General features: G+C 39.7%; 23 protein-coding genes and 2 long non-coding RNA genes across 35 annotated transcripts; 14 read left to right on the top strand and 11 right to left on the bottom strand.

The window, feature by feature from the left end:
- Positions 1–3,261: 3,261 nt before the first annotated feature.
- Positions 3,262–32,989, bottom strand: nectin3a (nectin cell adhesion molecule 3a). 2 transcript variants are annotated; one of them, XM_063907733.1, is made up of 6 exons: positions 32,789–32,989; positions 16,803–17,147; positions 12,640–12,939; positions 10,832–10,949; positions 9,456–9,607; positions 3,262–7,309 (listed from the first exon to the last, which is right to left on the bottom strand). In XM_063907733.1, exons 1-6 carry the CDS (start codon positions 32,859–32,861, stop codon positions 6,654–6,656), a joined length of 1,644 nt encoding a protein of 547 aa, XP_063763803.1. In that variant the 5' UTR covers positions 32,862–32,989; the 3' UTR covers positions 3,262–6,653. The 2 variants fall into 2 exon arrangements, with proteins under 2 accessions (XP_063763803.1, XP_063763804.1); XM_063907734.1 differs by having other exon boundaries at positions 16,803–17,144.
- Positions 32,990–37,843: 4,854 nt separating this feature from the next.
- Positions 37,844–41,339, bottom strand: LOC134880453 (diablo IAP-binding mitochondrial protein-like). Its single transcript, XM_063907395.1, has 6 exons — positions 41,121–41,339; positions 40,546–40,666; positions 40,315–40,437; positions 39,041–39,151; positions 38,764–38,860; positions 37,844–38,379 (listed from the first exon to the last, which is right to left on the bottom strand). Exons 1-6 carry the CDS (start codon positions 41,162–41,164, stop codon positions 38,171–38,173), a joined length of 705 nt encoding a protein of 234 aa, XP_063763465.1. The 5' UTR covers positions 41,165–41,339; the 3' UTR covers positions 37,844–38,170.
- A 3,162-nt stretch (positions 41,340–44,501) lies between these two features.
- Positions 44,502–54,968, top strand: LOC134880486 (odorant receptor 131-2-like). The gene is made up of 5 exons (XM_063907435.1): positions 44,502–44,579; positions 44,853–44,927; positions 51,347–51,843; positions 54,616–54,757; positions 54,957–54,968. Exons 1-5 carry the CDS (start codon positions 44,502–44,504, stop codon positions 54,966–54,968), a joined length of 804 nt encoding a protein of 267 aa, XP_063763505.1.
- A 577-nt stretch (positions 54,969–55,545) lies between these two features.
- On the bottom strand, positions 55,546–57,909 carry LOC134880452 (diablo IAP-binding mitochondrial protein-like). 2 transcript variants are annotated; one of them, XM_063907394.1, is made up of 6 exons: positions 57,579–57,909; positions 57,324–57,447; positions 57,074–57,199; positions 56,670–56,780; positions 56,435–56,531; positions 55,546–56,184 (listed from the first exon to the last, which is right to left on the bottom strand). In XM_063907394.1, exons 1-6 carry the CDS (start codon positions 57,713–57,715, stop codon positions 55,982–55,984), a joined length of 798 nt encoding a protein of 265 aa, XP_063763464.1. In that variant the 5' UTR covers positions 57,716–57,909; the 3' UTR covers positions 55,546–55,981. The 2 variants fall into 2 exon arrangements, with proteins under 2 accessions (XP_063763464.1, XP_063763463.1); XM_063907393.1 differs by having other exon boundaries at positions 57,324–57,450; positions 57,579–57,908.
- Positions 57,910–62,674: 4,765 nt separating this feature from the next.
- On the top strand, positions 62,675–63,640 carry LOC134880756 (odorant receptor 131-2-like). The gene has a single exon (XM_063907826.1). It carries the CDS (start codon positions 62,675–62,677, stop codon positions 63,638–63,640), a length of 966 nt encoding a protein of 321 aa, XP_063763896.1.
- A 1,811-nt stretch (positions 63,641–65,451) lies between these two features.
- Positions 65,452–66,416, top strand: LOC134880757 (odorant receptor 131-2-like). The gene is given in 2 exon segments (XM_063907827.1): positions 65,452–65,527; positions 65,530–66,416. Coding segments are annotated over 2 exon segments (963 nt in total).
- Positions 66,417–67,575: 1,159 nt separating this feature from the next.
- On the top strand, positions 67,576–77,890 carry p4ha3 (prolyl 4-hydroxylase, alpha polypeptide III). The gene is made up of 13 exons (XM_063907344.1): positions 67,576–67,822; positions 68,748–68,902; positions 69,017–69,240; positions 71,425–71,574; positions 71,658–71,709; positions 71,839–72,002; positions 72,696–72,875; positions 74,459–74,523; positions 74,641–74,800; positions 74,894–74,956; positions 75,423–75,491; positions 76,141–76,237; positions 76,916–77,890. The coding sequence occupies exons 1-13, from the start codon at positions 67,635–67,637 to the stop codon at positions 76,984–76,986; spliced, it is 1,638 nt and encodes a 545-aa protein (XP_063763414.1). The 5' UTR covers positions 67,576–67,634; the 3' UTR covers positions 76,987–77,890.
- Positions 77,891–79,796: 1,906 nt separating this feature from the next.
- Positions 79,797–97,705, top strand: c2cd3 (C2 domain containing 3 centriole elongation regulator). Of its 2 annotated transcripts, none has more exons than XM_063906586.1 (33): positions 79,797–80,006; positions 81,060–81,329; positions 81,403–81,560; positions 82,108–82,265; positions 82,358–82,521; positions 82,619–82,751; positions 82,842–82,994; positions 83,095–83,242; positions 83,360–83,460; positions 83,618–83,821; positions 83,917–84,032; positions 84,139–84,257; positions 84,640–84,771; positions 84,846–85,295; positions 85,409–85,560; positions 86,143–86,386; positions 86,542–86,725; positions 86,813–86,996; positions 87,168–87,340; positions 87,413–87,548; positions 90,101–90,369; positions 90,711–90,791; positions 90,878–91,477; positions 91,578–91,910; positions 92,199–92,337; positions 92,434–92,498; positions 92,598–92,803; positions 92,881–93,011; positions 93,132–93,281; positions 93,361–93,542; positions 94,565–95,375; positions 95,696–95,804; positions 97,473–97,705. In XM_063906586.1, the coding sequence occupies exons 1-33, from the start codon at positions 79,955–79,957 to the stop codon at positions 97,605–97,607; spliced, it is 6,642 nt and encodes a 2,213-aa protein (XP_063762656.1). In that variant the 5' UTR covers positions 79,797–79,954; the 3' UTR covers positions 97,608–97,705. The 2 variants fall into 2 exon arrangements, with proteins under 2 accessions (XP_063762656.1, XP_063762655.1); XM_063906585.1 differs by having other exon boundaries at positions 92,878–93,011.
- LOC134879972 (uncharacterized) lies at positions 92,415–93,424 on the bottom strand. 2 transcript variants are annotated; one of them, XR_010167889.1, is made up of 3 exons: positions 93,184–93,424; positions 92,838–93,004; positions 92,415–92,752 (listed from the first exon to the last, which is right to left on the bottom strand). It is a non-coding gene; the product is annotated as an uncharacterized LOC134879972 (long non-coding RNA). The 2 variants fall into 2 exon arrangements; XR_010167890.1 differs by having other exon boundaries at positions 92,916–93,004.
- Positions 97,706–98,177: 472 nt separating the features above from the next.
- Positions 98,178–103,892, top strand: LOC134879971 (mitochondrial uncoupling protein 2-like). The gene is made up of 6 exons (XM_063906590.1): positions 98,178–98,587; positions 99,527–99,734; positions 100,441–100,644; positions 101,087–101,188; positions 101,291–101,471; positions 101,577–103,892. Exons 1-6 carry the CDS (start codon positions 98,462–98,464, stop codon positions 101,689–101,691), a joined length of 936 nt encoding a protein of 311 aa, XP_063762660.1. The 5' UTR covers positions 98,178–98,461; the 3' UTR covers positions 101,692–103,892.
- On the bottom strand, positions 103,876–105,663 carry LOC134880485 (vacuolar protein sorting-associated protein 37D-like). Its single transcript, XM_063907433.1, has 4 exons — positions 105,571–105,663; positions 105,254–105,425; positions 105,099–105,172; positions 103,876–104,896 (listed from the first exon to the last, which is right to left on the bottom strand). The coding sequence occupies exons 1-4, from the start codon at positions 105,661–105,663 to the stop codon at positions 104,474–104,476; spliced, it is 762 nt and encodes a 253-aa protein (XP_063763503.1). The 3' UTR covers positions 103,876–104,473.
- Positions 104,037–116,596, top strand: camkk1b (calcium/calmodulin-dependent protein kinase kinase 1, alpha b). 3 transcript variants are annotated; one of them, XM_063906587.1, is made up of 18 exons: positions 104,037–105,791; positions 109,105–109,257; positions 110,767–111,083; positions 111,181–111,228; positions 111,322–111,375; positions 111,455–111,506; positions 111,591–111,700; positions 111,940–111,976; positions 112,074–112,095; positions 112,209–112,297; positions 112,624–112,823; positions 113,016–113,069; positions 113,159–113,232; positions 114,017–114,104; positions 114,195–114,323; positions 114,809–114,912; positions 115,956–116,006; positions 116,277–116,596. In XM_063906587.1, the coding sequence occupies exons 3-18, from the start codon at positions 110,844–110,846 to the stop codon at positions 116,344–116,346; spliced, it is 1,422 nt and encodes a 473-aa protein (XP_063762657.1). In that variant the 5' UTR covers positions 104,037–105,791; positions 109,105–109,257; positions 110,767–110,843; the 3' UTR covers positions 116,347–116,596. The 3 variants fall into 3 exon arrangements, with proteins under 3 accessions (XP_063762657.1, XP_063762658.1, XP_063762659.1); XM_063906588.1 differs by lacking the exon at positions 115,956–116,006; XM_063906589.1 differs by lacking the exons at positions 112,074–112,095; positions 112,209–112,297.
- A 7,109-nt stretch (positions 116,597–123,705) lies between these two features.
- ywhag2 (3-monooxygenase/tryptophan 5-monooxygenase activation protein, gamma polypeptide 2) lies at positions 123,706–129,472 on the bottom strand. Its single transcript, XM_063907041.1, is given in 3 exon segments — positions 123,706–126,360; positions 126,362–126,892; positions 129,207–129,472. Coding segments are annotated over 3 exon segments (744 nt in total). The 5' UTR covers positions 129,294–129,472; the 3' UTR covers positions 123,706–126,234.
- Positions 129,473–132,843: 3,371 nt separating this feature from the next.
- si:ch211-105f12.2 (RIMS-binding protein 2-like) lies at positions 132,844–135,166 on the top strand. The gene is made up of 5 exons (XM_063907042.1): positions 132,844–133,107; positions 133,456–133,612; positions 133,943–134,064; positions 134,196–134,267; positions 134,367–135,166. Exons 1-5 carry the CDS (start codon positions 132,886–132,888, stop codon positions 134,430–134,432), a joined length of 639 nt encoding a protein of 212 aa, XP_063763112.1. The 5' UTR covers positions 132,844–132,885; the 3' UTR covers positions 134,433–135,166.
- A 7,771-nt stretch (positions 135,167–142,937) lies between these two features.
- On the bottom strand, positions 142,938–145,600 carry ca4b (carbonic anhydrase IV b). 2 transcript variants are annotated; one of them, XM_063907340.1, is made up of 8 exons: positions 145,441–145,600; positions 145,253–145,297; positions 144,998–145,162; positions 144,482–144,627; positions 144,290–144,382; positions 143,915–143,981; positions 143,485–143,648; positions 142,938–143,374 (listed from the first exon to the last, which is right to left on the bottom strand). In XM_063907340.1, exons 1-8 carry the CDS (start codon positions 145,499–145,501, stop codon positions 143,195–143,197), a joined length of 921 nt encoding a protein of 306 aa, XP_063763410.1. In that variant the 5' UTR covers positions 145,502–145,600; the 3' UTR covers positions 142,938–143,194. The 2 variants fall into 2 exon arrangements, with proteins under 2 accessions (XP_063763410.1, XP_063763411.1); XM_063907341.1 differs by having other exon boundaries at positions 144,482–144,605.
- A 1,364-nt stretch (positions 145,601–146,964) lies between these two features.
- On the top strand, positions 146,965–151,913 carry LOC134880654 (dehydrogenase/reductase SDR family member 11-like). Its single transcript, XM_063907665.1, has 7 exons — positions 146,965–147,248; positions 148,185–148,394; positions 150,122–150,216; positions 150,830–150,959; positions 151,375–151,467; positions 151,549–151,614; positions 151,748–151,913. Exons 1-7 carry the CDS (start codon positions 147,117–147,119, stop codon positions 151,787–151,789), a joined length of 768 nt encoding a protein of 255 aa, XP_063763735.1. The 5' UTR covers positions 146,965–147,116; the 3' UTR covers positions 151,790–151,913.
- Positions 151,914–156,592: 4,679 nt separating this feature from the next.
- On the bottom strand, positions 156,593–161,267 carry proca1 (protein interacting with cyclin A1). The gene is made up of 4 exons (XM_063907664.1): positions 160,681–161,267; positions 160,461–160,593; positions 159,417–159,551; positions 156,593–159,301 (listed from the first exon to the last, which is right to left on the bottom strand). The coding sequence occupies exons 1-4, from the start codon at positions 161,198–161,200 to the stop codon at positions 158,494–158,496; spliced, it is 1,596 nt and encodes a 531-aa protein (XP_063763734.1). The 5' UTR covers positions 161,201–161,267; the 3' UTR covers positions 156,593–158,493.
- A 3,606-nt stretch (positions 161,268–164,873) lies between these two features.
- zgc:174895 (uncharacterized protein LOC100126024 homolog) lies at positions 164,874–167,518 on the top strand. The gene is made up of 5 exons (XM_063906939.1): positions 164,874–165,318; positions 165,455–165,548; positions 165,832–165,978; positions 167,109–167,204; positions 167,287–167,518. The coding sequence occupies exons 1-5, from the start codon at positions 165,196–165,198 to the stop codon at positions 167,424–167,426; spliced, it is 600 nt and encodes a 199-aa protein (XP_063763009.1). The 5' UTR covers positions 164,874–165,195; the 3' UTR covers positions 167,427–167,518.
- Positions 167,519–167,524: 6 nt separating this feature from the next.
- On the bottom strand, positions 167,525–173,869 carry rab34a (RAB34, member RAS oncogene family a). Of its 4 annotated transcripts, none has more exons than XM_063906933.1 (13): positions 172,216–173,869; positions 171,784–172,018; positions 171,545–171,583; positions 170,765–170,881; positions 170,589–170,680; positions 170,435–170,503; positions 169,818–169,919; positions 169,662–169,726; positions 169,472–169,523; positions 169,306–169,387; positions 168,664–168,754; positions 168,294–168,401; positions 167,525–168,206 (listed from the first exon to the last, which is right to left on the bottom strand). In XM_063906933.1, the coding sequence occupies exons 4-13, from the start codon at positions 170,837–170,839 to the stop codon at positions 168,139–168,141; spliced, it is 804 nt and encodes a 267-aa protein (XP_063763003.1). In that variant the 5' UTR covers positions 170,840–170,881; positions 171,545–171,583; positions 171,784–172,018; positions 172,216–173,869; the 3' UTR covers positions 167,525–168,138. The 4 variants fall into 4 exon arrangements, with proteins under 4 accessions (XP_063763003.1, XP_063763005.1, XP_063763004.1 ...); XM_063906935.1 differs by having other exon boundaries at positions 171,784–172,015; positions 172,216–172,233; XM_063906936.1 differs by having other exon boundaries at positions 167,526–168,206; positions 170,435–170,500; positions 172,216–172,365.
- Positions 173,870–174,116: 247 nt separating this feature from the next.
- On the bottom strand, positions 174,117–179,444 carry tlcd1 (TLC domain containing 1). The gene is made up of 4 exons (XM_063906938.1): positions 178,898–179,444; positions 177,779–177,861; positions 175,662–175,744; positions 174,117–174,891 (listed from the first exon to the last, which is right to left on the bottom strand). Exons 1-4 carry the CDS (start codon positions 179,098–179,100, stop codon positions 174,487–174,489), a joined length of 774 nt encoding a protein of 257 aa, XP_063763008.1. The 5' UTR covers positions 179,101–179,444; the 3' UTR covers positions 174,117–174,486.
- Positions 179,445–184,014: 4,570 nt separating this feature from the next.
- On the top strand, positions 184,015–195,016 carry nek8 (NIMA-related kinase 8). The gene is made up of 15 exons (XM_063906269.1): positions 184,015–184,091; positions 185,169–185,374; positions 185,723–185,955; positions 186,070–186,201; positions 186,415–186,623; positions 186,711–186,790; positions 186,884–187,068; positions 187,463–187,610; positions 188,102–188,178; positions 189,061–189,178; positions 189,321–189,471; positions 189,926–190,089; positions 190,241–190,393; positions 191,671–191,829; positions 193,187–195,016. Exons 1-15 carry the CDS (start codon positions 184,045–184,047, stop codon positions 193,213–193,215), a joined length of 2,091 nt encoding a protein of 696 aa, XP_063762339.1. The 5' UTR covers positions 184,015–184,044; the 3' UTR covers positions 193,216–195,016.
- Positions 187,906–190,387, bottom strand: LOC134879771 (uncharacterized). The gene is made up of 4 exons (XR_010167870.1): positions 190,260–190,387; positions 189,900–190,074; positions 189,378–189,456; positions 187,906–189,158 (listed from the first exon to the last, which is right to left on the bottom strand). It is a non-coding gene; the product is annotated as an uncharacterized LOC134879771 (long non-coding RNA).
- Positions 195,017–195,457: 441 nt separating the features above from the next.
- traf4a (tnf receptor-associated factor 4a) lies at positions 195,458–226,313 on the top strand. The gene is made up of 7 exons (XM_063907560.1): positions 195,458–195,976; positions 216,363–216,414; positions 219,837–219,941; positions 220,065–220,226; positions 221,207–221,368; positions 222,066–222,221; positions 223,381–226,313. The coding sequence occupies exons 1-7, from the start codon at positions 195,834–195,836 to the stop codon at positions 224,011–224,013; spliced, it is 1,413 nt and encodes a 470-aa protein (XP_063763630.1). The 5' UTR covers positions 195,458–195,833; the 3' UTR covers positions 224,014–226,313.
- A 32,586-nt stretch (positions 226,314–258,899) lies between these two features.
- tada2a (transcriptional adaptor 2A) lies at positions 258,900–270,439 on the top strand. The gene is made up of 15 exons (XM_063906247.1): positions 258,900–259,075; positions 259,548–259,651; positions 259,731–259,790; positions 259,875–259,966; positions 261,952–262,109; positions 262,694–262,782; positions 263,007–263,079; positions 263,185–263,248; positions 264,735–264,778; positions 266,559–266,669; positions 267,027–267,098; positions 267,775–267,907; positions 268,416–268,459; positions 268,848–268,927; positions 269,708–270,439. The coding sequence occupies exons 1-15, from the start codon at positions 259,051–259,053 to the stop codon at positions 269,891–269,893; spliced, it is 1,335 nt and encodes a 444-aa protein (XP_063762317.1). The 5' UTR covers positions 258,900–259,050; the 3' UTR covers positions 269,894–270,439.
- Positions 270,440–277,486: 7,047 nt separating this feature from the next.
- On the top strand, positions 277,487–283,222 carry dusp14 (dual specificity phosphatase 14). Its single transcript, XM_063907844.1, has 2 exons — positions 277,487–277,751; positions 281,480–283,222. The coding sequence occupies exon 2, from the start codon at positions 281,578–281,580 to the stop codon at positions 282,202–282,204; it is 627 nt and encodes a 208-aa protein (XP_063763914.1). The 5' UTR covers positions 277,487–277,751; positions 281,480–281,577; the 3' UTR covers positions 282,205–283,222.
- Positions 283,223–284,987: the final 1,765 nt, after the last annotated feature.

The following is a 284,987-nucleotide window of genomic DNA, read 5'->3' as shown; positions in this document are numbered from 1 at the left end:
GGAATCCACCTCCAACCACTAGTCGAAACTGTCCCTTTTGTTCTTCAAAATATAGCTAAAAAGGAGTAAACCCCAAAAGCTGCAAAACCACCAGAGAATGACATTAGGTATAGTAATTTGATAAATTGTTAAAATAAAAAAAATGTATTTGTAAAACTAGTGGCAATGCTCCATCTGCTGGGAAAGATTTTGTCAGAACGTTCAAAAACATTTACTTAATGAACCCTGCAGTGAGATTGTTTTGTTAACAGACATTATAACACACTTTTAATCCTTAAATGAACAATCACATATAAATGTTATGGAAAATTACTTGATTTCTATTTTAAACATAACAATTACATGATAATGTTATTACACCATACTACAAATTAAGACACCCCCTATTAGGGACCTATTACACAGTAATTACACCTGTTATACTCCCGTATTATACCCATGTTACAGGGTAAATACACATACACTGTTATTAGACCCTTTTAACAAACATATCAAACCCTAATTACACTGTTATTACACTAGTTTTACACATGGACACAGCGTGTCAAATGACTGTATCCCCAAGGATACATACACTATTTGAGGGTTGATCTAAATAGACAAAAATATATAAAATGTCAACTTATCAGCATTTTCAAGTAAAACCACCTACAGCTTCTGCTTCTGAACAAACAGAGATGGTTTTCTCTCTCCTGGTGATACTCACCAGCACTGTCTCAGCCACAGGTGGCTGCTGCCATGAAGCCTCACACACTTCACACAGAGAAGAGGGCCAGCGAGACCGCAGGCCATGTGACAACATTTTTGTTGTAACTGCTCCGCACTCTCCCACCCTCTGCAGCATTTCATTATTTCCAAACCCATGAGCTCAGACAATTTGTATGTTCAGCTCAGTCAGCTGTGGCCTTTGAAGTGAGCTCCCCGGTGCTGCGTTCGTGTTCATTAGCTAACAATCAGTGTTTTTGGAGAGGAGGAGGAGGAGGAGGAGGAGGAGGAGGAGGGTAGGAGCACAAAATAGTAAAGGCCACCTCTCTCTCCTTCAGTGTGAATGAATAAATCACGTAAGGTAACCTCAGGAAAAAAACACTGGCAAAAAGAAAACATGCATCTTTACAATAATTGTTTCAAAAGGTTAAAGTTAGATAGATGCAGACACCCACCTTGGCTTTTGGGTGGGGTCCTAAAGAATGTTGAAAGCACCCGCTGCTGTTTTACGAGGTAACAAAACTAAACACATTTGCTGACAGATTCATTAAGTGTTAAAAAAAATGCCCCTTGCAGCCATCTGCCAAAAACTTAAGAAAGGAGAAAGAGACGTAACCCAAGCCCACCAACACGGCGTTATTTACCCACACTGCCTGCACAAACATGCAGACGGTAGCAGTGATGGATTAGGCCGGGGTTATCCCAGTCAGGCAACACCATGATAATAGAGTGAGTGCTTTTGCGCTGGGGCGACGTGGACGATGAAGCGATGAAAGTGAAGTCCAAGAAGGGAGATTTCTGTCCAACATGCCACAGAGGATTAAGTATCTGGTTTCTCCTCCTGCTCTTAATCTGGACCAGAGGGGGTGAATGTCACTTTGCTGAACAACACATATTGATAGTGGCCATGTCACCTCCAAAGCCAGGTTAACACTGGGGGTTTACCAAAGGCACTTAGAGTGGGAGGGCTTGGATTAGGGATGCCATTGTAAATTCGTTTCTAAATGTTTTTAGGGCATCATTTCACTGTGATAACTTTAGAATATTCAAGGAGACACATCTTACTCTCTGAGGACTGATGAAGGACAGGAGGGAGTTGTGGGTGGTCAGCCGCCGCCCGCTCGATGCAGGTGTGATGAAAAAAAAAGAAAGCCTCACTCGCTTCACTCTGTGAACCAGTGATGAAGAGGGTGCTGAGTTAGACAGGATGGAGAGCTATGTGAAATGGGTCAGTTATTTACTATCACAGGTGTGGACAGTGGAAGAGGCTGAAGTGACAGAGACTGATGACCACAGGCCTCAAACACTGAAACATCTCTACCATAAGGTACTAACACAAAGGCACACGACAAAAGAAGAATAAGAAGCCTCAAACAAAACTCCAATTCAATCATTTCAACAAATCAAATCAATGTTTTAGGAAACTGACTTCTTCAGGAAAATACAGCAGTCTGATATTTATGGGACAGGTGCTACAAATCAGAGCAATCCATTTAAGGGAGGCCGTCTCGGACCAAACACAAGTCTACATAATCAAGAAATATACCAGCACAAACAGGGAGACATGTCTTCTTATAAGAAAAATAAATAAAATACAATACAATTACAAATAATAGCTGATGTGTTTTAAGGTTGTCTCGAACTAAAAAAAAAAGCAAATAGCTGCACTCTCTGGAAGGAATCTAGCTAAATTTGAGTCAAGATCTCTTTGTGTTTTTTTCCCCTTAATGTATAGAACAGCCATAAAGAGAAAAGAAAACAGAAGGGATGACATGCAGCAAAGATGGCAGCAAAATGAAATTATTTTTTGACTTCCAGCCAAACGAATGAAAGACGGAAAGTTCATTCTCAACCTTTGACATGGCAGATGAAAAACCAACTCACCTCAAGTCCATTTAGTGACTGTCATGACGTTTCTGATTGATTTAGAAACCTTCAGATCCATTGAAATTTAGAAAACCCCATCTGCTGAAATACGTTGTGGCATTGGATTACAGCTACAGTACCGATTGGACCTTGAGGTCAGACTGGCCTAAAGCCTCAAAACGAGTTAGCATTTTAGCACTTCAGGTTACCTCATATCAAAGTCTATGGATTTATTACGTTTTTGGTTAGGTGCTGGAATTAAGGTCTGTGATTGATGATGCTTAAGATGTTTTATTGTTTTGCTCAAGAACATGAAATAAATCAGTTAATATCACTAATATCAGTTTATTTCCTAGAATATTTCAAAATCCGATAGATTATTTTCTATATTACATTACATGTTATTTGTCAGACGCTTTTATCCAAAGGGACTGTCAATAACTGTAATAAAAAATACAAATACAAACTTTCAATACGCCAAACTGTTACTGCGTTGGCTTTAAACAAGTCAAACCTTTCCATATGCTACGTAAACAATGATTCTTGCGTAAAATTCTTCTTTGAAATGTTTACACTGTATCCATCTGTAAAGCTCTTAATCGTAAATTAACAAGGTATTTGACTAAAATAATAAACCTGAAGGAAATGAAAACTTCTGAAATCAGAATGCAAGGACACATTTGAGCGCAATAATGATGATGTATTTTTTATTGCAAACAAAAGAACAAAATACAATCTGCCGCACTTTAACCTCTGATCCAATCATTCAAACAACAACATAGAAAATAATTGGTTCAGAAACCTTTGGGGACAAATATAAAATGCGGTGAAAACAGGCTCGCACTAATCATGAGCTCCTCAAACACACGTAAGATAAACGAAAACTCTGTGAAAAGTACAGACCTCATACAAAAAATAAGATTTTTCGATAATAATAATAAAAAAAACAGCCAGCATATTTACAGGACGATAATATTTTCTTTGAATCTGGCTTGCTTTAATTCCCAGTGAAGGTTTTTATTACAATTGTCTCAGTAACGAACTTGTTACATGTGTCCTCTCAAAGTGTATAAGGCTTAACAACCTTTTGTCTATTCTGATGTTTTAATATCAGCAAATGTCAAATATAACGATGGAAGACATATTAAAGAACCAGTCAGTCATCCTCTTTAATGATATTTAAATCCTTTATATTAATGCTTGCCATTTTTCAAAGTTTCTGTGCATTGCGCAGCCCGTCTAAGGCACCAACTATTCAGTAGGGGAGACCAGAACCAAACTGTACATGAGCGTATAAATCAAACAGCTAACCCTACGCTAACCTATTAGCATTATGTACATGTAAATAAACCACATGGGTGATGACAAATAATAACAGAGTAGGTATCGAATAACTTAATTTACATGCAACCAGTTGGAGAGTGATCCTTTACAAACATTCATCACTTCAGCTCTTTTTGCTTTTGTCAAACAGTCTTAAGAGATGACACACACCAAATGAATGAAAGCATTTCTTAAAGCAGAGACAGCAGAGCGTCTTTACCAAATGAGTTTAAAGCTATGAATGAAAAATGCGCACATGCAAACACGGATGTGCTATATGTCACCGACTTTGGGCACAGAAGTTGCCAAGTCGCGATGAAGAGAAAAAAAAGTTAATTAAAAAGCTGAAGGTTGGAGGCGAGGTCTTCTCCTGGATTGCGGGCTGCAGTGGCAGATGTGTGGCGGAGGGGTGTGTGCAGCAATGAGAGTGAGAGCGAGATTAAAGTAGTTTATTCTCAGACATCTAAACCTTCCACCAAAGCCCTGGCATGGGAACACAAGGGTGAAGAACGGTTAAGGAAAGAAAAATAAGAAAATGTGCACCATCAATCTATAAACCCCAATAAGAACACCTCAACATATACCCCCCCCGTCCTGACCAGACTGTGTCACATATATAGTTCCTCCTTCCTGCAACAAACCATCTGACTGACTACACGGGCATCTTTCCAAAAAGGGTTGTGTTTTCCCTTTCACGTGAGGCCACTTTGATACATATATCACTCCTGAGGAAACAAAAAGCTAAGTGGAAAAGGGTCAGATCAAGCAGTGAGAGATGAGATCAAGTATGATGTCAACTCTGTTGTTTTAACGGAGCGACACTGGGTTTGTTGTTTGAGGAAAAAATCCCTTTGGGAGCTATTACACCGCCAGCTCTAACCTACATGGTTACGAAACAGATTTTTTCACTGGTGGATTGAATTTCTAGTTTCCATGATGGCTGTATATCTTCAGACGAGCGGCGGAGGAGCCAAACCCCAACATCCTAGCCTGTTCTGTGATCAGTAGTGATGTCAGCCGCTCAGCGTTTCCAATTGTGCTGGGAGGTATTTCCACAATCATACTTCAAACACATATAAAGTAAAGCTTTCAGGATCAGTTTATTAGTGCTCCTCTCTCTGCAAGTAGTTTGCTTATTTAGCGTCATGACTCCTCACCGTGGGGTGTCGAGCCGGAGCAGGGGAAATGTCGGTGGTTTATGGAGCCACATAGCGTCAGATCATGACAGCTATGAAAGTCACATGTGGTATTTATAACTCATCGCTTTGATCCCACGTTTAAAATAAAATCTATAATGACCAATTGGTGTTTGTGTGCACACAGAAATCAGAGGATGCAGAGGAGGGGAAATGGGAAACACAGCGACGCAGCCTGTTATCATGGCTAAGTGGAGAGGGCCAAAGCTAGGTCTCCTTTGATGTTTACTGACAGCTGTAATAACCAAGTTGTGCTTTTTGACTTCAAGAAAGTGACTGGATTAACACATTTCAAAAGTGATAACAGTGTTTTGGTTGAAGATGGGAATCCTTAGGATCTTTATGAAATCTACCCTTCTGACAACAGCATGGCTGGCATTTCTTTTGCAGTACCTTCCAATAGTTTATATATAGTATTGGTAGTGGCAGAGTCCACCACTACTAATCTGGACTGCCTTCCTAAACAAGAGAGATTCAGAGGAAAGGACGCATGCATGTAATCCAGCTTTTATTGTGATGCACCCGCAGGAAACGGAAAGATTCTGTCACTGAGGTTAGTACTCAGCAATTTTGGTTATCAAAAAGGCGCCTACAAAACAAGACAACTGTAATTTCCTGCTCTTTTTCTTTGTCAGCAGACCATTTTTAATTACACAAGTTGTCCAAGTAGCTACTCAAGGAGTGTTTGCTGTTACTATGGTAACCAGTTACATCAACCAGGACTGAAATCCTACCTAATACAACTTTAAGAACAAAGACATCTGTAAAATAAAACGCTGAACTGAAGCTGAAAGCAAAAGTTCTTCCATAGAGAATATCCTTTCTCTGTCAGGTGACGGCTCATTATTTCAATAATAACTTACTGAAGACATTTGGAGAAAAAAGCCACTAAATAACATAACCACAGGTTTGCAATGGTTTACTCTCATCAGTCAGATCGCTTTTCCCTCAGAACAATACCTGTTGAATCTCCCTTTTAATCACGTGAATGACAAACCTTCCCTTTAACTCAATTATACTTTTAGCTTTTTGTAAAAACTCATGCAATATAATCTGCTTTAAATACTGCTAGCAGCCATGATCAACATTTCAACAGTATGAAAACGCTGTGAGCAGTCAAGTGACCATTTGGAAAATGCCACAGAAGATGTGAGGTTTTATGGGAGCAGAGCTCGGTCAGTCAGGGATATAAATACTTCACTAACAAGGGTCCGAACACCTGACCTATGACCTGTGGTAAAGACAGGTGCAAACAAGCAGAATACAAACCCCCATTCACATCGGTCCAAACAGCACGGTATGCCAAAGCCTCTTGAGCCTGCACGGATAATATCACAGAGGCGTTTCAGCTTATTTGCAGCTCCTTGAAAATCTCCAAAAGTGTAATACAATCCAAATACGCGTCCTTAAGGTTAAGTGGTTACAATCAAGGCAGAGCAGTAATGTTCAAAGAGCTCGTTGTGAAACTGACTGAGAGATAGTTTTCATCCTTTAGCTGAAATAATGATAATCTGTCTCTTTCTCAGTCAGTCATTTGATTTGTCTTTTTTTTCCTTCCTCTCCTCAAACATACCACTCCCTGCGTGAGATCACAGATCCGTCCATGTGGGACACATAGTCGCTGTCCGTGCCGTTGTCGTAGCAGTCCTCCGGGACGTAGGGGGAGCCGTTGGTCACTACGGGGCTGTGCACAGGAGGCCCGCAGGGGTGCATGTTTTGGGGGTTGTAGTGATCTGGGTAGTAGTTTCCCTCCTTGAGGCCCCTGGGGGCGTCCCCTCTGTCGGCCCAGTCATCCCTATCCTTGTGGTCAGGGGTGTAGTCGGGGTAAATGATGTCCCCGCCCAGTTTGGGTTTCAGATCCTGGCTGCCTTTGCTCATCTTATCCCCGTAGACCTCCTGCAGCTCGTGCGGCTGCAGCACATCCAGCTGGGACTCCTTCTGCATATCGGAGGGTCCCAGGTACTGTTTGGTGTAGTAGTCCCCTCTGAAGGTCCTGCGCTGTCGCATGAAGCAGACCCCTCCGAGAATCAGCAAGAGGATCAGGAACAACACTCCGCCCACAGCCCCGCCCACAATAGTACCCAGGCTGCTGTCCGGTAAGGAGGCCAGGGTCGGGGAGGTGAACAGGGCTCTCCGCCGGTCGGCGGCGGTACCCGTTCCCGAGGTGTCGCTCCGGAGGGATGCAGTGGTGCTGGGGGCGGCCGTGGTAGGGGGGGGTTCTGCAAAGTAAACATGTGAGGAAAAGGTTTAACCAGAGAAAGATAGCCAAAGGAGTGAGAAGTCATACAAATAAAAGAGGGAAAGAAACTTTATGTCTGAAGCGACCGGCAGAGCGGGTGTGAGAGGTTTTCAGATTTGTTTATACCACTGTGCAGAGAGAGAGACAGGCTTTTTCTCAGACTCAAGAGTCTGTTGAAAGCTGCACTGTAGCGCAAATGAGCAGGGAAGCGAGTGGTTAAGTGCTAAATGTCATTGTGTGTGTGTGTATGGAAAAGACAGAGAGGGATAAGAGGACAGAGGACATGCCCTCATGAGCATCTGAGTGAGCGTGATAGGCTCTCCCCCCTTTTCTTTTCAACACTGCTGTGGGGAAGTCATGTGAGAAGATGAAACGCTGTGTGATCGATGCGAGGTCCCTGCATCTGATATGTCCTCCGGTGCCCGGCATTTGTGATAGCAGCCAGATTCTGAGAGGACAGGACTGTGCGGCGCTCAAGGTCAGGATAAGTGTCTCCATTTTGACCTCCAGCCTCCGGGGCTAAGAGCAGCCTGATACCACCAGTCGATCTCTGCAGCGGCACATCAAAGGCCTGACTACAAAGCAATATGACTCTCACTAATCCACGTCTGCGTCTCCGGGAGGTTTTTTGGCACTAGTTATCAAAACCTGATTCCCCATGGAGACGTAATGATTTCCACAATTTGTGTAACTGAGTAAGAGTGTAATTACCTGCCATTATGCACTGTGTGAGCCTGAAGGAGAGGCTAGAGTTAAAGTATGACAGAGGATAATGGAGACGCACAAGGTCAGTGTGCTGATATGCTGCCAATCGCCTCCTCCATCCGCCACTATCCATCCCACCCTGCAGCGCCACATTTTAGACTCATGTGGGGTTATGTGCATCTGCAACTATGTAGCTGATCTGAGCAAAACGCAGCCAAAACCCACAAGGCTGCGCAGACAACTGGGAATGTGAAACAGCTACAGAGGGAGAGGGGGGAGGGAATAAAGCTGAGCTCAACCTGGCTATCTCCACAGGGGGTGGAAGTGAGAGGCCGCATGCCTGGGTCTTAATATTTGACAAGAGAAGCAACGTAATTGCTAAAAGCAAGTCATTCCCAGACAGGATGTCAGCTGTGCTTTCGTTTGGAGCAGCACTCTAAACCAGGCCTGTACACAGACAGAGCATGACAGCACTTTACGGGGGCTTTTCCAGCTCTCTCCTTCCCGACAGTGAGAAAGGAGAAGGATTGGGTGTGTAAGCGAAGTATGTGTCCAAAATCAGCAGTTGCTTTGTTTGGAAAAGGAGATGCAGGGTTGTCAGGATCCACGCCCCGACCTTATAATAATGAACTCTAGTAGTAAACTACAGGGAGAAGGCGGGAGTTCTTCAGTACCCTGTGAGGATTTATGTCATAAATCAACAGCATTCCAATAATACAAATACAGGGAAAGCCCTTTTAATGATTAAGAGTCCCTTATCTGGCTTTTAGTTTTATAAGTGTTGAATCAAACATCCAATTACAGCTACAATATACTTTTGAATAAGGAATGTAATGTAAGCGGCACAAAAACATTCTTCTTTGTACTGCGAATCTGTGAACACAAGTCCTTATGTCCCGCCGTGAAACCTGACCTTAGAAAACAAAGAGAAAGGCTACATGATAGCATACTCTGCTGAACCGGCAGGGGTAAACACCCTCTTTCGTATCTGAGAAATCTGATGTTGCCAAAACCACAACACTGTAAACGTTTTGGTACTGATACTCTTTATCTGCACTCTGTGCTCCTCTGTTGCCAGGAATGTGTGAAAGTGGATCTGGGCAGGGACATGAATATGGAGGCTTAGCTCTGCTAGAAGTGTTGAACTGTGGCGGATCGTACCGAGAGGGTAACCTGACATCAGAGGGGCGGGGTGAATGTCAAAAGGCACAGATTGCTGACTCAGGTTTTAAGGTTATTTGGGTGTATGGAAGGATCAAATTGCACTTTTTCACCAAAATGAGTAAGTGCAGGGAGTATTTAAACACAAGAAAAAACGAACTGATCACAGACAGACTCCTGTCCCCTTGCCAGAGTTGGTGATTGCTAGAAAAGCAGATGAGTTAGTTTGTTAGAAACTGAGTGAGAAAGTTCAAATGTACCTTGGACCCAGAGGGTGACATCTTGAGTGCGGAGGCCGATGTCGTTCATCACTTCGCAGCGGTACACTCCAGAGTCATTGCGCTCCAAAGGACGAGTGAAAGCAAAGCTATTGTTTGATATATCAACACCCTCTGGCATCACTCCATCCAACCTGGGCAGAAATACAGTCACATAACCCTCAGTGTGCAGTACATCTTACACAAACAGAAACACATTATGTTAGAACTGCAAACACTTTCTGTGACATGTCCCTGATCCGCCTCTTGTGTTGACTCTACTTTGTAGGCCTGATGCAACTTTGTATATGATCAAAGGACGGAGATAATCTGAGCTGACCGTACTTCCACCATTCAAAGGAGAATAAACTCATACACAAGCTTTCCTTATCAGGGCAAAAAAACAAATAAGATCTTGGCTTTCTGAATGTTAGTAGTCGTGTCGATTCAAATAAAAACACATATCTTGTTTTCAAAGCAAGACGATGAGGAAGAGGTGCCAATAGGCCAGCGTTGCTCTGATGCATGAACTGTTTGGAATCTTTTATTTATAACAGGGACGCTATTCCGATGTGTGCAGCAGCGCATTGGACAGCTCCAGTGTCCAAGCGCCAAAAGTCATGTTGGAGGTAATTTATAGACAGAAGCTTCACCTTTTAACCACTAGCCCCTCCACAACACTACTGAGGGCTGCAAAGGATATAGCTGTGTGTCTTGTCCCCTGAATATGGGATAGAGAATGCTTCAACCTTTGTAGGAAACGTTTACAGATTGTGTGTCAGCCTGTTTGACATATACTGTCTTATATACACTCATCTTAGAACCCAACTCTTAGAACAACTAGCTACTGAGTGTAATGTGGCTGTGTATCTCTAATGAGAAGTTAAGGCTCTCTCGCTCACTTCAACACGATGAGGTTTTCAAGAATCAGCATTAGGCCCACATTAGAGAAAGCACATCTTAAAGCACTTCTGTATCTGTTTCAGCATTTCAGCATTAATGTAGGAATTAAAGAACCCTTAATTGCCCCACCGAGGGGGATGTACATTCTGCATCTGACCGATCCTAGTGTTAGGAGCATTGGGCTACCATGTGTACGGCGCCTGGGGAGTCGTGTAGGGAACTAGACTTGCTCAGGGACAACCCTGTCTTTCAGTGGTGCCCAAGTCCATACAGACTTGGCCACCGCCGACCATCGTATGTTTTTGTATTTGTCTAACATGTTTGTGGTGTTATGGCAGATAATGTAAACAATGTTCACTAAATACTGCAGTGTATGGATAGTGATAATATCTTGCTACACCTATCCTCACCTATAAAATAAAATCAATCAAATGATAGTCGCTTCACAAAGTTTTTCCACTGGAAGACAAACGTACCTGGTCCATGTGAAGTGACGGGCAGGCGGGTTGGCCTTGGCTCCACAGGTGAACTTCACATTCTCTTGTCCCACATACCAATTTTTATCAATTCCCGTTATAGACACCACTGGTGAGACTGTAAAACAAACAGTTTTGATGTCAAATAATCATCTGTAATAATAACTAAAACAGGTTTTTATAAAACTATGCTTCAAAGGCGGTGTGATTCGTCTAGTAAGTTTGGTTTCATTTCTGAGGGTACAAGACTAGGAGTCAATAATCAGTCAATGTTGTCCCAGCAGCTTGAAGACGAATGAGCTTTTGCAGAAGGAACAAAGCATGCATTATAAGCACAGTAGCGAGCGATGACAGAAACAAAGGCTGTGCAGGACTGTAGCAGGGTACAGGATCTGCTGGTGAAGGCGAGCCAACAGAACAAACAAATGACCCTGGGTTGGTGGAAAGTTAGAAAATGACAGACTCACTCAGGCAGTAATGTACTGCAGCTAATAATAAACTCTACTGCCTCACCATGACACAGGAAAGCAGGAGCATGCCCAGCACATGCCACTGTAATAAAACATGGCAAACACTGACCTATGAATCCAATATTTCATTTTGATTTCTCTGGAGGGCAAATGAGGAACTCATTACAGCACACAGGAAGATGCCTCTGCTCATCGTGTCCACTGACCCTTTTCACACAGCCCAACGTTCAAATTGTGCTTCTTTCGCACTTAAAATCCCTTGCCTTTGCATTTGACATGATTTATTGAGCTGGGAAGCCACTTTTTCCTGTATTAACCTTGGTTTTCCTGCATCTCTCCAGCCACTGCCCCCAGCAGTCTCCCACTACTAGTGTGGCTACTGAGGCCTGATCAATATTTCATAAAATACCTTCATTAGCCTGCACTCACCGTCCAAACAGACTAACCCTTAGTACTGCTCGCCAAGGAAGTATGCATCAATGATTATAACATTAAGGAGACTCTTAAATGTCCCCTTTATGGGAAAAGAGGGGAGGTAGGGATCAGGCTGTTCATAAATCAAGCTCTCAGCAGGGGTTAATATCAATAAAAATACCATACCTGTAAGTGCTGCACAATTAGAAATATAATAATCTGTTCTTTTCTGGACATAATGACCTTTCATTTTGGGAGATTGCAGCATTATTTTATAGTATTGAGGATACTAACTAAAATTTCAATAAGCAGCATAATCTTACATAATTAATGAACCCAATCCTATCAACACAATCAGAGGAAATCATTTAGTGCAGATGGTAAAAGATGGGTAAAGGATAAAGACCATTCAGGCATAAAATGTGTGTGGCTTTGAACATTTTAAGGTAAACTTCAAGGTGGACTGCAGATATTCTGTACTTTTATTCATGGTCAACCAGTGATGTTTTTGGACAACCATATGTTTTAGGGAAAATTCTGTTAGCAAAACACCTGTTTCCACTCCAAGTTCGGAAACTACAATTTCACTCATCAAAGGAGCATTGTCCGGGGCGTTTTTCATTATTTAAAGTTTATAACATCTGAAAGATAAATATGTTTCTCTGTACCTAATGAAAAAACTATTTGGAAATGACCTTTCTTGAGTATTACAGTAAAAAAATTGACATTGACGGTCTATGGCACAGAGGAGTAAGCTACTTCAGGCTATAGCTACACAGGCAACACGTAGTGGATGTAGTACGACCAATTCATTGATTGTTTTGGTATCTCCATCAGATTTAAATAAAAACATATAGAATCTCTAGAGTCTTAATCAGCAAAATAAAACAAGGATTTCCAGAGGTCTTATAATTCAGCACTTACACTGCACATTTAGTATGTAGGGTATGCGGAACTCTGTTTGCAGGGCCGGGTGGCGCACCACACAGGTGAGCAGCTTCCCCTGGGCGTAGCTCTGTGGGTTCCACATGTAGCGCACATGTACGGTGGTGGTGCCGTTGGCCTCATCCTGACTCTGCTTCTCACTTCGTCCATACAGCTCCGTCTCCCAGAAGACCTCCGCAGCGGGGCGGCCGCGCTCTGCGATGCAGGTCGCCACCAGCGACTCGTTGCCACCATCCAGCAGAGCCGCGGGGCCGGCAGACACATACACCTTTGGCTCCACTGTGTTAGAGAGAGCAAAGGAAAGGGAGTGGGGGAGGGGAAAGGAAATGACAGAGTAGAGAAAAGATTACAAATGAATATTGATCTTTTTGTGTATGTATATGAATAAATAATGTCCATCATATAGTATACGGACAGACCGAAGGGACATTAGTACACTCAGCTGCCAAAGAGAGCAGATTGACTTCTTCCATTTCACGTATATGGATTAAATATTGATGAACCATGCTATTCAATCAAATGGAGCCATTTCGGTGGAGACTAAGCTGTCTTTATTGTTGTGTGTCCAACATATGATGGGTTTGAGGAAGGTAATCTATTATTCCTACTGTGGGGAATCTGCAGAGCCTGAAGTATGAATGACTTTGGGGGAAAACCCTTAAACAGAATCAGAGGCTACTGACAGCCCGGGGGTGTGTTTGTATTTGACAGTGTTGTGGCAGAGGATGAGGAGCCGGGTTACTGTACACTTCTCAGCCCTTTAGAGCTGCGGTAATGTTATACTGGGTTTATAGAGTACAAGGATTTTCTCAGCAGAGAGGTAAAACAGATCCATGCAAGGGGGGCGTGACCAGAATAACGCAACCCTCTACCTGTTGTGCAAAGCAGTAAAACTGTATATTTTTTGCTGCATTGGCCTAAAATAAACACATGGGGCTCTGTTTAATAATCACTAACTGTTTGAAATGACACATGGTAAATTTCAGCAAGACAAAAGAGGGAAACGGACAGTGAAACACAAAAGATGGTTACACAGGTTACACGAGGTTACACTTGAGTTTAATTCTTCTTCTTGGTCTTGCAGTGATCCACCTCGTCCCTCTGTCCTTATTGAAAGAGCAGCTGTTTCGTTTTAATGCAGTAGTGACAGTTTTAAGACGCACGTGGGGGGCACACACCACAAGACAGGGCTGTCACCTTAAACTTCTGCCCCCCCACTCCTCTCCAGCTGAGAGACCCGACAACACATTTAAATAACTCCAGGCACCCCTTTTTCTAAAAATAACCTGCTGTCTCCTGTACCCACTGCAGGGGTGGGGACAGTCTCCCATTACCCCTCGTCGCCCCTGGTTACAGGACTCTATAAACAGGAGCTGCTCTATGTTAAGAGGCGAGTTGGCCAAAGCTTTAGAATAACTAAATCAGAGAGACGTGTTAATTTGGAGTTGCTGTCAGGAAGGGAGGGGAACACTTTGGATGAGTGGAAATGCTTTAGGGGAAAGGATAACGATTTCCCTTCAGCGTACCTTCAGCTGCATCGGCCCTTTCCCGCCCACATACACACCGATTCACATATGCACACGGTACACTGACGTCAGAGTGGGAACCCCTAGAATTACGGGATTTAACTGGATCTTCGCGAGTCATGCATCACGCCTGGACATTTTTACAGGAGGATTTAGCATTAAAAACCTATAAATTGGCAGTAACTTTCCAAATAATGATGTATAGCAGTTTGTAAAAGAACAGGCATCTTTTTGGCTTTAGATTTTGAATGCTGTGAAGGAAAGAAAGCCAGTGAACTGTAACAACTATAATGAACAGTGCAAAAGCTAAAGCTGGGCCCATGAGCTGATAGGTAACAGAATAAGAAAATATAAGATTTAGGACAAATATTTTGAAATGCAAGCAAACAAAGCTTCATGACACATGCTTCATAGAAACTGTGGGGAAGTTCAGTCTTATTTGAATAGACTAAAAGGAGAAATGATCCATTTCTCACCACAGATAAACTATGATCCTCATCAGATTCTGGCTTTGGTGCTTAAGCAACTCCAGCCATCTCTCTGTGGGGCTGATTCCTCAATTTAATGACCTGACAAAGATAGAAACTACATTATTTGCCACATTAATGAACAGACTTCTTTCTTAATAAAAGTGTTTTGAAGATTAAGCTTGAATTAATTAAATCTGCCTTGCCATATTTGTGTGTCTACATGTTTTGTTTTAGGTAAAGCAATTGCTGTTCAGCACTTCAAAACAAAGGGTCATTCTAATTCATTCACTTTATGTGTCATATTTCCCTCCTGTGGTTCCTTCCTGTTGCTTATATTGGAGCGTGCTTCCTGCTGAAGTGTTCTTTAAAGGCTTGGGTTCATAGAAGCTGAAGAGGAAAGCGAGAAAGCGTTGAGCCAGAGAAAATATCGCGTGATACGTGTTTCATGATTAAATACAGGACAAGGTTTGTTTCAAGAGTGTACATTTGGAAAATAAGTCAATGTGTACGGCACCTGTTAATCATTATGATGTGTCGTGACTAAGGTCTATTATTGGAGGGTTTTCATCGCTTTACTTTAGTTCATTAGAAAGGAATGAACAGTGCTATCTCCCAAACCTCAAAGTATAAATATCAATTAAAACTTGGAGTTCAGTATACAAATACAACACGCAACATTCTGTATATTAGAACAATATGCTCGTCTATATTGCACATATGCTTACACGTTGTCCAGAATGTTTTTAGGGGTGCAGTCATGTTTTCATTTCTCAAATTAATTATGAATAAAAAAGTACAGATGAGGAATCAGATCTTCATCGCTGCCTTGGGATCTGCTTAGTTTAGGTCTGTTAATTGTGATGTTCAATCTTTAAGAAAATAACTCTATACCCATATATCTAATTGCCAAGACATGTATTTCTAACATAATCACACCCTAATTACGTCTGAATTGTAAAGTATGTATTTGTGTATGGGTGTACATCTGCGTTTGTGTGAGCCATTAAAAAACGATTGGCTGAGAAGCAGCTGAGAGAGGAGGGCAAGGTGTAGCTGAACTCTGTGAGGTCCCAGACACAGCGGCTGTCACAGCAGCACTAAATGTACCTCCTCCAGTCTCTGGTGGGAGACAAGAAACTCCTGCCTACAGAGCAATCTCTGACTCTCAACGCTGCCTGAGTGCAATCTAACCACCAAATTAGACTTTGAAACATACGCGCTGACCACAGAGAAAGTTCCAGCTCTGAGAGAGGGTAACTCAATAAGCTGCAGAATGCAACACCAGTGATAGAGCATGTTTATAATTGTATACAGCATTTATTTATGCATGTTTTTTGTTGGGTTTACAGTATCAAGGAAAGGCAAAAAGCCTCAACATTAAACTAAAGAAGGCATTGTTACAAAGTCAGATTATGAAGAAGTTAAAAGAATATCATTTATTTCACTCAAGATTGCCAAGTTTGTCATCTGCTTCGTTCAATGCCCGTGAGAGCTTCACAAATGCCAATTACTTAGCATGGGGTATGATTTCAAAATGAGTGACAAAGGGTAAAGAGAGCAGAGCTGACAACAATGCTCCCTGCCTCGGGGGGTTAGCTGCACATTGAAATTTTAACTGACTGTTACCATGTAGGATTTTTTTCAACCCTGTTTGGATGCAAGTGAATGTCATGAGAGTTACTCCCTATCACACCCTGCAATTAACTTGTTGTTGGGCCTCTGAACTTTCTGCACTTTGTTTACATGAGGAGACTCTGTATATTCCATATGACTATTCATGTGTGATTTGCATGCAAGTGGCCTCATGGAGGACCTTAAGGAGAAATTCATTTAAACCTTACAGAGCAGTATTTCACAGTGAGTGACACTGGGGGGAGTGAGGTGAGCTGGACCACACCAAAACAGCTTCTACACAGCTGCAGATTCCTATGGGGATTTAAATGTAGAAGGGGCTGTGTCCAGGTAGTTATTTAAAAAGCTAGGTGGCTTCAGGGAGTTGTTTGTTCCTCCAGGGCAAACACTTAGTAACCACCTGAGCTTTGCCTAATCACAACCAACCGTGCCCTCCTTTGAAAAGTGAGATGAAATAACTGCCTGAAGAAGCACTTAACACAATAAGAAAGGAAGTGACAGAGCTATACTTTACCTAAAACATTTACGTAGGTTGATGCTTGTGTGTTGCCCAGAGGAAATGTAACCACTTTGCAGGTGTAAGACCCGACGTCTGCAAAGCCAGCTCCTTCAATAGTGATGGTAGCATCTCGCACAGAGGGGGACACAAACGAGATGCGCTTGGTGTAGTCTGGGGAGATGGAAGTTCCAAACTCAGGGTTGAACACTGCCAAGGTAATGGTGCCTGAAGGGAGACGGCGTTCCCAGGAGCTCTGCGTGAGGTTGGAGCCCACCTCTATTCTGCAGCCCAGAGTGATGTTCTTCCCCAGCACGGCGTTCACTTTCTCAGGAACATACACCTGGTTCCCACTGGCATCTGCTGAGGAAACACAACAGAAATCAGATTCAGATAAACAACGGGATCATCGCTGAAGCTTTAATTAAACTACACAAAATCTCCTATGTACACTTTGTGTTCTCGGTGGAATACAATTATCTGTGAATCCAAATCAAGATTGAATTTGAACTGTTAATTTTACCACGGCCATTGTGACAGATAAAAGAGAGATTAATAATCAAAAGTAGCTGCAACGCGCCAGGAGAGAGGCTCTTGATACATTTACATTCATGATGTTTGCATTTATTCCTGTCACTCATCATCGACCAAGTATTCCAAGAGTCACAATAACCGCCAGATTAGTTTTAGACATGTTCCTCCTGGGGTAAACGACCAGACTTCATCGCGGTTATTCTGAGTGCTCTGCTTTCCCTCTTAATAAGCAACACACTTTCACCGCAGGACACTCAGACTGTCCCCCTCGCTAATTGTCAGAGCACCTTTCAAGCAGGAACAGGGGGAAAAATCACTGGAAGGAGATGAAACAAAACAAGCAATTTGGTTTTATACCCGCTTTTCATTAGGCCCTTAATCTGACTTGAAGAACACCGCAGTTTTTTTTTTTTAACCTTTTATTTCATATACGTTATTTTTACGTAAAGTAATGCAACATGTAAAGTTGGTTTGGACGATAATAGCTAATTGAAGGCTGTAATTCATGAGAGAAAGTCAAGACTGTATGAGCATGAGAAAAAAAGCACACAGGTCCGTAACCATGAGATGTAGCTAAAAAGCTGAATGATTCAGTGTTTCTGATGTGAACACTGCATCGACACTCGTCTGCCTGTCACAGTTGATAAACGTGCTTCTAGCAGAAGAAAACAAAAACAACCAGCTCAGAGGGAATGAATGCAGTATCTTGCAAACCTAACCTGAAATAAATCCTAAATTACAGGTTATGCCTCGAGCCATGAATGGGAACAAAAATATCCAAGTCTATCCAAGTTTATTCTGTGAGCATTATCACACAAATGAGCCATTGTTAGACGTATGCTTGAATACTTATCAAGACACCTCAAAAGTGAATGATGGAGCAGATCCACAATAAATGTGAAAATGTTTGCTTTGTAAATGTAAAACAAATGGTTGAATTCATTCACAATATTCAAACAGTACGCCTCAGTTTTCCTGACACGGTTTACACTCGGAGTAAGCTATATTTGGGGGCTATAAATTTCCATTTCATACGTAGTCTCGGATGTGTATGGAGTAAAGCTTATAAAAAAGTGGTCCTCTGGCTGGTATTTTGAGTCGCTGGCATGAATGTGAGCGGTAAGCCACAGCAATGCTATCTTGGTTTGTGAGGAATATAGCCAAAGGAGGCTGAGGCTCCCCGTGCTCCATTACGTCCCCTGTAATTTCACAAAGACACACACACACACACACACACACACACACACACACACACACACACAGACACACACACACACACAAAATTTCTCTTTCCAAAATGTGTGTCTCCCATGTGAGTCAGAGCATTTTGTTTGAATGTCTGCTCCTAAATGCATGTTGCATTGTGTTGTGAAGTTCCATGCTGTGCTATAACACTCTGGCTTTGCTGTTTGTTTGTTTCTCTACTGACCCACATATTCTAAATATTTTACTTGTGTTTCTTGCCTTACACTGTAAACTAATCCAGCACAGTTCTGACCGGTATTTAGTCTCTCAACCTATTAAACTAAAGCATTGAACTCTGCCGGCCATATTTGCCATTCAATCGGAAAGACACTTGGGAGAGTCGCTTAAGATTCCATTTCTCAGAGATAATGTAGGGTTTCAATTACATCTTTTCCCCACCTTCGAATCATGACCTGGTCTAAAAAAAGCCCACACTGCTATGATGTGAATGTGTTACCCGGTGTTTGCGTTGCGTCTGGAGTCCTGTGCACTGCTGTGGGGGAGAATCAGGGTCAGAGCCGTGTGGGTTTTGCATTCTGTATTCTCTGGTCATCTGAGCTGCCCTGACAGCTGATTGTTGTCACCTTACTAGTGCAACTGTTTTAATAAAAATATATTGCAATGTTAAAAGCTTGACAGAAAGATAAAAGTTAGCAAATATATATATTTAACTGGTAGTCATGCTGATAAAATCCTCCTGCAACACTTGTTGTCTGAGTGGTAAACTAACATGCCTGGCATGCGTGACATTGTGTTGATGCATGAAGACACGTGTCTCAGTCCAGGCTCCTTCTCCCCAACATGCTCCACATACTGCAGCTACCTGACACGACACTCCGACTGCTACCGAACGCAGTCTGTCTCTCTCAGTGTGTCAGCTTTCAGGCCTGTCAAAGCATACAGAGAAACTAAACTCCATCCATGCTATGTTCTGTTTGTTTTACAGTGAGCATTTGGGAGTATGTAGGAAAGGAGGGACAGAAAGGAGGGGGGGGGGGGTTAGTGCTTTAAGAGGACTCCACCCTTACCATTATGGGAGGAGAGACAGATGGCCTCTGCATGGGATACCTAAAGCCAGGAGGAGAGTGGGGAAACTTGGCACTGTGAGGCTGGGACTGTGAAGAACACAGCCACAGCTCTGTGAAATATTATCTAAAATACAGCCGGCAAATAAAGTGTAAGCAGTCGCTAAACAAAACGCTGTCATGGTGTTTCATCGAGACATACAGGCACAGCTAAGGACTGTCACTAGTTTCATTGCTGGTTTTCTGTTACATCCAGGAAAACAATATGTTTCAAAATGTTTAGAAGATGACAAATCTAATTGCTGTGTCATGTTTTGATACTTTGCAACACATTTATTCAACCCACCCAGAGAACAGGAAGAACCCTGGCCTGTAAAAATCTAATTTGACTTGAGAAAATAGGCTGCACTTTTGCCCCCTTTTTTCCTTGAGAAACCCAAGGAAAGAATGAACTCATGGGAAGGAAATGCTTGGCCTTTGAAGAAATGCTTCATATTTGTTTCTCTCCCTCCTGACATCACTAATTGCGACAAGCTGCTGCGCGGACACAATGGTAAATCAAAACCTTCCTCTTTGCCTAGCAACCGACTCAAACATTCCACGTCGGCCACTCGATGAGCCAAGATCTCCACCTACCCAGACCTGACCCAGCTTCGGGCCTGACTTCCCCAAAGGAGGACGCTGTGTCTCCTGGCTAGAGATGCGTGTCAGAGCCGTGTGAGACAGGAGGGATCTGAGGCCGGAGACTTCCAAATGCAGCAACACAATAGACAATATGTCATGATCATGGAGACAAACTCCATGCATAGATTACCATGTCAAACAGCACTCATGGGGGACTGATCTGCAGACCTCACAAGAGAAGAATGCAGACATGAGATCTGTGCAGGAGGGAGTGTGGTTTAAAGCGAGAGGAAACTGAGTGCTCAGCATTCAGAAAGGAATATAGTGAGGCAAGGACACAGAGCAAGGAGTAAGGCAGAGGAAGTAGGAGTGAGCTGGTTAGAAGACCTGGGCAACAGTGTTCACACCATGAAAACAAAAACTACTGATACAAATGCAACATGTTGGGTGTGCACTACACAGACACGATGGTTGAATAGAGTGGTGCAGGAACGAGTCCTAAAACCCGGAAGTGAGTTAGCATTTTACCACTTCCGGTTGCCTCGTCTCAGAGTCAATGGGATTTCTCCGTAGGATTTTGGAAAATAGCTTGAAATAAAGTCTGAGGTTGGTTGACACAAGTTTAGGAGATTGATCACGTTTTGTTTTACGACATTAAATACATCAGCAGTGACCCCCCCCCCACTGGTGATTTTAGAAGAGTTTACGTGTCTGACAGTTGTTAACAAGTGGGACTATAGAAGTTGTAGAAGATGTTGTGTGTCATTACGCCGAACACGTAAACACTCCCACTAAGTTTGTTTGCCCCTGTTCTGCTTGAAAGCAAGTACCTGTGCTCTTGCAAACTCTTAAAACAAACGCTTCAACTTGGACAATTTTGAATCTGTATTTTGGAAATTTACGTTTTCAACACTTTAGTTTTACGTGACGTTGAAGTTGTGCGACCCTGCTATACTTGTCTGTAGTTCGTTTATAGCATAACGTTAGCATTTTGCTTCTGGCGATTAGATTTATGGTTCAAAAATGATAAAAGTAGGGTAGACCTGTGGAGATTATCCGGCTGAACAAAACGTGCATTTATCAAACAGGTTCGTTTTCCACAGATCTTATTTTTTACAATATTCCAAACTCCTATGGAGAAATCGCATTGCTTTTTTGTCGTGGGAACCCATGCGCAGCTTACTTCCGGGTCGGCCTACAAAAATCACCACTCTATTGGGCACACTTTATAATGTCATGTTATCCGACTCTGAGCAGAAGTATTTAGGTCCTGGGCTGATTGATGGCAGGTTTTCTGACATCTTTGGCCATCATATCTATTGTTTATGATAACCTACATAGTTTAGATCTCACTAAAGTAACTATTTACGTTGAGTTAAGAAGCACATTCATCTTGTAAAGTAAATAAATACACTTTGAACTGTTCATTTTTAATAATAAATGTTTGGTATGACGATCAAACAGCTGTATCTATAACTGGTGGAAGGTATGTTTGGCTAGCTGTCATTCTACTAGCCTAGTCCTCACCCTCTTCCCTGCTTCTGTACTTTTCAAGTGTGTATAGGAGGTGAACACAGGCTGAAGGGCAGTGTTTCATTACTGTTTAATGAGTGCAGTGATTCATTCCTTGCTATAAAGACCCTTACTTTAGTACAGGCAAATCACAACATTAGCTGACCATTACATTTCCATCTGATTCCAAGGTCACATTAAAAAAAAAAAAGGATTTGAAAAACTGCTTTGGCAAACCATGCCAACTCCTCACAAAAACAGTCAAGCAATATGGATTGATATATGACTATTGTAAGTCATAAAACAATTAGCTTTTCAGTAATATCTCAATGGACTTATGCCCACTACAGCATCCGTTCCCAGCCCAGAGGCAAGCTCTCTAGGTCTCAATGCTTTTTCTTAGAGATGTATGAGCCTTTAAACACTAGAAACTCAAAGAAGTCAATAGGAGGTGTGGGGCTATTTGTCTGGTATTGTTATTCTCTAAAGAGGTGACCGGGAAAAGAAAACAGACAATGCCTGTGTGCCTTACACAGGACCGCAGACCGTTGCTTTATTTTTTGTGACGCCTATAACTCAGTCTCAATCAGTAGGAGACAGGAAAGGCCAATTTGTGTATCGCCTGTTTTATAGCACGTCTTTATCGTAAGAAATATTTGTGCAGTGTGAAAGAAACATTAGTCCCAACACCAGCGCTAATCTACACCCTTCCTTCCTATCATTGTATCCTGTGAGGGTGTGAGGCTTTTTCAGTGGGCTGATTCATGGTGGAGACAAACACAGGCTGACAGGCCTTTAAAAAGGGGGCGTGCAGGCCTCTTTCACACATCACCATCCTCTTCAAAAGCCCGTTTTCATTGCTCTCCCATAGCAATGTGGACTTCTCCCCTTCCAGGTCACATTTGATTAAAGATCCATGCGTAAAAGAAGAAGATCAATAGTGTTGACATACAAAGCGTCAGGGTCGGTTACAACCTCTCATCAGAGTCCACTCGACTCTGCTGTGGAACTGTGAAGGTCTGCCACCGAGTATCAAGGCAATGCAAACACTCCTACAGCATCCTGCCTTATTGTGTGGGATTTGTTATTGTTTGTTGTGGGGGTTTGAGGTATTTCACTCTCTGAACACAGCGCTGTGGACACGGAGGTGGGCAGCAATGTTATTTTTCAAAAGAAAATGCATGACAGGAAGTACTTTTTTGTGGAATTGTCTTTTGGAATGGTCCCAGATGGTCACAGGAAGCAAGGGAAGGAATTTGTTCAAGCTGCAGTGTGAATAGGTAACTTCATTTTGGGAGTTTTAATTTTAGGTGGAGGAGCTACAATAGGGGTCTTTGTCAATTAGAGCCTAAGTGTATGACATCCCTGACACGTTAATGCTAATAGAGACCGCAGGGCACTCAGGATCACACCACAGTGGTGTTAAAAAATGCACTTGGGTAGAATTGTTGTTTATGTCAGGGTCTGCAAGCTCATCAAGAACATCCTCTCCTGTCCTCTTTTAGATAGGCCTAGCTGACTGCTCTCAAAAGAAACCTTTATCTTGTCTCAGAAGCTGACAGCCATGAATGAATGTTTAGACATATACTACATAAAACAATTAGCCAGACATCACTCAAAGACAACTGGAGCCTTTATACTTTCAGCTCTTTTATGGTTGGCCTAGTATCTGTTTAATTGATTTTGGTAAATTATTCACAGCATCCGCTCAAATCTAACATCATGCCAAACAAAGATGGCACTGACAGGCAACTATGGGAGGAGACTTCAAGGTCCAACACTCCACGTACTGTAAGTCTCGCATCCCCACTGCAAAGACCCCATCAAAGAGTCCCACACAACCGTGCTGCTAATAAGTACGGAAAAAGATGAGAGAAATCATTTGTGTAAACCCAGAATGAACCCTACATTAACACATTGGGCAGCTTAGAGGGATTCATAATAGACCATCAGAAAATGTTTAAATACACATGTTGTTTTTACCACAATTTACAGGTCACACTGTCCTTTGAAATTAAATCTTATAAATCCAGTCTCAACTTTCATTCATGAGGACAGAAATAGACCAGGCCCTTGTTGGGTGGCGGTGGTGGGGGGGTGGAGCTTTGCTGAGAAGAGAGAATGGAGTCTGTGCTAATCACAGACTCCACTGCCCTTCGCTGGGTCTAAAAGGGCTACTGTACTTTCATTAGGCTGATCCAACATAATGGAAACATAGTTTCCCACATGCCAAAGAGACCCCAGTGGGAATTCCACTGTTTTCTTTTAAAGTAATTCCCATCATTCTCCAATTTTAGATTTCTTGTATGCAAACAACCCCTTTTAAAAGGGGTCTACGTGTTGTTGTCCCATGTAATCTGCACACTGGAGTAGTTTAATAGGTCTTTGTATTGTTGAGAGAGAAATAGAGCTGAGAGCACTGGTAGAAGGTGAATAATATACTGCTACGAAGTAAGATGTATGACCAAATGCAAGGAACTTATGTTAAAATAGTGCTATTTGTATATGTTTTATTGAATGAAACATGAATAGGCTTTGTTTTAAGTGTTACACCTGACAAGCACGCACCTAATCTTAACTATGTCCTCAGAATGCGGCCTGGAAGCTTAACGATTGTGTTATGTGGTCCAAAGAACAGTGAGCTTTAATTGTAATTTAAATTGTAACTAAATATCTGAACTCTGCCGTTCTACTAGCATTGCTTAACAACTTAACTAAAACGTTTAAATTACAACTTAAGCTCACTAACTCTGGATGCAGCTCCCTCCGAGGAAATGATCAGATGTAAGGTATAGAAAAACATTGAAAGAGGAAAGTGCTTCACAATTACAGAGGAAGTAACACAGTCCAACAAAAACAACCTCTGTACTGTGTACGATGGGCAACAGAAACAGTAATTGGTCAGTGTGGCATTTCAGCAGCATTATCCTGGTCAGAGATTGTTCGTTTTCCCGGCACATTCACTTTTCCCGACACACACCCTCACTCTGTTTCTGCAACAGATTAAAACACGACTCTTGATTTTCACTTACCACCCACTTGCAACAGTGGGAACAAGGAGATTTAGGAGCCTAGGTCATTTGGGATTAAGAAGAAAATCACAGCTGATTGGACTCCTCACAAAAACATGCAAAATGCTTGACCAATGGCATTGTATACTGTATGATGAAATGATATTGCCCTGCATCTGGTACGACTACGTCTAGTAGGGGTGGGCGATATACCGGTATGATAGTAAAAACCGGTATTGTGCTGCGCCATGATATCAATTTTGAGATATCGTTGATACCGTGGTATTCATAAATTGGCGTTCATATTGGGTCGCATTGTCGAACATTCTTTGTCTTCTGAAGTATATTCAAACGGGCTTCGGAAGATTAACCTAACAACAGATCTCCGCTGGATTAATGAATGCCTGGACGTGTTCCTAAAACAGCTGTGCACAGAGTTCTCGTGCACCTAATTTCCATACAAAAAACGCTCCACGAGCTCCTTATAAGGGCATGCAAGACGTCTGAACAATCCAGACTCCACAGGCAACGCGAAAGCAACTTTAAACGATCAAAATCATGACATTATTTTAGGACATCACGATGTCTAGTAGAATCATGAATGTAGATGTGAAACGGATTTTTTTAGTCTGCGATAAGCATAATAGCGTGTTTAGAACAAAGTTTTGGAAATCTTTTCCCCCGTAACTTCTAGCAAGCAGGGGCTGGCTTGAGCGGAATGGTTTTTCAGTGAGGAGATGCACAACGCTAAATGCATATGCAGTGAATGATATTAGCCTACTGTAATTATGCCCATTATTTGATTTAAGCAATACAACAGAAGGTAAGCAAGAAATAAAGGCCTGGTCCATATACAAGCCTGCCCCAAATAAAGGCCAGAGCGATGTGCAGCCTAAGTAAATAAAAGCACTCGGCCACAATTTGAGGATTTACGGTGTAGACCTATTTTTATGAGCGGACGTTGCAAGCATTTTTTGCTGCGCGGAAGTAGTGCTAGCAATAGTGGATCCAAAACAAGAAGAAGAAGAAGAAGACGAAGACGACGACGAAGAAGAAGACATTGAAGAAAGAAAAGACATTGAAAATTAAAGATGAGTCAACAGGCAGAAAAGAATACCCAGGTGCAGGATGACAAATTGGTGAAAAAGAAAGGGGGCACCTCTGCCGTGTGGAACTGGTTCGGTTTTAAGATCTCCGACCTCGAACAAAAAAATATCTTATGTAAATTGTGTCGCCGTGCTGTTTTAGCGAAAGGTGGAAACACCACCAATTTATTAAATCACCTTAAAACGATGCATGTACGAGAATATGCAGATTGCATCAAAATGCGAGAAGCAATCAGCCCAGGAGCTCGACCAAAGACAAGCCAGACTTCCACTCAATCGCTTCAGCAATCACTACAAACATCATTCGCTGCCGGTACTCGCTATGAGCGGACAAGCAAGAAATGGAGAGACATCACGGAGGCTATAACCCATCACATTGCGAAGGACATGGTACCCATCCAAACTGTGGAGAAAGTGGGTTTCAAAACGTTACTTCAAACTCTGGACCCAAGGTACGAGATCCCGAGCCGCAAGTACTTCAGCCAGAAATGCCTGCCTCAACTTTACTTGGAATGTCGGGAGAGAGTTTACGGCGAAGTAAGCCAAGTCGATTTATGATGTTAAAATACATATTTTGCCTCAACTAATGTCATTTCACTAAGAAGGGCTATTCAAATGTGATTCAGATTTTTTCCCCTCATATGTCGTGATATAATATCGATATCGTCTGGACACTGAAACATATCGTGATATGAGTTTTACCTCATATCGCCCACCCCTAACGTCTAGAGTTCAATCGAAGGGAAATATTGTCAACACACCCATCTTTGCAATGCACTACACACCCCCTCCCACAGTTTTAAGTCTGTGGAGCATCACATAAAGCCAGTAAGACAACACACCAGTGTATTGTTTCTGGTGCTCAGGTTACATGTCTGGTTCGAAATAGTGTTCCCATAACATGAAGCCCATTTGGACATTAAAGACAAATATTTTGAGTATATATACAGTCAGTAGTACCTCATTTAATCCAGGTCATGGTTGTTTTAAGTCAATCTTTAAGCTCTGACCCCTCCTCTTTAAAATGTAACTCAATCCGTTTTGCAATATCTATTGTTCTAAGATTGTTTTCAAGCCTTGAATAGAACTGGCCACTTGTTTTGTTAACATTCTTTTCACAGCCCATTTACAGGCAAAAAATAGCTCCCACGTTAAACATCATGTTTGTCAGCAGTCATTTATGACTCTACACTTATGTTCCTCTATCCCTACATCCACACTCAACAGTAGCATCATCTGCAGTCTATTTGTTGTTATTTGCTAAAGGTATTCAGCTTTTATGAAAATGAAGACGGCATCAGCCACCAAAGCAGAGGAGTGTAAACTGCAGGGGGTAATGTGGACGCAGGGGGTGTAGCAGGGATGGCAGGGGAATACAGAAACATTTGGCTCAATACCAGAAAGGGACACAGTGGTGCAAAAATCCTGTTCACGCCATTACCGCAATATATCTGCATCAAGGACCATGCTGCTCAGCAAGCCAGATCAGGGAACTCAGAGCCAGGGGACATTTCTCTCTCTTCCTCAGTTTCGGTGTCTGATGTTATCTCACACTCAATGAAAGCAGAGGGTGTGTTAAAGAACCTAAAAACTTGTACTTCTGATAAAAAAAGTTAGATATATGATCACTTTTCGACTACCAGAAACAGTTTTGGACTGTCAATAATCAGTTATTCTGTTACTGTAAATAAAGCATGCAGAGAGCATTTCCTGCTCACTTGTGGTTTTGAACCGGTGACTCTGGGAGTCCAATACTTTCTGTGTTTAAACTACAAAATCAAGTTATACAGCTCCGGAACAAATAAAGAGACCACTCCAAATGTTTCTTAAATCTTTATCTCTACATGTATGGCAGCCATTCCAGTGTCTGATGAATTTGAATTCCAACACAGAGGGAAATTGTCAGTAGTTTATAGAATACAATAAAACGTCTTATCTAAAAAAAAAAAGTTAACCCAAAGACTTACCTATAAATAATAAAACAGGAGAAGATGATAATGCTGAAGTGGTCTCTTAATTTTTTTCGGGGTTGTATGTTAACTATTTTTTAAACAAATGTAACAGAAAAGGTGAACTAAAACATTGGTTGACTGACTTTTCAGATGTGGTCTACATATGTTGAGCTAAACTAGTATTATCATTCGTAAAACATAGTATGGACACTCGATAAACAAGGTGCACAGAGAGCTACGAACTAGGATATAGGTGATCGTAACACTGGGGAATTCAGATATGCCAAAAACAGCTTAAACCCTAAATTCCTTCTATTAGCTACAGTATAATGTATGTCATCACTCCTTGTGTACCAGCAAATAAGACAACACAACTGAAAGCTAACTTGCTGCAGTCAGCTCCACCCTGTATTTGACTGGTAAGTGTTAATAATCTTCCACTTGGGTGGTAGGGGGTGGGTCAGCGTATACAACAGACTGTGTGCTCTTCCCAAACATCATAACCACCTGACAGCTGAATGAGTGAAACAAATAAGAGTGAGCTGTAGAAAGCAGCCACACCTGTTTCCCATAACCCCTGACGCTCCCCTCCTGGGGGATACAAGTGCTGACTGTGCACATCCTGCATGTATACCTCTTTAATATGGACTATGAAGCCACAGTGTATCAGAGTGACCCCAACCTGAGGGAAAAACCCTGATTCCTGAAAACAGCAGGGAAAACCTGTTTCCAAAGGTTCGCCTGTGTTCATTCACAGTAGTTAATTATCCATGGAAATATCTGGAAGCCATTTTTACCGCATAGTTTCCTATGACTCAGTAATTGAAACAGTAAATTGCCTATTAAAGATTTATTCAGTCGACAAGACCTAGGCTACTGGCTAACAGTGAAAATAGCATCCCTAATAATAGCACCTAGCTTCCTATATATTTTTTGCATGTTCCCTTTTTCCCCACAATTTTGAATGGCTAATTACCAATGCACCCTGGTCCTAATGGCAGGTTCCTCCCAATTTTGGTCTGGGGAGGAAATAGACACACACAAAAAATCCACCAAAATACTGTGATTTGCTAGATAAATCAGAAGGTTCGCTTAAAGGTGGATTTCTGTGTCAGCACAATGAAATCCCACATAAAAGACCAAACCCCACAATGTTTAAGTCTGCCCCTCAATGATTTGCAACGTCCATAACCTGTCTGTGGCACCCAGTTCCAAGAGCCATTATTTCCTGTGGAAGATGCAAATCTGGGTACAAAATATTAAGTTTCATAGAAGTTATTTTTTCCTATAGCCCTAAAGTTTTTAGCCAACGTAACTGAAACAAGACTAAATTTGCAGAACATTAGTTAGTGACTATAACCTCACATTTTGTGAGCTAGCTAGTATTTATGCAGCTTTGGGAATGTGGGATTGACTCAAAATAACCTACAGAGGCCATGTTCATGGTAATGTAGATTGATGTGTTTTTAATTTATTTTGGACAACAATGGAGGAATAAGTCATGTTGTAGCCTGGTATTCAATTCATTGCTGTTTTTGTCTTTTCATGGGATTTCCTGGCAATAAGAAAAATATACTATATTATAACAATGCCAGTCTCATCCATCAAGGCAAGATTTAAAATGACTTAACAGTGAAATCTTTAGTCATCTGTAACCACCTAGAAGTTGTCGGTATTGTGAATTCTTAAACCAATAAAGGCTTAGTCTAATATGTTTATCTTCCCTAATGGACATTTGAGGCCACCCAACGGGAAACAAACAAGGAAGAGTTGTTTGTAAATCTGTTGAGTAACTTTAATTTGAGCGAGTAGTATTTGCTACCATCTTCAAAGCCTAAAATAAAATACACAGTATATGTTCTAGTGCAACTTAATCAGGTAAGTGCAGGCAGTCCTGTGTGAAATTTTGAAGGAAAGTGGGCTAAAGTAATGAAAGAATTTACTGCAGTATAACATCGGTGTCTTTTTATTCATTCTACCGACAAGTCCAGGAATAAGCAAAAAGTGGGGGTTACAGCTCTTAATTTACTGAAAGACCACCAGGGAACAGCTTGCCATACAAAGCCTCTGACAGTCACATCTGTCGGGAAGAGGAAGCAAAGGGTGGAGTCAACAGAAGCTGGTGACCACAGCCTGCGCCCTGAACCCCACACACACTGCCTCCATGTCCCACAATAAAGCAGCACACTCATCTGCTGATGGCCTTCTTTCAAAAAGAAAACACTGCCTGCATTTAATGTGATTAGGAGTGTTCAGGCTGCTGCATCGCAGCTGAGATTTAACATCAAATGAGAGGATCAGATGAATGCTACAGCTGCTACCCACAGATGTGGGTACAAATTCTCAAATTGACTTTAATGCCCTTTCTTGTAAATCATTTCAATAAAAAACAACTAGTGTGGATAATTAACACCAGACAGGGAACATTTTTGTGAAATGTAGGCATCTTTTGTCAGTGGACCAATCGATATGCTTTAAGTCATGCTTAACTTTGAGATAGCTAATCGTTGACAAATGATAATAGTATCAAGTGAATCAAGCAAAATTCAGTGTGACAGAAGCTTTTGTTGCTAGATTAAAGATTATAGTTGGGCCAAACAGTTTATCTGGTGGAGCTGAAAACACACGTACTGGGGCTCAGTCGTCGCTACGACAGACAGGGATTTAATTCCGACATGGGTACTGTTTACACGTGTCATCCTCTCTCTCTCTAACTTTCAAATCTGTCTCTGTAATGAAAGCCCTGCAGAAAATCTTGGGGAAAAAATGGTTATCCGAATACCTCCCTCAAATAAAACTCTCAAAGCCTTGACCTGATATGCCTTTGCTTTGTAATGAACAAGCTGTAGTGGATTTATATGTTGAATGACAAACCTACTTTCTTGGCTACATCATGCTGTCAATTAATAAACCACTGAAGCACATTAACATAAGGGGAACAAATCTGCTCAGTCAGTACTTTTCCTTTTTCAAATCTATTTCGGTTTTGAGTCTGTAATTTAGGTGGCTCCATTACAACATTATTTATTTATATTATGAATCATGCGGCCCCAAGAGAAAAGACCACAAAACTAAGGTCTTCAATTACAGACCTCACAGCCCGTAGCCACGCCTTGAATGGATCCCCTCCTCACAGCCCTGTCTACATACAGCAAATCTGAAAATGCCACTATCGAGGAATGTTTTTGAATCAAAGTACCCCTGCACAATAGAAGGCTTGAGCCACATGGTCTTCAACCATATGGTATGGATTCTTTTCCAAACACAACACCAAAAGTAACCTTTGCTGTCTTGATTGCCCTCTGTGTTAATAATGAGCTTGTTTGGCTGTGGAGGTGACTAGTTAAACTAAAACCTGCCCACACATGGCTCCAAACAGCAGCACATGTTTCAATCAGCTTAGTTTGCAAGTGTGTTGTTTATCAGTTCACTGTGTTGATTTATGAACCAGTGTTTAGTGGCTACAGACAGAAAAATAATGTATGAAGAAGATTCTGAAAAAGCATGTGTTGCAACTGTGTGTGTGTGTGTGTGTGTGTGTGTGTGTGTGTGTGTGTGTGTGTGTGTGTGTGTGTGTGTGTGTGTGTGTGTGTGTGTGTGTGTCTGTGTGTGTGTGTGTGTGTGTGTGAGAGACAGATTTGGCACCAATGGCAGCTGTAGAGACACACATACTGAAACTTTTTGGAGGGGGGGCTTTTAGTGATGCTTTTCAAAAGAATGAATATCTGCACCTTTTTTATTAGCAAATGGAAATGCCAGTATATGGCTATACTAACAGAATAGCTGAGTAAATAGTAATTCATATGAAAATTGGTGCAAGATTAATTTTCTGGCTCCAGCTTTTACATTCTCATTTATTTGCGGGTTTCCTAAATCTTTTTGAAATTTTTATCATGTTTCATTCACCAGGAGATTATCTAGTAAATGAAAAAAATGTCTGATTCATTAATCTGTTTCGTCAGTTTAATGACATAGGTTAGCTGGTGCCAGCTTCCGAACTTATGTTGTGATTTTTGTGCAAGAAAGGTCTTATGGTCCATTGAAGATACTGCTACCATGGCATATTGGAGACTTGTATTGCCCTTGGATTCATTAGGAAAAAAACAATTGGGGCATTCCCGGGAGGCATTTGCTTGTAGTGTCCAACATTGTTTGACTTAGCAGGCCTGTTATGTATTGTTATCCCAGCTCAGGACTGGGATAGTGCAAAGCACAGGTCGGGACAGTACGGAGACTGGAAGGTGCTCGGACTGACATGCAGCCCAACTGCAGGTCAATACTTCCAGAGACTGAGCGACTGCAGTGCCTCCCCTGTAATATGTCTTAATTTCCCCTGCCACTCTCACGCCCAAAGCGGAGGTGGTCTGCGCTGCCTCTCCTCAACTCTATCAAATAGCGTGTATCCCCCCCATCCCTATCCAAAAGCCACCGGGCAAAGTTTTCACAAAGGAGCTGCTCTTCGCTCACCATGAGTGACACTCACAACACACATTCTCAATAATATGTGTATACAGCACTTATCAATGCTGCTCCTCGATGAATATATTGTAAGCTAAGTCATGATGTGACTTAGAGGAACTACCCTTGGCTAAAAATGTGCGTATGCCTACAAGCTACGGTTAAACCTATCTGTTGTCCCGCGTAGGGAGAAATGGGATGAAACTATAATTGAGGTTAGCTTGTGTGTCATAAGAAGTTGCTGAGTATGGTAAACTGTTGTTATTAACGTTAACGAAGTTAAAATGTGCAAGAGAGGTTAAGCTTACTGTGAACCGACGCCAGCTGCTAAATTACTTTCCTACCGACACAGTTAGGACAACCACAGAGCAGAACCGTTAGCCTGAATACAGCTAGCAGGCTTTGAACGGAACACAGCCCGCACAACGAGGACCAACGTTAGCCGGGTTTGAATCAGTGACTAACGGTAGAGACTCCGAGCAGAATGGCAACTTCTCACAATGGCCTCTCAAAATGACAAATAAACAGTTAACTCACAGGTAAGTCCGTAAAAGGTGAGAAGTGTTGTTAAAAGTTGCAGTCCGTTAGATGGCGGGGATCTTTTCTCCATGGTTCCTGTGAGTGTGTGTGTGTGTGTGTGTGCACTCCGGCACAATCTGTCCGTCCTCCTCGCTCCTGCTCGTCCTGCTCTCTCTGGCTGCCTCGCTGCTCTCCATAGTGACCGATCCGCGTGGGCTGTACCACTGCTGCAAGGGCAACAAACAGAAACACGCGCAACCTACGCACGCAAATACGCGCGCGCGCGCACGCACACACACACTCACGCACACACACACACACACACACACACACACACACACACACACACACACACACACACACACACACACACACACACACACACACACACACACACACACACAGTCCCGAACATCCCCATTTGATTTGAATTGTTCTGTTTCAACACTGGAAACCTCTGAGATGTAATGAGTAAAAGTGACACCAGCATTTGTTTTGGTGACTTGGTGCTACTGGATTTAGTATTAGCAGAGGCAATATTTCTCAATACAGAAGTAGCTATAAAACGTGTTTTTGTTATTTTGGTCTGTGTAAAATTAAAGACATTCAATCTGATCTAATTCAATATTGTTAGAAAAAAGTAGGATACAGCCTGCTTTTAATTCTTCAATACTTGCACAATGGCAACCTCATGTATGGATGTTCTTTATTACCCTAAGCATGAGTACAGTAATCTATCCATCTATCTATCTATCTACCTATCTATCTATCTATCTATCTATCCAACTATTTTCACTACATTTATCTGTTTTACTTAATTAGCAGATGCATATTAGCTACTTAACATTAATTTAAAATAGGATCAATAGCTTTTGGTACGTTTAGGTGCTTTTTGATGACAACATTATTGTTCTATTACTACTACCTAGGCTGGTTCAGCTGCACAAGGGAGCAGCTGGCCTGGGGGCCCAAAACCTCAGGGGGCCCAAAGCTCCAGGTTCACCACATGGCCATTAGTTGTAGGTAATTTGATTAAGGAAACATTTGTTTAGTAATACTGTTTTGAACACTAAAGCACAACGTAAACTGTCATAATAAGGGCCCTAAATTGAGAACAGCTTTAATGTAGAGACAAAAATCTAGTTTTAAGGCATTTATAATTTTACATTTTTCATATTCCTTAAATAAATCTGCTTAATCAAGTCACTAAACAAATAAATAGTAGGGGTAACATGATTGGTACTCAGTGATGGGTTAGCCTGACCCTCGAGAGAACCAAAGAGGATAACTGGATACTTAAACCATACTGTACATTCTATATTTATTTCTTAAATCATAATGTACATTCAATATTTATTTCTTAAACCATACTGTACATTCTATATTTATTTCTTAAATCATAATGTACATTCGATATTTATTTCTTAAACCATAATGTACATTCTATATTTATTTCTTAAACCATACTGTACATTCTATATTTATTCTATTTAATATTCCACACCTTTTTCACTTTTTATACATACAATATCCTGCTTTATATTCTGTTTTTCTTAATATTTTCTGTACATTTTGTCCCAAATGTATATTTCTTACTTTCTTTTTAAATGCTATTTTATTTTATTGTAATTACACTGCCTTGTTTTTATGCTGCTGCAACAGAAACAATTCCCAAATTGGGATCAATAAAGTAATTCTATCTATCTATCTATCTATTTATCTATCTATAACTTCTTGATATTCACATAGGCATTATCAAATAGTGATCTCTTAGCATAATTTCTCTCTTAAAAACAATTAAGTAAAAGTGTATTGAGTTTGGATCTGTGGGCAATCCCCTTGTTCCAAGAGCCCACTTGTTAAAACATGCAAACGAAATTAGGAAGAAATCATTGTCTAAATGACTGTTTTACTTTTTGAGTAAGATTATCTCTTACAGCAGTGAATGAACAGGTTTCATTGTTTTCCTCACAGGACACTGAACCTGTATTGTTGCTAATCACGAAGCTGAGACTATTTTTCGATAAAGTTTCCATATGCAGGTTTTGAATTGTTTAAGCAGATAATCTGCTTTTGCAGACCTCTTACAAATGTTTTCACGTTGCACATTTGTAAGAGCTCTGCAAAAGCAGATTCATTTAATCAGTCAATTATGATAACACAGCTTCCTCTGATACCACAACTACAGTATTATTCAGTTGAAATACAGACAATTCAGAGTATATTAGGCTTGTCATCTTTATCACAGTGTATTCAGCGCATTTATTGTTTGTATAATTTGCGCATTGAATAAAATAAGCAGTCACAAAAGAATAATACTAACAATTTTGTGCCATTCACCATGCCTAATTCTACAGAAATATTTCAGCTTACTGTAAAATGAATACACCCACAACAACATAAGGATAATCACGTGTTTGGTCGACAATGTGTAACCAATTTTATAAAGTGTTCAGAGACTGAAGGGAAAACAAGGAAGTGAATGTAAAAGTTAATATAAACCCCAGGGGACGAGCTACTGAAGGACAAAGCAGTCACTGATTCCTGTTTCTGAAAAAGTGTGCACACTGTACTCTGTCCTAAAACTAAATGGTAATGAAGCACTCTCCTGCATTGTTCTTTCCTTTGAGATAATTACAGCTTTTACACATTCAGGAATCCAGCGTCGTGTGGAGCACGGTGTTATTATCATGCTCTGCAGCCTAAACTGATAAATATGCTACCTCAGCAGTTTCAGGCGCACATTGTATTTATTCACTGAAGATAAGCACAAATGCTCGTCCGATGTGATCCCTTCATGTTGAGCTGTGACGTCTTCACAGCCTGTATTAGAGTCCTCATCAGTGGCTGTCAACTCTCGAGGGAACCACCATCTCCGGCAAAATGTAACCCCTCTCCCTCACTCAGACCTACAGCTCAGCATCACTGTGATTAAAGCATGACCCGTGATATGTCGTGACACTATACCCCCTGCCTTTATACCCTCCGGTGGTTTATTTATATCCTCAAAGAACTATAAATCCCCAGGTGAAAGTGCTGCCCTTTTCACCAATCAATCTCCCCTCCTGGGCAACTTTGCACTGGAACAGTAAAATCAGAGCAAGAGGAGGATTGTGTATTTATGAGAGGATAAATCAGATCTTATTTTATTCCACTAAACTTTGAATGTGATAATGATATCACCAATTTGGGTGAAATAGTTTAAGTGAGGGTTATTTCACACCACTGGCATAAGTTTTTATCCAGGAATGCTGTAGAAATGCTCAATCCCCCTCGGTAGCACTAAATAGTTTATGAGCATTTATGGCCCATGACCTTTGTAATTGTGGTTACCTCATTGAGGTTTCATGCTGCAAAAATACTTTACTACTCAGTGAGCTATATTACATTTTCTACCAGGCAGGCCAGGCAGCACTGGCACCACCTCCCCTGTGACCAGTGGGTGCACATCCACACAGACTGTCTGGGACATTTGATTTAACAGTCTGTGAAAACAGCCTTTGTTAAACACAACATTCCTCACTAGTCACATTGGTGAGCCAGTCCTTGCACACTTTAACCCCCCCACACCTTTTCTGTAGCCACTCTCATGGTCCCACCCCCTGCCAAGGCTTGACCATCTAAAGCAGAGAGGTCACCTCACTGTGTTTGCAGTTCCACATAAGTCTCTCGCATAACGAGCTCCCTCTGAAATGACCCTCTGCAGTACACACTGATCTTTGGAAGACTTATGTGAAAATAATTAAAAACAATGTACCTGTTACAGAGCATATTCTATTTACATAACTAAAGGATAAGGCTTGTACAATGAGTAGATTTGGTAATGAACTTGCAGGTTAATGGTTAACTTAAGTTAAGTGGCACTATTCACATAAAGGGTTCTCTAACACTATGGGGTTCAATCAGATTCACAAACATGAAATACAATTTGGTCATATCTATTTAAACAAAAAAGGAAATACTATGTGTACTATGCTGGTTTATAGAAAAAGTCCCACATGCAAATGTACGTATTTGCACCAGGGAAAGCTAAACGTTAAATAGTTACACCAGTAAGTTTATTCGCATTCATTCAGAATGAAATTGCAAATGCTGGCATACTGTATATCAATGTGTTACAACAGATGTAGAACGCCATCTGCTGGAGTTATAGGAGGGGCTGACAATACATTTTTTGTGCATCAGTTTTGAGGGCTTTAATACTGTGAAGTCCTATATACTGTATATGCAAGAGTTCAGTTTGCAGTTTACTACTTTCTTGTTTGAGCACCTGCCCACACCTTAGATAAAATATGTATTATTTTGTAACATGTTTGCTTGATTTGTCCAATTGTGAAATTATTCTTCTGTTTTCAAATTCAAAAAGCATCACAATTCAACATTTTTACCTGAGGAACAGCCGTTTGTTTTCTGTTCTGACAGTGTGGAAAGAGGTAATGCTGTAGATGAAGTGATGACAGATGGGGGGAGTTGAGAAACAACCTAAGAGCTCTACAGGTGAGTCTGGACATGGGTAATTTGCAGACAAGGAACAGTTGTTGAGTGAAAAAGAGAGATACAAACAACAGGTAAAGCAACACTACCTTAAAGATGTTCTCAGAGGAACATGAGTGGGAAGCATACATATATTATTTTAAAGTAAGATAAGTAGTATCAGAGAACAAGTCAGTCTGCTGTGGGGTCACTTTTGGTTTTATACTGTTTACAAGGTTTTGCCAGATTACTTAAGCAAACAATATTTCCCAAGACAACAGGGAAAATTCTGTTCGTAGAGATGGGATGGACACCTCTCACGTCTAACCCATATCACACCAACAATTTCATCAGAACAAATGCTGGTTTCAAACCGCTCTCATCCCCTGGTAGCACTAAGAAGCAAGTTTTACCCTAATTTGTGTTTCTGTTTAACATCTTTTAGGTAATTTTGATAAACAAGAAACAACCCCTTGCAACACAATACTGAATCTAATCCACTAGTCACTGCAATTCAGAAAATATTGAACTAGTTAACATAACATTAAATGCTATGTAATGTTTTCTGATGCTGTTGCATTAAGTGAAGACTACAACACGTTTTTATTTTGTCTCTTGTATTTATTACAATTAATTAGTCAAATGAAAAACACAAAAATTGGATGTTGGTGGAGTCACAATAAAATAATAGATGGAAAACATATTCCTAAAAGGTACTACTAGTTTTAAATGACTTAAATAACACTTATTTGCTGAAATACTGAGGCATTCCCCTCCCTTTGTGTGATTCAATATTGTAGATTATGCACAGATGTAAGCATCCACATGACTACGTACAGCCAAACATGATAGATTCAAAAAGAAACAAACGTTATCATTACTTTTTTATTGCTTTCCTCTGTTTTCTGATCTTTCTGGGTATTTGTTTCAATCTTCTCTTAGATAAGCCTCAGGCACCTCTTCCTCATCACTATCATTCTGTAAGGAAGCAACATGTTGCGCCATCTTTTCAACCTCCATTACTTTAATTTCGATCAACTTTTTATCGGCATCCTTTGACAGTTTCTGTGCCTCCTCCACCTGCGACAGGGCCACTTGAATGTTTGTTGCCACTGTGATGGACGCATGTTCAGCTCCTGGACACACAGATGCAAACACACACTGTCAAGTTGTTGAAAAAAAAGTCAAAGGTTGATACAACACCAGCTTAAGTTCAGATATTATGGGTAGTCATTAAAAAGACACTCCTGTCCATCACTTCCTTTTTGTTTTACACAAAGCGCTACTGAGGGACAGCAAATGATCCATAAACTGTCCAAAGTGCAACACTGACAGCAGCTGAAAAGGAACAGGCACAGACAGCAGCGTACAAAGCTTTGAAAAGATGATTCACAGCTTAACACGTAGTTCATAGTTACATAGAACCCTGAGAAAAACCTGCCTCAACACTTCAACCATGACATCACAACCATTCTCTCTCATGGCATTATAACCCGAACTCAGACATGTCTTTTACACACCTGAGGTGCGTGCTGCCTCAGCTGCCGTTTCACACAGTTTGACTGCGATGAACCAGGTGGACTCATAACGCTTGCATTCATCTTGTCTGTCATCAACCTGTCAGAACAGAAAGTTACAACGTTGTCGTCAACAGATCTACAAATGTTTATTTTAGTACGGTTTGTAAGTGTGCTGTCATATTTATGGGCCAGCAATCAATAAATCCACAGGAAACTGAATGCTCTGCTCAGTGTTGTTTTCAAGTACCTTTCACCCAAAGAGACCACAAAGACTAACCTCAGAACGCTGGGCAATGATCACCTGCCAGATTTTATCCTCTTCTGTTTGAGTTAGTTTTCCCAGTGCTTCCAAATATCGTCTTTGGAGGGCAATGAGTGTGTGAACAGCCTGTTGGCAAACAGAGGGAGGACATATACATTTAAAATCAATTTAAGGAGGCGGACTAGCACTGAGGTGCTAAAGTAGTTTTAAAATAACTTAATTAAATCCATAAAACAAGTATCCCTGTTGAGTGAGGGGTCTGTAAATTATCCCAATAGCCAGGATAGTGTTTCTTGGCCTAATATATTTTGATGCTTTGACTGCCACAAATGAAGGAAATGTACCTCCTTTGTGTTGGAAGTGACAGCGCAGTCACAGATATCTTGAACTAAAAAATAAACAGTGTCTGCATGTCTTTATTAAACTATGTGGGGGAAAGCATACTTAACAAACCACAAGTTTGTATACAGATCTCTCGACATTGCTACGGATTTGTCTCTACATTCCAACAAACACTGCAAGTGGTCATGGAAAAACTGTACATATCCATGCTGTACAGATTGTATTCACCTTTTTACACTTGAAAAAGGGCTAGTTCCATGCTGCATCATTTTGTGGTCATATTTCCTTTTAAGAGCTTTGTTTGGCATCATTAGCTTAGGCATCCTTTATATTCCAAATAAATCGTTTTTAGTTTGAGTTTTTTTAAACTGCTATTAAGTTTTAATGGTTTTTTCAGGTGAAAAAGCAACCATTTAGATCCCAATATGTAACTATTTTACCCAATAAACAGATGTGTAGGTGGAAATGTAGCTGCTGGCTCTGAGATTGGCTGGCTAGCATATTAAGTTCACATGTCAACAATGTTTTTGTAAATACTCTCACTGCCAGAAGGGTAGACAAAGGTCAGCACTATGCCTTTAACCATAGAGTATTCAACAATAATTATAATTTAAATTATGAGAGCATCTTATTTGGCAATAGCTTGTTAGATATCTAGCGAATGTTAGCTAATGCTCCAGAGTGAAATGTCTTCATTAGTGATTTAAGGCCTTCTTTATATGTTTACAGACATATAAAAATGCCTTAATTTTATATGGCCTGATGACTAGTTTAATGTCATAATGAAAAGGTAACCGATAAACCGGAAGATCAAACTAAATTGTGTTAGAACTGGAGGAGGAAATGGAGTGCAGTGTAAAGTGGCTTGACGCAAATTTGTGATTTTGGGTGATATAGAATAAATATACATGTATACAGACTTTGTTTCCCAAAAGATTCAAACTTACTTTAGAGTACTCTGTGATGGCATCTATAAGGGCTAAGGTGGCCTGGGAGAGAAAGGTGCTTGAACTGTCTGTAACCAGAGAGGCTGCTCGTCTGACAAGGGAGTCATGAGAGAGGCTGTCAGCCTGAAACAGAGACACACACACAAGGTAAATGTATGCTGGTATTTATGTACTGCGGATGGCTGCTGTATTGTTTGTATTCCTATATCTCTGGTAAGGTCACAGACTCACCTGTTTGAAAGGTATAGCACACAGCCCAGCCCCCACAGTTAAAGACGATATACCTGTGTACAGAATGTTTGTCCACTTGCCCGCAGGTTTTCTGCTACTGATGAGGACACGATTTGAACTCCTAGACAAATAATACAATTGTTTCATCTCAAAACAGCCATGTAAAGTTAAATATACGATTTTAAAGTTAATAGCCTACGTGTTTAGCAATGTCACGATACGATCTGATATTGTCTGTAGCCTACATGCAATACAAGGACTGTACAGACTGTAGGACCCCTAAAGATGAAAAGACACGATTGGGGGATCAAATCTGAACCTATTTTAACAAAGCAGTCATTCAGTCTTCTTTACGGAGTATAATATAAAGCTGTTTTAGGCAAAGAAAAACAAGTTTAACGTGTATTATATCAACTTCCGGTTGCCACTTTCAGAGGCCAAACATTTTCATTTGCCCACTTTATAGTTGACAACAGTATTTGATGTTTAAGAAGCGGTTAGTTTAGGACATTGTTCAGCCATTGACTTACAAAATTTACCAGCACAAAATCATATCACTGCAAAACAAATTGTACCTTAGAATACGGAAGCAGGTTGTTATCCTTCGCAGCGCGGCCATGTCGGTCCGCTGAATAAAATGTTCGTGTCACCGAGCAAAGGTTCCCCGGCCGTGAAAACGTCACAGCCTGCACACTGCGGCCCCCACGCGGTGAAAGGGCAACATTCTTCTTCTTTGGGTTTAATGGTGGATCTCAACCAACTTTAAGGTGCAAGCCGCCACCTACTGTACAAGAGTGTGTAACATTATGTCATTTACCCTTTCTTAAATTCTACTCACCAGCCTTGTGTTATTTAAAAAAGTAAAGAGAGCCTTCCTGGTGACTCTTACCCCCTCTCCATCTGTTCCCAGTATCCCCATTAAATCCCACTCCCTCCCCGCCTCTTGGACTTTACCATGTAACCTTTCTCTTTCTACTGCATACATGGCACAGTGAAATATGATATGTTCAACGTTTTCTTTCACTGCACAGTTCCCACATTTGTCACTATTCCTTTTCCCTAGTACAAACATGGTGCCAAACGGCAACATTAACTTGTGCTCTGCCGTATATACCAAGTCACCAAATTTCCTCTTGATATAACTAAATATCACCAACAGGCAGTGTTGGAAGAAGAACTCAGATCCTTCACTTACGTTAAAGAACAACTACTATGGTCTAAAAATACTCCACTACATATAAACGTCCTGATTAAAAACATGTCAAGTGTTGTTAATGTTAAGTAAAATTCTAAAAAGTATTAGCATCAAAATGCACTTAAAGTACCAAAAGTCAAACAGAGGTGGGAAGTTGTGAATTTACTCAAATACTGTAGGCCTACTTGCTGAGGTACTTGTTCTTTACTTGAGTAGTTTAATATTTTTGCTACATGGTACTTCTACCCCACTACAATTCAAAGGTAAATTGTGTACTTTTAATCCACTACATTTATTTAATACCTTTAGTTAATTATAATCAACACTTAAATAAGACTTTAGTAACACCTGGAGTAAATTCACAAGTTACCCTGCAGTATACAAAGTAATAAAACTAGCTGCAACTTTACCAGCTTTGGTAACACTTTAATGCATCAATAATTATAATCAAAACATATAATTCAGCCGCGGAAAAAAACAAGAGACCACTTCAGCATTATCATTTTCTCTTGTTCTAATATTTATAGGTTTGTCTTTGAGTTAAATGATTTTTTTGTTTTTGTTATTGTATTCTACAAACTACTGACAATTTTTCTCTGTGTTGGAATTCAACAGACACTGGAATGGCTGCCATACATAGAGATAAAGATTTAAGAAACATTTGGAGTGGTCTCTTATTTTTTTTCCACAGCTGTATATCTTATTCTGAAATCAACTTCCAACAGGTTATACTTTTTATGATGAATTGAAGAGTTTAGTTAAGGTTCTCATTGTTTACAATCTGCATGTATGTTTTTTTTAAGAATGACAACACATAATTAATTCTAGTTAATTTAAAGAAAGATTAAATGCAACTAAATCATAATTCAACTCATTCATTATTTGAGTGACTTTAAATAACTTAATCTGGTGTGTCATAATTATTGCACCTATGTATTACTGTACAACAACAGTACTTGATTCCAACTCTGTTGTTGCACGATGTGAGAAATGACTGAGAACAGTAAACAGTAAATAGCAAGAGTAATCAGGCCTAAAATGATTACTTCTTATTCAGAGCAACACCTTCATGAATGTACTCATTCTGAATAGTAATTGTTATGTTTGCATGAAATATAGGGTTAAACTATATTTTTCCACCCTCCATGGGTCTATAGTCTGTAGAGTCAATGGTAATTTATTTATTTTATTATACCTGTGTACCAATGTATAACATATTCAATATTATCAGGTAGTATTTGCTAATAGTGCCAAAAATGTGTGTAAACAATACTTTTGGTTAATATATTTTAAAAATACAATACAATAGCCTTTTCGAGAACCAGTACCTTATCGTGGTGGACAGGTTTGTGTGCCCCGATGAAACTGGGGACTGTGTTGTCTGGAACCTTTCCGGAGTTGCCCATGGTGTGAGGCGCCGAGCGGGTATGGGGATACTCACAAGCCCCCGGTTGAGTGCCGCTTTGTTGGAGATTACCCCAGTGGACGAGAGGCTCTGACTGTTGTGTGTGCTTATGCACCAAACAGCAGTTCAGAGTATTCTGCCTTCTTGGAGACCTTGAAAAGAGTCCTGTATGGGGCTCCCGAAGGGGACTCCTTAGTCTTGTTGGGAGACTTCAACGCACACGTGGGCAATGATGGAGACACTTGGAGGGGTGTGATTGGGAGGAACGGCCCCCCCGATCTGAACCGGAGTGGTGGTTTGTTACTGGACTTCTGTGCTAGTCAAGGATTGGCCATAACAAACACCATGTTTTCAAACATAAGGATCTCACAAGTGTAAGTGGTACCAGAGCACCCTAGGCAGAAGATCCATGATCGATTTTGTTATCGTATCATCGGACCTGAGGCTGCATGTTTTGGACACTCGGGGGAAGAGAGGGGTGGAGTTGTCAACGGATCACCATCTGGTGGTGAGTTGGGTCGAGTGGCAGGGGAAGCCTCTGGACAGACCTGGTAAGCCCAAACGTGTAGTGCGGTTTGAACTGGGAACGTCTGGAGGAATCCCAAGTCCAGGAGGCCTTCAACTCACACCTCCGGCGGAGCTTTTCAGGCATCCCTGTGGAGGCTGGGGACATTGAACCAGAGTGGGCGGTGTTCAAAGCCTCTATTGCCGAAGCTGCGGCGGGGAGCTGTGGTCTCAAGGTCTTAGGTGCCTCAAGGAGCGGTAACCCTCGAACCTCCTGGTGGTCAGGGAAGCAGGGAACTATCCAAGCTGTGTACAGTAAGGATGGGACGCTGTTGACCTCAACTGATAGTGTGTTAGGGCGGTGGAAGGAACACTTTGAGGAACTCCTGAACCCGACAACTCCGCCCTCTATGTTAGAGGTGGAGCTGGAGTATCACGGGGGGAAGTCACTGAGGTAAACAAACAAATCCACAGTTGCAAAGCCCCGGGGGTGGGTGAGACCCGCCCAGAAATGCTGAAGGCTCTGGGTGTTAAGGACTGTCATGGTTGACACGTCTCATCAACATTGCGTGGAAGTCAGAAACAGTACCGAAGGAGTGGCAGACCGGGGTAGTGGTTCCTCTTTTTGAAAAGGGTGATCAGAGGGTGTGTGCCAATTACAGAGGCATCACATTACTCAGCCTCCCCGGGAAAGTTTACTCTAAGGTACTGGAAAGGAGGGTCTGGCCGATTGTCGAACCTCAGATTGAGGAGGAACAATGCGGATTTCGTCCTGGACGTGGAACGACGGACCAGCTTTTTACTCTCGCAAGGATCCTGGAGGGGGCCTGGGAGTATGTTCATCCGGTCTACATGTGCTTTGTGGATTTGGAGAAGCGTATGACCAGGTTCCCAAGGGAGATACTGTGGGAGATGCTGCGGGAGTATGGGGTGAGGGGTTCTTTACCCAGGGCCATCCAATCTCTGTACTCCCAAAGCGAGAGCCATGTCCGGGTCCTCGGTAGCACGTTGAACCGATTTCCGATGAGGGTTGGCCTTCGCCAGGGCTGCACTTTGTCACCAATCCTGTTTGTGATATTCATGGACAGGATTTCGAGGCGTAGTCGTGGGGGAGGGGGTCTGCAGTTCGATAGGCTAAGGATTGCACCACTGCTTTTTGCAGATGATGTGTTCCTAATGGCTTCATCAGTCTGTGACCTTCAGCATTCACTGGATCTGTTCGCGGCCGAGTGTGAAGCGGCTGGGATGAAGATCAGCACCTCCAAATCTGAGGCCATGGTTCTCAGCAGGAAACCGATGGACTGTCCACTCCAGGTAGGGAATGAGGCCTTACCCCAAGTGAAGGAGTTCAAGTATCTCGGGGTCTTGTTCTCGAGTGAGGGAACAATGGAGCGTAAGATGGGCCGGGGAATCGGAGCAGCGGTAGCTGTACTGCAGTCGCTTTACCGCACCGTTGTGACAAAAAGGGAGCTGAGCCAGAGGGCAAAGCTCTCTGTCTACCTCGCCTTTTTCATTCCTACCCTCACCTATGGTCATGAAGGATGGGTCATGACCAAAAGAACGAGATCGCAGATACAAGCGGCCGAAATGGGATTTCTCCGCAGGGTGGCTGGCATCTCCCTTAGGGATAAGGTGAGAAGTTCAGTCATCTGGGAGGGACTCGGAGTAGAACCGCTGCTCCTTCGCGTTGAAAGGAGCCAGTTGAGGTGGCACCTAGTGAGGGTGCCACCTGGGCGCCTCTCTAGGGAGGTGTTCCAGGCACGTCCAGCTGGGAAGAGACCGAGGGATAGACCTAGGACCAGGTGGAAGGATTATATCTCTTCGTTGGCCTGGGAGCGTCTTGGAATCCCCCAGTCAGAGCTGGCTGATGTGGCCAGGGAAAGAGAAGTTTGGGGCTCTCTGCTGGAGCTGTTACCTCCGCGACCCTGACGGATAAGCGCGAGAAGATGGATGGATGGATGGATGAATGGATGGATGGATGGATGGACAATACAATAGAAATATCTTCCGACAACATTGAATCCAAAAGTCCTAATTAACAAAGCAGTCTTTAAATAATTAATGATGCCCTTAGTCATCACTTTTAATTACTTCACTAGAGTTTATCATTACACAGAGGAATACAGATAACAGGCTAATTATGATCATCATTATGTTTAACAAAACATTTTGTGATTATGAAAAACAAGCCAAGGCTATCAGTGTAATATCTCATAATGATGACTATCAGAATGTAGTGTCTGTACGAGCCATACACTTTCAGCACTCTAGGCCAGTAAACATATAACAACATATTTAAAAAAGCCCCCCATATTGAGGTCAGCACATTTTTTAGGACCCCTTTAATCAAAATCCATTATGCTTTAATATCGGCTCTAACTTCCTCTTCTAACTGCTGATTCTCACCTGGCAGTTGATGTAGTTGTTGGCAGTTGGTGAACACATGCTTGTGTTTAATCACCTCTGAGGTAACATCTGGATCTGTTGGTCAGTCGGTCCACAACTTTTGTGCAGGCTGAAAAACCCCAAAGGATATTCGGTGGATTTGCATTACTTTTTTTTTTGGAGCATGGCCCTTATACGATGTATTCTAGACAGCATAGTGACTCCTGATCTTTTTATCAAGCAGGTTGACAGGTTTAATTCAAAGTTAAATGTCTGTGTTACAATTCCACTTCAGGGTAAATCCAACTGACGATTGGTGACACTTGTGTATGTATTGCTCTACCAAGCTAATGTAAACACAGACCATATTACTTCCAAAACATGTTGTGCATTATTTCTGGTACAGCACAAACAGTGGGGCAAAAAAGTATTTAGTCAGCCACCAATTGTGCAAGTTCTCCCATTTAAAAAGATGAGAGAGGCCTGTAATTTTTATCATAGGTATACCTCAACTATGAGAGACAAAATGAGAACAAAAATCCAGAAAATCACATTGTAGGATTTTTAAAGAATTTATTTCAAATTATTGTGGAAAATAAGTATTTGGTCAATAACAAAAGTTCATCTCAATACTTTGTTATATACCCTTTGTTGGCAATGACAGAGGTCAAACGTTTTCTGTAAGTCTTCACAAGGTTTTCACACACTGTTGCTGGTATTTTGGCCCATTCCTCCATGCAGATCTCCTCTAAAGCAGTGATGTTTTGGGGCTGTCGCTGGGCAACACGGACTTTCAACACCCTCCAAAGATTTTCTATGGGGTTGAGATCTGGAGACTGGCTAGGCCACTCCAGGACCTTGAAATGCTTCTTACGAAGCCACTCCTTCGTTGCCCTGGCGGTGTGTTTGGGATCATTGTCATGCTGAAAGACTCAGCCACGCTTCATCTTCAGTGCCCTTGCTGATGGAGGAGGTTTTCACTCAAAATCTCACGATAAATGGCCCCATTCATTCTTTCCTTTACACGGATCAGTCGTCCTGGTCCCTTTGCAGAAAAACAGCCCCAAAGCCTGATGTTTCCACCCCCATGCTTCACAGTAGGTATGGTGTTCTTTGGATGCAACTCTGCATTCTTTCTCCTCCAAACACGACGAGTTGAGTTTTTACCAAAAAGTTCTATTTTGGTTTCATCTGACCATATGACATTCTCCCAATCCTCTTCTGGATCATCCAAATGCCCTCTAGCAAACTTCAGACGGGCCTGGACATGTACTGGCTTAAGCAGGGGGACGCGTCTGGAACTGCAGGATTTAAGTCCCTGGCGGCGTAGTGTGTTACTGATGGTAGCCTCTGTTACTTTGGTCCCAGCTCTCTGCAGGTCATTCACTAGGTCCCCCCGTGTGGTTCTGGGATTTTTGCTCACTGTTCTTGTGATCATTTTGACCCCACGGGGTGAGATCTTGCGCGGAGCCCCAGATGGAGGGAGATTAGCAGTGGTCTTGTACGTCTTCCATTTTCTAATAATTGCTCCCACAGTTGATTTCTTCACACCAAGCTGCTTACCTATTGCAGATTCAGTTTTCCCAGCCTGGTGCAGGTCTACAATTTTGTCTCTGGTCTCCTTTGACAGCTCTTTGGTCTTGGCCATAGAGGAGTTTGGAGTATGACTGTTTGAGGTTGTGGACAGGTGTCTTTTATACTGATAACGAGTTCAAAAAGGTGCCCTTAATACAGGTAACGAGTGGAGGACAGAGGAGCCTCTTAAAGAAGAAGTTACAGGTCTGTGAGAGCCAGAAATCTTGCTTGTTTGTAGGTGACCAAATACTTATTTTACAGAGGAATTGACCAATTAATTCATTAAAAATCCTACAATGTGATTTCCTGGATTGTTTCCCCCATTCTGTCTCTCATAGTTGAAGTGTACCTATGATAAAAATTACAGGCCTCTCTCATCTTTTTAAATGGGAGAACTTGCACAATTGGTGGCTGACTAAAAAATGTTTTGCCCCACTGTAGCTTCCTCAGTGTTTACCGCTAGAATAAAGCCATTATATGTATTTTATATAAAAGTCCCAGTCACAGACACACAGCTGCAGGAGGGGATTCAGCTAGACGACTGTATATGGGGCGGGGACAATAGGTTGGGAAGTGGGCGGGACATTGCCAGGAGTTCAATGAAAACCAGCCCACATTTCCGATATGACGTCAAGTCTGCAGCAAACCTGGATCAGCTCCATTGTATCCCCGTTTTTACAGATGTGGGTAAGGAGGAAAAGACAGAGAGTTGTATTTTCTGATACTTTGTGAGTCTCCTTACACACCGGTGAGGGGACACATATTTATGTATAAAAGACATCAAAAAGTGCAGTTGCATAATACGTGACCTTTAACATCATCATTGGGAGCATCTTGTCATGACGACGTGTGCTGTAGATTCTGTAGCTTTTACAATTAAAAGTAGTTAGTTTTTTTGATGATAACAGAAACAGCATGACAACTCAAAACTTAAAAACTGTTTTCCCATGCTGTGCCATCTTCATTCAGAGCTCCAAATAAACAAGGGATGGTATCAATAATTAAAGGACCAATTAACTTTCATCTTTAATGAGTTTCACAGCAGTTTATTTGCCATAAGAGAATATTGATGCTCAACTCATTAGCATCACTGTTTTCTTTGGAGTGTAAATCCACATGGACAAAAACAAACCTTGTCTGCGGAGTGCCCATCACCCTCATATTCCCTCATGATATCTCTGTGTTAGCTACTGCGAGTTACTAAGTGCACAGACAAGACAATGACATCAGTCTAAAATGTTATTACAAAACAAGCAAGTACCTATTCTAACTTTTGACAAACCGGTGCTTCAGTTTCCCTGACCGTTACATTAATGACTAGATGGTTGGTTTAATATGTCCAAATTTTGAGTTTTATACCACCCCTTGTGTTTATTGTGTGGTTTATGACACTGTTAAAGCTCAGTTTGTTTCCTCAACCCAAACATTAGCAAACACAGATTTAGAAAACAATCTGTACTCTATAAAAGAAGTCAGCAATAATATATTTAGTCTAACAGCCCAAAAACTCAATTAAATTGTCCACCATATTCTTTGCGCTGCATTACAAATAAAGTAAGCATCCAATGCAGCATTAAAACTATATGATATGAAGGGTGCTTGGCAAAAAATGTGAATTCTGATACCGGTTTGGCTCTGGATAGGGATGGCCATTGCTAAAACAAGAGAAAGGACAGCGTAATGTATGTATCAGGGATCATGTTAGCTGGGATTTAACATGCTAGCCAACTAACATACCCACTGATAGGATTTTGCAAGCAATCCCTAAGGTTAGCCATGGATCTGGCGTTGGTGTCTCCTAACATTAGCTGTTTCATTTATTTGCAAACAGCAATCAGAATCTGATCCGAATCAGAATCGGTTTTATTACCAAATACAGTAGGTATATTTAAATTCCAAGCTAGCAAATGTACCAGCTAGATCTGACCGGGAATCCAGACAGTATTATGACAGTATATAGTAATTCATTGTTGGCATTAACCAACACTATCCAGCAAAAAACACATTAATATACTTTATTTATACATAAAACAAGGCTTTGATGATGACCCGTACTCAATGGGTTTAACATTTGTTTTTAATAAATTCCATGTTCTGTAAGTTAGTGACTCAAAATCAATAGGACAGTGTTTTATTACACTCAACAAATAAGACACACCTGTATAATTGGATTTTCTATTTTCTATAACATGTATATGTATACATATTATATATATATATATATGTATATATATATATACATAAAATTCTGCAGTTTTCCAATGAAAAGTTTCAACCCTTTTCAATACCATCCATCATGTGACCCAATGACTCCATAATCATAATCATTGTTTTTTCTGTTGTTGTTTTTTTTCTTCACTTTCTATTTTGACAATGTTTCATTTATTTTTAATAGATTTCTTTTCATGGGACCTAATGTCCCCCAAATCAAAAACAACTTTTGAAGGATTTTATTCCAGTTTAACATGATTTTAGTTATCATTCTACACTATGTGAATACTACTATAGTAAATCATCAGTTTCTTGATTGAAAAACATGCTTTTCTCCTGCTTCATACATGTAAATGGAAAAACATTGTTGATTTCTGTCTTTTAATTAAAGGTAACCTATTATGCTATATGTGAACAATATATTATAGGGCCATAGCTATACAAAGCATGTCTCTGAAGTGTTTTGCTCAAAAAAATGAACAGATCACCCGTTGTAGCATGCCTCATACCCGTGTATTTAATTGGCGGAAGCTTCTTTTCTTCTTCTTTTTGGCATCCATAAATGATACATTACAACTTTTTACTGAAGAGCACCGGGTTTGCCTTGCACTTGTGTGATATAAAATGGCACAGTTTAACAAAAAAATGAAAAGGATCTACACAAATCTGTTGAGATTCTCAAAACATATACAGATTTGCAAGTCACTCTAAATGTATTTGTGCCTTGTGTTTTTGGAATAACATGACTTGACAATTGTTTGGAAATACTTGTGGGACATGTACATCATACTCTCCCCCAGAGTGACATTTTTGACAGGCCGATAGCTAAGCTTGTCTAACAATCCCTCCCTCAAAAGATTGCGCAGAGTTCCGCAGAAGACATTTGTCTTCCAAAGCTGCTGCAAGCCTTTGACCGGGTCCAGCAGGTCAACTCACATCACACATTTAAACTAACATTTGTCTCACCTCATGTTGATCTGTGTTTGTGATGATGCACATTTTAACAGTTTATTTTTGTTTATGTTTTATTGTTGGATTGTGATTGTGCCACAATGTCACATTACTGAAGGGGAGGTTTGATAAATGACTGCACCTACTGTACATCTTACGACTCAGAAGAAGCTTGAAGAAACTTAAACTTGGTTCTTAGTGTTATATCTTTTACAATCTTTTTTGATATAGGAAGGTATATAATTTCATTTTGGTAGTGCATAACAACTTTTATATACAAAATGTCAGATAATAATTCAATGGCTGGTGGTAAGTTTGTGCAGGGTCAGATTGATTACCGGGTCATTATCGTGCAGATTCTGGTGGTGATTTTCCTTTGTATCAACTTGTTGCTCATTTTGACCTTTTTTTCAAAGGACCTCTTCTACACAACCATGCGCTACATCTTATTTGTTATAACTCTATTCTCTGATAGCTTTATATTAATCATGTCAGATATCCTGCTCAACTTGAGCTACTTTAGGTTCACAATGAATATTGGCTTGTGTATCATTCTCTATATTCTTTTGTCTCAGTGCAATTTTGTCACACCGATTACTTTGACAGTAATGACTCTGGAGCGCTATGTTGCCATCTGCATGCCCCTGCGACATGGGGAGCTGTGCTCCATGCGCAACACTGTGCACTGCATCCTCATCATTCTCGTCTTCAGCGCTGTACCCTGTATTGTGGTACTCTCCATCTTCCTTGCATCAGCCCCCCCTTATTTTTTTACTCAAGACAAGATTTGCAGCATGGAATTATTTGTCGTTTTCCAATGGCAGGGTCACATTAAATTAGCAGTATTTCAGTTCTACTTCTTAATTATGTCTGTAACCATCTTTTCATCCTACATTGGTATTGTGAAGGTGGTCAAAGCTGCATCAGGAGAGAATAAGAAGTCAAAATGGAAAGGGCTCAGAACGGTCATTCTTCATGCTTTCCAGTTGCTTCTCTGTCTCATCTATCTGTGGTGCCCGTTCATAGAAGCTGCAATCCTCCCAATTAATTTAGTGTTATACATTAATGTAAGGTACTTTAATTACCTAACATTTACTCTTGCTTCAAGATGTTTAAGTCCTCTCATTTACGGCCTTAGGGATGAAAAATTTGTCATTGCATTGAAATACAATGCTGTCGCAAGGCTCAGTTAACAACTCTTACCCCTACTATACATTACCCAAACTCTACCAGGCTGTCATTCTGGGATTTTAAAGTATGGCACAGCCACTTTAAAGTTAGATGGACTTGATGGCCTGACTTCTTTTTTTTTCTTCTCTCAGCTAAAGCAGCTATCCAGCCCAAAGAAAAGCAAGTATTTTAGAGACTTAATCACTCAAAAATGTATACTGCACATGTAGAAAAGCCTTTGTTTTAGAAACCCATTGCTATATTTTAAAGAGGCCTACATTTAATTTAATCTCTAAGATACAAAGCAAGCCTTAGAGAGACCTAGACTCCCTTTTGATTGATTACCTATGTGGTTCCATGCTATGGAAATATCTATCTGTGATTGACCCACATCTACTCTTTTTTAAGTGACAATGGCAGATACATTGACTTTTGGAACATAAGTTGCTACTGATTTAGTATTGTTGAAGAATTGTGTTTTTTGGTGTTCTTGCTTAGAAAGTAACTTTGTTACATTTCACATGTTGACTTTATGTGTTTAGTTGAAGAAGGAATAAAGTGTGGCCGGCTTCCTTGAACACAATGTGGACAGTTAATAATTCAGCATCTGTCCGTCATTTCTCCCTTCTACAGGGGGACAGTAATATTTAGCTGTACAACGACAGTTTTCTTACAATCATTTCCCTACCATGGACTCTGTGGGCCTGGCATTTTCCACTGTTTGCCTGCATGAAGCTTTTTAGAACTAGATACATATTGTTTAATATTAATTGTGATTTTTGTTGTTGCGGCAACCAGTGACTTTTGATTAAGAGACAGATAAGAATGGGGGAGACAGAGGGGTTGATATGCGGCACATGGTCCCGACCGGCTTTCATACCAGGTTCCCCTGCATGTGGACCTAGCCTCTGTAGATGGGCTGCCATCTCCACCAACTGAGCTATAGTGCAGCTGTACTACTTCGATGTTTAGGGAGATGTATGTTAATTAAAAAAATGCTATATGTAAAAACATTTTGTTACTTTTTGTTTTGATGTAAAACACAAGTAAACAGTAAAGACAACCGATTGGCTGATATGTATTTGTAAATTGTGCATTTTATTAACATTTGCAGTCCTGTTGTAAAAGATTGGAGTTGTACAATCACATTTAACATTAAGATAAATGAATTGGCCTAAAGAGGGAAATCTATTCAAAGCTATGTTTTACAGAGATGAAACCATGGGGGAGAAAGGAGGTCAAAATCTTTCTGAAGGACCGCAACGCTGCCTTCCGATCTAATGACAGAGGACAGAAAAGTGAACTCCACAAAATGTAACACCAGAAGACATAAGCTGGCATAGATTTACATAATTAAATGAGGAATGATTTGCCACAAACAAAATTGTTTTGAAGTGCAAAAGTACTTTGAAATGCTTCTTCCCTATGATTTTGTTAATATGCCACATCTTTTTATTGTTATACAGTATGTCACTTCCAAGTATTGATAGATTGCCCCTTTTTACTAATACTTGTTAATCTTTCTTTTTTAATTACTATGACATGTGCCTATGTCTGTGTGTGAGAGTGCATGTTTGGATTGTTAAATGTACCATTCAAGAGCTGTACAGAAAACGTGGTTGTACAACGTGTCCAATGAAAATAACAAAATTCAGTTTTTCATTATCAGCTCCATACTCCCGCTGACATTTACTGTGAGGTTAAGTCCCTAGCGGCCTGTAAAATTCCACTATCTGCTCTTTACTTTCCATCCTCTATTTCTTTCTCTTTCTTATCCATTTTTACCATGGCTATAATAAAGAATGAAAGAAAAACCTACAATAACCTTTAAGAAGATTGGACTATATAATTAAATTGATTGAGTGACATGAGTATGAGGAGACTGAGCAACTGTCTATAAATGCATAAAAGTATGGTTTCAGAAATGTTTCTTTAAACATGAAAAACAAAGTGACTATTAATGATCTACAGTAGAGTCAACGAAATATGTATCTTATATCTGCTTTTGCTAATTTGTTTGATAGTCAAAAGTTTGCCCTACTACATTTCCTCTTTGTATTGGATAATTTTGAAAAAACAGGATCAACTAAATATGATTTCCATCTGGAGTATATTTCAGTTCAATGTATAGAACTCTATCTTTCCAAATATGGATAGCAATTAAATGAAGGAGATTAGCAGGTGGGGATGATCACCAGAGAGCTGTTATTGGTCATGTTTCGTTTTTTATACAAAGTGTTTAAGGCTCCGTCATTAGAAATAGACACAGATGTCTCTGTAAACCTTCCATGCTGATCTGAGAGTCATCTGAGAGAAGTCTGTGCCAGAAGACTTTAAAGACAAGAACGCCCCAGAATAAAACCAATTTCTGCTTGGCAATGCCGTCATGGAGGTTTACCGGACCCTTATTGTGTCGATCCTGCTGGTGATTTTTGTTTACATTAACTTGTTGCTAATTTTTACCTTTTCTTAAAAAGGAGTGCTGCTACACCAACACTCGCTACTTCTTATTTGCTGTTGCACTAGTATCTGTTAGCTTGTTGTTGGTCATCTCTGCTATCACTTTCATGTTTGCCTATTTCAGTTTTGCTATACAAGTTGGCATTTGTATCATTCTCTATATTATTTTTGTTGCTGTACTTCAGATTGATCGAAAGTTACCTATTAATGTCAGGTACAATAACTACATAATTTGTATACTATCACCAAGATGTCTGAGTCCTCTCATTTCTGGCCTAAGGGACACAATTGTTTCTCATGCAGTGAAAGGCTTTGCTTTCTTTGGCTTGTATAAAAAAAGTTCTCATTGTAATTCGGTTTGTTGTTATAACTGGAATTTGACTACATTGCTATAAAAAGAAACAACTGTTAACCCCACAATAGATATTATTATTGCAAGTACACTGAATGTTTATCACTTCAGAAATGACATGTGCATATTTTTGCTTTATTTATTCATGTTTGTTGCGGTATACCCAGTCTTGTCATTCAGATGGCTTTGTTTTTGTTGCGCAGAACATTGACTAATTAAATTGACTTGGCATTTTAGCAATTTGATTTTAGAAGAGTTCAACCTAAATCAGCTGATGCTGACATTTTATAATTCCCAAAATATCACAAACTGCATACAGTTCACCTAGCCAAAAGAAAGTATTGGGACCTGGATCAATTTGAACTAACAGAAGTTCAACACGTTTTTTTTTTTTCTTTTTCTGTGCTATTTATTGATTTTTACCGGACTTGACACTTTAATTTGTTCAACCTTGCGAGTCTGCTTGTGTCTTATCATGGCAAATGTGCTTCTGGAGACATCAACTATGGCAGGACAGCTACAGAGGAGGTTTCGAGTCATTTTTCTGTCTGTTTTGGTCCAAGTGGCCATTTCCCACTGCAATGCCTTTTGTTTGCGCAAATGGTAATATATAGTTGCTAATTTAAAATGTATCTGAAAATTGTAAAACTGTTTAAAATCGCTGTCATCTGATTTTGTCACTTTTACAGTAGCCACTGTGTCCTGTTCCTGCATCCTAAAACGTAACCACATAGACATATCCACTAATTTAGGATCATGTAATGCGATGACAAACAAGGACCCATAATCGCATTAAGTCAAATACTCAAAGATTTATTTCAATTGTTCTATTACATGAACAGGGAGAAATACAATAGTGGAAAAGACAGCTTTAAAATAGAATAAATATACAATAAACAACAATGTAATCCAAAGTCGGATAAGCCCGCACTCCATACCCGCACTCCAGCCAATACATACTGAAGAATTGAATCATTATTTAATCACTGATCACAAAAGAGCTGCTAAAATTAACTTAACCAATAAATAGTCTTACAAAATGATTAATGCAATATTAAAGAATTACAAATAGAAGACACTTATTTCATTCAGTTTGTTAAATGTTGATCTTCTTTTGGTAAATGCAAACAGATAGAGATCTTACAGGCTCAAAAATAAATAGAGACATGATCAATCAAAGAGAGCTCTTTTAAGGTGAGAAGATTTCCAGAATCTCTGTCTTTTTATCTTAGTCCTCTCGTAGATAAGCCTCATGCACCTCATGCTCCTCTCCGTCTAGAAAGGCAACATATTCTGCCATCCTTTGGATCTCTTCTGCTTTAGTCTCGGCCAACTTCTTATCTGCAGTCGCTGCCAGTTTCCGAGCTTCCCCCACCTGCGACTGGGCCACCTGAATGCTTGCCCTCACTGTGATGGAGGCCTGATCGGCTCCTGGAAATACACATGAAAACACACATTTAGTAAGTGCTAAGAAAGTTCAAGGGTTGACATAACATTAAGTTAAAATATTAGCTGTGGAGCTTAAGAAGGTTCAATCAACTTAACTTTACCTAAGATCTACTGATTTGTACACATGGTATCGTAAGAGTGACTTTAATCCCTTCCTTGTTCCTTCATTATAAATACAGCAACATTTCACTGAGCCTTAAGAGATGCAGCTGTCCTTAGACATTTTACCAACCTGAAGAGTATGCTGCCTCGGCTGACATTTCGCACAAATTGACAGAATTGATCCAGTTTGTCTCAAAGCGTTTGCACTCCTGTAGCCTGTCACTTGCCTGTAAGGGCAGAGAGATAAGAACAGAGATGAGAACCAGTCAATATTATAAATGTATCTATTCTATCCTTTTTGAAAGCTCTTTTTAAATGCCCAAAATGCTAGAGTACATTTAAGTTTATTTTCAAAATCAACTTACCTCTGCACGCTGGCTATTGATCGCTGCCAGAAACGATTCCTCCTCTGATGTGGTCAGTTTTCCCAGTGAAGCTAAATACCGTCTTTGGACAGCAATGCGTGTGTGTACAGCCTGTTAGCAAGCAGAGGAAGGACTGACAGTCAGGGACGGTACATGGCCATTCAAGTAACTGAAGTTAGTGTCATTTCTTAACAGTATTATTCTTAGTGTAAACTCATGAAAAGATGCAGGGATTTAAATCATAACTATTGGTGACACATCTGCCATTTACCCCTAACAATATGGACAATGATGTTCGTTGTGTTGTTTATGGTAGCCTGATTTTTCTTTTGATTTTTCTTCTTAGACTGAGGTTGGCAATCATAAGCTGTTAATATAATGCTGCACATTGGATGAAAACCTACCTTTGAATAATCTGTAAGGGCATTTACGAGAGCCAATGAGGTCTGGGACAGCAAAGTACCGGAACTGTCTGTAACCACAGAGGCTGCCCTTCTGATCAGGGAGTCGTGAGAGAGGTTTTCAATTTGCTAAAGGTGGTAAAGAAAAAATAATTCAAACTCAATTCTTTGCACAGAAAATAAGAACAAGAACAGACTTTTTTCAAACCAACACGAGAGGTGTTCAGTTGCTTTGCATTGGTTTCTGACATACCTGTGTGAAAGGAACAGCAAGCCCATGTCCAAGACTTGAAGGCCCTCTGTGTGCAGTATCTGTCCGTATCTGTCCCAATATGTGGACTCCAGGTTCCCTTTTACTGAATAGCACACTCTCAGAACTGCTGTAGAAAAATAAGGACAAAATGTAAGTGGGTTGAAAAGTCATGAGCTTTAAAAGGCAGCACAAATTATAGACTGTGCTTCAGCTACATACTGCACTATATGGCATTTCTTATTATTCATAACCTACCTTAGGAGACGGATGCAGGCTGCTCCTTTCCTGAGAGCACTCTTGTTGGTCTGCAGCAATACAAAGTCGGCTTTATTTCGCAGAAGTCCTCCAGCAGCCCGGCTGGTGCACACTGAACACTGAGCAACAGCTTGCATTTTGCTGATGAGTTGTATCCACTGCACTTGAAGAATTTATTTCTCTATGTTAAATGAGTCGCTGACTGTAGATTTTCTGTTCTGCACGTTAATCTAATCTGCTGTACACTCACTTCTCTTTGCAAAATCAGAGAGGGAGTCTTGTTGTTGCTTGCAATCCTTCAGTCTGAATGTGACTAACTGTGGTGTCCTGTGAGTATTTGTAAGGCCCCGGCCCAACTCTATTGCGTAAAAGGCATTGATCTGTTGACTCTGTCTTCATATGTACGTATTTGGCTTTATCTGAAAAAGCTAACAGAGACAGGAATTACGTGCTGGTTTCTCTCTCTATCTTGCTCCTTTGTGTGAATGTGTATGCATAAGGGAAAGTAAGAGTTAATGAGCCAGTGTGTATTAAGCAGGATCCTCTGGCATAAATAAATTATAATATTCATAACTATGTTTTCATGCTATAGAATCATCTTAAGCTATGAATCATCGTGTTTTTGTTTTTTTAACCTTAAAATGAGACTTATATACCTATAGCAAATCCTCTTCAACTGATTAAATTCCAATTTAGACCTATTTTTTATCAGATTTTAATCAGCAAATGGATTTTTTTTTGGGACTAAGCTACTTTTCATCAGTTGTCCAAATTTGCACAATCATGCATTTAATAAAAGTGTCTCTAGCAAAAAAAATAATCATATACGTATTTAATCCGCCTTTTTGGCCTCACACTTGAAATGTTGTTCAGGTGAGATACCAGTTGACAGGCTCGTAGTCCATAAGAAGGATAAATGATTCACACCATTTGTGATTTCTATTTTCTGCATCAAAGTCTGTTTACAGCCTTTGGGAGTATCCTACATTTGGGAAAACAGCTCTTTTTTGGCTCTATAGGGAGCTGCGTCAAGGCTTTTACATTGCTGAAACTGATAAGTGATTTATTGTGAGGCAGCATCAGTCGGGCTAAAGATTCCAATGAAAAAGAAAATAATTGAGCTTAGCAGACCTTTAAAGCCTGTTTCTCATTTTTGCTACACAACGGGCCTGTAAGGGTTCATTAGCCGCTTCTAGCATAACCCAATAAAAATGTTTTTACAAGGAAGAAAGGAATAGGTGGAATAAAAAAGACCTTATCTCTGGTTCTGTGGCAATAATGTCTCCCCATGAGTACGAGATACATAAGTATAGTACCTTACTAAAGTGGTGAAGTATCTACAACACAAAATGCAGGTGTTCTTTTAATTGTAATGTAATCTCTAATACCAAAGGATGCTCTTTAATTTTAGACTACCAACTATTAGCATATAGACACTAAAAGGGAAGGGTTCTAGTTGCAAATTTCTTCCAAAAAAGGGCACATTTATGTAAGGCCTATAAGTAAGAGCGTTTTTATGCACATTATATTTCATTTGCACCCTTATTATAGGTCCCTGCTCACAGCTTCACTGAAAATAGCTTAGTTGTTTTTGACACAAGTATTTTTATAGTTCAATCAAAGTCTTGCTGGCAAAAGTTTGGCAATAGCATCATTTTGTCTGACAGACTGCAAAAAGGTTATCTGCTGAGTTAGCATCCGCTGGGGTTCAGTGGCAGAAAGTTTGTTGTGGACACAGATTTTGGTCCAATCCCCTGCAGTCCTGATTACTGACGCAGAACTTGCGTAAAGACCTGACAAGCCTCCAGTGAGCGGCCCTCAACAGAGTCAACTTGTTTGTCAAACAGATGAAAACTTCAGGTTGCACAATTAGACTCAGGAGCTTTATGTTAATAATCAACCTGATAATCACTGAGGATACGAGACCTACTGTCTAACCGGGCTCTGGAGATACAGTCACTCTCCAGTGCTGCACATGTATGTTGTTTATACTATCTCTTCATGGGTTTCACCATCTTCTTAAAAACATTACTGATTTTTCATGCATAAACGTTATCTTTCTACTGTGATTACTGACTTTCGTAATGTTTGCTCAGAGTGTGGCACTGGAAAACTGTCAAAAAAGACAATACAGCAGGGGCTCAGGGGGCGCCTTGTGTACTAAGACTGCGTCCTTACTGCACTCAATGTTTAAATCTGATCTCCATGTGGCCCTTTGCTGCATCTCCTCCCCTTTCACTACCCTTTACTGTCTACCATGTACTATAAAAAAGAATAAATAAAAAAAGACAATGCAATTTATCACCATGTTTTATGTCGGATCAGTGTTTTTCTCGTGTACCTTTGGGACTGCAGTTTATTAACATCTGAGCAGCCATACACAAACAGTACAAACCTGTAACAAGATCCATGACTTGTGATTACAAACAGGTAGGCCTATTATTGTGTATTTAAAGTGAAAAAGTCCAATTGACCCCATTCTGTTATATAATGTCACAATAACAAGCAACTTGTAAAGTAACTTTTAGTCCTGAAATGTACAGAACTGTAGAACCCCCCCCTCTGTGGTAACATATGCCACCCCTACAGACTTTGACAGCAATCATAAAAACAACATATTTTTACACTGACATGAACCATGAACCTGTTATGTACATGACAGGAATGGATAATGTTTATAAGTCTGAACTTTATTGAAGCCTAAACAACTGAAGTCTGTACGATAATACGTACATATAAGATATGTTTATAGAAATAGTTGTTCCAAAAAGATATTTAGTTCCTAACTTTGTATTTCAATTTGAATCACAGGTTGGTTAAATTAAGATGTTGTACTAAATTCTTTCAACTATGTAAAAATACGAAACTATTACAAAGTACCCAAAGTTAAAGTACTGATTTTGCAGAATGGTACAATTCATAATATTATGTATTAAAAAACTGGATTATAATAATACATGCATTAACGTTTTTTCTTGAACATGGTAGTGTAAATTATCTTTGTGATATACTCTTTGAACACCAGTGCACAAACTGCATTGAACGAGACACAGCTAGAACAACTGACCCAGCCCACTTGAAAGTGTCCACTCGGCAGGATCCCCACAGTGCCAACAATCAATATGAGTGCTCCCTTCTGCAGCTATGAAAGGTTCAGTGAATCTGCTCTGCTTCAGCAAAACAAACACTTAAAGGGACATTTTCAGCTTCTAGTGTGGCTTTCCAGTCATTCCTGTGGTTTGTTGTCCCACAACTTTAACCACTTCAGTGCATTTACTTTCACAGATGTTCACCATATCAGAGTCCTCTGCTGCACATAAGAACAATTTTACCAGTATTGCATTAGAGGTTTTTGACATTGAGGCAGCTTAATATTTTCCCACCAAACAGGACTTCTTTAGGGTTGGAAATAAGTTCGGGCAGAAAATCAAATTTTCAGTTTGTTTATGGTCATGGGGGTAGCATTTTTCAGCATCAACAAACTGAATTATATTTCTAGAAACAAATCATTTGGGCCTATATAATAGTAAGTTTGAGGTATTACAGCAGATTTCATAACTACATTGCTAAATGTTTATGCTTGTAGCCTATGTTAGCGGCCATGGCAACTAAAATGCTGTTCACTGGCTGACCATGGCCGGATTTGTGCAACTCACACAAAGCTGCTGGGGACATGGTTGCATTGTTTAGGGTTTTAGCAGAATTTAATGGTGCATGCAGCTACGATTTAAGATACATTTTGCAGATACACTTTTTACCTATTTGTATTGTGATAAGTGAGTGACACATTTTCTCTTTCATCAATCACATTGCAAACAGCAGCAGGCTATAAACAAGCAAAAACAACACTTCTAACCTGTGCTAGTGTTGAGGGACCAGCATCAAACCGCACAACGGTTATTGACAAAATTAGGAAATAAGCTAGCTGGTAAAAGCCAGACATTAAACTCAAACCGAAGGGAAAAAAAAGGTTGAACATCAGGCTTACCTTTTTCAGGGGAACCGAACTGTGTCTTCAGCGACAATCTATTGCTCCTTCTTTGCTGAAATTGGGATTTTTAACAGTTTTCTTTCTACTTGCTCTACATGAGCATAACAGGAGTTTATGATGTGATTAAGGCCCTTTAGTGGCCAAACATGATTGATGCATTGTATTGTTTTTCAGCAGCAGCATATAGGCATTTATGATATTGACAATTAGGACATATCAGTAGGAAAAGCATAGGTATAAGAAGGGCAACTACTGACGCCTGAAGCTTTTCAGGATCCAGGTATTGTGCATACTAATTCACTGCTACTCTCATTTATACACTTACAAGGAACAGTAAAAATATTAGTTTAGTAATCAAAATAATTTCAGAAATGCCCAAAAGTGTGTTATATTGATCAGGTGATAATAGTAGTTTGGAGTTTTTCTTCATTAACCAGAAACTAATGAATGCCTTAAAACAGTCCTTTTTAATGTGGTCAAACAGCAACCTATTAGGCTATCTACGCTCAATTGTGGAGTGTTTAATAATATCACATTCTATTATTAACTGTGTAATTTAGTAAAAGTATGGTGTTATTAGACCCAAGCCAAAACATGAGAACTAAATAAAGTAGTTTTTCTGGGTTTATTACTTTGCTTTTTTGAGTAGCCACTTATTACTGCTTCCACAAATACTGCAACAGGATAGATTCTGCATGTCCCCACTGAAATATGTTAATGAGAAGCATCATGGTGTATGATGATAGCATGTAAAAATGCATCTCTGGAGGAATCTGGCATGAATCAAGAAGATGTGAAATGGGCTGAACACTTCAGATAAGGGAAGAACAGCTAAGAGATGTTCTTCATCCAGTTTGATGATAAGAACAGAAATCTGATGAACAAGTTCTTAGATGAGTTGGGGTCTCTTTTATTCTAAAGGTTAGATGTATATATAATAACAGTACAAATACTCTGTTTAAATGGGTGAATAAAAGGGGAAATAGATTATATATTTTTTGTTACAAATTTTAGGTTTTATTTTAAACTATCCAGTATTTACTCATTTACAGTTTTTGTCTTACAGGTTTGCAAAAGGGTTTGCTTTATTGTCTACATTTGCAGAATGCAGAATCTGACTGAATTAACAAGCAATGCAACTTCCCACAGAAGCTTCTCTGTGATCATCAAGGTGTGTGTGGTCATCCCTTTCTTTTGCGTCTTCCTCTGTTGCGTTGTTGTCATGCTGCGCATCTTTGCAACTAACAGGCACTTCCTGGACACCTCCCGTTATATCCTGTTTGCCTACATGCTGAATAACGACACCCTCCAGCTCTTCTCCTCTGTGATTCTTTTCCTCTTAGTCATTGGCCGGGTAAAATTTGCTATTGTCTACTGTGTTCCTTTGCTGTTACTTTCCACTTCCACATTCATGAACACACCTTTAATCCTGGCCACTATGTCACTGGAGCGTTATGTGGCGATCCTCTACCCACTGCAACGTCCGGCCCCCTGGCGGTCTGACCGTATCTGGATCATTATTCTGTTCATTTGGTTTCTCAGCTTTAGTTTCCCTATGATAGAATACACTATGGGGGAAAGAAATCCTGCTGTGGATATCCTCTCCACACCTGTGCTCTGCAAACCCACTTATATCAACTCATCTCCAATCCAGATATTGTTCCAAGCTGCTGTTAATATTCTCTTCTTTGCAGTAGTGTCTGTTGTCATCCTCTTTACATACATTAAAATCATGCTGCAAACCAGAAAGATGAGACAGAATAAAGTGTCTGCGAGCAAAGCCATGCACACTGTGCTGCTGCACGGCTTTCAGCTGCTCCTGTGCATGTTGGCCTTTACTCTTCCCATCACTGAACGTATCCTGGTGCCGCATGTCAGCTGGCAACCAGAGGATATCTCCTTTTTTAATTATTTCAGTTTCATCCTTATACCCCGCTTTCTCAGCCCACTTATCTATGGCTTTAGAGATCAGACTCTCAGAGACTGCTTCGGGAGAACTTTTCTCTGCTGCTCAAACAAAGTCAGACCCAGTGTAAGGTGCAAGCTGCAGAACAACTTGCCTGTTTCTTGAGCAGGCCCATTTAGTTTTGAGTTCTCAAATATAATACACAAATGTAAAAGGATGTATTTGTGATGTTTAAACAGGGTTTTGCAGGTTTTTCTGTACCATTATAATTTAGTAAAGTTCCTTAAAAAGGGCTTTAAATGGTATTTACAAGTCTTGTATTTAATTGACCAATATGTTTTAGAAGCTACTGTGATAAGCTCATTGTCTCATTATATGCAAGTGCTGATTTATTCCGAAACTTCTATTCATTTAAATGAATTACTCTTTTTTTCGGTCAGATAAATCCATTCATCCATTTTAAACTAATGTTCTGTGTCCGAGTCACATTCATTTATTAATTATGCTATAAGACACTTTTTTTTACATTATCCTCTGGTAACCGCTGTAAACCAAACATTTGCGGAAACCTTAGCACTTTCTGTGAGAAGATCAACAGCTGGTTATAGATTGACTGCTGTTAAACATAAACCAGGCACTGACTGTTTTGTGCCAGCTGCATCAAAAAAGAGAACTAAATTATATGACTGAATTTTAGGTGTCTTACATAAGGTACGGCAGCTGCTGCTGGTATTACAATACAGTACAATACAAAGGGGCTTTATTGGCATGACCACATATTACACTGTGTATTGGGAACTGGGTATTAAAATTCTCATTCTCTAAATAAGCATGCCGCACTGAGCATGAAGGACTGTGTGTGTGATTGGTTGCACGTAAGCTAATAGTTCAGGCCTTTTGTAGTGAGCAAAATTTTTCACAGATATTTAAAGTCATACAATCACAAAAACACAACATGGCTTTCATCTTTCAAACCTATCATGTAGAATAGTACACTGCATGAAGAAATCAGAGTCCTGTTCCCAGGTGAAAAACGTTAGTTTTTTAATACATATACCAATAAAGAATCCAGGTATTGTGCATACTAATTCACTGCTACTCTCATTTATACACATGAACGGAACAGACAAATTATTACTTTAGTTATCGAAATAATTTCAGAAATGCCCAAAAGTGTGTTATATTGATCAGGTGATAATAGTAGTTTGGAGTTTTTCTTCATTAACCAGAAACTAATGAATGCCTTAAAACAGTCCTTTTTAATGTGGTCAAACAGCAACCTATTAGGCTATCTACGCTCAATTGTGGAGTGTTTTATAATATCACATTCTATTATTAACTGTGTAATTTAGTAAAAGTATGGTGATATTAGACCCAAGCCAAAACATGAGAACTAAATAAAGTAGTTTTTCTGGGTTTATTACTTTGTTTTTTTTAGTAGCCACTTATTACTGCTTCCACAAATACTGCAACAGGATAGATTCTGCATGTCCCCACTGAAATATGTTAATGAGAAGCATCATGGTGTATGATGATAGCATGTAAAAATGCATCTCTGGAGGAATCTGGCATGAATCAAGAAGATGTGAAATGGGCTGAACACTTCAGATAAGGGAAGAACAGCTAAGAGATGTTCTTCATCCAGTTTGATGATAAGAACAGAAATCTGATGAACAAGTTCTTAGGTGAGTTGGGGTCTCTTTTATTCTAAAGGTTAGATGTGTATATAATAACAGTACAAATACTCTGTTTAAATGGGTGAATAAAAGGGGAAATAGATTATATATTTTTTGTTACAAATGTGAGGTTTTACTTTAAATGATCCAGTATTTACTTATTAACAGTACGCTGCTCTTTTAATTCAGCAAAGTTTTATTGTGCTTTTTTGAGGATGTCATTGTTGAGTGTTTACAAACCTAATGCTTTTTGTCTTACAGGTTTGCAAAAGGGTTTGCTTTATTGTCTACATTTGCAGAATGCAGAATCTGACTGAATTAACACGCAATGCAACTTCCCACAGAAGCCTCTCTGTGATCATCAAGGTGTGTGTGGTCATCCTTTCTTCTGCATCTTCCTCTGTTGCGTTGTTGTCATGCTGCGCATCTTTGCAACTAACAGGCACTTCCTGGACACCTCCCGTTATATCCTGTTTGCCTACATGCTGAATAACGACACCCTCCAGCTCTTCTCCTCTGTGATTCTTTTCCTCTTAGTCATTGGCCGGGTAAAATTTGCTACTGTCTACTGTGTTCCTTTGCTGTTACTTTCCACTTCCACATTCATGAACACACCTTTAATCCTGGCCACTATGTCACTGGAGCGTTATGTGGCGATCCTCTACCCACTGCAACGTCCGGCCACCTGGCGATCTGACCGTATCTGGATCATTATTCTGTTCATTTGGTTTCTCAGCTTTAGTTTCCCTATGATAGAATACGCTATTGGGGAAAGAAATCCTGCTGTGGATATCCTCTCCACACCTGTGCTCTGCAAAGCCACTTATATCAACTCATCTCCAATCCAGACATTGTTCCAAGCTGCTGTTAATATTCTCTTCTTTGCAGTAGTGTCTGTTGTCATCTTCTTTACATACATTAAAATCATGCTGCAAACCAGAAAGATGAGACAGAATAAAGTGTCTGCGAGCAAAGCCATGCACACTGTGCTGCTGCACGGCTTTCAGCTGCTCCTGTGCATGTTGGCCTTTACTCTTCCCATCACTGAAGGTCTCCTTCTGCCGCATGTCAGCTGGCAACCAGAGGATATCACCTTTTTTAATTATTTCAGTTTCATCCTTATACCCCGCTTTCTCAGCCCACTTATCTATGGCTTTAGAGATCAGACTCTCAGAGACTGCTTCGGGAGAACTTTTCTCTGCTGCTCAAACAAAGTCAGACCCAGTGTAAGGTGCAAGCTGCAGAACAACTTGCCTGTTTCTTGAGCAGGCCCATTTAGTTTTGAGTTCTCAAATATAATACACAAATGTAAAAGGATGTATTTGTGATGTTTAAACAGGGTTTTGCATCTTTTTTTGTACCATTATAATTGAGTAAAGTTCCTTAAAAAGGGCTTTAAATGTTTTTTTAAAAGTATAGTATTTTATTTACCAATATTTTTTAGAAGGTGAAAAAACTTTGAATACACAAAGAATGCAAAAAAAAACATAATTGTGTGACAGCCCTCATGTTTACACTTTAAGATTTCCATTGCATGTTGGTGACATTATCAATATTAAAATATAGGAAACACAAAGTGCAACACTGCAAACTGCTGTAAGTTCATATTTGCACATTCCATAACAAAAGGATAGATAATTTACTAAGATATTTACATTTTTGTGCATTCATATTACTAAGTCTATGATAATATGTTATGAGAAGCTTAATGTGTGTTTTTGTGCAAAAATATAAAAGTTGTCAGTTGTAAATCCTTTATATTGGCCTATGTATTTGCGAGTACACATCATATACATTTAATGTAATGCTATTTATATATATATATATATATATATATATATATCAATATCAATATCAATAATATATATACTTTAAAAAAAAGATTCACCATAATAAATGCATGTCTTTAACTGGGCAGCTTATGAATGGTAGTTTGGTTGTTGTGCATGTCATTCACCTGCAGGTGTCTCACTCACTCCAAACTCAAAATCTAATGCATTAAACGCTTTTGTCATTGATACCCTCATCATTGATACCCCCATCACTGATACCCTCATCACCAACAGTAAAATAAAAACATGTTATATTAGGTGGTGCATAAGTTATACCCAGAATGAATCCTTCTCATGTTCATGATTTATTTGCAGGAATATAAACTCAAACTGAGTGTGTAGCTCGTTAAATCAGAAACAGTCTTCACACACTGGCACAGAACCCAAACTCCATAAAGTTTAATAGGTTCTTGTCATTAATAGTGCATATAAACCTGTCGTGCTGTAATGATAAAACTATTGTCCTGACTGAATTCAGGCTGCAGAAGGGGAAAGCTGATCTCAGAGCAGGATGAGGGAGATCCCTATGTGGACTGTAGAGGCATGTTGTAACTCCTGAAGATCCTCAGTACAGTTTAGGGCAGGGAGAGAGGAGCTCACCAACTGACGCTGCTGTTGAACAACCGGAATAACGCTATTATCTGCGCTGAGATGAAGTATCCTACACGTATTTGCTTCTGCTGGAGTATCCTGACTGTCGCGCTGATCCCCGTGTCTTTAGGGGAAATGTATACGTCGCTGCTTAACGTGAAGCAGGCGATCACCGTTGAGCGGAAGCTGATCGATTACTTGAAAACGTACATTGACCACGAGTTAGAGAGACTGGAGGACGTCAAACGGTAAGTGACACTCAAGATGCATCTACACTTTTGTGGTTCCCCTGGAGAGTTCTGAGGATGCAATACATACCCTGAGGAACAGCAGTGCACACGTCTTTTGGGTATTTTAAAGGACTAATTCACAGCTCACACAGAAAAGTATCTTTAATAGTGCAAGACTGTGATCATGTGTGTAACTCACCCACAGACACATTCATGAGATGTCTTCCCATTTTTATACCAACAAATTGAAATCTGCTTTTCAATTAGCAATGAAAAACTAAAACATTACCACCTAATGACATTATCAGTCCTTAACTGTTTTCCTTTAAATCTTAAAGAGGTTTATTTATTTAAAATAACACAATCTAAGCTATCAGCTGTCTCTTTACAATAGTGTCTTATCAGCATACTTCCACTCAAAAACCTTTATTGTCTTGTTGAAACAGTATGACTGATACACCATTTTATGCTCATGATTCAACAGTTTCTTCCAGCCCTTTTGACCATGAAATCTTTGTGGTGTGAGGTTGGAAAATGAGTAATGTCATGCATCAGCTTTATTCATCCGTTTCAATAATATAAAATGATGTGTATAGTCATTATTTACTTATTAATTTTATTAGGCTATCATCATTCATTGCAGTGATTTAACTGCTGCTTTCTCCTTTTTTCCCGTCATTTATTTTGATGCAATACTGTTTATTTCAAGGCATTGGCTATATCAAGTGCCATGTTTTAACACTCTGTTTATATATACCAAAGCATAATATACTGAAAAGGTATTGTTCTATGTTCCTATAAATGTTTTTATTTTCTTTGACCAATTCTAATGATCTTCAAGATCACCTTAAGGTTTCCAGGACTCACCTGCAAAAGGTGAAACTGTCTGAGCACATGGTTTCTTTTTCCTTTTTGTAACCACAGTCTACAATCTTCCCTGCAGCTTTTATGCCAAAGTGTCAGACCTGCACACTGAACTGTACAAAGGCCCGGCGACTGCGATGGCCAACCCACTGGTGGCTTTCACCCTGATCAAGCGGCTGCATTCAGAGTGGCTGAATGTAGTCTACAGCAACGAAGCCCAGGAGAACACACAAGGTTGGCTCTCTGCCTTCTTTACAGACACATCTGGTGGTGATAACGCCCCCTACTCCTCTTCTCAGCTGTCACCACCCAACCCCCCCACTAACCTTTTGGCCTTCTGCTGTCCAGCCCTCAGGTCCAGTTACGGGGAGGAAGAGGCGGATCTGCCCAAACTGGAAGACCTCCAGGGGGCCGCCAAGGGGCTGATGAGACTGCAGGATGTGTATGTTCTCCAGGTGGCCAGCCTCGTAAGGGGTCATTTCCAGAGAGTCACTGAAGGCCAGCCTATTGATATCTACCGGCCCAAGGTGTCTGTCCCGCTGTCGGGTGATGACTGCTTTATGGTCGGAAAGGTACACAATTCACTATTTTCATTTATTGCTTCATCCCAGTGATTTTGGTTTATTTGCCTTGGTGGAAAAATAATCTGCAGAAAAGTCGCCCCCGACATAAGTATCTTAAGGCTATTGATGACGTTATTAGATTTGACTACTGCATCAATGGGGAGCTACTTTAGCCTGGTTTATATAAGCTCCATCTAGGTAGTTTAGTACAGAGGCTCTCAATCTAGAGTCCCAAGATAATTCTGAGAGGACATGAGACTTTTAATGAAAGACGAAAGTGGGGAAAAAAAGTTATGCTTTTTAAAAACTTTTGTTAACTTTTTTGTGAAATATTGGAGATTGTTTCTCTTAAAAACGCTTAAATTGAAACAATCTGCGAAGTTTGAAAATTACTGTCTGAAATGTGACAATATGTCATAAATAGACACAGCTTTTTTGTAAAAAGCTGGAAAACAACCAGTAACAGCTTGCAAATAAATGTTGTTGAGTAAAAAAAGAGTACCCTCTTAAATGTAATGGAGTAGATGTATTGTGTAATGTAAAAAAGTAGGCTTATGCACAGGAAAGCCTTCGTAAAAGTGTCTTCTTAAGCGCAGTTCTTCAGTAACTCAGTGCTCTATTGCCCATTTGTGAGCTCTATAAATCCTGAAATGCAGAAGAAAACATCCCATTTCGAAGGTCTGCAAAATACTTTTTTTCCTCACCTATCAGTCATTGTGTGGTGGGAATCCAGACAGTCAAGCATGGAAAAAGATAACATTTTTCCCATTGCATGCCTGGGAATCTGTTCCATGTGTAGATGAATATACTATTACAAAGAGAAGCAGAATGAAGGAAAAAAAGTTTTTCGCAGCTATACATTTCATTTTTTATGTACAGTGGTGATGTGTTAGGGCAGGGCACTGTGTGGGAGAGACTTCCTCCTGTATGGAAAATACATTATCTCACACAGCAAAAGCTTTTGGAGCAGAGAACCTGAGCTTGTTTTCACTTGTACTAAGGCTGAGATTATCTGAGATGATCTTTAAACGGTAAAAAAGTGAAAAAGTTGCCTTTACAAGATTTTATATGGCCGTTAAACTGTTCCTCAAAACCAGCAGGGCTAGAGTAGATGTTTTTCACATGTCGGTTTATTTGAGGAGATTTTAAAGATTATATTAACTGATTCTTCCCTCAGGCTGTTCTGAGATTGCAGAAATTAGCTCTTTTTTTAAAAAAATCAATTGGTTCTTTAGCGTTCACAGCTCCAAAATAATGGGTTGCAATGTTGTGAACTGTCAGTGTGTCAAGTCTTTGAGTGTTTTTGGGGGGTTAAATGCGACACTGGAATTTTGTTTGTGTGCTGTCTGGAGGGGGTTGTGGATATAATCTGTGATGGGGGAGACACATGGCACCCTGTTTTATGTGGGTGCTGTCAGGCCTGTAGTCAGCACCTATTTCATCAAGTCAAGTCAGATACAAAACACGTTCGAGGCAGAGTATAGTATGCCTGTGTGCATGACGTTCTTGGTGTAAAAACAATCAAGCTTTTTAATCAACAGACACGCAGCTCTATCCACAATGTAGTTGCTTGAGATCAGATAGGTGTAATCTCATAGATTGACATGCTTACAGTGGACCAGTTTGGGGAAGTATTATACATTGTTAAGTTAAAAACAAACCCAGAGCTGCTTCAATTAGTTGATCCCAAAATAATTCACAGTAAATTAACATTCTTTGGCTTTGGACTGTCGAACCGACAATTCTGAACTTCATTTAAACCGCTAATCTCATTGTGATCAATATTTTTTTGTAAGAGTGAACAGCAGAATAAATAACTTCAGAGATAGAAAAACAAAAACCCAGCACACACAAATAGCGTCACTGAAAATTAAGTCTAAGTAGGTACAAAATAAAAGGATTATATTTAGACATATAATGCCATCAGTGGAAGATGCCATGTCTTTATTCATTTCAAAAGGAGTTGAATCAGCCAAAATGATTTAGCCCTGCTTAGGCTTAGGCTAACTGAATGGTGGTCATTAGTTGTGACCGAACAGGAGTCTAGATTCAAACCTGGCAGCCATGAGTGCATACTGACCAGAGCCTAATGACATGAACTTATTCTGTTAAGAGCCTGAATACAACCAATATGACAAATACTTTAGCCACCGTTTGAATGAATGGCTGTTACCCTGATGTTGTTTTACCCAGGTGGCCTACGAGCAGCAAGACTACTACCACTCAGTGCAGTGGTTGGAGGAGTCGGTGCGTCTATTCAGGGGCACAGGAGGCGAGTGGTTACCAGAGAATGCAGGCACTTTAGAGGATGCTCTGGATCACCTGGCCTTCTCTCATTTTAAAGTAAGAAGATGGACACTTTGGGAATGCACACTTGGAAGTTGACTGATAGATTGCAATGCCCTAAATTCCTCTCATTGTTTCAGACAGGAAACATCTCCTACGCTCTCAGTTTATCCCAGGAGTTACTGCATCATGGTAATACTTTTTTATTTAACCTGCCCTTTTCCTTTAATCCTGTCCTGCTTGTTTGAACTTGCCTAAATTGACTAACTGTCCTAAGAAGTATGCCCTGTATAATGTTCAGTATTTACACCTTTTTTTCAGATCCAATGAATGGAAGGGTTTTGCAGAATGTTGAGAAATACGAGAAGCTGCTGGTGAGGAGTCCAACCTTATCAACTACAGACCATGGTCTAAAGAGACCCACCTCAGATTCTTTAAGGACCAGGGACACTTACGAGACTCTCTGCCAGACCCAAGGCTCTCAGGTATTCATCACAATTTATCATTCTGAAACATACTGTGTGTTAGCCAAATAATTGGAAGGTATCACGGATAAGTTAATACAGCAAAGTGTTAAACCGAATGTGCAATGAAAGGAAATCTGCTATTCCGATAGCAGAGGTCCCTGATGGAATATACCAATGAATCTTAATTCTCATGTGTTGTTTGTTTGTGTTTGTACAGTCTGTTAGAGAAAGTGTTAGGTATAGTCAGCATTGAGTTATGTGCTTGATATTTAATGTTTAAGAGTGCCACTAATCTTATATGACATTTGAGCTGAATGCTAATGTCAGCATGCTCCTCATGACACGCTTATGATAAAAAGTGAAATTTAATCTGATGTGATGTAATGTGTAGTTGGTCATAAACCAAAGTATTGGACGAATTGAAACTTTAACATGATGATGGCATACCAAATGTCATAGCAATCCAAACAATAGTTGTTAACATGTTGTAGTCAAATTCGACAATATTTTGGAGTTTCAGCTCCGATTTTATTAAGATGTAAGTCTCTAACGGATATTTCCTAGCCCATAAAAAGACTATCCTTATTATAATTCCTTTTAAGCTCATGCAAAATAAAATAACTAAGCTATAAGCAATTGTTTGCAGATGAAGAAGAAAAATAATTCCTATTTTGTTCTTGTTAATGGACTTCAGATGTCTGATTCTCTTAGCAGCAAATGCATTTTAAAAACCCCAGACTATTCTGCGACTTCTTCACCAACGGAAATCCTGGACTGCTACTGCTGCCTGTGAGACGTGAAGTGCTGAGCCTGCAGCCGTATGTGGTCCTGTACCACAACTTCATCACTGACACAGAGGCTGAGGACATCAAGACGACCGCTCAGCCAGGAGTAAGTGCTTTTTCCTCATCATTTGTGGGTAAAACCAAAAAACATGTTTCTCCAATACGTCATCCTTTTAGGAATTATGAAAACAAGCCATGTTTTTACAGTTAACACTGCATTTTTTTACTTAATCCAATATGAATCTGGAAAGTGTTTAAATCCCCTGTTTTGCAGAGTTTTTCTCTCATGGGACTCACAAAAAGGAGGATGAAAAATATATTATATATTTTGTCAGTCAAAATCAACAAATAGACAAACCGTGTTAGAAAATTGCTTAAATGTAACACTTTGCTATTGCCATGTAAACACCTGTTTAGTCTCACATTGAAAAGTCTGGGCTATTTTTACTGTTATTTTCCAACAATGACGATCCAATGCCCTTACAATTACCTGGGATATTGTTTTTTAATTGTCCTTATTCATAGTGTCTGTTTAGGATATACTGTATAATGTCTATGTGGCTTCTAGCAGAAAACGTTCCACTGTTGTTGTCGGCTTTGCTAGAATCACATGGACATCTGCCCTTATGTTAGCTTTTCCTTACTCTTGTAAGCTTTTCAAATTGTCAGAATTTGAGCACTGAGATAGTGCTTTTAAGAGGCAGTGATGCATTTAAACTTGTGAGAAAGCTTTTGTCTTTGTCAGTGGTGAACAGTGATTACCTACAGTACATTTACTTTAGTTCTGTAGTTGAAGACACTCACTAAATGGGGCAGTTTTTGATAGTGAATATACTCTCTTTTAAAACTTACATTTAGCTGATTAATCAGTTTATTGTTAAAGAGTGCATTAAATAAGGAGAATAAGCTTGAAGCCAAGGAACAACATTGTGCTTCATGGCCTTGAATAAAGATTTAAATGAGTAAAAAGGTGCCTATAACAACAAATATGTTGTAAACATCCATACTACCTGAGAATCTACTCTGCAATGGGTCTCGGCCAGCCTTCTCTTATTGGAAAGATCCTATGGAGGAAGAGTTGGTCTGCTTCCAAACATTTAGCTAAAGGAATGAGGGATATACATTACTACAAAAACTTGGCTGAGCGCCTCAAACTGTCCAAATAACCCCACTGGTAAATATTCAGTCCTCTATGATGGAACCTCAGTATCTAAGTGAAAGCAACTCACTTTTCTGCTCATTTAATGAAAACTGCAGTGCATGGTCCTCAGAGCTGACTCAGTTACTTTAGGGAATATTTGGTGGGCTAACTCAAAACCCTATAGTTTCTGTGAGGTTTTGGCATTGTTCAATGAATTTTCCATGCTGTGCTCAGATGGAAACCCCTATGCTTATTTCATCATTATGTCAGCCTGTGGGTTTGTTGAAAACAGGCCCAGGGACTGGTATTCGTTTGGAGCATTCAGTAACCATGAGCAGGTTTCACATTCAGCCTCTAACACAGGTCTGTTGTTTAGAGTTCACAGACCTGTCATATACTTCCTTTCTTTTCTTATGATTTGACATGTCATTGGAGCTGGTTTACAGGCTCTTACTCACATTTGCCAGTGCCTGCAGCTCGACATTAATGCTTGGCTGCTGTAACAAATACAGACTCATAAAATGCTGTTTTCTATCTTTGCTGACAAGTTGAGGCGATCTGTGGTGGCAGCTGGAGAGAAACAGGCAACAGCAGAGTATCGCATTAGCAAGAGGTACAATTAACTTACCTTTGCTGTAGTATTACATTAAACACTTAACAGTGTGCAAATGATGTCAAATGTTACTTTTTCATGGTTTGAGTAGTTATTAATCATACTTCTGTATTCTAGTGCATGGCTGAAGAGCTCAGCACACTCCACTGTTGGGAAGCTGGACCAGAAGATCTCCCTGCTCACAGGTCTGAATGTGAAGCATCCATATGGCGAGTACCTCCAGGTTGTGAATTATGGGATTGGAGGCCACTATGAGCCGCACTTTGACCATGCTACAGTGAGTTGTTATACTTGTTAGACAAACGTTAACACTTTATTATATTGGTATAGATTAAATTATCAAGATATATCAACTGTTTACATTTTCCAGTCGCCTTCAAGTCCAGTGTTCAAGCTAAAAACGGGGAATCGATTGGCAACCTTCATGATATATGTAAGTGATTTCTTACTTTTACCATATTATGACCCTGTGTGACCTACAGTAGATAGCGGCCAGAGATTTCTGGGCAGGTTCCTATTACTGCTGCTCCGAAGTGGTCAGGCCTCTGCCTTGAGTGCTGCAAGACTTTGCATGAGAACCCAGTTTATACGTGACCTCAGTGCGTAACATTTCTTTTTATGGATGTTCTGTCATGCAACAAACTAAAACCAGACTCTATTTTTTGTCTTTTGCCTCCATTATAAAAGCCTATTTTTTACTTAGCATATTTTGTCTTATTTCATACATTCAAGCCATTGTTGTTATATTTTCTATTCAGTGTTTTGGCAACATATAGCATTATTGAGAATTTCATGTTAACATTTAAGCTTTTTAAAACAGTTCAGCAGACCGAGGAGCTTTTCATAACACAAGCGCATAAACACAAGACACAACTCTGAAGGAATGTCCTTTTCCACAGCTCAGCTCTGTAGAAGCAGGTGGGTCCACAGCCTTCATCTACGCCAACTTCAGTGTTCCAGTCGTGGAGGTAAACACTCTGCCAATGTCTAAGCAGCATATTTTGTATTTGTGTAATTTTTGCCTCAAGCTAGCTTATTTTCAACTCTCACTGTTCCTCTATCACATTCTCTGGAGCAGCTGTCAAAATGCTTAAAGTTCAGACCATAGCAACAACAGCCATGAAATTCTTTATCCTACACAGTACTGCTATTGTAAAGCTGAGACTCAGTGGATGTTGAGGCTGCTTTTGGGTTATTACATGAGCCAGCGTATAAGGTTTACCAGGCCATCCCTAGGGTTTCACCTCTCGCCGTACATTTTATATATATTTCACTTACTGGTTGTTCATACAGAAAAAGAAATTCTCCTTATAAACTCATGAACCACCAATAAAATACTAATAATAGATTGTAACTGCTGGAGCTCCTATGCTTGACATTCAGCTTTACCCAAGATAAGCTCTAACCAGATACAGCTAAATCTATTTTGTCAAACAAGAGATAGGTTTGCTACATTTTCAAGTTTAACATTTTATTATTGAAATATAGCATAGTTTTGGTGTCTCTTGATCTATTAACTGAGAAAAAAGTTGTCAGATTATTCAATAACAAAAGTAAATGTTATTTGCAACTTCCTAACTAATTAAAAGTGATATTTTCTTGTTTTTTATTTTACAGAAAGCTGCCATTTTCTGGTGGAATCTGCATAGAAATGGTCAAGGGAACGAAGACACGCTGCATGCTGGTTGCCCGGTGCTTATTGGGGACAAGTGGGGTAAGAGTCAGTAAACCCAGTTTGATGTGATGAAAACGCAATTTATCAGGCCCAGGTTTTCATATGGACAGATTTCGCCTTTTTGCGCCATTATTGCGGTCCATTTCCAGTGTTCAGCCCTCCTGTCAGACAGGAGCAAATGTAGAGCTACAACATCTAGGCAACATCTGTGCTGCATTATGCATTTACAGATATTAAAGAGTGCAGTTCAGACAGTGAGCGCTCATACTGAAAGCTGAACATCTGCTGCTGGTTGGCCCAGACCATCAAACTCCCGAAATGTGTGTTAGGGGCCCACTCAAGCTAACAATGATATCGACCCACACCAAGCAGCTGCTGGAGAATTTGGTGGTTGTGTTGTTGTTTCTTGCAGCCAAAGTCCTAACCTTTTTTTAGGCTTTAAAACGGAATAAAATAAATGTTTAGAGGTCTAGTGTGTAGGCTTTAGAGGGATCAATGGAAGAAATTTAAAATTGTATTTGTTAATATTTTCTCATTTATGAATCCACACCTGAAACAAACAATATTTTTGTTAACCTAGAATGAGCCCTAAGTGTGTACATAGGGAGCAGTTTTTATGTTACCTCAAGTCCACTGTAGGTTTTCAAACTTCAAACTTTCATTTATCAGTTTTTGGGCCCAAGATATCAAGCCATTGTATCTTTCCGTATGTTTCAGTGGCAAACAAATGGATCCATGAGCATGGCCAAGAGTTCCATCACCGCTGCAGCCTGAATCCTGAGGAGTAAGAGGGGTGGAGCGACTGCTGGGCCCCTTGGAGTAAAAGAGCCAGCCTCCACAAGTGCATGCTTGCAGGCAGAGAGAAGGAGGGAGCCAGAAAGTAAGCCCACAGGCAGGGGAGGGTACAGCCGTATAGGGGCAGCTAGTGATTGGAGCACCGGGCCCCAGGGAGCCTGAAGCGTACAGTGCTGCAGTGGACATGGATAGCACGAGGCTGAGAGGCGGGAAAGAAGAGGTTGTTGGCAACAATCCCCAGAGGCCAAAACCTCTCTTGCTCCTACTCGCCAGGTTCTGCGGATGGAGTGAGGCCTCTGCCTTCGAACACTGTGCTGGATTCAGTTTACTGTGCAGGGCTGTTTGCTTCTCCCACTTCAAAACTGACATTTTATTCAGCCCTTTTCCTACACTGGGCCAACTTAAGGGTCTGCCATCAAATATCAACACAGCTTTATGCAGACTCTCAAAACGTTACTTCTTATGTGTAGAAGTTTACAAAGATTCTTAATGTGCCTGAATCACAGATAAAAGCTTTATAAAACGATGCACAAGGCAAGTAGAAATTTCTATTTGATGTGATGTTTCAGCTAAAAATAAAATGCAATTCAAGTCAATGTATTTATGAAAATGCTTTTAAGGGCTGGACCAAGCAGATATAGAGTAAGTGACCTTGTTGTACAGAATTTTATTTAAAAGTAATATCTTTGTTCACTGAAGCTTAGCAACAGAGATTGGTTCAAGTTCTTGTGCAATGGGTCATTCCTGACCCCCAGACTGCAGCTCTGACTGGTGCTGTGAGTCAACGGACCCAGTCATTGTGTGTGTGTGTGTGTGTGTGTGTGTGTGTGTGTGTGTGTGTGTGTGTGTGTGTGTGTGTGTGTGTGTGTGTGTGTGTGTGTGTGTGTGTGTATTACCAGCTGACAACATGATGCAGTCACTGCTTCCTGTGAGATCATTTTTTTTTTTAAATAAATGGAATGGAATAAGGGAACAGTAAAGCCAGATGTGTCATCCAGTTTTTGAGCTTTAGAGGCTGGGCGGCAGAAAACACACTCTGTGTGCCAAGCAATTGGGAACACGTCGGCTGCAGACTTTGTGGCTAAACTAACACAAACAATGCAGTCTGCATACCTTCGAAAGGTCATATACCCATCTTAAAACAGGGGGAAGACACATTATTTAAATCAACTGTAAGTTTGGGCACTATATATTGGACCTTTTGATAAAGGTCCAATATATGATAAAGGAGGGACAGAGGGATAATACCCCTGCTTGCTCATCCTGATGAATGTTTTTCTTCAAGCTCCCCACAGTGTACATAAACAGACGCACTCTTCAAGCACCAGCTGACACAGACAACATACTGGATGCAACACGTCATATACTGGATGCATATTGCACATATCTGTGTGCACACTCAACTGCAGGACTTGATTAATTTTCCTTGGAGTTGATGGATAGCAACACGCTGCTTTTGGAAAGCTCTAATTGGTTTCATTGCAGAGATAGATACCATTAAAAAACAAACAGATAAAGTCACTTTTAGTTGCAAAACTCATAAATGAACATCATATTGCTAACAAAAGGTTGCAATTACTTTGGCCATATTTACTGAAACACTGTATTTTCTAGTACAGATAAGGACTTTATTTATATGCCAATCCATATGTTTTCCAAGATGTACTTTTTCTATATCAGTAACATAAAAAAAGGGAATTCCAGGAAAGCAGAAGGGTTAAAGTAATGTTTTCACAGGTCCCTCTTACAACCTGAAGCCTGACTTTTTCTGGATTCAAAGGGCTTTATTCTGCACTCTTCCTATACACCCTAAGCGGCCCTCCCCGTTTCCATGAACACTACAACAAACACGGCTTTAGACTTGTTGCTATGCGAGAGCAGTGCAAACTACCTAAAGCATACATGACCAGAGCATATATGTACCTCAACACATTGTCAAGAACATACAGTAATTCTTTTAACACATTGGCAACGGTCCCAACTTGTGGAACATGATGAAGAAAGTTGAATGAAGCGTCAGTGTTGTGCACAGGTGATAGAAAAAACTACTTGAGTGAACACACTGACTGACAAAGTAGCTGCCAAGCAACAGTCAAGTAAAGGGAAGAAGTTCAGAACACATTGGAGAAATAAAGAAAATCACTGCAGACTCAACTGTGATTGATCAGTGTCACCCTCTGGTGGTGATGTAAAAGAATGCTGCATGTTCACAAGTTAGTGAAATTTGAAATGTGCTTTAACTTAGTTGGACTGTGTCTTTCCTCTAACAGTCCAAAGAGATACGGCAAATGGTTCATTGGCGACTCTAATTTATACCTACTGATACAGAAGGTATACATGTAATGTTAAAGGAATACCTTAAAATGCTTTTTGTGCATCAATTACTCACCTCGTGTTACCTTGAATGTCATATAGTACTTTGCTTTTCTCGCCTGCATCCACAATGAATGAATAAAAAGGTCTTAATGAATGAAGTTGCTTGAATGGGGGGCTGTGTTTCAAAACAAAACGTTATCAAAATATCAATTAACACACTCAGCTTGTTCATTGTAAGTCTCATTTATTCAATCCTGTACTTTCCCCAAAACATGCATTTTCAGGTGCAATACTTTATTGACACATTTCATAATTGAAGTCTGAGCTAAAGCTGCGAAAACGCAAGACTGTCATCACCACATACATCAATATCGACTCCATTTCCCACAATGCCTCTGTAAAGAAAACAGCGGCAGCCGAGGCGCGGCACGTTCGTACTTTGTTGCTCGGAAACGGTTTAGCGCGCTGCGGTTTGTATGTCTGTGTGGGTGTGTGTATGTGTGTGCAGCCCAAGCAGAAGCTCTGTTTAACGGATTAAAGTGAGTGGAGTTAGTGCAGAAGCGTGATAAGAACCATGGCTGCTAAATGTTTAGACATTGCTTCGGCCAGGCTCTCATGTAATACCCATATTTACTGAGCCGCGGAATGAAGAGCAGAAAACAGAGGACCGTCAAAACCGGAGGCAGCAAAAAGAAAGGTAAACTGTTGTTAGCTTAGCTACCTGCTAGCATGCTGCTAAGTTACGTGAAGTAGCTATTAGCGTCAGCTGTCACATTACCCGAATATATTAGCTTGCCAGCTAATGTTTAGGCTCTCACTTTCTATCGGATTGTGTTTTTGCATGTTGTGTCAATCTTTATTTGCTGTAGTAAGCATGTGTTTATTATGTTTTGCTAAAGTAAGTTAAGAGTAACGCATTACATCATTTTTTCGCCAAACATATATTTTATATACATCAACAACGTTTCACCTCGGTTGTGTAGTGAAATGCGTTTCTTATAATGCTGTGTTCCTGTATTTTGTCATCTGCTGTGTAGTCTACAACTTGACAGTATGTTTTGTTTGCTTCCACGCATATTGGCTACACAAAAGACTGCATTTACCGTTAAAGATTGAACTACAAATACCACATTTCGAAATGCATTGCAGTAAACTACACTTCAGGATTAACGCTAACTACTTAATGCCATTGTGATTCTGAGGCAATTCAAATGTGATATTGAGTCCCAGACTTGGCATGGCTGCTCCACTGATTGAAGTGTCAAAAATGGTGTATTGCTGGGATAATGCATTGTTGTGGGAAGTATCATGCCTGTTTAACTCATTATTTGAAGTCCAATATTCCTACAGGGATAAATTCAGTATCTCAGAGGGATCAATGTAGCTTTATTTGCATCTGTAAACAGTAGCTCTCATAGAAATAATTGTCACAGTATTAATACGAATATTTCAGGTAGCAATATTTATGTAACAATAAAGTAAGTTACGCTAGTAACATATTTATTGTGTTTAAAACTTCTTTTATACATCTTGTCATATCATTAAAATATGATTCTGCAGAAAGCCAGGAAGTAGTGATGTTGAACAATTACACAACCTTAACTTAAAGTACAGCATATGACTAATATAACAGTGAATATTGAGGTAAATCCATCAGCAAATACCCCTCTAACCTGTCCCTTTACATGATAACCTTTGACATTAACCATTCAAAGTGTTTAAAGCTTTGATTAATGATGACACTTTGCAGTCCCCAGCGATGTGCCCCCCGCCACTAGCCTCCCTCCTCTGGTCGAAGGCCAGCTAAGATGCTTCCTTCGGCTGACAATAAGCCGGGTATTATGGACAGTTCACAAGCCTCCATCTGCAACATTTGTGAGGCTGCGCTGGTGGGGAGAGTCCTCCAACGGCACACACTTCTTCCCAAGAGATGGCTCACAGCCGTCACAGAAAACCATCAAGACCACAGCTCGCTTCCCCATCCGCTGTGGGCCAAAGCAGTTCACTTCATATCTTACAGGTATCTAAGAAATCATCAATATGTTTGAGATTGAAATGTTGTTATTAGTCACTAACATGGTAATGATGGACAGATATGGGCTGCCTGGTGCTGGAAGTTCTGACAAAACCTGATCACCTGCCGATCGCAAGGGCTCAGGTTTCGGGCATCTCTCGCCTCTCTCTGTCCCATCCAATCAGCGGATTTTACACCCTTATATCTCCTACATCTGACAAGCTTGGAGAGTTACAGGTGAGTCGAAACTTGAATTCACATTCATCTGCCACTTGCATTTGTGGAATAATGTTTGCTATACTGAAGGATTGTGAGTATTTAGACTCCTCAAATGACATTTCCTTTCCTTTCGCAAGATGCATTCCCAAGAGAATGCATCTTTAACTACTGCAGGGGTGCTGTTCACACGTCAGCTCATATCATCACTATAACTTAATAGATTGCAATATTTGCAATTTATCTCTGCACAGCGCTACCAGTTTAAAAATGGCACAGCTCATCCACTTAAGATATACTCAACATGTTTGTATTTGTTATATTCTTTTTGTATCTCTCTTGAATGCTTTTCTTGTACACATTCTCTGATTTTATAATAAACCTTCTCTTTTTCCATTATCTGCGCCTATGTTACATTTCAATATCTCTTAACTATATTTTATAATTGAAATTATTCAAAAAATCAAGATTCTGAGTCTGATTTGAATAATTAGCATTTGAAATTCTCAAGCTGTTATATTTTTCCACCTGCAGCAGTAAATCTTAACTTCTTCCGCTACCTCCTTAGGTTTCCCTTAATCTGGAGCCTCTGACAGAAGCCTATGACAGCAGCAGCTCATGTCCCATCACAGATATTAGCGTTGAAGGACCACAAGTAACCAAACTGACTGTGCCCTCGCAAACCAGACCGCTCTCCGCCGGCAGCTGCAGTGGAAACACTCCAAGGTTTGAAGCTGTTGTCTGCCTTGTCATAAGCTCATTGATAGTAAGTAAATCTGAGCATCATAATCTTACTGTTTATGTTGTTATATTTTCAGAGGGAAAGACCACTTGTATTTCCAAAATGCACAGAAGGACAAAGGCAAAGAAGAATCCCTGGAGAATCAGATGCCGACAACAGACAAATCTCCAAACAGTCAAACGGCCATGAATTCTTCAAGTAGACAGCTTTGTGGTCAAACCACCAATGATATCCTTTCAGGTTGGTTGCAGCATGACTATGCAACATATGGCCATAACCACAAACACACACAATTGAGTCTCTCTAAACAAAAAGCCAATATTTTCTTATATTTCAGTTATTCTCGAGCGTGGAAACAAGCTCAGAAACGCCATGGTTGTATCAACTTTGAAATGTGACATGGATTCTGCTCCGGCTCTGAAAGACACCCCTCTACCTCTGCCAAAGGAAAACATCGTGCTATCTACAAGGTTAGTGTCTTTAAGTGTGAGACAGCAGTGTTTTCTATGAGCTTATAATGCACATCCTGTCTCTATAATACTTTCTCCCTGTGTCTGCAGGCCCTTCCCATCGTCCTCTGGGATGTTTCTTCAAAATATTCTTCATGCTGATTCAACTTTCAAGCACTCGGAGGATGTTGCTGTAGTCTCAGACTGCAGCTTAGACTGTCCTGTGGACATGGATAACAGAGCTGTGAACCTGCTCCTCAGCAGGTACTTATGTGCACATTTATTTCCATAGGCGACAGAATATGAAAGCATTTATTTCCAGACATTTCTAAACTTTGAAACCCCCTGTTTTTGTTATGTTTAGCTTAAACACATCTCCTCTGCCTCTCTGGGACGGAGATGGCTCCTTCCCTGAATCTCTGTCTGACCATGGCAGTGTGTGTGGGGACAGTGAGCTCAATGATCCACAATACGACCAGAGCTTATTGGAGAATTTGTTCTACAAAACTCCTGTAAGTAGTACATTTTCTAGTGATAAAAAGCATGCTTTATCTGTAATATCACTCTCACTTTACTTGATTTTGAAGTATGGGTTATTTGAAATCGTTCTTTTCTTGTTCTTTTTTCAGATGTCTGATATCAAACCAGACGACACTGAGCCGGAGGGTCAAGGAACAATGTCACTGAGTAAAACACAGCTGACTCAGTCTGCACCCAAGATGAGTGAACGGTATGGCCTTTACATGCTCTCTAAACCATGTACCATTTTATACACACAAGGTACCAAGATAGCATTCAGCACGGAAAAACCTACTGTAGATTAGATCTAATACCATCAACTTTTGTTCATTTAAGACAATTATTAACCATATTCCTGCGGTGTCTAGTCCTCACTCAGAGCCTCAGCGGTGTGCAGATGCTGCTGGCATCCCTCCTGGCGTGAGTGCAGAGCAGTTCGCTTTGCTGAGTTTGATCCGGCTGGCAAGAGTGACCATCGACTCTCTTATTGTACCAACAGGAGGTACAACCGGCACACCTAAAAAATCCTCTAGTAAAGGAAAACCTCCTCGGCCGTTAACCAGCAAAAAGTGGTAGGCAAAACATTTAAGATTTTTTTGATTTCACTCAAACATATAATTAAATGATTATCAATTCAAGCCTAATTCCTTCCTCTGTTTATCCATAGCACATATTTTGTAGAGTATGTGTTCCCGATGGCCTCCACCTCCAGTCGACACGATCGTAGTAAGGGAGGAGATGGCGAGGTGACCAGAGTTGTTGCCAGTAAAGTCACAGGTGGAGGTATGTCCTGTTACGATCTACTTTTAAGTAACCAACTTAGGACACTATGCTTACGGGAGGTGCTTTGTGACAGAATCTGACATACTGTACACTTTTTTGTTTTTAGCGGTGAAGTTCCATCAGCGATCTGTGTTTCCTGTCAACTTCAGTACAGCAGCAGTAAAGAAATGGTGGGGAACTGATCTGATTTTCAAGATTTATTCACGAAGGAGCGACCAAAAGAAAGTAAGTAGCTTTCGAATATCATTAGGTATTTGATGGGTAAAATGCATTAGATTGGTTTGTTTAAGAGTTTAAGTGGTTTGATTGACTGAGTTACCACAAGTTTTACATTTGGAACTGCTTGAATGTTGTTGTTGTTGTTGTAATGTTAGTTCCCTATAAATGTTACAATACATAAATAACACTTTATGTGTCTGCAATACACAGTTTGGATGGTTTTAAATATTTTTTATGTTTTGTATTTTATGTGTTCATTATGTGTGTATGCACACTGTATATTATTTAGCACTGCCAAGAAAATCATTCATATTGAACACAGTTTAATATTTACCAGTGAAGTGCTGTAATGAAGTGCTGATGATGACCTTGGCTTCCCTTGCTGCAGCCTGTTCCCATCGGCATTGCGATCCACCCGCTGCGTTGTCTGCTGCAGAGCAAGCAGCTGAGTCAGTCTATCATCTTAGCTGTGCAGAGGCTGGAAGCGAACAGTGAAACACAGGAGATTGGACCCCTCAGGGTATGTTTTTTATTACCCTGGAATTTACAAGCCTGTTTTTAGTGCTTCTCATAATGGTAATTCTTTGGTCACAGGTATCACTAGAACTTGCTACAGACAATAAAGATTTCTCCACGGAAAAAAGTAAAAGCAAGCTGGCACGGAGGGATGCATCCCCTTCTCAAACTGCACCCAGTCCACCGAGAGAGACCAGCTCCAGATCTCACCCTGCTGACGTTGTCAGGGAGGAGCTACCAGCTGGATCTTTTGAAGAACCCACGCTGAATGCTTGGAGTCCTCAGAAACCCACGAAAGAACCTTCTCCTCATCTCGGCCTCCAAACATCCTACGCATCACAGCAACAGGTGGAGGAGGATCCTGAGGTCCTGCTGCATACGTTACTCATGGTGCCCGATGGAAGGAACTTCATCTGTGGGCCCGTGCATGCTCCAAATGTGTACCTGAACTGCAAACTTTGGTGTGATGACACTGCGAGATCTGTCGTCAGCTGGGGGCAGGCAAATCCTTCCTTTAACTTTGTTCAGGTTTGCCCAGGAGTTCAACTCTTCTAACCATATCTTTTTTGTCTAGAATGGAATCAACATGCTATCACAATAACCACAAAGTACCATGCCTTTGTCTCCATCCTTTGTCTCAGGTGACTCCTGTGGCCTTAACCACTAAGCTGCTGGAGCGGATGAAGAATAACATGATAGTCATCGAGGTTTGGCAGAAGAGGGGAAGTTCGGGGCAGGATCGACTCCTGGGCCTCGTTAAATTACCTCTCCACCAGTTCTACATGTCATTTAGGCAAGTTGGAGAAAACTAAACAAAAAATAAATCCGTTAAATAAAGCATTTTCTACATTCTAGGAGATTAGATTTGGAGTTGATTGGCGCTAAATTATCTCTCAATAGTTCAAGTGCTAGTGGTCGCTTATGGTTATGAAACAAGTTGTCATTAGTCATTTGATAATCATTTATTTGCAACTTTTTTTCAAATTATTAATAATTCAAGACTTTTTTTATGCAAAAGTACTAACAATTCCCCGGCCTCTCAAAAGAAAATACCTGTAGACTTCTTTAGTCTTTAATGGTCTATAGTAAATCTGATTTTTTATTGTTTGACGGACAAAACAAACATCTTCAGCTGCTGGGAAACGGGTTATTTGAGAAAGTAATCAGCAGATCTTTATTAATCTATCCTCTGGGAGGCGCTATGGTACTCCACCTCAAATAGATGTTACAGGATGTTTTATCCTACATGCCAGACATTTGTTGTAGTCTTAAAATGAATCTCCAGGAATTTCCACCACAAATTACATTTCACACTACCTCTCAAAGTGAGGCTGTACAACAGACCAGTAACCCTCTCGGCTTTTCTCTCCTGCAGGGATGCAAAGATTGCCCACCTTCTTCTCCAGGCGCAGTACCCTGTTTTAGGGGTGGACTGCTACATGCCGGTCATTGATGTGTTCTCAGGAAGTTGTAAAGGACAGCTCAGGGTAGTTTTGGCTATGGGCCGATCAGAGCAGATTGCTGCCCTCCAGCGCACGAGGGATGAAGAATACGACTGCTCACCTCATCTTGTGAGACCAGTTCACCTGCTGGATCATCAGTCTCATTCACCAAAAAAGGTTAGATAATACATTTTGTTGCATTAGGCCTGAAGCATCATTTGTGTCCACCACGGAAATAAGGATCTCTTATCTCATACTAATATCTGTAAAAAGTACACACCATCTTTGATGACAAGTTGTGAAGTATCTTTCACCTTCTGCTTCCCCCTCAGGTTATTGTTCCTCAAGAGGAGGCTATGAGAGAGCATGTGTTTGTAATCAGAGTGGAGAAGGTGAATGGGCTGACCCCTCTGCAGTCCACAGTGTGGGGTGAGGCTGACTGCTTCATCCAGTACAGCTTCCCCTGTCAGGAGGCGGACCCTGCGGCAAAACTGGATCATAACCTCATAGAGAGCAGTAAGACCAATTGTATTTTACTTTCTAATTCCCCAGGATGTTAATCTTCCCTCTGCGTCCGTCTGACCTGTATGCCATCTCCAACAGGCGTAAACCTGAAGCCATTCCGTACCACCACCACTCTCTGCGTCCCGGACCCTGTGTTTGGCCACACTGAGACTCATGTGCTCCTGGCTCCTGAAGGGATTCCTGTTCAGAGACTGCTGCTCAGCTCTCTTTCGAGTAAAGGCCTAAGCAGCGGAGGGGGTATCCAATTTGAAGTCTGGTGCAGGTTTGTGGTTGTTCAATAGAGGGGAAAATGGAACTTGGGATGCATTAATTACAACTAGAATGTTGTCATTACTCCTTATTAAATCCTGATCCAATTTCAATTAAGCAACTTCATTAGCTCTTGACTTAATACTTACTGGTTTTATTCAGAAGGATTTTTCTGTTTTTACAGATATTATTATCCAAACGTTCGAGACCAGCTTGTGGCCAGAGGAATGCTCCCCTTGTCCAAGCTGTGTGCCATGGTCACCATGCAGAGACAGCATCCTAATGAGGCTCAAATGTTCTCCCTGCCCCTGATTCCCAGGACGGACAGTCCTACTGCACACCCGCCTCAGCCCTCAGGTACGCAGACTCACTGCTACTGTATTGGTAAAGTATCTTCAATGTTGTGACTGATCTGTTGTGTTGTCTCAGGATTATTAGATGTGTGCATTCGGTACAAGCACCGACCAGTGAGGCCTGAAGGTCAGACTGGGAAAGGAGCAGCCTCTTGTGTTGTGACCCTGGTGGTTCAGGTGCACAGAGCATCAGGTCTGCAGGCTGCAGCAAGGTACATCACTGCCACTGTCCTCCTGGGAGCTTTACTTGTTTTGATAGAATGGAAAGTGAGGTTTTTTCAGGGCTCAATGTGTTAAAATCTGTTCCTTATTGTGGTATGAAATGGGCCGTTTCTGGGTTTGAATGCTTTTTTTAATTTGTCAATTGTTCAGACTAAAATAACACAGTTACTAACTCTTTGTGATTGCAATATAAGGTCTTGTCAGCTAGTCATCAGTTAAAGTAGCTGTAGTTAGCGGTTATTAGCGAAATTCCACTCCAGTGATCTGTCTAATGGCTAGTGTTTCAGTGTCAGAGATCTGAAAACTTGTCCTTATACATATACAGTGGGGCAAAAAAGTATTTAGTCAGCCACCAATTGTGCAAGTTCTCCCATTTAAAAAGATGAGAGAGGCCTGTCATTTTTATCATAGGTATACCTCAACTACGAGAGACAGAATGAGAAAAAAAAATCTAGGAAATCACATTGTAGGATTTTTAAAGAATTAATTTCAAATTATTGTGGAAAATAAGTATTTGGTCAATAACAAAAGTTCATCTCAATACTTTGTTATATACCCTTTGTTGGCAATGACAGAGGTCAAACGTTTTCTGTAAGTCTTCACAAGGTTTTCACACACTGTTGCTGGTATTTTGGCCCATTCCTCCATGCAGATCTCCTCTAAAGCAGTGATGTTTTGGGGCTGTCGCTGGGCAACACGGACTTTCAACTCCCTCCAAAGATTTTCTATGGGGTTGAGATCTGGACACTGGCTAGGCCACTCCAGGACCTTGAAATGCTTCTTACGAAGCCACTCCTTCGTTGCCCTGGCGGTGTGTTTGGGATCATTGTCATGCTGAAAGACCCAGCCACGCTTCATCTTCAGTGCCCTTGCTGATGGAAGGAGGTTTTCACTCAAAATCTCACGATACATGGCCCCATTCATTCTTTCCTTTACACGGATCAGTCGTCCTGGTCCCTTTGCAGAAGAACAGCCCCAAAGCATGATGTTTCCACCCCCATGCTTCACAGTAGGCATGGTGTTCTTTGGATGCAACTCTGCATTCTTTCTCATCCAAACACGACGAGTTGAGTTTTTACCAAAACGTTCTATTTTGGTTTCATCTGACCATATGACATTCTCCCAATGCTCTTCTGGATCATCCAAATGCCCTCTAGCAAACTTCAGACGGGCCTGGACATGTACTGGCTTAAGCAGGGGGACACGTCTGGAACTGCAGGATTTAAGTCCCTGGCGGCGTAGTGTGTTACTGATGGTAGCCTCTGTTACTTTGGTCCCAGCTCTCTGCAGGTCATTCACTAGGTCCCCCTGTGTGGTTCTGGGATTTTTGCTCACCGTTCTTGTGATCATTTTGACCCCACGGGGTGAGATCTTGCGTGGAGCCCCAGATCGAGGGAGATTAGCAGTGGTCTTGTATGTCTTCCATTTTCTAATAATTGCTCCCACAGTTGATTTCTTCACACCAAGCTGCTTACCTATTGCAGATTCAGTTTTCCCAGTCTGGTGCAGGTCTACAATTTTGTCTCTGGTCTCCTTTGACAGCTCTTTGGTCTTGGCCATAGTGTAGTTTGGAGTATGACTGTTTGAGGTTGTGGACAGGTGTCTTTTATACTGATAACGAGTTCAAAAAGGTGCCATTAATACAGGTAACGAGTGGAGGACAGAGGAGCCTCTTAAAGAAGAAGTTACAGGTCTGTGAGAGCCAGAAATCTTGCTTGTTTGTAGGTGACCAAATACTTATTTTACCGAGGAATTGACCAATTAATTCATTAAAAATCCTACAATGTGATTTCCTGGATTTTTTTTTTCTCATTTTGTCTCTCATAGTTGAAGCAGTGTTTCCCACACAGACTAATTGGTGGCGGTGCGCCACAGATTCATCACCGGCCGCCACACATTGCGTTTCGTTATTATTAATTTTTTAACGCTATTTAAAAAATACGCATCGTATTCGTTAAGCTGCATTTCCTTTCCCTGCTCTCCCTCCGTCTCTCTGTCAGTCACGCGTCTCTCTCACATAGCCTGCACACACACAGCCCCTCCCCTCCGTGCACACCACATGTCTCCATCAACGATATCATCCCTGGAAGCGTGAAAGCTGTGCCTTAGTGCAGAGAAGACGGCTGGCGAAATTCAACAAAAGGTTGGTATCACGTGCACCTTTATAAAATCACACATTAAAAAGTCCTATATAAATATTTTATATTTTGAATACAATGTTGTCCCGACCCGACCCATAGCAAACAAGCGATTACGCCTTCTTTATAAAGTTAGGCTAACTATAGTCGCAAGTTTGCGGTAAATTTTTATTTTATTTTTACCGCCCCCTCCCCGCCCGGTGGCCTACCGCCACACATTGCCTTCAGATCTGTGGGAAACACTGTGAAGTATACCTATGATAAAAATTACAGGCCTCTCTCATCTTTTTAAATGGGAAAACTTGCACAATTGGTGGCTGACTAAATACTTTTTTGCCCCACTGTATATACATACTTCCTTAATGTCCTCACTTTTCTATGTTGCTTCTGTCTCTCTGTTTCAGGGTTTTATCAGAACAAGATGACAGATTCAGCTACTTTGCTGGTGTGGGAGTAAACTCGTACATCACAGTGGAGCTCTCATTCTTGCCCGAGAGTGAGAGGAGGAGCACTCGTGTCGCTGCCAGGACGTTCTGCCCGGAGTTTGACCACCACATGGAGATGTCCTGCGATCTGCTGCTTCAGAGGAGCAGTGGAGAAACATGCAGCTTAGCTGAGCAGCTGGAGGAAGCCTCTGCTGTCTTCACTGTCTGGAACAGAGACAGTCGCAAAGGTTTACAAAAGCTCATTTAGCTTTTTCACAATTGCCATATTATAAAAAAATGTTATAATTATTGAAATTGAAATATAGGTTTCTTCTCTTATCACACTAACTATTTAACATGCATGTGATATTTGTATTATTGAACAGACAAGGGTCTTACTTTTATTCAGCTTATCCTTCAATACAAAATGTACAGGATGCATTCAAACAAGCATTATAATCCTCTAGTTTTTTAAATCATGTTACACAATATGTTGGTTTTGTGCAGTTATTCGACATTATCTTAAATGTTAAACAATAATGTGTCTAACTCTGTAAGTTAATAATTCATTTTGACCTTTTTCTTGTAGCGGTCCACACTCATAAGCCCAAGGATGCGATGTTAGGCTCAGTGAAAATACCTCTTGCTGATCTCATCCATAAAAGAACAGGTAAGCTCCTCTCATAGTGACTGCTGTTTGAAATAGGTTTTTCTAAAAAAAACACTCACATTCATTTTACTTTTCCAATCTTAAAGGTATTTGCGGCTGGTTTGGAGTGTATGTACCTCAGGAAACAAGTTCTTCTCAGCAGCAGCACATTTTGGTCGGAGGCCTTGAAATCTCCATCCACTTCGCCCACCACTCAGACAGAGAAAGAGTGATTAAAGCTGCTCAGGGTCTGAGCTGGGAAATGGCCCATAATGACATCCAAGAGGGTGAAGAAGCTTGGGGAGACGGCATGAGAAAAATGTCTTTGACCTTTTCGATTCCTAGAGTGTGGATGCCTGTCCACTGCTTGCTTCTGCCGGGTCTCAGCGAGCTGGAGCGCTCCACATACTGCTACTTCAGGTACAAGTTCTACGACCAGGAAGCCTTCTGCTCTCAGATGAAACACCCCTCTGTTGAGGAGTCTGGGCAGGCCACGGTGACCTTCCAGGGAAGTAGAGCGGTGGAGCTAAGGAGCACTCAGCCCTTGATGTGGTATCTACGAGAGGAGAGGCTGGAGGTCCAGCTGTGGGTCGCCTTTTCAAAAGATAAATCCCAGAGGCCCAGAGACACCGACCGACTGGTGGGGTCAGCGTTTGTTGATCTGTCCTGTCTTGCAAAGACACCCAAGCAGAAGTATACCATCAGTGGTAAGACATTCTTATTGTATTATAGTTTAACTGAATATTATTGCTCTAGAAAGATTATTGCTTTACTTCTGAGTGTCATCAAAGTTCTGTGGTTCCCCAGGAGTGTATCCGCTGTTTAGGCGCTCGGCAGCAGATCTACAAGGGGCTGCTATCAGGGTGCACATCGCCATGACAGCAGGTGATGTCCCAGTGGAGCTGCCTGCTGGAGTGGACACTCGGGTGGACTCTGACAGCCAGGGGGAGCTCCTATCAGAGCAGGAAGTAGATTGTATCCCTTCACCAGCTACACCCAAACAACCACAAAGCAGACACAAGAATATGTCCTCCAGAAGAACTCCAGACATCACACGGGGGCAGCATACAGAATCAAGCACTGAGGAATCTTTCCCTGTGACTGTAACAGTGGACCGAGCTATGCACCTGAATCTGAAGGGTGAGCTTGAATAATGATGCAAGTGTTAAGCTTTATTTATTTATACTGCACCTTTTCTGCAAAGGTGCAATTTGGTTGTTAACAATACGTTGAAAATACAACAATAAGCATAACAGTAAAAGAGGGTGGAATAATATATATCAACTGGTTCAAGATTAAGTGAATGCTAAAGTAAGAAAATGTGTTTTAAAGGTATTCACAGATTGCAAAGCTGTTAGCTTAGAAAGGCCATTGTAGAGGCGGGAACATAGACACTAAAGGTTGCCTTCACTTGTGTTTTTCCGACAGGCTGTCCTCTGGCAGAGCGCAGTGAAGGGTCGCCATGCTGCTGTGTTTCCTACATCACTGCCGACTCTGTGGAACCAGTGTCCACTGCTGTCATAGCCAGCACCGATTGCCCTGTGTGGGACCATCAACATGAGTGCAGGTCAATGACCGACATTAACACACATCTTTGAGGATATCTATGGAACACTGGAACAATCATGAAATGTGCTGAATTTTCTTCCTTTTTTATTCACAGGCTTTCAAATGAGCTGCTGGTGGATCCACAACAATCACTTGTGTTCAAAGTCTGGCACAAAGGAGGTACAGGAAGCAGTTACACATCACAATATACATTTCAATGATTCATAACATGATTCATTTGATAAATGTATTCTCTCTTGGGGGGGATTTCTTCCATAGAAATGGAGAGGGTGATTGGATTTGCGTCTGTAGACCTGTGCCCGTTAGTCTGTGGGTTCCAGTCGGTGTGTGGTTGGTACAACATCACAGACTTCAGCGGTCAGTGTCACGGCCAGCTCAAAGTGTCAATCACTCCGCTGAAGGGGGTCCAAGACCTCCGGGGAAAGAGAAAAGCTGTGAATGAAGAAACTGCCAAAAGCTCACCGGTGAGAAAACGTATTCATACATAATAAAACATACATTTTTAATTGGCCACAATTTCATGAATGTGTTTTCTTAGAAGGCTTTATTCCAGGCACTGCCTGTCCTCTATCATACCACGGCCACGTACAGCAGCTTCCCCTCTCACATCAGCCAGCACACCGAGCAAAAGATCTCGTCACCCGACATCACGGAGAGGCTGTTTCCTGAAAGGTTGGTAGAAAAATGACACATTTACTTTACTCTTTATAAGAACATACTGTATATCCACATGCTGTAAATTTTTTTTTAAAAAGCCTCCACATTGTATTCATTCATCTCTAATCTGCTCAGGTCCAGTGAGAGCGACCGCCACTTTGAGCACATGGACAAAGTGCGTCTTTACCATCAGAGTCTGCAGGAGCAAACAGCGGCTCATTCTGCCTGCAGCAGCAGCACTGGCGACATCAATCCCTCCAGCTCCTTCCTGTTTTCAGCACTCAGGTATCATTCCTCACATAGACATTCTCTTCTTTGTTGTTGTTTTTTTTTTTTAAATCCAAGCCAATCCTTATTTTTACAGGAAGAAACTAAGTGAGCTCGACAACATCCAGAGATACTTCAGCCGTAAGCTTTCAACTCCCACATTCCCGCCCACCAGTGAGCCGGACCGTCAGACCAACTACGAGGACTCAGAAACAGACACACGCCAGCTTCTTCTCAAGTCCAACCACTTAGTTGGACAAGTCAACAACATCATTAGCGGTGAGCACTGTTATGTAAGCGGTTCCATTTTATTTGCAGCAACATTTTCCCACCTATATTCTTAAGTGAATAAACTGTTTTAGCATTTAACAACGGAACATGGCTGGCACATTTCTTTTAAAGGGTTTCCATTAATATTAATTTTACCATTTGAAGATTATTCTCGGCATGTAAACTTTGTTTTAGTTTACCCAGCGTTGGCAGCAGACCCAGAAAGAGTCATTGCAGATTGTTTACGGTGTAGCTTGCACACTTACCCATAAATGGAGACATCTCTCCACCTTACTCAGTCCTCTGAATAATAGCAGAGGTGCTGAAATGTAACAAGTGGAACAATGTAAACACTGCATGGCTCTCACTTTTTATGTCCCAATCTATTTATACTATGTCATTAGATGGTCCATTATGAATGCAACTATAAATTGATTTCTTTATTGATTATTTTCTTATTCTTCTGTAACTAATCAATATTTAGTTTTTTTTAAATAATTGTCGAGGTCAGGTCAAAAAATTTGAGAATTTGGAAACAATATTTTTGGATGGGTCAATTGACTTAATCAAACCTGTACCGTACTTGATAGATCATTGCTCTTAATTTTTTACACAACATGGGTTTATGGTAACATCACATTTAAAGCTGGGAACAAGTCACATACACCACATTCAAGTTGTGGTTCAGGACAGTTTCTACATAGAAGAGGATCAAATAGTTCTTTAAAGTTTCTCCATTTGACATTCAGAGCATTACTATAGCAACAGATTATTGTTTGCTATATTGTGAGTAATTGCATACTGATCAGAGAATGAAGTTAAGCTCCCTCTGTGTGTTGTAATCCAAGCTACTCTTTACGTTTACGTCGGTCTGGTCCATTAACCCTTTGAGCTCTGTTGGCACCAATAGCTGCTATCTTCCATGTGGAGGCAATCCCTCTGATCTGAAGTTCAAACCTTACCAAGTATGACATAAAATACTGGAAGGAAAAAACATCTGTCTTCATAAATTCACTGTCCTCTTCACACAGGTCTACGAGGACACCACCTGGAAACAATTCCTTCAGACCACCTGAGCAGCTCAGCAACTTCTCCTGTTGGAGACAAAAACCCTCACACTATCCCAGAGACTGTCTCCATTCCACACAGAGCGTCATATTTATCCCAAGAAGAAGAAGAAGAAGAAGAAGAAGAAGAAGAGGTGTCACTCCTGCACTCGCCACTGCCAAAGACGTCTGAAGCCCAGTCAGACTCCGAAGCTGAGGAAGAAAAGCATGAGCGGAGCTACACGGTTACCGTGTCAGAAGATGAAAACGATGAAGGAGCACACCAAGATGGTACAGGTTGCACACGGGATGAAGAAGCTGATGATGATGAAGAGGTAGATGAAGATTACGATGAGGTTGTGGTGAACCCGAGGCCTCTAAACGAGGTGACCTCTTTAACGGACAAAACCAGCCCTTGGACCAGCATCATGTCAGAGCCTGACCTGGTGTCTGTGGAGAGCCCGGAGGCACCAGAGGGGCCCGATCTGAGAGAGGATGAGGATGAGGAAATGCAGGCGGTAGAACTGCTAACTCATGACTGCAGTGGAGACGAGAGCCAAGAAGAAGGAAGTGAGCATCAACAAAGTGACAGCTTTAATGGATCAGCAGGAGGCTCTTCAGACACAGAGACGGATGGTGAAAGGACAGTACAAGTTTTAGCAGGGCGACCACCGAACACACCCAGCAGCCCCAAAGATGGGTCAGCTGACAGAGATCCTTCACCCACCACACTGCACGCCACAGATACCCATGATGCTTCATGCTCCCTGGACAATCAAGACGTGTCAACCCAACTGTATCCTTGATCTGCATTTGTCTTTTAGGATTTAAGATTAGATTTTTCTTTTATTTGTTTGAAAAACTCATCCAAGATCTAAAAGAACAGGAAAATACTTTAGATCTTTGAGTAACATTTCAGTTTTTTTGGAACACTTTGATCCACAGGCATTTTATGTCTTAACATGCAGGTGTGATCACATGGGCTGATGGAGACAGCCCCCTTATCTCACTCGTTCTTTGTGTGATGTAGTTTTAAACTGTTGATTGTAATTGTATGTATATACAATGTATCACTGAAGCAGGCTCTTTTTAGACGCTTTAACATTCTACATGAAGCTCGGCCCCTGTGGAGGTTCCTAATTTCTTCCTCCCCTCACACCAACTGGAGGCCTCCATGAGAGTCATGCGGTTAGCGCCTTCTTTCTCCCAGAAGACCACTGACCGGGTGAGTATTTGTCCACAAGTCAACTCCCTCCCTTCCCCTTTAATTTCACTCATCATATCTAAATACCTTTGTTTTCATTATAGCTTCATTCTTTTGGCAATTGTCTTTATAGCCATTGGAGGATTTACATGTACAGTCACTGACAGTAAAGCGGAACAGCCATGCAAAGCAGGGAGTTATTATTAGATGACTTTACACACACAGTCATGAACAGTGACACTGTTTACCAACTACAGTTCAGTGTACTCTAACTTGCATCATTGACAGCCTGGGGCCCACCCACTTTCTGACTTGTACAAATATTCTAAATAGGTGCTGTACATACTGTTATATGATCATGTGTACATATAGTGTTTACACTGCAAATGAAAATGTGTCATTAATCTGCCCTCACAGTTTCTATAGCAGTGCTAATGGTTTTCCCCTCCCAGCCTTCAGCTCTGGGAAAGGAGTGGACAGAGTAGCTCACAGTGGCTGTTTTAATTAAAACACAAACGTCTTCCCTCTGGTCCGAGTAGGAACCCCATCCAACCTGTCTGCTAAACAAACTAGACGGGTTACTAGTGGGTTTGTTTTCTAAATGTCACATCTTGAGCAAAACCTGCCATGGTGGTTAGTTTGCTTAATTCCTCCTAATAGGTCCATACAACTAGATCTAACGCATAGCTCAGTTTTAAGATGCCTTTATTTCATGTCAGTTGCCTCAGACAGAGACTTAATGGTATCATAACAGAAGTCATATTCATTGTTGACATTTACTAAACTGAAGAGAGCACACTAGTTTTCATGGGTTTTCCCAAAGGACTCCACAGTTTCAAGTATACGTAAAATGTAACATCTATTTATGAAGCTATTTTAAATGCACAAACCTTCAATCACAGTAGTATCATCTGAAAAAAACAAAGCACTGCAGGATCAGCAAGCCTGGTGTGAACATTGATATGTGAAAAAAGATCTCCAGTCATTTACAATAAATCACACACATTAAAGTGCACACTGAAGTTGGCCTCTCAACTCTAAAGTTAGCTATTAAAACTGCAGCATTTATTCTTTGACAATCTATTGTCAACTCCCAGGTTTCCCAAAAGGAGCTAGGCTGCTCTTATAACAATATCATATGTAAACATACTGATTGCACTTCTACCAGGCCAAATCTGTGATACAACTGCAAGCTGCAAAGCATGCGTGTGGCGCAAGATTTTAAAATAGTGTTCCAATGCAGGATGTTGATTGTGATGTGGAGAGTTGTTCAGGCCTAGTGTGAAACAGGTTGACCCGTCCAGCCAGCTGTAGAGGTAAAGGAATGTTCTGTCACTCCATTGTAAATAGGGCCGTAAAAAGGGTGTGGTGATAAGTTTGAGGAGGCAGGGGAAGATCCTGTTTTTGCCGGAATTACCTTTTCTTTCTTTTTTTAAACGGTTTGAGCTCCTCACTTGTTGCATACCTCCTATTTGAACTCAATGCATTCCCAACTTTCACATGACATACCTGTTAAAACAGTCACCATAAACCAAAGGAAGGCTTGCTGTGTTTGAACAGTCACTCATTTGTTACCTCACTCCTCAAACATGCAATAAATAATCCTGTGATGAATCAGTTTGCCTGTTTGTTTGGAGTACAAGATTAAGTGTTAGTCATGATCACTTTTGCCTGTTTTCATCTTCACAGGGGCCAAGCTTTCCGCCTCACATTCCAAGTCACAGAGGTCCTCGACAGCGTCCCAACATGTCCCCGTCATCCATGAAGAAAGAGAGTGAAAGAATTGCAAAAATATTTTCAGCCCATTTTGATGGCAATCACTAGTACTTGCTGCTAGAAATGTACAGCTCAGTGATTTTAGATCATGTAAGGTGATGTTTTGTATTTTTATAAATAAATATGAACTGTCTATTGTTGCAACACTGGATACCTTTTTGTATTTTGTTAGCATACATTTTTGTGATCTTGACACAGGCCTCAGGTCACATGAATAGTATGTCCTGTTGGAACCTGAATCACTGGCCAGACGCCAAATACTTGATACTTTTAATCCCAGGGGAGTTAAAAGTCTTCCTTTAACACATAACATTAACACCTGACATAGCATCTCATTCCATCTATGCCCTCAGTGACTTCTTATAAGGCACGCTGTTATTTATGGTCATGACCAAAAGGGACACCTTACTTTGAAGTGGGAGAAAAGCTACAACGAATTCCAATATTTTGAAGGGAATACATTTTATGTGAACGTGGAGAGCTCTTGCAAATAACTTATATAAGGACATTTTGAAATAAATAAATAAACTTCTCTGTATTTACCAAGGTAAGTAAAACGACGTTCTTCACATAGGCGTGGAGCAGCGTGTGTTGTGCGCTGGGCGGTGCGTCAGCAGAGAGACAACCTCCGGCTGCCGGCAGTTGTTGTGTTTAAAGTGGAGAGTTTGGATGGAGTTTTCTTTATGGATAATGTCACGGCAAGTTTCAAAATACAAACTTTTTCTATTCCTGAAACTTGACAGCGGCTGCAGCAGCTAACACATCTGGATCCGTCATGGAGCGGCAGAGAGTTAGCGTGATTGAATATTTTAATTGTAGAAAATAACTATTGAATACGCTGTCGGGTCGGGTTTTTAATTTTTTTATTATTACAACACATTGTTGATCCTCTGAGCTGAGTAATGGTTGGTGGAGGATCTGCTGATCTGGGTCCATCAGTCGCTGTCAAGATATTTTCAGCCGGAGCAGCTGGCTGTGTGGCCGACCTGGTCACCTTCCCTTTGGACACGGCCAAAGTCCGACTGCAGGTGAGCAGCATCACCTCAAGTGTTAAAGTAATAATTATCCCCCCAATACATCCCCTCATTTATATGTGACTAGGGCCACCTAAAACATCTGTATATTTGTTTTCAAGTACTAACTGTTTAGTACCACTTTACAATAAGACTACCCTTGTAAAGCGTTTACGAATAGTTTGTAATTCATTTATTATTTAGGTTATGAACACTTTATAAATCATTAATAAGCTTTTATAAGACAAGAGATAAACAGGGCAAATGTGACCGGTGGGGAGAATCAACTCAGTGAACAACAGATACCAATGATGTTGGCTGATGAAAAAGAGGAAGTAGTGAGCCTGTGTTGATGTATGACAACTATGACAACTGGTTTATAAATGGTTCTTAATGATTAATAAAGTGTTTACAACCTACCCTTTATGAATCCTTTATAAGGGTAATTTTACTGTAAAGTAGTACCAACTGTTTTATCAAGCTGGATACAAGCTGTCAAAACACTTTTCCAATGCTGGTATATAACTAATTGCATTTTTGCAATTGCTGTATTTAAGTAAGGTTTGAGATACACAAGTTTTTCCATTTTATGTTATATTCCTCTTTTACTTCAATACATTTAAATCTGATAACATCCCCGTTCTCATGTCTCTACAATCCCCAAATTCCTTGAACAAGACATGTCATCAGTGGTATCTGCAGCCCTGCTGCTTGCTTTGTTTTTAAACCAGGCACTGTACAGGAGTAACAACATAACACCAGTGCTTGTTTCTGCATGTCAAGCCAATGACGTTACACTTCTAACAAACGTAGAGGAAACATCTGTGTCCATAAACACCAGAAGAGACCGACAGACATTATAGCAACCCTGAAGGCACATTTTTATTTTTCCCGGCTACAGTTTCCAGACATCTCGAGTGACCTTTTAAAACTTGTTTATTTATGTCACTTCAGATTCAGGGTGAATCCAAGCCCTCATTGAAAGGCCAGGGGATGAAATTCAGAGGTGTGTTCGGCACCATCTGCACCATGGTAAAGACTGAGGGCCCCAGGAGTCTGTACAGCGGGCTGGTGGCAGGGCTGCACAGACAGATGAGCTTTGCCTCCGTCCGCATCGGCCTGTACGACACCATGAAGCAGTTCTACACCAGAGGCTCAGAAAGTATGTGTCCAAAATTTGTACAGATAATCAACTAATCAGTGCAGCTCTTTCCATCACTTATTCTGACCCACAGTTGCAAACAAAATGATTGCAGGGATTTCATGTGTCAGCTTCAAGATGTTATAGTGCATGTGTGGCGCGTTAGGCTGCATCATCCTATTACTGATGCTGTAAGATAAACACAACACTTCTTTCCTCATAAAGTCAGGCGTTGTGGCTCGCCATGCAAAGTTCTGATTTCTCTGAACTTGTTTTGCAGAAAGACCGCTCCAGGATGCAGGGTCATGTTCAAATTCCTTTTACAGGGATCATATTTGTGTTTTTGCCTAACGCCTGTTCTGTTCCACTTCTGGCACATAACAAGCTTAAACATCTTCTTTACTCCAAGTTCCATCTTCTTATCAGCGTATGTCTGCAGGGAACCAGTCAAACCAGTCCTTCAGCAGCTATGGGTGCCTTGGGGATTAAATGATAAAAAGGCTTAATTGAAGCTATAGATTTAAAGAAAATTCAGGATGTAGTTATTTCCTGTTGATGTTTTGTTTCTTAATATTTAATTCAAACACATATACAACGCAGACGGTTATTATACTTAATTCAATAACATATTTAATATCAAAACCGCAACCCTGCTCAGTCTCTAAGAATTGTGCGAACATCCTTGTCTTGCATCAGAGAATAACAAGCGCCTCTGCTTGTATCATAGATGCAGGAATCGGGGCTAGGCTGATGGCGGGCTGCACCACTGGGGGGATGGCAGTGACTTTTGCGCAGCCCACTGATGTGGTGAAGATCAGGTTCCAGGCTCAGAGCCGCCTGCCTGAGAACGGCTCTGTGAAGAGATACAGCAGCACCTTCGATGCCTACAAGACCATCGCCAGGGACGAGGGCGTTAGAGGGCTCTGGAAAGGTAACTTGAAGTTGGGAACATAATTATACTTTTGCAAAGTCAATCCAAATCTTTTAATGTTAAGCAGCACTGCAGGGATTTCTACTCAGCCAACAGTTTAGAAATCAAGTTAACATCCTTGACCTATACTTTTACATCTTTTGTCAATTATGTTAAACCTGAAAAAAGTCCATCCTTAAAGGGGGGCCATAGTCATTTTACATGTCAAAATTGTTTACAGATCTTGAAAAGAGATACAGCAATTGTGAAAAGTTCTATAGACCTGTTGCTAAGACTTGAAAAATTGCCTTAAGTGATGCAATTTGAGGCATATAAACCTAGTGGTATGCAGGTGGAGTTGCATTGTGGGTAATACTGGAGCCAGGAAATGACAAGTAAGAAGAATGTGTAATTTAAAATCAAAACATATCTGAGTCTAAAATCTAAAACTGTTTTTTTTCAGGTGCTCTGCCAAATATAACTCGTAATGCCATTGTCAACTGCTCCGAGCTGGTGACGTATGACATCATCAAAGAGCTCATCCTGAAGTACAACCTGATGACAGGTCAGTGCTGACACTTCACAGGACTCCTCAGTATTTCCGACACTTTATATCTCTTCTTTATTGTTCCTCTGATCACTAAAGGGAAGACTTTGTTTCCAACAGACAACATGCCGTGTCACTTTGTAGCCGGCTTCTCAGCAGGTTTCTGCACCACCATTGTAGCGTCTCCAGTGGATGTGGTGAAAACACGATTCATGAATTCAACGCCTGGGAAGTACAGCGGGGCTATGAACTGTGCTTTAACCATGCTGATGAAAGAGGGGCCCACGGCTTTCTATAAGGGGTATGTAACAGAGTCTGCAGGTCAGAATCACTAACAAACATGTTCGACAGAGCAAAAAGTCAATGTAAACTGCAATTTTTCTTGATTCATCTGATTTTGTTTTAGATTTGTGCCCTCGTTTCTTCGTCTGGGTTCCTGGAACATTGTGATGTTTGTGAGCTTCGAGCAGATTAAGAGAGGTGTCATGAGATTTCAACGGCCCATGGCGCCGTCACTCTGACCCGTCTGACAGCTTGTTGTTTGTGTGGCAAAGTGACTGTGACATTGTCTGTATCAAGCAGCTCCTGCTTAGCAGAGAAAGTGTAATTATTACTGCTGGTAGGACCTGCTTTCTCTCAGGGATTAAACAGCACAAGCGTCTTATTGAAAAAGAAGAATTGCATGGATGATCATTTTGGATTGGCTTGTTATTTTAAATAGATATTTTCTAGCAATGTTACTAAAAATGTTGAAAGTCAAAATGTCTGCTGAGAAAAAAGCCTATTTACAGGGTAAATGCCGGTGTGGTGTGGATGCAGGGCCTGTCAGAGTTACAGTGCATTACTTTGATTATAGAACTTTATAAAAGTGTCTTAATTGGTGTTTTGAATATGATATTTGAGTTTTCATGTGAAGAAATGTTTTAATTTTTTTTAGGAATTAGGGTTTGAAGGAGGGCATTTTTTGCAAACATACGTTGAAATAAGAACACCTTTGTTCTCTTGCAGGGACATTTGTTTGGGATCCTCTTAGGTATTGTCTAAATACATTGCTTTAAATGTCCAAATATATAAATGTCACAATCTCATTATATGTCTTTTTTTATCAGACTTATACCCCAAAACACAAAAATATATAGTCTGACTCTCATGTAAGACAATAAAAGGAACAAAACATCAGATTAAGAAGTGGAGCTGGGGAATATTTGATCATTTATTTTCTGTCAACTGACTGGTTGATTATTCAAGTTATTGTTTCAGCACTAGAAATGATTCAGTTGTTTGGAGTATTCCGCCAATGTCAGTTCTAGGTTTTGGAAGGAAAGGAACACTAAAAACCACAATTACCTAAAATATACATCTATATATAGTTTATATACAAGATAGCATGATATTGGACAGTTATAATATTGTATCAGTGAATGAATCCACAAGTTAAATACAGTATGAATGGGAAAGCATTTGTTTGATTGTACATTTACCTACAGATTCAAAATGTACCCACATTTATTACACGACAACCCCCCTAATTGTCACTCCATACCTGCTCTACTACCGGATGCTGTTATGGATACTCTTCTGTATAATCCCCTTTACAAGTGACCATTCAGGGGGACAATGCAGAGCTAACGCACCTCTTAACCTAGAGATATGATCAAAGCTGACACTTTACAGACAAGAATCAGGCTCTTTTTATCAGCTGTGTTTAAATTCAGAATATGCTTTAAATGTGTTGTGCCCTATTTCTTCAGAATGTAGCCCTATGTTACCTGTTGTGCACAGTAATACAATGTAATATCTCTTTTTTATATATACTTCAACAAGGCAGCTTTGTTGTGGCGTTTTAATTGTTATCATTTAAAATCTGAACTCTATTTGTTGTTTCGGTGCAGAAATAACCAGATTCTCCATCAAACGATGCAGAGGCACACAGGTGAAAGAGCCCAATAGCACAAAACAATCAGCTGACAGACAAGAAAATTGCCCAATTGTAGTCTTGTGGGACAAAAGAGGCTGCTGACATAGATGTAACTAAAGTCTGTGGAGTAACAAAAGCCTCTGAACATGCTCCACCTTGCTAATCATCTCCTGTAGTGCCAGCAAGGTTTCTCCACGGTTGAATTAGCATGGCAAGCTAAGCTGGCCCATATGGCACTCTGGCTAACCCTCACAGCAATAACGCAAGTTGATAGGGATCCTACAAAGATATGCAACTAGTGATGCGTTCTACAATAGGACCTTTTGCCTTATGAAGAGACTGCAGGTTAATGTCAGGATGAATGAAGTTTTGCTAATGCTCCTTTGCTGACCTTGGCAGGAGTCTCTGCACACAGACCATCAGAGATATCGAGTGTCGGTGAGCAGTTCAAGTTCACTGAACAAACAGTGGGCAACATTTTTCTAACTCAAGGAAACACAAGAATGTTCTACCCTTTGTTAAACACATGTTCCTTTTTGTGCAATCAACTGTTTAAAACGACTGTTGTTGTCATCCTGCTGAACCGGTTTGGTTGATTTTAGATAATGCTTTTCCCTTTACTACCTCCTACAGATAAAAGTGCCACACTGTTACAGTAATAGAACAGATTTAAATTGTGCTTTTATTTAATTCAAATTGTGTTAGCTTCAATGTCTCTGTCTCTGTGTTGGAAGACTTCATGATTGTCAAAGCAACCTACAAATGATAAATACGTGACGAAATTAAATCAGACTTCTCCGTCCACCCGTGTTTATTAATGTTGTCTTAACATGAAAAACGTTCAATAACCTAAATATATATACAGCCATAGATTAATTGATCTTAAGTCAAATTAGTTTAGTTTAGTAGGTAACAGTGTATATTACTGTCTTACAAATAAACATTTCAAATAAACAAAAGTACAAAACTATAGCTGGTAAATGATAAGCTCTTTTTATATTACCAGGTAGCTTGTCAATGATATTGAGAGATAATTTCCTTTAAGGGTACATTACAATATTATAAATAAAACCATATTTTGTAACATTCATCTGACTATTAAACTTAAAAGTAACTGAAGTTACAAAATAGAAGTATTTGGTAAAAGAGTATAGAAAAACTCAAGTAAAGAACCTTCAAATCCTACTTAAGTAAAGCACTTTACTTAATTCACGTAGTGACTGTTCACTGTCCACTGTTTAGTAAAGATACGACCTATTCAGGGAAATATGTAATATCTTTTTCTTCAGTAGACTAAATCTAAGGCTTGAAACAAAGTTAACTTGACCCTCTTTTTGTTGTATCTTGAATGAACTGAACACCTGTATCTTAGGCAGGATTAGACTTCATTGTGGTGCCTGTTGATGCCTCCTCTTCTGCACCTTCAGAGGCGGAAGACGGGCGGGTCTCGTGGGCCATCTGGGGCCTCGTCCATGCACTCGAGGACGTAGGGACTCATTGTAATCATGACAAAACGGTAAATGTTGTAAACGGTGAGCAGTGTTCACATGAATGCCTAAGGGGAGCAGGAATGGAGGGTGGCAGCAAGCTGGTAAGACGACAGCTGTGGTGAGACCGCAGGCTGGGAGGCAGGTGTTGGGAGTGTCAGGGTGCATCTCACTGAGCCATTGTGTCGATTCAAATTCAATTACTTCCTGCAGCTTCTTCACCAGAACCATCCTGATGTGTTGGATTTTCCGTGAGCCCAGAAAGGAATTCAGGAAATCTGCCAGCAACGTATTCCCCTCTTCAAAACTCTGACACAGCATCTGTGAAGAGAAACATCTCATTATTTCAAACAAACTATCATGTTACACCAGCTTAGACCTCTCTTTTGCTTCTACAAAAGCTGGAAATATTGCCCTCTAAACTCAGTCTAAACTAGGCAAACACACACAAAGACAGCAGCACACAGCTCCTGCACACTTGAACAGGAAAGAAAATACACCACAGAGTGAGATCAATACTTACCTCACACTCCTCCTCTGCATGGTTTACCTTTTTTAGGAGACTCCACTGATCACATTGCAAACTGGATTTTTCTACTGCAAATGCAGGAAATTAAAACAATTAGGAGCAGAATTTCAAAAAACAAAACTACAAACAACCCGAATTCTGAATCTCACCAAGTTGTTCTTGTTTAGCCTGGATGATGCGTCTTGTGTTTTCCAGTTCTTTGTACTTCATTGCAAGTAGCAATTTAGCATCTCTAAATTTAGGTTTTTGAGAAAGAGCAACTTTGGCTAATTTTGTATTTGAAAGCAGCATCTTTTCTGCAGCGCTTTGTAGCCCCTGAACCTGGAATGACCAAAAATAGTTAAAAAAAAAACACTAAGTTGAACGTTTTTTTAATGAACAACGAGTAATAATATAATCTATTATTGTTTTTGTCTACAATCCAAACTATTAGTATCTCTGTGTCAGCGTTTCTTGAATGTCCCACCTTATCACTGCCCCTGATGATGTGTCTTATTGTGTCTTCATCGTCCAGCAGCTCGCGCAGCTCTCGGGTCCTCAGAGCAGCAAAGTGAGACATGATGACCCCTGCACACGGGATGCCCTCTGCTTCTTCAGAGGTTGGTCCCGGTCTGTTCCACGTGCATCCTCCAGGGGCGCTATGGGAGCTGCCAATGCTGCGTTCATGGGCGGTCCGAAAACTATACGGTCAGAACCGTAGACTTTATAAATAAAGATAAAACGCTACCGTATGAAGCCAAAGTCGACATGTGTTAGGTTTCACAATGAAATACGTCCTAAGGGAACACTACGATATCTGATGTTTTGTTGAGTCATTGTCCGTAGTGATTCTGTAACAACCAATTCATCTCGTTTCGTATAATTTCTCCTTTAAAGAATTTAGTTTGGACTTCTCTACTGGGCTTCATATCTTTGTATCACATGGTAATACATCCAAATTAATTGAAATGTTCACATTGATAGTATAAATAATATTGGTAATATTAATACTATAATGTTTGTAATACTGTTATATATTATATGCTATTTATATCAGGTTCAAAGTTCAAAGGTTTTATTTGTCATATGCACAGCAGATGCAGCGTATATGTTGGCAATGAAAATCTTATATCCCAGGCTCCTCCAACAACTCAACATACACAGTGCAAATAAGATAAATAAAATAATGAAAAAATTAGACAAGAATAAACTAGTGCAATAGGCCTAAGCTAGTGCGAACAGCTAGTGCAATAACGTAAGGTGCAATAACAACGATACAGATGTAAAATATATACATATGTAGAATGATTAGAGATTATTTAAATACACTGTAGGCCTACAGTAGTTTAAATACTTTACACTGTTGTATGAGGAGGTATAGACAGATGCATATATTACTTATAAACAGATATTTATGGCAGATATGTATAATATATAGATATGTGTACTATAAACAGATGTGAGTAGACATTTACAGAGCTCAGGAGTTCAGCAGTCTTATAGCCTGTGGTATAAAACTGTCCCTGAGTCTGGTGGTCTTGGTCTGGATGCTGCGGTACCGTCTGCCAGACGGCAGCAGACGGAACAGATTGTTGCTGGGGTGATGGGGGTCCTTTAATATCCTACCGGCCTTCTTCCTACACCGCTGGGTGTAGAGGTCCTCCATGGATGGCAGCAGTGCCGCCGCTCCCATAACGCGCATTACGCGCTGTGCGTAGGGCACCAAGTGTCGAGGGGGCACCACCAAAAATAGCCTAATGAAAAATCGTCATAATAATTATAAGGCCGAAATTATTTCAGTAGACTATAGAAATATGAGGCACTTTTTAGGCATACTACTCAAAGGTACCGATGGTGCCCCCCTCTCCCCTCCCCCCTCCCCTCCCCTCCCCACTCACACAAACACAAACGAAAACACAATCTGCACAATCTGCGTCCCAAGCGCCCTGTGGGTGCCCTTGCTGTCAGTGGTCTTTTGGATTACTCGACATTTTTGGAAATGAAAAGGCAACAGGAGTCAGGAGCAGAAAAAAGAAAAAAGAGGAAACAGCGAGATGATGCCCGTGCATCACTTGCAGGTAGCTAAGTGTCCACGTTTAATCTTTCTTAAATACGGGAAATATGTGCAGCTAGTGTAAAGCTTAGCCTATGCATACACCTTGAACTAGCTGACGTTATTGCTAATGTTAGCAAACTCAAATATGTGTTATAACTTAGGCGCAAGCTAAATTGAGATTTTGCTGTTAAAAATTATAACTGCATTTTGCAAGTAACTGATGCCAGTTAGCCGTTACTTTACTTTAGATATTGAATAGTAGACAGTTTATGGTTTATTTTGACGTGACGGTGGCCAATACTTTCTCAGTAACAGTTAGCAGTCATTGCACTAGGTAGGCTAACAATTCTGGCTTCAGACCATTTATCACTGTGTGGCGTGAAATTAATAGTGTTTAGCCAGGCATTTAGAAAAGTTTACATAGCATTTGAGAAAGTATATTTTATTTTGGAGTTTGCAATGCCAATGCATAATAAACCCACGGCCATCTTTAGGATTGTCATTCGGTAGAATTCAGCAAAATAGGCTACAGTCTCACATAAATAAGGTTAGGTGTTCTATGTGCAATGGGACAGAAAAGGGTTCGTGATAATGTGAAGCCTGTAGCTACTGCTACAGCTAGCTTAGCTATATCTGAGAGTGACAGAAGATACATGACTAAATTAACTGGCGTTTTGATTGCATTTATATCGGCATGGACGACATCTGTCGGTGAAATAGAAAAACGTTTTGTAGTAAACAAAATGCCCTCCTAACCATATTGTATTCAATTAAATGTAGAGTTTAATAGTCTTGTGTAAGGTGTATCATTTTGCTTTTATTCCTTTTATTCCTGTTGTTAAGATATAAATATAAAATATCCATTATGAATGATATAAAGCAAACATTATTATTAAATTGTGTACAATATTGCAACTCATTCTATAATGTTTTTATATTAGATTAGATAAGATTGATCAAATAGTTGATATATAAGTAATAAAGGGGGAGAGCTCCTTGGTTGAGATTCTTTATTTGAATATTTTGTCTCTTTCTATACTGATCTTTTTTCTTCGTATTTCTAAATTAATGCAGGGTCAATGCTGAAATACGTTCAAGCGGGAGCACGAGGCCAAGAAGAGGTGCATTGAGCACTTTCAAATGTCAAAAGTTTGTTGTTTTGCTGTGTGTTTGCTGCTGCTATTGTTTTATATGTTTGGTAATAAAAAAGTTAAACTTTTCCGCGAATGTTTTTTTATTGGGGGGGGGGGGGGGGAGGGCATCATGAAGGAATTATGCTTAGGGCACCAAAATGGCTAGCAGCGGCACTGGATGGCAGCTCCGTCCTGGTGATGTGCTGAGCAGTTTTCACCACCCTCTGTAGAGTCTTACGGTTGAGGGCGGTGCAACTGCCATACCAGGCGGTGATGCAGCCAGTCAGGATACTCTCGATGGTGCACCTATAGAAGTTGCAGAGTATCCTGGAGTCCATGTTGAACTTATATAGAAATGATATATGTATTTTATACTTAACTAAAACTATTTAATGCAAACAATAATAATTTATTAACGAATAATTAAATATAGTTGAAGTAAAATGTGGTTGTAGATAGCCTATATTTTTTAGTTAAGATACAAGTCGCACTGTATCATCAAGACATCTATTTTGTACAGAACATGTATGTAATGCATGGTAAAATATGTATTAATATTAGAGTAATATATATCAATTATTAATATTGTGAAATATGTCATTTAAGAAAAAGAACATATGATGCTTATGTATTTTATTATAAATAAGAATGTTTCAGTGTAGGAGTGTACAGTATGTTATTCCTTTGGTCATGTGTACAGCTCTGTCATGTGTGTGTGTGTGTGTGTGTGTGTGTGTGTGTGTGTGTGTGTGTGTGTGTGTGTGTGTGTGTGTGTGTGTGTGTGTGTGTGTGTGTGTGTGTGTGTGTGTGTATTTGTGTCTGTCTGCTTTAGGATAAATGTGCCTCAGCTATATGTAGCCTCAGTTAATCCTTAAAGACGGCGCTGCTGCTCCTCAGTGAAAGTCCTGCTCGGAGTCAGAGGAGACTTCTGAGAGAAACATGCAGATTAACCTGATCAGACATAAACAACGGACACCTCGACTGTGTGAGTAAAGCCAATAATTCACCATATTTATGTTATGCAGTACCTTTTGAGTGTCATTATTAGTGTTATTAGATTAGAGTGTTATTAGATTAGATTCAGGTGAGTTTTATGCTGTTGTTGACAATCAGTGGCTCTTGTATTTTAATCTTTAATTAAATGTATAGCTTGACATGTTGCAAAGGCATATTTTCTTCAAAGATTATGTGTTTGGATGTTACAACAGTAGGCCTATTGTTTATTGCGCAATTATCAAGAATTGTACATCCCCGGTAAAGCTTCCTACCTTGTTACATAAGAAGCTTTACAGTACTTCATGAGCTGTGCTTTGTGAGTTGACTCTTATCTCCTACTACACTGTTGTCAGGTGTGATATTTATTATTTTCTCAGTTTTTATTGTGAATGTTACTTTTAATTCTTATCCGAGGTTTTCATCTTTTACATTATAAAGCAAATGTTGTTACTTGGCATAGCAAGAAAAGTATAGGTTTTGTTGCATTAATGACGACTGTACTCAATGAAGGTTTTGCACTTCTAGGATAGGTAATACAATATATCCTTTATATACGTTTATTCCATGTGTTGTTGGTTTATCATATACAATGAATCGTCTTTATTTCTGAAGGTAGTTAACATTTTTGGTGAAAGATTTAAGCCCCTACACACAGGTGTCTCCACTTATGTTCCCTGATTACACCTGTTGTCAGTAATGTATGTGTGCATTCTATAGACTCCTAATTACAGTCATTAAAAGCAACTGTTTCGTTGTGAAGGAAACAATGTCATTCTTGTTAAAGACAAATGTTAATGGACTTTAGAACAACTGATTGATCCATTTGAATGTTGTGGCCCATTAACTTAAAAAAGTAATATTTTTGTTTACTTTCTTAAAGGAGTTCATCCGTTTAGCGTTATACTGTTCTAACTTTAGATATATCCTATTTATCACCAGAGTTAAGTATTCTGGTTGGTTTTCCTGTTTCCAGTAAAAAACAATTTAAAAAATGTTCTAGCAACCTCACAAAACATATCATATTATAGTGGTCAGCTCTCCCAAAGCCACTTTCATTTAAAATCTTAGGCAGCATAAGGAATATTTTAGTCCAATATTTAGCAGTACTTTGGCAGTTCCAAAATATGTTACATTGCACTCTGGTCGCATTATTAGATTGGCAATGGGGTGTTTTAAATGTGAAAGATTTGAATAATTTTCAGCTTCATACTTGTATTTTGGGTTTCTTTTAAGTCTAGTTTACACGCTTTAATGTTCAAAATGTCTAATCAGCTGTGATTGGCTTGCTTGGGAAAGGTGGTGCACCTTGGCAAAGGTTGCTTTAAAGCTGTTAGTAGATAGATCAGATGGAAAGCGATATATGCTAGTGAGCCTTGATATGACATATTTTGATGAAGGTAGGTAGCCAAGATGTACTGTGTTGTGTTATTTCAGAGCTTGTGTGATGATAGGTACCCAATGAATGTTCTTAACCACATGCCTCCATTTTTGTTTCCAGCCTTTTCAGTGCAGAGATGCTTTCTCTGGTGATTTTACCACTCTGGCTCTGGGTGGAGGGAAAGGGCTGTAGCCACCATGAGTGCTGAAATTGACAACAGGGCAGAGTTGGACTCGGAGCTCTATGGTGAGCTGGCTGACATGGTGGCAGACATGAACGTGGCGGGCAACCGCATAACCCCGCAGAATGATTGCAGGTCCGGGCCCCCAAGTACCACAAGGGTCTCAGACAGGAAGATGTCCCTGCAGGAGAGAGGGAGTCGCATGCCCAGACAGCGCACCATCGAGACCAAACGTGTGTCCATCACAGATGCTGATGTGAGGAAACTTGAACTAAAGAAATGAACTGCAATGTTGGATTTTTTTTTAATGAATTTAAAATGTTAGATCATTTATCTTTTTTTATATCATGTAGGATTGTGTCCAGCTGAACCAGTATAAGTTGAAGAAAGAGATTGGGAAGGTGATTAATCAGTGCTATTCATCCACTTAGTAAACAAAAGTAATGAAAATGATTTCTAAAGTTGTTTACCTTGTTTATTTCTACATACTATAGGGCTCATATGGAGTGGTCAAATTGGCTTATAATGAAGATTCTGAGAAGTACTATGTAAGTTGAAGCTTATTGAGCACTCATGGTACCTTTTTTAATTTTTCATAACATCTTTTGATTTGTCTTCTTTATTCAGGCAATGAAAGTTGTTTCAAAGAAGAGGCTGATGAAGCAGTGTGGATTTTTTCGTGAGTGTCTAAAATAACAATTAAATGTTTTTTATCTATTCCTGAGGAGTGAGTAGTGATGTTAGTGTGTGTGTGTAATTTCAGGTCGCATCCCGTCTAAAGGACCAAAGCCTGATTTTCCTCTGGAGAAAGTATACAAGGAGATTGCCATCCTGAAAAAACTGGACCATCATAATGTTGTTAAGCTAGTGGAGGTGACACTATAGTGCGAATGCCATGATATCGCCAGACTATGTTTACTAATGAAAATGAAACTTGGTCATATAAAGATATCTAATCAGCCAAAATGTGTTACCTGTATGTGTGTATCAAGATGTAGGGCCTTTAAAACATATAAAGTATTTGAATTAAATAGGACTAAAGTAGAAATGACTGTTTCATATATTTGTGTAAACCAGTGCAGAGAGACTTCAAATTTGACTGTGTCTTGCAGGTGCTTGATGATCCTGATGAAGATGGACTTCACATGGGTAGGGCACATTCATCTGTTTTATTGTAACTGGGCTTAGTACAGGTGTCAACATAAAGTGGGGGATACATTCCATTCTGATTTTTTTTGTATTCAAGCCTTCGATTTGATGACAAAAGGGTACGTTTCTTTTTCTGTCACAGTCACAAACTCAGATAGTTTGGTAATTTAAGTTCACCTATTATGTATAATATAGATTGATTTCTACCTTCTCCACCTCTCATGTCTGTCAGTCAGGTGATGGAGGTGCCCACAGACCACCCTTTCACAGAGGAGCAGGCTCACTTTTATTTCAGAGACATCGTCCTGGGAATAGAGTATTGTAAGTTTACAGGATTTAATTATTTGGTAAACAGAGAGTTCAAAGATACAGGGTAAATTGTGTTGTATTTAAAAACTAGGACACTTTGTAGGCCTGTCTGTACTCTCTATGTCTTATGATTCAAGACTAATTGCACGTTTTGTACTGTCCAAAGAAGGATTATTTCATTATGGCTGGCATAATGACATATGACTACACCTATATTAAGGAAGATGCCCCACGGTTTCCTGTAACTGTCCTAAAATGACGGCAGAGTTGATATTTCTCCTCAGCAGATAAATCCAAATGTTCACTTTTTTGACTTCTCTACATATTGTCTTTCACAGTGCACCACAACAAGATCATCCACCGGGACATCAAACCCTCCAACCTGCTGCTGGGTGACGATGGTCACGTAAAGATCGCAGACTTTGGTGTGAGCAACGAGTTCGAGGGGACAGACGCCCACCTGTCATGCACAGCAGGGACGCCAGCCTTCATGGCCCCTGAGATGGTGACCGAACACGAGCTGAGTTTCAGTGGGAAGGTGAGACAAAACTAGTGCTTTTGGCCAACTGGAAAGAGACAATGGTATTCACTGAATCACATCATGTGTTTGGATGTTGCTCATTATATCAGACTGTGTTCCATTGTGAGGAATTACAAATAAATTACGTCCAAACGACTAGAGCTTTCCAGTAATGACACAGTCCTGATAAATACTGTGTCTGTTTACCAGGCATTAGACGTGTGGGCGATGGGAGTCACACTCTACTGTTTTGTCTTTGGGAAGGTAAGAAAAATCACAGCATGTAGAATAAAGGGCACGTTGATGATTTTACTACACATTTTAAGAATTTAATTTTGTGTGTCCCGTTCCAGTGCCCTTTTTATGATGAAAACATCATCTCTCTGTACAGCAAGATCAAGCACAAACCTGTCGCGTTTCCAGAGACGTAAGAACACTTTCAACACATTAGGATAGCACAATGGCTGTATGGCTTGTTTTGTAATATTATTCATTTGCCAAAACATTATATCAGTATGGGTTCAAAACTGCTAGTGTAATTATTTTTCTCAGGTCTGGCAAGTCAGAATTGAGATTGCACTGACAAGCAGCAGTTTATATTTTCTTTCCTCCGTTCAATGATTTGTGTCTCTGCTTGATGTGTTATGATAATAGAAACTGTAATATATTACATGTTTTAATGCCACACCTATTGAAGTTAGCATCAGAGCAGTCATTTCTTTATTGTTCCCAAGACCTTTTCCACTGCTGACATTATAACTTGTCAAGCACAGGTGAAACTAATAACATTAAGAATGGCTCTATTCCTGAAATGATTCAAATCCAATGCTGTACATAATAATATTAACAGTTACATCTGTGTTTGACAAGAAAACAAAACAGAATATATTGTCAGGAGGTAAATGTACCCAGTTTGGTAATGTTATGACTTTTGTGCTTTTCCTGGCCTCCCTTCTTGATCAGGAAGCTCCTAATTAACTCTTCCTAGCTAATCAACGTCACCTGATCCATTGATAGAAGGCCCTCCTCCACACTCTCAAACATCATAGTCTCTCTATGCCAAATCTTTATTTTACTTTAATTTAAAATAAAAATGTGGTTTATCCAACTTATTTCCTTCCTTCATATTGCTTCCCCTTCAGCTGGGGTTGTAACAGGAACTTTCTAAAAATAGTTTTTCTTTGCATTTGATATATATATTTTTTTCAAAGGCCATCAGTAAGTGATGTATTAAAAGGGCTCATTGAAAGGATGCTGGATAAAAACCCTGAAACAAGAATCACCATCCCTGAGATTAAGGTGACTGGAAAAAGAACATCTGAATAATATTATTAATACAATGTAGGACCAAGAATTCCCTAACAATTTCACTTAATGATGGTGTTACAGCTCAATGAGTGGGTGACGGAGAATGGCTCTTATCCTCTTCCTCTGGAGGAAGAGCACTGCACAGCGGTGGAGGTTACAGAGGAGGAGGTGCAGAAAGGCGTCACACTGATCCCGAAACTCTCCACGGTGGTAAGTCACACAGGCATACTTCTCTGTTCAATTTTAAACACTTTAATAAACACACATGGCTGCTGCTTTGAGTATTTTAGTTAGAAACTTTCAGCTGCAATATTAAGGCCTTTTCTGAAAATATCTTCTGTGGTCTTAAATACATAAAGGAATATGAATTGAATTATACAAAACATTTTCACTCAGTTCTTCACACAAAAAGGCATTAAGTCGATCATATTGCCCTAAAAGTTGTGAACTTGTAATATTTATATTACAGAACCGTTGCAGGGGAGATAATTAAAACATTCAGGATTTTATTTAAGTGGAACACTATGAAGAGTAACCCTTAAATGGTTCCAAGTTAACCAGAAAGGGAAATTAGGATTCATGTTAAAAAGCATACAGATTTGACATTAAAATATCTGTATGCATTTTGGTTTCGAGACTTAATATTAAAATGTATTTTCTTTCCATTGATTCTCTCTCTCTGATGTCCACTGCAGATTCTGATTAAGTCTATGCTGAGGAAGCGCTCTTTCAGTAATCCCTTTGAGTGTCTGGGCAACCGGACACAGAGGTCCATGTCTCTCCCTGGAGGTCTTCTTACGTAAGTGGCCTACTCTGCAAATCCTTCCTGCTCCGCTCTGCCAAACTGCCTGCTCTGCGATTAGGCCTCTAACAAAACAAAGCAGCCGGCAGATGCTTTGATAAAATCAGAACCATCAGTAACTTACCCAGTGTGTGTGGCTTTTGTCTCACATAATATATTAATATTTTATAAATATTATATTCTCCATTATATATAGGGTATTCGTCCTTGAACACTGACTAACACGTTCATAGCTGTATTTGTTCTGGTCCTGAAATGAGCAGCACATTGAGGGGGATAAAAGCATTCATTTCCCATTAACTAGGCAGCCTTTGGGGGGGGGCTGGCACAGTTAATTACACCTCCATGTGAAGAGATGTGCAGCTGCATCTTCCTCCACACTCACCCAGGCCCCATCAGCACTACTGCACTGCAGTCTCCCACACGTGAAATATGCAGGAATCATATACATATTTCTTACATTTCTTAGACAACAGCCAGTGATGGGGGAAACTTGAAACTATATTTGAAAGCTGAACAAAGTCTTAGTTTGGCTTAGTTTTAGATTCATGTGTTTAAATTAGATCTTTTGAGATGTATTGTAATTACACTTTTCAGCATTTCTGCTTTTCTGTATTTATTTATTTTGTATTTACTCAATATTGAACACTTTGGGTCTCCATCTGTTTAAACAATTGATTTAAACTACTGATGGATGCATCACTATCTAAGACACTTTCACACTGAGCGTGTAATGAACAGAATGATACCAGTCTAAACAATTAGCTTTAAAGTAGGTGGACGTGGAGCAAAGCTAGCAATCTTGATGCTAAGCCAACAGCCTGTAGCTTCACATTTCATACTTACTGTAGAGACACAACGATATCAACCTTCTTATCAAACTCTTGGCTAAAAAGAGATTATATTATTTTTTCAGAAGTTCTGACTATGATTTCAAACTACATAGACCTGCTGCAATAAAATATGTGTTCATCATTAACGGTGTTGCATACTAACAAAGAATAATTGTCGGCCTCTTGCATTACATCTCCTTCTTGCAGTGGCCCTTGGAGCTTACCAAAGGCCTCGTCTCAGACTCATCCTACCATGAGGTAAAACTTCAAAAAGGTTTAGCCTCATACACACCTCAGCCCATCAGTTGTTTGTTCAACCTTTAAGAGGATTTAAGGGAAACGAAACTCTCAAAAATAACCTGTATTCACAGTGGACTTTGTGTTGGCTTTGCTCTCTCTCTTGTGTTATCTTGATGTGGATAAGCATGATGAGCTGAGCCGTGTTACCCGCCCCCCACTATACATCATTTGCATTCTCACCTAGCGCCTTCCAAAACATGACAGTGTTTGGTTTTTTTTGCCCCACAGGAAAGTCGGCAAGGAGGGGAGCAGAGAAGGCGAGCTAGAGGACTTGAATGAAGATGAAGATGATGCATAATTTACAGAGTGAAGATTAAAAAGAAAAGTTAATACAGATAACATACTACATCTATATCTATATTATGGATGGTTAATACACACAAGCGGTTCACAAATCTTATTGGATTGTATTCTGTCCATGCTGCTTGTGTAAAAGGGAATTGTTGATGTTGTTTACTAGAGTGATGAATTTAGATTGTTTAAATATGCTCATCAGAGAAGATATTTTTTCCTTTTTTCTACAGCTGTTGAGAATATGATCAGTCTTAATCAAGATAAATAAAGTTTTCACTATAAACAATGACTAAATATTGTTGTTTAACTGCAACTTTCATCCCACATTGCACCATGACAGCATTTAATGAGAGACACTATAGCGACCTCGTGACAACACTTGCATTGTCATGTCCTTGTTGTCTGAATGCTGCCTCTGAATTAGTTCTCTGTGTCAAGGAGGACCTTAAATAATAGCCATTTACATTTTTTAAATAAATCTTGATTGTTGCATGAATACAGAGACGAATACTCGACATGTATTCTAGTCAATGATCTCAAATTGCTAAACACTTTTATACAAGAAAACCGTAGACAGGTTTGATCTTTAAAGCTGTTTTAACTTTCAACTGCACGTCAGACTCTAGACCAGTAGAGGGCGGCATTGTGTAAAAGATATTGACTACAAACTGGGAGGGCCTGAATTTTATTCTCCCATAAAACAAAAAACCACCCTGCTGAAGTATCTTGAAAAAGACACTGGGGCACTTTTCAGCTTCAGGTTCATTGCCCTGACAAATGTTTATCCTATAACACAAAAAAAAGCAAAAGAAATATAGTTTTTGGTATATTTTAAGTTTTAGAATAATTTGCCAACCTCAAACTACAGACATATATATATTTATGCATTTATTGATATGGTGACCCATATAAATGGAACCTAAAATACATAAATATAAATATTTTCAACTGTGGATAAGTTAGAGGTATGATGATGCAAAATGGTGCCACGGACAGTCCACATCACAATGTCCATGATGTGGCCTGATGATGAAGTTTCGAGGAGGCAGGTTTTAATGAACTGGAGAAAAGAGTGGGTTTTTCTGGAGGTGTGCAGCTGTAGGTGGAACATCTCTGACAGGACAATGTGGAAAAGAGACAATGGCAAAAAGCACTGAGCAGAGATAAGAAGAGTTTATACTGTGTGACTACAGACAAACACACAGAAGAAAACTTAAGGAGGACTTTGAGGAAAGTATATTCCTTATCTCTATGTTTGTTTTACTCTCAGCATAAAGCAAATTATCAAAACAAAGTGCTATTAGTAATTTGATGGAATTGGGTGAGCATTGTGTAGGAACCTATTATATAGATGAGGTTTGTGAAAAGTTAGACATTCATACTCATGAGGTGTACATCAATCAGGATTGAGAGTAAATTGTTATTATGATCATTTGAATACATGTTGTATAGGAGCTGCAGTAACACAAACATCCCACATCCTCATGGCCTATAGTCTTCAATGCCATGCAGTCAAAGTAAAATGAAATTATATTATAAAAGTACACAATTCATGTTTCATTTTCTGCTCTGGAAATCTGTAGGAACATACAACTCTTTAAGATGTACAAGTCAAATTGCTTCACCAGATCATTTGCATTGCTGCATTCAGCCCCTTTTTCTCTCGTTGCAGTTATGTGAAGACCAACGAGGAGTGTTTCTGAGCAAAGATTTCTGTGGAAACTGTTGCCATGCAACAGCACAATACTGCACTCATACAAAGTAGTAACTTCCCTGTATGACTGCTCTTTTCCTCAGCTCACCGCCTCGGAATTAAAGCAACATCATATTCTATTCTTTAAAACATATGTCATGTCCTTTAAAATACAAAATAAGGTTTTTATATTCTGGTATATTCTCATACTAGTTCAGCACCCAGAGTGTAGTTCAGCCTCCGATAGTTAACACTGTCACATGGCTCTCACTGTTAACCCTGTATTCCTGTCACCACACCACCCATCGTGCCTTCAGCATCACCCAACCCCACCCTGCTGTCTCCTTCGCTCACTGCCTGTTACTTACCTCGGCCAACCCTACTGGCCCGCTGTCAACTGAGCTGTACATCCCCTCCAGGCTGCAGACTGGAAGGCTTTCCTTTTTTCGTCATTCTCCTTGCACTGTTGGGAATCCCTTGAGCTCGCATTCGTAATGAGTCACTAACTCACACATCAGGCAGACCTGCAAACACTAGAAGGTATAATTTGTCAACCCGTTGGCACCTGAAGAGCTGATTGTGAAGCAAAGCATGACTGTCTAGATCCTGTTAAGGTAAAAGAACACACAGAGAGGAAAGTCATTCAAAACTGCTGCATATAATAACACTCATTATTATATAATACATACTAATGATGTGTTGTAACAGAGTGCATGTCTTTTATCAAACCTGCACCATCAGCAGATTGTGATTATTTAGTCATTAACAGTTTAATGTATCCCATTGTGGCCCTGTCTGTAGTGAAGAGGATTTAGACTTCACACCACAGCCTGCTAGACAACTGTTGTCATTTTTTTCATACTTTCATGAATATGAACAAAAGAAAAACATGTCAACCAGAAAAAGAAAAATCACTGTCTACAGATGCAGCTAAAATTAGCCTGACGTCAGGCGTTAACTGTTTCACTATGTGTGGCCTCCTCGCTACAGACGCCCCCTGGTCAGTGTCTGTCAAAGGAGGTCACACAGATAGGTCACCTCCTCTGACAGTGAGCTGACTGCAGAGGATCCTCCTGCTGTACGACTGTGAGTGAGCTTTGAGTACTTAAGATGCGCGCCAAGAAGTCAAAACAGAGCACCATTAAATGCTTAATTGTTGTTAATACGCTTAACGCATCTCAACAGCAATAAAAGCAGTTTTAGGAAAGATCAGAATTACACTTTTTAAATTTTTTGTTCTGTAGGAGAGTTGTGATCGTATCTGTACAGTATGTCAAACTTGATAGACTTTTAGAAAGTACAGGAAAAAAAGGGAAATTCATTAAAATACACTTTCTTAAAGGAACTTCAAGTCACGTTGAGATGTGTTTCCCACAGACAACATGTATCTAATATACTTTTACTTAAAGGTCGCCGAACTATCTTCATCCTATGCTTTACAAATATATATATATATATATATATATATATATATATCTTCCACAGTTTAACGTACATATATACTTTACAGAGGGAAAAATGTGCTATCAATTTGTAAGATATTACTTTGCACATTGTAACGAAGTATTGTGGGAGAAAAATATTGATTTGAAACTGCATTTCAGAAGAAATTGATACAAAATAAATAAGTCCTCATATTTCTAAGATATTCAATCATCACATCGAATGAGAGTCTTAATAATGAGTTTTCAGCATACTTGTGTTATTTTGATGATAATGAGGGTTCTGTTTCAGGGAACATTGTGTGACTGTGATTCTCCAGCAATGGGAGGCCTTGAAAGAAGAACATGCAGAATGACGTAACTGTGAGACAGGGGTGGGGATGGGAAGACTTAAATTTAGAGTCGCCTTTCAACAAACTTCTGTTCATCACACAAGCCTCTGTAGTTATGAATAATCCCCTCCAGTATTATTAGATGATTTGATCATCAAATGTGGCAAACCATCTAAATGACAGCAGCATGGTTATATGCTGCAGCCAGATGGAGTGCTTTTATTTGGAAGGTGGGGGGTAAAGCTCTCTCAAAAATCATGCGGTGACCTTTTTTCAGTGCCTATCAGATACAATGTATCTCCCAATGTTTTGGGACATGTGCTCCCTTAAAATAGTCTCTACAACCTCCAGCTAAAGCACTTTTGATAAATAATACAAAGTCTAAATGTTGGCTTGAATAATTTATTTAGCAGCAGTCATGCATCACAGCTGTCTTTGTGAGAGTCAGCAGCAATGCTCTTTGTCCCATCAAAACTGAAAAACAAATAATAATATTATTATTATTATTATTATTATTATTATTATTATTATTAATAATAATAATAATAAAACACAGTGTAATGTAACTTTTTAAAAACACAGCAGATATTGGACCTGATTATTTGTGTTTTTGTATTTTTTGATATCATGTTTTGTGTTTGCTCTGCTGAAGGTAAAACTGATAGATCAGCCTCCCTTAAGTGCAGATATGAACTCTCACCATCCACAAACAGGCAGATAGTCTCTTTAGTGCAGTTGCTGTCACATTGATGTCTCTGGTCTACTCACTGTCTACACACAGGCTGCAGGGAGGCCTATTTATAGATCTGTCTCTGTTCTCTGCTTCTACATCGGTCTCCTCTTCCTCCTACATCTCTCTGTTTTCTCTCCTTCCCCCTTCTAATGGGTTGGTATTTCTGGAGCTGTATAACCATTCTCTTCTTTGCATCTTTGAGGTGCAGATCACGTTGAGGCAGATCATAAACTTTTTAAAATGTGACGTGCGTGGCTGTTTTATCAGTATCTGTGTGACTGTGCAGGCTTAGAAAAGTATAATCTCCTTATGTTATCATTGCTGAAGAATAGGCCTAGTGATTGAAATCATTGTTGGTCCAATATCTGTTTCTATTGGTCACACGCTGTCATGTGTCACCTCCATGACTCTAAACTAACAAAGCCATCTATTTTTGTTCATCCTGTTCTGAAATTAGACAAAATATTTTAATGATTTGTGAGTCAAACTTCATGCTGCTGTTTGTTGTGGAGGCAGTCCTCAGAGCTGCCACTTCAGCCCAAAAACTACCCATGACAGCCATGCGGTTTGGTCGATGATTAATGGCTGAACAACGGGAGTGAGACGCCCAAGCCAGAGGAGGTTATATGCCTTTCAGTGCAGGAATTTGTAGACAGCAAGAAAAGCTGCATTCAGCATGGAGTTAGCAAAGGAAATCAATACACAGCAACAAAGCGCAGACCTTGTAATGACCTCTTGACAAAAATGACTGACCTCTATGCCTAATGAAGAAAAGCAAATAAGTACTTGAGAAAAAAGGTAATCTGTATTTAAGAAGTAATATAATATTTGTTAAGGCCTTTATTGAATTGGAATAAGACTTGTAGATTACAGCGTTGATAGCAGCTGCTAGCAGTGCATGCTTTGAGCTAATGCCTATGTAAGCATGTTGAAGTTAAACAGGTATGATGTTATTACCATTTTAGTTAAGGGTGTTGGCATGCTAACAGTATGATGATTAGCACTAAGGTATCCATTAATTTGCAATGGTAACTCAATCAAAACCAAAATAATAATAATAATAATAATAACTTAAACTTATATAGCGCCTTTCATGGTACCCAAGGTCGCTTTACAAATAGGGAGGGAAAAGGGGAGTGGGGGTTAGGGACCAAAGGACTTAGTGCAGAGAAATGTTTTGAGGTGCTTTTGAACATGGCAGAAATGTCTGGAAAGGAAAAGACAAGGTAAAATAGTCAAGACTATGTATCGTCTAACATTGACATCCCTAGCTCCACATTATTAGCATTACTTAAAACATGGTTTTTGCCATTTAATAAAGTCTAAAATAACCAAGAATAAAAAGCCTGTTTCATCAGAGACAATAATGCAAGTTTGAAAGTTAAGTATCTGTGCTCACTATTTTTGGACAGATAGTTTTGACTCCTCATCAGACAGATGGCGACGTTGAATCATTGCCTTTTTTCAGTCCAATATTTTTTGGGGAAGCCTAAAGGAATAGCTTGGAGTTTTCAGGGATATTGAACTTAATCATCTTTGCATAGAGTGGTAGCATATCGATTGTCTCAACTAAGTATCGCTAAGAATGCAAAAAAGCGTTTCCCAAAAGTTCTAGATTTTCTATAAATCTAGCACCTTTGAAGCCCACTCCCCATCTTGCCTTAATTTAATCCAACATCATTCAGAGAGGACACAAATAACCTACCAGTTTCATCTGTACACCTGGCCCCCTTATTTTATTTTTAATCATCAAAGATTCTTTTGTATCATCAGGGGAAAAAATGCATTAAACACTGATGATAGCAGAGTCATAGTGGCTTTCACTAATGCTGACAAGGAATTTGGTTTAGTGATTTAAGGCATTCACCTTTGTGTGACATAATGTATGAGCTTGGTGATCTTGTTGACATCCAGGCCTTCCCTGAGGGAAATAGTGCTTCAGGTGATCAAGTGATCAGGTAGAGCAATTGGAAGTGAAGCATGCTTGAACAATTTTCAGTTGTCTATGCATCCTGTAGGTGTGACCTTTAAAGTGTTTTCTTCTCCAGGAATATAATTAAAATAAATATAACATCCCATATAGACTGTTTTATGCAAAGAGTCCTATTTATTCTATGAAGTATATGTGTTTCGTTTTGCTTTAATTTGACAGAATGTGTTATTTGGCATGCTCAATTTAATTGTATTTGCCTGAGATTCCATCACATGTCTATAAGTAGGCAACCCTTTGTTTTATGATGTATAAAGTGATCAACATTTGACATTAGTAATGTCAAACATTACTTGTGACACCTATGTCCCTGACAGTGTAGCAGTGCATTAAAACACAGGCTGGATTGATAGGGTGGTGCGGAATCGTAACGCCTCCTGTGTGCCTTGAGCTTTCTTCATTTTTTTTTTTAAAGGATGCAATAGGTGTCTGAGCAGTGCAGCAAGGAGCCGGGCTAATAGTTGGATACTTATTATAGCCCTAGCAACAGAGAGAGGATTGGTGGATGCAGAGAGAGAGCCTGCCAGTGATTGGCTGGCGAGGAGGACCTTTCAAAGCACAGAATTTCATCTCATGAAAGGTTCAGTGCAGCAAGCTGCAGCAGGAGGCTGCAGTCTAAGGGTGGGCGATCCAGCAGCTTACCACTTTGGATATGTATATCTACTCGTTCACGTTCATGTGTAAAAATGCCACTTTGCATGTAATTCAAAAAGCCTAAGAAATGCAAATTCTGCTCTTGTCCGTCATGAGATGCAGAATTTTGTTTTATTGCAGCATTTAGAAAACCTGCTGTCTCTTTAAAGCAATGTTCTTTGATCCATGTCTGATAGAGTTAATGATCAGCAAGACAAACTTAAAAAAAAACCTAATTTAAGGCATACTGTTGTTGTTGTGTGAGCTAGTGTCTCTGCATTGCAGCTTTTACAGACTCCATCTCATAAATTCACCCAACACACACTCATCACATGCAATGGTGCAGACATAAACTGTACACACATACAATCCAGATAAGGATGCACACACATTTGCTATGTGGGGTTACATGAGGTCATGTTGACCTTGGACAGTATAACTCAACGGAAATTTAGAATCTGTTGAATGAAGTCTCAGAGTGGTATGACTGCAAATGGCTATGTGACAGAGAGAAATGGAAATAAAGAAAAATACCGATAAACAAATAACTTTAATGGGCAACAGATGGCAACCAAAAAGTCCTCAGAGCATACAGTTTCTATCCCTACACCCTCGTTCCTAGTATCCAGCAGATCGGCTACTCTATAATCATATTTGTGATTCAATTGTTTTCTTTTTCATTTTTGCATTTTTCGTGTCAAAGCAGAAAAAAAAAGGAATAACATTCAAAATAATAATGATACCTTCAAAATAAAACACAAACCACAGGGGGGAAAAAATCTAACTAATTCAAAAGGAACACAATAGATGTATTCTTGGCAATGAGTGATAGGTTCCTGCATGGTTTTTCACAAATATTCCAACAAAGAAATTAGAAACATTATGATTTCATTTTTGTTGAACATTTGAATGAATGAATTGACTCCATTACAATAATCATAGGCTGTGTGTTGCATCTGGTTTTAATGCTATTTGTGTTGGGAGCCTTGGAGAACATCAACTTTATACTATGTTAAAAATAAATCAAAGCAGCTGTGACATACAGTATGAGCTCATGGGTGCTGACTCATGGTGGTGACATAATTGGCATACATGAACGAGGTTGTGTGACGGACCTTAAGACTTTTGGTTTCTTTCCTAAGCCAACACACCTCAGATTAAAAATATAAGTCTGATAAAACTGCTATCTATTCGCAAAAATAAAGTCCCCGAAACTGCCATCTGTATGAATATATTAATGTAGTAATCTATAGAAGTAGCAGCATTATGAAGATAAATCTGTTCAGCAGCTTTCGGTGCTCTTGAGCAGCTTCTTTATACATTAATTATAACATTTGCTAATCATTAACCAATTCTATTGAATTGCTTATGCTTTCCCTGTGACTCTTTTTGTGCATTTGTGTTTTAATATTCATGTATCTATGTACTGTACATAGAGCAGTACCGTCGGACACATGTATGAGGGAGACAAATCTTACATCTTGCAAACATGCTTACTGGCATATAGATATTTTTTTCTTTTTGTGAACTTGCAAATGAGGCATATTAAATAATGAATCAGGCACAAAAAGAAAGCACATCCTGTACTCAGGGCACAAAACAAATAGTTAAAACATTTTCCTCTGGGTGACAATACAACAATACACTAGACCACCACGGATATGGTGCATGTATAATTTAATCATATTTTTTTTTATTATCATAGCTATTATTTCGGTTCTTGTGCAACTGCTACATAATGACTCACATTCAAGATATTTTGTCACTCAGGAACAGCTAAAAGGTATAAAAACAAACGGACAAACCAAAATGGATACTGGCAGAACTAAAATATGGTCCATGTTCGTGAACTCAAAACAGAAACATTGAGCCTGAAAACTTCACCATCATCAAAACTGGATAGCATGACAGAAAAATGTACTTAATTACTGTTCAAAGAACAAAATATATCATAGTCATACTTCAATGTGACAAACACCAGTTGGTAAGATTAAGTCATCAATGGTGAGATTTTATCTTCCTATTTTTTTCTTTCAGTAACAAATTAAATACACATTTTGCATGTCACTATAGCAACACCCATTACAGGTCAATTTTTACGATCACCATTTTGGTATAGCAAATCAAAAAACCATAACAAAACGAAATAAATTAAAAATCAACATCATACAAAGCCTGTTTTTCTCAATCATATGAATACTTAACACCCACAGTATAAGTTAATAAAGTCAAGCTACTGTATATAAATACATCACCAGCATGCACAATATTGAATAATCCATATTATTGTTGTCATCATGTTACACTGAAGAAACAGTATAGTAGGCAAGTGCATTTAATAAAACAAACACATAAGTAAACCACAAACTCTGAAGCTGCTTTTAATTGTTTTTTTGTCTTCATTTTTTAATATTGTTAAGTCTCTGCCTTTTGTAACCTTACCTCCAAAATAATCTGTGGTTCCAGTGACTGATCTGCACTCAAAATAAGGGAATCAATATTTACTATTAAATTCTAATTTTCACGTCCATCTAATTAAATAATTCAAATTTAGGGGGATTTATTTAGTCCTGTTTTCCTGTAGTGTGTGTGGGTGTGAACATCAATAGCTTTTATGGCCCTTTCTCAAAATTAGACGTACTACTGGAACCATTGCAAACTAGTATTGTGAGGCACTCCCATTCAAGCATTTTCTCTCTCAAGTGACTCATCTCTATCACGCAAAAACCTAAGCAGCTTGTCTCGACAGAACAAGATCAGTTCTTATGCCAGTGTGAGGCTGCCATTTCAATCCAACAACAACCACTTCAGGCTGATTGACTGACATATCAGTGGTTTTGGCAAATGTCAAAGAGAAAACCAAGAAGACGGTGGCCCCTTTCAACTGTATATATATTTCTATATATATTTAAACTAAGATTTAACCTCCACTCTCACCTCTCTTTTGATTCTTTTCTTTTAACACATGGAAAAATAAAGAACTGCTGCTGCGGTAGTTTCATTGGCAAAAGCGGCTGCCAAAGTCCACCGGCCCTTCATATATATTTTTTGTCGAAGTGTGGTTTCTCTTTAATTGTTGCCCTCACCGCCCTCGTCATCCTGCTGGTCACTTGTCCACAGTGTCAAGTTGTCTCGGAGCAGCTGCATGATGAGAGTGGAGTCTTTGTAGGAGTCCTCGTTGAGGGTGTCAAGCTCAGGCGATGGCGTCATCGAAGGCGGTCTTGGCCAGGTGGCAGGCCTGCTCCGGGGCGTTCTGGATCTCGTAGTAAAACACTGAGTAGTTGAGAGCTAAGCCCAGGCGGATGGGGTGGGTGGGCTGCATGTGCTCTTTGCTGATCTCATGAGCCTCGTTGTAGGCCTTCTCCGACGACTCAACAACGGTGGCCCTCTTCTCCCCCGTGGCCACCTCGGCCAGGTACCTGTAGTAGTCGCCCTTCATCTTCAGGTAGAACACCTTGCTCTCATGCTGCGTCTCGCTGCAGTTCTTGATGAGGAAGTTGTCCAGAAGGTTGAGCACATCCTGGCACACGGCCTCCAGCTCTTTTTCGATCTTCTCCCTGTAGGCCCTCACCATCTCAATCTTCTTCTCATTACCATCGGCCGAGGTCTTCTGCTCTATGCTGGAGATCACCCTCCAGGAAGAGCGACGGGCCCCGACCACATTCTTGTAGGCGACAGACAAGAGGTTCCTCTCCTCGTTGGACAGGGCCTCGTTCAGCTCTGTTACCTGGAAGAAGGAGAAAATAAAGCATTTAGTCACCAGCTGCCGGACACAAGCCTTGATTAGCACCGCACTGCACATACTCTGTACAAAAGGGACATAAGAACATATAATCCATGAAAAGCTATCCTTACAGATTCTCAAAAGTTGGAACCTTTTGCTTTTCTTTGTCTTATATCATTGATTAATCATATCCTGACTGAGCCTGGACATTCGTTACATTTCCTTTTAATCATCTAGGTTTGTCAGCATCAAAGGCATAAAAATGCCAGGAAAATATACCCTCTAAATAACCCTTAAAGACTCTGGACTAACAGTTCAGTTCACAGCACAGACGGTGAACACTATTTCACGATGTGCAACTTCCAGTCTCCATACTAATCCATTCATTTAGTGCAGCAGTAGCTCCAGTTGCCTCATGCACAGCTACAGCTACTTAGGGATAACAATATTCAAGATAGTCGACGGCAGTGGGAGGTTGGGAAAGGAAAGGGGAGGAAGAAGGGTTGGAGATGGCTAAAATGTTCCCACGAGCACTTTGGGCAGCTGCACTGTAAGTGTAAACCATCACTGCACAGGCGGATCACGTGTCCCAGTGACCTTATCTCCGACTCTAACTGACCTTCTTACCTGTCTCAAACACAATGCTGTGACATCACTCTTAGTTTGACTGTCAAATGTAAATTTTTAAAGATGGATCTGATAGTTGGGTGGTTTCAAAGAGATGATGTGGCTCTAAAGAGGCCACATGACTCAGGGCTATTTGATTGGAGAAGAAACTTTTTAATGGCCTATGTCAGATTAATAATTAAAATCCAGCATATGGATAGAGAAATATGTAGCTTAAATTGGACAAAATTGAAGCTGAGTTTTTGTTCTGAAAAACTCTTCCTTCACATGTTCATAGAGGGGCCAACTGTATACCTTTTTTTTTTTTTTTTAAGGAAACAAATACGGAGAAAATAATGTGAAAAAATGCTGTTACGGTGTGAATAAAGCATGTATTTTCTATGTCATATTGTATTTTCTGGCTGTTATGGCAAGGGATTCCCTTTGATTAGAGAAAGAGAGTACACGCCCCTGCAAACGGGCCTAGTTTGGAGCGCACTGACATGGCAGATTGTTTAAAGGGAAAGGAATCCCTCCCTGCACACACAATTATTCCCACCTCCTGAAACCAGAAACCCCCGATGACAAATGATCCACAGGGGCTCAATCCATCCCTCCCGAGATACATCAGAAAAAGGTCTACTCCTTTAAAGCACCTCTGACAATTTGATTTGGTATGTGAGCTCATACGGGCTCCTGGCAAAGACTCCTGGGATGCTAGGTTTGATTATGAGCTGGTGTGACACAGCAGTTTTTTCTTAACCCACTGGTAAATCCGTTCTCAGAATGACTTCAAGGGGACAGAAAAAAAAGAAGAGCAGACTAAAGTCTCTGCCCTCAACAATGACCAAAAAGAGCTGAGCAAGATCTTGTGAGGATCCTTTTTTCATCCAATATTACACTTTTACCCAAAATTCCTTCAAATTGCTGCTCAAGAGCAGGCAGACACAGAGAGAGAGCATGCACATTTATGGGGAATGAAGTGAGAGGAGAAAAACAAAGCCCACAATCAAATCTGATGATATAGGCTCACTGCAATATGACAAGAATATTCTAGAGGGATTCTGCTGCCTCCTACGTTTGTGTAGAGGAAAGAGCAGTTTAAAGGCTCTTTCTGCCTCTAAACCTTAGATACTGGGAAATAGATTTTGATAATACATATATTTTTTTATTAATGTGTCAAAGAGAGGAGAGGAGGAAGATTACGAGGAGGAGGAGGAGGAGGAGAAGGAGGAGGTAGCAGTCGTTTTTTCCCTGAGCAACCTCACATGGCTCCCAGCAGCAGAAGCTTTTATAAATTAGGCATAATGGAGGAAGGGGAGGTGGGGTGTTAAAAGCAAGGGGGGGAAGCAGCAAATGCAATAGAGCACAGCCATTATATGATAAGAGCCTCGAATAGCCGAGAGATCAAACTCAGAACTGTGTGCATTTCATTGTAGCCCTACAGTATAGCCCTTCATTCAACGGCCCGGCCGACAGGCACCGCCCAAGGAGCAGACGATTTGGACTTGACTCAGAAAAAAAAGCTGATCTGTCAATTAATTAACAAGACAATAAAAACCTGGAATATTTATTTGTAGCGCAGTTAATATCAAGGAAGGAGAGAAACCCTCCAGATTAACACAGTCAAGATTGAGGGATTACGCAAATAAAGCAACACATTATTCATAAAAATAATAATCATTATGTTTTTATTTTTGAATTGACTTACCGATTTCATTGCAGCTGCCATATCATCATATCTCTCAGCCTGTTCAGCCAGCCTGGCTTTCTGCACCAGCTGCTCGCGATCAACCATGTTTAAATGATGTTTGGTTGCTTAGTCAAGCTGCTCTACTTGAGTTTTGGGGATGAAATGATTGATATTTTAAATCGCAATGCAGTGAAATCCTACGCTAACCTAATGCTGCAGCTGTTCCCTGCTGTCTGTCTGTTCTCCGTGCAGACGGGACACCCTCTCCTCTCTCCCTCCCTTACCCCTCCTCATACTCTCTTCCTCGGCTGCGTCATCATTCAGGAAGGTGGGTGCCTGTGCCAATGATGTAACACTCCATACAAGGGAAGTACAGGCGTATAGGGATGGATGGGAGCAGCTGGGGTAAAGGCCTTGTGGGAAATGGAGTCCTCTGCTGCCTGTAAAAACTGAGTGGTTAACCAATCAGTTTTGCAGGGTCTCACTGTGGGGTCTGTTGGTTGGGCAGAGATCACCTTTTCATCACAACATGCATGTTGTTTAGGCCATTCTTTTTAGCAGCTGGGCCCATTGTTGAGCTACAGTACATGAGCTTGATGTTTGTGAAAACGCATTTGTCTGAATCATTCTGACTGGACATCCATCAGACCTTATCCTTCCAGCTCCCTATTCCAAGTCCATGTAATGTCCATTCTCCAGAGCATTCACAGCACGTGAGATGTTGTGTTGATGACTTTATTGTCACAATGGGAAGTGGACCACAACAAACTTCTGAGGTGTTAATAGGGTTCCTTTATAGGGTACACTGCACAAAGGTTTAACTTGAGGGACAAAGAGAAACTTAGGACCTACTATTGTTTGAGTTCATATGAGAAAACGGCTCACACGCCTCTTTCTGCTTTTGTGTGTGTGTGTGTGTGTGTGTGTGTGTGTGTGTGTGTGTGTGTGTGTGTGTGTGTGTGTGTGTGTGTGTGTGTGTGTGTGTGTGTGTGTGTGTGTGTGTGTGTGTGTGTGTGTGTGTGTGCTGAAGGATAGTTCAGGGGCTATGATATTACTTGTTTATTACTTGCCAGGACACATGACAAAAGTAAAGAGTTATAAAGTGGATCTCTACAACTCTTAAATCTGTCAAGTAAAGAAACAAGTTATACACCCTTTTAAGTCAAGAACAAGTCTGTATGTTCCTTCAGTCGATTTCTCATATCTTCTCTTACCTGGAGAGTGGCAGAGGCTGATATAGTATAAAAGAAGGACATTCTACCTTTCAATAACCACCAAGTCCCAAGTGGATATGAAACTATTGGGCCGACGGTACACAAGGACTTATTGACTACATTTTTGTAGTCAATAACTCCTGTACCGCTGGCTCTCACAGACTGAGTTCCTCACAGTCCTGGAGAGTTAGCCTGGCTTATCCTCGGACCAGCGGGTCAGACACCTTGTGTTCTTGTTCGTAGGCAAACCCAGCACAAATACAGTTTCATGAGTTGTGCTTTGCTGGGTTTATCCTCCTGGTGACAGGTGGAGGCTCTGATAGCAAGCTTGGAAAAGATGTTCATGATTTTAGAAGTTGTGTTGGATTTGTTTTCAAGACAAAAATAGAATTTGAAGTCGTTAGCTATTCTATGTTTTCTTGCATGCAAGGATTTTCTTCATAGCAAGGCTAATGTCTAAATTTGTATTTTTTCAGTGCTCAGCAAAGAGTGTTAGCTGTAATCTGAATTTCATTATAACATAAAAACATTGATGTCATCACATTTAGTGACCATTATTAATTTAGTGTAGAGTAAAAAGTAAGTCCTTTTGGCTCCCAGTTTGATAAGAAAAATGCTTTTTATTTTATCCCCTTCCTTTCCCAGAAACATTTTTCATGTGAAGATTTGCTTGGTCTTTAGGCCGAATAGAATGAAACAGCTATAACATTTTTTATAAACATAATGAGTCACATGTTGCACATTTACAAGTATAATAAATATTATATATGTTAAATGTCACATATCCTGGCTAGATTAAAATCATGACATCATCATGTTTGCAGGACAGCTCACAGGGCGTCCCTGAGCTGTAATCTGAGACAGCACTTCCTGTCCTCCATGCCAAATGAGCGAGTCAATGGGAACACTTTGCTGAAGAGGCTGGATTTTTGCAGCTATTTTCCAAGCATGCATACTGAGAGCAGACCATGCTTATCAAAGGCAGAGTTTTCATATCACTGCATCTTGAATGTCAGTCACTGCAGTGTGTTACAGTTCTTTCAATAATTACACACTGGTTGTGAGATGTCTTAAACTAACTAGCAATATGTGCTACTTGAAGAAGAGGGATAAGCAATAGTTCACAGCCCCATCTTCTGGCCAAACATTGAAGTGAAAGTATGTGAGTGTGACATCATGTCTGTTACTTGTCTTCAAATGAAATATTTTGCTGCTGTGAATGCGCAAGTTAAACTAACAGGCAGTCTAGCACTAGGCCACGGCATGAGGGTGTTAAAAAAGGAGCGAAACCTCCCTTGGGCCTTTTTACCTGACACAAACCTAACCAAACAAGAGACCAGCCTTTTGTGTGATGTTTGATTTGGTAGACTATTTTATCAATTGTTTTCAAAAGCATGATTTGAATAGTGGAACTGTAGAACTACGAAATATTTATTTAGCTCATAATTGTAAAAGATGTGTTATTTCTTATTTTTGGTGAGGGATAACACTTGGAGAGATGGCTAATGGCACATTAGCAAAGAAACATGTTCAAGCAGAACAGAAACGTTCAAGCAGAACAGAAACGTCTTTTTCACATTTTCACATCGCATATGTTTTTGTAAAAACACAAGAACCAGCCAAGACTAAGAGCCAACCCCTGTTTTTCACAGATGTATTTGATTTAAGTGTGCCTTAACCAATCAATTGCATTGGCATTTTCTGTGTTGTGGGGCCTTCTGCTTTAGGAAAGGGGTTTTGGGGAAGGGTTGGGTGTATGCATTTTGCAAGTCTGCAAATTAGTTTATGTAAACACATTTAAAAAGTGTGGCATAAAGTATTTTAAAACATGGCACATTAATATTTGTTTTTGCCCTCGTAAAATGCAAAAATATGAACTCTGAAACCCACGTCCTTTTTAAGGGTGCCTAATCACAAAACTCTGGTGACAGAAAATGTCAGTGTTTCCTTTACCTTCTGCTGGTCTGCAGGACAAGATTATCACCCACTGACCTGACCAGAGGTCAAGAGAGCAAGCGTGACTATCAATGACGTGTAAACTGGGTCAAGTAGGAGGAGTTAGATATTGATACTGTATACTTTGTCATTGCATTAAGTTTCAAATAATATGGTTAATATACTGATATGGCTACAACCAAAGCGATTATTTATTAATTGATTGTATTGAGTGCTTTTATGTTTTGACCGCTGCATATAGGCAAAAGGCAGGTCTATAAAACCAGATTTTTATTTTATTTTTAGCAAAAAGCAACCTAAGATTAGTTTTTATTTGCAAACAATTGCTTTCATTATGTGTATTGTGCAGTCTTATAATGCAACAAGCAGCGCTAAGCTAATGAATCTCTCCACTTGCTTCAAAGAGGATTACTGTTCCTCCTGATTAGCTTAGTTACATTACATTAGGATTAACTGAAGGCGAGGTCTGCTGTCCACAGCGGTCACCTGCCTGCCAACTGGACAGTAAAGCGCTCACGCTGCTGTAAATGGAGACCAGGCGTGAGTTGGATGTTTTGATATTCCCAGATAAAGTGAGGATTCTTACTCCGGAAGAAGTGACACAATGGGAGCTTGCGACAGCGAGCCAGGTTTCAATGCCCACCGTCAGACTCTTTGTGGCACTTTACCCATACAACCCTGCTGCAATGTCCCCCAACTATGAGATGGCTGCAGAGGAGCTGCCTTTTGTGCCAGGCCAGTTAATCAAGGTAAGAACCATGAGGTGTCTTTACTTTTGCAACTGGATGTTGATCTTGAGAAGAAGAGCAGGAGAAATTGTGTATTATTTGGTGCTCAGCAAGTTTGCTGGCATGTTTAGCTTTTATGTATTTCCTCACCTCATTGGTTGAAAGCTGCATGATGGTGTTTCCTGTTTGTGCTAGATTCAGCTGAGGCTGTACAAAGATATCAGCTTTTTTCTTACATCCTGTTGCCTTTTGATTGAATTCATTGATGGATGTGAATTTTCACTCAATCAACTGACTGCTACAACATACAGATATTCCTTTATTGCCCCATACAACACAAATAAAGTAATACAGCTCTGCATGTATTAGGTGTTTGGAGACATAGACTCTGATGGTTTCTATCAGGGTGAGTCCGGTGGTCTCTCCGGTTATGTGCCAAGTAACATGGTGGCTGAAGTCCCAGTGGATGATGAGTACCTGAAGCATCTACTCATGCAGCAGGGATTCCTACCCATGGACCACACAGGTATAAACCCTCTGTTCCTGCAGAACACTAACACAGAGGTAATATAACATCCATAGTCATGTTTACACTGAGCTGTGTTTGTGTGTAACTGGAGGAAGTTACAAAAACACAAACAAACTGCAACAAACAAGATATCAACAGTGTATATTATCAAAGTATGAATGAAACACTACACTAATCAATTCTTTCTGCGATTGCTTAAAAGAATGTCAGCTTTTGAGCAGTTATTTTTGCAAGATTTTATTATCTCTTGAAACGTGCAATTTCATCATTATTCTTTCATTCAATTTGTGTAATTTCAAAAGATTTTTTGTGTATTTTGGCTCACAGGTATTTGTTTTAATCCGGATATGAGTGAAGTAGCCACTATCTCTGATGATGTGGTTGTTCGCCGAATGGTGGCCCTATTTGACTACGATCCATGGGAAAGTTCACCAAACATTGACAGTGAAGTAAGCGATACAATGACACATGAGCCACGTTGTGTTTTTAAGCACTTTCTGCTAATTCAGTTTCATCTGTTGTTACAAATGTAACAGCGTGGTTTGTGGTGATGTTTCAACAATCTTTTTGTCTCTCAAAGGATGAGCTTGGCTTTCGTTCTGGAGACATCATATACGTGTTAGGTGACATGGACCAAGATGGATTTTACTCTGTGAGTGTCAACTCTACAATTCAAATACAATGATTTATTTGATTGATTAGTTCTTGCTCTCACTTTTGGATACAACTTTAACTTTCACCTCAATTTTAGGGGGACCTTCACGGACGACGAGGTTTGGTTCCATCAAACTACTTGCAGCCTCTACCCTGGAATTAATAGAAAAGGTCCCACCAAGATCTTACAAATGCCAAGCTTCAAACACATTGAGAATTTATCAGTTTTTGTTAGAGTAATGCAACTGCTTTTAGATTGCAAGTCAACAGGGCTCTATGATTTGCAATTTAAAGTTATTATTTTTAGTCATTGGTCAAGATGTTTAATGAACAAGTGAATAGTTCTTGTCTCAACAATTTCAGATAATTGATTTATTGGCAAACAAAAATGATAAATCATTTACTGAAAAAAGAACAGAAAAATTACAATAACATGCATTTGTATTATATGAAACAATCAAAACCAATCTTTATTCACTTTATATTTTGATCTTCCTACATTCACTTTGCTTTAACTTTATGCACTTTCACAAAATAAGCCAATGTATTTACAAATAAACGTTTATATATGTGTATATCTGTAAATGTAATTATCATTACATACAGTATCTGATGACAATATACATTATATATTATTTTAGCCTTAACAATACACCTTTAGTCTCAGTTAATTTGAAGACCAGAGTGTATTTATATAGTAGCCATGTTTGCCTTATTCCCTGTTTTTATCTTTTCTATTATTGGCTTTTCATTTTTTTCAAATAGAGTAATTAGGAGAAAATTCCTATTTATTTTATCAATGAACTGTGAAGCAGAAACTAAAAGCTGTCTTGATTTTGTACAATGATCGCACGCTTGATTTTTAAAAAATAAATAAAATACTTTTCACTACTTTTATTTCATCATATTGTAACAGTTTTTAAACGTGCACTATTATCTCCTAATATGTGACACATTAACATGATACTTTATTAACAAAAGCAACAGAGTCATTTAGCAGGAGTTCATGAAGGTCCTGCAAGTTTTAAAAATCTTTCACACAGAGTCTGTTGGTTTCTTCTTGTACTTTCCTTTGCAGCCAACAGTATACTCATCCATAAAGTAGGAAACACTACACTTTATATTGACGTTTAGTAGTGCTTTCTACTTTATGGGTGACAACACTGTATATCAGTAGCTTCTGGTCGCTCCAGTACAAACACTCAAGACGTGATGGGTTGAGTAAAGGCAAGTTTTTAAACATTATTTTCAACATAAGCACATTCTCTTATACCAATGAAAATAACTGAGAAACAAGACAACTAATGGACTCAAATAAACTGTCATATAGGACAATAATGTTACATAGAGTATTAACTCTCCAAAAATGTAATACATTTATGTTACAGAATGCATTAAAACAGAGATACAAAAAATAAAACTAAGTCAAGTCACATGCGGTCAGGGTCTTACCAGCATTAGGACTCCCCAGCAGAAAGAAAAACAGAAGTGAACTTGATCTTTTTATTAACCCTGTCTGAGCCACGTGGTTACAACAGGAAACAGTCTCTCTCACACACACACACACACACACACACACACACACACACACACACACACACACACACACACACACACACACACACACACACACACACACACACATGCAAATTCAGAACCTACGTCTTTAAAGCTGACTACAGACTTCAACACTGCTGCCGAGCGTTAATTCATCCCTTTTAAGGACATGCAGTTAAGAGTGAACACCTGCTTTAAGGACAGAAGTTAGACACTAAAGCAGAACAATTGAAGTCATAATAAATGTGGATGTGTATGAATAATCTCAGGAAATTACATTCCATATTAGTGGAGCATTGAGGCAAGTTCCCAGATCTAAATAATTATACATGTTCATAGTAGATGAAGATTAATAGCACATTCATAGAGTAATTTTATTTTAGAGAGATGTTAAATGTTTGCAGAACGAGTATTGTGCCATCAAAGATTCAAAAGATACAATGATTTTAAGATTCATTGTCATATGCACTATAGCTACAGCAACTATAGCAGCTATAGCAACTTCTACAGGTGCACCATCGAGAGTATCCTGACTGGCTGCATCACCGCCTGGTATGGCAGTTGCACCGCCCTTAACCGTAAGACTCTACAGAGGGTGGTGAAAACTGCTCAGCACATCACCAGGACGGAGCTGCCATCCATGGAGGACCTCTACACCCAGCGGTGTAGGAAGAAGGCCGGTAGGATATTAAAGGACCCCCATCACCCCAGCAAAAATCTGTTCTGTCTGCTGCCGTCTGGCAGACGGTACCTCAGCATCCGGACCAAGACCACCAGACTCAGAGACAGTTTTATACCACAGGCTATAAGACTGCTGAACTCCTGAGCTCTGTGAATGTCTACTCACATCTGTTTATAGTACACATATCTATATATTATACATATCTGCCATATACATCTGTTATACGTAATATATGCATCTGTCCATACCTCCTCATTCAACAGTGTAACGTATTTAAATACTCTCAATGTATTCCACATATGTATATATTTCACATCCTCAAATCTTTATTGGTGTTATTGTAAATATTCTTCTCTCTTTTTGCACTATTTTATTTATCTTATTTGCACCATGTATGTTGAGTTGTTGGTGGAGCATGGGACACAAGATTTTTATTGCCAACATATACGTTGTATATGCTGTGCATATGACCAATAAAACCTTGAAACCTTGAAGCTACAGTGTAATTTCAGCAATGCAAATCTTATGTTTATAGGGTTCCACCAACAATACACCAATACATACTTCACATAAAATAAAGAAATCAAACAGAAAACCTTAACAATAAAAATGTACAGTTGAAGAGGGGCTTGAGATGCTGCAGCCCGTTAGCATTGCTCTTCAATAAGTCTATTTTATACAGCCGTTCAAGGCTAAAAGTCTTCTTCATCGATTACAGGAAGAGATTCTTATCTCCATTATATTTCTGAGAACTCATTCACGCCTGCGTGTCTCTGACAAGGTGTAGGAGGGGGGTGGTGGTGGTGGTGAGAGGTTCTTCCCCATCCCAGCAGCAAATTTGCAATACGCTTGCAACAACAGAAACTTTGCAAATAGAATAGAGACGGGCTGTGTCCTCTGTTGCCACGACAACCCAAACCTCAGAGTCACACAAAGAGAAAAAAGAGGAAGTGGGGGATGGGCGGCAAGCACAAACCGAGAAATTCTGTCCTTGCGTGAAAACTAAAAAAGAAAAGACAAGTAAGACAGTAAGACAGTTATGTATCAGACTTTTTTTTTTTAAAAGGTGCAAGTGGAGGGGTTGAGAAAAAGTTTAGACAAAATCAGATGCTAAAGCTTTTTCTGTAAAGCAACACATGCACCCTCTAAAAGATTGCACTTTATGATAGTCTTTATCTAGGTTTCCAACAACAAAAAGGACTGACAGTCTGCAGCAGGCAAGCATGACTGTGCAACCTGCAGGTTATCTCATCACTGTTGTGCCAGAGGCTGTGTTTGCATCGGATATCTATTCCTGTACAACCTGGGATTATATCCAAAGTCAGCTCCTTGGGTACTTAGGATGGTTTAGATAGTGATGGTGCCAAAAACAAGTGAATGATCTAATGACACCCGCAGGTATTGTCCTCCCAAGACACTGCTTAGGACTGATTGAATTATGTTTCATCTACTGTATATGTAAACTAATGGCTCCCTGGTTGCTGCAGTTCAAGTTCTTTCTGTGTATTGCCTACAAAAAAAATAATTTAAACCATTAAAATAAACAATTGTTTAACAGTTATGGTGAATCTATCAAACATATGTGCAAACACACACACACACACATACACACACACATACACACACATACACACACACACACACACACACACACACACACACACACACACACACACACACACACACACACACACACACACACACACACACACACACACACAGACGTATTATTAGTTAATATTGTTGATAAGAAATGTAATTCAAAACATGATATATTGTGTTTTTTTAATAACTTCTTTGAAATGTGCAAGCATCCATGATGTGTTTAAAATGCCCCAAATCATAAATGTAACTGCACTTTACTTCCCCTGAAGTATATACAATCTATTTGCTGGCTCTGTAAGTCCACCCAAAAGTAAAAATTCATATTTTATATGTATTTGTTGAAGGGGGCATTCAGAATTCTGAGCGTATTTACTGTGTATTTTATGGTTGAGCAATTACACCTTGTGTTTTTTTAAAGAAATGATGTGTAAATGCATTGGACTGATCACTTGATACTATTGGTATGGCCTTCCACATGTCTCTTGCCTTCTGTTCTTTTTTTTTTTTGCTCTTGCAGGAAGTATGTGACCCAAGGGCTTCTCATTCATGGCTTGGGGTAACCAGCACTCGGCAGACCACCAAAAACCCTTAGACACTGAAATGTGTCATTTAAAAGAGAAGAGGTCTGATTCTCAACAATCAAATAAATAGCAGATATTGTTTAAGACATGAGTATGTATTTTAAGAGACCTTAATGTGTCAGTCGCAAAATACAAGGTTAGCAAGAGATTGAAAGGGCTCTCAAAGGTTCAAAGGTTTTATTTGTCATATGCACAGCAGATACAGCGTATATGTTGGCAATGAAAATCTTATATCCCAGGCTCCTCCATCAACTCAACATACATAGTGCAAATAAGATAAATAAAATAGTGCAAAAATTAGACAAGAAAATATATACAATAACAACAATAAGGATATAAATATATACATATGTAGATAAATTGAAGTATTAAATATACTGTACAGTATTTAAATACTTTACACTGTTGTATGAGGAGGTATAGACAGATGCATATTACATATAAACAGATATTTATGGCAGATATGTATTATATATAGATATGTCTAATATAAACAGATGTGAGTAGACATTCACAGAGCTCAGGAGTTCAGCAGTCTTATAGCCTGTGGTATAAAACTGTCTCTGAGTCTGGTGGTCTTGGTCCGGATGCTGCGGTACCGTCTCCTAGATGGCAGCAGACAGAACAGATTGTTGCTGGGGTGATGGGGGTCCTTTAATATCCTACCGGCCTTCTTCCTACACCGCTGGTTGTAGAGGTCCTCCATGGATGGCAGCTCCGTACTGGTGATGTGCTGAACAGTTTTCACCACCCTCTGTAGAGTCTTACGGTTGAGGGCGGTGCAACTGCCATACCAGGCGGTGATGCAGCCAGTCAGGATACTCTCGATGGTGCACCTATAGAGTTGCAGAGTATCCTGGAGTCCATGTTGAACTTCCGCAGCCTGCGGAGGAAGAAGAGCCGCTGTTGAGTCGTCTTGGATATGACCCTGTTGCGATGTGTCCATGTCAGGTCCTCACTGATGTTTACCCCGAGGAACCTGAAGCTGCTGACTCTCTCCACAGGAGTCCCGTCGATGGTGATGGGTGTGTGTGCCTCTCTCTGCCTCTTCCTGTAGTCCACAATCAGCTCCTTTGTTTTGCTGACGTTGTGGAGGAGGTTGTTGTCTTGGCACCAAGATGTCAGGGCTCTGACCTCCTCTCTGTACGCCGTCTCGTCGCCGTCTGTGATCAGGCCGATGACGGTCGTGTCGTCAGCAAACTTGATGATGGCGTTGGAGCTGTGTGTGGCCACGCAGTCGTGCGTGAACAGGGAGTAGAGGAGAGGGCTGAGCACAAAACCCTGAGGGGCTCCGGTGTTGAGGGTCAAGGTGGAGGATGTGATGTTCCCCATCCGCACTGGGATCTGCCCATCAGGAAGCTCAGGATCCAGTCACAGAGGGCGCTGTTGAGCCCAAGGTCCCTGAACTTAATGATGAGCTTGGAGGGCACAATGGTGTTGAATGCTGAACTGTAGTCAATGAACAGCATTCTCACATAAGTGTTCCTCTGGTCCAGGTGGGAGAGGGCAGTGTGGAGGGTGAGGGAGATGGCATCATCCGTGGACGTGTTTGCCCTGTAGGCAAACTGCAGGGGGTCCAGTGAGTCAGGGAGGGAGGAGGTGAAAAAAGGTTTGTCTAAGACATGAGTATGTATTTTAAGAGACCTTAATGTTGTCATGTTCACAAAATACAAGGTTAGCAAGAGATTGAAAGGGCTGTAATCCTTCTTCAATGCACACATATTACAGTATTTTTCAGTAGCTAACAAGCGTTTGTCCAACCAGTTGTCACATTTTCAAAACTTAAACACAATTAGCACAGCATCGGTCTTTTGTGGCCATACCATTCACACATTTCATGTTGTTTTCACACAATATGCAATCAGTGAACACATTTCCACAATACTTACATTTTCTTTACAGACAAGCTTTACCTCCCAACAAAATCATGGATTGTTTTTATATTATTTACGAATGTTAACACACAACATCCCACAATAGGAAAAACAATATTCCAAACCTTAGATACAGTATAAAAACCTTTGCTTCTGCAATGATATCAGTTCAAAAACAATATAGCTCAGCTGATAATAAACAAACAATTGAATAATTGACACACAGCTGATTTATGTTGGGTAAATTGGGCCAACCACTGCTGATTCCACTCAGTGGCAGTAAAAGGGAGAAGAGCAGGCCCATTGAGAGTTGCAGTGAGAGGTGCAGGAGCAGTGAGAGATGCAGTGAGAGGTGCAGGAGCAGTGAAAGAGTCAAGGAGCTACGACGACAATATGTCCAGGTATAGTGCATATTCAATTCAATGTCCAGTTCTATAAGCTTTGCACTTTGCAAGTAGGTAACCTACACAGTAATAGGTTACAGTACAGTTTGGTATACAGTAATGACATCATTTACATAAACTTAGTTTCAGAGAATTATGGAATTGGAGGCCAACCAGGCCCCTTATGAATTCATATACATAGATGAGGCAGGATTCAATCTGGCCAAAAGGCATCGACGTGGACAAAATGTAATTGGAAAAAGGGCCACAGTTGATGTGCCAGGACAGAGAGGGGCAAACATTACCATGTGTGGAGCAATTGCAAATGCAGGATTACTCCTTCACAGATGTCAGGTTGGACCCTACAATACCGAGCGCCTCCTTGCCTTTCTCAGTGATCTCCACCAGCGCCTGGTTCCAGAGCAGGATAAGAGGGTGAAAACATGAGGACCTTTGCAATCACCTGGGACAATGTGGCTTTCCATCATTTGCAACCAATAACAACATGGTTTGAAGTCCACCCAAGACTGGTACGCCTCTTCCTTCCACCCTATTCACCTTTCCTCAACCCCATAGAGGAGTTCTTTTCTGCATGGAGGTGGAAGGTTTATGACCATCAGCCACATGACCAGATGTCCCTCCTTGAAGCCATGGATGCTGGCTGCAGGGACATCACAGTTGATGACTGCCAAGGGTGGATCCGACATACCAAGCGATTTTATCCCAGGTGCATCACCTTGGATAATATCAGATGTGATGTTGATGAAAACATGTGGCCTAACCCTGAAGATCGAAGAGATTAGATACAGTAATTTTGTGCTTTTTAAAAATTGTTTTTGTTCAGAATGCTCTTGTGTGTTTCCTGGATATTTTGTTCACTGTAAGCAATACTGTAAAACGTTTTGTTCTATCATACTGTAAACAGTAGTTCTACTGTACCTCCTGTAGTAAACAGTAAAGGGAAAACATTTTTTTTTGCTTTTTACTGGAATGCTTTTGAATGTGAACATTACATGTGGACATGCAGTTCCCAACCAAGAAATTTAGTGTAAAAAAGGTGGATTGCATGTTTTGCATGCAAATACCTTTACTACTGAAACATAAAAGTCTATGCAGTATTTGTAATGTCCACAATAGCCAGTATTTTGAAACCTGGTGTACTTTGATTGAATGCATGTACCTTGTGAAGTGAAAACAAATGTTATTCTTTGACAGAATAATTTCATTTTGAGTCAGATTTCCAGTGTTTTGGTAAAGTTAGTGTGTGCAGAGAAAGACGTGTTCTATTTTGAAATGAAGAGTTATCTGAAGTATGGGTAAGCGCTTGTTAGCGATTGAAAAAAACTGTAACTACTCATCATCAAACAAATGCTCAAATATAGAAGTAGCTTACTGATTATAGGCCAACCTTTAAAATTAAAGTAAAAAATAAACCTAAACATTTAGATATTTTTTTCTCTAATACAATATTTAAATATCTGCAATATATTTTGGGCCCAGACCATTGAGTGACTTAAAGGTAATATGAAGGGACTTAAAATACATCCTACATTTAACTGTAAGTGATTATTGAAATATTCAGATGTGATACAAACGTCTAACAATTCATGACATCATGGCTCCAAACTGTATATCAGACTTGCTTGCTGCTGCCGCATAGTGGATGTTAGTGGAGGTGACTGACTGATACCAGTGTGAACAGCATCACATTTCAGTACCTGAAGACAAATGCGTGCCCCCCAAAATAATACATATATATACATATAATATTATATTAATACACTGCGATGCAGGAGTCACACTTACACTTCAATAATAATTGCACAATGTTTCACAAACAGCTGAGATGAAACAGTGTGTACCAGAGTCTGAACCTTTTTACCGCAAAACATCAATCAGATGACTGATAAGACGCAGAACTGGAAAAAAAGGACAGTTCAGAGTTCAAATGACTGCTGAACGACAAGCAAGAAGGAAGCACTCCAGTATCACAAGACATTTATTGAGATAAGATATCACAAGAGGCATTATTATAACACCTACAAGTAGTCCCATAGTCTGTAAATTTGTTCTCTACATAGTTACTGTGAAACCGTGCCAAATTAAGAGCCTAAATATACAAATTATAATTGATAAACAGTATACAAGTAAGATTTTGTCTTTACTCCAATGAAATCGCACACAGTGCTTACAGTCTTATTTGTACATATTCAGTACATTGTATTACATGTATTAGACAATCATCAGTGGACATATTCATTCATTAGTGATACCAGCACTGACACAATGAGTAACACAGTGCTAACCAGAGCAACCTGACCTCCAGAGTAATACACTTGCCGTCCATTCAAAGGCTGCAATGGTCTGAAGGTTTTGGTCATCTGCTCTCCATTAGAAAACTGAAGGTTGGAGAATTCAGCAAGCTGTATCGAAAATCACAACAGACAAGTGAAAAAGCAGAAAGTGCAGTCCATTTACCATTTTCAAAAAGTACAGATAAAAGTTTTCAATTTATAATTGTGAAACTAATCACCTGCTTTCTGCTGAGAGGAACTGTGTTTTCAAACAGGCTCCAAATGACAGCTTCAGCACAGTCGGGTGTAGTGAGGGAGCCATTATAGCGTAAGTACTTGGTCATGTTCTCCTGGGAAGGTGTGAACATTTCCAGGGATACACCCTCCAGTGCTGTACTGTTGCCTGTGTTAATGTAACATTAACAAGACAATGCAGTTAGCAAGAAATTAATTGTTATACAACAAAACGTTCAAGGTGACAGCTTTTTAATCTATTAATTGTTGAGATGTTAATAATGTGTTTTATGGCATTGTTTTATCACATTACAATTGCCCTTTATCGTACAATGGAATGATCAATGGTGTAATTAGTACCCTAAACACATTGCTGATAATGATAAGACATCCAAGAACAAGGATCTTACATTTCCACTTCAACAGGAGACTTACTCGGTTGTGTGATGTTTTTCAGAGCCTTAATGAGGGGATCAAATTTCTTATTTGCAGACTTCGACTCCTGGAAGGAAAAAAGCAACATTGCATTTAACAAAGCTGAGTCTATGATTTAAGGAGACCACCAAAAATGTTACTAAATAATCCATAATGATATAATCCTCCATCTTTCTTAAAGAAGTGTTCTTCTGTCTCAGTTATAGTAAAGCTTTGTATTGTGTTAATAGTTTGATACTAGTTGATTAACTGATAAATAGTTCAGGATCAACCCTGGAAGGATGCTGATCCAGAATAACAAATGACTTAAGCCAAAACTCTTTTTTAATGAGATCTCTACTTTTTATCTTTTGCACAGTTATCAAAGCAAACCACCTCAAAGAAAAATCCAAGAACAGCCACGCCTGTGCTGTCTCCAACAGCCTGGGATAAAGAGTTGTATTCTTCTTTTATGTGGACAATATGCATCTGTTGATGACATACAATAGTTCAGAATTCCATTTATTTGGCCATAGTACACAAATAATTGCTCTATTGCATAATTAAAACAAACTTATTAGTTCTCACCTCCATTGGAAATTGTTCTCCGTCAATTGTGTGTTCAGACCCTGGTCCTCCGTCTTTGCCCCAATGCAGGTGAAGTTGAATTGCCTTGTATTGTGAGGCCAGACTTCCTCCTATGATCTTTATTCTGGAGGGTAAATCCAGTTGAACTGAAAATAAATATTTGCCACCGAAAATCACAGAATTATGAATCTTTACAAAGGGACTTTTGGGTTTGTTACAGTGCAAACTAATTATCCATGTGTTTAAGCTTATTTTCTTTCGCTTTAAATATTTTAGGAAAGTCTAAATCTATATCAGATAACACAAAGCTTTGTATCTTTTCTTGAATGTTATTATTCCTTTGCCACCTCTTTATCCATAAAAGAGTATTACCGCAGTGATTTACAACTTTGCTAGTTGCCTTGTGACAATAGTACAGCCAGTTAAGTTTGGTTGAGCTGATTTAAAATCACTCACTGACTTTTTTTAACCAAATACTCTTTTTAAAATAAATCTGTAATTATCAGAAAGACTTACCTGTGTGACCATTGTTTAAGAGGCGACCATGAAAAGCTTCTTGGTATCCAGTGAAGTGAAAAGAGGTGAGCCTCTCGTCTAAAAGCATTCTCCTTGTAACAATGTTCACCGGAGACTGATGTTCGCCATTGCACTTCTGTGAAACTACTCCCCATGCCCCTGGACCTGTGAGGGCAAAGGGGGCAAAGAAGTAACTCCACTACTGCATATTTTCCTATTTTATTCAAACTGTAAATTGCTCATCCTGAGGTTTACCTGTGCAGTTGTGATCACATGTAACTTGTGACTGATAGCACCAATCTACAAGAACAGGTTTGAAATAACAAAATCAAATACAAGCCTCCAGCTGAAGACAAGTGTATTTTCTTTTTCACAAACAAAACACCAACACTATGTAAGTTGTATAAATGTCAAATCAATTCAACTATTTTTGGTAAACATACCACCCCCAGAGACAATCCTTATAGAAGATGCAAACAAAAATAAAACAGGTGGGAGAAGCATTGTGACTGTACTGTGTCTGTCCGAGTCTGCCTGCTTTGAATGTTAATCTTTTGGAAGATGATCCCAGAAATAGAGTTCAACCAGCCTGTTGAAAGACAGGTAGACCCACGTATCAATCCCGCCCACAGCGCTGGCTTTAGTTTTATGACTCCTGATTCCTGTAAGCACTGATATCTGAAGGCTGAAAATTCACAAAATATAAACTCATAGCTTCAATGATGCAGTTCAGACATAAACCCCATCTGATCAGATATGCTGATGTGGTGAATATTATAAAGGGTTTATTTTCTTAGAGTCAAGAATTCTGTAAATTTAGCTGACAGTTATTTATCTACAATTACTGTTACTAATGCTGCTTCTATGACTAATGCAAGGCAAGTGTAACACTATTTCCAGTATCGCTTTTCAGTCCGTATATCTGCTGTAATAACATTTCAGCTAATCTTTTCACTTGCAATGTGTTCGCTGTCTTTACCCACATCTAGCTTTATGTTAACTGATTGTGATACTGTAGTAGATGTTGTTTCAAAATCAAGTCTATTGGGTTTGAAAGTCAATGGCAAGTACAATTTATGCAATCATTGAATCATGCTGAGTTGATGAGAGTTGATAATTTCTCATCAAATCCAGCTGGAAAAACAAACAGTGCATTAAGTATACAATAATTAATAACACTGTTTAAGACTTTTAAATGTATTCACCTGCATAATTGCAATTCAAGGCATCCGTCAGCACGTATTGATATTGAGAATATTCAGATAGTTCTTTCTCTCATATTCAGTGTATGTTTGGATAAAATATTAAATGTTAAAACAACAAATGTTTTGAAAGGGAGACATGTAATTAGGATTTTATGGACCACATCTTCACAAGAAAGAGAAGGCTCAGAATAGTGTATCTTTTGATGTACAAATTTAGGTCATAATGTACCCTATATTTGAGATCACCAATGATAAGACAAGAGAGGGCTTTGTGCCAAAGTTGTTCCATTTACATGGTGAAATTAAATATGTAGATTTCAAACTTTATAAACACTACATATTTATAAAATATGCATAATAAATAAAATAAACGTACAGAAAATGTATACAGTACATGAAAAAGGAAGTTGAAATGTAAAATGTAATAAAACGTATGAGAGTGCAGTTTACCAGCATATTTTTTACAAGCAATAAAGCTGCAGTGCAGAGGTGGATCTGTGCCACTATATGACAAATCTGATAGGACTATTATTGGTTTGCGTATGAGTTGAGGTTAAACAAACTGTGTCTTTAATCATGATTTTCTTAATGGGCAAAGTAACAACCTTTTCAGTCGAAACATTGTTTTTAAGTGTAATTCCAACTCAAATATTGCTTTTTCCATCAAATTGCAGCAATCGTATGAATATAAAGCAGAACAGTCCTCAAAACCACGTCGTGGTTCGAAATCCTTTAGTTGGCAGTTCACCTGAATGCATCAGTGACGTAATGACGCTGAAATACGTCCACTGTGCTGCGTTCACATGCACCTGGCTGTGGGAGTTCTTCATGGCCTCTATCTCTGCAGCCAAAACGCTGTGAACCTCTCCTGTCTTTAGTGAGGGGTGTGTGTTGACAGCAGCTGAACGAGAGAGATGAACCGGTGGAGGGGTAGAGTGGCCCTGGTGACTGGGGCCTCGGTGGGTATCGGGGCAGCCATAGCCAAGGAGCTGGTCCGGTGTGGTATGAAAGTGGTGGGCTGTAGCAGGGATGTCGAAAAAATACAGGTGTGTTTACTCTGAACTTAAATGTGTATTGCTGCACTGTCTGGTGGGATGTGATGAAATACAGTCCAATTGAGTTGTACAAAACACCGCGACACTACAAGGGAAGCTCACGTTAGCTGTGAGTTAGTTAGCCACACTTCCAAACACTGTGTTGATGATGTGCGAAGTATAATTTTAGAGAGAACTGAAAGTGTGTTTTTGTTGTCTATGTCAATCGTATGTAGGCTTGAGAGTATGGTCGTGCACCTTTGAGGTTGTTCAGACAAGATTTCTCGTGATCAAGTGGTACGTAAAAATACACGGTACTGGCCTCTTATTTTCCAGTAGGCCTACAAATAAATACATAAACATTCTCCTCCGTCTCAAATCTTGCTGCCAACTTGGCGTTTGGTTCCAAAGTATTTATTTTACAATGGCTCAATCAAAATTGACAAGTTTTATAGGCTACATGGTCTGTAGGGCTTTATAGCCGATTTCATAAAAGCTTTATGAAATAAAACATTGAACTCAATAAAATGTTTCACACAAACTTAAAAGATGAGGTGTGGTATGTGGGTATTGGCTTTAGCTTGGGCTTTATTATCCCACTTATATTAGTCTAGAGATGAGATTCATCAAAGGCTGGATGACTTTGCACCTGAACAACTTCCTGGTAAATAACCTGTAAAACATGTACCATGCCCAGCTCAAGTTTCCCTGAGTCTTTATAAGTTTATCTCCCAAAACAAGAGCTCTAAAGCACATAAACATGTATCAAAAAGTATCATGGAGACCTATTCAAATTACAATAAAATGTAAATACAAAGTAAATATTTTATTGTGCAAGGTTTTGCCCAAATCTACAAATAAACATTTGAAAATAAAAAAAGTCTAAAGTCTAGGTGAGATGGTTGTGACTGTACATCTGATTGTTTGACATCTTTTTTTTTCTTTTAGAACCTGGCAGCTGAGTGTCAAAGTGCAGGCCACAGTGGTGTTTTGGTACCTTTCAAGTGTGACTTGAACAACGAAGAGGAGATTCTGTCCATGTTCGCTGCCATTAAAGCACAGCACAAAGGGGTGGATGTGTGCATCAACAACGCTGGCTTAGCTCATCCGGAGTCGCTGTTGCACGGCCAAACCAGCGGCTGGAAGAACATGCTGGATGTAAGTCTTTAAAAAGAAATGCGGTACATATACAGTGGGGCAATAAAGTATTTAGTCAGCCACCAATTGTGCAAGTTCTCCCATTTAAAAAGATGAGAGAGGCCTGTAATTTTTATCATAGGTATACCTCAACTGTGAGAGACAAAATGAGAAAAACAAATACAGGAAATCACATTGTAGGATTTTTAAAGAATTAATTGGTCAATTCCTCTGTAAAATAAGTATTTGGTCACCTACAAACAAGCAAGATTTCTGGCTCTCACAGACCTGTAACTTCTTCTTTAAGAGGCTCCTCTGTCCTCCACTCGTTACCTGTATTAATGGCACCTTTTTGAACTCGTTATCAGTATAAAAGACACCTGTCCACAACCTCAAACAGTCATACTCCAAACTCCACTATGGCCAAGACCAAAGAGCTGTCAAAGGAGACCAGAGACAAAATTGTAGACCTGCACCAGGCTGGGAAAACTGAATGTGCAATAGGTAAGCAGCTTGGTGTGAAGAAATCAACTGTGGGAGCAATTATTAGAAAATGGAAGACATACAAGACCACTGCTAATCTCCCTCGATCTGGGGCTCCACGCAAGATCTCACCCCGTGGGGTCAAAATTATCACAAGAACGGTGAGCAAAAATCCCAGAACCACACGGGGGGACCTAGTGAATGACCTGCAGAGAGCTGCGACCAAAGTAACAGAGGCTACCATCAGTAACACACTACGCCGCCAGGGACTTAAATCCTGCAGTTCCAGACGTGTCCCGCTGCTTAAGCCAGTACATGTCCAGGCCCGTCTGAAGTTTGCTAGAGGGCATTTGGATGATCCAGAAGAGGATTGGGAGAATGTCATATGGTCAGATGAAACCAAAATAGAACTTTTTGGTAAAAACTCAACTCGTCGTGTTTGGAGGAGAAAGAATGCAGAGTTGCATCCAAAGAACACCATGCCTACTGTGAAGCATGGGGGTGGAAACATCATGCTTTGGGGCTGTTTTTCTGCAAAGGGACCAGGACGACTGATCCGTGTAAAGGAAAGAATGAATGGGGCCATGTATCGTGAGATTTTGAGTGAAAACCTCCTTCCATCAGCAAGGGCACTGAAGATGAAGCGTGGCTGGGTCTTTCAGCATGACAATGATCCCAAACACACCGCCAGGGCAACGAAGGAGTGGCTTCGTAAGAAGCATTTCAAGGTCCTGGAGTGGCCTAATCAGTCTCCAGATCTCAATCCCATAGAAAATCTTTGGAGGGAGTTGAAAGTCCGTGTTGCCCAGCGACAGCCCCAAAACATCACTGCTTTAGAGGAGATCTGCATGGAGGAATGGGCCAAAATACCAGCAACAGTGTGTGAAAACCTTGTGAAGACTTACAGAAAACGTTTGACCTCTGTCATTGCCAACAAAGGGTATATAACAAAGTATTGAGATGAACTTTTGTTATTGACCAAATACTTATTTTCCACAATAATTTGAAAATAAATTCTTTAAAAATCCTACAATGTGATTTCCTGGATTTTTTTTCTCATTCTGTCTCTCATAGTTGAGTGTACCTATGATAAAAATTACAGGCCTCTCTCATCTTTTTAAATGGGAGAACTTGCACAATTGGTGGCTGACTAAATACTTTTTTGCCCAACTGTAAAGCCCCGGTTTTCCCCCCTATGACTAAAGGCAATTATCCGAAAGCTTCTGATGTTTTTACTTGGTACTTTTCTGCTTGGTGTCTTGCAGGTGAACGTTCTTGCCTTGTGTATCTGCTCCCGTGAAGCGTATCAGTCAATGAAAGAAAGAAATGTTGATGATGGGCACATCATCAACTTAAACAGGTAAACTTTTATTTATTTTCTATGATTTTTGCAGCATTGAAGTTCCCCTTCCCCTCCAAATGCTATCTATGGCAAATCAATAGAGTTATTTCTATACTATGATTTCAATTGTAGGAAATAAATAAATAGATCACCCATTTATTAAACTAACTACGGCTGCAACCAACAATTATTTTCAGTACAGATTCATTTGCTAATTATTTTTGATCATTTGGTTTTTAAAATGTAAGTGAGTCACAAAATCCTGAAGCCTAAGGTGACATCTTCATATATTTTCTGGTGGTCAACCAACAGTCCTACACCTAAAGATATTCAGCTCACTATCAAATAAGACAAACAAAAATAGCAAACACATATTTGGTGTGTATGTTTGAAAAATGACTTTGAGAATGACCATTCTAACATTTTTTAAATAGTTGCATCCCTAGACCTTATAGCATTTTGGGTCTCACACATTGTCTTTCATGTCTTAGTCAAACGTGGCTTTTATAGAACGACTGAAAAATACAATTTAACAGATTTTGGTATATTCCCAAGACTTATATTCGTAAGTATAGTTAAGTTGCTGTCCTGGTTAACCCTTTGTATAACTGGGATATCTTCTTTTCTGCAGCATGAGCGGGCACCGTGTAGTCCACAGTACTGATGTACATTTCTACAGCTCCACCAAGTTTGCTGTGACAGCTCTGACAGAGGGCCTGAGGCAGGAGCTGCGTGAGGCCAACACCCACATCAGAGCAACAGTAAGAGAGACGCCAACATTTTTCTTTTCTTTTTTTGTAACTATTTTAATGTCTTGTTACTTATGAGATTGTTTTACTTCTCTAAGAAATGTTTCAAACTAGGCAAAGCTGAAAGTCCTCATTAACTTAAACCTTACTTTTATTAAATGTTCCCGATTTAATTTGAATTAGGATTGGAACATGTCATTTCATGTACAGATGTTAGTTATTTTTAATCACCAACAATTTATATAGTGACTGTTATGATACTAATAACATTATTTTTGTAATTTAATAAAATAGCTCTGTTACAAATTTGTAGTTCCTTTCCGAAGCTGCTTTAAGACAGCTGTATTATTTGCTATAATAAGACAAATGTACAGTCTTTATGTTACATGTGTTACATACATTTCTGATCATTTCCTCTTATTTTTAGTGTATTTCTCCCGGCGTGGTGGAGACAGAATTTGCTCCGAGGCTCTACAGCCAAAATGCTGATAAAGCTGCTGCTTCATACACAAAATTTAAGGTACAAGTATTATTCCTATATTCCCAGAGTTCTGTTGTGATATTTTTTTGCATATCTATACATTTTTATCTTCTCTTACAGGCTTTGGAAGCAATAGATGTTGCTAACTCGGTAACATACGTCCTGAGTGCCCCTCCCCATGTGCAGGTATGTGATTACTGTCAAGATTTTACAGCCTCTATAGTGTCTTTAATGTTATGACACATGTTTTTACCTTTGCTCTTTGTCATTTATTGTTAGTTTACGGATAATGGGACTGCCTTTACGTCTTTTCTTTCAGATTGGAGACATTCAGATGCGACCTGTGGAGCAGGTGTTGTAGTGCTGAGACACATAATTCATCTCACTGGTTTACTACAATTATTTTATTTGATCATGGAATAGATTGGGTTTGGAAGTTTGTACATCAATTTTGCAGTTAATAAAATGTCTGATTGGAAGAGTAATGTTGCGCTCCAAATTGATTCGAAAATATTTGGATTATTTGTTTGACAGCAAACACATATGACAAGCATGAACAAATAGCAACCCACAGCATTAAACTGTTGTAAAGATATATTTGACAAAATGTCACAAGCATGTATAACAGTAAAAACCTCAGTTTACTGACCTCGGTTATCCTCTTACTTTACCTCAAGCACTTATTTTGTACAATATAATTTTTTTAAGCAAAAACCTGCAAAAAATATTGACCTTTCTGTGAAGTGCTAATTTGTAAATATTGGCACGCTAAACAATTATGTGACCAAAGTAAACTACACTTGCTCAGCATCAACATTTTATCATTGTGTTTATTTAAGAGAACTTTTGTGCCAAGTACAGCACTGTAAAGTTTCTCAAAAATTAATGATTTAACAACAAAGTCTGCCTCAATCTTATAGTAGATCCATTACTGCATTTATTCACAATCACATTACACTTAGCACAGCCATATAATGTACAGGCAGACAGCTATGTGCTGTGGCCAGGACATTATCTCTGCCGTAGATAAGGAATGTCCTGTCCTATCACCACTTATAATTGATTAAATATTCTTAAGATTCTCTGGATTAAAAGCTTTTTCTACAGGACTTTGTACATTAACCTCTATTACAGAATGTATGCGTGGAAGGGTTGCCTCACATTTGGACATTCAGGATGTACTCTGTTGTCTGATGAGGTGCGGTCTCTGTAACGCAATTTATATTGTTTACAATTCTTATCAGCATGGTTAAAATTGTCTTAAAAAGTCAGTAACAAACATAAATTCTCAAACTTCATTACAACAATGATTCATACAGGAGATATGTTTCAAACTTGAGTACATACTAAAAGTGTCTGTGCTGAACTTGACTGTAAATATTTTATGACACTTTGTACTTCACATAAAAACACTCATACTGCATTGTTCTGACAGCTATAGTAGTTACATCAAATATCATATTAGTTTATTCAGTATGTCACTTTGTTTTATAAGAAACTACCAAACAGTTAAGGACAACATTAATATTGAAACACTTCTTACATGTTTTGCACTACTAATATTATTCCAATAACCTATACATAATGAATAACACCCTAAATGGTGCTATGTTGTACTTTGACTTTGAACACAAGTACAAATACTTTCAGCACATTTGCCGTCAATAGTTATGTACTTTCAGTTGTGTAAAGTAACAAAGTACAGTTACTCAAGTAGGGAGTTGTACTTTACTTGAGTGACATTTTGATTACTGGAATTTTACTTGTAACAGGGTATTCCTATACTCTGGTACTTCTACTTTAGCTCAAGTACAAGATCTGAGTACTTCTCCCACCTCTGTGTCATTTAACATTATCTTGTTTGAAATCCAGGACTTGAGTATTTTTGAAATGAAAGAAAAACTGGCATGTTGTTGTACTATATGATTGGTGAAATATTTGCTAGCAACATGTTAGCATATTGTATTTTTCTGAGATTATAATATGATCTGCAATGATGCACACACTTTTCAAAGGCAGCTTGAGGGTGGATTTCCATTGACATGATAAATATCCCTTCAGAATTGTCCACTAGAGGTCACAAGCACAATATCTTGACATGCCTGCAGGATTGTAATTTCATGGTTGGTTCAATCTTTTAGCTAAACAGCAGAAATCTGGAATCACATTGAAAAGCTTTTTGAGGATGTAAGTGGGTAAGTTCTTCTGTTGTTTATGCTATAGCGCTAATAAAACTAACACCTATTAAATGATCTTCAGGACTAAACTGATCAAACTTCATGGATTCTTTAATATACAGCTCCGCAGGTATGTAGCTTTTTTAATTGTATTCTTTAAACTACTGACAACATTTCTCTGTGTTGGAATTCAACAGACACTGGAATGGCTGCCATACACGTAGAGATTGAGATTTAAGAACAATTTGGAGTGGTCTCTTAATTTTTCCGGAGCTGTATATGCAATAATCAATTTAATTTAACCACACAGAGAAGGCAGAGGGGCATTAACATGAGTCATTTCTTTCTTTCTTGTTCAAATAGGTCTTCCTTTGTTATCGCTGGAACAGGAGATACATTACCCTCTTCTTCCATAATATCAAAAAAAAAAAGAGAGAAGATGATCAATTGTAAGATTGTTTTCACAGGTGTAATGGAAACCTCTGGAGCCTGGAGTCAAAACACAATGAGACACGGGAGAGCTGCGGGAGAGCTGCAACTTGATGGCAAACCAAAGGTTTATTTGAAGTTACGACCGGAGAATTGACCAGGACATTTTCTGCAGCCACAAGGTGACAGCGCTTGCCCTACTAATTCTGAGGATTTCTCACCCCGGTCCCATGTATTAAGCTGGTTCTGAGAGAATAATCAACATTCTGCATAACAAAATAAAACATGCAACACACTATAACACCTCTATCAGCTGATGCCAACAGGCAGGAATAGGGAGAAAAAACACAGAAAGCATAGCACTCCAAGGTCACAGGCCTGGGCTCAGCGAGGGCAGTACAAACGGATAAACTAGGTCAAAGTTATTGGCCTAGGAAAATATTTTCCCCAACAGCAGCTAATATGAATAAATGTTTTTTTTAGACATGTTAGGAGCATCATGTCAGCCTGTCAGTCCACCACTTTGTTCCAAACTTAATATCTTAGTGTCTCTTTTTAAAAGAGAAACCTGCTATGATCTCTTTCTGTGTTTCTGCCTGAGGAGAGCTGCCAGTGAGTTTCCTGCCCAGTCTCAAGTCCGGACGAAAGCCAGGGTTTGCTGGTGACTGCCAACCAAAAACCACACACCTTTCTGATGGTAATGATCCTCCTTTTACCCAAAGCCTTAATTTGTATACACACACTTGCTGAAAAAGCACTTGGCTGGCTGTTTCATGACCAGGGTGCAGCTTCTTGCACCCAAACAGAAAATGTGTAACAGAGAAATGGATGCTAGTCTTTGCCACAATCACCTGCCAGGAATAGAATAATGATTACTGGCCTGTTACAGGAACCAAACAAGGAAGCAGAGTTGCTGTATTGTACTCTTAAAGTTAAAACAATGTTCTTTTAACATTTGAGCAAGATGTTTGCATGAATCACATCAATGTTTAACATTTTATATTCAAGTGATTCAATTCACTCCGACAAAATTGTTGCACACATTTTCTGTTAATTCAACCTCCTAATTCACTGCAAGAAAGAGATTTTTTCGAATTTTGGCGGGGGGGGTTTTTTCAGATTAATTTTTAATGTCCAATGCCTTCTACATTCAATGTAAAGGAGCAAAAATCATTGTTTATTTCTGTTTTATTGGAAACCAGCACAGAAACATAGTGTTGCATCCTATACTCTATAAGTTTGTCGGACAGAAATCTAATCAGAGCCCTTTACATGTTCTTACTCTTTAAAATAAAATGAGCTTGTCTTTGTGTAACTGTAAAGCAACGATACATATTGACTAACCAAACTAACTGTTGTCCACAACCTATTCAAATCATAGGAGCAACATCTGTGTGTGTTATACTTGGTCTTATTGGCTCAGAAGCACAACATCTCTCTCCCTAATCCAGCAGTGCCGCACCAGCTCATTTTTACCCACTCCACGTTATTTTCTCTTAATCAATAACTCCTCCACTGTGTTGGTAAATATAATGGGCTATTGGATTCTTCACCATTCTAATTGGATGCCACAGAGTGTGCTGTCCTCTCATTATCTCTCATACTATTGATTGTATTTCCCTTTTCTGTGTTTTTTCTGCCTGACCGGAGCGTGCCTCCTAACACATCTCCTATATTTCAAAGCCTACTCTGCCGTAACGAGTTGGAGTCAAAACCCAAACACAACCCGTGACCAGTGGGCATCCAACCAAAGTGGTATAAGCTGCAATCATATACTGTAGGTTCAGGAAATGTGTGTATATTAAGACTGTATATTTATGTTTGTGTTTGTACCTCTAATTGTGCTAACCATTCTTGATCTGTGTATGAATCTGATTTGTACAGATTAACTCAATGTAAACTGTACACATGGACACTTCTGTTGAGTGTTTCATTCACATTCAAAGTAAATTCATTTGTGATTAGGGCATAACTATGAATAACAATACATTTCATATACGTTATTTTGCAAAGTAAATGTTTGAGTTTTAAAATCCATACCGACAGCTTCAATTTGAATGCAGATCCGGTGTTAATAAAACTTAGAATAAATATAAGTAAAAATGTTCCCAAAACTATTTAAACTTGGAGATGAGATAGAAAGTTCATGCCACTGTTTCTCCCCTTACTTTGAGAAAAAGTCTTATCAAAGATCCAACTGTAAGATGCTCTACCATTTCAGCTTATGATTGAATATGAATGCCAAGCTCCTTTCAAAGCTTGGGTATATTCCAAAAAATCTTTGCTGCAGCATGAACGTCTGCATTGTTACATAGTTTCCCACAGTTTGCAAGATTCACACAAGATAATCTGATGCTGGCCAGTATATCGGAAAATCTTTTCTCAGCAGTGCATTTAACTTTCTATGTATCAGACGTGATGAAGATCTGTTGGACATGTCACACTTTTCAAGTCATTCAGATAAATGTGTCTTATGCCAAGCATGTGAGAATCAGCTGACCTGGAAGGATTTCAGCCACTGCACTGGGTGTTACAAACCCTAAGTGCTGAGAGGTGAAAGTAAAGTGCAAAGTGAGAACCTAATCTGTGTTTAGAATGTGACCCTGCCTTAAACCACATGGCTGGGTGGAGGGGGGAGACTATAAAGCCCTTTAAACAAAAGGGAACATTGCATAAATGTGCAAGTTCTTCTTGGCAAGGTTTCTTTGCCCACTGTTTGGAAAAAAAGGTTCACAAAAATGAAATCATGCTGAGCAGGTTAGTGCTGAGCATCGGATATTTAGACTTTTAATTTTCTTTAATATTTCAAGCTGCGATAACAAGAGAGTGTCACACAAGATCATTTTAAAAGGATCATTTCAAGCGTTATTTTGCTAGATATCTCCCTCTGCTCATTCTGTATTTTTTTCCAGAATATTTATCATTTCAGATATCTACACAGTTTAAACTGGAATAAGACATTGACATTTGTTAGACATTGTGAAAAATACAGTTATTTACTTTCTTACAGTGTTTCATGAAAATATTTTACCTGCATGTAAATGGTGAGTATGAAGCCACTGCCTGTAGCCGGTTACCTTAGATTAGCGCAAATGCTTGAAACAATGGGAAACAGCTATCCTGGCTTCGTTCAAAGGTAACAAACACCTTCTACCTGCACTTCTAAAGCTCATACATTTATGCTATTAGGTCATATTTGACATGTTTCAGTTTTAAGTTATCAGCTGCTGGTGTTAGCTTAATCTTTAGCATCTGGAACGTTTGTACCAATCATTTAATTAAACTCTCAGATAGAAAAACAAAATGCACATTTCCCAATATATATCTTTTCACTAAATAGAAATGGTGCCATCATCCATCCATGTTATACCGCTAATCCGAAGTCGGGTCAAAGATGTAGCAGTTCCAGTAGAGGAAGTCACAAAATGTTTTTAAAACTTTATTATAGACATGCAGAAAACAATATTACAAAACATGATTTCCACATATATGAATATGATTGCTGTTAATTAAAAGCTTAAGTGAAAAAGACTATACTGTAAAGATATTTATGAAGTATAAAACTCGGGTGTATCTGATCGACAGGAGCTAGCCTAGCCAGTTAAGATTGTTTGGCCTATACTTTTGCGCCACATGGCTCATTGTTGTCTAAAGGAGCGTGCTGCTTTCCTCCTCTTCTTCAGGGTGAATTGTGCTTTTGCTCTCTCAATTGATAACTGAATTGGACTCATGACTGGAGTGGCTGAGGTGGTCTCGTGGAGTTTTTCAGATCTCAGTAGGTTAAGCTCTTCAGCGGAGGCGACTTTGGATTGTGTGGTTGTAAAAGTCACTGGTGTTTGTTCAGTTTGGTTTGGGATAGAAACGACATCATAAAAAACAGCAGCCATTACTTTCTTTCGTGGTTTTCTCTGCTGCCTTATTCTTTGCCGGTGTCTGTGTGTAATGATAGAAGGGGCTACTGTGACAGTTGTCAAAAGCATCCATTCACTGTGAGATTCTGTGTGTTCTGCAGGCCTGCTAATTGTAGCAGTAGTTAGAGGGATGGCCAGTGCACGTGGACTTTCACTTGAATAAAATGGTGAAACTGTTTTCCTCCTTCGACTTTTCCTTCCTTTTGACTTCTGCCCTTTCAAAACAGTAAAGGAGGAGTTCAGAGCCGTAACTTGGACGACCGTCTTCCCTCCGTAAACCTGAATTGTCTGTGAAACCTGCCGCTCTGTGGTGGGCAACGACGGTACGGTGGGAGCCCCGGTGAGAGGGATTACTTTCAGATTGTCCATGGAGGAATTTTCATGGCCAGCTTCCACAAAGGGAGAAGCTAAGCTGACTTTCCTCCTTTTTTTCCTCCCCTCTCTGTCTTCTCTCTCCTTTGACCTGTTTCTTTTGACTTTGGGGATTTCAATGGGGGTACTGGCAGGCCTGACAACAAAGCTTTGTTGCTTGGGCTGTTCTGTCGGGGTTATGGTAATGATGGGAGGATAGAAATGGTGGCTGATAAGTTATCTGATGTGTCCGCTACAAGCTCTTCAAAGGGAGGAAGAGTATTTTTCTTGCTCTTCTTTTTCCTCTCTTTTCTGGGCCTTCTGGTTACTTCATGTGGAATAGCAGTGGTGGGTGTAGTAAGAGTGATTTCTTCTGTGGACTCTGCTGGTTTCTTCTGTACCAGCGTAGGTGGCATAATGGAAACTGTCTCCTTCTCAATTGCTGGCTCATCTTTCATGACTTCATTATAGGGCTCTTTTCCTCCAAGCTTATATTCACTGTCACTGAGTCTGTTTGTGTTTCCAATTGATGGCTCCTGTTTGTGTGACTCACCAATGAAGTTTCTTAGGGCGATTACTTCTTCTGCTTTGCAGCCAGAGGGTGAAACTGCAGCTCCTTCATCTGCTTTCTGCTTTCTCTTCCTTCCCTTTCCTTTTCGCTTTTTGTTGGTTTTCTTCTTCTTCCCTATTTTCTTCCTCTTCTTCTTCTCTGAGTTTTGTGTCTCATTCTTATCAGGGTCGTTGGAGCTTTGAGAGGTGGAGACGGTAGCGAGGACCTTAATGAAGTCCTCAGCAGCGGTGACAACATTTTGGAGTGAAGGCTCTTCTGGACCTGACATTGTAGACTGTGTTGTACTCTCCGGTTTCTCTTCTTCTTTGCTTTCCTTGGAGTCTTTCCTCTTGGGAGGAGCCACCGTCAGCTTATCGATGACATCAATGCCGCCAAAGTCATAAGGGACCGCCTCTTGCAGCACAGCAATGGGAAGCTTCTCGTAATGTTTACACCTGAAGAAAGCAAACGAAAGGGAGGTTTGTATGTGCAGTGATTTCAAAAAGTAATACAGCTCAGTATGTTGCAAATCTACTTAAAAGTTTAACACCAGGGTGCATTGATACTTACATGCCATACCAGTGTCGCTCTGCACACTGTTCTTCATAGGCCAACTCAAAGCAAGGCACACCGATGACGTTGAAGAACGCCTGACCAACTACCCTGGAAGATGTGTCGTTCACTTTCCTCAGGCAAGCTTTTAACCTGCAAGGAAAACAAAAATGCAGTCTAATTTCTAGTAATCTCTTTCAGGAGATGGCAGTGCAAGATGAAAAATGTAGTAACTAGAATAAAATAAGCATCAAGCATTAAAAAATGCCGTTTTGGAAGCGTTCTGCGCACTGCCCCGATCGAATGCACTGTAAGCCATTTTGGCTATTAGCGTTGCTCCATGTTTTTCCGGGCAAGCTCAATACTTGCTGATGAACAAAAAAAACTCTGCAGGGCTTACTTGATCAGTTTTCATGCAGAAAAAGACCCTGGGGTCAATTTTCGCCGGACTATCCCTTTAAGCATTTGAAATATGTCTACCAAGTTGTTATACATTTTATTTAACATGTATCCAACATTGTGATGTAACCAATGAACATGTTTTAGGTTTCAATTCAGGCATTCTAATCAGATGTTCATTGAAATATTGTTCTTTGTTCTAACCAATAGCCACACTTTCATTACTTCTTTAGATACTTTCTACTTTTAATTTCAAATGTTTTTAACACCTTTTTTAGTTCAAACGTTTAGTTTCCTTCCAATTAAATCTAGGCAAAGAACTGTTACAGTTATATCTCTAATAGCTCATGACAGCATCATTTTTTGGAATTGTTTAAAGGTTAGTCCCGAACAAAATTGGAACTTGTAACAGCTTAAACTTATTGACCATTTTTAGCTTGAAGTTTGCTGTGTTCTTTTTCACAAGTTTTGAGATGGGTTTTTTCATTCTGATGCAGTTCTTGAAACCGTTTTAGCTGATTAAAAGCCTGATTCACAGCAGTACAATGTTCTTATGAAAATGCTTTTCCAAATGCTTTCATACTGGTAATCTTCAAACTTTGAATCTAGATAAATGCAATAAGACATGTACACATAAAGGTGAGACCTATATGTTTTACTCACGCATTATCACAGTCACAATGACAGATGGAGTGCCACTTGAAGTTAGCGTAGCCATAGTTGGAGGAGAAGGCGTGGATGACGTGAGGGCAGTGGTCATGAATACGGCAGCAGCTGTCAGTCTCTGCAAAATCTCCTGCAACACGGAGGTCAGAATTATTGTTATTATTACACACTCATATTAAGTTGATTAACTCAAAGATATTGAAAGCATATTACCCACCGAGCTGGTCATAATTATCAGCCATATTTCCAGCTCCACACCACAGGGTCCCAGGATAAGTGAAGCCCCTCTTGGACCTTTTTAAAACCTGGTCCTTCAGCGCAGCGTCATCACCTCTCTCCCTGCCGCTGCGCTCCGACCTCTCCTTAAACTCACCGCACATCAGTTTGGCGTCGTTCATGCGCGCAAAACGCGTCTCCAGCTGTCGCCCGGCTCTCTGCTCTTTCAGTCCCAACCTGCACTCATGCATGAACGACTTCACCTGCATCTGGTTCACAGTGACGGAGCAGTTCACAAGCTTCCCGGCGGGGCTGACGACGGAGCGCACCACCTCGGCTCCGTCTGACACCTGGTACAGGAAGCTCTCCCTCACGGTTGACATTTTTGCGCAAAAGGTGCCGTTGAGCATGGAGAACATTTCTTTGCTCTCCTTTTCTGCGTCCAAAGCGCGGCTCAGGAAGTCGCCTTTGACGAAGTTTCTGTCCAGATACGACAGAAAGACAAAGAAGACCGACCACATAATGAGGCGAGCGGCACTTTCAGCACCACGCGTAACGGAGACAGCTCCTCTTGGTTTCCGCACTCTCGAGCAGCCCTCCCACTTTTAAGGCGAAGCTCAAGTGGTGTGATTATTAATACGATAAATTCCAACGCTGGGAGGAGTCAGCCGAATTAACCTCTTTAGATTTCCAGCCTGTGGTAGAATATATTGTATCTATTACATAGCCGAAGAGCGCTGACCAGTGTATTACCGTACTGGATGAAAACGTGCAGAACAAGAGGAGAGGGTTAATTTGTGAACCTCAAGCACCTTTCACTACACTGAGCGACGACCGCAAGTTACCTCCCAACCCCCCTCAGCCCAACCCCCCAGAAAGTGGAGATTTACTTTGCACGGAGGAGGGTTCTAGTTTGCCCCTGCTTTCCATGGTAACAGGCATGGGGTGATTGTGCCAACCCAGGATACTGGACATCTTTCAAATGCCACAAAACAGGCAGTGAATTGGTGATGACCTAAATCACAATGTGTGGACAACACTCTTCATTGTGGAATGTGGGGAAAGGTTGGGGCTCTCGCACGCAAACCACCACACTGACTGAAGGGCCTCAGTAGCCCACAAGAGTCACTGATGGTTGGACGAAAACAAAACTCGTTAACTAATGCACGCATCAATTCACCGTGTAGTATGATGATCAGTTTGCATGGGCTATCTATCAGCATAAGTCAAAATAAAACCGTGTTTTTTTTTGTTTTTGTTTAAAGTCTTGCTTCTGTATCTCGTATTAATAACCTTGTTCAACAAATATTTATCTCTTTGTAAAATATCTCCAATTAGCTTATTCCTAAAGAAAAGCAGTTATTCATATTAAACAAAAGCATGAACCTTTATTATACAGCCTAAATATACTGTAGCTTATCTAAAACCTAATGGTTTAAGTTGTTCGCAGCTTTTTTTGTTGTTGTTTGCAGCCGGTCCTTTAATTTTTATCCTCTGATGCTGAATTCAAGATAACTGATTTTGCTTGGTGTTTGAACATGTATGCAGCTTTCCGGATCCGTCCCATTTTATTTGAAGCCATTATGTGCCTGACATATATAAAAACATTCATTCATTTAATCATTAATGTATTACTTGTGCATTTGTGCTGCACTTTATTTAATCAGAGAAACGTGTTTAACTGATTTGACTCTCATATGTGACTGACATGTGAGTTATTTTGGACAAATTACGCACAACACATTTGAGAAAAGAAAATTATTCACACAGCGAATTCCTCTGCTTCTGTGAACAAGTGACTGTTCCCAAAAGAATAAATGAATGAAAAGGCTCTTGTCAGGTTGGGTTTCTAATCAGCCCAGTGTTGTGTCACATGGCTGGTCTTACAATGAGCTCTAGAGGCGGAGACACAGCCTACTCAAGGCTGTGAAATCGGATTGTTGGAAGGCGGAGAGAAATGATGTAAAATCACCAGAGGCAACATACGACCAAATCTTGATGGAGGAAAAAAAAAAAGCTTTCTCATGAAAGTGGTCACTGCAGGAGGGATTTAGGCCAAGGGAAAACGAGGCTGTTAATCCTACTGGAAAAGATTTGGAGTTCGTGTTGAGCACGCAGTGAAACAGAAAGCTGACACTTGATAAAACATTCATTGTATTGATTAAGACACGCCAGCTGCAGAACAACGCCCCCTAGATGAGTCATTGTAGAACTCAAGGACTCTGCATAGTTTGGGCTCAGCACACCACACTGAAGTGCATGCATAGTTGACTGGGGCAACATGATTCCTGCAAAGTTATAGTGAATATTACCTTGTCAATAAAATAGTGAATATTGCGTCATCAATAAAAAATATATATGTGTAGATCTGCTTAAGTAAATACATTTAGGAATTAATAGTACGCAGTATAATTAGCCCCACCCGTTGGCAACAGAAACAGTATGGATTTTTAAAGTAAATTCTTTATCAATGCTTACAATAAATAACTTCTCGGTTGCTATTTCTATGAAGGTGGCTTGATATTATAATTTCAAACGTGTGCTTTAATTAACTCCAGAGCATGCAATCTAAAGTTTCTTGAGTATTGGTGAACAGCATTGTCCATGCCCAAAACTAACTAGCTACCTTTTGCCATGGTGCAATCTGATTGGCTATTAGCCAAGTACTGTTGGCAGCAACACTCGTTACTGTGGATTCTGTTGATTATCTCACACCAAATCATTTGAATGTCTGCTTTGGACAGATAGCGTTAGCAACTAGCTGGTGAACATGTAGGCATTTAACACCAAAAACTGAGCTGAAAGAGAGTAGCTGCACACTGGACCTTCATTCACAAACATGACTCAGAATGAATATCAATGTTGCTCCGTAATTTCTGCATTTGTAAATAAGCAATTGTTCTTAACAGGTTCATCATATCAATTATTACACTATGTGTATCTTCATTTGCTGCCCCCAGGTGGCCAATCTGGAAGTCCATCTGCATTGATTCAGACAGCACCATCAGTCAGACATGTAATTATGTTAATATGTGCTCAGACGAATTACCTTGTAAAAGAAAGCAAGTTAGCATCCCAGTGTTACATCTAAAGTAAGTTCATGTAGGTCACAATGAACCTTGGGAAAGTATTCACTGTTGACAGAAAGATGAGGTCAAGTCTTTAGCTCAGCTTGAACTCTGGGATGAAATTTCATATAAACTGTGATCCAGTTAGGTGATGTTTTATGATGCGGCAAGCTGAGTTTATTTAGACACCAGCCCTCTGGTGATTCTTGACATCTGATGCAGTTTTGAGCAGCATTCAGAATAACAACGTGCAATTCATGAGGGGGGAAATGAACACGTTCAGTGGATTATTAATTGTTGATATCATATTTCATAATGTCATAATTGTTTTTGTTTGTTTTGGTGCACCATGTGGATAAGTTACACAGTTTTGGCATTCTAAATTCCTCACCTGAGCGTTTTTCACAGGAATGTTATGTGTGATTTTTGGGTATTACTGTTATTATTACTGTTTATAAAAGAACTGCCAACAGAAATAACCCTTGTGAGAAGCTTTTGTATTCAACAATGATTTAGAGAAGGGTCTCTGCAACCCCACAAACGTAGTTTACCATTCTGTGGCAGAATTTTCAAAGGTGACATCATTTCATATTTGTAACCATTTCTCACACTTGAGATAATGAGCTTTAGCTGTTTCTCAATGTACAATATGCTAGTATGCAACACTGATTCCATTTGAAGGGTGCCTGTATTTGTAATAATATCCATAGCTTTGAATCATAAACACATTTATCTTTTAATTCACTGAAGTAGCAATAGTGAAAAGTATGCATTTGTTCAGATTATTAACATCACAAAATGTGTTTTAATTAAACTCAAACTTAAGAAAACCAGTGTCAAAATGATGAGATGCATGCCAACACGTTTAACAAATCATTTAATTGTCTTATTTATTAAAAAATAAGAATTAGGAAATATTTGCTATTTAACATGTTTTTTCAAACAACAATAATGTCAGTTTGATATTTCCCTGCTCTATCTCCTGAGAGTTTTAAGGTACATTTATATTCTTACACCAATGAAATAAATATGAAGTATCGACACTGTAATGCATCATAGTAATCGAAAGACTCTTGTTTATCTTTGGGGATCAGTTGAGATTGTAGAAGAATTGAGTTCCCATGTTAGTGCATAAGACAATCGTCAAAGGTTCAATCAATTGAAGAAGATATTACTGTCAGATAGAAAATATACACTTAATCTGGATACACAAATACAGTATTGAGAAAATAGTACTATTTTCTCTTGCAATGGTTTACAAGGCTGACATCAAATCCTTAGTTGTTACTTCATGGCAAAATAGTAACCAACTTCCACTTTGGCAGCCCCCTCCCACCCACCACTCACCCTACAGGAACCTGAGATGGGTCTCTCTCTCATTCACACTCCACTTTAAGCACCCCAGTTTTCCCCTCTAACAGCACAGGCCTGAAGTATTTATTTTTCCAATGGACATGTTGGCGGATCCTGCAGACAGACCGAAAGGATGGTACCTTCCTCTGATGGCTCCCAACACAAAAGGACCAACGTTTGCCTGGCTGGACCCGTCCAGACTCTACTGCAACTCCCAGGTATGATGAAGGGAAGTTTTCTGGTGACTTGCCACTGTCTGCTACTGTCTTTGAACACAGCAGAAACTCATTTTAAACACGAAGATAAAACATGTATTTTGCATTTGTGCACTTTATGTTCTTGCTCTCCATTCAGGCTCTAGCAGACTGTGTCAAAGACCTTCTCAGCCCATTCCACGGTGACACCATTGATCTGGTTGCTGGGATAGATGCAATGGGATTCATTCTTGGTAGGAAAACACTCCAATTATTTTTAAGAATGATATAATGCTAGATTAAAGGCAATCACACTTGGTGTCTCACACTGTTTTGAAGAGGGGGAAGTCCTGCTAGTATACTGGAACCTCATCTCTGATTTCAGATACTAAATTTAGATATTGGACCTTAAATGGCACAAGGCATGACAATATGTGAAAGCACTCTTCCTCCAATTCATACTGAGCATTAGCAACATGGTGATTCATTCTACGATATAATTCTATCAGTTTGGATTCATGTTTTTACTTTGTTCAGGTGCTTCTGTTGCCACCGCCCTTGGAAAAGGTTTTTTGGCTTTCCGCAAAGCAGGACACCTGTGTGTGGCAACCCAAGACCAGATATACACTGACTACACAGGCAAAGAGAAGACTTTGGAAGTAAGACTGGATGTGCTAAAACCAGGTTAATTTTCCTCTGCTCTTTCAAGTTATTTTTCTTGAATGTTTTCCTGGCTGCCATGTTTGGAAATCTCAGAATTGTGGGAGCTTCAGCTAAAAAAAAAAAGTGATACTTTTGTTTGTGAGTGTTGACAAGAATATTAATCAGTTTATGCTATTTTCTTTTCTTTTTTTGTTGTAAATAATTAATTTTATAATTGGATCATTTCCATATAAATTGCAATATGCTGGTTCAATGATTACTTACACCGAAGCTGGCCAAAAAACTATATGTACTCAAGGAATTGTTTAGGTGAAGTGAGTCTAAGAATAGCTTCAATGCACAACTGTATTTCTGAAATTAGTAACAGAATTTGAACAAAAGGATTTGAAGATGAGTTTAACCAGATCATAACATTTATATCATGTGTAATACAAAACAGCAGTTTATTTTAACATAGAACAAGTATGAAATCCTTACAACTACTAAAAACAAATAAAACGTGCCATTATTACTTTAAATGACTCAAATGCATCCTTTTAAAAATAGTTGTTGATTCTGTTGATCGACATATTGATTAATAGAGTAATGTTGTTAAATAAACATAATGACACAAGACATGACCCAGATGATATTGTCCTTTTGTTCCCTGTGATACGGCACCCTCTAGTGTTAATGTTAGGAGTTGTATCTTGGACATCACATTGGATATAATCAACACCAATTTGGAGTAAGTATATATATTTATCTATAATAAATACACAAAAGATCACTTTAGGTCAGACCAAAAAATATATATATTCTCAAACCACTTTTGAAATTTGTTTTGGGAAACTTTTATTTCACAAATATTTATCTTTTATGATAGTTCAGGGAAAGCCTTTGTGTGGACAATAACAGATGGCAAGAGAGATATATTAGTGTGAGCTTTAACTTAAATCATTTAGGTCGCTTTTTTTTGTTGTTGTTTGGTTACAATTGAACATCAGTACATATGTATTAACCATATCAGTGCTTGTTACAACGCTGTTGTTTGCTTTCTTTTTTGAGCTTATTACAGTAAACCAAACTTTTTCTTTTTTGACCATGTCTTTACAAAATAAACGGATACTTTGTTATATGCAGCTGATAATGTCCGTCTTTCCTTCCTGCAGGTATGAGGGTGCTGCTGGTGGACCAATGGATAGAGACTGGAGGCACCATGAAGGCTGCCATCCAGCTGGTGGAGAGGCAGGGAGCCACTGTTGTAGGTCAGTCAGGTTATGATTACGTCTTAACACCTCGATTCAATGATCTTAAACTTTTTTTTAAATCACACTCGGTTCCCTGCAGGTGTAGCCGCTGTGGCCATCGAGAACACTGAAGGAGGAAAGTGGATTAAAGAAAATTACAAATTCTCTCATTGCATCCCTGAAGATCTCCAGAGACAGATTGATGGGAAGTATCTAGATTCCTTCAAAAGTTTCAACTGATAGTGCTCACAAAATAAGTACCAGCATAGACTTGTTGTAAATGTTTTAACACATGCTATACTTAATAAACGTGCTAGAAAAAAAAAAGATAAGTGTTTTTAAAATTATATATATTTATTACATGTTCAACATAACTTGAAAAAATATTGGTACACACTGTTTCAGTTGTTTATGATATCATTCAAATTTAGTCATTGATTTGAAGTAGAAAAAGTACCTATGAAGCAAAAACTGTAGATTAAAAAATATGTTTTCATGTTATTTTCTTGTGATTTATTCTTACTCCCTACAGTAAGGTTTGGAAAATCTATGACATTAGGAAAACACTTGAAATACCAAATTAACAAGGCCATTTAACAAACTTTAAGGTAAATCAGAGTATTATTTCGAAGAAAAACCTATTAAACTATTAAACAAATTACAGCAGCTTAACTTAATATCTAATCACCCACACACTCCACATCCACAGTCTCTCTTTGGAATTTCTGCAGTACCAGTAATTTTTGTGTAATTGCTGTGTCACTTTAACTTTCAGTTAAACTGAGCAACACCACAAGAATCCACATCCCACAGAGGAAAACTATTTTTAGGCCAGGAAAAACTGAACCCACTCAGGTCAGGAAGTACATACTCCAGCGTCCCTCCTTCTGCTTTCACCACAGAAATCCCTTCAGCCTTATTTATTTTCAGTCTTTTCCTACTTCAAACTTCCTCACTGACAGCAGTTTGGCTGTTTCTTCTTCGTTGAAGCATGCACATTGTTTGGCGTGCTGTTTATTCCTGGAACAAATCGACAGCTGGGTGTTAAAACTACGAGACAACTGTGATGGTTTTTAAGATCATAGAGAGATGGGTTTTGATACTCACTGACGATGCCCCCAATTTGCCTCGATCCAGTTTTCTCCAACTCGGCCAGAACATTGGTCTCGAATGCCAACGATGCAACTCGAAAGAAAAACTCTTTGACGTTTTCCCCTACAGCGCCAAGGGAATATAGATCAGCGATGCACTTGGCTAGTTAAATAAATGGCATGCTCTTTAAATAAATTGCTCCTTATAAAGGGCATGTATTTTTTGACAGTAAACCTTGCCTTCCAAAGAGGTAATAAAACATGAATCTGCAGGATGGTAGGGCAGATTAAAGACCCTCTTCTGCTTTACCCCCCAAAATCAGACTACTCACCCATTTGTGACCCAACACTGATCATGTTAATGTATTTGAATATAAATTACTCACCTGTTAGCGAGGACACAGCCCAATACTCTGCTGTGATCTCTTGTGCTAATTCAAGGGCGTCTTGTTCGATCTGAGAATACTGAGCAGGTGACTGTCGGAGAAACCAGAGCAGACACTTAGACATAAACTCAAACACAAAAGGTGCTTTATTTATTAGTCTTTCACTCCATAAAATGTTAGAATAAATTAAATATGGCCAGAGCTGAGGTCTTCAAATGGCTAAATCCAAATGTATGAAGTGTTCTGTCTATATTGTTATACAATAAAATGCTTACTGTTTTTCAGAGGTTATAAAAGTACTGTTATATATTATTCTACTGAAAGGAAGTGACTCAAGTACAAGAGAAGCACTCTATGAATAAAAGGTAAATTACACATATGTTCATCTAATTTGTTAGCATGAACATAATAGACAAAAAGTAACACCACTGCTTAAATACAGTCAGTAATGTCTTAGAAATGTCTGCACGTCAGCCTCTATCTGAAACCTCTAGTGAAGTGAAGGTCGGGGGAAGCTACATTCCTGAGGTTTGAGTCGGGACGCAAATGCTTTCTTTGTGCTGCTGGCAACAATCCAAAGTATTTACATTTGTCTCCAAAAAAAACAGATTTACAGGCATGTCCACTGTAAAAAAAACATACGCTCAGGTCTTTCTTTGTGCCCACAAGGAACAGCTGAACGGCGGTGGGGTCGTTCTCTTTCAGGGCGTCTTCGAGCCACTGCCTGCACACAGAAAAGGACAGGTTAAGGTCTTCCAGCTGGGATGAAAAACTGTGCCAACAAATGGCTCATAATGAATGAGTTTACCTCACATGGCCCAAGGAGGCGACGTCATTTACATCAAATGCAATAATCACAACTGGAAGGAAAGAAAATACTACATCAGTAAAAGTTTAAGAGCCACAAATTCCAGGAATGTATTCACAGCTTCCTTTCTTTAAGAAACTTTTAAGTACATTTCTTACAAGTCCCATCTTAAAACACACAAAGATCTTACCCTGGGCTCCTCTGTAGTAAGTAGAAGCAATGCACTTGAACCTCTCTTGACCTGCAGTGTCCCAGCTGTAACAGAGACAGACATGCAGGCAATGTCCCATCACACAGACTCTGTTGACCTTGTTTTTTGTAATAAAAATATAGACATTAGACTTACAGCTGCAGGCTGAAAGGAACACCCATCACCTCGAAGCGCTCCATCTCAAAGTCCACACCGATCGTTGCCTTGTAGTTTTTATCAAAAGCATCCTTGCAAAATCTGTAATAACAATACATTTCAGTTTTTATCTTAATGTAGGAGGCTATATTTTGTATATGTTTTGTTGGTCTCTGATCAAAATATCATATTATAGATTTTAGTTAAACATAAAACCCCCACCTTCCAATGACAATATATTTTAGGGACTATTTCTCTGTTTAATTACAGTTATAATGAAAACTGTTGACAAAATGCTATTTTGATTATTACAAAAAAAGAGAAATTGTTCTTAGAAAATATGTTTTTTTTAAAATGCATAAAGCATTTCCAAAATAATATTACCCAATCATATTATTTGACCATGACGTTACAGCTGATGGAGCTGAAAAACATACAAGTAAGTTCTTAGGTAAACGTACTTGGTTACGGTCGACCATGTCTATTACAGGGTTATTTTATTCCAGATTCCTATACTGTTCATAATTAATAATAATTGCAGGAGGTACAGGCCCTCTTAGGTATTTTATTGTGGGAGTTATTTATTCCCAGAACAGCAGTGACTGTGTTGCGCTTACCTATTAATCAGACAGGTTTTCCCCACAGCCAGGTCACCCACAACAATCACCTTAGAGATTTTAAATCTGCTGAGAGGAGAGAGATTCCACAAGTGAATAGGTGCCACAAAAACACCTCATCCAGCATCACGTGGCTGCTGGTTCCTGTTCTCACCCCACAGTGCCGGTGCGTTGCTCCTGACACGCAGTCTTCACTTTGTTGTTGAAATCCTCCTTTGTGTGGAAAGCAGCCTCTTTCCTGAAAAACTACAAGAGACAAAGAGGCATAAGTGAGGCTGTTTAGATCGATGGTGGACAACTTAAGTCTCTAATGACATGAAATGATTTTACCTGAGGAAGCTGAGCAATGATACGGTCCTTTCGAACAGGAGGAAGAACACTCATGGCAGAAACTCGGATGGACATGAAGTTTGGAGATAAATATTTAGCAGAGGGACATGTGGTGAGCTGGACAGAGGGAAAAACACAAGACCCAATCATCAGACCTGCTGTAACCATTTCATATAAGAAACCCCCAAAAGGAACTTGTTTGATGGTTCAAATGTTAATATTTTCTGGTTTGGTCTGTTGCCTAAACAGATAATGTTAAGACAACACTGGGAATATTTAAATTAAACATCTAAATAAATCATTAAAACGTTTGTAAATAAATCTAGAGAATGGAAACTATCATCAGCGGAATTGTCAACCGTCCTCTTCTTTAATATTTTGTTTATGTTGTGTTACAATGAAAATCATGTCTGAACTTAACTGGATGTAATTCTCTTTCAGCAATATCTATGATATCTTATATTAAAAAGACCAGTTATAACAGCAAAATAAAAGACCTTGAATTACATTCTTTAAACATTAAATAGATTAACTTCAGTTCTCTTCCCCTGCCATCTGTACATGTGTTTATTTACACAGGCAACCATAACATAGACTGTACCCCCATATATATATCCCCCCAGTCTCAGAAAACATTACATCTTACTGGAAATAAAGATATAGAGCCAGGCACAGACCCAAGTCAAACAATAAACAGTAGAGAGAAAAAAGATGTGTACATTATGAAGCAACATGAGCAGATGCAGACCAGACAATTGTAATGAGTGCTGATCCACTTACTGTAGAGATCTGCTTTAATCCTCTTGTTCATCAAAGCTCCTGCCCAGAAGAAGGAGAAGGAGAGGAAAAAGAATGTGGTTTACCACAAACATCAAAATGTAAAACTTAACTGTACCTACTTTCAAACATCAGCCTGAGAATCGTACTATCTCTGTAAAGTCCCATGTTGAAAACATATAGATAAAGTAACACACACGACTAAATTCAACTTTTAAACAACAACGTGTATGAGCTTGTACCTCAGACGGTCCTTCCTCTCTTCTGAGCCTCCGCTTCGTCTTTTCCACCACAGATGCTTCTTAGAGTAGACTAGACTCCTGCAGGCTCATTGATGAGCATTAAAGTATTATTTTATGGACATCAGAACGTATACCGATCCGCGGAAGTTGAGTTGAGAAGCAGACCTGAGCCACTGCTGTTGCTGACTCAGATTTTCTTTTCTTTCCTCCCAGATTTCCTCAACCCGCTCCCCTGCTGGATGAAATGAGGAATAACCGGCAAAACAAGGAAAGAAAACCTCTTTTACACTTTTTACCGTTTCTATGCTTCATTTTGTGTCTGTTTGCCTGTATCATATTGCTACTGATTTTACACAATGTAATATTTTTTTTCAAACGTGTCTGCAAGTGCTTGCTTTCACAAAAAGGGGGGAAATGAAAAACCATTCTTACTTTTTCTGTTTCCTGTCCGTCAAAGACATGTGTCGACAGCAGAGGGCGCTCTAATCCTCTGTGTTATAAACAAATCACAAGTGTGGCACTGATAGACATACTGTAACATGATTTAATTTAAATATTACTCATGTTAAATATATTAACAGCATGTGTAAAAGACGTACAGTACAGCATTAAGTTGAACATAATACAAATACTATCTAGATATTCAGTAATGATTTCAGAAAATGTTCATTCTGCACCATTGCACTGCTGTCTACAATTATTATTTATTGAGTGCTTAATTATGTTAGCTCACAAGTAGCTGTTTTTTGAACAGGTTTTATATTCTTAACATGTAATGCAATAGAACTTGCCTTTGAGCAGCACATTTACTGGAGTTTTACTGATGTCAAATACTGTATATGTTACTCCACTTCATTAATCTGACCACTGTAGTTAGTTACTTTTCAGATTAATATTTGACATTAAAAAAAACATAATCAACATACGTCCATACTGGCCTTTAAGAAATCAATTTCTAACTTGACTGACTCAACTTGTAAAAATATCCAGTATCAAGTCCTCACTGTATTTTTTTTATAAAACAATTCTAGAAGTCAGTTGTTTTTAGTATCACATTTCCTCCTAATGTTGCTTCGAACAGTGTTTCCTTGTTGTTGATGATTCTGCCTGTAAGCTTTTGCTGAACTTGAAAACATATTTTTTACAAAGAAGAAGACTGTGGACTTTGTCCTCTAATTGAAAAACGAATAGCAGTTTTTACATTTTAAATGGGAATAGACTCTTTGACTTATGTGAAGTATGTGACTCACCAGACATCTCAGGTGTAAATGTAAGTGACCACATAAAAGTAAAACAAAAAAATAATAACATCAACATAAATCTTTCTGTAGTACATTACATCATATAAATCAACACTCCTCTGATGTATATATCTTTAATTTTTGGTATCAATCAACCATCCAAAATAAGGTCTCCTAAAAAAATGAAAACAAAACACATTACACAATATTGTGGTGAACGTCAAATGAATTCACTCATGTTTGTCTCTATATTTCTCCACGTTGTCCAGCTTTAGATATCAGTCTGCAATGTATTTTTACTTTACCTTATTCTTTTTGTAAAGGCACTGGGGTAAAGACACTGCAGCACAGTCCAACACATCTAATCTGTACATTTCTTGGCATTTGGCTGAAATAGAAAATGAAATGTACCAATCCTTAGGTTTTTTAATGGATTATGGCTTGATTAGGATATTAGCATATAAAGATCACTGATGGTGTTTACTTGTATTTTCATTTAGAATATATCTGAATAGGAAAACACATTTGAAGACATTATCTACAAAGTATGTCCAATTGAACAAAAGAAGAGGAAGATAAGAATGTAAAGAAATAGATTGATTCCGTAAAGGTCAAACTGTTTTGTAAGGAAGCTACACACCTTGGCAATCCTCTTCTCTCGCTCCACACTGCTACCGGTGATAATAATCAACATCAGTCTGATTGTGCCGCTGCCTGTGAGTTGTGTAAGGTTTCTCATTGTACTCAGTTATCAGACTGTTAGGTGGCAGGGAGATCCAGCTTCAGCCCCATTCCTGTCAAATACCAACAGATTTCTCTGAAAACCGTGAGAGGAGTTCAAATTGTCCTGCGTTCCTGTGTGTTGCAAGCTGAATTAGTTTTTTAGTAGCGTGTCAGCACAGCATCTTTTCAGCCACACATGGCATCATAGAGATGTAGAGGTTGTGTGATGTGAGGCTTTTGCTGCTAAAATATAAGTTCAATGTCAGAATTTGCAACACATAGCTGAGGTTCAGCAAATATAGAAGAGCATAACAACTGGAAACAGGGAAAAGTAGTTAACAAAATCTGCCTTAAAAAAACCTCTAAAGCTTAGCAATTAAACTTTTGTTTATTATTTGTTTAATGTGTACAAAACAGAGTATAAAACAAGACTTTGTGGTTTTATGGTAGATTATCTCAAACAGATTCAGGAAAGCTATTTAGTCAGTGAAAGTACTAAAACTGCAATGGTTTGAGAGATGTTACAAGAGTGTATGACAGAATGTGGCTTCAATGAAAGCTTCGTTGGATTGCATTTTTACCTATGAAGCCACTTTTCTGAATTTCCAACCTTTCTGAACAAGGCTGCATCTTTTCATCCAAAAGTTGTATTTGGGTAGGGGTCTTTGGCAGGGGGGAACAAGAGATGTAAACTCCCACTTTATAGAAAACAAAAAATAAGTCCACAGACCTCCACCAATCAATCAGTGAGAAACTTTTTGGAGTTGTTGTTATGTGTTCCATTGTGTCTCACAGCTCTCGAATTCCGGGGAAAGAAGTCAGCACGTAGAAGGCGGTAGAAATAAATCAGGATCATGGTATTCATCCCTATCATGGAGGCGAGGAAGAATGAACCATTGTCCAGCCAGGTGTAATTGTGGACGATGTACCAGGTGAGGTAAAACTGGGTGCTCAGACGAAATGTGATGTAGGTGATGATGTTGAGGACTTTGTTGATTTGGTACATGGGGGAGGACTGAGCGTTTGCCAGTTTCAGCAGCAGCCGCAGGTGCAGTGTGACACTGTTGACCTCCACAAAGAGAGCAATTACAGCGCCGGCTACATAAAGCTGAGTGTAGAGGCTGTACAGGAAACATGATATCACCTAAGGAAGAGACACACACACACATACACACTTAGTGTTATTATAGCTAGTCTCTTGTGGTTGATGGCCTTAATGTGTGCCTTTATTTAGATTTGGCTTGTAAGCAATGCTCCTGATAGAACAGTCTTAACCCCAGTGTCAACTTAAAACTTGTTCTCTACATTAAAATATTGTTCAAACACACATAAAGTTAACTTTAAATCCTAATGAAGGAGGGTTGACTTTTGGGAGATGTCTTAAAGAATCGTGGATTAATCATTTAAATTAAAACACCATTGTGCTGTAATGCAACATGTTGATTAACAGAAACCTTTACATGATCTTGTAAATTTTGGGTTTTTTTAGCCTTAAAGTTACTTTTCATAATACAGTCGGATGACAATAACAAGTCCACCAGCTGTAGTCCCATATTCTGCCATCCCTGAATCTGTTTATTCAGTGGATACCTGATTAATAATTAAATGGTATTCAGTAAAAATCAATAACAGCATATACAACCAATTGCCTTAATGTACATAGCAGGGCATTTAGCAAGATGGCAAAATGTAAAACCCCTCCCAATTTGCAATAACTAAATTAGGGAGCTAAAATCATTCAAACCAAATAACAATTGCTATTCTTTTCTCCATCTTTAACATCTGTTACGTGAAACTAACCATGAGATCAACTAACTGATAGTATCTTATTAACTTTGATGTCTTATCTGAACAAGAAATGCAACAGTGTTAGAGTTCAAATTGAAAAAATGGCATACAGGCACGCCAACTTACCAGTGTATGATGGATTAAAAATTCCCATGATGCTTTTGCATGTCCTGTTAGGATAATGTCACCTGCATCCTGGACAAAGTATCCTGAGAAGAAAGAGAAAATGATACCGTCTCAGTCACTGGCATGAGAGGAAGAGGACAGGAATTGAGAATAAAAAGCACCTTTGAGTTCAGCTGTTCCTGATATTTTACACCCCAGTCAGATTGACAGACATATGACTTGGGTATGAAGAACGTATTTCAGAATTGTTTGTTTAGCTTGTTAAATATATGATGTGGATACAGTAGCATGTGTTTGATCTCTTTCCTATACTATCATTTGGTGAATACAACTTATTAATTTGCTTGTGAAACTAATGTTCAGTTGGATTTTCCTTACATTTTTTCTTGCCTGTTTGGTAAGCAAAAACATGCTCTTTTGCATTAAACCTGCTTTCATACCTCTATACACACTCCAGAGTATGACACAGAAACCATGGTAATGTTGGTACAAAATGGCTGTCAATCAGACAACAAATGTGTAAATGTAATATATTGATGATGTTGGATGGGGTTGTATGAGGTGAGGTGAGGTAAGATGGACCTGGCACTGTCAACCTGTTTCCAACCACAGTGAGTGTTTTCTCACTAGCTCATATTAAACTATAAAATCAACAAGTCATTCATCATAAAAAAACATATTTTATGGTAAACACATTGATGAAATTATTAAGATAGACATTAGGATGCTAATAATAACAGCTTTGAATTTTTAGATTTGGCCTTTGGAAAGTAGGAGTTCCAAAGTAAATTTACTTTTTGCTTCTTAATATTTGCATCAGTTTAGTTTCACCTTGAGTCTAATCAAACACAATGTTTAATTTGTTAGTTTTTAGCAGAATAATGCAACTAAAAGTGTGTAGCGTGTCATCTTAGAGCAACTTTCTGGGATCATTTTCATTATAGACATTTTTATGCAAGACTTTCCTTGTGTGATTTATTGAAACATTAATATTTTTCGTTCTGATCTGACATTACATTTAAATGTCCCTTTTACAAATGTCTTTATGAATTAAGCTGCAATATTTATTTTAGAGTTTGACCACTTTATAATTCACAACAAAACCACGCTAATCAAACTGTGCAGGCCTCACTGAGCTGGAAAAATTGAAGTAAAGAGTATTTTGTTCCTCTGTATGACTAACACCCTGTAGCTAAGACACACAACCAGCCTCTGTGTGTGAGCTCCAGTTTCTGGTGCGGTGGGCCTCAGTGGAGCTAATAGCTGTCTGTGGTTGTTAAGGCAGATCTCTGCTGATTTGTGTCAGCATGGTAACACATAAGACTCGACTACATACGATACAGATGAACAAGATCAGCGAGCCCTCAGTGTATTGTCTTTAGTGTTCGTGATGATTTAGAAGAGACGCCTATTCGTCTGTTATGATTATCAGGTGAGGGGAGGGTCTTTTTGTTGTTTCTCTGAAAGCAGCAACTGGAAAGGTGGCGGTTTTATACCTCTAATAATAATTCAAGAAGTGGAGAGAAAATGCCAATGTCAATCAGCACGTCTCCTATTATTACCTCAGACAGTTAAAGCAGTCGAAGTACTGATACTGATACTGACAGAAAGTCATTCTTCAGATATTTGACAGTAATTGTTTAAGCAAAATTTAAGAATTCTTGCTGATTTTTCTTTGTCATACATGATAAAGTATTAAACAATAACAATGATCCTTTTCGAAATGAGCCTTATTGAGAATTATAAGCCTGATTGAAACACTAGAATTTCACAATACCGTGTTGTATAAAAACATATATGCATGTGAAAATGAACCATTCAATTAAAAATAACTTCAGCCATGAGCTTTTAAAATGATGTCCTGTGATTATTCAGAACTAACATGTACTGAAGGTGCTGTTGTGTGTATTTATAACCCTCACACAGTGAATTATATCAGTTTTAACTGTAGGTACGCAAATGTACATGGTATGATAACCAACCAATTTTCATACCATGTTTGTTTTACTGCGAAACCTTTATAGCTCTTTCTTAACTTTGCATCTTCACTTAGATACCAAATCCTAACAGTTGATGTTGTTTTACTTGTTATTTTGCAGTGCTATGCGTTCACTGACCTGTTGAGACGCAGACGAGCAGGTATGACAGAGAGGTGTGGTAAGAGTGAAGGTTGTACAACGTCTCGGGCCAAACCAACACACTGAGGAAGGATAAATGTTATGGATAGACAGGTCAGTATTTGCCTTGCTGACACAAACATCGGCTCACTCCTGGGTAGCAGAGACGTTAACATCAGGTGTCAGGACTTTTTTAACCCCCCAACAATATGTCTACTTGTAGTAGTTATTGTTTTTATAGCTATGTTTAATAATTGTACTTACTTTTACCAATAAACTATCAATCTGTGTCTGTCTAAAAAACAGCCTTATTTTTTACAATTCTACGACTAATTTTCTCTCAGACTTTGCATTAATCTGTTTCACTTTTTACTGCTGTTAGCAAAGGAGGCACACCTCAAAAAGAAAAGATTTATCTGTATCCCCACCCTATATAAACACACCAGAACAGAGATATTGTTTTTAAATGACATATAGCCCTAATATGGAATATAACGCATGCTTTGTTCTGTTTCACAGGTTTCCTTTGCATGACTGCTACTTTTAAAAGTGGAAACTTACTTTATTAGTTGTGAATTTTCCTATTACAAAATGTATAAATAAATCATTAAGAGTGTAGAAAGACTAACAAATCTGAGCCTAGATTTCACTTCTTAGTGTTAAAAGTTGAGTCACAAGGACGGTCCCCACCCCAAAATAGTTTCCCATCATGCTTTAACTGGAATTTTTTAGGTAAGCAGGTTTTTCCAGTTCATACTGTATACCTGCAGGCTGTTGCTTCAGTAATCCCGACTGAATGTGAGGTTGAACATATTCTTTTTATACAAATCAGTGACTCAGTATGAAAAAATTACAGCTACAAGAAAATAGCAATTTTCCCAATCAAGAGTCCAATGTGGTGCATACTGTACAGTAGTATTTCCTTCCCCACTTAAAAATGCCATTCTCTCCCCCATCCCTCACCCTGTGTGAACATGCCCTTCTTCTCCTGGCTGCCACAGACTGTCACTGCTACACACACACAGCCCCATACATCATGTGGACTGTGAATAGACAATGGTGTCCCAGTGTGGAGAGATAGATGGACGGATAGATGAATAGGTTTGGATGGAAACTTACCAAGTCAAGGCCCATGTCCCTGTCAGCAGGGAGTGCACCATTGAGACAGATAGGTTTCTCCACTTCCAGGTGTGGTCATCCTGCTGCACTACTTTGGGCACAGGCAATCTTTGCAGCAACCGGTGGATCAGCCTGAAAATCAGAGCGAACCCCAGCACAGAGGCGCCTGGGTAACTCTTCAGCACAGGAACAAGGGCGTCCATCCTCACCTCCTCCTCCTCGACCCCTGCTGTTTATGGACGCTTGATTTTCTTCTCTCCTCGACCTTGCCCACTGTAAGCTTATTCACGCGCCTGTCAACTTCTCCTCGACTCGCTGAAGGACAGATATGCGCGGTCTGAAATGGGAAGTTGTTTATGAAGTCTTTATCACCGCAGAAATATCCAGCTGATGCCTCTGTCTTTTTATTGTCAAATTTCCTGATTCACTGAAGGGATTCAAGTCCAGTTTATTCCAATCAGAGCGTGTTTTTCCTCAGATAGCCCCTTGTAATGTTATGTGCTTCCAGCCCATCCGTCTGTGGAGAATAAAGAGGAGGAGTGGTGGAGAGGGAGCGCCGTTTAACCACAAAAACAAGGAGGGGCAGAGCGAACGATCACGTTACACAAGTAATAAAATCACAGAGCATGGCTGCAAAAAAACCCGGGATTTTTGGGGGAGCATGTCGAAAAGACAAATGTACATGTAGAAAATAGCTGCATAGTAGACATAGGGCCTACAAACTTTTATGGTTACCGGCACCGCCCCTTATGCGTAGTTGTGCGTAAAGGCCCCTACACTCGGCTTAATGCATCTATTTATGAATAATAACAAGTATGTTTACAAGCTCTTAGTCCCTTCTGTCTGTTTCTGAATTTTGAATTATAGAGAACTAATAATTTATAAGCCATAAAGGAGTTTTGATATTTTGAACATCTGTTTACACTGTGCCAGTGGTGGATAATAAAGTCTATTCAAATACTTTCAAAGTATCGCTGCAAATGTATTATACACAAAATAAGTATATGCTTGTTTTGCAGAACAACCCCTTTAAGAATGTTGATTACTTTCACACTATTGCACTGTTATTAGTAACTTTAAACTACAGCTGTAAAATAATTGGAGTTAAGTGAAAAGCATGCTGAATTCCCTCCGAAATGTCATGGAGAACAAAGTAACATTAAATGAAAATGCTTTCCTCCAGTCAGACATTAACAAGGCCATTTATTGGTTTTGCTACTTTCTTCTTGGTTAGTTTGACTGTAAAAGTTAGGAGGTGAGGGCCCAATGTGTAACCAAAGTGCTAAACGTACCTCCTCTTTAATTTTTCCATTTGCACACTGCAACTGGGCCACATATTTCACAAACATGGCACACATTCTCATGGGTAGGCTAATGAGTCACAGCTGCATAATGCCCGGGTTGCTCTGTTAATGTAGGCAGACATTCAAACTGCCTTTCTGATCTATTGTTAGACAAGCATGGGTCTGGGATAGTACAATTGTAACTAGATTAAATAATGTTTAACTCTGTGATATCTTGGAAAGGAGTCTGTGCTGCAAATGTTATAATTCATATGTGGGTAGGAAATCTGCCTTCAGCTCATGCTAGCTGCTGGTGCTTTGGTTTTAACTAAATCATACTTTTGAAGCTTACAATATAATTATCGTCAAGTTGTTACCGTAGTCATGACTTGAGTATGATCATGACCATGTATTCCAAAGGGACAAGGAATGTTCATTTAGACCTTTATTAACCTTTTAGCAAATTCAAAGTGAGTCCTGGCTTCATTACATTACATGCATTTGATACAGGAGGACATTTCTTTTTAGGTAAACTGGTGGCAAAGTCAGCAAAATTATGAACATAGACATGATTGAAAGATCAAACATGCACATCTAGTTTATTTTTGGAGGAAAACATTGTAAATCTGCTGTGCTGGGACAAGTTGCCTATGTAAAACACCTTCCTTCCTTGGCCATAAGTCTTTACAGAAACACAGCGTGGCTTGCACCCCCTCAGCTGGCCTCTCTGCAGCCCGGTCGGGGGAAAAGGAAGTGAGTAAGTGGTTGGTAGAACTCTACAGAAACAACTAAGACCCTCTACTCATATTACCACCTCCACCACAGCTGTCTGTATGAAATGTATGCCCACACGAGAGGAGTTTACTTTTCTTTACCTGCAGTTTTTCCGCATCATTCACAAACTGATTCATTTATTTAATCCTTATCATATTTTTGTTTTATATTTGACTTCCTGCTTTATTGTTTTGATCTTTATTTACATTCATTTTTGTCTTTATTCTGAAGTTAATTGTTATTTGCTCACAAGTTGCAATTATTCATTAAAATACTTTCCCTAAATCAAAAGCATTGAGAGACCAAGACATTGAATGAAATCAACTTGGAAGTGCAATTCACGTCTTTGTTGCATTTCACTCACAGCATTTCCACCCTGCCTAAATGACTTTATTAATGTTATGGTAGCTGCATTTGTGGTTTAAGCAATTTTTTGATACAAATTGTTAATATTTATGTTATTTTAAATGAATAATATTCTCCATACATTTGGTTTTAGTTTCGGGTTGATATGTATTATTCTAAAATGGGTCATTCTGCAGAATAAGAAAGTAATAAATATATTTTCATACTTTGACTGTATTATTATCCTTATACCTTTGTATTTATTCAAGTAAAATTATTACAAGCACTTCTTTTCAGCACACAACCCCCTCTCTCTGTTTCTCCTAGGTCTGCTCCATCCATACTGTCAAATAAAGTGCAATGTTTATGTGACATTAATCTATTTCAAATGATATCATAGAATGTAAACTAAAATATATAATTCCCACTAGGTGACAGCAAATCCTCACGTGAAGAACAAACATTTCATACTAACTGATACAGTTTTCAGCAGTGATTCTAAGTTCTTCATGAAACCACTTGGGGGCATCAGTCTCCATCAGCTCTCTTGGGTGGGGTTGATGTTGATATCTTGAGACCCTGTGCTAATAAAGCTATGAAGGTAGCCTTAACTAGACACACAATGTACATGGCGTAGAAAGAAACAAAAGATAAAGAGAGAATTTGTCTGATAAATAGGTATATTGTTCCAAGTATAAAAATGGAAGCATGAAACATGAACTAATCTACTTAGTTGAGTACACGGCCCTGTAACAGGACACCTTATTTTTTGTGTTTCCTGGTTGCCTCCCCATTGCTACTTGAAATGTGTAGTTACTAACAACTTTAGATTTTAAATTAAACAAATCACAATTTCTAATATAATTTAGGATTCAAATGGGACTCTTGCTGTTGTTGTAGAACTTAGGCCACATACATCTGATGAGCTGTTCAGTAGGTCTGCCTATGTCATGTGATGAGTTACAGAACCTTTAACCTCAAACAGCACAGCACCATATTGATCTTGGGGTGATTTTTCTTTATTCCGAGGGATGTGAGAAACAGCTACTGTAGAGACTGCAAACCTGCAAAAGAGAAACTATGAGCAAAACAAAAATAGATTTGAGGGAGTTAAACCACAGTTTTCTGCTGTAGCAAGGGAGAAACTTTATTAGGGGCAAAGCACCAACAAAATCAGGGTGAAGGACATTGAATACGAAAGAGAGGTTAAAGCTTCATTGTGATGAAAAAACCTCAACTTCCTGTCAAGTAATGAGAAATACTGAAAGATGAATGGTACCATACCTGGGGTTTAGCATCAGTTTCACTATCCCACACAGTGCATTCCTGATCACTGACTGTCAAGTCTTTAGATGAATCTTCAGCTGACAGAAGACAGCAGCACAAGGACAAATATGTCACTGAGCGGGTCTGAGGAGTGCCACATATACTGCAAGACTCTTTAGGTGCTCCATTGTTGAGATATTATATCCCTGAGAAACAGCCAACTTTTCTTTCATAAGCCTAACCATCTTCCCTCCATTCAGCTTAATTTAGAAAGCTGCAAACTGAGAGAAAAGGTTCAATTACATGAAAATCACTGTTTGTGGTGATATATCATTATTTCAGATTGATGATAATAGTGGAGGTATGTGCTTCAGCACAACACAGAGCATGCTTTGTCACAGCACAAAGCATTTATTATCCCCATCGTCACTTCAGAGGGGAAACAGTGCTCATGCAGCCCTCTTCCTGCTTATCTCAGACAAGGGAAGGCCCTTTGTAATCACCAGGCGTCTGGGTGTAAGACTACAGTATCTGAAGTCAATGCTCAAGACACTACACTAATCTCCTCCGCTTCACTGTCGTCATTCCAGATTTCACTTCAGTTTCCTAACAATTTTGAAGTGATATTGATTGTGGAACCACAAAAAATCTATACTAACAAAGCAGTTTAAACCCTAAAATACAAAGATACTTTTTAGAAAGGAGATTTTGGTTGTTTATCATGACAAAAACATATCGGCCAGATTTCAAACTATTACTTTGTTCATTGTTCAATGCAGCTGCAAAATAATAAATCTTCTGATGAGCATGGAAACATTTAGATCCTACTTAAAGCTAAACAAACAATTACATGAGTAAATACCGTTCAGTTCAGTAATTAAACCCCTTAAACAATTATACATCTAGTGAGGAAGATGGGGACACAAATAAAGGACTATTTAATCTGCAAGTTGTTCAAAGCAGAGATTCCTACTTGTTGTAGGACCTGTGTAAATGAGGATTGTTAATTTCCATTTAGCTGCTGCAGTTTCAGTGTGTTGTGTATGGAAAAAAATCTGCCACACTGGCATGACTTAATGAAAGTTGTGAACAGAGGTATCAGCAATGTTAGCAGAACCTATGCTTTTTAACAAACAACTACAGTACTATACTGTTTTTTTTCTGCAGCCTGGCATGAACAAATATTTTAACCTTATATTTATATTTTGTTTTGCAAAGCGCACTCTTTTGGATTCGCAATGTTCAGCATGGCTGGTTTGATCTCTTTATCTGTCTCTAAGTTATATTCCCCTGTCAGAAAAGCATGTTTTATAATACGCGCTACCTACAGTTGTATTCGCTGTTACTTCTGTCAGCCCATCTCTTTCAGTGTGGCATTTATTTTGGATAATCATTTCTACTCTCATCATTTTTGTCCCTCGCCGCTTGCTGTGGCAGGGACGGGTTGCCTGGAGACGGCGGAAACGTTCTGGATCAGCGATGGAGAAGTATGAGAAAATCAAAGTTGTCGGGAGGGGAGCTTTCGGGTAAAGTCTGAGTTTATTTAAACTTTGGAACTTTTATGTTACACACGTCTCTTATTCCAACTGTATGTTACAAAATACTCTGTTGTCATTCATAAAGCTAGAACTTGGTTTATCCTAAGAAATGTAACGGAATCCGTCGAATGTGCACCGCCCTCAGAAGATGTCTAGAAAGCCAGCGATTACCTTAAAAACAAATCTACTGGAGGGTAGTTAAAAGGTGGATTAAAGCTAGCTGTGTGATGTAACCTACTGCTAAAGTTATCCTGGGCTTCAAACTTTGTAGTCTGTTTTGGCCTAGCGTTTGTGGAGGCTAGCTAGTTATCTTATTTTTGGTTAGTTGCTCCCAGTTTTGGCATTGCACAATACACTTTGAAATGAGTTAATATGCTTTACATTTGAAAGACAATGTTGTTATATCAAGACAGTAAGTTGCTGGAAAAATGCATCAAACATACTGTAACGTCACTAGAATCATCCTAACAATTAACAGACTACTCTTCATAGTCACTTAAAAGTATACCAATTATTTTGTTGATAACATTTCTACACACAACACTCATAAGGTACACACAATATGAGTTTGAATGAGCATGAAAGACATTTGTGAGCCATATTTCTGTTTATTCTGTTTATTCACTCACTGCAAACATATATATATTTTTGTATGTTTACTAATTAATTGGCTGTAGAAAAATACCCACGTTCCCCCCACCCTTACTTCTTCATCCATTCCTTTCAGTCTGTTGTTTTTCCTCTTTTAAAGCGAACCACTAAACAATTGGCATATGTAATTGTTGGTTGACACAACATGAAAAAAAATACCACAGTTCAGAATTCATTTGAGTTTTTTATATAGTTCAAATTGGTAAACATAAGTAAAGTACACAGGTCATTTTACAACAGCGTTTGAGTGTCACATTCATCAACCTTTATTAAAATTCCTTTTTTCCTCACATCATACAGTATGCCTGCTTCGAAAACAAAACTACCGCCAATTCCTATTTTCACTATCACAACTGTGATATTGTTTATTAAACAAAATATACATTTAATTTATTTTCACATTGCTTCCGTCAGTATCGTTCACCTGTGCCGCAGGCGCGGTGACGGAGCATTTGTCATCCTGAAGGAAATCCCAGTGGAGCAAATGTCACGAGACGAACGTCTGTCGGCTCAGAACGAGTGTCAAGTCCTTAAACTGCTCAACCATCCAAATATCATAGAGTACTATGAGAATTTCTTAGAAGACAAAGCCCTAATGATAGCTATGGAGTATGCACCAGGTAAGCTTACGGTTATATCTTATTACATGATCCCCCTTTTGTTCATTGACAAATGGTGTAATTTTCCCATGGTTTATTGCTGTAGGGCGCCATACTTTTTCTCCTTCCCATGATGCCATTATCTTTTATCTGTCTGTTTCTATTTTTATAACCTTTCTACAAAGTTTTCTCTGTCCTTGTTTTAAGTAAAAATATGTGTCATTTAGTCTGTTTGAGACAAGTCTAGGATATATTGTCATTTCAACCTTTTGGATTGAATGTCCTTTTATTACCTTGGAATGATTGAGTTATGGTTCATGAACTTAAGTCATCTTTATTGTTCATTATGTCATAGTATTCTTCACGCAGGTGGAACCCTGGCGGATTACATTCAGAAGCGTTGTAACTCCCTGCTGGATGAGGACACTATCCTTCACTTCTTTGTGCAGATCTTACTTGCCCTGTACCACGTCCATAACAAACTGATCTTGCACAGAGACCTTAAGACGCAGAATATTCTTCTTGACAAGCACCAGATGATCGTCAAAATTGGTGACTTTGGCATCTCCAAAATCCTTGTCAGCAAGAGCAAAGCTTATACGGTGAGCTGATGTGCCATTGATTTGTGAGTGTAATTACTTCAGCAACACACATATCCTGATGTGTTGAAGCTGAACTGTGTTTGCACAAATCAATGCCCTTCTTTTTACTTGCAGGTTGTTGGGACTCCATGCTACATCTCCCCAGAGTTGTGTGAAGGGAAGCCCTATAACCAGAAGAGTGACATCTGGGCCTTGGGCTGTGTGCTCTATGAGCTTGCGAGCCTCAAGAGAGCCTTTGAGGCTGCTGTAAGCATATTTACTAAACTTCCTTGCTTTCTAGGATGTGGTGATTCAAGTCGTGCTTAGTTTGTGTTGGTTTGAAGTCTATCCACTACCAGCTGCAAAGTGGGCTACTGAAGAGAACATCTTATTCATTCTGCAAGAATTTTACAGTGAATTATGTAATTTTTGTGTTAAGTACTGATATTTTTGTATATAAATATTTTATATATCTTTCAGAATCTACCCGCCCTCGTCCTAAAGATCATGAGTGGAACATTTGCTCCAACTTCAGACCGGTACAGTCCAGAGTTGCGACAGCTCATCCTCCACATGCTCAATCTGGATCCATCCAAACGGCCCCAACTTAATGAAATAATGGCTCTTCCTGTATGCATCAGGCCCCTGCTTAATCTCTACACGGATATTGGCAACGTCAAAATGCGACGGTAATTTTAACACACATGATTTTAGACTAAGATTTCATATATTCTGTGTTTTATGTTATAATAGTTCTTTGTTCTTCTATGTTCCAGGATTGAAAAACCGCTGTCTAATATGCAAACTGGTCCTCAGAGTAGACAAGGAGGCAGAGTCCCTACCAACAGGTCCAGAGGTCAGACACACAACACCATATTTGACGACAGAACTAGCTGTACCAGGTTGAAAATAGAACTTTAATTACACACTTAATTGTTGTTTCTAACAGATGGATCAGTGGGTTTAGGATCAGGGAAGGTTCATTCTCTCCCACTGTCGGCAGTGTACACATGGGGAAGTGGAATCTCAGCACCGCTCCGACTGCCGATGCTCAACACTGAGGTGCTTCAAGTGTCTCTGGGCCGCACTCAGAGGATGGGGGTGACCAAGTCTGGCCGTCTGATTACATGGGAGGTCTGTGTAAACCCGTACATGTTTTATATTTTTTAAGGTTCATACAAAGCTTCTCTTACAGCTCACTATCAAGTTACAGCTGCACTCCTGGGTCAACCTGTTGATGTACAATGTTGTATATATTGGTAAAAAGGCAGAGATAAAAGTTCTACACCAGCAGTTGCTTCAGTGAAAGCAGTCACCAGCAAAATGCATGTTTTTGCATTGGATTTTATGTAGTTAAATCAAGACATGCTCGAAAATATCAGTACTTAACATAAACAGCAACTGCTGGAAAGTGTTAAACATGACGTATTGAGGGTTTCTGTTGGCGTACATGTTTATGTTTTCCAGGAAACAGTCACATCCTCACTTTTTTCCCTCCATTAGGACTAATAACAATTTATTGACACAGGCTCCATCAGTGGGTTCTGGTGAGGCCAGTCTGCCCGGTGTGGTGGAGCAGATGCAGCCTCAGTTCATTTCACGTTTCCTTGAGGGTCAGTCTGGAGTCACCATCAAGTCTGTGTCCTGTGGCGATCTTTTTACCACCTGCATGACAGGTTGGTGGTCTGTTCGACTTTTTATAACCGTCAGAGATGAACAAGGAGGTCTTTTAAAGGAAATCAATGTTTATTCTCTGTTTCCCTTCCTCACAAGCTGCACTACATGGCCGTAAAAACTCTGAGGCAGCATACAAACGAACAAATAAAAGGATACAGTCAGCTCATTTTCCAGACTTGATCAGATAGTGTGGGTCCACTTGTAATATAACCTCTCTGCTTGCCTAGCAGTTTGGAAGCATTTTAGCTTGAGATTAAACTGGTGTGCTCTGTCAGTCAGTGTGCTTTAGGGGGCTGTCTGCCCAGTAATGTGAAACAGATAACACGGGATTAAAGACCCTTCCCTCTCTTTCATCACTTTTCACTGTAGAGATGCAGATTAGCGTTTCCTAGATGAGGATTAGAAGCGTTGTGTTGGTGTACATAAGAATACACCTACAGTCATGTGGTCATCGTGTCTTTAATCCCTTCTTTTTATTTTCAATTTGCAGACAGGGGCATTATCATGACATTTGGAAGTGGGAGCAATGGCTGTCTGGGACACGGAAACTTCAATGATGTAACACAGGTACATGTCCACCATTCAAAGGGAAATACGTAGATTAAATGTACACTTAGTCGACAGTTTTTAGATACACCCATTTAAAGTAATACAGTCTATTACAACAGCACTGCAATGAGTTCTACTATAGTTTCTCATTTTGTGTTCACCTTGTTTATATCAATTTTGCTAAATATTAGAAACAACTCTTAGTGAAATGCCATGCATTTAAACAGCACCGCAATCTTTAACCTTCAAGATTATCACAAAGCTGAATCATTGTATCTCTAAAACAGTTTCAACAAAAACATTAAAGTCCTTACATGGTATTAAAACAATGACTGTATGAGACTGGTAGATTTGTTTAAGCTTGTGTACCTTATAAACTGGCAACTGAGTTTATTCCTTGGATTTGTATTCACACTATGTCAACAGAAGTTGTCAGCACTTACAGTGCTTTGAGATATACAGTATGTAATTCAATGTCACACCACCATCTAAATCCCATTCAATTTAAAACATCGACATCTTTGGTATTTAAAAACAATTAGCGTTTTTGCTGTACGTACATTTGTAAAAGTTGCGCCTGTGTGATTTATACTCTATGTGCCTATGAAGCAAATTACTCATCACTAATGCTTTCATGTGCATTTCCTGTCAAAATATTTAAGAGAATTATGAAAAATTAAAAAATGATTGGACAGTTGATAGTAATGACTGGAGAGGTTGGCAGAAAACAAGAAGGAGACTCATGAGACATGCAACAGAGGTCCCTGGCATGAATTGAATGTTGCATTTGTATGATAAATTGTATACTTACACTGGGTAACCAGGAAGACATGTTGCTTTAGATTTGTGATTAAAACACGACAATGATGACATATCTTTTGTCTCTGTTTTTTTGCTCAGCCAAAGATAGTTGAGGCCCTCCTCGGCTACGAGCTGGTTCAGATGTTGTGTGGTGCTTCCCACGTACTCGCTGTGACCAATGAAAGAGAAGTATTTGCCTGGGGAAGAGGAGACAATGGTATATAGTTAATGAACCGTGTGTTTTAAAATCTATCTAACTATCCATCACTTTGTGTTTGTTTGTACTGATTTATGACAGCATTATTTCAACTCCAGCTTGATTGTTGGGTTTCTGCCATTTCTGCTACTCTCTGTGAAAGGTCGCCTCGGGCTAGGTACCCAAGACTCCCACAACTGTCCACGGCAGGTGTGTTTACCTGTGGAATTTGAGGCCCAGAGGGTTATTTGTGGAGTCGACTGCTCCATGATTATCAGCACCCAGTACAGCATTGTGGCCTGTGGAAGCAACAGGTAATTACTATATATTTTCGCATCCAAAAAAAGACAGTGGCCATTAGTTTCGGTAGACATTCAGTGACTGACTTGAGCTAATGATCCGCGGTGAAACAGAGGTCAAATAACTTGTTTGTGTGCATGTGATGGTGATAGATTAAAGTATATGAAACTCAGAGACACTTATCTGGTGCACAACCTGTAAGACAGCATTCTTCTAAAATTACAAACACTTTTGTGTCATCATAATCCGTTTGTCAGTAAGGTGTTGGACCGGAAGTGCATCAGTAGGACAGTAAACACAACAGAGTTCATTTGAAGTCTTGATAGAAATTGCATTGTTTATATGACTCAGCAGGTACTTGCAGCAGACAAGGAAACAGTTATAGACAATGTTAAAGGGTTCTGTGATAAACATGCATTTTAGATTTGTGTTTTAAAAGTACCTTGATTGTGGTTTCTGTGTGATCAGGTTCAATAAGCTTGGGCTGGACCAGATAACAGTTGGAGAGGAATCAAATCCCTCGAATCAGGTGGAAGAAGTCAACTCTTACACTCATGTCCAATCGGCCCCACTCGACAGTGAGAAGATAGTTCACATTGACATCGGGACAGCCCATTCTGTTGCAGTTACAGGTAAAATACAATTAATTTGAAAATGAATCAAATCACAAATTTGGAATAAGATAACTATTGAGTATTGTTAATGATCTATAATATTTTGCTCTATCTAAGACCTTTATTGTGTCAAAGTCTTAATACAGACACTTTCAACCACATTTTCCAGAGAGGGGTGAGTGTTTTACCTTTGGCAGCAACCAGCATGGTCAGATGGGCTGCAGCTCCCGTCGCAGCAGCCGTGTTCCTTACCTGGTCCCAGGGCTGCAGGGCATCACCATGGCCGCTTGTGGAGATGCTTTCACCTTGGCTATTGGATCTGGTGAGTAGGATAAACACTAAATGTCATATATATATATATATATATATATATATATTCTGTGTCTTATTTCTAAAGGCCCTTTACACAAAATGTACTCGCATAGCGCAGCAAAATCTGGAAATACTGTGGGGTGTTTTTTGTCACTGCACGGTGATAATGATGCATGCTAGGACTGATTTTAAACTCTTCTTGTGGTGGATTCAATAAAAACCATGACAAATGAAACTTAACAGTCTTAAACATAAAAGTGTTTCATCCTGAAGCTATGCTGTTGGTTATTATACCCGGAAGACAAATAATAAGCATGAACAAATGGTTTAAGAAAAGGAAACATGAATGTTATGGTTTTGCGTTATAATGCTTGCGGTTAATCATCTGACTTTAGATTGATGTTTCCTACAAGCACTTCAGGCCATCATTGTTGATCCCTCAAGTCATGTATGTGTAGGGGTTGCTCAAGTAAATATAACAGGGTTACGCTCAGCTCTGAGTTGAGACAACATTTCTCAAATATCTGTGGTTTAGCTGCTATGGAGGGAAAGACAATCAGAATCAGAATACCTTTAATAGTCCCACAGGACATTGCATTGTTACAGCAGAAAGAGCCAAAGACAGCTTAATGTTACACCCAAGATACTAAAAAAACATATATACAAGAATCACACAATTGCAAAATACACAAAAATAGAAGTATAGCAGCCAGATATGTATTGCACAGTTATTAACACAACAGGGGGTGTTAAGAGGAGGATTATAATGAAAGTCACTCATTTCTAACAATCCCTGTGAGCAACTATGTGACCACATACTGTAACAGGGTAACTGCAGGGAAAAAGAGCTGATTAAATGATCACTGAGTATCGTTACTGAAACACGTTTTAAGCTTCTACAAATATATAATTAAGTCAAACTGTAATGAACTGAAGGTTAAATGGTTACATGGAAAATATGGTATGGTTTGGGAAAATGCTAGGAAGTCATGCAACCTATACAGAGTGTTTAGCTAATGGGCTAAACTAAAAAGCATGCATACAAAAATAAAACTTTGGTTCTTAAAACATGTGGTTTACAGATGTGTATGTCGGTAAAACGCCAGGGAGAAATCCAGCAGTGCCTGTAGTTTTTCTTTGTTGGACAAAACCTTTTTTTCAGCTTTAACTTCAGATAGAGTCACTATGGTCCCGCTGCATGAGAGACAAAGCAGTCAGCTAAAGATTTGTGTGGATTACTACATCTGAGAAACAGTGACCCAATCCTTTTCCTCCCACTCTCCACAGATGGGGAGGTGTACACCTGGGGAAAGGGCGCCCGTGGCCGCCTCGGAAGAAAAGAGGAGGATTCTGGGATACCAAAGGCGGTGCAGCTTGACGAAAGTCACCCATTCACGGTGACATCGGTGGCTTGTTGTCATGGCAACACCCTGCTGGCAGTGAAACGTAATATTTCACTTATTAGCCTTTGTTAACAAACACTGTGAGATGTTGGGATGGTGGTGAAATGTAACTGAGAGTGCTAATCCCCAGATGAAAGACAGGCTGAACTTGAGACAAGCCTCCTGATAGGGTTGACAGAGATGCATGTTTATGAAGAATTGTGAAAGGACTCATTTGTAAGTCCTAACACTCTTAGGCTAAAGACGTGCCTATAGCTTTGTTTCGGATAGGAATTAAGTCTTAAAGCATGTCCAGACACGGCATGCTACATACGATCAAAACCTTTATCGACGTCAGACAGTAATAAATCAGCCTAATGTTGCATTATGGCTGTTGATGGCAGTCTGACATACGTGACAGGGCCATAGATTTCTTATTGAGAGTACCAGAAAACAGCAATTTCTCCCTCTTTGTCTCAAATGTGACCACAGAATCTAATAAAAACTGAACTGAAGGTGGGATTAAGTCTCTCTACACTCCAAACTGAAAATAGCTGCAGATTTAGAGGAGATTAAACTGCACCACAGTTTAATAAGTAGCAGAGATGTTGGTAATCCTAGCTACAGGCTTCACGGCTGCTGTTTAAATGTTTGATTGACCTGCACCATGTGACAAGGACATAGACCCACACTGACTAACACTCATAGAGGTCATTCGCAGGGTCTGTGATACCGTTTGGACCAATCCGAAAACTGAATATCGTAACATTTGTTAGAACAGTGTTGATACATGTCTTTTTATAAACAGTATATAGTTTTCATAAAGATCACACTCAAACGACAGTATATTAATATCACAAGTATGTTTTTTATATTAAAGAATGTAACCCATACAGTACTGTATGTTGAAAGCACAGGGAGTAAAAGTTGTGCCTTCGGAAAACAGCAAAACAATAGAAGCTGGATAATTATGTTTCCTCTTCTGTAGGCTTATTCTATTTAAAGCTCATTCACAGACCATGACAATTATAGTTTGGTGGAGAATCAGATCTCGGTGAAATACATTTAATCTAAAACATAATTTAGTAATCGAAAATGATCCTACCATAGGTTTTCAAAGCTCGATAACTAATAATGAATGTACTAAAACTGCTAATTGAATGAATGCATAATAGAAAAACCATAAGAAAACTGTAACCGTGATATTTGCTGAATACTCTATTTAAATGTATAAGTTTAAATCCCTTATGAATGTCCATGCCGACATGCCTGTTTCAATAACCAGCATTTTTTCTGAACAGTTACTGAAATCATTTATCAAAGTAGATGGCAATTAATTTACCATCATTCAATTCATGTTTAATTGACAAATAACCCTGTTCTGACATTTCACCTTTTGCCCTCTCTCCCTCTTGTTTCAGCTTTGCTTGAGGAACCTGTCCAGAGATGATTGTGTCCCAAAAAACGAACCCAGCCCCACTTAGCAGTCGTCCTGCAGTCTGGCAGTGGCCTGAGGTGAAGCTTCCTCTGAATATAACTCCTCCCAGAGGCCCATCTGTGCTGCAGTTGAAAGATTTCCTTTCACACTGCAGCTGCGGCCTCAGATTCTCACTTGGTCTCCATCTAGTTTTTTTCTCTTTTCAGTTTGTTTCGGTCAACGGTTTCATGTCTTACAGAAAGGCACAAAAAAGCTCAAAGTATGTTTGTGTTACAGCAGGTGAATGTCACAACAGGTTAGATAAGAGAAATGTTGCAACCCTGTCTGCTACTTAAAATGGATTACAGGATGTCATTAGGCAGCTTTCATGTGGAGAGCTATTGTCTTCTCTCACATGCAGAGTTAGCATAATAAAGGCCAGAAAAAGTCAAACTGGTTTTAGCTTCCTTAAGCCACCTATGAAGAGTGAAAGCCACTTGAGTGTCATCAGTCGAATGAACCAAACACAGTGACCTCGATCACGTCGTCAGTGCTCACATTGTACTTTATTGGATTAATCCTCTAGTACATTTGTAACTCAAAAGCTGTGCTCAAACCAGATAATGCTGGTTCTTTAAAACTTAATGTGTTGGAAAGCAGTCCCTCGTTCACTGCTCTGCAGGTGGCAGGCGGTTGGACACAAACAGGTTAAAGATTATGAAATGTATAAAATGCATCAGATTGCATTGGGTACTGTTAGCAGAAAGTCCTGAAAAAAACATGTATAAATAAATATCACAAAACAAACAAAATCCAAAATATACACAGTGTCATCAACCTCAATGCTCATATTGGTGGATTATACAGTTTTGGTTCCATTGTAAAAGTCTTTGAGAACACTACAGAGAGCACAAAACCCACACATGGATACTTTGGCACTCACAGAAAACTATGGAAAATAAATCAAATGCTCTAACAATCTCTAAGGACATGCATCAATCAACTATGGAAGCAAAGAGGGTTGAAAGAAAGGTTTGCCAAAGGTTCTCTTTTTAGTTTTTAGCTGTGTTAATACTTTTAATATGAAATGGTATATACTGTGTAACCTGTATTCATAAGGTTACCTAAGACTGTAAGGAAAACTGCCAATGTGGTTGAAGGAATACTTGGATCTTAATAGTAGCAATACCACAGCCTATTGATACTCTGTAACAAGTTCTTTATTCAATAATTTGACAAATGTTGGATTGTATCTGAGAAGATGGTTTGTTTCACAGTAAATAGTTATTGAGGTTAAGCGTTTAAGAGAAGGTAATATTTCTTGTTGCTGCTAATGGTTGTCTGATTTTAAAAAAAACATCCTCATCATGAAGGTTGCCCCTATAATAAGCTATACATCACCATCTTGAAATGGTGAATAGAGTAAAGTTAAATAACTATTATTATTATTATTATTATTATTATCATCATTATCATATATTACAGTTAAACTACACATTCATGTTTTTTTTCTTCAAGTGTTATTCATTAAGATTGTAATAGGAAATATCATATTTTTCCAATTATTATAACGTTTTTGATATAATTAGTCCTTATTGAAGATGTGTTCACACCTTGTCTGAGGACATGGATCATTGTTGTCTTGTATGATGATGTAATGATGATGTAATCCGTTGGCAATACAGCAGGTTAAAAAAATATATAAATATGTGGGTGTGCTCTAGATCTCTATTGTCATAAAAACATGCCCGTCTTTTATAATGTATGCATGAGGGTAACATTGTCAGTCAGGTTGTATTGTTATTACTTACAAACGCAACATTTTTAACAGGAAATAAATAGAAATACTACTATAATATTTATTATGTGTGTCTGTTTAACCACCAGAGGGCACCTTCCACCTCTTACTGTGCTGTAGGTTTCTATGTTAGGTCAATAAGACATTTGACGAAACAAATATATGATTTCGACTTAAATATTACTAACAAACTGCCCGACACTTTTGACTGTACGGACAATAGGTTTAATAAATAGCCAGTATCATTGAACTTAATTAGGTATGTACTGACAAATAAGCAGTACATGTGTACACAGACATGGAAAACAAACATTTGATGTTAAGCCACACAAAAACTCAAATTAAATGTCCATAAAGAGATAAGAGGGGTGTGAAATGGTGTGAACGGAGTGCTTTTGACTCCTCCTGCGTGGAGGAGGAGGCGGGCCTCAGTGCACCTAAACAGACGGAGGGGTTATGCATTGTGCTCAGTCTGCTGTCAGTACTGCATCCACTGAGCAGGAGGAGAGGGCCATACATGAACCCTGAGCTCTAACAGTGCACGGAGAGCGCTATTGGGAAGAATCTGCGATCGTTTATGCAGCGTTTCCTGGACGCTAGTGCCTTTCTTTTGTTGCCGTCAGTCGCCGGGCTGCAGGAGGAAAACCCGGGGAGGAATCGCCTCCTTGAAGCCCGATCGCTCGGTGGCGGAAAGGACGTGATATGAACCCCTCATCGGCTTAAACAGCAGTGCAGCTAAATAGCCCCGTTTTCAGGGGGAGGGGGGGGGACTTAACTGAGGGATCAAAAGAAGACATTAATACCTTTTTAACCTGCAGCAGAAGGCCGAAAAATAGCCACGGAACCTGTAGCGATGCCCGGGTTTGATTACAAGTTTCTTGAAAAGCCAAAGAGACGGTTCCAGTGTCCGCTCTGCAGCAAGGCGATGCGGGAGCCGGTCCAAGTGTCTACCTGTGGACATCGGTTCTGTGACACCTGTCTCCAAGAATTTCTAAGGTACGGTGTGTTTATTTTGTGACTGATCCACCTCTCTGCAGGCGATACCGGAGACTACAGCACAGCTTTGTCTAGTTTCGGTCGAGCAACAGTAAATAAAGGACGTGTGTAGGTGTGTCCTCCTCACCTTTCCTCAGCAGTGTTTAACATTCATTTTAGTAATCCATATGCCACTGCACAATGGTTACAGTATATGGAACCTGGTAAACATCACATTGAACTCTCCCCTTTTTTAGTGTCATGTGTCATCTTCACTGATTTGATGCATTTATGAGCCTCTGTGTTTACATAAACATGACTGAGCTTTTTATTTTAAATCTGTCATGCAGGTGTTGTTCTAGGGCAGGTAGAGGATGTTCTCATTGTTCAGCCATAGATATGTTTTTTCCCTCTTTTGCCTAAATTATTCATGAGTGAGACAAAAAATGAGGCTTTCAATCATGCAAATGATTAGGTAGTGTGTGGGCTTTTTGCAGATGTTGTGTTTTTCCTTTATTCGTTATTTAGGGTAGATTTTTTGTTGTTGTGGTGTTTGTCTCCTCCAGAGGGCCCCTGCCTCCCCATCCTGTCTGTGTTTTTGCCCTGGGGTGGCTGGGTCTGCATGGGGTTGAGGATGATGAGGTTGAGTGTGTGTGTGTGTGGGGGGGGAGGGATTAGACAGATTCCTTCATTGGTGACAGTCAGGGGGCCACTGAGGGACCTTTCACTCTGAGGTCAGCAGTTTGACTGACACCCCCCACCTCCTAATCTGCTCAACATTGAAGCCAGTGTTAAGACTTGTAGAAAGAAAGTCTTTGTTTTAAATTAAGGTGGACTTCATTGTCCAAAACTAGGGACTTACTATCAAACATGAAAGGGAAACTAATAATACCCACCCACAATTTCAATTTGCACATCCTGAACTCTCATCATAAACTTCTTCTGGAGTGTAGTTTAACATAAATAATGTGTGTTGTCATGTTTTAACTGGTCATTGAAGCCTTAATGTTAATGTTTAAAAAAGATCAATCCAATGTAACATCTTGTTTACCTCGAAGCCAAGATCTTTTGCACAGTGGAATATTGAATGCTTCTTCAGGCAGGTTAATAATTATTCTTATCTTATTTTGTTTATAAAATGTTCATAAACAGTTTCCCCAAGCCCATGACATCTTCAACCATATTTCTTTTTTACAACCAATAATTCAAAAGTCAAATGATATTCTAGAAGGCCAAACAATTTATATCAGCAAACTCATTTTTCATGAATTGGCTTATTACAACTCGGTGGTTTTGGTTTGGTTTCAAGAGCTGCAACAATAGTCAATAAGTCACTTTTATCAATTATCAACTAATCCTATTTTTTCATGCAAAAATGCACACAAAAGAGCTCTTTGGATCTGGCTTATAAATGTTTCCATGTTTCTTGTGCATGGTGTAAGTTGACAGGCATGACAAACAATAATAACAACTTTATTCTTGAATTAATAGGTTCTAAATCAAAGTGGATATACTTTATTATTTTTCATATCCAGCTGATATAGAAGAGCATCTCTTGTGTTGTACATGAACATCAGTGTTGACATGTTGCATGAATCATATCAGAGTTTCCATGATGTGTATGGAAGAAAAAGAGAGGAAGACTAAACAGAAACTAGCAGGGTTTTTACTCATTGTTGTTGAAGAAACACTTAAGAAAAGTTAAAGCTCTCAAATGTAGTTAAAATGAACACTAATATATAATAAGTCAATGCTGCATCTCATAAAAGTTCTGTGGTTTGTGTGATTGTTATGCTGTTTGATGTCGTTATTTTACTGTACCCAGCAGTTACCAGCAACCTGAAGGAAACTCACAAGCAAATAAAACTTTGTTAACGACGCTCGCTACAGGAGGGACGAATAGGCCATGTTATCTCATCCTAAGATATCATCATTTTATGCTTCTTTTGTCAGAAAAACAGTCTGCTAGTTGAAAAGAGGGAGGAGGAGATGTGAATGACGGCTCTGAATACTGGAACCGCTGTGCTGTGCACCTTGAGTCATCAGGAAGCCTCCTCTTGCTTACTAGACAGCAGCAAATTGCATTTGGTAAAAAGTAGAAACTCAGATGTACAAAAGCAGCGAGGGAGGAAAAGTGTTCCCTGCTGATCAATGAGTTTGACCCAATGCCTCATCCTGTTCGCCTCCGTCCTCCTCCCCCAGTTTTTGCTTTTTTCATCCTCCCACAGACTGACTGGATGTAACAAAAGTTTCCTGACTTGTGAAAGTTTTTGGTTGAGTAACTGTTTGTCGGGATGTCAGCGCTGTGTGAATAAATGATTCCTCCATGTCTGAGCTGCATAACGATGAAGTCAAATCTGTGAGATGTGGTACACCTTAATGCAATAAGTACACATATTTGCTTTTTCAACAATACCAGTTTTATAAGGCACCCTTAATGAAGGTGTTTTAATGTGTCAGTAATGCAGATTGTACATCTGATGTTGGTTCAGATATCTAAACAAGTTGTTTTTCTCAACTCGTTTCAGCTTCAGCCTGATGCACTTCTCAGTTAGAATAAGGCTTAAATAAACATTTGAATCAAGAGTAGTTCAGCAGCTCTTCCACCTTCACTAACTCTGACAGGCAGAAGCAAAGCTGCCTCGTCACCTATTTAATTAACAAAGTGTGCGAGTCGAGTCTACTTTAAGATCTCTTGGCCGCCGAGCGCACGCATCTTTTTGTGAGGAGAGTTCAAGTTTATTGGGGCTGACAGACAGTAGTTAGCTAATGCTCCTCCTGTTGTGCAACAAGGTTGATCCTTTTGCTGTAATTATTGGAGGCTGTGTAATATCCAGTCTGGGCTTGCCAGCCGACTCTGCCCACTTGCACCCTGACAGCGGAGCTCCCTGCTCTGTTGCAATACACAGGAATGCTACTCCATGCCATTTCTTCAGTGTTCATGAATCTTTCTCAAGAAGTAGACCTTATGATCACCAGGAATTTTAATATTTTAAAATATGTCTTAAATACACTTAATAGTGTAGTTGTAAGTTGAAATGTAATCAAGATTGTAGGTATTCATGTAAAATTCTGTATCAAGTCCGCAATATTAAATGTTAGTTTGTTATGTATGAAAGTTGTTACAATGTAAGATAAATCTTTATAAACACTATAATGTGACTTAAGGCTTATATAAGGATGTTTTAAGTGTTGTTTAATGTTTTGCATGGGCATCACTAATTGTAACTTCTTTTAGGAATTCATATTTTAGATTATTACACTTATTTTCGTATTTTCCTCAATTTTCAACATAAACACCAATCTGCAATTATTCACCACAAGGTGTATTAAATGTCACTCGTTTCTACTTACAGTCCTATTTTATTCAATGCTTTTACTGCAAATCAATGCTAACAAGAAGAAAGGGTTAATCCTGTATTTTCACTTCAAAGCTTGTCAAAATAAACTTCCTTGAGAGGTACTCGAGGAAACACATGAATTGTTCTCCTTTCCCATGTGTCAGCGCCGTGTAGAGGGTGTGTGTGCCTCCTCTATGTTCATAGGCGTGTTAGCATGTGATGCTAATGGGCTGTGTTTCCGGCCCGGGAGGAATGTTTAAACACTTTACAGTCCTGGAGGCTGCCCCAACTCCAAAGGAGAGTCATGGGGTAAAAAGCAGCCCGGTCCTGCAGAGTTCACACTCTGCAATCAAATGAGTCACATGCTTCAACACTTGAGTGTGTGCTGACCAGGGTAGGCCTTTGTTTTAGCAACACTGCCTCTTTAATAAAGGAGAATTACCACTTAATGGTATGTCACACAATTTTCTTCACTGTGTGTGGGCTAAGTAGCCCTCACACATGCCAGGCCTCATGGCTCATCAGTCCTGGGACTCCTGAGCTGCAGTAATGCCATGCAGTGTGACAGCGCTGTCTCTGTGGGCATGATGCAGTGCTGTGCCTTGGCCTTGCCAGGGGTTTAATTGGTTTGTTCGGCTCGGGAGTTTCTTCTTCCACGCACTCGTGTAGAACTGCAACTGCTGACTTACCCAGAGTCACGAGGAGCTCCAAACTGGGTTATAAGGATTTTTTTCCACAACTATATTATTCACTGTCCAAAAGCCAGGGGACTGTATTTTTATTTTTTGTGGAATGGGCCGTGATTCATTTTAACTTTGACACATCCTCTGTGTGTAGTGCAGTTTTATTCTCTCCTCATCTAGGTGATACTCACTCTCCCACGCTTTTATGGTCTCGGTGCCCTGATGCAAAACCACCAACATCACAACAGACACTTTTACTCTTCCTCCAGCAGCGACTGTCTGTCTTAAATGAATGTGTGGGTTGAATGGAAGCAGAACTGATGCTACTTTATAAGTGACTTCTTATGTAGGGTTTGTAAGGTCTAGTTAATGGCTTTATTAATGCAAGAAAGTAAATAAGCATTTTTCCTTCAAATGTACAAAGCTAAAAAGACTTGTTTCCCGCTTATTTCACAACCCAGCAACCCAAAAGTCATTTAGAATAATAAATGATCTGTAAAGCTTTAGAGAGTGATGTATTAACCATTGAAACACTTTATAAAGGCTGACTTGTCAGAAAGTGGTACCATAAAAATCACACGCTTGATCTGAAAGGCATTTGGCCCTGTCAACATGTGGTAATGGAGGTTATTTCTCTCCTTTAAACACATGATGAGTCCACTTCTGTCCATTGTGCATGCAGCCGTGCATAGGGATGTAAAGAGAGGCTCTTTGGGCGTTCCTTTAAGGCCTAAATGGAGCTGTGTTGCATTTGTGCCCAGTGTTGTGTGTAAGTCTGCCACTTGAGGCAGCTGGGGCTTTGTGTCTCAGTGGGTATCTGTATCTGAATGGGAGCAATGCCATGGATGGCTGATGAATGACTGTGTGTTCATTACCATCCCCGGCCCTCAGTCCCCTCAGAGAGACATTCACAGTCCCCTGCAGGTGTCCAAATGCTGCGCAAGTATACTGGGTCAAGATCCGGAGAGTTTTGCAGGGGTGCTCTGCAGTCCCATCCTGTCTTTGATGGCAAGGATGGTCAGTGAGCTGCGCACACAGAGAGATGTTGTCTTCAGCTGTGTGAAAGCCCTCAGACTTCCACTCTGCAGTTTGAGATCTGTGAAGGCGTCTCAGAGCTGTGCACCGAGGGGGCTGTCAGCTGATGTACTTGGGGTGACAGAGCTGGAAACAGTAAACACATCAATGCATAGAAAGAGGCACTCGCTCTGAGAAGATAGAACTACTTGTCTTGGAAAGTAACTGTAAGTACTTTTCCTGAATGTTGCTACACCTTTATGATGTGCCATACCTGTGAAGTGAAGAGACACACATCAGGGAGCTGCCCACAACTAATGTTTACATGTCCCTTATCTTTAAAGATTAACACATATGTTTACTTGCTGCTGCATCAAGCTCATTACTTTCCAAATTATAAATACAGTTCCTAAAGCAAAGGCATAATTACACAAAGTCTGTCTGAAGTGTATTATCCAAAGTCTGAAGTTTGTTTTATGGAGTTTGGATAAGTTCGACATGAGCTACACCTGCAGCTAAAAGTTATTTTTATTGATGTATTTTGATAATAATTTGTCTATAAAATAGTTTGAATACATTTTGGCAAATATTATTGTCTTATCTAAATAGCTGTCCTAAATCAAAGGATTCAGGTTGCAATGAGAGAAAACTGCAACAAATGCAAGCCAGAGAATTAAATCCAAACAAACAACAGGAAACAACCCTAAATCACAGTATTTTATGGGTATAAGGAAATGGATGTTGACATCCAAAAGCCTGCAATTACCCATGTTTGAAAGACTAGCAATAAAAACATTAACTCAAACTGCAGTGGTTGGTTGAAAATGAGTGTACTCTCACTTTGTGTACTCCAGAAAAGGTTGATCATTACAGACAGTCCAATAATTCAGTTTTTCTGACTAACACCGTGATGAATGTTACATTGGTTTACATGCTCTGATTCTTCTGTAAACTTTACAATATGGTTTGAGGAAAATAAAACAAACTGCAGGATACTAGAGTTGTTGTGACTTAATGGCCAAAAAAGACATTTGCAGAGGAAACTTAACTGTAAACTCAATACCCCCACCTCCTCAGAGCCCCGTCCCCCCTGAGACAGATAGATGTAAGCTCGCCAGTTTCAGGATAAGGTAATTTTCTGTGAATCTCCTTGGAGGAAGCTGCAAAGCTTTGCAGATGCAGCTGTGATGATGACATCGCTGAGAGAAAGTGCCCTGACCATTTCACACAGCTGCAGAGGTCCAGAAAATATGTTATAGTGAGATTAGTATTGTGACAGCTGTTTGAATGTAAAGAAATGAGAGAGAGGCCCTTGTGACTTTTAAAAGATAGAGCAGGCACTTCAACTTTATTAAGGTTGAGATGTTTTGGCCTCTCGTTGGGGCAGGGCCGCCCTCCAATCTTTCAGTTCACATCATCTGTCTCCAGCTCGTGAGTTTATTAGTGACAGCATGTTCAAGATTTTATTTGAATCCCAAGTTAAACTGCCTAGATAGTTCAGCTAGCTGCAGCTATATAAATATTCATAAATAAGTAGTGTATATTTCTCTGAAACTAAGATTTGTTTTGTTTTGTTTTGGTTACCACCATGTTGCATTGCCATGTTTCGAGAGTGGCTGAGTGTTGATTCAATAATATAACTGTCCCTAAATGAAATGACACAAATGAGCAGCAGCAGTGTGAATGCAACCTCCTATAAGTGCCAGTTATAGACAAGCCTCAACGTGCCCTCCTCTTATCTAAGAGCCCCTTTAAAACTGAATCTCCCAGCCTTTTGGGGCAAAACAAAGATGCAAAATATTCCAAATATTCAGAGAAGCACCTTTCCCCTCACACAGCGAGCATGCTGGGACCGAACCGTCAAACCCAGCCCTGCTGCCGCTGGACTGCAGCCAGTTGGCCCACATCTGAAAAGCATGGCTAGTACTTACAAGAGCTTGGGTATGCATGCTATGTGAGACAGCTAACATTAAGGCATGTTTATCATAACACGTACATGCCTGTTCCCTCAAAACCTGCGCTCCCCTCCAGAAGGTTTATAGTTTGGGTGTTAAGCTGTGGTTATTTGAAGGTATGAAACAATTTTTCAGTTCAAAACCATTTCCGTGCTCAATCTGGCTTCATCTGCACTGACCTCGCCCACCCTCCCTTCCCCCAATCTGCTTGTCTTGTGCTCAGGTCACTGAACAGAGTTGACAGTGTGACAGCAACACACATGTTCAAACTCCCACAGAAATTATTCCAGCAGGATGCTTATTGTTTCTGTGTCAAATGTTAGTGCATAACTATAAATCATTTCCACAACAGTTAACGAGTCAGACACAATTATTGTATTTACCTAAAACATGTTAGCATCAGTTTTGATTATCAATTAGCCATTAAAGTTGTCATTTTTCTACAAACATGACAACAAATCTGTGTATATCATTTGGCTTTTGTATTTCATTTGAATTTTTTTTATCTTTTCCTTGCATTTTATTGATCAATTGTTTATTTGAGAAAAAACTGTCTGATTCATTTAATAAACAACAAACTTTGTTTGATGCAACCTTAGCAATTATTCCATTCCCACTTTTATAGAAAATGAAGTCAGGTAATGACCCACGCAGCATGTTCTTTAGTTTGTTTCAAACTGATGATGGAAACACAATTATTGTCCTGTTATCGTTCATACAGGAAGAGTAGCTTACACACTCATACTTGTCCACCATGTAGCGTAGAATAAAGTGTTATGATGCATATTATTTTGTTTTTTAAGTGCACAATGGCACTGATTGAAGTATTACCACATAATAACCCATAATTTGAGCTGATGCTCTGGCGGATTTATTTTTTATTAGGGAATTCTCTTAACTATCAGACTGCAGAATGACCGCTGGTTGCTGAGCAGACAGGCTGGCATGTGAGGAATCTGAGTCTGAAAGGAGAGCAGCTGGGAGCGGAGCAGGGAGCGCGGGGAAGTGGTCGACTTGAGGCACCTGTCCTCAGTGAAAGGCTCCTCTGTAAAGCTGAACAGGTGTCGGCGAAGCAGTTAAGCCCTTCACTTGAAGCGAACAGACTCTTGAATTATAGTCATTTATCCACAGGGGCCACATCAATGTTAAGGTCAATGCCCAGTTGCCCCTCTGCCTTTCCGTTTCCTTCCTGCCAAGACTCTTCCACCTTCCCCTCGTGAGCATGGCTGTTTACTACGGTGGTCCTTTTAACCAAACAGCTCAATGACTGACTGTCAAGTACACTAACCCCTTTGTGTTGTGTCTCGCAGCTCATTCTCACATATGTCAACACAGCGCTAATGCTCTGAACCCTTCTTCCTCCCTCGACACAAGCCAACTATTGATCCTATGAAAGGGCTGCACAGGAAGTCACTCTGTCAGGTGCATATCCAAATGGATCATTCAATCAACTCAACAGTGTGGACGAGTGTTTGTGCTTTTCTATACTTTCAGATCACCATCCATGGAAATGGCAATGGATTGGCTGAATGTGGTCATAAATGGACAAGATGGACAATTGACTTAATCTTGAATCTTTTGTTAAATAAAATGTCTGAAAATGGAACATTTACATTTTCAATTAGCTAACTCTGTCCGACCAATAGTCCAAAACCTAATGACAACCGTGAAAAAAAATCACTCTACCTTAAGAAGACATACAAAAACACTGAAAATATTCTCAATATTAATTTGCCATGTTTTGCTTAAAATATTTTAGATTTTTCAAAAAGCAATACAAAACAGCTGATCAAACGTATTGTATATCTGACACAGATTCAAAATAGCATTGTCATCTTTATTATTACAAGAAATGGGTGACATCTCTATTTTTTATTAATTTCTCTTTTTGTTTGCTCCTTTGCTTCCCTGCTCTTTTATGCGCTGATTGAAAAATCTTGTCATTTATCTCATTGTTGCTCCCAGCAACAGGGGCAGGTTGAAGAATTCATGGTAGATGAACAATGCAGCTGAGGCGTTTTGAAACAAAGGAGGCGATTTGACGTCAGCACCTCGCCTCGCTGAACAAAGAAATTGCATCCACAAAGCAAAGAAGTGGACAACTGCAGGAGGCGCAGCCCTGAGCGGGCTGGAAGTCAGTAAGAGGAGGGCATGTACAGGCCTGGGGGCGATTTCCTGTACCGCTTTAATCTACATGTAGGTTACTCCTCATAGATTCAGACTGATAAGGGAAAACAGGAGCCAAAGCATGTCTGAGATTATAACAGCTGATAATAGGAGCAGCGATTGTTTATTTATCATGAATTAGTGCACGTGACTGTGCTCAAAACTGCTCCATCTCCATCTCACACACACACACGCACACGCACGCACACGCACACGCACACACACGCACACACACACACACACACACACACACACACACACACACCTACCTAAAAAAATACCTCACCTTCGCTCCCAGTTACCATGGACACAAAAGCACAGGGCCTAAAATTGTCACTGCGGTTGATGTGCACACCTCACAGGCCTGCATCAGCTGACTGATAAATCAGGAGAAGAAAGTTTTCTTCTCGCAGTTCAATGGGAATGCAAATGAGCCCCAGGCAGATGTTCACATTATATAACGCTGTTTTCTTTGTTGGTATCTGAGAAGAAAGTAAGGCTTAAATTTGACTAGTTTTCGAAAGGTGAGATGCATTGAGCAAGAACGACGAGGCTGGGAGAAAGTTTTCAGTTTTTCTGCCTGAGGAACACAAGTGACCCGTGACACATCAGACTCATGGCTGTGCCTCTTGCTCTTGGCTGTAATAACGGTGACTCACTGGGCAGGTCACACACTTTGACAAGGAGAAATCCAAATCATTATCCCATCTCCATTTTGTCTTCAGTTCGTTTTTCATCGTGACCAACAAACTCTATTGATGCGGAACAAAATGTGCATAACACTTTCTCAACTTCTAAAAAAGTTGGATTCATCCACCTCTGGCTGAAAAACCAGTCAAACCTCAAACTCCGATTGCTGAGGAGAAAAGGCATTAATGTTTGTTCATTTATTAATTGGAGCAATCATAATCTCTTGGTCAACACAGATCTAATGATTTTCTCTATTAACAACGTTTTTGTCCCGCCAGTGAATGTTTGTGCCCAATTGTTCATGATATTCATTGAGCATGTTTCTTGATGATACTTAGACTTTTTCTGAAACTTCCAGGCTTTCAATGCTGTTGTTTTTTACATCCAAGAGTTATTTTGCAAAGCCATTTGAATCAAGTTAATTGTGTGCATCACTGTGAGTCTGGTGCCTTATTTCCTGTTCCAGTGTACACAGGGTGAACAGGTTCAGGTTAATTAAAGGATTTGTTGTCCATAAGATGTCACTGGGTGAAGGGATTATCTGCATTGCCCACCTGCTGCTGTTGGTCGCGCAGTGCAAGCAATGCTTGTTGTGACATAATCTGCCTTTCTGGATCCTCTATAAACTTGTTTACAACTCACTTTGGCTTCACATATTTTCAAAGGACCGACATTCAATGTGCAAACGTTTTTATTGAAGGGTGTTGAGAGCTGTGTTTCTCTGAGGCTCTGTCCCCAGAGAAATGCAGTAGATCTGCGTGCATTAAAAACAACCGTCTTTGTCTGCTGTATGAATTTTGGCATTGAGACTATATAAATGAACTGAAGTGCTAACGCAATGCTATAAAACATGATTCATGGTAAGAGCATGCAAAGCAACAGCTCGTCTTTCCCTCCTCCGGTGCCATAAGCTCATGTGTATAGGTTCTGGTAAATCATGAAACTTTACCTCTAAGTGGTCTCTGATTGATGCTTTTCCTCTGGTGGCCAACAGTGAAGTAAATTCCCTTTTTTTAAGAGAAATTGTCCCTCTTGGCTCTGGGCTGGGTGAAACAGATATGTGCTTTTAAAACTCGTAAAACAAACTCCACTGAGAGCAAAAGGAGGTTGACACAGGAATAATGAGCCGTTTGGAGCAGCTAACAAGCCATTGGCATATTCCTTTTCATTCTTCCCCAGGAGTTAGGACAGTCAAAAAGGCAGTTTTTTCCCGCTAAAATCCACACCGCGTAATTTAGGAATGACCTGTGAACGATCATACAATGGGATGACCTCACACGTGGCATCTTAAACGGTTAAAGGAGCATTAAACATCTGGATGTAAAATCCTTTTTTAAATTAAAATGTCTCTTTAACAAAAATGCCTTGTGGGATTTTGTGTCATTTATTTTTCTTTAATCTTCATTGAATGCGAGGGAGGATAGTTTAAAGACTCCACTAAAGTTCTGTCCTGTCTTGACTGATGGAGGATTTTTATATTTCAAGATTGCATTCGGCCTCGTGATGCTATCCTGGCATTTACATCTTGTGTGACTATCCTGTGTGTGTGTGAAGGACTGATTTATCTGCTGCTATCCTAACTAATCAGAGAAAGTGTGTAAAACATGAGCTGCTTTATGATACAAAATATGTTTACCTCTGGATTTACAGGGCATTAACTTCCTCCTTATCAACTGTCTGTAACATCTGGCAATCTACAACATACTAGCTCAAGCAAAACTTTATGAGAACATAAAAGGCCTCCAGAAACTTGAAGGTGCATGTTCTCGTGGAGAGTTACTTCACAGAATATTGGAAATATCTCATTATCCGTCCGCTTATTATGACGCTAATGTTACAGCTAGCTGCAGATAAGCATGCAGGTTAAATCATCTTTTTCTTTCAATTATACAAATTGGTGTATATATAAATTGGTGATTTTGTAACCTTTGGACATAACCAGGCCAGCTGTTTCCCCCTTGTTTCCAGTCCTAATGCTAAGCTAATTGAGCTTGGACAGTTTAAGAAAGTTGCTGACTTTAGCTCCCAGCAAAAAAAGCAAATAAGCTTGTTTCCCAAAATGTTTTGTTATTGCTTTTAGGTTTAAAAAAACAACCTGTGAAATTACCTCAAACTGAACACCTGCACATTAGCTAGCTTATTTTTTTCTGACTGACGCCTTTTATTATTGCAGCTGCATTCACATGCTGATTGAAAATGCCTTTTCTGTTATTTTGACAGACAGTTTGTATCATGGCCCAAAGTGCACTGCTGCTTCCATACTTAATCTGTATTAGTGCTGCGATTTCATGCTGTGCTTCTCAATGATTGTGACTCCAATGGCACATTCATTAATGCCATTTGAAGGAAAAATTAGATGACAGTGTCTAGTGCTGCTTCTCCTACGCCATATGCATACAGTTGGCAGGCAGTTCTTCTTTTTTAATAGGCCAGGCAATGCCTTGGCAATCTCCAAACCCCTCCGTCCAGTGCAGGCATTCCACAGGATTAGCGTGGCAGCGCCTCGAAGCCAGCCAGCCACCGTCGCTGCAGATCGCCCTTTTTAGCAGAAATCTGTCCTCTGAAGCTGAGCTAAAATTAGAGCTGCCATCTGTGATTAAAACCGCTCAAGTTTACACGTGTCTGGTGCAATTTATGGCATGTAACTGCTTCCATTTGGGGTGAGTTGGTGAATAACGGCTGATCAGTCTCTTTCACTATGTGTGTCAGTGGGTAGTAAAATGGAGAGTGGGGTTTTTAACACCCACTGCAACCTTGACAGCAGCTTTTAGCGCTTTTTTAAAGACCAGTAGGTCCTCCTCACATATGCTACATGTTAAAGCTCAGGACTTCCATTGATCTCTAGGCACAGACCTCCATCTGCTCCGCCCCTCTACAAACCGCCCTTCAACTAGATCAAACGTAAAGCGTCTCTTTCAAGCCCTGCTTTCCTTTCATGTACACAGCTCCTGCATGTGGGTAGGCCTCCGATAGGTGGTCTCTTTTTTTGCTGTGCTGAGTGGATGAGCGTGACTGCATTACACTGCATGAGCTCAGCTCCTGATACAATTGGTGGAACAGACTCCCCCCCCCCCACCACCACCACTACCGTCACCCTGCACCCAGATCAGCAGCAGTTAATGAAAGTGGATTGATTTTCCCGTACCTTCTGCATACAGCGTATAATCTGGGGGATGAAATCGACCAGGAAAATAAAAGATCCTACTGCATTCTATTACATTTGCTGTTTTATTTATTTAAAAGCCTGACAGTCTGTATACTGTTGGTATGAAACTGAAGAACGCATTGACATGATATGGATTTTAAACAGGATGATAAAAAAAACGTCAAGCGTAGCTGAGCATGTTAGCACATCGGCCTATTTATCAAACATCCTGCAAAACAGCAAATAACTGTATTTCTCAAATGTCAAACTATTCCATGTCAAAGCCCGATCACACTGATGGAAGGAGACAGTTTGAGGGGATTATAAATACTTTTAAGCGCTGTCTCCCCTTCTCAAACACTTAAAGATGGATTATGGCATCTTGCAGGCTTGCGCTCAGTCTGCAGATGTCTGCTCCTCCTGCTACTGACCCTCCCTCGACTTCCCTTCCTTACTTCCTTCCTTGCTGCCTCTCACTCTGTCTCTGTGGTCGGCTTGTCCTCTGGCAGGTGGCTCTTTCTTTTAGCATTTGCTATCATGGCATGGTGTTTTCTAACTGCTCCCCAGGCAATTACAATGAGTCACCTTATTAATTGCTTACAAATTCAAACTGACTGTCTTATTTTGCCCCGCCAGCTTCTCTGAGCTACTTTTTCTAATCACACAGGCAAAATATTTCCGCCTAGGAAATGTAGGTCTGAACATTTTCTAAACCTACAGTAATTGTGCTCCACTAAGCTCTTATGTTTGTTGGATATTATATTCATGGCTAATCATTTTCCTAAAACACAGACGTTTTGTGGGCTGTATGTTTTCGGAGGCGTACGTTCTTTCATTTTTTCATACATTTAATAAATTGAGTGGGTAGACATTGAAACACACACTTTTTTGTCCAGGAACAGGGATTTTTCTGGGTTACATCTAATAGTCATAGTATTTTGTATATAATTCATATCGTACATTCAGTAACAGTAAGAGTATTTGAGATGATGAACTGATAAGCCTAAAATGTGGTAGTATTGTTGAAATGTAACTATTCTTTATACAGTACTCAGTAATATTTCTCCTTATCTGCTGTCTGTGCCATTGCATAGCTGACATTTCAGAAAAACAAACTGAGAATGTGTTAACCTTTGGACCCTTTATAGCTGTGTGAACTTGCTCACAGATGGCTTGTGCTCACAAATGTCAGCACGGCGAGGCCAACTACGAGGAGAAATGAATATCATTACATAACCAATGATGGCATGAGCATCATGGCCTCAGGTGTATACTGTTAGGATCTACAATGTATGCTAGTGAAATTATCTGAGTCAGTATATTACACAAAAGAGAGGAAACAAAAGCATGAAGAAAATAAGCTTCCCTCTGCAGGTAGTATACGTGTAGCTCATAATAACACAATCCTTTTTTAATGGTTTTTCTATCTTGGTCCACGTTTGTGCTACATGGGGTGCTGGAGATGAAGTCAGTGAAAGAGGCCAGACATCCAGCCACCCACACACACACACTCACACTCTCGTAGTAGTGCCTTTCAACAACTTGCATCATTTTTTCCCAGCCTTGGCAAAGAAACACAAGAGAAAAAAAAGTGTTCATCTGGTTAAGAAAGCATAAAATAGAGATTTTAAACTTCTCTATAAAGTTTAACTCTGCTTGATTTGTATAAAAAAGTGCATAATCACCATTGGAAGTGCTATAATTTTCCGCCTGTCTTTTTAGGTTGTCTAACTCTGAGTCAGATGTAATTTATTTCTGTCTAGTTGAGGACCATGTCCTGCAGACTGTCAGCCGTTGTTGCTTCATATGAAACAGCTGCCACTGGCTGTTAGTGACGAGCAGATGAAGTAGAATGGGATTTTACAGGTGTCATATCCAGGACAGGCGTGCACTAAACTCAACAAGCAGGTTCCTGAAATGTATCAAGCTATAGGAATTTATTCCCATCTCCTTTTTGGAGAATGTAAATGATGCATAAAGTCTGTTTCACTCACATTTACGGCCTTTCCTTTGATAGAAACATAGCATTATCAGGCGCCTGTGAAATACTGTGTTTGGTAAAATATGGTCTGTAATTAATGACAACATTTTAACTTTACAAGAAAAGGACAGAGCAGATCGGAACAAGATTAAGCACACATATTCAAGTCTCCGCTGTTGAACTGGCTGAAAGGCTTTGCTGGGTGCTCAATTTAATGAAATAAAAAATAAACATTTAAGATTTTAGAAAATTGAGAAAGGGAATGGGTTTTTTAACCTAAAAAATAATTGTTTAACCGATGAATCAATTAACAAAAGAATTTCACTAAATTCAGCTCCTTCCTTTACTAAATATTTCCAGGATTTTAATGTTAACTATGACAAGAAACAACTTGGAGGCTGAGCTAGGTGTCAAATAAACAATCCAGTATATTTTTATTGTGTTGGAAGCTGAGATGTTCATAATTATCAGCATAATGAAGAGAATGTTACCACAAATGTGTGGTCTAGCTCTCTCACAGCACCTCTGAGGATATATCCCACCCAGACAGCCTGTGGGGAGCGGTTGAATCACCTGTAGGCAGGTGCATCATCACACTCTGTGAAAGTAGGAGCTGCTCCTCCCTTTTCAGATAAATGAGATGGCTGCCGAGAACTTGGACCAAAGCCAAAACAGCCTTGGGCGAAGGAAGCTCTATTCGCAGAGTATCGGGTTTCACAGGTGGAAACACCAGCCCACCTGCCCTGTCACTCGACCTGGTATAGGAACAGCTTTAGTCAGCAGGTTACATGAGGGAGTTAATGTAGTTTTGAGAATGAAAGGAAGAACTTCTGCAGCGTTAAAGTCCAGGAAGTAAAAGCCAGTTTTTCAAAGGACGGATGGTTAGTTTGTTTATAAAATGACAAATTAAACTATACAGAAATATGATGGTATACTAAATTAGTGTTTCCTCCACTGAATACACCCTATTATGAATGTGCCTGAGAAATGTAACTCGGAGGCAGATCCTCAATTTTCATTTGAAATAAATTGTGGTGAGACGGCTCCAAAGGCAGCTGGGAAAACATAAAAATAATCTTTTAAATCTTTGGAAAAACATTTGCTTCCTTTTTGTGAAGTTTCCATAATTAAAATCATACATCATTTCAATTTTGCTAGAAAACTACTGACTGTGATTTCCTTTTACTCAATTACAGTTGACTATTCGTAATGCACACAGTTTACTTGATATAATATTAGTTTGGAGTCGGGTAACACTGGTCTCAAAGATTTGTTTACATACCACAGGTTGAATTCTGCTTCGTATAAAACATTTCCATTTAACTTTAAGATTAGCCAAAAAAAAAAAAAGCAAATTCTTACATTTCACATCGACATCAACCTACATCATGGTTTTGATGGTTTGTATTTGTAATGTCTCTATAATATCTAGAGAAGTTGTAAGAGAAAAAAGTCATGACTTCACACACAAACTGTAAAGCACATGGATTTAGGGGGATTATAGGAACTCTACAAAGTTCCTGTTTTCTCTTCAACTTCCTCAGAGGAGAAGCCGGGAGTTTATTTTCAGCTTGGAGACAGAGAGCCCGAACAGAGGGCGCTGGTGGATTTTAAGGTTTTGTTTGTGTATATATAAGTTAATCCTGGTTATAACTTGAAAAGACAAAAGGGTTTAGCACGGGGATGAACATAAAAGCTAGTGGTGAGCTCCTGCAGGAAATAAGTGGGCCGTTCAGTAAAGGCTCCTCGATGCTATCTGAGAAAATACCTCATGTGACAGAGGTCTGTTTAGAGTGTTAATGTGCCACAGACTTGCGCTCTCCAAAGACCTCATGCTTTGGATTTAGTTTGTTTAGTGTCCCTCAACAGCCCTGCCCTCCACATAGCAAACACAGGGAGGTTTGTTCAGTAGTCTCTCTGTTAGTTAATATAAAGCAGCTTTCAAGGTCACTGTCACCAGCATGCGCGCTCTGTGTGGCCCCCAGAAAACAAAAAAACTCCATTCTGCACCGGTGAGATTAAACCTGAGGGATTTGTACTTCTCACCGCCTGGCGGTCAGGAGCTCAGTGCAGAGTGACGAAGCATGTTGTGGCGGATGTCCTCGTGGTATTGTCTGGATGAATGCAAGGCTGTTTAATCTGCGCCTGCAAAGAAGATTTGAGAGAGGCCAATAAGAGGGGAGAGGGATTTAAGGTCAAATGCAATAATAGGTTTGACTAGTTGGTGCATTGCTCCTACACAGTGAGTGTTTTCACTAGTTAACACAATGTGATAATGTGTGTGTCCATGTCTGACTGTGAATTTGAGGTGATTTAAACATGACCGTCCCCACAGCAGAGCAGCTGTTGAGCATCGGCTGCTCCGACAGACAGAGCAGACAGAAGGAGGCGATAAAATTTTAATGAGGTGATTGCATTATACTGTATGCTGTCCGGACTTAAGCTGCTCCCCTGTGACATCCTAACGCGACACTGAAACACTTGTTTGTCGGCCTCTAGGCCTGGATGTTCACTGACGAGGGTGTGAACTGCGGTCTGAGATCTAAACATTTGTGGGAAGCTTGTTTTAGAAGAGCCTTGCTGTTTGTGAGGTGCAAGTTCCCGCTTGCAAGGGTGTTCAGACAGTTTTCCCTTTGGGCTTTGTGCTACAGTTGTGTTCATCCTTTAATAAGTGCATCAGGGCTACGACTAAATGACTATGCCTACTGATTAACCCCTTTTAATCTACAGCCCAAGTGACAACTCTAAATTATTTTTCTTGGCTGGCCAAAACATGGTTTGAAAAAAAAAAAAAAGAAGCAAATTAGATCATTTTAGAAACTGGAATCACCAAATATTTGGCCTGATAAATGAAATATAGAGTATACTATAGTATTAATCAATCATCAACTTTGCTTTCCATCGTGTTGATCAACTACCGTAATTGCTTTACGATTGATTTCGTAAACGTTGGCGTTGTTGTGGAAACAATCAATCGATTAGTTTATAAACAGCAAAATTAATTGGTAACAATCCTGATTATCTATCAATCGTTTCATTGAACAACTGGCATCAAAAGACTGAGACTCAGCTTTTCAGAGTTTCTTAAATCAATGAACACTGGAAATATTTGAGTTTCACACTAAATATTTAATGGATCCTTTTGAAAAACGAAGCCCTATATGATATTCAGTTATATGTTGGTCTTGTTGCTCTCTAGTTCTTTGTAGAAAGCCCTCAATATTCATATAACATGGATGTAATTGAACTGGAGCTGCGTTACACATTGGCCCAACCTTACACTGCTAATACGCTGTCACAAAGCGGCAGTGAGTTCAACTCACAAGCGACCAAGAGAGTCGAGCGGCATTATCAGCAGTGGGGCCTAAACACATGACTGTGTGGCTCCGGGAGCTTCTCTACGATCACGGGAGGAATCATCCTGACAGTCTGTGACTTGGCTCTTTTCGCCTGTCTGCCTGTCTGTGCGTCAGATACGGGGCCCGAGCTGGAAGGGGCCTCTGGCTGTCCCCTTGTCCGGAGCTGAGAGCCTGTCGCTTTACATCTCCTCTTGCTGCGTGGTTGCTGTACTCTCTATTCTCAAACATTTGAGATAATTCCTGGGTGATGGCGATGAGTACTGTAAATGATTTCACACTACACGTGAGATGCTGACTATGCTCTCCCAATCTAATCGATTGACCCTCTTTTAGAGCCCTTTGTGGCTTGTTAATTGGTCTCCAGCTCCCTGCTGACACAGTGACCCTGATGGAGAGGAATTACTGCTGTCTCGTCATGCATTAACCTCCCTACTTCACCCCCCTCATTTTCATCAACCCTACCCTCCCTCTCAGGCCTAACCTCTGTTCCCATCCCCCCGTCAGCACACTCCATGGCTTCACAGCATCTGGGTGGAGGGGGCCATGTGCACATGCACTCCCGTCCTGTCACATGTCGCTGTGCCTCTGGCAGCTGCGGTCAGGTGACACTGCAGCCAATCAAACACTGAGAAGCTAACACTGACTGTTGTCCCTTAATTAGTTTAAACATAATTTAGGCACAGTCTGGGTTAAGAGAGGCCTCTTTGCATGGGAGGTCAGATCAAGCTTGAGGGCTTGTGACTTTTAAACAAAAACACACTTCCTTGCATCTGTGTTGTCTGCAGTTTCAGTACATTTCATGTGAAAACTAAATATTAAAGAGAACTCATGCTAAAGACAATTTTCATTGTCAACCATCATGCAATCAAACTATGAATTCTCAAACTCTTCAGAGTCCACAATTCCTAAGTTGATGTTTTGTTTTGTCTGACCAAATGCTTAACCCAAATTTATTGTTTAACTATCACCTAAAACAGGAAGGAGCTTATACAAATAAATGTTGATATGACTTAATAGTTTATACAAAATATACAAACAATTGACCTACAAATGAAGACCTTACAAGAGCCTCTGATCCAGAAACAGCAGGGAGCCAAAGCAGTGCTGACATCTCCAGAGATTAGCTCCCGATTGCATTTACTGCATTTTTTAAGAAACCTTTGTGTGTCTGGATGGTTTTCCTGTGCAGCTGCAGGATCATGTGTAGCGGCTCACCCCTGGTGCCTCCATTATTTAAAAGTTTGAATATTTAATGATGACATCAGGGTGGGGACATCCTAATGAGCCATGGCACTCGCACATTTGGCCAGTGAGGGCTCCTCTGTGGCGCCACAAATACTGAGTAGGGGCTGTAATAAAGTCTTATTTGGGGGTTTAACTGCTGGAGGAGAACATTTAAGAAAATAAAAACTCTCCCATAAGTAACCAGCATATCGTTGTTTTTTTCCTGAGGAAAAGCCTCGAGCATGAAGGCAAAGTTTACCCTTTTTTTTTCTGTGGAAAACATGCCTGTTAAAACTAGCTCATTGTAATCTAGACTGTGAAATAGGGGCATAAATTAAAAACTGACTCTGAGAGAGAATCTATAAATGTAGCTGTGACCTGTATCATCAATCATCTCTTTATGAATAATGCCATCAGGCTCCAACTTGTAGTTTTGTCTTCTCCGGTATTAAAAATCTGTGCAGACATTTACTTTGAGGTAGAGATAAAAGAGCCTATGTCATTAAAGCCAGAAGTTCAAAGATCTGACTTCATTGTGCAGTGCGTGTTTGTACGTCATAGAGTGTGGTGAGTCAGACTTCTCAGATTAAGTGTTTGAAGAGACAGAATAAAACACAATGCGGAGCAGCGCTGCTCTTACAGCCTGTCAAAGAAGCGCCTTTTTGCTTCGCTTGTTCTCAGTCAGGGTTGGTGATACTGATCTCACTAAACACTGATTGTGATTTTAAAAATGGCTGACTGTCATTTTAGAGACGCTTTCTAAAAGGACACTAAGATGTTTTTGTCTGCAGTCATTCTCCATTTAGGTGATTCCACTAATAACTAAAGTATTCTGTTGTTTTCTTTCAGTGAGGGCGTCTTCAAGTGTCCGGAGGACCAGCTCCCGTTGGACTATGCCAAGGTACATTACAAACTAATAACACACTTTCTGACTCTATTACTTCCTTATAAATTATTATAATAGTGGACAATTTTAAAATGCTGATTTTTAACAATTATATTGTATTTTACACCATGTTCGCCATCTTAGCTTATACCATTTTATTATGATGAAGTTGGATATTTGGCTCAGGGTACAGCTGAGGCCTATAGTTTTGCAGATATTTGCAAAAGTGTTGGACAAATTTAAGCATTTACCTTATTATGTCGCTAAATAAAAACTATAAAAGGTAATGCCAATCCATCCAGTAGTGACAGAAATATTCAGCCCCGAACAAGTGGTGGACTTTTTTGACTACAAGCCCAAAATACAGCTAAAACATGCTAATAAACTGTTAAAATAAAAAATAAAGGCTTTCCAATCTTAGGAGAGTGACTTTAACCTTTAGTCACAGTCTAATTATATAATAATAAAAACAATGAACAACTGCACCAGTGAATCTCTTAAGATACAAGCAATAATCCTTAATGTAGAGTCAGCGGTTGTGTTTTATGTCAGTTGATTTGAACCACTATTTTTTTCTCAAAGTAAATATCTCCCAGGAGAAAATACAACTGTATTTAAATTTCAACTGTACTCTTTCTCTCTGTGTTTTTAAGAGACAGTTAGATGAAATTCTGCCCGAGGGGGGAGGAGATAATGACTAACTGTATTCAGAGTAAGAGGATGTGTCTCTCACATGTGAGATCCCCGCTGTAAAGAAAGAGAGGGACTGCAACAAAGGGATAAGAGTTTATTTCTGAACTATGCATCAGAGAATTTAAAACCAACCGACAATTAATGATCTTTCTTTTTTTGAGTAGAGTAGAAAAAAAGATAGCTTTATGTAATGTATCTCTCCCTTACAGTTAGTTAGCATTAGCTTGAATTAGCTGTCGAGCCATTAACCCGGAGATGCAGCAGTGCAGGTCTTAATGCTGTGCTGAGAGTGATGAAGGCGCCTGTAATAGCAGGGACTCCCCATGGGAAGGATGTGCTCATGGCACACCTGTCAGACGTTGTTATTTACCAAGGCTCCCAGTCGCCTTAAAATGACCCCATCCTGGTGGTCTACTGTCAGGGTTATTGTCCCGTTCGTTGCACACTGTCCTTCAAAAAATGTGCACAAACACAACTTTGCTCCTACAGTTATTAAAGGATTTTGCTGCTGCTGTAGTAGTAGTAGTAGTAGTAGTAGTAGTAGTAGTAGTAGTAGTAGTAGTAGTAGTAGTACTAGTACTAGTAGTAGTAGTAGTAGTAGTAGTAGTGGTAGTAGTAGTAGTAGTGTGACTAACAATGGCTAAACCAGACAGAATAAACCCCCAAGTTGGAGCTCCAAAGAGCTTAACCCCCCTGATCTGCCTGGGACTAAGTTATTAAAAGGTCATTACTGCAGTCTCCCTGCAGATTCCAAGACTGGAACAATGGAGGAGTGTGCTTTAGAGGGTTTTTTTCCCTCTGCCTGAAAGAATGTGATTATGGCAGCAAAAAAATGCCTGCCTCCACTGTAAAATTGCAAGCATCCGTTTTAATGTGAGATATATATGTTTGTGAAGCACGTTTAACAGGTTTACACACATGTTTGGCTCGTCTCAGGTTTCTAATTCCTAACACTGCAGCTTGAAACAATGAGTCAGATACAGGAACTGTTTTATTGTATATTATTTTTATGAATTCATTTTTAATTTGAAGCTGATAGATCCCATATGTCGGTGCATTAAAAGGCACGTGAGTGCATTGGGGCTTTTACTGAGCTGTTATTTGTTTAGAGGGCTGTTGTAACATTTTGAGGAAGTGGCTTTTCTTGTTTGACCACTGCTTTGCTTGTGTGACAGCATGGGGGGATGGAAGCAGAGCAGAGCTGTAAATCCTCGGGTCAGCGTGCTGTAGGGAAGGATTTGGGGTGTTTGGGCAGAAAAGTGACTCATCCCCATCACTCAGTGACCGAGGAAATATAAATCTTTTTCTCTGTTGCCAGTTTCTCTCAAAGGTCCCATAAACCCACAAACTAACTCATTGATTGTCACTGCAGCAACTGGGACGACACATTGCTGCAGTTTTCTCACGCAATTCATTAATCTTAGACATTCAGTCTCGTATAATGTGATAATGAAACCAAGATGTTATTGTAAAAAGCATTTAAAGAGTCAACATCTTGGTAAACACACTTTTTACTTCTTGTATGTTTTTCGGCTCAGTGTGCTTGTCTGCTTTTCAGCAGGGTTACTGAAAAACCTTTTTTTTTTTAAAGAAAGTTTGTGGAAGGGCCTAAGTCATGCGGCAGATACAAATTATGTTTCACTCCTGTACATTGTGAGATAGGGCATTTGTGCTGTGTTCACGTGTTTAATCAGAAAAATAAGATTCCAACTGGGAAGATTCACATGAATGTTCCCAAGAATCAGAACAACTAGGGAGCAGTGGTCTAGGTGTTGTTTAAATGCTCTGAGCAATAAAATACTTAACAAATTCTAGCTTCAATGTTGTTTCTACATTGCGACTTAAAGCTCATGGTCAAACTGCAGTCCTATGAACAACTTCTTAAATTGGGAAATATGATAATTGAGGAGCATGTGGATGCGGGTCTGCGCTCTCATAATGCCATTCTAGTTTAACATGTTTTTATAATCATTACAGTAACCTGTCTTAAATCTTTATTGTTGTTATTGTAAATATTCTTCTCTCTTTTTGCACTATTTTATTATCTTATTTGCACCATGTATGTTGAGTTGTTGGAGGAGCATGGGATATAAGATTTTCATTGCCAACATATACGTTGTATATGCTGTGCATATGACCAATAAAACCTTGAAACCTTGAACTATATTATATTTTCTTTTCACTCTCTTTCCAATTTGGTATGCTTCAAGGATTTCCCTCGGGATGAATAAAATCCTATCTTATATATATTTCTTTTCGGGAAAGAGCAATCAATACCAATCTCATCGCTGCACTGATAGAGGATGTGTTTAGCTTGGCTTCATAAAAGCTGGACTCAAGAGGGCATTGCTAGCTTCGCTTTGTCCAAAATAACAATACATGTAAATAATACGCCTACAAGCGACTCTAAAACCTACATACTAACACAATGTATCTGAATAACATGGAGAAATCTGTGAATTCATCATTTTAGAAGTTAAATGTTAACCACCCAGGGTCAAATACTGCATCGCCGCCTTATGTAATAGGTCAGCTTTTCTTGCTCTATAAGTAAAAGCCCAGATATCACCTACATTAATTAGCATTTCTAGTTGATCAAATGGGCTAATGCTTTTTTTGGTAAAATGCAGATTCAGACCCATTCACACCTTTTCTGTATGAAGGTGTAATATAAGAGTCTTCCAGCATTACCTGGTCAGCTCCTGCATCTGCTGTACTGACCTTGTCCTTTTTATTTTCTTCAGATCTACCCTGACCCCGAGCTGGAGCAACAGATCCTGGCTCTGCCCATCCGCTGCATCCACAGCGAGGAGGGCTGTCGCTGGACCGGCCAGATGAAGCAGCTGCAGGTGAGAAGCTGCAATATCGTCTTGTTTCATTATATTTATTTTTTATCTCAGCTGCTTATCAAACTGTGATATTTGCGTATTTCCTGACATGCGTTTGTGATTGTGTCGTTATGTGTCCTCCAGGGCCACTTCTCCACCTGTGCTTTCAACGTGATACCCTGCCCCAACCGCTGCTCAGTCAAGCTGACGCGTCGCGACTTGCCCGAACACCTGCAGCACGACTGCCCGAAGCGCAAGGTCAAGTGCGAGTTTTGTGGCAGTGAGTTCACCGGTGAAGCCTACGAGGTAAACACTCCAAACCTGTTTTTCTCCCTATTACAACTCAGCGAGAGTTTGACGCAAACATCATAGTTTCCATGCCAATTCGAAAGACATCTTTGTGAAATGCTGGAGGGACTAAAGCGGGTGGGTCTATTTTGAAATAACACGTGTTGGTATAAGAAAAGAAGCTTTGACTGGCTCTATGTGTTTTTACTGTGAGAGCGATCAGGGTCTCCTCACTAACACCTTTCTCATTTCCACCGCCCCTCCTCTGTTTACTCTGGCCCACATGGTGCCTCCCCTGCACACCGCTACAGCAGCCACTTATGGGTTTCACATTGGAATTACTCAGTCATCTTTACAACTATGAATCATTCAAAACCTTATATACCACTGCCAAATGAATGTTCTATTTTTGATTCATCAGCAGATTATTTTCCCAATTAAAAGATTGTTTGTTTTGCCTAAAAGGTTTATAAAAAGATGAGAATCTTTTTCATTTTCCAACGCCAAGGTGGCAGATGTAAAATGAATTAAAGTATGTTAGTATTAAATAAATATAAAACAAGAGAAAAGCAGTTGATCTTCACATTGGAGACACTGCAACTGGAGAATGCAAGAAAAAAATACTTGATTACACTTGTTTATATGATAAATACATTTTCTGGAATGTATTATAAGGAAGGAATGCTGACTATTTAAAAAGCCCTCAGAGTACAACATTTCAGTCATTTATTGTTTAGTGGGCAAGCCTGACAATGTAGCATACGTTAATTTCATATCCAGCAGTATTTTATTAAACAATAAGAAAATAAGATTATAAATCTGTCCAACAGGTCAAAACTGTACACAAAGCCTTAATGTTTTTTAGAGGACTTTGTATGTTTGTTCACTAAAATTAGGTTTTGATCTAAGCCACAGTTTATGTACTGCAATTGAGTAAAGTAGTATTGACTTTATAATCCTGCTTTAACTTTTAATGCCTTGATTCTTTTCTCTCTCAGAACCACCAGGGCGTGTGTCCTCAGGAGAGTGTATACTGTGAGAACAAGTGTGGGGCGAGGATGATGCGTCGTCTGCTGACCCAGCACGGCCAGGCCGAGTGTCCCAAACGCACACAGCCCTGCAAGTACTGCGGCAAGGAGTTTGTCTTTGACACAATCCAGGTCCGTTTCACACAAAGCTTTTCACTAGAATCTCAAGTGATGTTCAAATGATGTTATATTAGTTAAATAAGTTGTGTATCTGGCAAATGTTTGAGTCTATGTTTTCTTTGACTCCTGTCTTCCGACATGCAGGCGGCTACCTTTGACACAAAATCTTTTACAATGCGTTTTGTGTAGAATTTTTTTGTTATTTGTTTTCAGTTGAGGTAAATTCATTCGTTATAGAAATTTTATTTAGTCAAGCAACAACTGGTCGATTAATGTATTAATTCCATCATCAAAATCATAATCTCTACTATCATCACATAATTGTAGAAATAAGAACATTTCTCAGACACCAGGACCTCTCTTGGCCTGTGAACAATCTAAAATGGGAAAAATACTAACTTTTCAGTAATTCAAGAAAAGGAAAAGCAGCATAAAACTAATAACATTGATTGCCTGAGTTGTATGTGCTATTGTCAGCATGGTCCCAATATGTCCTATGTCTCTAGGCTTCATGTTCAGCTGTTTTCTATGTATTTTGGTCTATATTTACAGCCTAATTTTTAATACGACATTCCATTTCTTTCTTCTTTGGCGGGCATTTTCCATGTGCCACCATTAATCTGCGTCCCCACTGTGCAGAATGTGTTCTTATCACTCATGCTGTTGGTCAGCAGTGCACACATTAACACTTTCCTCGTCTCCTCTGCAGAACCACCAGTTCCATTGCCCTCGGTTTCCTGTCCAGTGCCCAAACCAGTGCGGCACACCAAACATTGCCCGAGAGGATCTGGCTAACCATGTGAAGGACAACTGTGGCAGCGCGCTTGTTCTCTGCCCTTTCAAAGAAGCCGGCTGCAAACACAGGGTAAGACTAAACTGCATCATTCAACACTAAAATGTATTTCTTGTTCTTGTTCTTGTTCTTCATCTTCTTCTTCTGCTGCTTCTCCTTCTTCTGCTGCTTCTTCTTCTTCTTCTGCTGCTTCTTTTCTTCTTCTTCTTCTTCTGCTGCTTCTCCTTCTTCTGCTGCTTCTTCTGCTACTTCTTCTTCTTCTTCTTCTTCTTCTTCTTCTTCTGCTGCTTCTCCTTCTTCTGCTGCTTCTCCTTCTCCTTTTCAACAATACTGGTTGATTTAACGGCCAAGCTTGTTTGTCTTGTTGTTTATATGCATTCACTTTTATTGTATTTCTTTGAAATTGTTGTTATTGTGGCCAAAATAATGATTTTTGTCATTTGGAACATACAGCACTTTGCCTGTAGGGTCTATTTTAATGAGAGCCAAACTTCTATATTCTGACAGTGCATTTCTGTCTATTTTTAAAAGTGACGTCAGTTTAAGAAAATGTGGACACGCTCGAGGGGAGGCGGCAGATGAGCATCATGCTCTATTAAGAATTTAAAAGAAGTTGGACCATTTTTAATAACATTCACAGCTGGAAATCTATGAATGGAAGTTAACAAACAGATGCAAACATCACCAAATGTTTGTGGTAGAATACAATTTAAATGTCACTATTTGCCACAAAATTCCACAACCTCTTTTTCACTTCTTCAATCAAAATAACATGACTGAAAGATGAAAGTAATCTTTCATTTCAAAATGTACAACTGAAGCCTGGCATGGTGTAAGACTTAATTGTAGATGAGATGCTGTGTTTAATAAATTGCATACATTTCAGATGTTTCTTTCTCATATTTGCATTCATTTTGACCCCCTATTAAAGACAAACCTCCAGTTTTTAAAGAATAAATAATGCAACTCTGTCCAATCCTTGTAATGTATTTGATTAATTTATATTTTACGTGGCCAAAAATATGTAGATATTTATTTTGGGGGAAAAAACTATACATGTATTTTATACCATAGAAAAATATTTAACAAAAATATAGATGCTCCAAATATGTAAATGTTTGTGAAATAAACAGATATAGATTGTGCTACTCTATGCCAGTAAGTAGATGTGAATGTGAAAAAGCTGTCCCCCTTTTTCACTGTAATTTTAAGTGATTCTTCTCTCTGGCAGTGCCCCAAACTGGCTATCGGTCGTCACCTGGAAGACACCACTAAGTCCCACCTGACTATGATGTGCAACCTGGTGGGGCGTCAGCGGCAGGAAATCCTGGAGCTGCGGAGGGAGATGGAGGAGCTGTCCGTCAGTCACGACGGCGTTCTCATCTGGAAGCTCAGCGACTACTCCCGCAAACTCCAAGAGGCCAAACTCCGGAGCAACCACGAGTTCTTCAGCCCGCCCTTCTACACTCACCGCTATGGCTACAAGCTGCAGGTGTCCGCCTTCTTAAACGGCAATGGCAGCGGCGAGGGCTCCCACCTCTCCGTCTATATCCGCGTTTTACCTGGAGAGTACGACAGCCTGCTGGAGTGGCCCTTCTCCTACAAGGTGACTTTCTCCATCATGGACCAGAGCGATCCGTCGCTTTCCAAACCCCAGCACATCACGGAGACCTTCAACCCCGACCCCAACTGGAAGAACTTCCAAAAGCCCAGCAGCACCCGCAACTCGCTGGACGAGAGCACCCTGGGCTTTGGCTACCCCAAGTTCATTTCTCACGAGGAGATAAAGAAGAGGAACTACATCCGAGACAACTGCGTCTTCATCAAGGCTTCGATAGAGATTCCCCAGAAGATAATGGCTTAAGATCCTACCTTTGTTTTCTTTTTATAAAGGAGCGAGATTGGTAAAGACTGGAACTGAGACACTTAACTTTGAACACTTCTACACACTTACCCTTTAGATACTTTCTGCCCTTCCAACCTCTCAACCACAGAGCTTGAATCGAGTCTGTTAGGCTGGGTGAGCTGACTCGGAGGACCTTGATGTATCACAGAGGAGAAAATGTTGGGTCGGCAGAACCATCACTGTCTGCTGTTCCTTTTTTATTACGTTTTTTTTATCTGTTTGCTGACCTTTTATCACAGTCTACAACAAAAAGCCTTGGAAATCAAACAGTGCCTAGAGAGTTTATCTTAAGTTATATTTTTGTTGTTATTTCTGCAGTACATATGTTAAAGATTATGGAAAAGATATTGAAAAAAGGTTGTGAAGGGTTTCTGTAGAGAGAAAGTTAGAAGCCGGTGAGAGAGATGTCCCATTCGGATGGTTTAAAGCAGACTCAAGCTCTAGCCCAACTGCCTTTTGTTTACATGCTCATACAGTATACTCCCACTGATTCCTGAACAAACACATAGCCCTTGCTTAGAGACTGCTCGTTCTGTACACAAAATACATTGAATTGATTAGATTCAACCTTGGTTATTTTTTGTGTTTTAAAAGGAATAGTATTATTTTTTGGTTTAGTGTAATAAGAAGATCAATACCACTTTACAACCATCAGCCGGATAGCTTGGCCTAGTACAAAGACTGGAAATAGCAAGGCTGGCTTTTTCATAAGGGTAAAAGAATCCACCTACGAGCATTTGTAAGACTTACTTACATTCACCACTTTATAACTTGTTTGTTTAATACATAAAAAAGTATTTATTGTCAGAGCCAGAACATCTGATTCATCCTGTTTCTAGCCTTTATGCTAGGCTAAGCTAACTCGCTGAAAGATATGTGGTAACAATTTTCATATGAGCAAATAAATGTAGCCTGTTTCCCAACAAGTCAAACTAACTAAAATGAAACATGCTGATGCTGATGCTGAGAAAATCGGTACCGGTTTAAAATCGCATGCACCAAAATGCAACTGTCAAGCTCAACCGAGGCTGTTTAGTTTTTTTTATGTCAAGTTGACAAGTTTTAACCCATTTAAGCTACAGATCTGTTTCTTGTAGTTACCTGCTCACCCACAGGAACTGTCTGTGACCGTAGTTTGACCCAGTCGTAAATAGCAGCAGGAGGAGTGTGCATTGATAGTGACCCTATGATGCTTCGTATTCGTTTAAAAGTACACCAATAGGGGGAAAAAAGCACCTTTCGACGGTCATTGGATGAGCAAAGCAGACAAAGAGGCCAATTGTCCAAGTACACGTGCATTTAATAGTGAAGGAAAAGCCATGTGGCCTTTTTATACAGTATGTCTTCGCATGAGGGTTTTAAGGTGAGCAGGGCAACATAAACACATGCATGCTACCACCTAGACCACATTTTTGTACTGTAACCTGTATTCTTGAAATCCTCTCCCATTGATGGCTATTATGTCTCTTTTTTTGGACTGTTTGAAAGTTGACAAAATGTCAAAAAAGTTTGTTTTGTTTTTTATATATACAGAAAATGTGAACGCTGTCGGTAATATAACCTATAAAGACAATGAACACTTGTCTGTGAAGTGAACTGTTTTACAAGCCCGAGCATGGGTGGTGTACTGTTGGAAAAGATAGTAACGGTTTCTGCAAATATTTGGGTGTTTCGGGACTACACCTTTTGTTGTTTCCATGGTCCCCGGTGTGTATCTTCAGCTCAACACACAATTTTGCAACGGAAAACAATTGGAGGGATGTGTGCTACACCGTTCTCCATCACAGCACCATCAGACAGGTGGAGGACTCTGTCGATACAGTACACTACAATCATATGTGATGTAAAAATGCAGAAGCACATTCTGTCATTTTACTATTATACATGGAACATTTCCTTATTTCTTGTCATAATACCAGCTGATATTTTACAGTGATTTAAAGAAGGGAGAAGATACAACTTTTTTGTAAGATTCTGTATTTTTAAAAATACTTAGCTGTTTTATACAAACGCTTTTCGTTGGAGAGTCGGGGTCGACTTTGGGAATTTTCATACCCTTTTGTCTCTTTGGACATATGGATAATTTGTTTGTACTTGTGGTTTGAGCCTCACATATTCTGTCTGTATTATTTCCTCTTAAAAGTATTTATTTTAAAGAGCCTTCATGTGAGTTTTCACAGATGGCACAAATTCTTTAATATGTTGATTGATGAGTGCTTGTCAATTTCTTAAATGAAATAAAATAACATATATTATAATTGTGTGTTCTTTTTTTGTTGTCCTCAAAGACTGATCAAGTTAATTTAGTCAAACAGCAACAACAACATACTGACCTGAGAAAATCCTGCCGGCATCCACACAGATTTATGTCAGTGTGCTCTTCCAGAAACAAATGCATTCAACAAAGATCAGTAAAACAAGTCAAAGTCAAAGAAAAGGGTTGGGCTCTCATAAAGTAAGTTTTGCAGTGTGGCTATCTCCTCCCTTTACCTAGATGATGCGTTTGGTGTAAATAAAAATATCCTGAAATAAATCTTGAATCAGTGAAAGCTAAAAACAAGCGCTCCTTTGCTCCTTGATGGAAACAAAATCATCCTTGGGTTTGTTAGCAATAGTACGAACTCTAAAAACACACTTTCACAACTTTAAAACGTTTTTGTGTTGCATAATATCCCATACTGCACCACACAAACTATCTGACAGTAACTTAATACTTAACTGACCTGGTTATGATAACACCTGTGTTAAACTGCTCTTCCATAATGTCTAGGGATTTTAAAAAGGGGTTTAGTAAAGTAACACCAGCAAGATATCTTGAGTTAAACCCCTAGTTTGAGTCATGTTCCATAAAGCCTGGATTCAACACTTCCCACATTGCAGTTGGATGTTTTGTTAGATCCTTCCTGCTTGATTCATTAATGTCTATCTGTTTGGTAGTGAGATTTACTTCTCACTACCACATTTTTAAAACAATCTTTACGTTAAATTTGACCCAGCCCAACTGTGCACTACATCAGATTAGATTCTATTGATACTACTTCACATGTGTACAAGGCGATGTTTCCTCTAAAATAATTGTATATGCTTTACAACCCTTTTCCCAGGCAGTAGTAAGCATGATACATTTACTTCTACACAAACTAGACCTGAGGAAAACAAAGCATTAACATTAAGAAATGAGTTTTCAATCTGAAACTGATTTGGATATTCAAGTCCAACCTGATCTGAATATGTAAGCATAGTTGGACCTGAGGGTCTAGGATCTTGTTAATGGGACAAAAATCACTCAGCTTTCCTATCAAATGTGCCAAGTGTGTCTAATAACAAGCGCAACTTCTATTCCAGACATATCAGATGAACCCATATGAGCCAATTGGTTTTATTTTCACTTCATCACCCACTCAGTGATCTAGGTTAAAGGTGAAAGCCATTTCTGTCCTGCCTCTTCTGTAGTTTTTGCTACGAGATGGAAAGAAGCAGAGGAGCAGAGGAAAGGGGGCAGAGGAAGTGAGGCAGACACCATCCCTGCTTTGAAGCGATGCCCGGAGTTTGCATTAGCTTGCAGTTTGGATGGTGTTCAGTGCAGCAGGATTTATGGAAGTGGAAAATAAGCTTTTAACGTCCAAGACACTGAGAGGTCCCTCGGGAGGACAGTCCTGTTTTCCACTTACTGTAGGCGGTCAAAGTATTTCTAAAACATAAATTCTCCACTTTCTCATTCTTTTTTTTTTCAATTCTAAAATGAAAACATCATCTGTTTTAGGAATACAGTAGGACTTTTCTTTACTTCTGTACACTGTCTTCCCTTTTGAGGATATTGCCAATATCCTTGTTTTTCATTCACCATGGCTGTTTTTAAGCTTCCCCACAGTTAGAGGGATCATTCATTTCAGGGAGGGGACCTCTGGCCAGGGCTGTCGCCTCCCTCTCTTAAGACCGGTACAGAACGTTCATAGATGAAGTTGAAGAGTATAAGAGCCAGCCTCAAACTTTCCTGGCGCAGGGTGTACAACCAACAGCACTGTGCTGCTTCAGGGCAACACAGAATGAAAATAGTAACAACTAATTATATGTTAGCAAGCTCCATGTGTCCCATGCAGCGCGGCATCACGTGTTGCTCCCAGTACAGTGCTGCCCTTTGGCTTAGCTCTCTTTTTTTCAGTTTGCTTGGTAAATGATTTGCAGGTAGAGAGAGATAAGTTCTCATACACACTGAACACACAGCAGTGTCATTCCTGCTTGGTGAGCTCACCGAACCTTGGGTCAAAGTATGCTATAGATGCCATCTGGGTTAAAGGAGGAGGAGGTGGTGGGAGTGGTGGTAGTGGTGAAGGCGGAGAAAGGCCCAACCCATGAGGCTTTCCTCACCCATACAAAATAACATCAAAGAGGAGCTGTGGTTTATGATGCAGTGCCATGCTGTCGTCCCTCATAAGTTAAACAGGTCTGCCTCATAGTGCAGGAACTGGACCTCGCTGATGAAATCTGAGAAGCAAAACAGGATTCGCACATAAGATTTAAACAAATGATCAGACAAAAAATCTCAGTGGTTGAGAACAAAAGTTCCTTTTTTACCTTGAAAACAAAAGTTTGACAAACAAATACTCTAATGCATTGAGGCAGATGGCAAGGTGTTTTTGAATGCCCTAAAAAACAATTCTTAGTAAACCTTGAGTTAGGACTCTTCGCAGTGTTAATAATTTGTATTGTTAATTTTAGGGTATAAATTATTTACTGGGTCCTTCACCATATAAAGTAAAGTAAAAAGTAAAAAGGTACAGTGAAGAGGGACCTAGCTTGTAATAATACCATGTGATTTTTTAAGGCAGCAGAACATGCTTTACTTAAACACCCTAATTTTCTTACATCTTGTCTTACAGCCATTTATTCATAGTGACCTATACATTATTAGGTTCATGGTTAGTGTGTTATTGATACCACATAGTTACACTGTGGACCTTTTTGCATGTTAGTTCTTAGATTACCTAAATCTAATCTTCTATTACTCACAGGCAGCTCCACCCATCCCTAAAACCAAATGGCATTAGCTGTGAGTCTATAATCAGTAATCTTCACTTATCGCAACAAACAAGGGTGCAATGATTGATCGTCATAAGAGAATATTGTAACCTCAGCTCAGTATGTAACTAAAACACATTTCCTACATAAATAATTGTAGTCATTGAGAGGCCTGCTTTTGACTGCTGCAGTAGCCTATACACTATTTTGAAGTTTTATGTTTGTTAATAAAAAGCTTGCAGACAACAGATATTGCAGATAACAAAAGCTGGATTCCTCTCAACTCTAAATAAACCCTTAAGTGTTACCCAAGCATCTGCCTCTTGGATCACAGAATGGATGACATGATAAGGTTGTCTGAACACGCTGACCTCACTGACATGGCTGGCTTCTCTGACAAAACAGCACAGCATCAGAAAATACAGCTTGAATGATTTATTTTTTGAAGTAAAAACCTACCGCCTCTCTTTCATATTGATTTATGCATTTCCTCTGATGTAGTTCCATCCAGTGAGCGTTTGAAAGCCAGTTGAATAAGATTAGAGGCAGTGACCTGGGGCCAAAGGTCAGTCAAGCCCACCGTGGCTACCTGCAAGCACTACGATGCTCCCAGGCTTGGATCAATCACTGGCCTGAATTACTGAGAGATAAAAATCTGGCATGAAAAGTAAAAACACAAACATATGTGCAATATTATTTTGTCCTTATTGCAAACAAATAGAAGACTGTGTTTTGTTCAACATTTTTGCATGTGTTAGCCATCCAATATGCCCCTGTTTAGTGAGTGGAAGGTATAGGGAGAAACGGGTGCTGATTTGATAAATATGAAAACTAAATACAGACAGACTTCTGCAATAAGTCCCCTCTACTGCATCTGGTGCTATGATAATGTAAAAATACAAATCAAGATGGTAGTTACATATTGTTGTGTATATATTTTATTTTATTTTGGTAACAATATTATGACGTGACTTGTTTGAATGTGTGCAGATGAATGGCATCTTCCCATAGGCTACAGGTGTGTGGGCGGGGCTGACCTTTGACAGTTGCGCGTGGTGTGTGCGCAAGAGCCGGCTAGATGTTGTCTAATGCCTTGCAGACTCGTGATCATATTTTCAAAACAAATGTCCAATGTAATATATCTAAAGAAACGACAGTTGGAAAGGGAGAAGTAATAGGCTACATGAACAACGTGAGCAAATGAGCTCCAAGATATCAGAATATGAGTTTAATTGAGAGACATTGCCAAACTTGCAAAGTTATCTTGCAATGTGGAGATAATGTATTACTACAACAAACTGCATTAAAACAATGACCATCAGTCATCTGAACAGCTCGACTTGGATTGCGACGAATTCATCTTCATCTTCAACTCAAACCACGCCGCCTGCGTCCTGTGATGTAAACAAACCCACCACCACCCACGGTAAAATAACACACTGCTTTTATGCCGCTCATTGCCATGCAATCAAAACACATACTTTGGTTTTAAGCTTTGTTGTGTACTTTTCTCAAAACACATTTGAGGTGCTTGTAAATTGTTTTGGATTATACTTTATATGTTGTATCAGCCCCAGCCCATGTTCATTTTTTCTCACTAACTCAATAAGAAACACTAAAGACATATATATTGCAGCGATTAAAATTATTCAAACTCAAAGCTGCCCATCATGGATATTTGAAGCATTTTTTAAAGTCACAGTACAAAAACAGCCAGTATTTGACAACTCCGTTTCTCTGACAGCTCTGATGAAAACATCCAGAGAGGTGTGTGTCTGTCGCCTCAGTTTTGTATAGTGTAGTGTATGAGAGAAGTTTCTGTATGAGGTAGTTTCTCAATATCTATTGCTTCCTGATATGTGACCTTAAATTATTATGATCTTGTGACTGCTAACTGCAAACACATCAGTGTTACTGAGTTGAAGTGCCATGAATGTTGCAGGATGAGCACAACCATGTGCCACTTAAAATACATTAATATAAATGTTTAGCATACTGTGCTAGTAATTGTTACAATTATGAAAATGAGTATACTCTGATTCCTGATGGCTATATTTTAATATTTATTCCTGATTACATTCTGTAACTTACATTATTGAGTTAGCAAGCAAGCTACAAGCATTGCCAAAAATCAGTGGCACCCAATTTGTTAGATTTCTGTATGAATTAATTTTGATATATATATATAAATATATATCTTTTTTCCCTTTGTGAACATCTGTGAATGAAGTTCACCCACAGGGTTTGGCATTTTAATAAGCACCTTCTCAGATAAGACAATGCATGTTTAACTTTCATGGTCATGTGAGCAGTGTGTACGCAGGAGGTTTGTGGTTTGAGTCGCTGAACCTGAAAGGCCTCTTCGCTGACCGTTGCTTACACGAGTCGACATTCATGATGACAAATCTTCCCAGCAGCGTGTGAACCTCTGGAGGCTTTCTGGTCATCAACAACAAAACCTCTGTTGAAGAATGTCACTCTGACTGTACTCTGTGTCCCTGTGGCTTGTTATCCTCCTATTTTCCAAATTCCCCTGCTGCCCAGGCAGTTCTTCAATTCCACTCCTATCCTTAGTGAAAAGGACACCACTCTACTCAACCTTATCTAGGCCAATGTTAATACTCATTTTTGGGTTTCAGTTATCATTCTACAGATGGAATTGCGTGTCTAGTAATCCAAGGATAAGGTAGCTACTCTTGATTTTGTTATTGATACTAAATCAAGTTCTGCAGTTTTTATGTGTTTCAAATGTGGCCATAAAAGTGCAGTTAATTGTTTTGGTTCACTCTCAGATCTCCTTATGTAACTTTCGGCCATAGCAGGCAGCTGTTTTTAGTGTTAAAGTTCTTAAGACACACAGCAGACAGGCAAACATTTAGACTAGTCAGTGAACAAGTATTTAGCATCTAAAGAGGCAGATACTTTCAGGAGTTGGTTGAGACCAAACACTGAGCTGAATTAAAAAGAAAAAGAAAAAGAAGAACGACTTAAAAACAAATGTTAATTAGCTTTATAACAGCTGCTTTTATAAATGAGCAATTTACTCATGTGAAGCAAAATCTGGTTTAAGAAGAAGAAAAAACATTTTCAAGTGAATTCCTAATATTTTTGTCTTGACTAGATTTTGCCAAAAATGGATTTTCAAATACTTTCCATGTAGGACTACATGAAAGCAGGAAGTTGATATGAACTTTGCTATGATTCCATTGTCTTTCAATAGTAAAAGCAGCATTATATTAACACTTAGCCATACTGTATAGTTTAGATCGACCAGCCACACATCTTTAGAAAGGTTTAGCCAATATCCCACCGCTCCTCTATGGTTAAGATAGCATGACTTAGAAAAATAGAAAAGAGCTCTCTTGGCCTGAAGTCCAGCAGATAATGTTAACTCCAGCCTTTAGTTCATAAGTAATGGCTTTCTGTGGCTCCAACTATGCAACCCATAATCTGGCTGTATGGTAAACGCCATCATGTGAGATACATGAGCAGAGCAAAATACCTTAAGATCTTCCAGGCCGGACAAAAACAGACATTTTATTGGTCTTTTATAGCCCATTTCCTGGAGTTCAACTGTACATTTTGTAAGATAACTAACTGGTATTGTCTAAAAGGGATATATACACTGCCTGGCCAAAAAAAAGGTCACACACTCTAATATTCGTTGGACCGCCTTTAGCTTTGATTATGGCGCGCATTCAATGTGGCATCGTTTCCACAAGCTTCTGCAATGTCACAACATTTATTTCTGTCTTGCATTAATTTTTCGCCAAGATCTTGTAATGATGACGGGAAATTCAGACCACTCCGCAGTCTTCTCCAGCACATCCCAAAGATTGTCAATCGGGTTCAGGTCTGGATTCTGTGGTGGCCAATCCATGTGTGAAAATGATGTCTCATGCTCCCTGAACCACTCTTTCAAAATTTGAGCCCGATGGATCCTGGCATTTTAATTTTGGAACATGCCCGTGCCACCAGGGAAGAAAAAATCCATTGATGGAATAACCTGGTCACTCAGTATATTCAGGTAGTCAGCTGACCTCATTCTTTGGGCGCATAACGTTGCTGAGCCTAGACCAGACCAACTGCAGCAACCCCAGGTCAAAGCACTGCCTCCCACAGGCTTGTGACCTTTTTTTAGGCCGGGCAGTGTAGTTATATATAATAAAAGTTATTTTTTAACACACGACAAAGCTGTGTTTCACACATCAATTAATCCCAAACCTCTCTTACCCCACATTAGGAATTTGTCAGAACAGGCAAGGACGATATGTACAGTACTGCCAGTAAAGCATATTTTGCCTGAGTGCGGTTGAAATTCAGTCTTTGTTTTCAAAAAGAGAAAAAAACAACTTATTGCAAAATATTGCGATCAGTGCTACTGTGTCTTGGAAACAGTGATGTTTTTCAACATCTGTTTAAGGTATCCAATTAAAAAACGTTCTACTTCAACTTTCATGAAACTTGATTGAATTGTGTAACTATGGAATAACATTTGATTTGTTTAAACATCATTTAACTGATTAAAAATAATACTTCATTGCTTCTGCCAAAAGTGTGATGGTTTTGTGTTCAAACTTCATCTACAGTAGCAAGCTGATCGTAAATTGCTGTAATTTACCAACACAAATTGAGAATTCAACAAAGCCATGAAGTAAACCATCATATTACATAACCTCTTTATGGTTTGTTTTGCCAGTTGATCAGCTTAGATATAAAGTAAAAAAGTGGATTTTTAGCAGTGCAAACTTAAAGGAGTATAAACTTAATGGAAGTAACTATATACAAACATCAATAGAAACAAGAAAGTGTATTTAGATAAAAAGTCACAAAGGAAGATGGAATTAATTACATTTTAGATTATTACTGTGAATTAATGTGTGGCAAACATCTCAAAGCAATCTGTTTTAAAATGTTTTATATATATATATATATATATATATATATATACAGTATATATGTCTACCTTTTTTTAAATGACTCAAAAAGATCATTTTCTTCAGTCCTGAGCCTTTGGTAAACACATAGCAGGTTGCTTACTACCAACAGTATATTTCAGTGTTGTACTCATGGAGTAATGCCCTGCAGTAGCGATGTCACACTCCTGTCAAGCCCAGTCTAATCCTATTACAACCACTTTCATCATCACCAAGATATCAAGATTAAATTTCCTGTGTCAACAGCGATTATACTGGGAAGGCAATGGGATTGCTGAAGCATCCAGATGGGCAAAAGCAACTGGAAGTGATCAGTAATAGTATAAGTATAGATTATGCAGTTCACCACTGGATTGGGTTGCTGCAAAAGCCCTTGCCCTTCATGATATAAATGCTGCTCAATTATCCAACTGAAGAAGTAAAATCAAATCCATTTGAGCCATTAGTTGCATTTCAACACTGCAAAAACACAATCATTTTTCATCCTTTCATGTTAAAAAGAGGAAACAGAGAAAAAGAGAGAAAAGCTTGACCAGATGGTGCAGCCAAGATTATCCTCTAAACATGGCTTCCAGTCTCTCTGAGCCCCTAATGGCAACACTGTCGTTTCAAAGAGGTAAACACATTCAAGTCAGTGTCAAGCAGGTCTCTCAACAGGGAGTCTGCATGTTTAGTATCTTTGTGTGTTTACTGTAACGCGGTCAGGGAAGGGTTAGTCAAATAAGTGTGGTTTGTCTTTTGACCCAGCTGCATTGAAACACACAGCACCACCCACACTCACACTTCCTCCCCCCACAAGCTGCTGCTCTAGGCAGAGGAAGCTGCCTTCCACAGGCTTTCCTCATCTCTTACTCATTTGGAGACACCACCCCCGACCCCTGAGATCACCTCACCTCCTTATGTGAAAAATGAGCTCTTTTTCATTGAGGAAATGGTTTTCTAAAAGAGCAGGATATAACATGTAAAACACACAATCCCCCTTCTCTGCTCGGTCAGGATTTACCTCATCCTGAGCTGCAGGAACGGCCAATTCCACTTCAATGGTGGGTGTTATTTTGACCATCTGAGGGAGAGAGAGAGAGAACGGTGTGAGGGGTGTCACTGAGCAGAGGTAGATTGGAGCCGTTGCCACGGTGAACGTGCTCTGTTCCACCAAGCTGGCCTCTGATTGGCCAGAGCCAGGGCTGAGGGAAGGAAATTCTGCCAATTGGAAACAATTGATGTTTTGTTGCCGGGCCAAGCTGCCCTGACACAAAGCTGACATTTATTGGCAACGAGGTTGCTCCTCAGGTTTGAAAAGGTGACTCTTTAAAAAAAGAAAAGAAGACTCATTGGTCGTGTGTTGCTGATTCTATCTTCCAAAATAAAATCCCATTTTAAAATAGGAAGAACTGTTCTGATCTCTATATTTAGAAAACACCTGCTACATACTCAAATATCCCAGTAATTAAAATGTCAAATCATATTTAATTGTCTTTTTGATAACTGATTTTGTTTCATTGGCTGAGCATCTCATATATAAAATCGAATTTGTATCGTGGCAGACTTTTTATATCAGAAAATATCGAACTGCTTTCCAAAGAATACTTCTACTATTACATTTTGATTAAACTTGTGTTTTATATCAATAACAGAGGCTTTATTAGTGAAATGGTTGTCTTTTAATAAGAGCAGTTAAGTTTGTTTAACAAATTGTTAAACAGGAAAAGTCTGCTCTTCTGTTCAAACATTCTTACACTAATGCTATTAAGAACGAGGTTACTCAAATATTTGGTTTGGTAAACCAGCAGACACTGTCCCTAGTAGCAAAATAAAACTGTAGCCATTCATAAATGAGCCACCAACTTTTCACATTAACAAATATACAGAAACCTGAGTATTGATTTCTGCGGTCTACCAGCTCAATAAATACTCCGACTACTGTGTCATCAAAACTCATGAGATAATAAGACAACGCTTCTATAAAGTAAATATTATTAAAAAATAAACATTGCTGTAGGTTTCATAAGATGCTGATGTTATCTATATGAAAACCTTCAGAACCTGAATATATCAAATAAAAACGTGATACTGTACATTTCTGGCTTGCAATATGTAAGATTCAGGATTTATTTGCTTACCTTATTGCATTTCAGCAGTTCAAACAAATAGATCCTTCTTTCTTTTAATCAAATCTCATTTCTCTATGATGTCAGTGTGTTTGAAACTGTGGGACATGAACTTTCTGATCTTTGTGCAAAGGATGAAAAACAATGAGCTCAGCATGCTCCATAGAGGCTTCTGTCTCTCTGAGTATTCTTGTTTTTTATTACCTCCTTTATAACTTGCGTTTGAGCAAAAAAAAGTATTCAGCAAATACTTTTATTTCCTTCTTACAATGTAAAACTGTTAAGGGTTTACAATAAAAGCCCTTTTGATCTACATTTAAATGTAACATATGCTGTCATTTATTAGATCATGTTGCACAATTACAAAATAAACGCCACTTTAAGAAACACCAAAGAATATGTGAATCCTTATGATTAACTCATTTATCAAAAGATTTCCTCCAACTAAAAGTAATTTGGTGTTATTTTGATGACTGTGTCTGGCATGCGTAAAGCAAGTATGCTGCATGTCATGATGTCTTTCATTAGTCGTGCATCTCAAACAGCCAGACACTGATTGTCAGCTTCACATGAGTAATTGAATCGGGCGGGCATGCTTAGACACTTGGCTCTAATTGCATTGCTCTTTTGGACCATGACGACTATTGTCGGGCTGAAATTTTCCCCTGCAGTACTGCTAATTGCATATGTAAATCACCAATAGTTGGCCCCTAACAAGAAGGGAGTGTTAACGCGATAAAAGGAATGTACCCACTGCGGTTGATTTACAGCAGGACTGGCTGGCGTCCATTGGTGGAGGTTGAAAACAGGGATCTGTTAAACATTGTTTTTTTACCGTTTCTATTGCAAGATATGATATTATTGGCTTTGTTTTGGTATGAAAATTATAAGGGGGCAGAAAAGTGGGAGGGTTTTGAGGGTGGTTGGTCTGATGGAGGAGGATAATGTACCAACTTACTAATTAGCAGCAATATGTGATCAGTCAGATGAATGAAGGTTGTTGATTTTGAATTTAAACAATAATTAGTTAATCCTTACAAACAGTTCATCCATCTTTCACATCAGGTTTTTTTTATGGCTTGAACCAAAACAACTAAGAAAATGATTGTTCCCATTTCAAAAAGCTATCATGAAAAAGTTGATCAACAGCTTTTTTCTTTATGATTGTTGTTAAAGAAATTAACAAACAATTTACTACCTATGTGTGTGTTGGTAGTTATATTATTGTATAGAAATTGGAGTCAGATTTTATATTAAATCACGGAGAAACTAATTGTAAATGTTTGAATGTTTGTAACTGAAATAATGAATTTGATTTGTTTGAGGCGATTTAACCTCATCATGACTTATTTTTCCACGGGTAGCTGCTAGATAAACTGTACAGGAATATCCTTTTTATTGAGTTAAGACACTGGTGCCAAAGATCAGCCAATGCATTGAAAATTGAGAGCAGCAGAGGAAGGAAAGGTCTTAAGTTTGTCAGCATCGAGATGATTGTGTCACAGAGGTTGTGTCAAATCTTGACACAACTGAAAAGTGAGCTGATTGTTTCAGTCAAGAGGGGTGTCCAGAGAAAATATTTTCCCAACACTGGGCAGGGCTTTACTTTTTTAAGACAAACATCTCAGACCCTGTTCTTGCCCAAATAATTTCCATACAGTCCCTTGAAAGTCTCCTCAGAGTGAGTTATGTTTCCCACAGGGCGGTGCAGGGAGTATTGAGGACGATGGGGTCACGTTTCAATTTCCCTACAGCGTTTCCTCCTCCCTCTCAATCCTGCTGTGGACTCTTCCTTATCCTCCTCCTCCTCCTTAGGGTGTGTTGAGCAGTCATTCACATCTGGAGCTGCAGCCGTGGGGCCAAACATGGCGCCATCCCAGCACTGAGCCAACACCACACAAACACACACTGATTCCTGTTTGTCCCAAAATCCTGTTGTCACCAGGGAGTTTGCTGCTCACACTTAACTCATTATGTATTCATACAGAAGTACTGCAGTACTGTACAGTTGTTTCAGTAACGCTAGGTTTTCATGTGGGTCGACAAAGCAAGGAAAAAGAGTCACTCTACTTAGAAAAATCCCTCCCACTGAAGTGCCCTTAAAAGCTCCTTAAATTAATCCTGAGAAATTAACATAAGTAGATACCATTCCTTTCTCATTGAGGCAGGGCAGACCCTTGTGCATGTTAATTGTCCACAGCTTTTATAATCCAGTCTTCCACATGTGGGACCTGATCCAGTCTGCCTGTTTCTGATTAAGAATTGTACACGTGGGACGAGAGATGCTGAGATCTGCGGTGTGAGGGATCTGTGGTACATTTTTCTGGGTTTGTGGGATCCAAAACTATTGTCTTGATTGGCCGGCTGAAACTTTGCTGTCATGATCAAACTTGTGATTATTGCTAATTTTCCCAGCTGGATGAAAATAATACATGCCTAGAACAGCTGGGTAATTATATCTGTGGAAGAGACAGGCAGCAGAGATTGGATGATTCCTTCCTTTTTTGTAAGGAATATTTTTAAAACACCACCCTTGAACATTTGAACTTTATTCCTGTTCTTTCATTGGAATCCATGGTTTAGAAATGACGTAAAGCGTGCGTCACTGTGAGAAAAAAATCGTGAGAGAACAAAATGTCTATCATGTTTTGTGATGACGGCGTCTTAAACAATGCATTAAATCCCTTAGCAAGCAGAGACCTCGGGAAAAAAAGATAGCCCACAGAGAAAATACTGTAAACTTTATAGTAATATCATGTTTCAACTTACTATTGATCTCTTTAAGGTAATAAGACAGCATACATATGCTGATAACATAATTAGCAACAGGTTGGTTAACAGTCATACAATATTTTACAGATCCCTGACAAGAGGCTACAAGTGGTCATGGGATTTTCCCATTTAGCTGAAAGCTCAGAAGAAGCTAGTAAATGAATATTTAAAAAATGATTTTGGCTGACTCATCATCTAACTTGATAATCTTTCCAATCTTTTAGTAAAACAAAACCACAAAATGTTCATCCAGACCTTTAATCTTAAGTGACTAAGAATGTATAGCCCTCAAAAACCTGGTCATCTACTTTGCAAGGACTGTGTAGATGTGTTTTTTCTGATGTAGCTAAAAATGTTGCACAACTCGGATTGGTGCATGGGATATCACCCGTTTCCTGTGGTTGGTCGAGAAATGAATTTAAAGAATATAGACATGTCCTATGTAAAAAAACTTCTGTTTTCAGACAAACACATTTGTTTAAAAAAACTTTCTCTTGAATAAAGAAACCTTTGAGATTTTTTTTTTACGGCCCACTTAACATGACATCTATTGCCGCCTGCCTACTCTGTGGCCCCTGTAGTCTTTTTCTTTTATGGCCTGCTGTATCCTGCATGCTGGAGGCTCCAGATCTTGGGGTGATGGAAGATGAGGAATATGATCATTAAGCGCAGCTATTCTATATTAATGGGTCACAGGGGAGTCCTCCATCTCCATCCGTTCTGTTGTGCCTACATTCTCCATCAGTGTGTCAGGTTTCAAACACATGGAGTGGATTAGCTATATGTGGCACTTTGCCGGGGCGACGTCCACCACACCCTGACTAAGCAGTGGCTGGTTTGTAAGGAGGTCCTGCTTTGTTTTCTCTATAAACACAATGTACATTTAAGACTTGTTGTTGCAGGATGGTGCCCATTTACTGCAGTCTAGGTCGCTGTTGTAAAGCAGTCTGAGGAATGTGGCTGGAATTTGACACCTATTGTAGAGTAATTCAATTAAACTAGACGGTGTTGAGATTTTACTTTGGTATTTAGTTATCTTTTGGATACAGCAAATCAAAGCACACTGCTAATATAATCCTTATCAAAATCCTAATCAAGGTACTAATGTGAAAGTTGGTTTGGCCAAAGTGAATTACTTCAGAGGGATTAAAGTGCAGCAGTGCAGGACTGTTTGTTTTGCTCAAGGACACTTCAGAAATCATGTGAGACTTCATTGACCATATGTTTACATTGCACACCATCCCTGGTTTGGACAGCACTAAACATTCCTGCTTGTTTAATACATCACAGTGACTCCAGCATCCTTTGTGTCAGGTTCAAAGCTATTGCTATGATTCAAACATTCCACTTGTATAGATGCAGACTTTTACAGCCACAGGAAGAGTAAAACATTAAACCATGTACCGCAGTCGAATAACTCAGGGACTTTCAGCCTTCATGAGCCACCAGTGATAAAACACCTGAGCAATTCATTTGTACAATATCATTGAACTTCTCCCTTTCAAATAATGCTTGGCTGCAGTCCCGGAGCCTGGACACAATGGAGCTGAAACTGGAAGGTGCTCTCCCACTCGTAGATATTTTAAAAATAAGATAAACCAATGGTTTCTCCAAAACTCCCATAAAGAAAAGGGAGGAGATTAAGCTGTGAGGACTGGTGATTGTGTCAGGAGACCACAGCGTAACACCTAGTGTCAAATTTCAAGCCATTTACCCACTGAACTCTTTGCCTGAGGTGTGAAAACTCAGAAGTAAAGGATTAGTTAGCCATTTTTGGAAATACCCTTATTTGCTTCCTGCCGAGAGTTAGATGAGAAGATATATGCCACTCTCATGTAGGTCCTGTAAATATAAAGCTAATACAAGTAACATGTTAGCTTATATATATATATATATATTTTTTATAATCTGTAAAATAACCAAAGACAAAAACATTGTTCAGTGGGGCATTACGTGACAGATTATTTTCAGACATTTGGCTGGCAGTATTGAATTCCAGGACTCCCAACAAAAGTATGATTTTTGAGTTTTAAAGGTACTGGGATAAGCATTTCTACCTTTGGTCAGAGCCACACTCGCTATTTATCTTAAAGAGGTGAAAAGTGGTATCAATGGCATTTGAATGCAGTTAAAGCCATACAGAATTAGGTTTTTCTCACCTTTACAATTGATACAGTTACAGCTGTAAGGGTTGGTATGAGAGTGTTACATCACTGCAAAGGTTCACCTGATAAACTACATAATAAAATCTTGACTGATTAAATTTGTGCAGGACTGAAATCACATGACAAAACAAAGAACAGGAAAGACAATGTGCCAAAATATAGTTTTGCATTTTAAATCCAGGTTATCTTCAATAATCAGCAGTTAGGATGAAATGATGTCTTCTCTTACCTGTCTATAACCCTTCTCCTTCATGTCTCAACACTGCATACATAATAACAGCGTAGACCTGGTTAAGCCCTCTGAAAATAGATAATGATGTGTTATCTCAGTCTCTGGGGCTGTACAGTATGTAACACCGAAGAAGTCGTCAGGGAGCATGTGTCACGTTTCGATTTCCTTTAGATGCAGCAATGCTGTGCTCTGGTAATATCAGAGCTGTCTGAGCAAGTCATGTACGTCTGTAACAGTGTCAGACTGACAGGATGTGCATGTGAAGAAGGGCACAGCTAAAGCTGAGCGGGCGTAGGAGCTTTGAAACATGCTCATGAGTGACTCAGAGGGTTATCTTTAGTCTGGAGAGTCAACATTGAGATGAAGATTTACATCTCAGAGACTTCCTTCTGCAACAGTGATTCTTGGGAAGTTTTAAAGAGGAGTCAGATCCACCAAAAATGGTCATACAGTTTTTGAATAATAAGCAGATATTCTGAGGTATAAAGATGTCTAAGATCTCTGCCTCAGCTATGGAATAGACAGGATTCTAATTTATGTGGCTTGCAGAACTGAAATACTCCTCTATAACATAAATTCAATCCAATTTTCCAAAAACAGTGTTACTCTTGATAATCTAAAAACAGAGATGCATTTTTACTATGAGTACCACAAACTGGGCGGAGTTGGATACCTCAAAACTTCAGTAGATAAAACCAAATGGCCAGATACCAATAGAGTTTTTGAGAAAATAAGTATCGTTATTTGTGTGGACTTTCTGTGGATTAGATTTATTTGAAGATATTTACAAGTTTGTACATTTGTATTGTTAACTTTTATAGCTTTGTGTTTTTCAGTGTTTTTTCCTTCTTCTCCTACATCGTTTATTGTATCGCACAGGTGTACAAAATCGAGTGTATTGCTCTGAATCATAATAATAATAATAGTTTTAAGTAATTTACTTCAAATATTGATTATAAACAGGGTTTTTACATCTTTTGTTTTCAAACAGTCAAACTTTAACCAAAGTTCAGACTCAGTTGTTGTGTTTTATGTATGTGATGTACATAAAACACAACAATTTGATGTTCCTGATCTTCCTTGCGACATCCACTGATTAAAATAGTTTCACGATGTATTCACATCCCTCTGAGAGACAAAAGAGAAAGAGCTCCTCTTACAGATATATAACATCCCTTGTATCCACAGGGGAAAAGGAAATCCCCCTTTACTCAAAAAAACAAATCTACTGTAAGCCTCTTTAAACCAGTGTGTTACATAACATGGGTGACAAAAGAAACAACTCTCTGATCAAACAAGTATATGTCATAAGGTTGTAAGAAATGATGGCGATAACATTGTTATGGCCTTGGGCTGGTATAAATCTCACCCCGCAGAGCCATTCAAGACAGCTAAGGATGAAGGGGTTGAGGTTTGAAGGTCATGAACTGTCTTTACGAGCCGTTTGGTGACAGATTGAATAAAGATGGATGATAGGTAGAAGAGGCGAATCACTGCTCTGCCCGAGAGTCAATCCATGTCCTGTCACAGTCACCAAAACTGACACAGCAAAACAGCCTTACGTGGGGAAATTATTGCAGGAAAATCATCTAAGTTGGAGAGAAGCAGCAAACAGAAAGAAAGTGGATTTTAAATACACAAAATTCAAGGGTTGAACAATATAAATCAATGGTGGAGGATGAAGAGAATGAAACCCAATATTTAGATTTGACTTCAGCTTGCAGATGGACCCAGTCCTCACTCGGCTCCTCTGTCCAGCAGGGAGGGCCCTGACCTTTGACCCCAGCTGGATGCCATTTCTTGCAAGAGGGGGGTTCTCCCTGTTGCCTGTGTACAACTGTTTCAACAACATCATTCATCAGTGAAGACAGCCATATGTCTTCCAAACCCCCGCCCTAAACGGGGAACACCTCACGTCTTCATCTGCTTCAGTCGGGACCTTATTGATTCTCTCTGTAGAGATTTACGTCACATGTCAAATGGGAATAAGATTTACTTGAGGGCAGTATGGTGGCCGCTGACCTCTGCTGACGAATACATTTCACAGAATGACCTTATGTGGGCCATGTGTCCCTGTAATCCGCGAGTCGAATATGGAACAACAGGGTTTGAATTGAGGAGATAATGCCATAATCCCCACCTGCAATTTTGAAATCCACTCGATAATCCTGGTTTAATGTAGAGACACTGATTCATTTACTGTAAGCAAATCATAACACTTTTATCTGCTATATGATTTTAGCAGAGGTGGTGTGTGTGAGTGCTTAAATTATCTGGATAATGATCATATTAACACTACTTAAAATGAGCCTATGTTTTTGAGAACCCTACTTTGTGTTATAGTGCATCGAACACTACACTATACAGTATATATATATTATATTTACAAATGAAGCATGAACATAAACATGAGAATTATAACTGTAATATGATCAGTCGTTTCCTGCTGTGTAGGTGGAGAACTGATAGTTCCACTTTGTAAAGCGCCCTTCTTCCTGCTCTGGCAGTTCTTTGTTCTATAATAAAAATGGTCAGATATGGCCCTGGCCGTGGCACAACTGGCTGGGGCACCTGCACCGTACGCCGGTGACCCGGGTTGGATTTCCAACCTGTGGTCCTTTCCGGATCCCATCCCGACTCTCTCTCCCACTTTCCCGTCACTTTCCACTGTCCTATCCGATTAAAGGCAACAAGTCCCCAAAAACTGAAAAAAATGGTCAGATATTTGCTAAAATGCAGGCATAAAGTGAAAACAAGAATTTCTTTGTTCGTTAAAATAATTGTAATGGAAAACATCATTGATACTGAAACACACACCTCCTTAAAGCTGAAGGAGGCTGCTGATTCAGGTCTTTTCACTGTTTCAACATTTGTGATTTCATACAATAGATTAAAGCTGCTTCCAGTTTTTCAATTTAATCATGGTTAGGTAATCCAGTGATTTCCAGACTTACCATTTCCCCACATGACTATGTGTTTCAGTAATCTATCTGTGAAGTTTATGAGGTCCTGAAGCTGCATGATTACCTCTCTGTGTGAAGCACCACTTCACACACTCAGGCAAAGTGCAGCGGACCTCGCTGAGTAACATCACTGGTTGTGGATGACAGCAGAAATTATGGAAAACTACCAAAACCTACCTAACTACCAAGCTTTCATGCAAAAAAACACTACTTTCATGTGTGCATTTTTTCTGCTCTGAACTTATGTCACTGGCATCCAGCCTTAAATAATTGAGGAGAACACATTTGTCATGTAGTAAGGAAGTTGCTTTCACTCCTCTGATACATTAAACTTGAGAGTTAAAACATCGGCGGGAATTGAGGCCTTGTCATGAATTAAACATGGTGCCATCAAAGCCCAGAGGGAGTGTTACCTTGCTCTCTGCAGCAGTAGAGATCCAGTTAGTCTGTCTGTACAAGACTCCCGAAAGTTTAAAGTCACACATAGCACTTAAGTTGCATCATCTTACCAACTTTAGTATTTATAAGCCGCTGTAGTGCATCCTAAGGCTGATTTGAAACATTAGGCTTTATGAGCAGCCTCAGCACTTCTTCCCCCTGATTAACACACAAGATCAGCACTTTTTATACCATACACTACGTTTTGGCACACTTTTTTTGTCCCTTTGTTCTTGCAGTTGGAGTACGCTTTGGTGGAGGTGCCGCTGGCAGTCTGGGTCCTTTCCTGATTGGCCAAAAACACAGGATCCCAAACACAGCTAATGATCGCTGAGAGGCTGAAGAGGAGAGGTAAACAAAAGATGACACAAACAGGGAGAGCTCTGTCAACATGGTGGTAATATTTCAGAGTCACCAGATAAAGGAGTTGGCACTTATATGGTTTGTTAAGAAAGGCGCATACAAAAACCCCCAAACCATTCAATACAGTAAAGCTGAAGAGTAAATGTAATCCAGTATTAATAAGGTAAGTTAATTAATACATTAATGCTTTTTTGTCATTTATATAAATTAATCTGGCAAATAATAAATTGGTTATTGCTTTTTATAACAATGTTTAGTATAGAGAGCACTGTCTTGTGCTGCATTTTGATTGATGATCAGCTTTAGGGCCACTTTAGGAGAATTAGCTTTAAAGAAATGTAACGTAGAGGAGGAGTTGCCGATCGATTTCAGTCCTGTTTTATTTTCTTATCTGGAGCTGGCGTTTAGAGAATAAGAGTTTTGTAATACAGCAAACTGAATATGCAAAAGTGAAGGGGACCAGTTTCTGACTCAGTTCAGTAATCGTGAATATACTTGCTTAAATTACTAATTTATTGTTTTGGCTCTATTGTTGGTGTGTTTGTGTGCATGCATGCAACAACGAATTTTGAGCCCATATTTGTGTCACTGTGTGCCCAGCAGATAAGAAGACCGTTGAAGGATTCAGTGCTTGGAGAGTGTTGTGAGGGAAGTCCTTTGGCTTATACAGGAAGCTTGTAAACTGAGGTATAGTGCAAACAGGAAGTGAGTGATGGAGTTCAGGTTTTGTTGCAGTGGAGAGAAAGGAAATGCTCGAGAGTTCCTCAATTGCTCCAGCACATGGCCGAGTTGCTAAAAGCTGTTGTAATGCAGAAAAAGAGAAAAAGGAGATTATGGTGTTGATTGTGCTTTTTTTTCTTCTTTTGGTTGGAATGAAGATAAAATTCACCTAATAATATAATATAAAATAAGTGATAGGAGAAAAGGAAAATCTTTGGGTTTTGTACCACAGCGTTTGCATTTCTTGGTGGTCCGGGGTCGTGACCTTCTGTTGTGCAGCAGACAGGTGTAACCATATTTTACTCATGCTGCTGAAATTGACACAGCTTACTTATTTAAGTCAAACTCTGTGATCGTAATAAGTCGTTTTGTATGACATTAATTATAAACTATAATCTGTTACTAAAAAACATGCATATAAGATCAGTACCTTTGTCATCTTCAGGGATAAAACTAAAGTTAAGCTTTCCCTTGTTAAGTAAGTGACATTAACTAGTTGAGTCTACTCTTCCTCATTCACTCCTGCTTCTGTTTTCTGGCTAAGCAAACAAAACCTTCATCACTAAAGGGAAAACCAAATGCAGCGAAACGTGTGCCAGACAGCTTCTTCTCAATTTGACTGGCTATATTGTTTGTGACTCATTCAGGATACAAATAAAAGCGTCTTCTCCAAGCCTAAAAAGAGAGCAGTAATCTGAAAAGTAGCTGTCCTTTTTACTGTCAGGTTTATAAAAATGCAGCTTCGTGAGCCCTGTACCGAAGATCAACAACTGAGCCAAACCTGCTGATGAGACAAACAGAAAGCCTGGAGGTGGCTGGAGGCTCTTGATAATAGCAGAGCTTTCATCTTGTTTAATGTTAAATGCAGGCATTGTATTGGTACACATTTTTTTCATCCCCTGACATTCATTGTATTTATACTTTTGCATTGCTAATCTTTCTAGAGAGAGACACACACTGCAGAATCAAGTCTTCACATTCACTGCAGCCTACAGGCAGACAGCTGTGTGTGAGCTTTTTGTCCATGTAGTTGATGAACTCTTTGAGCAATGTTCCTCCATGACAGTGCGTCTTTTCCCCCTCAGACAGAGTTCAAATGTCAGATACATACCTCTTTTTTAACTCTGCCTCTGGTGTGCTATTCCCCTGAAACTGATATAGCTGACACCAAAAGATGGACTTACTTTCTTAACACTTTTCTGCCACAGCTGCAGAGGTTCAAAAATAGCAACTCCATTCATATCTGACACACTGACGCGAAAGAGGAAATCACTGACACTTTGGACCTCCCAATGTCATAACATGACAAACTGCTGCTCAAATAACCTCAGCTGTTTGAGAGTATAGAGATATAACCAAAGCAATGATTATTTGGATGATGATGTACACCATGAATAGTGTCAGTATCACTCAATATATATCTCCTTTGGCAATTTTAAATATATAATTTTTCACATGACCTGTTGCCATTATTCTCCAAGAAAGCAAATACATTCAACACTACTGCAGCAAGAGTCTGTCCACCTGCTGTTAAAGTGAGCAGCATTATAATGACTTTGAGCATATCTTCGGTGGAGGTCGATGCACAGCCATGCTGTCTGTGACACAGAGCAGGATGTATGTGCATGCCTGTACAGTCTCCCTGTAATCAGCACCCTGGCTGCTGGAGATAAGGCTCAGTGGCACAGTGTGAGGCTGCGGCTGGCTTTGTGCCAGCAGACTGCAGGGCAAAGCATTCACACCAGCACAACCACTGTGGACCCCTCAGCCAGAAGAGACAGTGGGACACTTTTTCACTACTCCACCATCATTACACCACCCTAACACTGCTGCATTAGTCATCTAGGTCAGTGATTCCCACCTGGTGTGCACTACTACTTCTGCATTATCCAGGCCCTCAACAAGCATGTAAAGGTTGTTGAGGGCAGAGCGCATTTGAAAAGATAGAGCAGATTTGATTAATATAATGTATCCAGTTATTGTCAGCTGCAAAGCCTAAACACCACTTTGAAGTGTATTGAATGTAAATATATTATTTAGTTAAGTATAGTATTTAGCCTTATTCTTCCACTCTAGGTGGTGGTGCAAATGCAAAACAAAATGTACATTGACAGTTCAACCATGTGAAAAAAAAACGTTCACAATATCCACCTTAAATATCAAATGATCCAACATTTGGAGTGACTCAGGGATTCAGAGTTGAGATTCCCTGTAGGTTGCTACTTTTTTTTTAACCTATTCCTGTTTGTATCATTCAGAAAAACGTAGTAATATCCAAGTTAGTTCTCTCTGTTTCTCTCATTATTTAAATTTCATTAAGTTTTTAAACTTTTTTTAAAGTTTTTTAAGTAAGAACATCTCCCAAAGTCCATCGCTATAAATTTCAAGGCTTACTTGGATTGAGTGTTTTTTTTCCAAGTTACTCCTCACATTATGTTAAACTGAACTTTAAGATATCAGTGACATTTTCCCTAGAATTGACTAATTGATTGAAGGTTTAGGGAATTTAAACCAGATGCAGATTGTATGTGACTCCAAATGTCTATCCTTTAAACATTTGACCTAAAAAAGTTGTAAATGAAACCTATTTTCTGAACAAATAGTGGCTCTCTAAAGCATATTTAATCACTTCTAACCAGTTATTATTACTTCAGCATGGATAGCTAAACAAGTTTTAATAATTGTGTTTCTTCTCTGATTGCTGTTTAGACATCAACTCAAGAAGGACTTTAAAAAAACTAAAGTCATCATTTCAACTACAGTACTGTAATATAAATCAGCTCCCAAACCCCTCAGTCAGGGAAAATACACTCCATGTGAAAGACGTACATTGCATAAGCCAATAGAGTGGTGGAAAAATCTTTTTAGCATGCAAGGAGGGCTGTGTGTCTGTGTGAGCCAGGGGCAGCTCTTCAGCCAGAAATCCATCTTTACGAGTCCACAGACACAATCACACTGGAACATGTGGTTTTGATCAGCTCACGTGCAAGGCCGAGGCCAGTTTAAGCACCCATACACAACGATCACTCACTCTGCTACAGCAATGAGAACCACATGCCAGTGTAAACCCAAATGCCCTGATCCCAGTCCCTGTTTTCAGTCATGGTTTTGTCCCATGGGAGCTCTGTTCCCAAGCTCACAAACAATGACTCTGTATTCATTCAACTTTTGTAAGCAGTTGTGAGACGCTAGAGTCTCTCGCAAACACGTTTGAATGTGATACTGGATTTTATTACCTCATGTGCTGAAGGTGTAAATTAATCTTCTTTTTTTGCCGTCATTTCAGGATGTTTCTCAAACATCACAACACTTCTGATTAGTTTAGAATTCAAGCTGAAACTGACATTTGAATCAGTCATGTTTACTGGTGTTTTCCTGTATTAGTGTTAATATATTCGGAATGCGAGACACAGAGCAAATAAGCATTCAGTCGGAGTCTTTCTGTTTCAGTGTCTTTCTGGTGAGTGTGATTGCAATAACCTGATGTTGGTCTCAATTACCTTCTTGGACTCGATTTGATGTTGTTATTTAAAAAACAATAATAGCTGCTTTAAACACTCAGATGTTAGTTTAAATTTGTCCAATCCCAAAGTTTCCAAATATACCAAGATATATATTAAACTAGTTTTAGAGACCAAGTAAATATATATAAAATGATTCACCAGACATGTGGAATATTACCATTTTATGGAAAGGTTAACACATAAAATACATGGACTCTTGGCTTTGAATATTTACTTGGTGTAACATCATACACTGGAGCATTGCAACAAGACAGAAGACACATGAGTCTGCTAGACAGCATGAAATAAAATTGTTTTTCCATCTCTAGAGCCACTTCAAAGTGGAAAACTGGATCCTTTGGCCAAATCCCAAGCATTTTATTGTTACTAGTTCCAGTTGCAGCTATTGTCTTTCATATTACAACAATTTAAATATGACTTTGGGAAGTTGCGGTTGGTGTTTTCAATTCTTTAGCATTAGACTAAATCTATACCATAAAGACAACATTTGATATATTTTCTGTAATAACCAGCACAAAAATTTGGTTCAGTTGATATACTATACATTTATTTCCAAAACCTTCCTTTAAGATTTCCGTCACTCCCATGACTCAACACACTTTTTCACCATCTGTCCCATTGGGATGCACTTATAAATGTACTCATTTGCCCCGGTCATGGCTGTGATATCTGCAAGTTGGCAACAGCATGTCATCTGTGTCCCTCTGCTGTTTGGTGTTGTGCGTTTGCTGACCATGATCAGAGTGTTAATAGCACACTTTGTACTCTTGTGAACTGTTAACTGGTGAGAAAAACCTTCAAATTCCCCACCCAACAGCTGGCTAATCTCCTCTGCTGATCTGGTCCCATACAAAAGCCAGAGTGGACACCCAGACTGAGTTTAAAGATACATTCATTTCTGCTGTGTAGTAGAAAGTGGACAGGTCGTCACCCTTAACTGGTGGCTGTGTGGGAAGACTGGTGACCGTCCAACATGCATGTGTCTTTATCTTCCTCTGTCTCTCTCATGCTGTTGTCATTGCATTCCTGCTCTGACCCTTCACTTCAACACACATTCACTTCTAAAAGAGCAGGTGACAACCAGGAATACTTTCACTCTGTTGACAGGCTGCATACCACTGTGAGAGGAGAAAATAGTGATGACGTGACACATTTGGAGCCAACCCGTAGAAAGAAGATATTATAGATTAATGTGAGGCTCTCTTTAGTATCCAATGAGGTCAACCGGTCACGCTCTGAGGAAATTATCTTTCTCATTGAAGCTCTAGGGCTCAAGGCGATTTATGCCCCAGCTACAACAGATCGGGCTTTTATAAAAAAAACTTCTTACATTGTCCCGCGTGACCCCTCACTGTTATTTCTGTCCATTCTCTCAAACGCCACCATGGATAATGCATCATGCACGTCACCATTCTTCCCCCAGATTAAGCCCAGGGGATATTGTGTTAGGGAGCCCTCTTCAATGTACTGAGAGCCATGCAGGCAGACCGGGCTGCTGGGAGCAGGACTAAAGCAACAGGCCTGTGGTGTCTCTCCAGGGCGCCACTGGGAGAGCCCGAGTGTGTTAGCCATCAGGGCTCCAGCAGCTGATGTGTCCTGACAGTGTTGTGGTAGAGCCGCTCTGCTGTAAGAGGTATATAGGGAAACACGGTGTGGTTCACATGGGGAGCTCTTTTTCCATCCACAGTTCTGTCTCAGTGGGGTACATCGTCTGAGTGTATCTGCCTATGTGTAAGGCAACATTTCCGCATTACTGCCACGGAAATATTTCTCTGAGCTCTCTAAACATTCCCTAGCCCCATATTTTGATTTCCTGTAGTAATGGAAAGTAACCACAAACCTAAGTACTGTACTTACATACAATTGTGGGTTACTTTCCATATTTAGTATCTCTACTCTGCTACAAACATTTAAAAGGGAAATGCTGTACTTTTAATACCTAAAGAACATGCAGCTGAAAATACTTTTATACTGCTTTTAAGTGTGATTTGGAATAATGGACTTTGTACTTGCAATGGAGTGTTTAATTAACTTTATTTAAGTATATGATGTGAGTACTTTCTCCACCACTGTTTTCAGGCTCCCCACATTGTTTGAATTACCTGATGGCTCCTCTGAGGCTCAGGCTTATTGGGTAAAACCTCTGAGCAGACCTCGTGGAATGAACTGTGTTGAGGCCTGACACATGCTTTCTCAGGACTTGTGTGTTGAGGTGTACGCCGCACGCGTGGGAAACACTTGCATTCCACACCCACTTGTTGACCTCGCTGAACTCTCACTTTGCTGATTCCTCAGTGTTACCTTGGCCGTGGGGAGAGAATGTCCACTGAGCTCACGTGGAGGAGGAACATATGTAGGGGGAACCTCTCGTTCAGTAAAAATAAACTGATGACACATTTGTGTGGGAGACATCTGTTTCATTCATTTAATCTTAAACGGCATGAATGCTTTGTAGATCCTGAAGGAAACGACTCTGGATTGTTATTGACATTTATATGACACGTAATGCAGAGTCATCTTAATTTCTACACCTCCCAGTCTGTGCTTGCATAAATCTATCAAGTGCTGCATGTCAAAAGTAATTTAAACCCCACTCAAAACTCTTTACCTAACACAAAACCCAGATGATGCAGTACAACAGGAAAATTCAGTTTTACAGCTGCTCGTCACAGTGACAAATATGTGATACTAATCTAGACTTTCATCAACACATGACCTCTTTGTTTAAAGATACATAACTCTGTTCTGAGTCGCTTTACAACACGTGACAATCTGATAAACTTCCCTGTGTGGCTCATGTTTGGCTTTGTATCATAAAAACCTTTGCACATGGCAAAAATTAGTTTATGATTAACGGCAGAATCTCTTCTGATTGTAAACCCTATGTGATCTCCATGAGTGGTAACTTTAAATCCCAGATTCGGGTTGTACTCTAAAACCTCTGTATCCTATGTTTCCCATAATATAACTCTAAGTCTTGTGATAAATACATTTGGTTGAATCAGAGGTGGGACCAAGTCACTGTTTGGCAAGTCCCAAGTAAGTCCCAAGTCTCAGCAGTCAAGTCCAAGTCAAGTCCCAAGTAAAGACAGAGAAGGGCAAGTCGAGTCCAAGTCCAAGTAACACCAAAGCCAAGTCGAGTCCAAGTCCAAGTCCCAAGCTTCTTCGAGTCCTGAACAAGTCATCATGTACTCTTCACTTAATAATGCCATTATCAGACTAACGATCACACAATTTCAACATATCAACCTAATCTTCAGTATTTTTTTATACATACAGATTAAACTATGCATATATTTTATATATCTGTATATACGCATGCGCCCAAAGACCTTCAAAGTATTGTGTGTGAATGGTGGGTTAGAAATGTATGAGCACGGAAGGCACCACTGTCATCCTAAAGTTGGTAAAGCGCCTTGACTAGTGAGGCATGGACTGTGTGGGTGCATGTAACTGGCATTGATGCTTCAGTGGATGCCAGTTACAGTAGGTCAACATTTTGCTTAAATCACAAAGAAACCTAATATTTCAATAAAACAATGTTTAATCTGCATAACAATTAAGCAGCATGACTACACACAATGAAAGGTGCTGGGGGTAGGCGCTTGAGAGACAGACAGACAGAGAGAGAGACAGAGTACACCTCCCTAATCTTAGTTATTTGTGTACATACCTGCAAACTCAGAAGGGCTGAAAAAGGTGACAAACTAAACCGTTGTAGGGGGGTCTGGGGGGTCTGGGGGCATCCCCCCCCACCCCCCCAGCCTTTGTACACGTTGCCTAGCAACGTCGCACATGCGCATTATATCCTGCTCCGCTCCGAGTTATAGTAGTAGGCTATTCATGGGAAACGCATGAACAGCACGTTAAGATCTCGGCCAAGTCGTAATTAAAAGCAGTTCTTCATTATTTAGGTTAAGCGGCGGTAACGCCAGTGTTAAACACGGTGTTAAACACGCAAATGCCGGTTGGTGTGCGTACATTACTGAGTGTTTATCGGTCCATGGCCGTAATGAACGTGTCGCATTGGTCCATATGTAATGCGCACGTTCTGTTGTTCCCATTGGCATAGAGCTATTGAACATTAACTTTAACAAAGGATACGGATAACATAAAGCCCACGGCAGTTTTGTCATTGTATGTATAGCCTATATTTGTATTACGCTATCATCATTCAACATGTAGAATGAACGTGTAATCTATAGAGTCGATTTACATAGATCATTCACAACCATGAACCTAATCTGGATCTTAAACCTGCCAATTGCCAACAATTGTGACTACATATAAAATATGTTTTCGTTTTTAGATCGCGTGTTTCAAAGGCATCTGCGTCTTGTGTGTACATAACACAGCGCAATATGAATACTGTCATTTCCAACAGTGAAGCGTTATATGTGCTTACTGTAAACAAACTCTACACACGGTCGCCAGCGTTTGTAGATTTTGTTCGTAACTCCAAACTTTTCGTAGCTACTAAAAAGTTGATGAATGCGAAACCGAAATAATTGATCCGAACGGATCACAGATCAAAGATGATCCGTTGCACCACTACCAGCTACTCACTAAACCACACACGGATGTGTATTTGTTCATTACGTGTTCGTTTTCATCCCTCTCATATCTGACCACAATGACATAGCCGCCAGTAATATCAGGTAACAGGACGGATGCTGTGGAGATTAGCCTTCACAAACGTCTTCTGTTCGCATTGAACGAGGTGACGTAGAACGGGTCTAGCTAGGCTAACTTTAACACAATTCACTGAGGTTAGCTAGCAACCTAACAAGCTGATCAGCTTAAGCATGTTAATACACTTTATTTGGCTCAAATAATTTTACTTCAGCAAAGTTAAAATGATACAGCATACAATGTTTTTGCCAGATTAGCTGCAACTAGACCTACCTCAAAACTTGTATCTGTAACGTATCCCAAAAATTGTCCAGAAGAACCACTCGCTGACGACTGAGCACTCCACTCCAAGAGGGACCGATGGGTAAAAAACGCGCGCGCTGTGGTTTATCTTGCTTATGATTGGTCGGTGGTCGTGGAACGCGAGTCATTTGAACAAAGATTTTATTTATTGTGAAGATAGCAAACTTGTTTCTTGCTCATTATACAGTCGGTTATACAGTCTATGGTTGGTCGGTCAGTCGTCGGTCAGCCCCCCCCCCCCCCCCCCCAAAAAAAACCTCTTCGGATCTACACGATTCACGTCAATGACATATTTTGAGTTGAAAACGGCGAATTTCGCCGAAAGGTGACTAGTTTGCAGGTATGTGTGTACTGTATGTGAGTGTGTTCGTGTATTTATGTACTGTGTGTGTGTGTGTGTGTGTGTGTGTGTGTGTGTGTGTGTGTGTGTGTGTGTGTGTGTGTGTGTGTGTGTGTGTGTGTGTGTGTGTGAGTGTGTGTGTGTGTGAAAATAAGAAGATGTCTGATGAACTTAAGATGAATAGCATTTGTAAAGTCAACTTTGACAACATTGTGTTCAACATCTGTGCAGAACTTCAACATCTGTGCAACAGAAATCAGTACAGTTGAGAGAAAAATACGGAAATTTAGCTTTTGACTCGAGGCATGTCAAGTCATTACAAGTAAAAGAGGCAAAGTCCGAGTCAAGTCTCGAGTTAATAGTATTCAAGTCCAAGTCGAGTCGTAAGTCATGCCGAATTTGATCAAGTCAAGTCTGAAGTCATTAAAATCATGACTCGAGTCTGACTCGAGTCCAAGTCATGTGACTCGAGTCCACATGTCTGGGTTGAATACATGTCTGCTTGGTCTTTGAGGCCCTTTTAAGCACCAAGTGGGAGGTGAAGTGAACCCTCAATAAATGGAGGCAGACTGCATTGTCTGTAAACTCCAAACCACATTGTTCATCTATTAACAGCTCTGAAGCTGCGTGGGAGGGACAAATTACAACAAATTTACAATAATAATAGCCATTCAATTATTATACACATAAAACTAAAATGCACCATTTCTTAACACCCCCCTCCCAACGCCATCTCGGATACCTCGTAAATCTTCTCATCTTTTTAATATTTTCCTGAAATAAACTCTATTTTCAATGACATTTTCACAACATATTTGTGCTGTTACAAGTGAACATATAACATAAGGTTTCATGTGGGTTTTTTTACTTCAATGTGAATAACCTTTACTTGAAAGCCATTTAATTGTGATTTATTATGACTATTAGTAGAAATGCCTCAAAATATAAACAGTAAGGCAAATAAAGTGTCTCTCCTGGACATGAACTGTAAGAAAAAAAACATTGTGTACACACAATGTGTAATGAATGAGGTCCATTTAGAAACTGTTACACGGCAACTGTATGTTAATTAGCAGGAGTGCCCAGATGGGGGCAGGTAGCCTAATAAATCTCAGCTGAAAGCCTACTTTTGGGAATGATTTCACAATTACTGCTGACATGTCCTTAAATTCTAACTAAATATATATGCTTTTCTGTGCTGACCTTTACTCACGAATCCCATTTGCAAAGCTCTTGAAGTGTACGGCCACTCCAAGCAGCCACTCATTGTGAGGATATTGACGCTACCCAGGTGTCTCCTCTTGTTGCTTTTTGTCAGAACTTATTTAAGGGCTTATGTTCATTTAGCTGCTTTGCCTTTTTAAAGAGGCTTAATCTTATTTCAGAACATTTCCATGACAGGAGCAGTTTAACTCTTTTTCTTAGCCTTTAAGGCGTGTGCCAGATGCCCTCTTTCTTTGGAGGGGCCCTCGTATTCAAATCACAGCAGCTGGGAAGTGCTTTGGTAAGAGGCAAAGGAGTGGGCAGGGACTGGGGGAGTTTTTAAGGATGTAATGGGGTGGGGGTGTGCGTTTGTTGGCCACTGCATAATCTGGCACACGTCTATAACAGAGAAACCCCAAGGTTTCAGTCTTTGATCCACATGAGCAGCGTGAGGCCTGCAAGCTGGGGGTTTGCCTGGTCTTACAGGGCTTTTATTCTGGGTGTGAACGCAAAGGATAGAGAGGTATTGTGGGTAGGCGGGGGTGGCATGTGGCTGAAGAGACAGCAGGTTGTCTGCCCACAGGCAGGGATGCTGCACCAGGGGCCGTTGTAGGGGAGCACACATGTCACTCTGTAAGGCTTACATTATTTTCTTTGTTAGTCTCCATGTGGATAATGAATTCTGCCTGCATTCACCGCCACAATGTGATTTAATACAGTATGCTCCCACATATGCTGACCCTGGCATTTTAATGGACTTGCAGTGAGACATTTGGTTTATTAAAGTCATGCGGGGGATATGGTATACTGTCCTTACACAAAATGGGCTGCAGCAAACTTCATCTTCTCAACAATTGTTTTCAGATTACTCACGTTATTGTTTTGTTGACTGAATGAGTAACAGGTCCTTGGATTCGAACCAGGGACATAAAGGCTATGGTATGAATCATAAACCACTGGTGAATCAAAACACCATCTCGCCAGTAATTATATAAGCTCACTGTATATTAGCTTATGGTGTCCTCTGTGGGAACATCATTTAAAAACAATAACAGCACTTTAGCCAGAAGTAAGCGGACACCCCTTCCCACTAGTTTTTGATCCCTCAGTTCTGATTCAGGAAAATCTTAATACTGCAATATATCTCAATATTTCAGCTTCCAACTTTGTGTCAACAGTTTGTCAAAGACACTTTGTTTTTTTGCCAAAGCCAGGTCTTTTAAAAAAAAGAAGCTTTCTTTATGCAGTTTGGTGTGCACAGAGCCCTAACCTCAAAACCTATCCAACACCTTTAGGGTGAACTACAACACTGAAATCAGAGCCAGGCCTAACTGCCCAACAATAGTGTTGGATCTCACACTGCTCTTGTGGGTCCAACATATTATTTTTCTCACAGAAGGGGTTTTTGTATCAGCATATCAATTTCCATTATTTTGGAGGTAGTAATCTCCAAATCTCCAAATCATGTTTGGCTGTTTATCAAGTTCAAAACAGTTGCTGTGGGCTTCAGTGAGGGTCGTTCAGGGTGAAACTGCCAACTGTCACACAGAAAGGGAAGTCCCTCCATATAAAGATACATAAACCATAATGCCCAGAACGGGTTGTTAAACAAAATGCATTATGGCAGTTTGCTGAAAACTCTACAGAGAGGAAAATACAACTGTCATTTTATAGTGCACAGTCTGTCAGGAGGCCGCTCTGTCCTCACTCATAGATGGGAGTTGCTCGGGGCTCTCACGCTGACTGAGCCCTTCCCCAGAGGTCTAAGGCACCCCCAGCGGGTCAGGAGACTGGACGCAATGTACGGAGCAACTGAACGCCCTTGTCTCTGTGGATCGTCCTCACTGAGAGGGCTCAGGGTAAAATGAGACAAGAAGAACACTCACATTTACCCCAATGTGTGGTTAAGAGGCCAAAATACTTTCCATTTATGGACTAACAGCTCTTGCTAAGTATTTGATCAAATGAAGACTCATTTTACTTTACTTACATTTTTTACTATTTTAATTCAATTATATTATATAGTTCCTCCTTAAATGTCAAAAAGGCAGCACATTTGAATCTGAAGCGATGGGCCTAGTTTGACATTATCATTGTTCTGTCATGTGAGGTGATTTCCAGCTATCTGCTGATGTCACATCTGTATTGAATCAAAGAGCTTTTTTACCCAAATCACACAAAAAATGCTTTCTGACTTACTTTTAGTGGTTTTGAGGCAAGGAGAGTTGAAGTTTTATGTGTTAAGGTCTTTAGATTTTTGTTTGCCAGGTCCCCTGAAGTGTAGTCACCAGGTGTGTCCTTGAGCCGCAGGAGTTGTACGATCTGGGGCCAGAGCTGGACACCTGCAATGGAAAATATCAGAAATGGAAGATATTTATTTTATTAGAGTGAGTTGTTTTCAGGGCAAGTCATTTTGTTATGGTGAGATTTAAGGAGGGGGAAAATATCTGTCTGGCCATTATCCAACCTAACACAAACTGGCCTGTACAAGGCTCAGGTGGTGGTGTGTGCTCAGAGAAAGACAAAGAGAGATTGCAAGGCGTGGATTTTTTTCTAAACATAAACGGTGCAATACTGACACCTTGTGGTAGAAGGGTAAATATCACAGTCATTTTTTACAATCATTTGAAGGTTTATTTAGATCAAAGTTAGATTACGGAAATGTAGTTTATGCATATTAATTTAAAACAAACTATCCAGGCCATATGAAATTCATATTGAGAAGGGAGAAATGCCCTTCTGTTATCTATTCAGAAAACAGCCCCTAGTCAACTATTGGATGATTTTGAGAAATCATGGAGGGAGTCATCCGACAAAAAAGTGCTACAGGCCTGCTAAGTAATTAAAAGAACATGACAGGACAAGCCTATCTGTATATCCCTTTTCAACAACACTATTTTCATTAAGACAGAAAAAAGGGCACCAGACTTTACGTTTGCTGGTAAAGTTGGAGCTAATTTTAATTACTTTACTAAAAGTACACTATTTACCTCTGAATTGTAGTGGAGTAGAAAAACAAAGTAACATAAAATAGAAATACACAAGTGAAGTACAATTACTTCCAAATTGTACTTAAGGACAGTATGTTACCTAACATCACTGTCTGTGAGAATGAAGAGACTACAGTAGGGTAACATAGAAAAGACGACATCTAAGCGAAATACTTCTTCTACTCCAGAGGATGGCAGTAATGCAGCTATAGGAGATACCTTCAAACCTAAAAGGAGAAAAAGAGCACCATTTATCCTGGTATTAGTTTTAATAAAACGTTTTCTTATGGATCGTTTGGCATCTTTTGGAAGTAAGTATCGGAAGTGATTTTTACCGCTGCAGCTTTACACTAAACACACAGCTCGTTTCTATAGTTACCGATGGTTTGCCACGTTAGCTTCAATGCAGCTAGCATATTTCTGCTATCGTTAGCACATAGCTAACACACACATGCCCCAATTTAATACATGTTGTGAATATAAACTCTCCGTTTTCTGGATTATCATTGTGTGACGTTTCCACACGATATGCTTTTAAGTAGAGATTGTTCGTCCTTATGCTAGTTTAGCTCTCATAAATAGCGTTAGCATCCAAGCTATCGTTATAAGCAGTGGTTTGTTTACATTAGCATTTGCTGGCTATAATTTAGGGTCCGCTTTAAGAAACCTCTGTACTTATAGCCATTCATTTAGTAAGTGATCAGTTTCCATTTTAGCTAATAATTATATGACAGTTTGCCCTGTTAGTCGGCAGTGATTAAAACACTATCATGTCCATTTCAGATGATGTTGATAAACCATCATGCAGAGGATGCTCATCATATCTAACTGAGCCTTACATCAAGTGTGCAGAATGTGGACCCTCACCTTTTCTACTCTGTCTCCAGGTGAGTACGTGATAAACGCACACGATGTTATCAGAGATCTTGTATATTCCTAGACTGAAATTGAATGTTTTAATTTCAGTGTTTCACCAAAGGATTTGAACACAAGACGCATGAGAGTGATCACAAATATGAAATCATGGTAAGTTAAATTAAAAGATGTCTTGCATACAGACAATCACCACACTCAGGCATAGTATTTATGTTCTTCTTACTCATGAAACAGACATCAGACTTCCCTGTGCTTGAGCCTGGGTGGACGGCACAGGAAGAGATGGCCCTCTTGGAAGCAGTGATGGACTGCGGCTTTGGAAACTGGTGAGTGCTTTGACACTTGTAGCTTGCAATTCATTTCCCCTAGATTTAAACTTAATCTCCCAACTCACTTTTCATCTTCATTTGTCAGACAAAGTATATTGATTTGTCTGGGGTATTGTTTTCTTAATTAAACGTTTTTAATTAAAACAATGATTTAGTGGGTTTGATTCTGTTTTCTGAAATCTTGAGTGAAAGACCTTTTTAGTTAGCATTTAGAGGGCCAAAGTATTTTACAATAACACTGTAATTTCTACTTAGCCATTTGATATTGTAACAATATTTACTGCTTTCATGAAATATTTACATACAGTGCTCAGCGTAAATGAGTACACCCCCTTCGAAAAGTAACATTTTAAACAATATCTTAATGAACACAAAAACAATTTCCAAAATGTTGACGAGACTAAGTTTTATATAACATCTGTTTAACTTATAACATGAAATTAAGGTGAATAATATTAAAAGAAAACTTAGATCACACATTTTTCAGTTTTACTTAAATAAGGGCGATGCAAAAATGAATACACCCCACCGAAAGTCTCTAGGGCAAAGCTAAATGTTAGACTACAAATGTTTAATTTAACAATAATCAACCACTGGTGAGTGTAATTATTCATTACACAGGTGTCCAGCAGACAGTTGACTATAAAAGGGTGTTGTTAAAAAAAAAACCTTCCCATTTCATGTTGTTAGCAATGGCACCACATGGAAGAGAAAGAAAATTATTTCTTTACACCGCAAAGGTGAAGTCTACAAGAAGATCAGCAAAGCTTTACTTATTAGTCAGAATTCTGCAGCAAAAGTGGAACAAAAACTCAAAAAAGATGGAACTGCAACCATCTCAAAGAGAGGTGCAGGTCGTCCACGGAAGTTAACACCTCGACAGGAGCGTCTTCTGATGAGAAGGGTGGAAGAAAATCGGCATGCAAGTTCACTGCTGTTATCTAAGGAAGTAGAAAGCCAAACTGGGATGACTATTTCCCGTGACACAATACGGCATACACTGCAGAGGAATGGCATACATGGGTGCCGTCCACGAAGGAAGCCTCTCCTAAAGCCCAGGCACAAAAAAGCCCGCCTAGAGTTTGCCAGGGCCCATGCTGACAAAGATAAAGACTACTGGGACTCTATTCTCTGGAGTGATGAAACCAATATAATTGTTTTTGGAACTGATGGCTTCAAAACTGTATGGCGTCACAAAGGTGAGGAATACAAAGAAAAATGCATGGTGGATACAGTGAAACATGGTAGTGGCAGTGTCCTTATGTGGGGTTGCATGAGTGCTGCTGGTGTCGGGGAGCTGCGTTTCATTGATGGCATCATGAATTCACAGATGTACTGCTGTATACTGAAAGAGAAGATGGTACCGTCACTCTGCACCCTTGGTCGTCGTGCACTTTTCCAACATGACAATGATCCTAAACACACATCTAAGGCCACTTTTGGATTTCTGAAGAAGAACAGGGTGAAAGGGATTCAGTGGCCAAGTATGTCTCCTGATCTGAACCAAATTGAAGACCTATGGGGAATGCTGAAGAGACAAGTTGAGCATCACTCTCCATCCAGCATCCAGTCTGTAAAAGAGGTCATTCTTGAAGAATGGGAAAAGATTGATGTAGCAAAATGTTTCCAACTTCATTCCATGCCTTAGTGCTGTCATTAAAAATCATGGAGGCCAAACAAAGTACTAGATGTAGTAGATTTGTTGTGTCGTTTTTGCATCGCCCTTATTTGAGTAAAACTGAAAAATGTGTAATCTATGTCATATTATTAACCTTACTTTCATGTTAAAAGTTAAACAGACGTTATATTAAGCTTGGTCTTGTCCACATTCTGGAAATTGTTTTTGTGTTCATTGAGATATTGTTTAAAATGTTAGTTTTCAAAGGGGGTGTACTCATTTACGCTGAGCACTTTACCTTAGCAAACTATTTGAAATATTGCTTTACATTTACATTTTTATTTGTAACATTTTTCTTTTTCAGGCAGGATGTGGCATATCAAATGCGCACTAAGACCAAAGAGGAGTGCGAGAGCCACTACATGAAGAATTTCATCAACAACCCACTCTTTTCCTCCACACTGCTCAGCCTCCGAAAAACAAAAGACTCACGCTTTGCAGAGGGAGCTATTCCCTTTAAACGTCAGTATCAACATTATCTTCCTTCGTCATTATTGTCATCTCTCATGTTTCAGGAAAAATTAGACGCAGCAAGTTCAGTAGTTATTCTGTCCTCGCATCTCCACATAAATTTAGCAAAAAGACATTCATATTAGTTTCATGGTTTCATTCCAATCCTTGAGCCTTGTCTGCATTAACATGAAGTAATATACAGATTAGGTTTTGAAAATGACAGTAATTATCATTATTGGCATTCAGAGCCTCCAGAACAAAGATTTACATTAAAAAAGTTCAATTAAACTTGTAGCCTGAGAGGCACTGACCATTTAGAGAGAAGCAGTTGGCAAGTCAGGAACTTTCTCAGTTTCGAGCAGGACTTAGGTCTCCATCTGCCGTTCTCCATCTGTATCGTTCACGCAGCAGTTGGCAAACTCAAGGCAGGGAAAAATCTGTTTACTGTTTTCTGATATTTCCAATAAGTACTGTTAGCAATGTTTAACCATATATTGGGAGACTGTAGCAAGTAGCTCATTTCTTGTTTTCGTGCATATTACTAAGATTTATTTTTTATTCTAAAGTGCTAATGTGTTTCTCTGATGTTACAGCCACTGATGATCCCCCTCGGCCCACATTTGACTCAGTGCTCTCCAGAGACATGGCTGGATACATGCCTGCAAGAGCAGACTTCATGGAGGTGAGGGGATACATGTTTCCTGTTCTTTATAATCTGTGTGCTGACAATGGCGTGTTATTATTAAATGTAATAAGACGGTTAATCATGCCGTTATTGCCCAATAGTTTGCTTTCACTCTTTCTTACATGAGTACTGTTTTTAGATCTACAATCAGCTATATTTAAACGGGAATATTTCAATTTAGCCAGAATATTATGTCAATCAATTTTTCTCTGTCCTGAAAGGAGTTCGACAACTATGCAGAGTGGGATTTAAAAGATATCGACTTTGTTGATGATGATTCGGACATCCTACGTGGTGAGTAGAATTGTAATTATATTTTAAAAAATAGTTTTTTGTTAACAAAATAGAAGATAATGATTCAAACTGCAATATTTCCTCATATGTACTATTCTCTTTCAGCTCTCAAGCTGTCTGTTGTTGATATTTATCATTCGAGACTAAAAGAGAGACAGCGGAGAAAAAAGTAAGTCCTTTTTTTCTCCATCAAATCATGAATATAGAATTGATGTACCCTGCATCATGTAATGACCACTGTCTGTCATCTGATGGCACTGTAAGCTTCTACATTGACCTTTTGGAGCCTCATTTCTCACAGATTTGTATCATGCTTTCAGGTTGAATGAATGCATTTTATACTGAATTAAAATGTACAAGGAAAACCTATTAGAAACCTGTCTGTTCCTTATTTATATTCATTAACTCAAATTAAAATTGAAATGCTAACTTATTAATAGTTTTAAAATCCAAAATCGATAATTCTTTTGCTTTTGCTGCACATTAAAAACACAAGTCCAGGGAGACTGGAATTGTTCAGCAGTGTGATTATAGTTGCATACTTAAACCTTTTTTATCAGGTTCTCATTACAAGCCACAGGGAGTCAATCAGGTGCAAAACACAAGCTGCGTGAACATCTATTCAAAATTGAACATGTTTTGAAATGGGGAAAATTTGCTGTTGAATTCTGCAAATGTTACCATGTTTCTCAGTTTTTAAGGTGTGCAAAGATGGTGTCCTCTGTTCCTTTTGCAAACAAATTGGATTTACAAAAAAATAAAAACATTGTTTAAGTAAATATTCAAAATACACCATTAGTGACTTTATATAAAGAAAAGTCATCATTTACTATTTACACAGACTAAATGTAAATCGTGTTTTTTATTCATTTAACCCGTAACAGCTCAACAGTACTACAAACTATTACTATTCTTAATAATGACCATACAGTTTAATTTACATCTCTCTCAAAAGCTGAACATCATAACCTTCATGTAGGATATTTTTATGCTAAGCGTACTTAATAAAGGGTCTACTGCGTGACCTCAGCGTGTGTTTTAAACCGTTGATCAAACAAAACAAGCTGTTATAAGAGGAGAGATGGAATAATGAATAGTAGCCCTATTTGCACTGTTCATTTTCTATAAAAAAAATAAAATAATTAGCATTTGAAGCTGTCAGTCAGTTGGTACTATTTCTAGAGAATCTCCTCCACTTTCCGCCTGTCAACTGGCATTATGGAACATCCATCATCAATCCTCGCTGTAATGGATCGATCACCAAATCAACTTTAAAGAGTTTGTGCTCCTCAAGCATGGTGGAATGGCATGTGTGACTGCGGAGGCATGTGTGTTCCCAAGTTCCCTCTTTCCAAGGTCCTTATTTCATATCTGCTAACTGGTAGCTTGTCAGAGGGGATCCAGGCCATTGACACGGGCCGAGACACTCCTCTGATCCCTGAACTACTGAGTACACTTATAAAGGGAGAGCCTTTTCGAACTAATATCACCAAGCTGCTGTGTACAAGACAGATGATCAGTATATAATGGATTTTCAATGGTTTGGTGTGGTTACAGACTGTAACAGCCAAAATAATTGCACCAGGTTTACTGTTGCAGAGCAATCAAAATATGAAATGTGCATAGTCATTAATCTAAATCACCGTCTCTTTCAGGGTAATCCGAGACCACGGGCTGATCAACCTGCGTAAATTCCAGAGTAAGTGCCACTATGAAACTTACACGGGCTCGACTGCCACAGTATTCATAGCAACTCAGCGAGGCATCTGATATCAAGCAGCCAAATCGCTGCTGACGGTTTCTAAAGATGCTTGCAAACAGCTTCGGTGTAATAACCACCGTTAACCTCTATGGCCCCTCGGGTCGCTGAAGTGTGGCAACAGATCTCGTCTTTATGATCAGGGCTGCGAATAATCTGTGGGCCAGAGTGTGCCACGGCATAATTGCTTCTCTGCAAATAGATCCCTTTACGATGAGCAATGCTACCATAATGACTGAAATGCATGGGGCTTGGTTTATTGATCCACCTGTCACAGAATGGATTTCAGCAAGCTCTGTAATGCTGTTCTTTGCATCTCTTGGGTTTTTGCATTAGAGGTCAGACAGACAGCGAGGGGCTGTTTTTTTTTTACTATGACCGACCACCCAGCCCATCGTTTTATCTCCACTTGTCGCTCTTTGAAATTGTCTGGGGTTTGGGAGTTGAAGAGTTCTCCCAACATCTTTTATTTATGTATCCTCAAGCCTGCAGTTACACCAGCTCCTTTTTCCCCTCCCTCCATTCCCTTATCGCCCGAGTCTTTTTAGACAAAAGGGAACTCAAAGTAGCTGTAGAGCTGCAGACTGGTTGTCATGGAGACTGTCACAGACCGTGTGTCTCTACGGTGTGTGTCTGTGTGTGTATGTTCATGTGTGTGTCACATGCAATAATGGAGGTAGTATCCGTGCCCGGGAGGCTCACAGTATCATGTCTCAGGGAAAGCAGGAGGCAGACTGACCAGCGCTGTTTCAGGGCAGCATTCAGTCTGGAGTCCTGTAAAGGTTGTAGCAGTAAAATATTCAAGACTGTGTTAAGTGTGCGGTCAGTGATTGTGTGAAACCACACAGAATTCCAGTGGTAATGTCTTGGGGACAACATTGTTCCGTGTCAGCTGTTTTGTTAAAGCATATAACTTCACGTGTTTAGCATGAGAGGGCAGTTGCTCATTAGCACTCATATGCAGAAGCATGATGAACTCACACACACACACACCCACACAACAGCTTTCCTCTCTTGCTCCTTCACTTGTCTGTTACTCAGCAAAACAAACAATGCTTTGAGACAATCGCAACATGCTCGAGAGTGAGCTAAGTGGTGGGGAGTACACATCTGTTGAGCAAATATCAGGGAGCAGATTGTTGCTCTATCTGAGGTTTTGAAACATTTGACTTGTTCTGCTTTTCAACTAAGCTATGAATTAGTAAAATAAAAATAAAAAATCAGAACTGAATTTCAAATTCTGGCTCTGATTAACACTTAGCTAAAATGGCTGCAATTAGCAATGAAACGAGAATCTTTGGTCCCTCTTTAGATGTTGGACAACTTCATGACTAGATGTCATGGTAAAACCATTACCTATAAGCCCCACAAAGTCAATCCGTAGTGCTTTCAGAAATACAATTCTGAAGCTGAGCTGATGACATGGCTTAAGACTCTTAGTATTTTTAATAAGAAGTTACAGAGGACTGCATGTATTTGCTGTTTGTCAAGACCAACAGAACACAGAGTCTGTTGGGCTGACTTGTGTGTAATCATCAAGCCCTTTGCGTTGTTGCTAGCAGTCTGATGCAATGACCGATAGTCTAAGCTAGGAGATTATGCAGTTTAGGGGAACATAAAGGAAAAAAGTATGCAAGCCGGTGGATATTTGTTTCATGTATGTCTTATATCTTTGTTTGTGCCTCATGGCAACTAATTTCTTTCCTTCTCTCTCTTCCAGTGCTGGAGCGATGTTACCCAAAGGAGGTGCAGGAGCTGTACGATGTCATGAGACGATTTGCCAGAGTGGTTGGGCCGATTGAACATGACAAATTCATTGAGAGTCATGCATGTTAGTATCTGCCTGATGACACATGAATAGGCTCTAGGAATCAGTCACAAAGAATTCATTTAACCACTTCTTTCCTGATGCCTCAACATTACTAGATGGTTGTTTCTTCAAATTATGTTGTTTTTTTATTATCGTGGGAAGGCAATGTCAGAATACTTCCTTCTCTTTTACAAATGAAAATCCAACAAAAAGTGTACTATAATTAAGATGTCTCACTTTTACATCTTACTCAATTTATAGGGAATTTTGCCTTTGTGGATATACTCTTCTTATCTAAATAATTCCATTATTTCAACCTTGTCGAGGTTTTTATTTTAAATGTATCTTTAATATTATTTTTTCTCCTTTTCCTTTCAGTGGAGTTTGACCTGAGGAGAGAAATTCGCAGGCTGAAGGAGTACAGAAAGGCAGGGATCAAGTCTTTCTGCAGTGAGTCTGTTTTTCACTCCTCTATCAATAACAATCTAAAAGATTTAAAAATGACGTTCAGATTTGAGCCTAAGTGTTTCATTTGAGTTTGGCTTTAAATCTTATGTGTTAATTATTATTTACAACAACATCACAGTGTATAATTATTAGGATTTTTTTAATGTTTGGCTAGTTTGCTGAGGCTTTGCTCAGATTGAAACTGGATATTGTATTATTATTTATCTAGTTTTTATGTCAGAAACGCTTAGATCAGAGGATTTCTGGCAGATTATTAAATGACTTAAAATGTCCTTTATTTTAAGGGTTGGTTCAGTAAATGGTAGCCAACTTATTAATAAAAAACAAAGGGGTCTAACCTGGAAACTCCTCATCATCACTTTCAAAATGTGCACAAACCAGTGATTTTAAATAGCCAAGTAAATACCTCTATTTTTTTTAACTGGCAGGCTGAAAAACTATGCATAAATTGATGAATCATGTTTCAGATGACATGGCAGTCCCCTTAAGGGGCTACGATCTGCAGTGGAAAACAAAATGGAAAAATATATTTTTTCAAAAATGAGTTTTGTCAAGCCGAAGCCTGCAGTCAAAAATAAGATATTGGTCCCTACCCTGAATATACTTTTTTAAAGTTTGGTTCTAATAAAGTCCCTCCCTCTGTGTTTCCAACTCTCAGGCGCCAAGGTATATGAGCGGGCGAAGCGCCTGCGTGAGGAGGAGCGGAGAAAGCGGACCATGTTGTGTGACGTGCTGCAGTACATCCAGGATGGCAGAGCCTGCCAGCAGTGGCTCAGCAAACAAGCAGCAATGTGAGACTTCCTGCTTGTTATCCAATGTGTAATCGGAGGGCTGCTGAAGTTGAGTTTCCCGGAGTTGCTGACCTCCCTCATTATACTCAGCAGCAGCCGGGCTGAGACGAATAGGCAGTCATTCATGTTACTGTGCATCACACTCAGTCTCTTAATTTTAGTCTTTTTAATGTGACGCTGCTCACAAAGTGTTTTCTGTGTGTGATATCAAGTTCCTCTAATTATTCCACATAACTAAAAAAATCTTGAATGTAATGATTCATGTATTTTGGATGATTAACCCAGTGAGGTTAGAGAATAGTGGACAAAGACGTGTGTGTGTGTGTGTGTGTGTGTGTGTGTGTGTGTGTGTGTGTGTGTGTGTGTGTGTGTGTGTGTGTGTGTGTGTGTGTGTGTGTGTGTGTGTGTGTGTGTGTGTGTGTGTGTGTGTGTGTGTGTGTGTGTGTGTGTGTGTGTGTGTGTGTGAATAAGCTTGTAGAGATGCTAACACTTTTCTTTTTCATTATAGAGACGCTGGCATCACTCCAGCTGTCACAACAATTACAGTGTCAGGTACAAAGCTTATCTCCCCTTTCCCCTATGTACTCCCTCCTCTCTGTGGCCTAGGCATGGCCCCAGGCTCAGTCAAATTAATGCGCACGCTTCTCCAGAAATACAGTCGAGAAATAGGCCCCTGCATGCGTATTTATCTTGCTGGTTTTACCTTTTAAATTAGCTGCCTTTCCTTAACCTCTAGAGCACAAATGTGACGCACACTCCCACACGGCTATATTTACACAATATGCACACTGAATAAACAAAATAAATGTTTGTTTCCCTGTTTCCCCCAAGCAAAGGAATTGACTGCATTTTGTCAGCCTGCTATTATGTTATTTGTGGTGTAGACCAACACTAGGGTGCTGCAAGCCTGTTTGACTGTTGTTAAATTTCTCCTCCACAGCAACAGGTAGGCGGAGCGCCCCTCCTCTGAACCTGACTGGACTGCCGGGAACAGAGAAACTTGACGAGCGGGAGAAAGAGGTACAGTTCTTTCTTATCTGTGCCTAAGGGGTCTTAAAAAATACTTCATTATGGTGAAATAGATTGTCTTATATCTTCTTCAACAACATCTAAAAAGCCAAAATTGTACCAACCGGCCAAAATGGCAACACATGTATCCCTGCATCACATATGCGTACATGATAATTACATAATAATAGGTTGAGACATGTTAACAGTTAGATTTTTCATCAGTTTTTAATAGAAACTCCTTGCCTCTTTAACACAGTTGTCGCAATAATGCAGATAGGACTTACACTAGAGAGATTGCACTGTATCAGCTATCCGATGAGGGTGAGAGTCAAAAGAAAAGCCAGCAGCTCCGTAAGGCTGTAGTGGTTTGAAAATGCTAACATGCTCATTTGAAGCAGGCCACCATCATTCACCATCTTAGGCCATGAGGACCCGCTGGTGGTGCTAAATTATAAGTCAGTCAATAATGAAAGTTGGTAGGATTAAACCTTATGGTAACATCAATAATAATAACATAAATAAAAAACTACATGACAATCCATTTACTAGCTTTTTAGTTTTCAGTCTTGACCAAAGCTGTTTACTGGCAAACATTTGCGCTTCCATGCGCCGGACCAGGTGTTTTTAACTGGGTGTGAATGTCAGTTGGAAATATTGGTTCTCTATCCTACTGGAGTTTCAGACACTGAGCTGATAATCTCTTTGTTTAAAGTATAGTCAGGCTGAGAACATTTTTTATTTGTTTTTCAATGTACCTCAATGACCCTTGTATTTGTTTTGTGCTTGTAGTTATGCCAGGTGGTGCGTCTGGTGCCGGGGGCTTACCTGGAATATAAGCAGGCACTGCTGAATGAGTGCAGACGGCAGGGCGGGCTGCGGCTGGCTCAGGCCCGCGCGCTGATTAAGATCGATGTGAACAAGACTCGCAAAATCTATGATTTCCTAATCAAGGAGGGCTACATCACTAAGGCCTAGGAGCATATGATTTGACCACAGAGGAGATTGGATTGTGGTTAGTATTTTTAGTTTTAACTTTGTAAGCTCATGTTTTGTAAGAAGTTTGGATTGTTGCTGCTCCTTCGACATTTTGTAACATGTGTAAGATCTATTTGTGTTTGTGAGTCTAAAATGTATTAAAATGGCAAATGTATTTTCTTTGTATAATTGTCTGTCAGAAGAACAGGGACTCGTATACCATAACAATGAAGATGTATTAGTTTCTCCTGTCATAAAATGTTTATTAATACAAGAAAATGTGATGTGTATCTTGACGTTCTAACTTACAGTGAAGAGACATGAAGACTAAGTCTCTTTGAGTCAGTGCTCAAAAGCATGAAAATACAGGCTGACATACAATTCAACATATACAGTACATTGGATAACATTTCTAATACTGAATTAATATTAACAGGAGTTTTCTGAGTTTATTTGATTCGTTCATTCAAGAAAATGTATCTTGAAGTCAAAACACTGTTCATAAACTAAACCTATATCAAAAATAAATAAAAACATCTTTGAATATTTGTTTTCTGTCATTAGAGCCAAAACAAATACTTCTTTTGAAAAATGAGTAGAAAATAATTAGGAGATTACAGACCTGTAAAGTGAATCATCATGCATTCCTGTTTCTAAATGACCTCTATGTGTTTCCAGATGATGAATATTATGGATATTTTTTGTAGAGTCATAGAATTCAGTCTCAGGCAGACTTTTTGAATGATGATCCACAGTAACACGAGTGTTAGTGGCATCAGTGACCCGGTCCTTTCTGTGGACGTGTTTGCTGGGTGTGTCGAAGAAGAGCTGTGATGAATCTAACACCGGCAGGAGGCCACCAGCCTCCGACAGGCTTATCTTAGCAGAGAGCAGCCACCGCATCAACCTCCGCTAACAGCCTGATTATAACGGCAGATTCAACCTTTGATGATAAGGGCAGCTGGGGAGGCTGAAATGCTGAAATGCAGGGATGGGATCTGGATTTTAGAGGGTGTGAAGGAGGAGATTTTTTTTTTTTTCTACGACCAACTTGTGTCTTGTCAAATCCAAGCGCAATAACAAATGAAAAGCAGCAGAGTTACTGCTTTCCCTTTTGCTCATTTCACAGGATACAGTTTGCCTCATGTCACACTTGACATCTTTACCCGAGACTCGGCTCCAGTCAGCCGCAGCAACCTAGGCTTTGATCTATCCTCTCCATCTTTATTTTCTGTTTAAAGCTTCAGCTTTCATGGCTGCAAAAAGTGGCAGCATGTGCAGCCTGCTGTAAAATCACATGAACAAATGTATTCTGTGTTTTCTGGATTTAAAAGTAAGGCACTTCCATCAGAACAAACTGCACTGACTGACAAATGGTCCGTATATCACTCATGACAGAGCCGCACTCAATTCCCCCCAATTTCCCATAATTCCTCAAAGGTTATACATGTACAATCTAGGAGGTGCTATATAACATCTAAAAAATTATAACCGCCCTACCATATACATACACAGAAGCCATCCAATAGTGACGTCACAGTAGACTTACCCCAATGACATATTTCCACATTAGTTGCTATGGATGAGGTTTTTTTAATAGTCATGTTGCATTTGACCAATCACATTCCTTGCTTAATCAGAGGTGATTGAGCCCAGGCCCAGTTTGCAATTACACTTATGTTAATACAAGTGTTGCTTAAGCACCCTTGCAGCTGATTTATAAAAGTTTCAAATGAAGTCTCCCCTGCCTTTTATAGTTAAGTGAATGTTTCCTAAAAAAAAATATTTCAAGTTTTATGTCTATTTTGGATTGTTACCTGCTTCATATTGTTTCACCGGCTCAGTTTATCTTGCTGTATTCCCATTAAGGCCAAGTACAGCTGAGAGTCATAATTGTCTTGACAGTTTTATTTCTTCCTCCAAGGACGTGCGTGTCTCTGTCTGGCTTTCTGTCGCCTCTGACTGATATGAATGAAGAGGGAAGATGATGGGGTGTTTTTCAGATTGTTATGTGAAAATAAAATATGGTCACAAGTCAATTAGCCTTTTTTTTATGCTGCATTTATTCAACATACAGAATGTGTCTTATATTAGACTCCTCACCTGCCACCCTGCACATGTTGTGGCATGGCCCTCTCTCCGTCACTGTGCTGTAGTGGCAGGAGGACAGATGGAGCAGATGTCGATGTCAACGCTCTGCATGTGTGCGTAGATGCCACATTTCTCAACCCACCCACACACTCTGCTTCTCAGACGCTGTCTTCTCTATTTGCCTCCTTCTGTCCGCTGGTCTCAGCCTCCCTGTGAAGGTAAATTGATGCTGACTTCCTTTCAGAGAGAACTTGTTGTATCTTCTTTGATCTCATAAGCAGCACATATAGAGAGGAGACGAACACATATTCCTACACTTTGCAAACCTGTATCCTGGCTGTGTTATTTTAATAATCTCACAGACATTTCACAAGAAGGATAGATAATTATAATAATAGATAAAGATAATATAAATTAATATTCTGCATCAGGATTCATTATTTTACATCATTTCAAGATAAGTACATTTTATGATGTGAGGGGTTATGTTGCTTTTGTTTTCATATGGAGCTCATGGTTTCTATTTGTTTTATCCTCATGTTGTTGTTTTGTAGGTGGAAATCAAGAGTTCTGTATCCACAAACAACAAGGATTTAAGAGCAGGAGGCCCTCTTGTCGTGAATAGCCTACTATACTGCTTTTGACCTTAAAATTGACACAACAATTTTTTCAATATTCAATGATCGCAAAAAGGCAGAGGGAGCCAAAGCTTAGTTAAAGATGAATTATAAGTGTATGTTTGTTTTTTTTTACCATTAACATTGCTGTGTGTGCTTTTTGCTGTTTTTCTTTGTGCAAGCTTTATAAGTAATACACGTTTTTAATCAACTTTGTTGTAATTTGTATCAGTTCATGAATAAATCACACATTTCACAGGAAAGATTGATAATCAGGATTTCATAAATTAATCAGGATTAAATGTTTTCCATCACTTCATTATTTTCTATCCTACGATTTCTATCTCAAAATCCTTCAGAAATGGTAAAAATGTACTTAAAATGTGGGTCTTGTGTATGGGCTTGGCAAAATAGTTCAACTGCATCACCTGATGATCCTGCCATGCTTTTCACCTATAGTATATTTAGATAGGTAATATATAGAATGCCTGGAAAGGGTTATTGTTTTGCTAAGAAAATATTGTATTCCTGGCAGCAAATTCTTGTTCCATCCAGTTATTCATTCTGACAGACAAGCGAACGAACGCAGCGGTCACACAGCATGCATTTGGTAGTTGTGCAATCATCAAACAGTCACACGACTTCGGGTTGTTCATATTTTCAGCCTCTGCACAAAGTCATCCTGCAAATTTAATCCGATTACATTTGGATTTTCAGGATAAAAGTGTTTTTAATCTTGGACTTTGAGGATAAAAGTGATTGTAATCTTGCATCTTTATTGGTTGCCGTTGCTGTAGTGTGCAAAACATTTTACACAACTCACCATAAAACAGAAAGTTGGTGTAACTCCGATGTACATTTTACAATTTGCCACACATCTCACATGCATGATAAGGCTTTGGACCTAGTCATAGCACTGCCTACTGACAACAGGAAGGCAGCATTATGTGACACACAACATGCTAATAACATTTTAACATTTAAAATGTCAATGTCTGATCCACACTTGATAGAGCAACATGTTGTTGGTTGAGCGTCACATAGGTGACACATGAAATGGTGCAAGATTTACAATATATAATTTCAACTCATCACACTCCAATGCCACAGCTGTAGGTCTCAAATGCTCCCATCAATAACATACAGGGGCCACCAGTAACCCGAGGAGCGCCTGAATGTGCGAGGACCCATTTTGTGTTGCATGCAGTTTAATTAATTCTAACTTTGCTGCCAGTCAGGGAAAAAGATGTCTCCCACATCTCTTGCCTGTGTTGCTGTAACCCTGCTTTAAAAGGATAAACTCCATGTGAGCCGCTCGCTCTGCTTAAGTTCACAATTAATACGAGGTAGTGATTAACACAGAGGTCAACCCATCAACACAAGAGGTGCCCATGGCAACCGTCTTGGTTTCATGCTGAAATCCGGGAGAAAGAGTGGCAGTGGGGAGGGGGCAGAGCTTGTCCTGTTGCTCGTGCTCATTTGCTGGGCGGAGGAGTCGTGACTAACCAGAGCCTCCCGTTACCCCCCCTCCCATCTGTGTACGTGCTTTATCTCACCGACTCACTATCAGGGAAGGAAGGAGCAAATAAATGGACTCAATAAGGCATAATATAAGGAAAATATTCCTCCTCCGTCTTCTTATTCGTGGATAGCTGATTGGGTGTTACTGGATATGTGTGTGTGTGTGTGTGTGTGTGTGTGTGTGTGTGTGTGTGTGTGTGTGTGTGTGTGTGTGTGTGTGTGTGTGTGTGTGTGTGTGTGTGTGTGTGTGTGTGTGTGTGTGTGTGTGTGTGTGTGTGAGGTCTCTTGTGTTTGTTTGTTTGTTTGATGTCAGAGGAGCACTGATAAGAGCAGGGGGGCTCCCGCCACCTCGCTGCTCTCACATGTTGCCACAGCAAACACTCGGTTCTCATATCTATTTATCGCCACCACAGCTGGAGCCATCCATCACAGCTGGAGCCATGGGGGCACCTGTGGGATCAGCAGCGGCTTTATTTAGATCCATTCTCCCCACCTTCCCCTTCTCTTGCCTCCCCACTGCACGCCTGGTCCAGCACCACTGCTGACCACAAAACCCTTTCAGGTCTTCTCATCTTACCGCGCCTCGTCCGGCATGTCACCCACATCAGCACGGACTGAAATAAACTTCTCTAGTGTTACAATCCAGCAGAGATCATGTTAAAGATTTACACAGCATGTTTAGTTTACTTTCTCCGGATAATCATTCATAAACTAATCATCAGATAATACTCTGATAATCTGCTGAAGCTTCGACGGTTGGCTTGTGCCAATATTTCCAGATACTTGCCGGCTTTCTTCAGCAATCCCCCTGAATGATTTTTGTTACTGAATGTGATCTCTGTGATCATAATTTACTCTATGGATTGACGGATCTCTGCTGTCTATCAGAAAGTCTCATGTCTGAACAGTGCAGGTTATTGAGTGTCTGTAGGTTTGAGGGATGTGTAAAGGATTTTGAGGTTAAATCACTGTGGAGCCCATCAGTTATCTTGTGTTACAGGCAGTCAGGGTTAATCAATGTCACTACCCGCTTCATTCAGAGCAGACAACTCCTTCTCTACGTGGCTGCAGGTGCTTGTTACTACGGAGATGCTGTCATTGTACATTTTCAGCCTCCATGGCAGCCATATTAAACAGTAGAGTCTTCCCTGAATGCCTCTGACTCATCTGACATTTCACTCTGAACCCCATGTCTTTGTCTCTCCAGCCTGCAGCACTATCTTTATTCCTCCTATCTTTCTATCCATCTTTAGCTCACATTTCACTGTTCAAATGCAAGGTTGCCTTCTTTTTTAAACATCTACCAGAACTTTTTTAAATACCTACCATAGTTTTTTTCCACATAGTTCACAGACATTTTCTGTGACCAGCACTTTGTTTCTTTAAAAAAAATCAGGTGAAAATCAATCAGTTCTTATATCTGATGCATAAAATTCCGAGTTGATGGTTGAAGATTTGTGTAAACTATTGGCACCAGTTTGCACAGTTGTTTCCATTTGATAGAATTTGCAATGTTATTAGGAGTGACTCTGAGGCAAGGGCCATGGGTTTATTGTTGTCTCCCCCAGGAGCCCTTTGAAATAGGATTGACTTTAAAAGGCATGTTTTATACATGGATATATTCACAAACAGCCGCACTGATAGCCCTGCTGCAGTCATGAAGGTCTCAAAGTTGTGAGCATATAGATGGTCCAAACCTCCACGAGTCGTGAGCTCTGTGAGAATATCGAGCTGTTTCCACCAGGGCATGGCATAATGAGATTTGAAATAATAGGACTAAGGAACAGACTGTATACTGGTTTCCCATTTTGGCCCTTAACATTTAAATTGCAATGTATCCATTTGTGTAAGCATTAAACGTTTAGATTACTACTGAAATGGAAACATATTGCCTGAGCCACTGTGGGGTATGATCCAAAATAGTTTATTGCATCTTCAACTCTGAGTTTTCTTGCTGAGTTTTATGAGTTCAAGACCTGCAACATGATCACACAGGCTCTGCAGGCATTCAATTAAACAGTTGTACAGTATGTGAAGTTACTGAATCAGGTCACATGTGCGATACAGCTGTCTGCGTTCTAGAAGGTGTTAGATCTAATAGGCTTTACTAGCAAGTATAACAAATTAGTGTTAGTGTGAGGTTTGGTGTAGTAACATTAATAACAAAGCCAGGAAGTTAAATTGAATGTGATACACCATGAAAACATGTTTCCATTTTCTGGAGATCCACGCTGAAGAAATTAAATTTTTAAAACTTACTTCTGGGTTGTTGGTTCACATATTGATTTATGCATCATAGTTCACTTATCTGTTGGATACATCATTTATAACTTGAAGAAAAATCTAACTTACAAGCAGGGCTGTACCATTGACAACACTAAGATCATGTCCTCTGGTAATATTTCTGAGCATTCAGAGGTCATGACATATTGTATTTAAAGGCAAAGTTGAAGATGAATGTGGTCGAAGTAAGAGGGTAGAAAGTCGGCTTTATGATTCTGGCTTGAATTGATGTTGTGGCTGGTGTAATACCATTGCGATATATTCTCTCATTCTGGTGTGTTTCAGACTGTTTTGAGCAAAACATGTTGTAGTGAATAAAAGGGATTTGGTATTAACCACCAGAATAACAGCCCTATTAGTGTAGAAAAAGCTTTGATACACTAGTGGGATTGCATCTGTTAAACCAATGAATGTGACATTGTTGTGAATAGCAGCCCTGCTGAAACAGAATCTGTGCTTACTTATAGGGATAATGCTCCAGTTACTCTTGAGATAAAACCATCAGAAACATTTTTTTAAAATAGTCAGATTCTCCAATAGTACAAGAGATCTGTTTTGTTCTGTAGTTGCATTCCAACAATCATTTTTTGGGAGAGCTTCTTAGAGAGTGGTACGGGTCCCCAGGGGTCCTTAAGGTAGTTCCAATGGGTCCCCTTAAAAGAGCGGAAGAGTTTTCCACCTCCTCTGATCATAGATGGCAGATAGGAGCATGTGTCCTTGACTTGAATTAACAACTAAGTATTTCTGGTCTTAATGATATCCAACAATCAAAGCATTTTCAGATGGAGGTCCCTGAAAGTAAATCTTACCTGTGAGCGAATGTGTTTTAATGCTGGGAATCTTCACACAACCAAAGGTTGTGAAACACTGACCTTGCCTCAACACTGTACTGAAACACATTAGCCCACTTCCATGTACTGTTCACCGCTAGAAGCTATATTTTGCTATGCTCATGAAGGCTACTTTACAGGCTTAAAACTTGCATCGTCCAATAGAAAAGAAGCTACACTCTCCTCCCCCTCCTCCTCCTCCTCCTCCTCCTCCTCCTCTGTGAGGCACTGATCACTCCTCATACCGAGGCTCGCTGTTTGCACACCGCTCCTGTAGAAGCAGGAGGATGAACTGATGGCTCGTATTTCTTTTGACTTTCATGTTTTGTTGTTTTGTGTCGCTACTGTTGCGGTTAGTCTCCCTTCCCCTCGCCTCTCGCCATCCCGCTGGATGTCTGTAAAAGCGGACTGACTGCAGGTGAATGTCCGGAGTGTGAGAGCAGTCCTCTGGATTGATGCAGGCGGAGAACACGCTTTGAAAAAACCTCCCATCGCCGAACGACTGCGTGTCCACTGGTAAGTTCAGTTTTACATCAGATGGAGAATGGCAGTTTATTTCTGTCATTTTTACCTGAAATAAGATGAAAAAAAAACTCAAATTCAAACAACATCTTTATATTTTTGAAATATGTTTTATAAGCTTTTAATTTCAGGTTTAGTTTTCTGATGTAAGATGGATGAAATTGAGGAAATGAGCGCACCTGCCACACGTATGTTTAAAGAAGACAGGTCGCTTGATTTCATCGTGTTGTTCAAACTAAGACTACATCTTTACATTGTTCGTATCATTTACACTTAAAAATGATCTTTTTACGAAACCTGAACTTGTTGACGCACACGCAGGAGGACCAGCAGCGCGTGCAGTAAGTCTTCCACTTAAAGAAACATTATCATACACTTTCATATCAAATATTTAAAATACAAGAATTCGATAATAAAGAGTGTTAACATTTTGGGGCTTTTTTGGTAATTTTTATTTTATAAATGTCAGTTTTAAAAAATAGCTACTTATTTATTGTCAAATTGAACCGAATAGTGGTTTCAGTTCTGTTTGATATTCATTTCCAGTAGCACCAATTATAGGTAACAAGTCATTGCTTGAAAGCAGAGTGGAGTCACTCCATTCATCCGCCTCATCTGTCGGCTGCCATAATACTTGCTCACACAGCATAAACTTCTTTGTGTATGGTGATATGCCTGGAAAAACGTAAAGAGAAGAGGAATCATTTGTAAAGACAGCAACCACAGTGTTTGATGTGCTGTAACATTTGTGCACTCACCATCCCTCACTACACAACACATGGCCCTGTGTCTCAGACTCTCCTGGTTTTGCCTGAGGTGTAACATTGTGCACTTGCAGGAAGGTGCGGAAGCCAAACCCTGTCCCAGTAACCAGTGGAATTTTTCCATGAACTCATTTTGATCCTGCCCTCTTTTGAACCCCTTGCAGTCGACTTGTTTTGTCATTGTTGCTTGGTCACTGTGCTCATTTTCTTCTGATATTTATTGAGACTCCTGGCAGCAGAGTCAGTTTGTTAGATATCACTGACACTGAATAAACAGATTGCGTTTTGGTTTGAGAATTCCAGTTCAGCTAAGGTCCGGTTGAGTTGATGTTTCACCGTTAGGGTGAGGGTTGCCTTCGGGTCTTGCCGCTCTAATTTTTCTGTAGGTGGGTCGCGTTTCCTATTTGTGTTAGAGAGTGGTAACCAGATCGCAGAGGCCTCTCTCCGATACGGAGATGTGTAAAAGCAGATTTGCGAGGTGGGGCCACCTGTTGACAGCATGATTGAGACGGCAGTTATTTTGTAATATTAAGAGAAGAAGAAGAAACATCTCTCTGTTGTCGCTTGTGTTTGTTTTTTTGTTTTGTTATTATTCCTCACAGTCAATTTGATTGACAGCCAGCTGCAGTATCCCTTTCTCCAACATTACAGTAGATTTCTCTCTCTGCATAATTCTTACTCCTCTGCTCCCTGCAGCCTCTCTCCTGCCCTGCCTGTAGTAGAAATAACAACCATGTGGATGGAGGAAATCTCACCAAAGCCCTGCTCTGTGGTACATCAGCATTTTGGAGAGGGCCACGGATTATTTGGTTCTCCTATCTTCCTCAACTCTCTGTTGACAGTCTTACTGTGGTCAGTGGGTTGCTGTAGCAACATAGTTTGTACTGTATGTCAGCTCAGGGTTTATGATATCTATCTGAATTAAGCATTCATTGCATCAGCTGTGCATCATCTACTGAAACAGACGGGGTCTAGCAAGCAGGACATCTGTGTGGAGTTCACTTTTCTTAGTTTAAGCTAAATGTCACAGTTATGGTAGACTAGTGCCAGACTCTGACCACTACAATAAGTGCAAATACCATAGATATTCATACTCTGACCAGTAAGGAAAGTGCAGATATTATTCACTTCAAGTCAAACCATTGTTAGTGCTGGTGAATTAGTTACAAGGCCTTAGATAGTCTTAAACAGATAAATAAACAGATGTGTTTACAGTTTGTGACGGCAGATATGCAGAGTTTCTGCTGTCCTGAAGTGCACGTGCTGGAGTGTATGGTTTAACCAAGGCCTGGATGCAGGAAGGGGCTAATGCCTTCACAGCTTGGTAGGCCAGTACCAGTGTGTTGATCACTGCCCAGATTCTGTAATTTCTTATTTTTTTATACATTTGAAAAAAACAACCAAGCTGATAGCAGTTTTTAAAGGGAAAGAAAAGCAACACACAGCTGTATATTTTGTGTTAAGTCAATTTACAGATATATAAACCTCTAAATGCATGCAAATAAAATCACTTCTTTCTAGCTGAATCCATTAATCATTAGGTTGATCAGTAAAATTAAAAGGTATTGAAACCTGTTGATGTCTTTAAATGCTCTGTTAATCCTTCATTAAAAAATAAAGAATAAAGAGTACTTAATTTACTGTCACATACTCGTCTCTCTGATGCTGGATCGCTGTAATTGTTGTCTCTTGTTGTCACCACTCACAACGGTGTATAGGAAGCTGGATCATGGCAACCATTTCAGAGGCAAAGTGCAGGGGGATTGAAAACACAAAGCAAGCCAGAGAAACAGCTTTTTTTTTGTTAGAAAGAGCTGAAGACCATGGTGAAGCTGGGATCAATAGAAGAGAGTGCAGAGGAATGAAGGAGACAATGAAGCAAGGAAGCTCCACACCATGGAAAACCATCGAAAGGGTTACACATTTAAACAAAAATTAAACATGTTTTTTATGTTTGATTTAGTTTTTTTCTTTTGATCCGTTAAAACAAAGCAACATATGACCATTTTATTTAAAAAGGTGCCCAAACATGATTTTTTTAGAGACATGGGGAGGCGAAATGACTGCCTTGGTAGTGTATTTGCAGGTGACAGCAGGAGATCAGGTGGTTGTTTTTCTGCAGGTTGAGTTCTAGTTCAAAGCAATTGGCCTGTGTGTCTTGTTTGCTATAATGTAACAGAAAATGAAAGACCTGCCGGCTAGACTGGTGCACAAGGTGTGGATGACATACGACACAAGCGACAGTGTTAGAAGTATCGCCCGGAGCTGTGGTTGCTGTGCTGATAACTAAGTGTTAACATAGGAGGCTGGTTCTATCATGAAAAAGCTAGAAATGTCATGTCCTAGTGCACATAATTAATATCTGTCGTTTTCATGTTGCAGCTTTTAACTGTATTCCTTTTTGGAACTAGATATACATAAGCAAAGTGGTTAGAATGATGTGTTCTATCAGCACACTTTCGTGTGATAATATCGTGTATTATTACTTTCCAACCTGCTGTTTGTTGCCATCAAAAATAACTTCAGAAGCAGCGATTGCCACAGACATGAGATATGTAATCTGTATGTGAGGGCTGTGCATGCCCATTGGGGGTCTGCGCTCACATGGCCGAGTCTCTCTAGCTAAGATGAAAAGTGTTTTCATCCATCTGTGGATTCATGAAATGCTCTGAACAAAGACTGGAACAGCGGGTCACAGCTACATGTTTTTGAATTCGTCAACTGTTGTGTCTAATCTTTGACTCTTTTGTACGCCTGGAGTTTTTAAGTTTAACTGCTGATGAATAACACTGCCTGGAACTCCCTCAACACAATGCCATCCAAAAAAATGGATTAAAGCACCTTTGTTTCACCATTTGCTTTGCGTCCAAACAGGGATGATTCCTGAGTCCTCGCTCTTCAGAGAAACCGAAAAATGTTTAATTTAGATTGAAAATGAAATTTGTTTGTGTGTTACAGGATCTGGCTTGCTGCACTGCTATGACTCTGAGCTGCTGAAGATTTTGCTTTAAAAAAACATTTTCTGCCGTCCTTCTCAAAGCCTTCTTGATTTCTCGATGGGTTCCCGCAGCCAAGGCTTCTTTCACCACCACCACCATCGTAACTCCATGGTGCCCACTCTGGTACCGCGGCTCCTGCCTGAGAACGGCAGCCTGTTGGGGAGCATCGCCCAAATCACCCCCAACCTCTTCCTCAGCAGAGGGAACGTGGCCTCCAACCGCAGCGTTCTGCTGTCCAAAGGCATTACCTGTGTGGTCAACGCGACCATCGAGCTCCCCAACTTCAACTGGCCTCACATGGAGTATGTAAAGGTCCCTTTGGCGGATATGCCCCACTCCCCCATCTCGTTGTACTTCGACAGCGTGGCTGATAAGATCCACAGCGTGGGACGGAAGCGAGGGGCCGTGCTGGTGCACTGTGCGGCAGGGGTGAGCCGCTCTGCCTCTCTGTGTCTGGCGTACCTCATGAAGTATCATCGTGTGTCTCTGGCCGAGGCCCATGCCTGGGTCAAAGCCCGCCGCCCAGTCATAAGGCCCAACGGGGGCTTCTGGCGCCAGCTCATTGAGTACGAGAGGAAGCTGTTTGGCAGAAACTCCGTTAAGATGGTGCAGACGCCCTACGGGGTCATACCTGATGTTTATGAGAGGGATCGCAGGAGCCTGGCACCGTACTGGGGCCTGTGAGATCCACAGTGTGGGGAACGAGGAGGAAGTGAAGTTGAGCCCTTTGGCCCTCCTGATCTGCAGCTTCATGTTTGTTCAGGACCGGCTAAGTGAGACGTGTGCAAGCGTACATCTGTGTGAGGCTTATTTGAAGAATCCTGGTTGCCTTAGGATGGAGAGAGTCTTAACCAAACACTGGTTGTTGAGGCTGTTCGTCCAACCAGTTCCTCAATGTAGTCTGTGGGCAGGAACAATGTGACTCTTGATAAGGACCACAATGATGTCAGCATGGATATCGGTGCCGTTTATCTCCTGGTCCATCTTTTTAGTTCCATTGGAGGATGAGCACAAGGTGAAGCTGTTCTGAGTTTGAGGCAATGCAGCTCTGACAGTGTTGTGACTGAAGTCCTTTCCTGATGTAATGATGTCATGTGGTGGTCTTGTCCCAGTTCTGCAGTTATCTTTAGTGTGCAAGGGCAGCAGCATTCTCTCAATGTACGGTAGCATTTAAGAAACGTGTAGAGATATAATGTTGACAATTTTTTTTATTGGAATATGATTACGGTGAGGAACAAAAAGCATTCTTTAACTGAATTTTTAAAGATGTTATTATACCTACCTTTTTTAAAGGTGAAAATCTGGAAGATGTAAGCTGAAAGTCAAGGGTTAGCTCCTGTGTACCACAGGGTTGATTGTAAAATCCTGTGACTACACTATGTTATTGTAGTGCTTTTGATGCTGTTTAAAAAAGATGTACATCTGCTGCCTCAAGGGGAACTGGTAGCTCTATGTTAGATGCTTTGAAGAATATTTTTCATCCCACTTGTTTTTGCCAAAAATATCAGAGCATTTTCTTTTGCTCTAAAAGAGGGATGTCACACAAGCCGAAGGTCCTAAATCTGCTGGTATTTGTTGGTTGACATTTTTACTTTGCTGCATGTCCTGTTTGAAAATCTAAAATCACTATTTAGCACTTCAGTTTTAGGGGTGTGATAAAAAAAAAAAGAATACTTCAGTAAATCACAATACACCCTATCATCAGGACTTAACCAATAGTATCACCAAAAAAATAAAGATGCAGTTATTCATGCTTGTTGTTACATTCTCTTCCTGTTTGAGTGGCAAATTATGAATCAAACATATTGTGGAAAAGATTTGTAAAGCCGAGTTTTATGTATTTTAAATCCAGCATTGTTCACATCGATGTTTATGTGTTTGTAGTCTTCAAATGTTCTGGTCTCTGCTGGCGCTTTGCTGCGTCTTTTGGCATATTACCGCCACCAATAGATCAGTTGAAAATGTTTAAACTTTTGGCAGGATTGTGTGTCATGTTGCTTTGGAAAGAAACTACACACTAATATTTTTCACAGGCTAGCTATAACTGGTTACTCAAGTAAAACATGGTAAACTTTGGAAAATGACCAAAAGGCACAAACCAACCACATAAATATGACTCTAAACAACGGCCACCATCGTTTCATTTTTACCAGTAGCATATTAAATTGTAACCCTGCTGCCAGATTTAGCTCTTCACAATAACCTTACAATGACTACTTTTTCTGTGTGTGGTCCAGAGCAAAGTCACACGCATCAGATAATGCAATGCTACGTGAAGAGGTTAATGTGATGCATTTAACCTGACCTCTTGAAGTTCCCTGTTTTACCTGAAAACACCCCAAAAAATATAACGAGAAAATGTAGCAATTTATGAGGTTTTAGAAGCTGAAACAAGCGATAAATGATATAGAAATTGTGTAAAATCATGAATTTATTTTCTTTCTATTGTACTAATCTTTACCTTTTTGTCCTTTTTCCAGAACTCGATGTATCACATGACTATGACATATTGTATATCATGTGGGCAATGACTGTATGGGGTTAGGTTTGTATGGTGGTTAACCTGATTGACTCTCACCTATACTGCAGTTTAACATCACTGTTGGGTGTGATCTTCTCACCTAAAGCAGCAGTGATGTTGACATTTTCAGAAACAGAGAGATCAGTGCAACAATGCTTTTCTTTAACAATGCCATAATGAATTAAGTGTCATATTACAATAATAAAAAAGAAAATATGTTTAGGGGTGATTAAGCAGGATACAGATGATCTGTAATCTGACTACTAATATTTTCTTCCCCCAAGACAGTCATATTAAAATATTAAGGGAAAAAAAGTCTTTCTGTTTTGTTTGCTGAGATGTCTTCCCATAAACACACGGCTGCATTTTCTCCGCCAAGTGGCTCTTAATGTTCGCTCTACATGGTCATTGCCCCAGAGCTTTCTTCAGATGTCAAAAAAGCATTCTGTCATTCATTTTAAATTTCTGTTTCTACAGAGCAGCAGGTATATTATTGATGAGCTTCATTTATCCAGTGCCCACACTTTCTGAGGGAGATGCTGAGTGGTATACACAATGAAAGCCATTACCCAGAGAGACATCAGTCTGACCACAGCAGAGATGGACTGTAAGCGATAGGCCCAAATTACACACTTCACACACTAGTAATTAAAGAAATGTTTTAACATTCTGCCTCTCTCCCCTTCATCTTCGCTGTATTAACTTGAGTACATACAGAGAGGTTTTCAAGGCATGGTCAACGCTAAAAGTGAACACATCATTCAGCGGTAGCAGCAGCATATTATCATCTATCATTAAAGCATTAAGCCGAGGACTTTGCATCCTCGTGAGCTTCAGAGGCAGGCCTGGCTCCAGCGGTGCAGGTCATGCAGAACCAACTGCTCTGATAGTGTTTGAACACAGAACTCAAAGAGAGGCAACATAAATGTGAGCAACACAGAAATGT

This window comes from Eleginops maclovinus, chromosome 18 (assembly GCF_036324505.1).
Source record: "Eleginops maclovinus isolate JMC-PN-2008 ecotype Puerto Natales chromosome 18, JC_Emac_rtc_rv5, whole genome shotgun sequence".
Lineage (NCBI taxonomy): Eukaryota > Metazoa > Chordata > Actinopteri > Perciformes > Eleginopidae > Eleginops > Eleginops maclovinus.
The sequence above is the reverse complement of the archived record's forward strand: the minus strand, read 5'-3'. Positions and strand labels throughout refer to the sequence as shown.

Coding starts and splice junctions, on each gene's coding strand:
- nectin3a (XM_063907733.1), bottom strand. CDS start 32,861: ATGGAGAAAAGATCCCCGCCATCTAACGGACTGCAACTTTTAACAACA. Junction 17,148..32,788: donor CACCTTTTACGGACTTACCT/GTGAGTTAACTG, acceptor GTGTTTCCTCAG/CAGATGCCAGTGGGAACCAG. Junction 7,310..9,455: donor TGTCACCCTCTGGGTCCAAG/GTACATTTGAAC, acceptor TTTACTTTGCAG/AACCCCCCCCTACCACGGCC.
- LOC134880453 (XM_063907395.1), bottom strand. CDS start 41,164: ATGGCCGCGCTGCGAAGGATAACAACCTGCTTCCGTATTCTAAG. Junction 40,667..41,120: donor ACCTGCTTCCGTATTCTAAG/GTACAATTTGTT, acceptor TTATTTGTCTAG/GAGTTCAAATCGTGTCCTCA. Junction 38,861..39,040: donor TCATTGCCCAGCGTTCTGAG/GTTAGTCTTTGT, acceptor CTGTTCTGACAG/GTTGATGACAGACAAGATGA.
- LOC134880486 (XM_063907435.1), top strand. CDS start 44,502: ATGTGCTTTGTGGATTTGGAGAAGCGTATGACCAGGTTCCCAAGGGAG. Junction 44,928..51,346: donor CCTCCAAATCTGAGGCCATG/GTTCTCAGCAGG, acceptor CTTTTGTCTCAG/TGCAATTTTGTCACACCGAT. Junction 51,844..54,615: donor GTGTTATACATTAATGTAAG/GTACTTTAATTA, acceptor TATTAATGTCAG/GTACAATAACTACATAATTT.
- LOC134880452 (XM_063907393.1), bottom strand. CDS start 57,715: ATGCAAGCTGTTGCTCAGTGTTCAGTGTGCACCAGCCGGGCTGCTGGA. Junction 56,532..56,669: donor TCAATAGCCAGCGTGCAGAG/GTAAGTTGATTT, acceptor CTGCCCTTACAG/GCAAGTGACAGGCTACAGGA. Junction 56,185..56,434: donor CGAGGCAGCATACTCTTCAG/GTTGGTAAAATG, acceptor GTGTATTTCCAG/GAGCCGATCAGGCCTCCATC.
- LOC134880756 (XM_063907826.1), top strand. CDS start 62,675: ATGCAGAATCTGACTGAATTAACAAGCAATGCAACTTCCCACAGAAGC.
- p4ha3 (XM_063907344.1), top strand. CDS start 67,635: ATGAAGTATCCTACACGTATTTGCTTCTGCTGGAGTATCCTGACTGTC. Junction 71,575..71,657: donor TGGCCTTCTCTCATTTTAAA/GTAAGAAGATGG, acceptor TCATTGTTTCAG/ACAGGAAACATCTCCTACGC. Junction 72,003..72,695: donor GCCAGACCCAAGGCTCTCAG/GTATTCATCACA, acceptor TGATTCTCTTAG/CAGCAAATGCATTTTAAAAA.
- c2cd3 (XM_063906585.1), top strand. CDS start 79,955: ATGAAGAGCAGAAAACAGAGGACCGTCAAAACCGGAGGCAGCAAAAAG. Junction 83,243..83,359: donor ATTTGTTCTACAAAACTCCT/GTAAGTAGTACA, acceptor TTCTTTTTTCAG/ATGTCTGATATCAAACCAGA. Junction 87,549..90,100: donor GGTCTGCAGGCTGCAGCAAG/GTACATCACTGC, acceptor TCTCTGTTTCAG/GGTTTTATCAGAACAAGATG.
- LOC134879971 (XM_063906590.1), top strand. CDS start 98,462: ATGGTTGGTGGAGGATCTGCTGATCTGGGTCCATCAGTCGCTGTCAAG. Junction 99,735..100,440: donor CTACACCAGAGGCTCAGAAA/GTATGTGTCCAA, acceptor CTTGTATCATAG/ATGCAGGAATCGGGGCTAGG. Junction 101,472..101,576: donor CCCACGGCTTTCTATAAGGG/GTATGTAACAGA, acceptor ATTTTGTTTTAG/ATTTGTGCCCTCGTTTCTTC.
- LOC134880485 (XM_063907433.1), bottom strand. CDS start 105,663: ATGTCTCACTTTGCTGCTCTGAGGACCCGAGAGCTGCGCGAGCTGCTG. Junction 105,173..105,253: donor GGCTAAACAAGAACAACTTG/GTGAGATTCAGA, acceptor CTGCATTTGCAG/TAGAAAAATCCAGTTTGCAA. Junction 104,897..105,098: donor ATGCAGAGGAGGAGTGTGAG/GTAAGTATTGAT, acceptor TTCTCTTCACAG/ATGCTGTGTCAGAGTTTTGA.
- camkk1b (XM_063906587.1), top strand. CDS start 110,844: ATGAGTGCTGAAATTGACAACAGGGCAGAGTTGGACTCGGAGCTCTAT. Junction 112,298..112,623: donor CGTCCTGGGAATAGAGTATT/GTAAGTTTACAG, acceptor TGTCTTTCACAG/TGCACCACAACAAGATCATC. Junction 116,007..116,276: donor CAGACTCATCCTACCATGAG/GTAAAACTTCAA, acceptor TTTGCCCCACAG/GAAAGTCGGCAAGGAGGGGA.
- si:ch211-105f12.2 (XM_063907042.1), top strand. CDS start 132,886: ATGGAGACCAGGCGTGAGTTGGATGTTTTGATATTCCCAGATAAAGTG. Junction 133,108..133,455: donor TGCCAGGCCAGTTAATCAAG/GTAAGAACCATG, acceptor TGCATGTATTAG/GTGTTTGGAGACATAGACTC. Junction 134,268..134,366: donor ACCAAGATGGATTTTACTCT/GTGAGTGTCAAC, acceptor CCTCAATTTTAG/GGGGACCTTCACGGACGACG.
- ca4b (XM_063907340.1), bottom strand. CDS start 145,501: ATGCTTCTCCCACCTGTTTTATTTTTGTTTGCATCTTCTATAAGGATT. Junction 145,163..145,252: donor ATGTGATCACAACTGCACAG/GTAAACCTCAGG, acceptor TTGCCCTCACAG/GTCCAGGGGCATGGGGAGTA. Junction 144,383..144,481: donor GAGAACAATTTCCAATGGAG/GTGAGAACTAAT, acceptor TGTCATCAACAG/ATGCATATTGTCCACATAAA.
- LOC134880654 (XM_063907665.1), top strand. CDS start 147,117: ATGAACCGGTGGAGGGGTAGAGTGGCCCTGGTGACTGGGGCCTCGGTG. Junction 150,217..150,829: donor CACATCATCAACTTAAACAG/GTAAACTTTTAT, acceptor TCTTTTCTGCAG/CATGAGCGGGCACCGTGTAG. Junction 150,960..151,374: donor ACACCCACATCAGAGCAACA/GTAAGAGAGACG, acceptor TCTTATTTTTAG/TGTATTTCTCCCGGCGTGGT.
- proca1 (XM_063907664.1), bottom strand. CDS start 161,200: ATGTGGTCGGTCTTCTTTGTCTTTCTGTCGTATCTGGACAGAAACTTC. Junction 160,594..160,680: donor TGATAATTATGACCAGCTCG/GTGGGTAATATG, acceptor TCCGTGTTGCAG/GAGATTTTGCAGAGACTGAC. Junction 159,552..160,460: donor CATTGTGACTGTGATAATGC/GTGAGTAAAACA, acceptor TTTTCCTTGCAG/GTTAAAAGCTTGCCTGAGGA.
- zgc:174895 (XM_063906939.1), top strand. CDS start 165,196: ATGGACATGTTGGCGGATCCTGCAGACAGACCGAAAGGATGGTACCTT. Junction 165,319..165,454: donor GACTCTACTGCAACTCCCAG/GTATGATGAAGG, acceptor CTCTCCATTCAG/GCTCTAGCAGACTGTGTCAA. Junction 165,979..167,108: donor ACTGGATGTGCTAAAACCAG/GTTAATTTTCCT, acceptor TCCTTCCTGCAG/GTATGAGGGTGCTGCTGGTG.
- rab34a (XM_063906933.1), bottom strand. CDS start 170,839: ATGTCCATCCGAGTTTCTGCCATGAGTGTTCTTCCTCCTGTTCGAAAG. Junction 170,504..170,588: donor CAACGCACCGGCACTGTGGG/GTGAGAACAGGA, acceptor CTCTCCTCTCAG/CAGATTTAAAATCTCTAAGG. Junction 169,727..169,817: donor GTTCCTTTCAGCCTGCAGCT/GTAAGTCTAATG, acceptor TCTCTGTTACAG/CTGGGACACTGCAGGTCAAG.
- tlcd1 (XM_063906938.1), bottom strand. CDS start 179,100: ATGGACGCCCTTGTTCCTGTGCTGAAGAGTTACCCAGGCGCCTCTGTG. Junction 177,862..178,897: donor GGGACATGGGCCTTGACTTG/GTAAGTTTCCAT, acceptor ATCCTTCCTCAG/TGTGTTGGTTTGGCCCGAGA. Junction 175,745..177,778: donor GCTCGTCTGCGTCTCAACAG/GTCAGTGAACGC, acceptor CTTTCTTCTCAG/GATACTTTGTCCAGGATGCA.
- nek8 (XM_063906269.1), top strand. CDS start 184,045: ATGGAGAAGTATGAGAAAATCAAAGTTGTCGGGAGGGGAGCTTTCGG. Junction 185,375..185,722: donor AGCTATGGAGTATGCACCAG/GTAAGCTTACGG, acceptor TTCTTCACGCAG/GTGGAACCCTGGCGGATTAC. Junction 191,830..193,186: donor CACCCTGCTGGCAGTGAAAC/GTAATATTTCAC, acceptor CTCTTGTTTCAG/CTTTGCTTGAGGAACCTGTC.
- traf4a (XM_063907560.1), top strand. CDS start 195,834: ATGCCCGGGTTTGATTACAAGTTTCTTGAAAAGCCAAAGAGACGGTTC. Junction 195,977..216,362: donor TGTCTCCAAGAATTTCTAAG/GTACGGTGTGTT, acceptor GTTTTCTTTCAG/TGAGGGCGTCTTCAAGTGTC. Junction 222,222..223,380: donor AAGCCGGCTGCAAACACAGG/GTAAGACTAAAC, acceptor TCTCTCTGGCAG/TGCCCCAAACTGGCTATCGG.
- tada2a (XM_063906247.1), top strand. CDS start 259,051: ATGGATCGTTTGGCATCTTTTGGAA. Junction 259,967..261,951: donor GACTGCGGCTTTGGAAACTG/GTGAGTGCTTTG, acceptor TTTCTTTTTCAG/GCAGGATGTGGCATATCAAA. Junction 263,249..264,734: donor GAGAGACAGCGGAGAAAAAA/GTAAGTCCTTTT, acceptor CGTCTCTTTCAG/GGTAATCCGAGACCACGGGC.
- dusp14 (XM_063907844.1), top strand. CDS start 281,578: ATGGGTTCCCGCAGCCAAGGCTTCTTTCACCACCACCACCATCGTAAC.